This window comes from Rutilus rutilus, assembly GCF_951802725.1.
Source record: "Rutilus rutilus genome assembly, chromosome: 20".
Taxonomy (NCBI): domain Eukaryota; kingdom Metazoa; phylum Chordata; class Actinopteri; order Cypriniformes; family Leuciscidae; genus Rutilus; species Rutilus rutilus.
Genome location: NC_140225.1, coordinates 30388011 through 30632061, shown reverse-complemented (window position 1 = coordinate 30632061; position 244051 = coordinate 30388011). Strand labels below are relative to the sequence as shown.

The 244051-nt window shown below is 38.5% G+C and overlaps 7 protein-coding genes across 17 annotated transcripts in view; 5 read left to right on the top strand and 2 right to left on the bottom strand.

Annotated features, from left to right (window-relative positions):
• Positions 1-1394: 1394 nt before the first annotated feature.
• On the top strand, positions 1395-40113 carry LOC311279873 (uncharacterized protein). Of its 2 annotated transcripts, none has more exons than XM_084391652.1 (19): positions 1395-2381; positions 10846-10947; positions 11043-11179; positions 11290-11332; positions 11885-12010; positions 12118-12216; positions 18661-18882; positions 23812-23949; positions 24063-24152; positions 24259-24381; positions 27615-27845; positions 30344-30481; positions 30674-30778; positions 31389-31483; positions 32133-32859; positions 32940-33386; positions 34017-36119; positions 36385-36475; positions 38181-40113. In XM_084391652.1, exons 1-19 carry the CDS (start codon positions 1707-1709, stop codon positions 38798-38800), a joined length of 6312 nt encoding a protein of 2103 aa, XP_084247778.1. In that variant the 5' UTR covers positions 1395-1706; the 3' UTR covers positions 38801-40113. The 2 variants fall into 2 exon arrangements, with proteins under 2 accessions (XP_084247778.1, XP_084247779.1); XM_084391653.1 differs by having other exon boundaries at positions 1408-2381; positions 27618-27845.
• Positions 40114-46847: 6734 nt separating this feature from the next.
• Positions 46848-72816, top strand: znf318 (zinc finger protein 318). Of its 3 annotated transcripts, XR_014625656.1 has the most exons (13): positions 46848-47274; positions 47807-47922; positions 52417-53062; positions 54496-55771; positions 62218-62315; positions 62513-62612; positions 62702-62991; positions 68291-68482; positions 68593-68680; positions 68991-69109; positions 69226-72101; positions 72217-72422; positions 72526-72816. XR_014625656.1 is itself a non-coding variant. In XM_084392293.1 (11 exons), exons 1-11 carry the CDS (start codon positions 47056-47058, stop codon positions 72085-72087), a joined length of 6006 nt encoding a protein of 2001 aa, XP_084248419.1. In that variant the 5' UTR covers positions 46848-47055; the 3' UTR covers positions 72088-72816. The 3 variants fall into 3 exon arrangements, 1 of the variants encoding a protein (XP_084248419.1); XR_014625657.1 differs by having other exon boundaries at positions 69226-72422; XM_084392293.1 differs by having other exon boundaries at positions 69226-72816.
• Positions 72817-74644: 1828 nt separating this feature from the next.
• ppp2r5d (protein phosphatase 2, regulatory subunit B', delta) lies at positions 74645-123377 on the top strand. Of its 2 annotated transcripts, XM_084392288.1 has the most exons (18): positions 74730-74890; positions 75684-75767; positions 80004-80175; positions 99820-100019; positions 105081-105191; positions 106663-106755; positions 109629-109759; positions 109916-109975; positions 110090-110198; positions 111095-111148; positions 111308-111478; positions 115510-115637; positions 115783-115884; positions 116022-116081; positions 116259-116331; positions 118009-118050; positions 119647-119757; positions 120970-123377. In XM_084392288.1, the coding sequence occupies exons 1-18, from the start codon at positions 74864-74866 to the stop codon at positions 121105-121107; spliced, it is 1866 nt and encodes a 621-aa protein (XP_084248414.1). In that variant the 5' UTR covers positions 74730-74863; the 3' UTR covers positions 121108-123377. The 2 variants fall into 2 exon arrangements, with proteins under 2 accessions (XP_084248413.1, XP_084248414.1); XM_084392287.1 differs by lacking the exon at positions 116022-116081 and having other exon boundaries at positions 74645-74890.
• Positions 123258-125823, bottom strand: mea1 (male-enhanced antigen 1). 4 transcript variants are annotated; one of them, XM_084392291.1, is made up of 4 exons: positions 125628-125823; positions 125227-125512; positions 124983-125088; positions 123258-124011 (listed from the first exon to the last, which is right to left on the bottom strand). In XM_084392291.1, exons 2-4 carry the CDS (start codon positions 125503-125505, stop codon positions 123848-123850), a joined length of 549 nt encoding a protein of 182 aa, XP_084248417.1. In that variant the 5' UTR covers positions 125506-125512; positions 125628-125823; the 3' UTR covers positions 123258-123847. The 4 variants fall into 4 exon arrangements, with proteins under 4 accessions (XP_084248417.1, XP_084248418.1, XP_084248416.1 ...); XM_084392292.1 differs by having other exon boundaries at positions 125700-125823; XM_084392290.1 differs by having other exon boundaries at positions 125227-125515; positions 125700-125799.
• Positions 125824-126692: 869 nt separating this feature from the next.
• Positions 126693-130145, top strand: dnph1 (2'-deoxynucleoside 5'-phosphate N-hydrolase 1). Its single transcript, XM_084392286.1, has 4 exons — positions 126693-126973; positions 127096-127167; positions 129063-129173; positions 129805-130145. The coding sequence occupies exons 1-4, from the start codon at positions 126838-126840 to the stop codon at positions 129921-129923; spliced, it is 438 nt and encodes a 145-aa protein (XP_084248412.1). The 5' UTR covers positions 126693-126837; the 3' UTR covers positions 129924-130145.
• Positions 130146-132153: 2008 nt separating this feature from the next.
• dlk2 (delta-like 2 homolog) lies at positions 132154-166516 on the bottom strand. 2 transcript variants are annotated; one of them, XM_084391410.1, is made up of 6 exons: positions 165748-166516; positions 157518-157600; positions 138056-138152; positions 137620-137750; positions 137400-137544; positions 132154-133262 (listed from the first exon to the last, which is right to left on the bottom strand). In XM_084391410.1, the coding sequence occupies exons 2-6, from the start codon at positions 157585-157587 to the stop codon at positions 132530-132532; spliced, it is 1176 nt and encodes a 391-aa protein (XP_084247536.1). In that variant the 5' UTR covers positions 157588-157600; positions 165748-166516; the 3' UTR covers positions 132154-132529. The 2 variants fall into 2 exon arrangements, with proteins under 2 accessions (XP_084247536.1, XP_084247537.1); XM_084391411.1 differs by lacking the exon at positions 165748-166516 and having other exon boundaries at positions 157518-158374.
• Positions 166517-203749: 37233 nt separating this feature from the next.
• Positions 203750-244051, top strand: part of LOC311279721 (tight junction-associated protein 1-like) — a 111998-nt gene continuing 71696 nt past the window's right edge. The window contains exons 1-2 of one of the 3 annotated variants that reach the window (XM_084391404.1): positions 203750-204164; positions 243044-243191. The gene's annotated coding sequence lies outside the window, so the exon portion shown is untranslated. The remainder of the gene's footprint in view (positions 204165-243043; positions 243192-244051) is intronic. The other 2 variants (XM_084391405.1, XM_084391406.1) reach the window with 2 other exon arrangements.

Below are 244051 nucleotides of genomic sequence, written 5' to 3'. Positions count from 1 at the left end.
TCAACACCTGCAAGTGTACACTTTGAAGAGTAAAAATGACAGAAGGTTACGTTAATTCAACTATATTAACGTTAATCAAATTGCGCTTCCAAAAGTCATACATTTGTGGGTGAAGAAAAAAACTAAATAAACGAATATACACATTTATTTTAAGTATAATAAATAAAACATGGAAGATCAGAACAGTTAATGAACAAAACCGGGTTCGCAGACAGTAGTCGAAAGCCGGCGATAAAGGTCGGTAACGTTAAACGGAATTAGTCCAGGAAACATTCACAAATCCAGAGGAGCAAAGAAACGAATGAGACTAATAGCAGACAAATCAAATGAAAAACTAAACAGTGCGAGCGAGGCTACATTAGTCACATTAGAAAATTAAGTTGTAGGTTGTGTTTGAATAATTACGTATCTTATTTAGCTGAGGTAAATTGAACGCAATACTCACGTAACCTTTGTTACTGTATGGGCATTTATGTATTTATCAGTCTAATTATCTGTCTTTTGCCTTTACATTTAGCCTAAAAGGCTTAAATGTAACAAACTTTTGTCAATCATGTAACTTAGTGTAATTATCTTTTAGCTATAGCTATAAGTAACTTGGCCAAAATAGGTCTTGTTTCAAAGGACAAGCCATATCACTTCCAAACCTTCCTTTAATTATTCCAAGTTTGTCCCACTCACTTGCAGACCAGAGTTGCGCGTCTGCTAGGGCTAGTAATACATTTACTGATTGGGACACTTTTTGCCATTGAGATGAATTGGAAAAAGTGTCCCAATCAACCTGAATACACATTGCATTCTTTTTAATTATTTGTCCTTATGACTAAATGTTTCCTTTCCCTTGTAGCCTATAATAATAGATAGATATAGTGCAGGAAAGTGTGTCACTTACAGTATGAGCTAGTGTATGTACAGTATGTATGAGCTCAATCTCCTGGTATATCTAAACCTATTAGCCTAAAAAAAACAACTGAAGAAGACACTGATTTCATAGTCATTTTGGTGGATTCTGCATGTCACCATATGGAGTTCTGAAGGAAAAAATGTTAAAGAAAAAATATTTAAACTATATTTAAAATGAATATTCGTAATTAATTTTTTTTATTAAACTAAATTAAAAATTGTTTAAAGCTTATTTAAACCATATAAATATATGATTGCAAATTTCCCACTGAGTTGAAAGTCGTTAAAATACGACAGATGTGTTCTTTAGTAGACGGTTTTATGTCTTAAGTCTGAACATAGATAAATAAGCATTTATAAATAACATTAATTTGATGAATCCATTGATTCTAAATCGACAGATCCGATGAGCTGCGTCAGAAGATCCTATGTGTGTGTGTGTACTTTTTTGTCTTACGCCATCTTTTGTGCACTCTTATTTTGAATCCGTTGCGTCACATCCGCCGGCCATTTGTATCGTTTCTATGCGTGTGTTGTGTTTTTTTTTTTGGAGAAGTGAGTCCGTGCAGTCAGTGAACCGTTAAGCTTTAGTTTACGTCAAGTGAGTAGCTCATAGCTGAAATTCAAATGTATTAAAACAGTTTTATTATTTTAATTTTGTTGCGTTGATGCGACGTGAACAGTATTACATCTGCATGGTTGTGTGCGCGGACTAACGTGTTAGTGACGGTTCGTCTGGCCCGCTAGCGGCTCACCGAGCAACTTGTGGCTGTTGTACGTCACTAGCCGCCAACCGTTGGAAAATGGGGAAAAACCGCAAGCGTTTGAAAGGAAAGGGGAATGTTCCGGCTATGGGACCTCGACCACAGCATGGCATGGCAGCACCAGCACCTCCTCCACCCAGACCTCCTCATCCTCCTCCTCCTCCTCACGGCGGGTTTCGCGGTCCTGCTCCTGTCCGCCCGATGGGCCCACCTGGACAGAGGTTCCCTGGGCCCCATCGCGACTTCGGGCCCCAAAACCCCAGAATGATGATGATGGATAACATGGAAGGGGACAGACGGTTTATGCATGAAACACAGGGATTCATGATGCACGATGAGCCTTTCCACCCGATGGACTTTCCCGACAGACATGAGTTCCACCACCAGGCTTTTGACGGTCCTGATCCGCGTTTCCAGCATCACTCAGAGTTTGGGAACCGACCACCAGGACCGCGGTTCTACCGTCCAGAGCTTGACTGTGCACCTCGGTTCCGTTCCCCGGAGTTTTGCGAACGACCTCCAGACTTCTGCCCGCCTGAGTTTGATGATCGACGTCCTGATTTTTGCCCGCCCGAGTTTCTGGGAAGACCCTCGAACTTCCACCCGTCTGAATATGAAGGCGGACCAGGTTTCCACGGGATGAACCCTGGATTCGACCAAATGGAGCAGTATGGTCCAAGAGACCCTCATTTTGTGCCACAGATGGATGTACATGTAAGTTTTTGGGGTCCTCATTTGTCATCTGATGGTTTGTGCTGTCACGCTGACCAATCACTTCGCAATAACGTTAGCCAAGTGTTTGGATTTAGGCATGGAATAGTAGTCCAGTCATTTTATGAAAAAAGGTTGAACAAATTGCAACAGAAGCAAACTCAACTGATTTTGTATCCTCAATATGTCCTGAGTAAGAAAAAGAAAAAAAGCCCCAAAGAATCCCATTAGGGGAAAGTTTCGAAAAAGTCCCAAATATAGCCTAGAAATATAGCCACATTTTTTTAACCTTTAGATATCACCATGGAAATGACTGAGTTGATTACTTGCATTAAGACAAACAAAAAATGTATTACGAGTTTTTTTAAAATTGTTTGTTAACATGGACAAACGGTGCATAATCTAATTACGTTTGTGCTAATTTGCATAAATACCACAACAGATGTAAACATTGGGTATAGCCAGGTGAAAATGTATTGTTGACATATAACAGTAAAAGACTTAGGCCTAATGTTTCTGAGGGAAGAACAGGAGACAAGGATAAGGAGAATGCAGAAGACAAAAGGTAGGCAAAATAAAAAGTGAATCCCCAGAAACAGTCCCACAGACCCAGCCCCAAACCCCATCTCTGCAATAATCATGAATAAAGGCAGGTTTCTAAAGTACTTATTCCTGCCTGTATGTACTCATGCGCATGGGTAGCCTAAATGGGTTCTCATTAAGTATTTTACTGTTATATGTCACCAAGATAAAACAAGACATTTTGACCTGGCTAAAAAAAAACAAAAAACTTGTTATACATTTTTTGTTTGTCTTGATGCAAGTAATCAACTGAGTAATTTTCATGGTGTTATCTAAAGGTTGAATCTTTGACCCTATTCACGTGAGCAAAAGAATGAATAGGCGTATGAATAGGCTATATTTGGGTCTTTTTCGAAACTTTCCCCTAATGGGATTCTTCAGGGCTTCTCCACCCCCCACCCCCCTTACTCAGGACATACTGAGGATACAAAATCAGTTGAGTTTGCTTCTGTTGCAATTTGTTCAAGGTTGACTGCCATTTTGGCTTAAAATGACTGGACTATAGGATTCGGATTGTGATCGAATCTTAAAGGGATAGTTCACCCAAAAATGTAAATGTTGTCATCATTTACTAACCCTCAATTCTGCTGAACACAAAAGAAGATATTTTGAAGAATATGGGGAACCAAACAGTTGGCGGGCCCCATTGACTTTCATAGTTTGGAAAAACAATACTTTGAAAGTTAAGGGGATCCGTGACATTCTTCAAAACATCATCTTTTGTGTTCAGAAGAAATAAATTCATACGGGTTTGGGACAACTTAAGGGTGAGTAAATGATGACAGAATTTTCATTTTTGCGTGAACTGTCCCTTAAACGATTATGTTTTCCATCGATTCCCACAAAGCTACTGAATGACTTTAGAAAGAGTTTTGCAAAATAGTTATATAGACTAGGGGCCTCATTTAAAAACTGTGCGTAGGAACTGTCGTGGATATTTTCCCTAACCCTAACTACCTGGGGCGTCTGCACTCGACACCCAACTGATCTTAATATCTCTGGCGTCTGCACTCGACACCAATACCTTAATATCTCTGACGTCTACAAATCGACACCAATACGCTGATTTCACGCAGCCGCCATTTTGAACTTGAAAGTGAGGCTCCGGTGGGAAGAACCCCGGAAGTACAGATAAACAACAATGCCTTGGACTACCAACCTGAAGCTGCTGTCTCGATTTACACTATTGGAAGATAATATCTAATATAGGATATGTATATAGTTCATTCCTGCTTCATTTTTTACTCTCTGAATTATATATAAAAAAAATATTTTATTTATAAATAAATTTCACTGGATATAGTCTAAAGTATGAAAGAAATGTATGTACAGTTTTAGAATTGACACAACATCATTAAACACAACAATACGCCATCGCATTCACGACTCTCCTATGATTAAAGGCGACACTTCCGGTTTTCTTCCCACCGGAGCCTCGCTTTCGATTTCAAAATAACGGCTGCGTGAAATCAGCGTATACCTTAACTCTCTGGCTCTTGCGTCTTCAGTCGACAACTGGCCGAGTTTCTGACTAACTTGCTTCCCTAAACTAGCTTCCTGCGCAGGAATAAATCGACAAACAGACCTGCAATTGTCCTTTAAATGCTTTAATCACGGCCGGGAGATCTTCCCTAACAGTTCTCAGGGAATCTCTCCCAAGAAGCAAGGCCGGAGGATCTCAGACAAATTCCATTGAGAATCCCACCGAAAAACACGAATACAACAGTTTTTATAGAATCAAGAAAACAAATAAGACTAACATGTCACCTTCAATATGATTGGTTCAATTGGTTCAAAAGCCCCAACCTTTTCCCTCTGTCACTGGCATAAGCAAACTCTGATTACTTATCACAAGGTTTTTGCGAACCAGTCATGTCTAGTTTCAGTTCCCCTTTCTGTTATTAATACACATAGACATACACTCAAAGTCACAAGTTTTTCCCAAAGAGTTTTGACACATTAAAAGCATATGAATGTTATTCCTGCAAGAAAAACAAATGTTAGTTGATTAATTAAAGTTGATTAATTAAAATTCATTCACAGAACCTTACTAAAAGTGTACGTGCGCCCGAAAGCCAAAAATGGCGTACGCAAAAAAATATTCAGACTTATAAAACCGTGCATACGCCAGAACCTGCGCAGAATTCACTTTATAAATCCCAGTCAGCGGAAGATTGTGCGTACATGCGTCTCCACCCGAAATAACCATATATGGAGCTTACAACGCCTAGTTTTACTATGCAGATCCTCATCTACATATCATTTGCATATGATTATTCATCCACGTGATAACTTAAACGTTAACACGTGGATGAATAATCATATGCAAATGATATAAACGGTACAAGAAACATTACATTAATACAAATCAAGTAGTTGTCTATCCTTGCCTTGTTTTTGAATAGCCTACATAAATCAAATAGTGTAAAATACATTTCAGAGAAAGTTTTTCTCAATCTTTTCCACTTGCCGAATTGTATTTTTAATTGATTTATATTTCTAATGGAAACAGATAGGCCTTGGGCATTATTTGCACGAAACTATTTTCTCAGGCAATCTGGTATTATCATGATAAGCAATTATCTCTGTGGTTAAAACATTAAAGCACGCCACAGGAAAAGTGTTCAAAAACAATCGCATCCACAACAAATATTTCTAATGATTGAATTAAAAAAAATGTTGTAACTTCAGTAATGATTTCATCATGTTTAAGTGTTTAACTCCATTAATTTGAATGGCATATTTAATATAAATGTTTATATCAGAAGTATTTTATTTGTTTAAACTGTTATTTGCGTCAGTTTCACTAAACGGCTCAACACGCTCGCTGCCGCGGACATTTAAGAAGGAATGGATATTTGCTTCAAGTGACAGGCTTGGTGATTTAAATTGTATTTGTATAATCTTTCTGTATATGTTTAATTTTCTTTAGATTTTCTGTATAAAAGTGACCAAAAATACATTTAACTCCAGCTCACCATCGGTGTCGCCAAAGTGCTCCATCTCCAAAACTTTCGTACGCATGGGTCAGAGTTTGCGTGCAGGTGCGCAAATTTTCCCGTCAAGTTTTTCTTTATAAATCCCACCTTTTGCGCAGGAACTGGCGTACGCATGTTTTCAGCCCCGTTTTGTGCGTACGCAAGCTTTATAAATGAGGCCCCAGGGCAGGGGTTTTCAACCTTTTTTTTTTATGCCACGACCCCCAAATATGATCATCCTCATGCAATGGACTCTCAATCTAAAATTAAAAATGCAGCAGCTAGCCTATATTTAAGTATAGAAAAGTCAATACTATAAATATGTTGATTACATTGTATTTGTATGTTACAATGTATTATTAACTTTAATAATACAATTTATTTTAACCAAATGTATTTATTTAGTCAATTAGCCTAGTTCATTTTTGTATTATTGTTGACCCTCCCGTGTGGCCCCTAATGAAACCCCTTGATATAGACTATTGATGGAGAAAAATTATAGTCAAGTTGGATCAGAGAGTGTAAAAGTATGAAGAAGTAGGATTTTTTTTAATTAAACAGTTTGTAGATGAAGAATGGAACTTTCTGCTAATAATGTCATGTGCTTTTGGGTCCATTATGATTGGTAGAGCTGGATAAGATGAGCTGCTTTGAAGCATCACAGCACTGATATTTGAGAAAAAGAGCTTAAATTTGGGATGAAGTTGAGGTCCTGTTTACACCTGGTATTCAGATGCGTTTCGGTCGATCGGATCACAAGTGGACTGGACGACACTAAATACAGGTGTAAACACGGTATTTACACGCGGTCTGAAACATTTTGAGCTTGTCCACTTTAAACCACTTCCAGAGGTAGTCGAAAACGCATTCGACCGAATTGCTTTTGTAGTGTAAACGCTCATATGATCAAATGTGTTCGAACAGCCACAAAGACACACAGGCGCCTATAAACCTAATGTCTAAACGTTATGGGAAGCGCGCTAGCCAGACGGGATTTAAACTTTTGCCCTGGCCAAATACCCAAGTTTGCGGTCTTTGCACTTGACCACTTGTCTTCTTAGGCTGGCCAGACACTTGAAGATTTTAAGGCTGATTTTCATCCCCCAACGATCTGGGGGGTGTGGCCCGATTTGAGGCTTGTCGCAACTGAAGTTTTGTCCAAAATATCCTCAATTGTGTGGTCTTATTACGATTATTTTATTGCTCCCGATCGTGTCAGATCCTCCACGACTCTTGATCTGGCTGCCTCTGACGTGATACCCGCGACAGCCAATGAGAGCGAGCTAGCGTCACCTACCAGATGATGCGTGCTTCTATAAATTAAACTTGGCAGCCGCAAACATGTGGCATTGGAAAATGGTGAATTGAGAAAGATGAACCATCTTTTTTATTCTACTTTGTATTTTACTGTAAGACAGAACGCGCTCCAGGAGAGCCAGCTGACGACGTCGTCGATTTGTTCTATCAACAAGTGTGTGGGGTCACGCGGTCCGGCTGAATCTAGTGTGTGTGTGTGTGCAAAAATCGTTTGACATGACGTATTTCCTGTATTTGGCCCAAATGTTAAAAAATATAGGCGTGATGACTGCAAGTGTGTATAGGCTAGATCTTTTGATTACCCGATGGGACACACTTATAGTCTTGCAAAAAAGCAAGACTTTTTTCCCCCAATACTTTGCATTTTAAAATAAACTTCTAAATGTCTGTTCAGTAGTCGCTATGTAACATTTAAAATTGTGGTGCTTCTTATTAACACTAGAACTACCGGAATTCCCATAACTACTAGAACGACCATACCGGTCATTCTGACCGCTCATACTTTGACGTTCATATGGCCGTACTGAACATCATTTTCGTCATGTCATATCTATTGTACATGTTAACCTTCTCTTTTCCAATGAAGCTTTTAATTCCTGTCGTCATAGCCCTTAAAACAAGCACAAAAGAAAGATTGCCCCGACAGGTGCTGCCTCTATGTGTGGAACGTTTTGCGTCAAAATAATATATTTTTTCACCGCACTCACCACGTGAATAGACATGCACAAAAGTTAGGAAACGTCAAAGCTTCATACCGTTTAGTACAGCCAAAAATAAATGGATCTACAATGTTATGATAGGTAGATAATAAAGAGGACACAGAATTTTAATTCAAATGAATGTGAAAATGTACACACACAAACAGGCTAAGAAAAAACATGAACCTTAGCTAAACAAGAAAACGAACTGCTTTAGAACGATTAGTTTCAGTGAACAAAAAATATTAACGAACAAAATCAGGTTAACTGCCCATTTGAACTGGGCAAACACCCCGCATCACTGACGCTTACACACATTCCACACAGGTAAACACCGCCTTTCGTGTGCAGCTCCCACACACTTTGTGACATTTGGCACATGTCTCCTTGGTTTTATTTTGTTTGCAGTTCCTCAAGTTTTATGGCTTTTGATTCCATGTGGTCGGACATTTGGACTGGGCATTTGGCTGGAGACCCAAGTTTGGTGTGAAGACGAAAAAACGTACCAAGCTCATTATGGGTCTCATTCACTAATAACTGCATGTATTATTTTGTATTTGTATGCACAGAAGAACTTCGTACATGAATTTGTTTTTAACATCGTTCTGATGTTAGTGAATTTGGAGTAGTCTAAATGAGCGGTTAGTCATTTGCATAAAACACACCCAAACCATCTCCACATAAGGGCTTTCCGCACATGCTTTCCTAATACAGCCTTTCGTCACTCTCGTCAAACTTGCTGCTGTTTTCAGACCAGTTCTCACAATAAACTCCTTTTATACAGACCTCTCCTTATCCAGCTGTTCACATGCGTATATCTGCGTTAGTCAGAGAAACCTCGCAGCTGTAGCTGTAACGCAGCTTGAACTGTATATGATGGAAATGGAATGTATTTAAAAATGTAATTGTATTATTTAATAATATTATTATATAATTTTATATATGGATTATATAATACAATTAATGCAACATACTTCAATATAATTATAGTCGTGTTAGGATGAAATATATCAGCGTGATTAGAAGGCCGTGGTGTACAGAGTAAGTGCTTTTTGTGTACGTGTGGTTTCAGTTGTTCCTGTATTTCTTCCTAAATTTAGAATAAATTTGATCATGAAATTTTTGGTGAATCGTGATTTGTTCTTAAAATCGACTGTACGCACATTTCATGCTCAAATGTGTGCGTACGCATGCTTAGGCCTGTCACGATAACACATTTTTCTGGACCAAATTGTCCAAGAAATTATTGCGATAAACGATAATATTGTCGTTCTGAGACCATTTTCATCTAATATAATGATAATGGCATAATAATGCAGGTACACCTTTTCAAAGATCTATAAACTTTTATTTCTAAAGAATATTAAACACTGAAAACGGAAAACATTTAAAATATACACGAAAAATGAACAAAACCAAAAACAATAAAAGCAATGGACTCTCAGTGTCTGTTAACAAAGAAAATTCACTTGAATAAATACCAAAAACAATAAATGGATGTAAACAAAATTGCACTTCAAAAAATATTAAACATTAGGCTCAGACATAAATAGTGATACATTCCATAACAGGCAAAACTGCCAGTTAGGACCTTTGTAAACAACTAAAAAAAGCCTCAACAGGCCATATCACACCATTTTTGCACTGTCTTCCTGTTACTTTGTCGACTAAACGCCCGAGTGATGATGTACTATAGGGAAGATGGAGACGCACTTTATTGCGTGTATATGCTACGCACTTAAAATACTTGGTTAGGATTAGGGGTGAGGAGTGCGTGCGTATTACACGCCATAAAGTGCGTATCATATGCACGCAAAAACTCACGAACTAACATTCGTTGTATAGATACGCATTTTCATGAGATCGGGCTCGCTGTCGCGTTTAGCTTTGAAACCAATTCCATCTTTTTCTCTTTTTTTTTCTCCAACTCACAACTAGCGTCTTCTCTCTCTCCCGGCAGTCGCCGCAAGCAGTCCCGCCAGCGCTTTCCCATACAAAGACCATGTGACTGACAAGCGCCGTGCGCCGCCTCCCCACACAAAGAGTTTACTCCTCATATACGCGAAGGAACCGAGAGTGGTCATCCAGTCTCTTAGGTAGAGAGAGAGAGAGAGACGAGGAAAACAAACAAGCATGCAAATGGAATTATCGCGGCCGGAAAAATTATCGAGCTCTTTTTTTTTTTATCGTGCGATTAAATGATTTATTGACTATCGCGACAGGCTTATGCATGCTTAGTGATGAATGAGACCGAATGTTCTCTCACTATTCCTGATTTCTAACACACACACACAGCGTTCGGCTGCTGGTCTTACGTATTGTTCATATGTAAATTGCGTAATCTTATTTCATACAGTAGATTAAAGATCTGAAAAGGCCCATAGACCCTCCCCTCGAAGAAATCAGGACAGAAGTGGTTGAAAGTGGACAAAAAAGTCAGATTAAAACACCAGTAAATGGGAATGTCTCCCTCGTCTGCTTGTGATCCGATCGACCAAAACGCATCTTAAACACCAGGTGTAAAGTTCCAATAGTCTTTTCTTCCCTGTTGTGTGACGTATATCAGAATGAAACAAACAGAAAAAACATATGGCGGGACTTTATTTTGTCCATCTGGAATTGATTGGATTATGGGTGGTTGTTTGCTATTGCTGTGATGTCAAATGATTGACAGGTTGTCCCGCCCTCGTACCAGTAAACACATCATAAATGCAAGAGGGAAGGGAAGTTATTTTGATTAAAGCTTATGCAGGACACATTCATTTTTAAGATATAATGGTGGCCATGGATTAATAATTTATAATAAATACTGCAATATTTCATTAAAAACAGTTGTCAATTTTATTTTAATGTAGAATGAAGCAAATATTATTTTTTTTTCATGTAATTAAGGGCAATCATGCATTTGGAGAGAGAGGAGGGTTTGCTGGACCTCCACTAGATTTCCGAGGCCCAGGTCCAGTTCAGCCACAACCTGAGGCGTTCAGTGTCACTGTAAGTTCACACTTGTATTTAATTCAGTACTAAATGTTTGCTCTTCTATAAGCTTGTAGATCTGCAACGTAATGTCTGATGTGCTTTTAATTTAGAGCATGCCTCTCCCTGGAAATGCCTGTCCACCCCAACCTCCGAAGAAAAATGATCAGCCGGCACCAAAAGACACAAAGACAGAACCTTCCAAATCGATGGCATCAAAGATATCAGCATTCAAGAAAATCTCTGCAAAGTAATTTATAGCCATGCTTTTTTCTTTTTTTTTTTTTGCTGGAAAATCGATAGTGCTTCTGAGAAAGGAGAGGTTGTTGACGTAAACTGGCATGTGTGTTTTCATTTCAGCACTCCTCGTGGACGCTCATTGGGAATCATTTCATTTATTGGTGTAAGTATTAAAAATATTGTAAATTATATTAGTAGATTATTAATAATGAATAATGTGTTGAACATGTCAGTGTGCGCTAAACAAATGTGATGCTAAACCGTGATGTAATTAAAGATTTCTATGTTAATCATCAGTTTTTGACCTGGCCAACTGTGACAGACATATGCAACATAAAACACTTTTTGTATTATAGTAGAATGGTTTAATTTTAGTTAGAATATCATTGTGCATGATGTTAATAGCCATAATGAAAGCAAAATGCATAATTTACCTATAAGTTAAGGGAAACAAGAACATTCAAACTATTAACTCTGTAACTAAAATAGTGTATTCCATGACAAAGATTGTATTTCTGCTGACCAATCAGAAGCCAGGACTGGAATTATCTATTTTAGATTTTTTTTTTTCCTGGTTAACATTTAAAAACCATATAACCATTTGTGCTACATTTTTATTTAAATGCTAAATTTTTTTATACATTTTTTGCTTGAAAATCATAATGCTTTTTGAGTATCAAACATTTAGATAACACTGTTTTTGATTTCTCCTCAGAATAATTGTGGTTTCATTGAACGGGAGGATTTGAAGAAATTCTCTTTTGTATTTGATGCCTTTTTTGGAAACCGATCTAACTTGGTGCCTGGGGTTAAAGTGCATTTCACAGTAGTGAAAAATCTGGTATGTGTTTATATATGTGCTAAAATCCCAGAATTAATTTAAAGCATTTTTACGTATTGAAGATGGTTTTGTACTAATTTTTGTGCTTTAACTTCTATTGATGTCAGGGAAAAGAATGTGCTGTTGACGTGAAAGTGGCACCAGGAGGAACAGATGACATTGACAGTACGGTGTATGAAGGCGTAGTTCTCACAGTCCTTCCTGATGTGAGTAAAAGTCAAATTAGTATGTTTTTGAGTGGAAGGAAAAACATGCTGTTTTCATGCATGTATCTTTAAATGCAAATGAGCTGCTGCTTCCCACACTCCCATATCCAGAAGAGGGCGGAGCCTTTACAGCTCGTGCCTCAGATACTCTGCCAAAAACATCTGTATGGTTTTGATTATCATCTCTATCGCGATCACGCTCACGTGACATTGCAGTTCTTCATCATCATGGAAGTTTATTATCTGCATGTGTTTTAAAGTCACATCAGTCTAATCTTCTGATTTATGGTTTTCTGAGCGCACACATCTGAAGCACGCGCACAGAAAGCTGGATGTCAGACGGAGCGTCCCTTGAATATTAAACCAAGTTCTCTTTCACATGTTATTGTGCTTAAACTAGGGGTGTGCCGGTTTCAGAATTGGTGATGACGGTTATGACGTGAGTCAAATGTGACGGTTCGTAACATAAACGTCGTCGGGGGGGGGGGGGTTAGTCTATTATAGGACAACTTAGTTTGAATAAACGAACAGACACTGATTAGGTACTTGATCACCTAAAAATGTATATTTGTGTAGTGTTCAATGTTGTTGTCTATAGAGATACGCGGATGGGGTATTACATCCACATCCGCACCAACGGTTTTTGACCAGATTTCAAAGCCGCACCCGCCCGCCATCCACTGATTGTTTTGCGGTCTATGGACGATGCAATCCTCTGCTGATGCGAGCCGCAAGAAAGCCCTTGTCTGTTCTAGAAAGGATGCAGTAAAGATATTTAATGCTAATGAGTTAAATTCATTTACGATGAGATGCGCTCTAGTTCACAATGCAAGTGAACGCGGCGCGCCCGCGCCTCCATGTCACGGTTATTATTGTCTGCTATATTTGCTTTTTATTTATTAAATACATTCAATTGGTTGATGAAACATTTATTAAAATTAAGATACAATTTGTACAAAACGAAATTCGCTTTAAAGAAAGAAAAAAAACCGTAAAAACTTAATGAAGTGGTAAAAATCATGTCTGACGATTTACAAAACAAAACTTCATTAAAGCTGCAGTCGGCAAGTCTGGCAGATTGAGTGGATTTAGCCAAAATTTTGAATGTTTACAACTCTCATGCCCCTCCCCCACTACCAACGAGCACCCGCCCATCGTCAGTGCGTGTGTACCTGATTTTCTGTGAACGCGCGCGTCTCTTCAGCATCGATCAACACCATGGACTCGGAGGTAGGCTGCCCTGGCTAATCTATCCATAGATAGCAATAACCGAGGAATTGGAAGCTTGTTAGTAGATTTTCTCTCCGCCATCACGCTTCGTACAATCTTCAGGCGAACTTTAGGCATGTCGTGTGCATGTGATATTGTAATGTGCGCGCCTGCGCGAGGGAGGGGGGATCTGTGGCGTGTGCACGAACAGTGATTGACAGTCAGATCTCACACCTCCCTGCGCTGATTGGACCCGATGAGACGGGAGCGGTGGATTTTTGCAAAACAAATAACACGCTCCAGGTGGAGTTAGAAGCTCCGTTTTTTTTCTAAAACCTCCTTATTTATGTTGTTCTGTCGGATTATAGTGTCGATTTCACTGAATATGACCAAAAAAATGTTGCCGACGGCAGCTTTAAGTGGTAAAAACCATGTCTCCCGATTGCTAATGTTTATTGCTAATGTTTATTATTGCAAATGTTTTTCATTTGTTTCATAAATCTCATAATGATGGCACATCACTATATCATAGCTGTTATTTCTATCTCAAATGATTGGCGGTCGGTCAGGGGGTACTTGGCAAAGAATCAAATACAGTTGGAAACGACGTAGACCATTAATAACACAGACTGTTAACAATTGTTTTTAATTAGTATTTAAACATTCTCTATGATAAAAAATGTTTGTAAAAAATATTTTAATAACACGGTTTTGGCGGTTATAGAGTTCTAATGACGGTGTTCAACTATAACCGTCGGTCTCACGGTTATATACTGACCGTCACACCCCTAGCTTAAACTGTCAAATACACACAAGGTTGTGTCAAAAACACACAAAGTTCACATGAACAGTTGGTCATATCTGTGAACTTAAACAACAAGTGAAGAAATCACATGTGTACATTAGATCTGTGAATTAAAGTGACAGCGTACTGCAACCTACTGCTATATATGCTGTTAATAAGAATCAAACATCAAAAGAAAAACAGAAAATCACTCACTGCTCTTCATTGAATAACTTTAGTTGCTGGTAACACTTTACAATAAGGTTCATTAGTTAACTACCTTAGTTAACATGAACTAAGTATGAACAATTCTTCACCATTTATTAACCTATGTTAAAGGTGCATTAAGCAACTTTTAATGTTAAAAATACCAGTTTTTCTAACCCATACATGCTTAAACAATTGCCTGATGGGCTGAATGAGCCCTTCTATGATCACTGCGATTGCCTCTATAATCCTGTACAGTAAAATAAATAAGAGGGATTCGGGACGGAATCGACTGGGCGTGACGTCATGCGCGTTCACACTCACTTGGTTATGTCTAGCAGGTTTGTGTATTCGCCGCCATTATCCGCATCAGCGAAGACAACTCGAGCGACTTTTGCAAAAGTAGAAGATGGATTCAAAGAGACCGGCTTCTAGTTCATCCCAAACCCCAATGCAAACTCCATGTAACCGCGTGCACAACTCTGGTTGCAGTTCCGCGTGTCACCAGAAGGGGGCATAGTTCTGCAAAAACTCAGAGACTTGCGCAATGCACCTTTAATATTAATTTCAACATTTACTTATACGTTATTAAAATCAAAGTTTGGATTTATTAACATTAATCCACTCTGAACTAACATGAACAAACAATGAACAGCTGTATTTTTATTAACTAATATTAACAAAGATTAATAAATACTGTAACAAATGTATTTCTCATTGTTAGTGTAAGACCTACACTGCACGTTCCCGCTGAGCTATTTATTGGTGAAACTACAAGATCATATCGTACAAAGTTTAAAACATTTAAATACACACATCAAGTGGTACAAAAAGGTGTATGATTCAGACAGACGTACAATTTAGTAGCACCCCTCCCCCCGCTTAAGATTTAACAAGTTAATGATCAATTGATTGTTCATTTTAACAACCATCGATTATGGGAATTTGTAAATTGACATCGCTAGTACAGGTAGATCTGTCAAATTAAAGTTTTTTTTTTCTTTTCTGATGCTCTCTAGAGCAGTGGTTCTCAACTCCAGTCCTCGGGACCCACTGCTCTGCACATTTTGTATGTCTCCCTTATTTAAACACACCTGAATCAGATCATCAGGTCATTAGGAGAGACTCCATGAACTGAACTGAGTGTGTCAGATAAGAGAGACATACAAAATGTGCAGAGCAGCGGGTCCTGAGGACTGGAGTTGAGAACCACTGCTCTAGAGTGAGCATGTGAGCAACGTTCAGTTAAGGCGAGACACTACAGGTGAATAGGGTAAAAAATTTTACTAGCAGAAATCACCATGAAACTTTCCCAGTTGATTACCTACATTAAGATGAGAGAAACATTTATTACAAGTTTTCTGTAATTTAATGTTTAAATATGCAAATTAGGCAATATCTAATTAAATATGCACTAATTTGCATATATTTTAAAAAATGAAATCTTTGTATTGGATAAAGCCAGGTTAAAAAAAAAAATTCATTGTGTTCACATATTAGATGGGGAAAAAATTGCAGAGGGATTTATGGATATCTACTTTTGTTATCCTGTAAATCAGAAAATAATGTCAATAGCCTTAAAATGATTTTCGCCATGTTTTTTGTAATAAAATGTTATATAAATCAGGCTAGGAATAATATATTTACAAATCCCTCTGTCAATGTTTTCATAATATAACTAGGTACAAGACTGGAAAGTTTGGTGTATAGAGGTGCTACTGAAGTGGAGATTTCGGACTTGGAGAATGAGAGAAAAGTCATTTTGAGAAAACGGGCTTTAAAGATTTATCATCAGCCAATGAGATTGAGCATTCAGCCCTTTTACTTTCACGATTGGTTGCTGATAAAAAGGAAATAACCATATTTGGATCCGACAGCATTGTACAGGAGAGAGAGAGAGCTTTCCAGCGGTGCGTGTGATGACAGGGAGCAGATCGCGGAGCAGCATGTTGATTAAGAACGCCAACTTTTGTTGAATTTATGAGAAATCTACAGACGCAAACAGACAAAGTGTAATAAAATAAAGACCTAAATGTGTATTTTGGACTTTTTTTCACCACAAGTCTGAAAGAAGACATGTTATTGAAGACAAATACCCCAAAATCTCAAAACTGACCAGTAAAAAACCCCCGATGTTTTTGCCTGCCGTGTCTCGCCTTAAGGTAGGAAAGATTGTCAAGCTATTTGATAAGGGGTTTTAATCTCACTATTCAATATTAATCCACTTGTGTACAGAGAATAGAAATATGAGAGCTTTTCAGGGGAGGAAGAGATAGAGTGCTGAGCGTTTAGGCAGTTCTGCAGGTGTGTGTGTGTGTGTGTCGACCTTGAGTGATAAGCAGAAACAGTGAGTGGGAACACTGAGCTGCCTCGACCCACTATCAACAACTTCAGGGACAAAATGACTTTAGCAAATACATTCATCAGTGCACATATTCAAGCATTACTCATCAACTATCATCACCTCATATACAATCTTTTTTAATCATGTATTAACATAATTATGCATTAAACATAAATGAACAAGCTTTTTTCCCGCTTGTGCGTGGGTGACTGCTGCTGGCCTTGGTGAGTTGGATAAGAAAAGGATTGAGAATGTCTGAAGGTCTCAGGTCTTGAACATACACTGGAGGTCCATCAAGGCCAGATAGTTGCGTGCACACTAGGGTTGTTATAGTTTTAGAAATGTCACTAGTTTAAATGTAATTTAATTTATCATTAATCATATTGTTACATCTGTCCATGACGACATTCACCATACTTAAAGGTCCCATATTGTACACCTTTCTGGAGTTTTATTTTAGGTTTTGATGTCCTTAAAAATACATATTTGCAGGATAAGTATCAAAAACCATCTCAATATGTTTTTACAGCTGCTTTCTCAGGAGCTCTGCCAAGAACAGGTCAATTTTGGCCTGTCTAATTAATATTCACGAGCCTCAAGTCGGTCCAAACCCATTAAGACTTTTGTTCATCTTCGAAACACAAATGGAGGATAGTTTCATCTTCATATATAGTTTGTCCCTCCATTGAAAGTCTATTCACTCAAAACGCCAAACGAGATTGGAAGATAAATCCATATCAATTGAGCAGTTTAATCCAATTTGTTTGAAGAGACCGATTTAATTGAGGCTTTTATTCACTTTCAGTGGAGTGATTTTAATTTCATTAAAAATGTCTTCTTTTGTGTTTCGTAGATCAACACAAGTCTCAATAGGTTTTAAATGACATGGCTGAGTAATTGATGACACAAATTACATTTTTGAGTGAACAAACCCTTTAAATAGCATAACAATTAAATTACAGAAACACATTTGTGATTCCGAGGCATGCTCTGTAAGCTTCAGATAGTCCGCTCTGGAAAACTAGTCACTAACCATTATTATTTTGATATCATCAATTTCATGTTTACCTGCACCTAAACATCACAAACTGTGCTGGGTGGCTTCACTTGTGAATCTCATCACCCCTACCTTTCTAATTGGGCAGATGTACAGTAGGTCAGAAGTCAGGCTTGGGAGATCTTTCTCTCTACTTAATTTTTGTATGTAATGTAGCACATTGATGAGTCTGTGGTGGAGATTATGCTTTAATGCAGTGGTTCTCAAACGTTTTTGGACACGTCCCCCTTTAAACCGTTCAAAAAATCTGGTGCCCCCCCACCCCACCTCTGACTACCAAATAATTTCACACAAAATTGTAAAAACTGAAAGATTATTTTTATTGAAAAACCTGCAATGAAAAACACCTGCAATAGTTTAACTTTGTAAAGCCATTGAAACATTGAAAAATATTACATTTAAGAGGAAATGATAGGTCAGACCATAACTTTTAATTTAAATAAACAAAAAAATTTAATATTTCAGTGATGCTTTGGATGAACAGGATCCTCAGTGGCTGCAGTGAGTTTTTTTGACAGCGTCTCATGAGCTCAGCTTCTTCATGTTTGTCTTCTCACTGGAACAGCAGGAATAGCGACGCGATAGAGAACCTCTTTGTTGGTGCAAACTTGACGGTCTGAAGAAGAAAGTTTAGGTTCCACCTTATAAAGGCGAAACACCAACCAACCACTATTCACGCACTTAAACGCTGTTTTAATGTGTTTTCTGTTCTTCTTCTGCATTACCTGTGCACCCGCCTCACACTTTGAGAACCACTACTTTAATTTGTCTTGGTAACAATATCCTGTTGTATAGAGTTGTACTAAGTGAAGCATTAATCTCTTTGTTTATGTATTTAATCAGGGCAATGTCAAGGAGGCTAATCCTGGCCGCATCAGGACCATTATCTCTACGGATCCCATTAAACTGCCCTTCGGCAAAGCGGACACCGATATAACTCTGCTACTGTATGATCGTGTGGAGTTCCAGTTGCTGACAAATGTTATAACCAAGGAACAAAGAGCCACAAACATCAAACCAAAAACACCAGACACTTTTCAGCTCACCAAAGAAATCAGGGAGACTGTAAGTATCCCATCATCCACTGACCTTTTTTCTTGGATTGTCTTTGAAAGTTTAGAACTGTTGAAGTACAGTGAGGAAAATAAGTATTTGAACACCCTGCTATTTTGCAAGTTCTCCCACTTGGAAATCATGGAGGGGTCTGAAATTGTCATCGTAGGTGCATGTCCACTGTGAGAGACATAATCTAAAAAAAAAAATCCAGAAATCACAATATATGATTTTTTTAACTATTTGTATGATACAGCTGCAAATAAGTATTTGAACACCTGTCTATCAGCTAGAATTCTGACCCTCAAAGACCTGTTAGTCTGCCTTTAAAATGTCCACCTCCACTCCATTTATTATCCTAAATTAGATGCATCTGTTTGAGGTCGTTAACTGCATAAAGACACCTGTCCACCCCATACAATCAGTAAGAATCCAACTACTAACATGGCCAAGACCAAAGAGCTGTCCAAAGACACTAGAGACAAAATTGTACACCTCCACAAGGCTGGAAAGGGCTACGGGGAAATTGCCAAGCAGCTTGGTGAAAAAAGGTCCACTGTTGGAGCAATCATTAGAAAATGGAAGAAGCTAAACATGACTGTCAATCTCCCTCGGACTGGGGCTCCATGCAAGATCTCACCCCGTGGGGTCTCAATGATCCTAAGAAAGGTGAGAAATCAGCCCAGAACTACACGGGAGGAGCTGGTCAATGACCTGAAAAGAGCTGGGACCACCGTTTCCAAGGTTACTGTTGGTAATACACTAAGACGTCATGGTTTGAAATCATGCATGGCACGGAAGGTTCCCCTGCTTAAACCAGCACATGTCAAGGCCCGTCTTAAGTTTGCCAATGACCATTTGGATGATCCAGAGGAGTCATGGGAGAAAGTCATGTGGTCAGATGAGACCAAAATAGAACTTTTTGGTCATAATTCCACTAAACGTGTTTGGAGGAAGAAGAATGATGAGTACCATCCCAAGAACACCATCCCTACTGTGAAGCATGGAGGTGGTAGCATCATGCTTTGGGGGTGTTTTTCTGCACATGGGACAGGGCGACTGCACTGTATTAAGGAGAGGATGACCGGGGCCATGTATTGCGAGATTTTGGGGAACAACCTCCTTCCCTCAGTTAGAGCATTGAAGATGGGTCGAGGCTGGGTCTTCCAACATGACAATGACCTGAACCACACAGCCAGGATAACCAAGGAGTGGCTCTGTAAGAAGCATATCAAGGTTCTGGCGTGGCCTAGCCAGTCTCCAGACCTAAACCCAATAGAGAATCTTTGGAGGGAGCTCAAACTCTGTGTTTCTCAGCGACAGCCCAGAAACCTGACTGATCTAGAGAAGATCTGTGTGGAGGAGTGGGCCAAAATCCCTCCTGCAGTGTGTGCAAACCTGGTGAAAAACTACAGGAAACGTTTGACCTCTGTAATTGCAAACAAAGGCTACTGTACCAAATATTAACATTGATTTTTCTCAGGTGTTCAAATACTTATTTGCAGCTGTATCATACAAATAAATAGTTAAAAAATCATATATTGTGATTTCTGGAATTTATATTTTTTTAGATTATGTCTCTCACAGTGGACATGCACCTACGATGACAATTTCAGACCCCTCCATGATTTCTAAGTGGGAGAACTTGCAAAATAGCAGGGTGTTCAAATACTTATTTTCCTCACTGTATGTGCTCGTCGTAAAACACAAAAAGGCAAAAACATAGATTTTTCATGCAGTGGTCAGTTTTGAGATTTTGGGCTAGTTTACTCCTTCAATATGTGTTCTTTCAAGCTGCTATAAAGAAAACGTTGAAAATATACATTAAGATGTTTATTTTATTACATTTTGTTTACTTGCTGCAGTAAGTTTCTCCCGAATTTACCAAGAAGTTAGCATTCCAACGCGACACGCCGAGATCCGTCTGTTCACTGAAGTCTGTCATGACCGGTATCGTTGTAAAGCTCTGAGTCTCCTGCACAACGCTATTTAACCCAAATATGGGCATTTACTTTCTATCAGTAACCAATCGTGAATGGCCAAAGGGGGATTTAAAGCTAACAACGAAATCTCATTTAGAGCTATTTAAATCTTTAACTGCCCCGTTTCTCAAAATGAGTTTTTTGTCATTCTCCAGTACAAACATCTCAGCCTATGTAGCACCTGTGTACACCAAACTTTCTAGTTATACACTTAGCAGTATTCTGAAGATATTTTCAGAGGGATTTGTTAATAAATCATTCCTGGCCTGATTTATGTGACATTTTAATAAAAAAATATGGCAAAAATCAATTTTTTTTAAGGCTATGGACCGTATATTTTGCTTTCCTAGGTAATGAAAGAATATATCCTGAAATCCCTCTGAATTATTTTTTATCATCTTGTGTGTAAACAAAATGAAAAAAGAATTTTGCACCTGGCTTTATCATATGTTCAGATCTATCTACCGAAAATATATGCAAAATTGTGCATATTTAATGAGATAATGCCTAATTTGCATAATTAAACATACAAATTTCTAAAACTTGTAATACATTTTTTATATATACTTGTGTAAGTAATCAACTGAGGAAGTGTCATGGTGATATCTATTATTATTTTACCCTATTCACCTGTAGTGTCTCCTGAACCTGCAGCGCATCGCCGGCGGCCCCAGATTATTGTTTACATTCACTGCACGTTCAATCATCACACACTTACTTTATCTGGACAAACTGTGTATCAGAAAGATATAAGACTCCAGCTTCCATATTTGACCACTGTTTATCTGGTTGCAGTGACATTAATTTCTTAATTAATGTCAGGAGTGCAAAATAATCAATCGGTAACTGATGATATTTTGAATAGAATAAAAACATGCACTCATATTCAGTCACGTCTGCTGCGGTTTCTATGTTTATCTGTTCACGCAGCTGCACTGAACAGCGGCTGTTAGGGCTCTTAGTCCAAAAGTGCGCATATTTGGAGAAATATTGATTTATTGAAAAATATTTTGTCACACAGAATATAATTCTATTAATTTCCCACTGAGTTTTGCAACCTGAAGAGCTGAAAGAGCATTCAAAGCACGCTCTGTCTCTCCTGTTCCGGGTTTTGTGCGAGTTATAACTCAGTGAGCGCTCGTTCGGTCTAGAGTTGTCAATCATATTATGTGACCATAATTCCTGTCCTTCTGAATGACGATGTCCTGTAAATTTTACATTATAAGTAGATGTAGTGCTTAGCTTCTTCATGTTCGTCTTCTCACCGGAACATAGCAAAATAAATGCTGTTCTTTTGAACTTTCTATTCACAAAGAATCCTGGAAAAATTTATAACAGTTTCCACAAAATTATTAAGCAGTAAAAATTGTTTTAACATTTGTTAATGATAAAAAACATTTAAAAAACCCATCTTCCATTTATTCATTCTCCTCCGCTTTTCCGGAACTGGTTCGTGTGACAGCGGTCTGAGAACGGCCACCCACAAGCTTGACTTACTACCAAAAATAAAATAATAATTCATGCTAAATTAACACCAAATCAGCATATTAGAATGATTTCTGAAGGATCACGTGACACTGAAGACTGGAGTAATGATGCGGAAAATTCAACTTTGCGCCATTTCACCGTATGTATGAATAAATAAATGCATTGGACTTTTGTTTCTTCAAAAAACATTAAAAAAGCTTATACTATAAAGGAATTTTAAGGCCTATATGCTGTATATTCCAAACCTTTTGTCCAACAGGACAAGTATCATCCTGCACCTTTGTGCTAGACATGAATGATCCTAAATCATGCGGCTTGAGGACGTGTGTGTGATTTACTTTTCTAAATGGGTCAGGCTTACCATTTTAGCCTAGCAGAGAATGGGAAAAATGTGATGTAATGTATTTTTACTTTGAAGGAGAGACCCAAGACATATCTAGAAGCCACAGTATTAAAGAGACTTTGGTGTCAGCCTGGTTAACACCTAGAACACCCTACCCTGAATTTTGTAGGGCTGTAATCAACCAAAGAAAATCTTGGTCGACTGAAGTCCTGAAATTTTCGACTAAAAATCGACTAAAAATGACGTAAGGAATGAAAAACGTTAAATGAATTAGCTGCGCACTGTGCGCAGTACTTGGTAGCCTTGTTGTCTGCCTAAATGAATTATAAATAAACATAAAAAACTAGTAGGCTATTTGCATTATATTAAATCGTTTTTGACCTAATTATTTTGCACTGAAATGAGTCTGACACACGAGTCTGTCGGCTCTGACAGCATTGCATCACGTGCACCTGCGCAATATCATAGCCTATGATTTCCGAAAATAGTACTGTTGTCAACTAGTGATATCATCACAAGAACTTTTGAGGAATATGCAACATAATTTAGACAATTGTTTTTGTCATATGTATTCTAATAACTGACAGACACTATCATTTCAGCCGCTCTGTGCAGCCGCTCTGTGGAGCTCAGCTTCAGCTTCGTCAGCTCACCTAACTTTAAAAAAAAAATGCTGCCACACTGCCGATGTCTTTGTTGACATGGTAGAAGAGGACTGACTATGAATTAAACGCTCTCACAATTAAATAAATAATATTCAGCAAACCTTCTAGTAGCCTACTTTCTTCAATCTGTCGCTCTTCTCCAGTGGGTTGGGCTAATCCAAAAGAAGTGAAAACAAGGGGGGTGTTCTGAAGACAGACTGTTACCTGTGAAACAGGGGTGCTCTAAAGAAACACCCCCATTAGCAATTAGTGCTTTCCACCTGATGAAATGAACGCGGCAAAACTGATGAAATGAACGCGGCAAAAAATCGACCAATCAGAATTTTGGTCGAGCCAGAACGTATCGACCAAATAATCGACTAATCGACTCGGAGATTACAGCTCTAGAAGTTTGCACAGACAAGCACTACTTTTCTTCTGAAAACATAATATATTTATTATTATTATTATTATTTTATCACAGGGTGTGGTCATGAGCAAGAGCGAAGGAACCCTGACCATCATGACAGAGAAACATGATAACCTGACGGCTTCTGCGGCTGACCATTTATCAGATGATGAGTTGAATGTCATGGATGAAGTGGAGCTCACTGTTTTGACTGTGAGTAAAATTATTAAGCTCTCTTTTTTCACCAGTACAACTCTGTATCTTTGGCTTTGTTGTTGATTGATTGTATTCGAAGCTTCATAACATACAAATGCTGTGTGTTGAAGGTGAATGACACCAAGAAGGCCACCCGACTCAAAAAGCTGCCTGAGGGCTCTGTGACCTTTAATCAACAAGCAAAAGGCAATGAAGACAAGGTAGTTTAGACTTGTTCATTCATAGTTGTCCTGTTGTGGATAACTTTATAAATTTTTGTGCTCATTAAAACTTTCACTTTCTTCTAAATCACATCTCTATCTGCAGTGGAAGCCTGTGACCATGGAGGCTGGTTCTAAAGAGTCAGGCTCCTTCGATGTAAGCAGTGAGAAATACGAGGGGATGATTGCCAAAATCGCCCCAAAGAAAAACCCAACCCAAGAAAAGGAGGTAGGCTTTTCACAATCCCACAACCTGAACACAAGAAACTGAACAAGTATCTTGATATGTTTAAACTCGTTCTGGAGTATGAATTAGATAAGGAACAACGTAAGACTGTAATGTTATTTAATCACATTTTAAACGTTAAATCGCTAAAGCTCCATGAATAGGTGATAGATTTGTGTTTTTATTTGTAATGCAAGGTAGAAATTTGTACTGTAGCCCCACATTCACAAATAGATCTAGTTGTTGTTTGAGAATGTCTGATTGGAGTTAAATGCACACTAGGGCTGCACGATTTGGGGAAAATGTCATATTGCGAAAATAGAGGTCAATATTGCGATATGCGATATAATAAACAAATGGTTTCATGAGTCAACTTGCTTGGTTCTCAAGGAAAATAAATGCACACACACATTAGTGATAATCTGCCTGAAGAAAAAAGTTTTTTAGTCAAGAGCAGTGAGTTTTTCTCTGTTCCCTTTGTTCTTTGATTAACTTTAGCGACAGATATAATTAGTGGCTACTGTGTACTGTCCCTTTAAGACCAGCCGCTGCTGTCAGAGACGCGGATCTCACATGTGCCTCATTCTCTCACGAGTCATCACAACTCTTCACGTTCAAGACTATTATGTTATGAAGATACTCGACAAAAAGACATTTTGGCATAATTGTGTAATTAAGAACAACATAATTGTTCGTTCAAGCTCGAAAGAGAACTGTATTCTGGCATGCTGTTTTGCGCGCGCGCACGATATTAGCGCGAGTCTTTCTGTGTGTCACAGTCAGGACATTCACAGGCAGCGCGTTCATTTAGGCCGCGCTGTCTGTGCGATACTGGCGCGCGTCTATCTGTGGGTCGTGTGTGTGTGTAAGGAGGACATTCACTGACAGCGCGTTCTTATTTGTCTTATCGCGCATGAATGGTTTAAAAGCATTTGCATGAATAAGAACGGGATCATGTAACACTAGCCAAAGGATGCCAAAAATTAACAGATGCTGCGTTAATTGCGTTAACAGCGCTAATTTGTTTATTTAATATAAAATCGCAGCATTTTTGCGTCATATAATCGCGTAGGCTTGACATTGCGATACGATTAATCATGCAGCACTAATGCACACGATCATTGTCTTAAAAGTGCTTGGACAGGAGAGTTAGATATTAGAAATAAATACAATACATACAATAAATACTCATTGATGTGTTTATTCTTGATGTGAGTTTTTAATGAATTATAGTTAAATAGTTATTAAAACCATGTATATTTATATAATGTATATTTATTGTATCAATATGACATCAGTTAAACTACAAAGCTGTCACAGAGGTATGTATTACAAAATAAATGTACTATGGCTGCTGTCTATTTCTAAAGTAAGCTTCATGTGGGATAAATGTACAGTATGTGACAAAGTTGTTTCTGTGTTTAGAGTCGACTCCCCATCATTAGCTTACGGATTTATTCAAACATGCATATTGAAGAACAGGTTAGGTAAAAATACAATTTAGCAAAATGCTCCACTCTAGAGTTCATTTTTCTAGCTGACTAACGAGTTTATGGACATTTAATGGCTTTTCTGAGGTAAATGAAACATTACGTGCCATTGTTTACAAGCTATTTTATTGACTTCTTTCCGCTGTTGAAACAATGATTGAGCGATTACATCAGGGATGGAAATTAGCACCCGCCACCAGCCAAATGCGGGTGATTTTGTGTTGTGGCGGGTAAACTCGCTTCACCTACCGGCCACCGTGGCGGGTAAATAAAAATATACTGTTTCACACAGATGGCGGACACTTTTAGAGGACATAAGTGTACGCTGAAATAAAGTATTTCACCTCAGAAAAACGGACTTTCTTGTCCTGTCACGTCAGCCGTTATCCTGTTCTCGTAGCGAACACTCTTCAATTGCACGCGCAAATGCGGCCGCGCGCGCTGTGTATCGCCTCACTGTATATAAAAGTGCAAAATAAACTACGAGCATGCAACGCCGTTACGTTGTAAATTACACAAAATAAAAGTAATGCAGGGATGATTTTCATACTATTCACCAGGAGCAGTTTCTATGGTTCATTAACAGTTATTGTTAATATTGTGTATTCACCATGGCAACTGTCGTTTCCATATTAACCCCAAAATGCCACTTTATTTTTCTTTGTGTTATTTTTTATATTTTTAAATGACTCTAGTGGCTCATACCAACATTGTATTAACAAAAACTAGTTTGGGACTGCTATTTAATAGCTTTAGCATAGGCCTAATGTTTATTTATTAGTACTAGTCTTTACTATTAGTCATATTCTTACAATTTATGTTAAGTAAACGGGGACAGTACTTGTGTGTGTGGAAATAGCCGGTTTCAATAAAACTACTTGTGACGTCATATTTGGCTTTGACTTTGACTGAACATTTGCTCTCACTTTGCGGAAAAAATATTGGGATATATATCGTATATCGATATTCAGCCTAAATAATCGGGATATGACTTTTGGTCCATATCGCCCAGCCCTAGTTTCATTGTTGGGACTAAAAACCTAAAACTGGAAGCCATAAAAAACCACGAATCATTCAAATGCCACATCCAGGTAAAAAAGAGAAATATATATAAGAGAGAAAGAGAAAATGTCAGTATTTCATTGAGACTTGAGATTAAATAAACTGCTTAAGTATTGTAGATCTTGTAGTATTAATTTTCACATGCAGTTACACATTGTCGGTTAAAAACAAGAAAGTGGCTGGTAAAAACATTGAGTGGCTGGTAGATTTTGAAATCCACCAGCCACAGTGGCCGGTGGACAAAAAAGTTAATTTCCATCCCTGGATTACATGAGACATACGGATTTTTTACATGAGACATACGGATCTTTCAACAATACCTTCTGTTGTTCATTCATATTTATTTCCTGCTATAACGAGTAGTAAAGCGCTGGTGCTTCGCTTGGCAGCGATCTGTTGAGCCACATTAAAGAGTGCCAGAATGGTGTTTATTGTTTGAAATTGACAGAATTTGGAAGCTGAGAAATGCATGTAAAAAAAAACATGCTGTTTGTCACCCTAGTGAGAACATAAGAGGGTTTTTTGGAAAGTCCCCTTGTGCTCTGCAGGTTGCATTGAAAAGATGCATGGATCATAATTATTTATAGAACAAGTGTTGAAGGGTTTTAATGTCATCTTTTATTATTATTATTATTTTTTTTTTATAGCCGTTGTGTTCCAATTATTTCTTTTCTTTCTTTTTAGCAGATGGACAAGCAAGAGCCCACTTTGGGTCTTCTGGTCACCAGAGTGGAGGGCACTGAGAAACGGTTATCTTTTAGATCCGGTGACGTGATCACAAAGGCCACCATGATGATCGGTGACAAGGTCCAGTTCAACATTTCCACCAACAGCTTAACCAAGGAGGAGTGGGCTACCAATGTAGAGATCCTGCCAGAAACTTTCCAGACAGACTCTGAAGAGCAGCGAAAGATAGTGAGTGTTTTTCTGTTGTTTTCATGGTGATTTGGCCCGCTCACGTAAGATGTTGAGTCTATACAATATTGAAGTAGACACAAGAGTTGATTCGCAGCTGCACCATATCTTGGTCTTAGGTTAGCATGGTGCATCTAGCTGTCAAAGATGAAAGTTGCACCATTGGTCATAATAATAGGACATTATAGTTATAGGCAAAGAAATGTCAGTGATTGATAGCAAACAAGAATGTAGGGAATGCACCAAAATTAAGATCATAAAAGCTTTAACTACAAAAGATATAATTATTTTTTAAGTGGTTCTCAAACTTTTTGACTTGAAAGCCCCACATTGTCCAACATGATATTCAAAGGCTTCCCAATATTAGGTCATATATTTCTGCTGACCTCCTGTAAGTTTGCTGATGCCCCCTGGTTAAGAACCACTGCATTATAGTAAAGCCCAAAGTACACTTCGGTTTTTATGCGTGCGCTAGGGTGTGCATACACTGTTCCTTCTGTGCACAGCCTGAATTATTTTTTTTTTTTGTGCTAATTAGTATGTCCACAAGGTGGCAACACTGGTCCGGGCTGTTGTTTCATGAACGAAAAAAAAAAAAACGTCTAAGATGGAATAACAACAAAGTACAGAGCCTCGTACATGACATACGGACAAATTAATTGAGAATTCATTCCCATGATTCATTAATTCGTTCACTTGTTTTGTTTTAGTTAAATCGTGTTCTTGTTGAACTAATTTGTTCCCTCAGTTTTAATTTAATTAAAACAAGGGAATAAATTATTACAACATAACCATAGTTTAGTAAAGCGATGGCACAAATTATATTATAAGCATGATTTACCTAACGAGGGAAAGAATTAGTAAAATATGCTGACATATTAGTAAGTCGTAGGAGCGAATTCTTAATCCATGTCCACGATATAATTTTTTTCCCCCACATGTCATTTGCGTAGCCTGACTACGTCAGACTTCGTACTTCCGCTCAATTTCATTTCGCTTCTGTACTCAGTCTGAGACTGCGTCATAGCTTTCCGTTTTCCTCCGGCCTGAAAACAGCCGGCCAATCAACGAACAGAGGGCGGGCTGAGAGCCGTGACGTAGGCGCTGATTGTACCGTGGATGCGTAGATTTACTTCACATAATCTGCAAAAGTCGTTCACAGCCATGTTCACTCCGGTATTTCGCTCGATGGTTTTGTTTTCGCATCATACATGTGTTTACAGTGGAAGTTAGATGCGGCTGAGCATGCGCATAACACATGCCATAACCAAACGTTATGTGATTGGCTTACGGGTAACCAATGATTTTAAGCTTCAGACTAGCGCCCCCAGGCGGTAAAGAAAACGTTTTTCTATTACGGAGCTCCAGACTCTCTCTACGAAGCAAAGCGAAGTAGCAGAGTCTGGTATTACCAGGCTATCATTTGCGGGGCTCCGTAAAAAAAGTACTCAAGACTGCAACAATAGACGCCCGCCTTAACGAGTGCTTGGTATGGCTTGGCTATTACGAAGATACCAGTCTCAATGTGAACATGGTTAATAATAATTAGTTATATGTATATAGCGCTGTTCTCACACACAAAGCACTTTTCAGAGAGAGGGAATCTGAGTTATAATACACAGACTGATGAAGCTAATGGTTATTAGGACATCGTTGATTATAGAGGTCCATAGGAGAATTTGACCTGGGATACACGTCCTCTACCCACCTCAAAAAACACCCTGGGATTTTTTTTTAATGATTGCAGTCTTTGTTTGCTTTAACATCTCAGATATATTAGAGTACGTTTACACGACAACGATATGCTTAAAACGGAGACGTTTTCCGTGGACATCAGTGTGTTTTTACAATGTTTTAATATGAGCAGTGTCATGTCACCTTTATTTCTATAGCGTTTTATCCAATACAGATTGTTTCAAAGCAGCTTTACAGTGATAACAGGAAAGTCATTCAGTGATGCAAAGAGTTCATTTTGTCTGTTCAGCAGCTCTAAAAGAAATCAGTGATGTCATCGTCCAGCTCATTTCAGTTCTCATCCAATAGAGTGTCGGTACAGGCAGATCAATAATATTAGTTTATTAAATGTCCCCAACTAAGCTAGCCAGAGGCGACAGTGGGAAAGAACCCAAACTCCATCAGGTCACAGAATGTAAACATGAGCTCTTTTTCAGGAAAAATGCCATCATCAGCTGGCATTTACACTACGTCCAATGAAACCTGGATCATTTATTGTGCACGTTACTCATCTCTCCATGTCATCTGTGAAAGTAATGATTATTGTTCATATTTTTGACGAAAATTTAGGCCCATTTTCTTTTTCACCAGAAAACCAAAAATGGCAGGTTTATGGCATTTTTGTTTTTTGATTTTGGTGCATCCCTACATTTTAGCATTTGCAGAAGATCCAGAACCAGTGAGGAACAGGTGCTGTGTTTTGCCAGTGCTAATCTTTAAAATATGATCTTTATTTTTGCTTATGCCGTGCTTCCATCTAATAGGGGCTTGTTGTCAAGCTGGATGATAAATTTGGGTTCATCAAGACACAACAGGACCCGCAGCTATTTTTTGACATAAATGAGGTTATGGAGGACACCAAACTCACTTTGGCTGAGAAGGTTGAATTTACGTTAGTACCGGTAAGTTCTCAGCCGATGAAACATCACGATCTCTGTTGCATTACATTATTACCGTGTTACTACAGAATCACATTTTGTTCAATAACCCTTTGTAACTGCTAAGTTCTGGCTTTTGCTGGAAAAGTAAAGGATATATTTTGGATACTGATCTGTCAATCCAGCTTTTTGATGTAATTACTATACTATTTGAAGAATGAAGCAGCTGAAGGGGGAAGTCACGCTGTTAGAATCAGAAGGCTGAATGAAAGTGTCTTCACATCGGCACCAAAATTAGAGGCCTTTGGGGTAAAAGAGAAGGTGCAGTACATCATTTTTTTTGTTGCAAGATTTATATATTAGGGCTTGCACGACTACTCGATTTACTAGTCATCCAAAAAATTTGATAGTGGGTCAATACCTAATGAATCCCAATACACTGTGCAGCATCAGTGGACAAATACATATCCCTCTTGCTTAGTTTCTGTTAGCCTCTGTGTAACATTTGATTAACTTCAGTGTAGTTTGCAAGAATTTGGGCTTTTAAATGAACAAAGACCATCTCATATGTTTGGTTCTGTGGTGCTTTATGAATAATCAGGGTTCAGTGTTTTCATATTTTGCTTGATTCTGAATATATCTGTCCGTGACAGGTTACTATACCACATGAATGATGTGCAACAACACTGGGACAAAGTTTGAGGAAAGGGGAATGTTCCTCTTGCTGTCACCATGTGTGAAATAAGCTAAACTCAAGTGATTAGATCCACTATTAGTTGGCAAAGATCCCTATGCATGCTACTTGTATCATAACTAATCGACTAGTCAGTGCAACCCCTAGTCTATACAATAGTTTATCAGTTAAGTAATTTTACGTGGTTTAGTTGATCCCTAAATGTGAGTTCTACCGCATTTGCTTGGCTGCCTGCAGAAGAAAATGACCATCAAATTGCTGAAGGATCCAAAAGAATATATCAAGGAAGAGGTCAAAACAGAGGACAAAAGCAGTGAATCAATGGATGTAGAGTAAGTAAATCATGAGTAAGTAGGTCAGTTTAGCCCATTAGTGTGTAGATGTTCTGAAGTAGTACTTCATTGGAACGTAATGACATTAACCGTAAGTCTGACAGTAAAACAATAAATCTCCTTTTTGTCATAGATGGGTGGAAGTGAAATGTTTGGTCACAATGCAAAAAATGTGCTCCAAAAAAGAGGTCTTTTATCTTCATTCGTTTGCTTTCTTGAATACAAAATACGGCATGTCTAACAGAAAATAATTAATTTGTTGTAAAAAAAAATAGCTAAAATTGAATGTGTTGTCAAGCGCATGGAACGGACATCAAATGTGATCATATAGATATTTCACATAATGATAATAATAGTTACTTGTGTATATGTAGTTTACATCATAGTGAGTCTTTCCAATGAAAAATGTTGTTTTAAACATTTGATTCAAAGGCTTGTCGTTGCAAAAAATCATACTTGTGTATTGTAATTTATTATTGTGTATAGTAATAATTAAAATTAATTTTGCTACTTATTCATATAGTATGTATATTTAAGGTTTTCCATTGTAGATCTTCCACTTTTCACAGTTGTTTTATTTATTTTTTTAAACGTTGTAACATTTAATACATTTTAATGCGATGTGTGTTGACAATTTCTTGATCTTTAGCAAGCCAAACAAGGGAAAAGACAAGGCTCCACCATCTCTGTCATCTGTAAAAGATCTGAAGAAGGAAAATGAAATTAAACAAGAGAGAACCACAGCTAAAGTTGATAGAGCGCGGAGCAGAAGCAGGGAAAATAGTCGACGTAGGTATAGTCGAAGCAGGAGCAGAAGCAGAGAAGGTGGCAGACGCAGATATAGTCGCAGCAGAAGCCGGAGCCGAGACCGAAGCAGGAACTACTACAACAGATACCGAAGTTCCAGCCATGAAAGGAGGGACAGTCGATACAGACACAAACGCAGTCGTAGCAAAGAGCGCCGACGGAGTTGCAGTCGCAGCAGAAGCAGAGAAAGAGAAAGAGGCACCCAAAGTTCCAGGAAGAGAAGCCGCAGCCCAGCCGACAGATACGATCGCTATGCAAAACAAAGCAGTAGTAAAGATTCAAGCAACAAAAACAGAGCTAAAAGCCCTAATAATGTAGATGATGAATTATTGCAAAAAAAGAGAGAGCTAATGGAACTCAACGAAATGATTGCACGTAAGAAAGCTATTGTTGCTATGGAGCAAAATGCAAAAAAAATTGAACCTGAGCTTGAGATAGATGGAAAAACTGGAGTTACAACATTTGATTATCAACATGTGCATCGTGAAAACGTGTGGATGCCTGACCTAAAACCAGTGAAGTCCATCTTGAAGAAACAGTCTGAACCTCAGCCTGATCATCAATCTCAGGTTTGTTTTTACTTGGGCTCCTGGCTTTCGTTTTGTATCTTATTTTCTATTGCATATCTCACTGTCTCTTATTCTTTAAGGCTTCTGCAAGCAAGGAAACTACTGCTCCATTTTTAAAGAGTGAGAGTCAAGAGATGCAAATGGGATACCATCAACAGACTAGTGCTTTTAGCTCAAATACACCTGGCTGCTCTACATTTGAAAGTAATTCTGAGAGGACTTTGACCAGTGCGTGGCCTGAGAAGATATCTTTACCTCAGGTTGAGGATCCAGAACTGGTGAGAAAAAAGAAGCAATTGGATGAACTCAGTGAGTCAATAGCACGCAAAAGAGCGATATATGCCTTGGAACAGAAGGTCAAGGTTGGTCGGGAAGTGCCTGAAATGGAAGCAGAATATGAGTTTGAATCACACACAGATGACACATTTGTAATGTCTAAAGGGAACTTGTGGAGCTCTGAAATGAAACCTGATGTTCAACCGAAAAAGTCAATTTTGAAGAAACGCTCGGAGATTCTCAGCTCTCAGGTTTGTTCATTGTAAAGGATATAAAGATTAGCACTCCTTGGTGGAAAAACCAGCTTACGATGGTGAAGGTTTTTTAAAACATGTTAGCTGAGTATTTACTGGTTGTTTGCCAGGTTATGCGCCCCACCAGCTATGGTGGTCTATCGGGTCTGATTTTGGCCAAGATGGTATTCTACGTTGTGACCATTTTACAGTCCCATCTAATTGATCATAAAATGACTGGTTTTGACCATCTAGAAACCATATCAAACCAACTACCATCTGAAGCTGGTTTTATTAAAAAAAAAATGTATGAAGCTGCTATGAAAAATAGTTATGAAGCGCTTTTCCACCATCTGGCTGAACAGTTCTGAGCATGATGAGTTGGGTACCAGCAGCATTTCCACACGTTGAACCAACTGCACTCTTTACAGGAAAACAATGTTGGTGGAAAAGCGTTAGTGATGTGCAAAACCACGACACCACAATGGAAACTGGTGTGATTCATCAACAGTAACCCTTTGGCTCAATGGTGGAAAAGCGCTATTGGAAGCCAAAATGAGCACAATGTTTTAAGGAAAAGCTACCTGTCATTACAGTGTAATTTGTGAAACAATTATTATTATCATTTTTTTATTTGTATCTTTGCAGAGTGATGCAACCTCAGTTGATGAATATGGCCAGCCATGTCAGGATGATTCTACTTTTAGAAAGATACGCTCTCAGACGACAGCAGCTTCGCCATTCAACAGGCCCTCAAATCCACAGCCCATTCGTCCTGGTACTTTTGGCTTTTTCAAGCAGATCATAAACGAGTCTTCAGCAGCCACACAAGTCAGTGAATCGCCTCCTTTTAACAAGCTAGCAATCCCACAGCCACTCACGCAAGCCTCCAGTTCAAGGTCTTTGCATGACCAGAAATCTTCCAACGTGTCCAAAGGTAACAATTCTCATGATGACCAACAGAGGGCAACATCTCACCAGCCTCCTGACCATCCTCATAGCAGTAACCCTTCAACAAGTCAGACTTCACCATCAGGTCAAAAGCGCAATCTTACAACTCAAATGGAACGCTTCCTTAGTGCTCTCAACAAGGCTGACACCAGTGTTGTTAACTCATTGTTTCAAGAGGCAAGAAAGGATCTGGCTTCAATGAATACACAGAAACCCCCTCAACCACATTTAGATAGAAACATACCCTTCATGGATGAGATATATGATCCTTTTAAGGAAGATGAAGACAGCGATCAGCCTTCCGTTATGGGTAAACATTCTGGCCAAGAACGAGGTAAAAACCCTATGAAGATTGAAACCCGTTTGAATGACCCTAGGAAAGATGACCTTTTGCCTCATGAAAGAGCTGTTCAGGATGGTAGTGGCTTTTCTCAACTTGTTGGAATGAAGTATGGTGTAGATCCTACTGCAAAAGCAGAAAAGAAAAGTCCATATGAGCATCCGATGGTTTCAGAAAATTGGAGCATGCATAAAGATCCAAATCAGTTTTCTGAGCAATGGAATCAGTATGAAGAGGGTCCTGATCCGTATGCAACACAGCACGAACATTACACTGATGATCACAGTCGGTATAGGGAGCGTAGTCAGTCTGTTGAATACCAGAAAGTCAATCAAAATGTCCTGCTTTCTTGCGTAGAGGACAGAGAGGCGCCTGATAGTAATTTTGACAAAAGCTTAGCTCGTCAGCAGTCCGAAGAAAGCAATGAAGATAAAGACAGAAAGTCAGAGAACTTTGAAAAAATTCAGAGTCTTCTGCAGACAATAGGACTTCATCTAGACACAGCAGAGGTTAGCAAATTAGCAGACAGGACACAAGAGCGGTTGTATGGCAAAATGAGAAAACCTTACAGTGCTGGATCTCACTCCTTTGATCAAAAAAGGGAGCGTTCAGTGAGCCAATCTGAGCAAAGGGGTAGTAGTAGTAGGGCAGATTCCTCAGACTCTGAAGGTGTCCGATCTGTTTCCCCAGCTCAGTCCTCGAACCGTAAGGTTTACATGAGCTATAAGGACACTGTAAAATACAAAGACAAGCACAAAGGGGAAGATGTAGACCTAACTAGCATTAAGAGAACCGTAGTTAATTTGAAACCAACAACAGACGAGCAAGAACCTTGCGAAGCTTCATCTGAGCAGTCCGCGGTTTCTCAAGTTTCGTTCCAACCAGTGACCGGTTTAACCACCGTTCAACCTGATAGTTCCCAGTATGCCCAAAATCCCAATGTTCCCACCTATTCCGCTTCCCAGTATTCCCAATACCAAAGCAGTGACCAACAGTTTTGGGGTGTGGCTCCTGGTATGTACCCTTATGCCACTGTGCCTCCATCCCCTAATTTAGGTTATGCTAGTGGTCTCCAATCAATGTCTCCACATATGATGGCTTCTTATAGTCCGTATACTGCACAAATGGCCAATCCATATTGTGTGCCGCCTACACACTCCATGCCGTATCCTTATGGTCCTCCACCTACTCACAACCCTCTCCACCTCTCCTCAATGGACACTTCATACAATAACCAAGCGGCTATTCAAATCCCAACAAAGCCTGTTAGGTGCCTCAAAACAATAAAAACAGTCCCAACAATCCAAACCGTTCCAACCGTTAAAGCAGGGCCTGCCAGCGCACTTGTTAACATACAGCCTACAGAAGACAATCAAGCAAAGAGTACATCGGAGGAAGCCAAGAATAAACAAGTTGCTACCATAACAGAAGACGACATCAAGGCTAAGCAGAAGAAACGGGTATGACATCTTTCCTCAAACTTCTCACATGTGGAATCCTCTGTTGGGTGATCCATAATATACATGTTATACTTAATTTTATACTCATGTCATACTTTGTAATTCTGTGATATGGCAAATATTGGAAGCTATTTAAGGACAATGTTGCATTGAGCTAATTGTCTTCAGCTTGTAACATTCGGAACCTGTGATAAATCTACTGATTGTTTTAGCACAATTTTGTCAGTGAGAGTGTTTTGTTCTTATATAATTGTACTCTGGGCAGCTTGAACAGTTTAACCAGAGAATGAAGCTGAAGAAAGAGCAGCAAATGGAAGCCCAGCGAGCACGTGGACAAAATCGGAATTCGGCTACAGGTATTAGTATTTCCAGAGTCTTTAGGTTCAGGCATTTATTGACTACTTTATTTATTGAGCTTCAGATGTAATTACCTGCATAGTCTTTTTTATATTATTATTATTATTATTCTTTTGTCTTGCAAGAACCTTAGTCATCCAGACCAGTACTTTCTTTCCCAAGAAAGATCTATTCAGGTAGTTCTTAGGTCATAACGGGGACAATATGAGATCATGGTGTAGCTTACTTAGTCCTGACCTAGTCCTTTGTCATGAGATCAGGAAACATTATTTTGCAGTGTGGAGATCATGGATCATGGAATGTATCAAAAGGGGGGGGGGATGCAAATAGATGAACTGTATCATCAAAAGTCAGGGGTTAGCGGAGTTGTTAGTGTCTCTGCTTAGTCTTAATCATAAAGTGGATGATGTCTCTTTATTATCATTCACACTATATAATGGCTTGAAGCATTTTGGACAAAACATAGGCACTGATTGGTGGTTCTTAAATCAGCACGGGCTAAATGAACCAATGACGTTTTACTTAATATTGATATTTGTTGACATACCTTTTAATATTACAAATACTGCTAATTTGAGTATGTTTAATGTCAGATATATTAGATGCTTTATTTGTGATATAAACATTTATTTAAAAGCCAAATTTGTACCAAACTTCAAAATTAACCCGGGCTGCTTCCACGATCCATGGTGGAGATTAATGGGTTATTTATTTAATAGCCGACCTTGAAATTAGAATATTGATTAAATTGTGAAAACAATGGTAATAGTTTTTTAAATGGTGATTTTATGTTTTAAAGTATTCGATTTTTTCAGACAGCAAGCTGGAAACACTGTCTACACTGGATGTGCGCATTAGAAGTAGATTGTTTGCAATATATTCAGTGGCGCTGTCTACACCGGAAGTCTCCGTTACAGCATGTTGGGATGCACTTTCTGTTGACAGTTTATCGGAAGTTTCTCTTCTTTTTTTCACTTTTTAGATCCGTTTCTTACACTATTTTTCATGATATTTAAAATCATAAAATAATGTCTAAAATCCTTTGCAGCGCATTTACCATTGCCCTGAGAATTTTTGCCAGCGAAATCCAGTAATTTCTATAGGAATACACATGATCAGGTCAGGGTGAAATATTTCACAAAGTGTTCAGTTGGTCACGTAAATTCGCCACATTGACCAACAGAAAGCTTCTTGGGTTTTGAAGTGATTTCTGCGTGAGCTGTGAATTTGCAACCGCACCTTTACTTCAAAGTTGTGGTTTGGTGATTTATTTCCATATGGAAATGCAATTGTATCAAAAGTAGCATAAATGCTAAATAGCTCATGCTAAGTCACTTTTTACATCACTGGATTTTTGTTCAAAATAAATTAAGATTTACCCATGATTTAGGGCGTAGTTGGGACATTAGCTTCAATGCTTCTAGTACCGACTCAACGCCAGTCGCGTCCAGTGTAGACGCGTGTTCTTGCAGTAGATGCAGATCAGATGGTAGATGAGATAAATTGTTCCTTAAAACTCATTTTCCCAAACTAGATGGAGATTAGATAGGATCAGGAACAGGTCTTCTGTTATAAATATCACTTGGGAGGTCTTGATATGATGTTAGATTATGGACCACCATTTTTTTTTTAAAACAAAAGAAATGTTCACTTGGTCAAGCCTGTTGAGGTTAATGTACACCCTATATTGTAACATATTTACAGGTAAAAGTACCCCCAGTGAGATAAAGAATGTGTGGATATGTGGCCACTCTCTTGTGTTTTGGGCTGAGAAGAGGGCCACTTCCCCAGAGTTTGGAGTGCAGTTGGGCATGCACCCGAACTGTGTGCGCGTTTACTGGAAGGGCATGCAGGGCATGACGTGGCAACAGCTTGTACCTTTGCTGCTCCAGCTCAAAGACAACTGGCCCAAACCCGATGTGCTTATAATCCACTTGGGTGGAAATGACATTACCACAACTGCTCCAGAAGCCTTTATTTCGACTGTGAAGAAAGATATGACCTCACTGAAGAGCATATTCCCCCAATGCCTCCTGGTGTGGTCCAGCATCCTTTCACGACAGTCCTGGAGGGGTACAGAAGATAGCAAAGAAATGGACATCATTCGCATGGCCATCAATGACAGCGTACAAGAAATGATGCCGGGACTGAGTGGCACTGCTTTGAGCCATAGCAACATACAGCCCTATTTGGGACACTACAGACCAGATGGGGTTCACCTCTCTGGGAAGGGCATTGATATCTTCAATCTCAACCTTCAGGCTTTTCTGGAGAAATGGGAGCGTGAGACGAATAAGACAGAGACATCTGACCCGTCAGTTTGAGATGATGAAATTCCTGAAACGGTCATTTGTTTTGTTCAACTTGTACAGTGCCATGTCTGTTGTTGTTGTTGTTTTGTTTTTTGTCACTTCAAAATTTATTGTTATACAGCTTATGTAGAATGAAAGCATTTCTTTTCTATACATGCATATTACAAAAATATTTTGAAAGAATGTTAGACTTGAGTTTTTACTTGTTCTGTTTTATACATTTAGTTTAATGACGAATAAAGACAAGACAATTTAATCACCTAACCTTACTGTTGTCTTTTGATTAGAAATAAACTTTGCTTTGTATCATACACATGGGTTTTAAAATATACAGAAATGTATCTATAACTCCCCTTGAATTATTTATTTTATTTTAGTAAATTTAGCCGTCAGGAAGCAGAAATGCGTTCCACAAATCAGCTCGAGGAAATGATATTAAAAGAAAGTATTCGAATGCAATCTGGGTCTGTTAGAAAAGTAGCCTCTTAATTATGCCAATGATTTCTAATGCTTTCGATCAGTGAAATCAAAACGGTATTGTGTACCACCGGGGGTAGTTTTTAATTTTGTGCTAAAAACTGTACCAGTGATTGGTTTCGCTCATTGTTGAGCTTCTATTATTTGCGTTCCACCATAAAGATTGTAAATACCTTAATGCTTGGTTCAGATTACACGATTTTAGCCCGATTTTGGCACGATCCGTTTGACGTAGGGTGTCGTGGGGATTCGCAAACGACAACGGGCGTCGGGACGTAAGATTCGATCGTTTCATCTCGTATAGTGTGTCATAGTGGGCGACAACCTACGCGACGTCTGCGATGCTTCGACATCACAACAAAAAGACTAGCATGTTTAATTTTTTTAACGGTCCTCCACGACGACGACGGCGCGTGAGTGAGTGAGAGTGTGTGTTCGCGAGTGAGTGTGTGAGTGAGAGAGAGAGCGTGTGTGTGAGAGAGAGAGAGAGAGTGCGTGTATGTGAGTGAGCGTGTGTGTGTGTGTGTGTGTGTGTGAGAGAGTGAGTGCATGTGTGAGTGTGTGTAGGCTATGTGAGTGAGCGTGTGTAGCCTATATGTGCGAGTGAATGAGTGTGTGAGACGGCTCGCGATGACTGGTCGGAAAACAACGTGTAGTCTGACATGTTTGTTGTCCACGACATGACAAGATTTTTAGGAGTCAAAATCGTGTAATCTGACACAGTGACTATCATAAGAGACAAAAAAATCGTGTAATCTGAACCAGGCATAAACGATAAATCATACTTTATTGGAGAAACTATCCAGAGTCTGCTGAGTCATGGAAACAAAGCGACTTGAGCAGAAAAATGCGAGAAAAAAAAAAATCTTAAATTTGATTGGTTAAACTCATCTCGGAAGATCATTTCCTATCATTAATCATTAAATGTCTATAGACAGCTTAATCATAAGAGCGGTAGTTATAGCATTGTTCCATTTATTTCTATGGCTGTTGTTACTTTATTTCAACATTTAAGAGTTCAGTACAAGCATGTAACTATTAAGAGCACGAAATAGGAATTGAGCAAAATAACAAAATGATCATAAGATTTCCCATCTCCCATAAACCCAAAAACACGTTCACCAAGAGAAAATTTGACATTTTTGTCCATCACAAACTGTAGATGATCCACACACATCAAGACCTTTACTCCACTAGACTAGAGAGAGAAGTTCACACAGGACAGTGCCTGCTTATTTTCTCTTGATGTTATAGGTCAAATCTTAGTTTGTAGTTAGGGCCTGGTTTCACAGGGCTTAGATTAAGTCAGGATTAGGTCAGTTCGGTTAGGACATTTCAGTATAGCCTTTATAAGTGTGCCTTAGAAAATAACATGGTGGTCTGCATCTTGAGACAAAACAATGGCACTGACTTATATTTATAAGATGTATCGGTGCAAGTTGCTTTCCGTTAAAACGGCTCAAAAATGCATTTTAGTCTGGGACTAGCTTAAGCATTGTCTGTGAAACCAGGGGTATATGTCCCTTTTAACATTTTAATGTGATCACATTCATGTTAACCTTTCTTGGTATGTCCCTCTGTTGTCTCTGTTTCTTCCTCCATCCATTTGCACATGTAATCATCTTGGTGTCTGTGTCTCCTGGAATCAGAAACTCTCACTGGGAACTCTCCAGGTAAGTGGTGGTTCTCGCTTGATGAACGTCATATGATTTGGTAGATGTTTCACATAAGTGTAGTATAATAACAATAATGGAAATATGTACTGTTAAAGCACCCATAAATTGGATAATGTTTTGAACTAAGGTTAAATGTCTATGGCTGTGCCATTGTTGTAAATCAATATAAGTGAGTTAAAATGAGTGAATCAATGAGTTAAAACATGAAGCGAGGAAATGAACAAAATCTCTGTAGTGTATACACATATAAAAATATATATATTTCTGTACTGTGTGTGTATATATACACACATATATATATGCACACACACTTAATTGGAAAAGTAATGTAAATGTGTTAGTCAATATGTGTAGGAACCCTGGATATTTTCCTCTGAATCCTGCTTATTTAAATAATGTCTTAAGAAGAATAAACCAGGAACACCTGAAGTTGAAACATAAGCAGAGAACAACATACGAGATGGTGAGATGACTACATTAGATCATTACATGAAGGCAAGTATTTGCTGAGATATACACACACACCAGAAATCACGTACATGCCCTAAAACACAGTCTGGTTAAGAGAGCAGGAACAGTCTGGACTGCATGGGTGATGACCTGTGAAAAAACACACCTCACAGACTTTGCACATGTGTGTCAGTCTGTTTGGTTCCCATTCATTCAAGTTCTACATTTCCATGGGTTTTATTATCCTACAAGTGGAGTTTCCTGATCAGATGAAGCAAGTAATGACGAGATGCTCCTCTCACTGATGTGAAGTACTTCTTCTCCAGACCGGGGTTCATTTGTGACCAAGAGCTGTTCTTTTATTTGGTGGCTAGATTTACTTTGATGTAATGTGATGGTATCAAAATATGCATTTCTTCTCTTCTTTTGCTGGTTTCCTAATCTAGTTGTCTAATAAAACTGGCATTGTGTACTACAACGATTGTTGGCTCTTTGATGAATGCTTTGTTCTTTTGTTAGTCGCTTTGGATAAAAGCTAAATGCATACAATGTAAATGTTTTCCTCCCTATTTAGAGACAAAATGCTTTGGTTTTGTTGGTAAAATGTAAAATTATAAATAATAAAAGAAGTGGATCTCTAAATAAGCTATGCACCTTGTTTCAGACTCATTCAAGGTGTTTTTAAATCTCACTTTTATCAACCACCCAGACATGAGGACAAGAACATTGAAGTCATTATGTGTCTTGTTTTCTATATTACAAGTTGTAATAATGTATGTAATAAGTTGAGTTAGTATCCCAGGAAATGGCACCAAACTCTCAAAAAGAAATTTATGCTTCTGTCTCATTGCAAACTTTTCTAAACTTTTCCATTTTAAAAGCATGTTGAAAGTCAAAATCCCATTGGCGATAGCCGATAGGTAGGGGGAACCACTGACTTCCAGTTCATGAGAACGAGTCTAAGGGTTTGGGTCCATTGGTAAAGAGAAGTTAAAACACCTAAACACTCCCCAAGAAGTCAGACAATTTTGGGCACGGCCAAAAAAAAGTGCAGTGAAGTTGCTGGTTCAGTTGCACGATGAAGGCAAAATCTGGAAATATTTTGTTAAGTTTAGTTATGGACCAGTGAGTTCTGTGCACTACCTTGAACTGAATGAGAGAGTGCCCAGCATTAGTAGATGATGAATGTGTTCAGGGAAGGACTGAGTCCCACACATTTTCCTCAAGTATTATAGTTTAGCTCCTCCTCTCAAAGCATCCTCAACTGAGCCATTGAGGGGGATTGATTTGTATTAATTATAGTATAGATTTTAGTTAGGATTCGTAATGTTCTAATATATACTCAAGAATATTTTAAGGGGAAATTAGGAAACTGCTTATGAATTAATTTCCGTATCTGAAAATGTCTAACTAAGTGAGAGCTGGGTAAATAAAAATTCTCTTTAAGTTGAATAAAGGATGCAAAAGTATTATCGATATTGGCCAACTGTAACTATAAGCCATGATCCCTCCAAATCTTGAAGTCCCAAGCAGCAAAAAGGAAATCTGATGCAAAAAAACAGGTGCTGTAAAACAAAGGCTGCGAGATGAAACTGAGACCAGGGGCCGGTTTCACAAAGCTATTTTAGACCGGTCGATCGTGTTAGACAAGTCTATAATGTGCTCATAGACTAGTCTAATGCAAGTTAGACTGTTTCACAAAAATAAAGACTGATTTTATTTAGACCAAAAAAATTAGACCCCTTACCCCCAGGCTAACCTAGGTCTAAGACTCTGTTACCTTGGCAACCAGCAGTAACAATCAGTTACATTACAAACAGCCAAAAGAAAAGGGAAAATGGCTCATCATTTAAACATTTCTTCTTGTTACTACATTCTCTGCTAAATTTCCCAAGTAAAATGTCCTTGTAACTGTTACACTCCTCCAACAAACACATATTTCCCGCTGGGGTAAACTGCACTGAGCGGTTGAATGCGCTTACTCGATCCGCCATGTTTTTTGTTTTGAAAAGTGTCTTATTTTACCCAGAATGCATTGCAGTGTAGTCCTACTTAAGAGAGTCTTAAGTGCTTTGTGCAACGGTCTGATTTAGATGTCTATCTGAAGTCTGACTATCTACTATATATCTAAGCCATAGTCAAAGTCTATCTTTGTGAAACCGGCCCCAGATGTTTAACAGCAAGGTTTTCAACTGAAGTGGTGTGCTTGAAGGGAGTGGGCGCACATGCAAGGATGTTAAGTTGCAGGTGAGCAAGAGCTTCCATCAGAACCCACTGGAATTTCTGAAGTTGCAAGTCATGCTGTACCCACAATAGCATATTTCTTGTGTTTGCTGCCCTGTAATAAGTTTAAAAATATGGTAGATTCAGGCCACCCGGGCATTTTGGTTTCATGAGATGATTTGACTAGTTCATTTCAACTTATTCTATATAAAAGATTAAAGGAGCTGTATGTAAGAAATGTATTTCAATTAATCATAAAATGGCCCTGATATGTCACTAGACATTAAGAAATCGTGTTCATTTCAAATACTTATATCACTGACAACAGTAGTCCGGCCAGGATATTGTCATTTAAAAAGTGAAGTTGCAGTCCTCAACTGATGTCGATGTTGTCACGTTGTGTTTTGGCCCGATGCCCCACCCTCCACCTATCTACCAATCACGAAGTCAGTAGTGTTTCGGCATCCGGGTTGCCAGCTCTGCTGCAGCTACAAACGTGTCGGATAAAAAATGTCTAACGTTGCGAAACCTAAATGAATAGCTGTATCTTTGATATCTGTTACACATAGTGACTTAGGCTTGTGCTTGTTACTTAACCAAATAATTGAATTCAGGTGAACCACTTCCATTGCCACAGTTGTATAAAAATCAAGCACCTGGGCCTTCATTTTACTATTGCATGCGTTAAATACATAATATATGCAATAAATGTAATTAAAAAAGAACAATAACATTAATTTGTAAGGCCGTGTCACACAGGAATGTGACAGGGCCTGACGGTTGCCATTTTAAACTGCCATTACTCAGCCTGCTAGCATAAAAACTGTTAACATGCAAGCAAAGAATTTCAGTAACCTTTTTAGACATGTTTTGGATTTAAAACATTTTCATTATTTTCTGGAATGTTTTACCGTGACAGGGCCTGACCCTTTAGCTCGTCTTCCTAAAAAAAAACAAGCTTAAAATCATAGAATTCAATGACAGAATTCAGCCTTGATCAATGTCAGCTTCACCTGGGTCAAATGATGTCACTTCCTCTGAGTGATACCCTTAAAGGCGTATTTCACACATTTTATGTAGAGTTTTATGTAAACGTGACAGGACTGACCAAAACATGGGGACAGATGTAAAATAGAATTTATTTGTAGAATTTATATATAATTTCATGTTTTTGATCAGTTGATGTGAATGATAACAGCTTAAACTTGTTATTGATGGAGTTTTTTTTTTCCTAAATAACAGTTTTTAGCATAACAAAACTATGAAAACTGTAGCTCCAATTTGGCTGAGGACAAGGACATGGACAGGATTTGTAATTTTCAAAAGTGTTTTTAATAAAGAAAAAAACATCTGAGAACCTAATGAATGACATATTCCTTTACAGAACAACTCACAGAAATCAACTATGAGCCAGTTTTAGACATTTTTGGATGAAATACTTTTTTATTCACTGTAACAATTCAAGGACGTAATGTACGTTTCTGGTAGAATGACCCTTGAAACGCTAGACTTTTGATTGAATGCATCCATGATGATTATGAAATATTACTGACCTCAGACTTTTTTATTCTCCACACTAGAGGTGTTCAATTTAAAAACAGATAGGCTACTTACGAAAACTATGTAAGTGTTTGTGTTGTCAGTGAGAAGACAAATCTGACACGTGATTTTTTGTTTTTGTTTTTCTGCTTGCCACCACAACACATTGCGCCCCCAGTGGCCTAAAGCTGACACTACACGAGGTGTCCACATGTTGCCCACAATAACCTCCAGGGCATCTTAGCATGTTGCATCTTGCATGTGATGTTGGGTAAAGGGGCTTGTCTGTCAGTTGGTGTGTTTTAAATGATCCTGAATGTGTTCAGGTCTGGCTTTTGTGCAGGCCAGTCAAGATCTTCCACAGATTATCAAAATCATGTCTGTATGGACTATATCTTATTATTACACTGAAGGAGTGGATTCTGGAATGCACTTCTGCTTCAATGTATATGTAATGAGTGATTATAATCAAGGTATTAATCAATATGTTTCCTTCTAAATATCAAATGAGTTGAATGACTTCTCTGGAGATTTTACTTTGTTATAGAAGTTACCGGTGTGATTACTGAAATGTTCTTTTCATGTATTCTCTAATGTCTGTATTTGATATCTAATTGCAGTAACAGCGCTTGCTTATTTACCCCGGATTCCAGAAATGAAATATGGATTTGAGAATATGTTTGAGAAAGGTCTTCAACGTGTTAAAACATATAGGGGTCATTGAAGCCAATAGTTTAAGGGACCATTTCTTTGTTAAAGCCTTACTTTCCAATTAGACTTCAGTGTCCTCTTCTTGAGAGAAAGAACGCATTGTCTTGATGTTTTGAGATGACTCTCCTGTTTATAGTTAGAGCCTGGCCAAATCCAACCTTGGAAAAGCTCTGTGTGTGTGTGTGTGTTAGTCTTCTTGGTTACAGGTTAAGGAACCACTGGTATTATTGGAGATTGACTGAGTTGTTGTTCTGGACATGCTGGCGCCCAGCAATGCAGATCTGAGAACTGGAAGGTCACGACGTGCCTGACTTCAGGGTCCGAGTGTCAGCTGCATAATCGATGGAGATATGCTTCAGTCTATCTGTATATGTGTGGACAATTACTATGTTTATCCATTTTTTTAGCCAATCAGAAACTGCAACCTGAAGCAATGACGTAGCTTAGACCTTGATGAAGGCTATAACTGCTGTGTGTGTGTAGGGTAGCCTACGAACTCCTGTGTGAGTCTTGAAGCTGAACTTCTGATGAAACTGCAAACTATCTTCAGTAAAACTGTTCTTCAGTTTATTGTAATTCTGACTCCGGGTCTTCTTTCAAACATCTGGTCCTGGGGTCCTAAACTGTTACCCCCTAACAACACACACACACACACACACACATATATATTCAGGATTCATTGATGAATAAAAAGTTGAAAAGAACAGCATTTATTCAAAATAGAAATCTTTTCTGACAATTTAAATCCTTAATTTCACTTTTTATTAATTTAACACATCCTTGCTGAATAAAAGTATTAATTTCTTTCAAAAAAATAATAATTAATCACTGGTAGTGTATATTGTTACAAAAGATTTATCTTTTAAATATATATTTTGTAATAAATATTAGTGCTTTTGATTCTTACAATTTTATTTAGGAGACTCAATAAACAAAACGATGCTGTATCGCCGCGTTTGATTGGTTGATCTTAGCTTGACGTCAGATCCTGTGAATGCGGGCCAATGGCGGCACAGGAAGCGACCACAGAGAGCGTTGTTCGACTGTAATGCATACGCTCTCATTCATATTTTCTCTGAACAGGGAGTTTTTTGTTGAATGCACATTTACTTTTTGCAGGGATAACCGCTATCCCGCAACCGGGATAATAAGGAATCGACTCCGACGCGGAAACAGCGGTTAAGCGTCGTTATGTATCGCGGTTCTAGGCCGCAAAGAGGCGGCTATCATCCTCCGCCGTCTCGCGGATTCGGGCCTCGTCCCGGACCCGGACCAGGCCACCCTTCAGACCGGGGACACCACGCTCCTCCGGACCCGTACCGGCGCTCTTCCCCGCGGAGGAGATACTCCCCAGGAGCAAGAGATCCGCCCGATGAATACAGAGGAGCGCGGCCACAAAGAGGCTATGGGGTATGAAGAGAAACTAAACACTGCAGTAATGCAACTTACTCTCTGGTAGTGCCTTGTTTTACACCGACAACACACTATAAAGTGGCCGTTTTTCTACCATGTTTTTCGGATGTACATTACGGTAACATCATGTGGTTCTGTGGAGTACCACGTATACGTAAATAGCATGTGAAGATGGAAATAAAGTACTATCGCAGTGCCGTCGCATTCCGTTATATAACGTTTAGGTTACTTGTCGTGTACCAATAACAAAGTACGTTGGTGCCATGCGTTTATAGACCGAATGCAATGATGCAAAGTGTCATATAAAACACTATGGTATTATTATACCACAATGATATTGACATCTGATATCAGTAGTGTACCATGGTAAAACTGTGCATGTGTGCCTTGCTTCTCGAGAGCAGTCAGAGCCTACCATTTATTTAATAATTATGTCCAGTAAAAGTGAAAAGTCCAGTAAAAATGTTTTTGTTTGTTTATTTGATTCATTCCATGTGTGAGTTAGGTATGTTATCTTTTTCCTAAACAGAGGTACAGTCCATCGCCTCCTCGTGGTCTCCCCGCTGATCACAGTCTGGTCATAACTGTGGGCAATGAGCTGAACCATCCATCAGGCTATAAAGGGGCAGAGGCTCCTTATGTGCGGTAAGAGATGCAACCTAGTGATTGAACTATATGTTGACTGCTAAGGCTGGAATACACTGCATGTACACTGCATGCACTAAAATCCTAAATTGATTTTAAAACACTAGGGTCATTCCATGTCAAATCATTATTAGTATTTTTTTTCCCAAAGAAAGATTCAAACGTGTCATGAAATAATCCCATGCAAATTGTGTCATATATTCCAAGTGTTCTGAAGGTGCACGTAGGGTTTGGCGAGAAACAAACGGAAAAGATAATTTACTAAGCGAAAATCTTGACCTCGCCGTTGCAGGCCTGTACACACTCGCGAGTGCGCAGCAGTTCACGGCGCCCAGGAAAATATATATATTTTTTTACATAGATAGGATTTCAGCTATAATAAACTTTAATAACACAAGCCCTACAGTATAAACTTCATCTCTGTTGTGCTCCGGTCGTCAGACAGTCAGAATGAACGCTAAGAGCAAATAATGTAGGCCTATATACCAAAGTCAATGTATAATTCTTTTCTTTTTGTATTGGCATTTAAAGAGATTTAATTTACAGCTAATTTAAATATTGATGCATTTTATTTATAATTAATTTTTTAGCACTTGGGTATGGTAAGGTATGGCTGCCCGTGCCGCACAAACGCCCTTGGCTTACATTTATTTATATATTTATTTTGTGGAGGGCGAGCGCTGTGTCTATAACGAGCTGGGGTTTGTGTCACCCTGTGCTCACCTGGAGTGTGAAGTCCCGCTCTGGATGCAGTTTGTAGCATGTCATCCACCTCTGCATCATCCCGATGACCTCCATGCACCTTCCCAGCAGTTCGGCACACTCAAACGCTGGCTTTGGTGTGCTGCAAACTCCAGGTCACAACTCGCACGGCTCGAAGCTGTAGCTTCACTACAGAGGAGGCCATTTGTATTAGCTTTCGTTGCTTGCTTGAGCGGCCTCCAACCTTAGATCTTGTCTCTCCTCTCACACTTTTGTCATCTTTAAGCTGCTCCAGTGTTTTAGCGATTTCTCTGTAGGCTCTACACACACGTTTGATAGCTATTGTTCGTATGAACCATCTTGTTGGACATATGGCCAGTAAGGTAACTATGTCATCGCAGCCAAACATGGACTCCTAGAGATCCTTGCGCTTTGCTGATTCATGGATTACCACAGCTTCACCCTGAACAAAGTCAATTGAATCTGTGATGAGACCCACCTCAGCGCAGTCTCCTGCAGAACTAGGTCAAGAGAATGGTTGGCACAGTGGATGAAGAGGGACGCTAGGCATGTTTTTCTAAGCCATGAACAACCGAAAACTGTTAGAAGCTCCATCGAAACGATGTCCATGGAGATGTTCAGTCTGAGAAAAACATCTTTGATGGACTTGAACAGGGGTCGGGAGCACTGTAAAATCCAAGTAATGCGGAGTGAATATCCAAGTTCTCGTCCACATACTGCAGCGTCAGTGCGAACTGCTCGATTGTACTGGAGTCTGTGGTTCCATCAGCTGTGAGTCCATAGTACGGACTATTTGTGGCATACACGTTGAATAGCGCAGGCATGCGGTTGAATGACTTCATTCTGGATTGTGTCTGAGAGCCAGTTATCTCTCCTCTGAATCCACTCTCTCTCTCTATGTTCAAGCATCATGTCATACAAAATGCCATCACGGGTGCTGTCACCCCGAAAAGACACCCGCTTCTTTCCGAGGAAGGACGCTTACCTGAACATTAGCTTCAAAACATGCCTTGCTGTGTCTTGAGTTTTGGCAGGCGTCAGATAAAATGCCAGTAACTGGGGTGTTTTGTAGAGCAGCGTTGTTGTATTTTATTTATTTTTTTGAATGGCATCACAATGAAGTTTAGACTTTTCATGCTCGTTGAATATTTCTGTGGCTTTCCGTCAGTTTGTAAAACCTCCCTTGACAAAACTGCTGTCAAACCTTACACTGTGTTCACTGATGAGACGTTTCTCCACTGCTTTCACAGACTGAAACACACAGCGCGATCATCTTCCTCAATTATAATGCAGCCACTTCCATAAAAAAAAAAAAAAAAAACGAATGAACGAGAAAGCATCTCTAAAGCATCTCAACCATTATTTTTTAGCCCCTCCACACATGGCAGCATCATTATTTTAATTTCATAAGGATATTGGTAGGTCAGTGACTGTTCAAAAATGGGGAAAAGCACTTCTTGTATTTTTTGCCCTAAGTTTGCTTGCCTGTAACTCAAGAAGTATTAAAGATATCTTAATATTCTTTTATAATTTGTTTTTAACAAAGAGTTCTTTTGGGATCTTCATTTTAAAGTGAATTCAGTGTGGCTCAATCCCAGAGATATGGAGATCTTAATGTGGCTCCATGAGTAAATTGGTAAATTGTACACATGTTCAGTGGCCAAAAACCAAATGTGGTTCACTTTGCATACAGCTGATATATTTTTTTTAACAACAAATATCAACACAATTGCATAGATAGAACATACTTGTCTGAGTGCCATAAATATTGTTTTTCTGCATGACTGTCACTTAAAAAGTATTAGATATCGCAGTATGATTTTTAGATTCTGGCTTAAACTTTCCTTTTGAAATCTTAATTTTAAACAAAAAAAGTACAAAGTAATAGCTGTTTGAAGGGTTACCTACATTTGGGTTTTTTGACCATTAAAATTGGTCAAATTTAACAATTTGAACATGGAGTCGCATTGGGATCCCCATTTCTATGTTCTTAAACCATATAGGACCTTAAAAATGAAGATTCAAAAGAACAGTTTATTAATGAGAATCTACTAGAAGGATATTAAGATATCTTTAATACTTTAAGTTACAGTCATGCAAACTTTAGGAAAAGAATATTAAAGGGGTCATATAATGTCATTTTTGTACAAGCTAATATGATTCTTTAGGGTCTAAATTAAAAGTTTGTAATATACTTTCATTAAAAATTCTCATTAGTATTGTAAGAAAACACTCATTTTACCTGGTCAAAAACAGCTCTGTTTTCAGCACGCCGTTTCAGTGCATGTGTCTTTAAATGATAATGAGCTTTGCTCACCCCGCCCCTCTGTTCTGTGCGTACACCGTTTAAAATAATAATACAAAAACCATAACGCGTTGTTCATTATAAACGTGGGATTATGAATTATATTGAGAACGTCGTACATAGAAAATGTACTGTTTTGTCTGTGTTTGAAACGCTGCTGTCAATCAGCCATCGTGGGAGGGGCGTCGATATTGTGACGTCACAATATCGAACAGCTTGATTTGAGACAGGAGGAAACATATACGAAGATTAAAAAAAAACACTGGATGGATTTTTATCATTTTATGATGGTTGTGTACAGGCACTGCCAACACACATTTCAGTACAATCAACTTGTAAAAGTGCATGTACCATTATATGACCCCTTTAATCTATTATTTAAAGAATATTAAATATGGGCATTGTAAACTAAATGACGGTACGCTAAAAGGATCACATACTAAAATACTTTCACGTCATTCCGAACACACGCAACTCGCACAGAAACGTGCATTGACAAATGTAAACAATATGTATTCTAACATCAGCTCAGAATACCAAAAAATACTCTATGCAATCAAGTCAGGCTGGCCCTCATCTGCACAGCAAATAGGTAAAAAAATAAAATAAAAAAACACCTGGGCAAAGGTCATGTAGTGTATTCCAACTTTTCTTTGCCTGTTTTGAGAATGAAAGCTGTCAATTAATAGAAGTGTTTGAAAATCTTCCAACAGTCTTTTCAATGGATATTGCACATTTTGTGTTGTCATATTTGTACATAATATTTTAAGAAAATGTAATTAACTTCTCTCTTAGCAATTAAATTGTATCATGTTGTATTTAGAGTCCTACTCTCCAAGTATCGCCATCATCGGGCTTACACATTTTTTTTATGCAAGACTTTTTGTTCACATCATGCTAGAATGTGATGGAGGTGTAAATCCATTTATCCTTTAAAAAATACAACAATAATGCAACAAATTGAATTTCAGAAACAACTGGCCTTCCTGCCTATTTAAAAAATAGAAAATGTTCTCAAATTTTGCTTACATGGAGCAGCACTTGCTCAAACTCTTTTATTTTTCCTCTACATCCTATTCAAAGTTAGTATAGGCAGCGTTCTCTGATGCAGCATAAACTCTAGTGCAGGGGTTCTCAACTCTGGCCCTCGAGATCCATTTTCCTGTAGAGTTTAGCTCCAAAACCCTAATAAAACACACCTGAACAAGCTAATCAAGGTCTTCAGGTCCTGCTAGAAAGCTACAGGCCGGTGAGTTTAATCAGGGTTGGAGCTAAACTGCAGGAAAGTGGATCTCGAGAGCCAGAGGTGCCCACCCCTGCCCTGCAATATTCAATACCACAGCGCTTGAAGCAATCATGTGTAATTATGGAAATATGTTTACTTGAGCCCAGAGACTCAGTAGATTTGAAATTGTTTGCTTTGTACTTCAGTGGCATTTTTATGATGTGGTGATTTCTGTTGACAGGGATTATGGTGCAGGAGAATCACACTATAATAAGCCCTATTACTCTCCACGGAGGTCAAGCCATGATGGACACAGCGATAGGGGTTCGAGGAGGCGCAGTGTTAGTCGCGGCCGGAGCAGGGGCAGGAGTCGCAGTCCTGGCTACGCGCGCAGCAAAAGTCGACCGCGCAGCCGGAGTCGGAGCTACAGTCGCGGCAGGAGTCCCGAACGAGCGAAGAGCCGTGCGCGAAGCAAGAGCAGAACCCGTGCGAGGAGCTACAGTAGAAGTAGAAGCAGAAGCAGAAGCGGAAGTCGTGGACGCAATAAGAGTAGAGCCAGGAGCAGGGCAAGGAGCAAGAGCCGGCCACGAAGCCGCAGCCGAGAAAGGAGTCGAAGCAGGGCGAGAAGCAGAGCAAGGAGTCATGCTAGGAGCCGCAGTGTCAGTCGTAGTGGTAGCAGTAGCAGCAGCGGCTCCAGCAGGAGTCGTCACAGCAGCGTCAACAAGAGAGTCAAATCAGGTAAATTTAGGGCGCAAGAGGAGGACTTTACTGAGCTTGAGAAGGCTCGGAGACGCAAGGAAATTCAGGATATGCTTGTGAAGCCGGCAAAGTCAATTTTGAAGAAAAGAATGGATTCCTCCGAGACGGATTCTCCCATGCTAGTGCAGGTAACTACCTCTCATTATGTCTTGGGAAATTATTATTTGACAGTGAAAATGTACAGGTCACATTTAAATCAAAAGCTATTATTGTTTAATATTAATTCTTCACATCAGGCATTGCAGTCTCAATTTAAGAGACTCAAGCCAGAAACATACTTCACACAAGACGTGCATGATTTCATATCAGGGATGAACTGATATGTAAATTCTGGACGCTGATGATAATTGTTTTCTTGTTATGGCTGATAATAAAATTAATCTAAATAAAGTAAAAATTAAATAAAAAATAAAAGAAGCAGGGTTCGTACAAGGTGCTTAAAGAAGTACTTGAATTTTACTTTTTGACATTTAAGTCGTGGAAAACCCTTGAAAACAGCCATATTTATGAAGAGGTACTTAAAAAGTGCTTTACTTAAAATACAATATATTTTTTCGAAAATAAAAACAAAAAATACAATATTTTCACGCAAAATTAACACTGCAGCCTGTCTGATAATACGAAGTACAGCAACATTATAATATCAAATATTATTTATTGAACAATAATAGCCATTATAAACTTTGTATTTAATATATATTATTAAATATGTTGTAAGTTTTATTTTGGATACCTTATATCTGTAATTTGAGTTTTAAAAATCCTTAAATACAAAAGATGATATGATATCTTGGATTGTAGTCCTTGAAAACCAAAAAAGTAGTGCTTAAAAAAGTCATTATAAATGCTTCAAGTGAATCATGGGGTCACAACATTAACAATGCAGTATGAAAAATGGACATTCATTGGAGAATTGTTTTTAATTATTTAAGTGAGTATTAAATGATGGAGTGGATAATCTAAATGTTGAAACAAGAATGAGAATGAACGATTAAAAGTCGTCTGAAAACCGATATGGTTCGGATATATTGTGGAGCATCTCTAATGGAGAATCATAGTGGCGATAGTTACCTTCAAATATCTGTGGTTGACCTGAAAGAGGAAACAATTTATGCTAATGGAGGCAATTGCAATCGTGCACTGCTTTTTAATTTGTAGTTTGACACGGTTTGTTGTTGTGGTCTTTAGTTGGTCATCCTACACCTTCATTGTGTTCCCTTCCAATTATATGTATGTGAATGTGGGAGGCAGGAACCCAAGTTTGGTGAAATCTGCCCTGCAAATTTGAATTGCATGAAGACACGTGACCAATAGAAGATTGATGTGTCATAGCTTGACTTTACAGCAAACTGTAAGTCTGCAGGATTGCAGTAAAGCGGAGTGCATTGCTTATAATACATCCCAAACATAAAAATAAAATGTTTTTTAAAAAGCCACAGACTGTGGAATGTGTCTCTTTCAAAGTCTAGTGTGACCATGGCTTTAGTTGGTCATTAAGTTGGCTTTACTCTTTGAATGTAAAGAAAGATTTAATGATGATGCTTTAATCAATGTATTTCAGAATAGTGATTCTCCTCGAAGAAATCCAGACGGTGGTCTTTCACATGAGGCAGAACAGCTTCTCTGTGCGCTTTCCAAAACCATGGATCCAGACTTGTTTGCATCCATGCTGGGGAAAACTTCTGATGGTAATGTTCTTGAAGAGCTGATTGGCAAGCTCCAGCCAGGCGGAGAGGGTGGAAGTGACTTGCTCTTCCCTTACGAGAAAGGAAGACAGAAGGCAGAACTCACAGAGTTGCTTGGAATGATAGCAGGGGCAGCCCATTCTCAGAAAAAGAGTCTAACAGATATTGAAGATGAAGAGAAATTTCTCTATGGAGATGAAGAGGGTGATGAGGTGAAACCTGCTAAGGAGGTTCCAGCAGATTCCAGCTTTCCAGACACAAGTTTCCCACAGTCTTGTGATCTTCAGAGAAGAGAACATGGCTCTGCACCTTACACTTTTGGCCATACTGCAGAAAATGTGACGAGCCATTCGCAGAGAGACAACAGGCATCATTCCTCGGCCACACCTGAGATACACGCCAAGGAAGAACCTGAGGACTTCCCACCTGGAGTTGGGCCACAGGACGTCAAGGTGAGGAAGGAGGTAGAGGAATATGAAAAGATACAAGATTTGCTGAAAACAATTGGCTTAGACCTGGGTGTGGCCGAAATAAGCAAGATGGCCGCCAGGACGCAAGAGCGCCTCCACGGTGCCGCCCCTGTAAAGAAGACACCAGCTGGCCGGCAGTCGGATAGAAAGCACCGGAGCCGTAGTAGGAGTTACAGCAGCAGCAGTGGAAGCAGCAGGAGCTCCAGTCGCAGTCGGAGTAGCAGCCGAAGCAGAAGCAGGGGAAGCCGAAGTAGCAGTTTCAATCGCACTTCAAAACAGAGCCGGAAAAAGCAAGTTTCCCCAGAACAGAGATCTCCACGCTCACATAGTCAGAACAAGAAAGAGCCTCAACCTGCCGTCACAGAAAGCAGATGGCCTACGACACCCACTGTGGGTCCTGCGACACAGGCATATCCTTCCCAACCCAGCCTCCCGGCACATCAAGTGCCCCCATACCCTCCCCCACGGGGAGTAATGCCGCCTGACTTCCCTCCACACGGTTACGATGCATATGGCAATTATGTTCCATATATGCCCCCGGGATGGCCGATGTACCCACCTCCAGGTATGCCAGTACCTCCTCCCAGTCCAATGGATCCCTACAACCTACCTACCTTTGAGCGACCCTTTCTTAAAGTGATTAAAGCTGGGACAAGTGAGAGTAAAAACGACAATAAAAAAGGTAAGTGACCTTCTAAAGTAGTCACCTTCATTTATATATAGCGCTTTTAACAATACAGATTGTACTCGGCCTCTTCACAAGAAGTTGCTTGAATGAGTAGTTCATAGCCATTATGTACTCACCTTCATGCCATTCCAAACCGTATGCTGTTCGGGGCTCAAGACTGTGACCAAATGGTCGCATTTTGTGGGCTTTTTTCTTGCCGGTGCGAGTCAATTTTGTTAGAGGTTGCACTGGTGCAACCACCACATTGCCCAACTAATAAGAACTGCCTTTTATGTTGCATATGAAATAGATCAAATGGCAAACAAAACAAAACAAAAGCGGAACGAAACCTCAGTACTTGTTTGAGTTGCGTAGTGCGGGCAGTTTATCAGCTCAGACCAATAATAGACAGTGCAGTGCAGTACCTGCGACTGCGAGCTCAGGACAGGTACTCTCGGGACGATCTCGATCTTGTGACACTGTTTCTACACAGCGCTGGGAGATCCAGTGAGGAAGCGTTTGAATTTGACCAAGAATTGTCTGTTATAAACCATATCAGATCAAACAGTGCTGACCAGGAGAAACATTGTGCCATGAACAAACAAGTTATAGAAGGCTTTTCAGTCCACAAATCACCAACATTCATCATGGATTTAATGAAGCAATGCTAACTGCAACCATGATATTGTGGCAGAAATAGTCTAATGTATACATTATTCATTTCAGGGTTCGTACCACCTTTTGAGAATGAAATTCAAGCACTTTTCAAGGACTTTCAAGTGCTTCACATTTTTTCCAGCACTTAAAAGCTCCAAATATTACCTAACTTAAATGTTATTTTTAATGAGATGACCAACAATAAAAATAAAATGTTCTCTATAAAAATTAGGTTTTTACATGTTACTGTTATTAATAAGTAAGTTTTATCTGCATCCCAACTCAAGCTCAGTGCTTTACTTTCAAATGTGCATTTCCAAGAAATAAACATGTAATATTAGTTACTGCACTTATTAATGCAAAACAATTGTCATTTTATGATTGACATAAATCATATGTCAATCATAAAATTGATTTATTTAAATTTATCCCCCCCCCCCCCCCCCCCCCCCCCCCCCCACCGCCAAATCAGGTGCTGGCACCAGCACCACCATCTGTAGAACTTAGTGGCGCCGGTGCTACTGCTCTCAAATGTTAGGGCCCGTCCACACGGAGACGCGTTTCGCTGTATACGTATAAATTTTTTATCGTATTGGCGTTTCGTCCACACGGATCCGGCGTTTTGGGAGACTGAAACCGCTATTTTTTGAAACCGGGTCCCAAAGTGGATAAATCTGAAAACGACACCCTTGCGGTTTCGTGTGTACAGCCAATCCGTATATTTTGTGAAACGATGATGTCATCACATCACGTGTCGTCTGTGTCACGAGTAACAGCAACAACAATAAAGGCGGACGTATATGATCGTATTCGTGCTGCAGAAGCTACTAAGCCTACTAGCTTTATTACAGCAAAATCTATTGCTTCTCTGCAACTGTGGTGAGCAAAAAGCGATAATCTTTGTCTTCTTCTTCTTGGTTCGTATCATAGGTTCGTATACAGCGCGCAAGGTTATGCGCATGCTCAAAGTCTTCTTCTCCGTGTATAGTGTATCTCTGTGGCAGAATTACAGCGCCCTATACTGGTCTGGCATATATACTACACCGTTTTCAGTCGGTTTCAGTGGTTTCGTGTGTACGCAGATATTTCTTGAGACGATGCCGTGTTTACGTAATTTTTTTTTTGAACGAGAAAAAAAAAAATATCGGATCGGGAACGCACCGGCTTCGTGTGGACGTGGCCTTAGTCTGGAGCCCTTTTGTTGGTTCAGTGGATCAGTTTTTGAAGAATTGTCTCACAGGTGTATTCTGTACAATGACTGTGCATAGTCTGTCAAGCTAATAAATGATCACAAATGCACCATAAAGCAGGTCTTATCTAGATGTTGTAGGCCATCTGATAACTTTGTGTTAGAAACAACATAATTTAAATTCATTGTTCTCTGAAAATCCAGTCTACTGCAGCTCTCAATTCTGATTTTCTGTCCAGCATATTTGACTTGGCATATTGCGTTTGCTTAGAACAAATGCAAGAAGCAAAGTTCCGTTATGATTCCGTTTCTGCTTATCGGTTCCAATTCTTATTGATTCCTAATTTTGATTCCTATAAGGTATGAAAAAAAAAATATATATTTAAAAAATACATACATACATACATACATACATACATACTTACTTATTTATTTATTTATTTATTTATTTATTTATTTAAACATTTTCAGGTATTCAGGTACAGAAACTGTACTCAAATGTAAAATAACACCTCACTTTATGAACAAATTATATATTACAAATATAGTTACAACAATTCAGTTAAAAAACAGAGAGTGAATTTTCTCTTTTGTTGTTTGATTAAGGTTATTATAGAGACGGCAGAAGGATTATTATTAGGCTGTTATACATGCGTTTGTCAACTGTTCACTGACAACTGACAAAGGTTCGATAGGTGATCTGGGAAATGCTAACTTTAGCCTGCTAGCATTGAAAGCATACCCTCCCTGCAAATCACCGTCCAAAGCCATGCCTCCTCCAAAACACATAAATGCGCACAGACCAGAAGCAAGACGACCAGAGTAAAAATTAAATTAGATGCAAGTCTTGGTTGTGTAGTTATCAAAACGGTGGCACAGTGTTTGGGGGGTGTAAATTAGGGTGACCACCATCAAACAAACCAAATGTGGGGCGATTATAAGTTTGTGTGGGACATGTTACGAACACTAAAACATAACCTGAAACTGTTATAATGTCTATCTAACTTAATAAAAACATTTGTATTCTGCCTTTCAGCTGATAAAAGTTCTTTGTTCTTTAGACCCTTCCAGAAAACACATTACATCACTATGTAACATAACATGTCTTTTATTTTACATGTCATTTAAATTCAACATCACTGAGCCCAAAGGCAGCAGGCATCAAGCAGATAACTATTTTTGAAACAGTTATGACCAAGTCCAACTAAAATCCAACAAAAATAAGCAATAAATAAAATATAAAACAACATGAAATTAGATCATTGACAGTCTTATAGCCCAGTGGTTCTCAACTCCAGTCCTCGGGACCCACTGCTCTGCACATTTTGTATGTCTCCCTTATTTAACACACCTGAACCAGATCATCAGCTCATTAGGAGAGACTCCATGAACTGAACTGAGTGTGTCAGATAAGAGAGACATACAAAATGTGCAGAGCGGTGGGTCCTGAGGACTGGAGTTGAGAACCATATAGCCTATATTAAGAATATATTAAATCAAAAACTCATATTTTTAGAAAGGATGTGATTTAAAACAACCACAGCAGGCAACAAGTTGATCAATTCTGTTAAATTAAAATTTTAATTGACCGAATTATCCATTTGTTCTCTGACAGGGAACACATGGAACGAATCACCGCTCCACATTTTGATTGACAGCTGTCACAACCTAGTGACGGTGTTTACTCCTTTCTTTTCAAACATTGGATAGGATTTTAAAAAACGGCTGTTGTATTTGTACTTCTGATGAAGCGCTGTTAAATATAGGTGAAAAACTACACCGCAAAAAGAATAATTAAAATGCTTTCTTAAAAAGGGAAAAGAACGCATGCACGTTCTCTTTATGATAAACAAATAGACTGATGAAAGTAAGGGATATTTTCTCAATATGCGACGTGCGGCACAAGGGGTGAAAATGCTGTGCGGTAACAACGCAAAGCGGGACGGGTGGTCACCCTAGTGTAAATACATTTTTAAATAAAATAATAATAAACGAGGCTCAAACATCCATTTCGTAACAGACAAGCGTGTTAATTTGAGCACTTCTGTCAATGAAACATCACACTAAAGCCTTGAAATAAATATCAGTAAATAATATCAACTTAAATAATATAATAAAGTTAAATATTTAAAAAACATTTGTTTTATATTTCCACACAAAGACGCGCGATAAGCCTACCGCTCTGCGCTTGGAGAGGGATCAGGGATGTGGGACACGAGCAGGAAAGAGCTCTTTTCTATGACCTTCATGTTTTCTACTTGTTGTTAAAGGGGTCATATAATGCCATTTTTGTACAAGCTAATATGATTCTTTAGGGTCTAAATTAAAAGTTTGTAATATACTTTAATTAAAAATTCTCATTAGTATTGTAAGAAAACACTAATTTTACCTGGTCAAAAACAGCTCTGTTTTCAGCACGCCGTTTCAGTGCATGTGTCTTTAAATGATAATGAGCTTTGCTCACCCCGCCCCTCTGTTCTGTGGGTACACCGTATTAGACATTCTCTGACCGTATCTAACACAATAACCACGTGTTATTCGTTATAAACGTGGGATTATGAATTATATTGAGAACGTCGTACATAGAAAACATGCCGTAATGTACCCTGAGTGTAAACCTTAGACGCATTCATCATGAAGCCTGCAGCAAGGTTTGCAAATTTCGCAAAGATTAATATAAATACTAATATAAAGGTTAATAAAACATTACACTCACATCTTCTGGAGGTTCAGCAGGAACACGTTGGTACCGATCCGTTTTTTCTCGTTTGTGAAGCTGTCTGGTGTGAAATGATTCGTGCAAACATGAAAGCACAGATGATCGTGGGGAATCCCCGTGAGGGAATCCCCGCGTCAATCCTTTGGGCATATCGCTTCAAAAACAAAACTCAGCCACTGCTTCTATAACGGCTCAGATTTAGGAACATCCAAATGACTGCTGTGTTCCTTATTACATCTAAGAACAGAACACCACAATCGCGTAGACGCCATTCTACTCCAGCATATCAACAATGGCGGACTACTATGACGACGGCTGTCACAGCTTGCTCAGGGCGGGTCTTGTGTTGAAACACGGCTGTCAATCACAATAGCGGGAGGGGCGTACGATCTTATGACGTCACAATATCGAACGGCTTGATTTCAGAGATGGTCAAACATATAAGGAGATTAAAACAAAACCACTGGATGGATTTTTATCATGATAGGATGGTTGTGTACAGGCACTGCCAACAGACATTTCAGTGCAATCAACTTGTAAAAGTGCATGTACCATTATATGACCCCTTTAAAAGGTCTGAAGAGTGAATTTTATCTTCCACAAGGACAAGGCCATGTCGGCTATGTTTGATTTTGTGCTGCCAGAGAAAGCGAAACTAAAATCAGCCGCACGTGTAAAACGCGCTTTACAAATAAACTTGACGCGCCTTGCCAAGTATAATAACAAGCACAAATGGTGTTAAAAAGAATTTGACGTGCAAGTAAAAAGGTACCGTGAGTGAAGATTTGGGAAAAGAAACGAGATTCCATGTCCAGTGGAATAACTAATGGCATATTGTTAAATTCGCTGATAATCGGGTGACCAGATCGCAAAACAGAATACAAAGCCGACAGAGCTTAAATTTATGGCCTCACGCACAACTCTCTCATTCGTCACGAATCCAAACGTTTCCATGGCTTTAACATTTAATTGCTAACCTATTATTTCTTTTGTAAACAAAGCTTTGTGCTTCACTCCTGTCATAATATTAATGTAAAACAAACTTTAAACTTAATGGTTTAAAGTCATGTTCAAATACACACAAAGGAATGGATACGAGGAATCAATTTTAATTTTATATCCGATTCTGAATTTGAATTCCCAACCCTTAAATGGTGTCAGTGATATCAAACCTGGGTCACGGCATTGAAGCAGCTTTTTGTTTGTTTGTTTGTTTTCTAACAAGAATCTGAGCAAGAGCTTTTTTGGAGCTTTTACAGACGTGGTCACGGTGAATTATCAGGGCTCAACAATAGGGACTGCCCTGCCCGATGGCCTGGGCCCAGTGTTGAAGATGTTAAGGACAGTTGACTGAATTGTTTATCATTTGCATGTGTATTTACGTCTTGCCAATTAAAACATTCAAGCCGCTTAAAACAATTAAAACAAAAGAACACTCGAAAAAAAAAAACTAAATTCTGTATTCGCGTGACGTTTTCTGTTCGCACACGGAAAGCATGCACACAGAAATCACTCGCTGCTCTTGACTGAGTCATTTCTGTAGCTTTAATAAGGATTCATCCATATTTATTTTATACAGCGCAGACTATGCAGTGTTACTTTACATTGAAGTATTATGGGTTAAAAAAACAATGAAAACAATATTTATGGGGCAAGTAAAAATGTGAACCACTGATCCGACCGGGCCAGAAGAAAAAATCCTTAGCATTTTAGCCCTGGTTATGGGAAAAAGCGAAGTGAAAATTCTTCAAAAGTGTCTCCTTTTTTTTGTGTTGCATAGAAGACACAAGTCATGGTTTCAGAATGACATGTTGGTGAGCAAATGATGAGAGATTTTTAGGTGATTTAGACTTAGGACATTACAGTTAAACTAACATGATTTGATGATCCTTTCAGCACCTTCTAAATTGGATCCTGTGGCCTCTAAAGCGATCACCACTGACATTAAGATGAAAGAAATGGAAGATAAGAATACAGCCAGCGAAAAACAAAAGGTAATTCCCATGAAATTTGAAGGAACTATTGCATTTGTAGGGTTGGGAATCAAGAACTGTTTCTTTTTTTTCTTTTCTTTGGCTTTCTTTGATCAGAAGCAAAATTGTTAAATACCTCATGATTCACATCTCTGGGTTTTTTTTATGGCTTTTTTGCTGATGAGTAAAATTAAGGTTTTAATAAAATTCTGTCTTAGGTCATGGAAGAGCTTGAAAAACTAAAAAAGGAAAAAATATTCCGACATAAGAGAAAAGAAAATCTTTTAAAGGATGTGGAGACATTGAGAAAGCAGCAAGGTATGTCCCTCTAAGTGCAAATTGAAAGTGTTTTCTTTATAATATTTAAGGGCTCATTGTATTATACAGTGTTTGTTTTGAACCTTTAGGGGAGCTTCTTCGTAAGAAGCGAAGGGAGAAGGATGGACACAAGGACCCTCTTCTTAAAGAGCTCGGTCAGCTCCAAGAGGATGCGATGGCCCAAATCTCTAAGTTGCGTGCTGAACAGAGAGAGGCAGATCAAAAACATGAAGAGCTGGTCAAAGTTGCACTTATTCTCGGTATAGACTACAAAGACTCGAAGATCTCTGGGGACTATGTGCAGCAGCCCCCTCAGAGTAAGAAGGATTCGGCCAGAAGCCCAGAGAAATCAGGGGCCAAAACCAGCACATACACTAAGGTAGAGTTGCTAATTCTGTTATAGGAAAGGTACTTGCACTTGATTGGCTTTTTCATAGTCAAATCTTATGGTGTGTTCAAATCATGTCGGAAAGATCCTATTTGATCGCACATGAACGCAACCACAAAGTCGTAAATACAAGTGGGAAGCTTTGGATTTTCTTTGAGTCCCGGGGTCTGTTCTTCGTACCTTGCTTAATACATCTGAGATGATTTGACAGATGCCAGATCTTCTAATCGTGCTAACTGATCTCTGGCTAAGTCTGAGATTACTGCGTGTTCTTGTGTTCATTAGTAAGGGCAGCTATATCGATACTCGAAACCATGATCAGTAATGCAGTGATTGGCTGGCGGCAGCAACGTAATGACATCATACTAAAACAGAACATCACACACCTGACGAAAAACTTGCCAAATTTCTAGACCTTTTTAAGGAAACAGCCAAGCCACTAAATGACATAAAAGTTATAATAGATAAATGAGTGTGTTCTGTTTGTTACACGATTTCCAATTATTTCCATTATTTCATGATTTCTAGTATTTGTACAGGCTTTACATTTTTGTTGTACATGCATTAGCAATTCATTTAATTTTACCTGTGAAGCAGATTTGTTGTGTGACTACAGTAATGAGTCTAAGGGTCAAGAACATTTTTATCAGCATCAAGCCACTCCCATAATACCCGTCACCGTTCAAATTAATGCACGGCATAGACTTCACTGTACATTATGAGTATGAGATTATGAGTAAAACTGCCTGTCTCTATATTATGATACACAACATTATAATATCAAATTTGCTAATTAATTTTTATATTATTAGGCTATTTTAAATTATTATAGTCCTTGGTTCGTAAGGGTACTCTTGTAAGAAAGTAGCCGTGGCTGGGGCAGACTTTAAGTATCCCCTCCGCTTAAAGATGCGATCTAATCCTGTTTACATTAAATAAGCCTGTTCCCGAGCAGGTTTGAGCTTATGGACCTGATGCTAGGATAGCAACTCCAGGATGAGCTTCGAAGAATCTAATAATCCTGGATCATGTCAAATCGTCAACAGTGAAATCCAGCTAATTGAGTAATCCACGTATGAAGAACAGGCCCCTGGTCTTAACGAGCGCAGGGGGTGTGTCAGTGAGAAACCAGGTGGATTACCACAATACAGACTCAATGGAGTTTACAGTAGCTTCTTAGATAAATTTAAAACAAAAAAGCAAAACACACCTGATGCGCTTTCTTTGTTCTTTACTTTCTAGAAGTAGAGTTTAAAAACCTTGCTGTGTCTTTGTGTAGTTAATTAAGAGAAAGTACACCGCCACATTGCTCCAATGAAAGTGACTCTAACGCACCTGATGTCATAAACATCAACATACAAGTAGTTATACATACATCTTCCAAACTTCCCAGGAGCAGTTGAATGCACATTCGGAAATGATCTCAAGTGGCATTTAATTCTACTCCAGGACCAGGATTGGGAAACACTGCCCAAAAGAAATCATTTAAAAGAAAAAAGAAAATATTCACAATAATTAAATTAAAGAAAGTATTTAAAATAATGTTCACATGAGATGAAGGCTCCTGTATGGAAGCTTGTTTCCGCCACTGAATAATAAATAAATAATAATAATTGCGGCTTTTTATCTCACAATTCTGACTTTTTTTCTCACAATTGCGATATATCAAGTCAGAATTGTGACTTTTTTTCTCAGAATTGCGAGATATGAAGTCAGAATTGTGAGAAATAAAGTCGCAATTCTGAGAAATAAAGTTGCAATTGCATGATATAAAGTCGCAATTCGGAGAAATAAAGTCGCAATTGCATGATATAAAGTCGCAATTCTGAGAAATAAAGTCGCAATTGGGAGATATAAAGTCAGAATTGCATGATATAAAGTCGCAATTGCGTGTTATAAAGTCAGAATTGTGAGACATAAACTTTTCTGAGGTAAAAAAAATAAATAAAAATCTGTCTTTTTTCCCCCCTTAGAATTGGACTTTAAATCTCACAATTGTGAGTTTATATCTCACAATTATGAGAAAAGATGTCAGCATTGCGAGATATAAACTCGCAATTATGTGTTATAAAGTCAGAATTGCGTGATATAAAGTCTCAATTGCGAGAAAAAAAGGTCAGAATTCTGACTTTATATCTCGCAATTCTGACTTTATAACACGCAATTGCGACTTTATTTCACGCAATTCTGACTTTATATCTCGCAATTCTGAGAAATAAAGTCAGAATTGCGAGATGTTAACTCGCAATTATGAGATAAAAAGTCACAATTATTATTCATTTATTAATTATTCAGTGGTGGAAACAAGCTTCCGTACTCCTGTCATATCAGTAGCCTGTTCAAAGCCGTTTTACTTTACATAGAGCAGAGGTCTTCAACCCTGCTCCTGGAGGGTCACTGTCCTGCAGAGTTTAGGGCCAACCCTAATCAAACACACCTGAATCAGCTCATCAAGCTCTTCAGGATCACTTGAAAATACAAACGCATGTGTGCTGAAGCAGGTTGGAACTAAACTCTGCAGGACAGTGGCCTGATTGAAGTCCTCTGACATAAGAGGGTCGGCTCATGAGGCCGAAATGTATTTGGTAATTGTTTTCACAGATGCTTTTTAGTCCAGTGGTTCTCAAACTTTTCCAGACAAGTACCACCTTTGATCAAATCAAACCATCCAAATAGCACAGTCACTGGGCAAATCTTTTTGAGTGCTAGGTTAAGGACTAGATAATGCCATATTTTGATTAAGGTAGGCCTGTTCCTGATTAATCATGCTGGATGCCTTTACAGATCTGTGGAAGGAGCCTGAAAAGTAACATTTAAAAACATGCATACGCCACAATAGCAACTTTTAGAAAGGTTTTCAATATGCATACACTCACTGACATGTAACATTGGTATCAAAGCTTGCCTTTCCTTTTAGCACCTAAATGCTTGCTTTGAGAGTAAACAGAACAACATGCTGCTACCTTTTTATTGCTCTTTATAGCACATAGAATAAAATGTGCAGCCTGAGAGTGGTCAACACCACACCAATTTGCATCCCGCCTGTGCATTGGAGTCCTAGATGCACAAAGCTATGTTTAAATTATATATGACTAAATGACTAACAGGATGATGTCGAGGATTTTGTGCAGAAATAATCCTGAGCATCATTGGCAAAAATCGTATCTTCTAAAATGTGTGGTCAGTACCACCGTTCCCTATACACAAGAGTATGCGCGAGCGTGCACTTAAAAAGCTATTTCAATACCCAGCATATTGATAGCGGCTCCCTGATCCCTGCAAAGTATATAATTGCAAGAGAACACAAAAGCATTGAATTTTTTTTCCTTTTTCTCCCATCTCGTATTTTTTTTCCATTACCATGTCCCTTTAGAGCAAGCATGGGCAAACTCTGTTCTGGAGGGCTGCTTTCCTGCAGAGTTTCCTCCAAACCTAAACAAACACCTGAAACAGCTAATTCATGTTTTCAGGATTACTAAAGGCTACAGTCAGGTGAGTTTTATCAGGGTTGGAGCTAAGCTCTGCAGGACAGTGGCCCTCCAGGACCGAGTTTGCCCATCCCTGCTTTAGAGGCTCAGTAGAAAGCATAATCTCCTTTCCGGACATAATATTCGGCTTCGGGCACATCCCTGGTTTAAGTATAGTAACTTTCCAGATTTGTGTACCACCTGAGGTACTTTGTGTACCGCTGGTGGTATCATAGCATACCACAATTTGAAAACCACTGTTTTACTCCTTACAGTACAGTACAGTAATTTACCTGGAGTCATATCTGTGAGACTTTCTTGTATTTATTTTGCAAACATTTTAGTGTGGGGGGAAAATCATCTATTTGTCTGATATTGACTAACTTCTATTTCTATTTTGAGGGGTTACTCCAAGGTAGAGACAATGTTTTTAACTCCTGCTAAATAATTACACTGGTCTAAAACACAACTGTTTGGAGATAAGCGCTGCTGGAATATTGTAATTCTGACACAGGACATCAACATCTTCTGTAATATTGGAATGCATCAATTTTAGGGATGTTATTTCTATAGCATAGGCTTGTCTACTCATAGCTGGTAGATAATTATTTCTTTAATTTTGCATGCAACCAGTTATAACTACTCCCAATACCTATTAGGGCTGTCACTTTTGTGAAAAAATCCTGTTCGATTTTTGAGACATAAGTGTTCATTGAATCAATTGTAAAATCGATCTTCCATGTCTAAAAACGTTTCCACTTTAAACGCCAAATATGGGCAAATCCACGGACAACTAACAGGCATTAGAACGAACATAAAGAGGGCGCTTGAGACGCACACAAGTCAGCAAATTTTCCTGATGATTTATTGGCGTGAAGTTTCGTGCACAATGACAAACAGGAGTGCAACATTCTCGAAAAAACAATAAGCCATAACATAAATGAAAAACATTACTGCATTCATCAACATGTTTACAATTAGAAATGTCAAACAAATTTCGCCTACGTAGGCGATTGTAGACCGTAGCCCGAATCTGTATCTGTATGCATGAGACTGTCTGAATACCGGCAGAATTCACTGTTTTGTTGTAAAAAGAGACGCATTATGCAGAAGTATAATTCGCTGTTATGTGTGTTTGTCAAAACATGCAGTTGCTGTGTGACGCGCGTTCGCTGCGGGTGTATCGTGACGAGCTGGACGCGCTCCGAGAGAAGGCCGTTAAAATCGATTCCCTATTTTCGTTTTCGAAACTTGCGTTGGTTGGTCCGATCGATTGTGCAATCGATTTTCGAATGTAAAGTGACAGCCCTAATACCTATACTATATAATGGTGATCAGAAATATTGATTTTAAGATAAATGTTTTCCTTATCTTTGTTTTTCTGCTACAGCTACTATATTAATTTATTTCTCAAAAATCGAAAGATGTTCACTGCAAAAGTGTATTGAAATCTTGAAATTTCTTGTCCTTTTTTTGCATTGGTGATTTTTGACTAATTTAATTTGTTATATAATATAAAATCCATTTCGTTGGCTTTTTAAAACCATTTATTTTACAATAGTCAATTAAATTCAAGTAGTAAACCCATTGGGTGACTTCTCCCCGACTGGAAACAGATGGCCTATTTTGCAAAGGTAAGTGTCTTATGACAAACTTTAATGATTGACAATTAGGATTTGAAGTGTTATATTCATTTCTTTGAAAAGCTTCTGCTCATTCTTTTAAACTTCGGTTCCTCGAGTATTTGATTCATTTTTTTCTTCTTTATTTTATTGCTTGCTTAGTGACTTATGCATTTTTTTGTACTGCCTAAATTAATTTAGGTAGCCTCGTCAAAAGCAAGAGCCTCTCCTGAAAAACCCAAGTCATCTCCTCAGTTGAGCAGCCATTCCCTGGACGCTGCTGAGCAGTTTGAGTACTACGATGCGGGAAACCACTGGTGTAAAAACTGCAATGTTACCAGTGGTTCAATGTTTGATTATTTCATGCATTTGCACAGCAAAACCCATAGGAAGGTATGTGTGCTCATATATATGTAATGATATCTGTTGTTTGTTTGATTTGTGAATGTTTATTTCTGCCAGTTGCATCTGCTTCAGTCATCCATTGTTTTGCTCTCCTATAGACTCTAGATCCTTATGACAGACCTTGGGCAAAATCAGAGAGTGAAAAGAAACACCCAGCTGGAAAGAGGACTTCAAAGCCAGCCAAAGGTAACGCCTTTATAAGATGGCATTGTTTGTCATAAAACACATTTATTACGTTAAAGATAAAGTGATGCATTTGGTTCAGCACATACAACTATAAGGAACTGGAATCATTAAGTGGAATCTGAGGATCAGTGAACCAGAACCGTTAAATTCTTCGTGATTCCTTTCCCTAATGTTGATTGCAGTTATAGAAACTGTAGTTTTCTTGCAGTGTGCCTCATCATTGGAACAGAGAAAGGGTAAATTACCAGCCATCAAAAATCATTACACACTATTGGTAGATATTTAATGCTTGTTGCATTCCCTCTTCTAGGCTCTGAGTTCTTGATCCCTGTGAGGGGATTCTTCTGCCAGCTATGTGAAGAGTTTGTTGGTGATCCCATTTGTGCTGAGGCCCATGTCACCTGCCATACTCACAATGAGAGATACAAGGTAACCATCACATATGATATTCATAATAGCTTTGATTAGGATTGGGATATGACTGCAATTTATTCATTTGTTTGACCAGATGTGATTGCCTCATATGTGTTTGATTTTGTCAACAGACAAAAATGTATGAAAATCCCCTCTATGAACAAAGGAGGAACCTGGACCGTCAGGCTGGCTTAGAGAGCCAAAAGAGTTCAGAGCACAAACGAAAACGTGAAGACGACGATCAGGAAATGAAGAAATCCAAACACACCAAAGGAGGAAAAATGTCAAGTAATGAAGTGGAGACAAAACCACAGAACAGCAAGGAAGAGGAGTACAAGAACCTCAAAGAGAATGAGAATAAACTTAAGGAGAAGTACAAGAAAGAGGATACAGATAAACTGAAATACAAGGAGGATGATGAGAGATTCAAGATGAAAGAGGAAGAGAGAGCGAAGTATAAAAAAGATGACGATGAACGAAACCGGCTCAAGAAAGAAGAGGAATACACATATAGGTACAGGAAGGAAGAAGGGGATAGATCCAGGTATGAAGGGGACAGATTTAGAAACAGAGATGATGATGAACATGGTCGTTATAGAGAAGAGGACGACAGATATAGATTTAGAAAGGATGACGAGAGGGGCCGATATGGTAAAGAAGAGGAGAAGGCCAAGTATGGCAGAGAAGAGGATAAGAGATACAAATACACTCGGGAGGCCGAGGATAAGAAGTCAAAATTTAAAGATGAGGACCTGGGGAAGTGGCCGAAATCAAAGTGGGACGGGGATGAAGAAAGTAACGGCAAGTATGATAAAAAGGATGATAAAACACTGCACCAGAAGGGCAAGGGTGGTTATTTCAAAGATGACCAGGAGAGCACAGGGAAGTTCAATGCTAAAGATGTCAAAGCAGAGCCAGAGAAAACCAGCGAGCCTCCTAAAGTCTTATGTGGTCCGAGCCCTGCCTTGCTTGCTAAACTTCGCAAGAAAAATGAGGATGCTGCTGGAAAAGCTGGCTTTGGGAAGTTCGGTCGGAAAAAGCCACAGAAGACAGCACTGGAGAAGGAGGCAGAGAGGATGGCGGCACAATTTTTAAAGGAAGATGAAGAGGCGCCAAATGAAAACGCAGATGTTGAGCTAGATCCTTTTACCAAGTCTATAGCTGCTGCAAAATCCATTGCTATGAAATTGTCAGGAAAGGTTGTGCTTCCCCCCTCTTGTGAATGGCTAGCATACAACGAAAATACAAGTAATCCTAATCTACCACCTCCCATATCTCCTATGGTTATTAGGAAGTCTTTTACAGGTGTGCAAAATAAACCAACACCACCTGCTGCTTGTGACAAATCTGCTGGTCCTGTAACAGGAACTCAGACGGGCCCAGCGTTGTCAGCAGACCTCATCTCCAAGGCATTTAGTGGAGAAGAGGTGCAATTAAAGCACACAAAGCCCTCTGTCAGCCCTGTAGATATCTTCAACGTATCCGCACCACTTCCATCTCCCACTGCAGCACCACTTCCATCTCCCACTGCAGCGCCAAAAGTGGTAAATGTTGCCCAGATGAAACCTGTTACTCCCAGTGAATGTGTTGTTACTCTTGAGTCCGATGTGGCTGCTCCCGGAGTGCCTGAGGATGAGCAGAAGCTCACCATAATCCTTCGTCCTCCTCCTCAGCTTCCTTCTAATGCCAGAGACCCGTCCCCCAAAATGGTAAAGCCAAAGACCACTCTTGCTGCAGGAAAAGCAAAAGATTTGTATGACATTTTTTACAGTAGTAGCTCTGCTGTTAAAACTTGTGTCAGTGCCAATGTTGGTGACAAACAAGACTCTGGATTTACACTTCCAGACAGTGGCTCCAGCTTTAAAGAGTCCAACAATAAAGACAAAAGCGCTAGTGATGTTGCTCAGAGCGAAGAACCCCCCAAGAACAAGGACTCAGAAGTTGCCCAGAAAGTGGAATACCCCATGTACGTGGATTCAAGAATTGCAGAGAGAGAAGAACACCCCAAGAATGAGGACTCAAGAGTTGGCCAAAAAGATAAACCCCCCAAGAACGAGGACTCAGAAGTTGCCCAGAGCGAAGAACCCACCAACAGGTCCTCAAGAGTTGCCCAGAGCGAAGAACCCACCAAGAACGAGGACTCAGAAGTTGCCCAGAGCGAAGAACCCACCAACAGGTCCTCAAGAGTTGCCCAGAGCGAAGAACCCACCAAGAACGAGGACTCAGAAGTTGCCCAGAGCGAAGAACCCCCCTACAGGTCCTCAAGAGTTGCCCAGAGCAAAGAGCCCACCAAGAACAGGGACTCAGAAGTTGCCCAGAAAGTGGAATCCCCCAAGTTCGTTGATTCAAGAATTGCAGAAGAAGAAGAACACCCCAAGAATGAAGACTCAAGAATTGCTCAAAAAGATGAGTCAGACAGTGACTCAAGCTGTAAAGAGTCTAACAATAAAGACAAAAGCGCTAGTGATGTTGCCCAAAGTGAAGAACCCCCAAAAAATGAGGACTCAGAAGTTGCCCAGAGCAAAGAACCCCCCAACAGGCCCTCAAGAGTTGCCCAGAGAGAAGAACCATCTAAGAACGAGGACTCAGAAGTTGCCCAGAGCGAAGAACCCCCCAACAGGTCCTCAAGAGTTGCCCAGAGCGAATTATCTCCCAAGAGCGAAGACTCGAAGGTTGGACAGAGCGAAGAATCTCCCAACACCGTGGACTCAAAATTTGAACAAGCATTTGAGGATTCATTCTTAAAACCTGAGATTCAAAAAGAAGACAACTCAAAAGAGGAAGATCTTGATCAACAAGTGCTTAAATCTGTTGAACTCTCTTTGGGGGACGTAACTGTGATGGACGTTAATAGTGTGGACACAATACAGATAAATAATGAAGAGGAAACCCCTCTGGAATCTGAGGAACCCATGTCATTCTCCCCCCTTCCTGGTTCTTTTACTGAGCAACTGAACTTGGACACATTTGAATTCAGTTTTGAGCCTTTGTAAAGGACCTTCCAAGAGTAGGTTTAGGGATGTATATGTTACCTCTGAATGTAAATAAGTGATTTTCAAGTATTCTTTGTAATTGCTTGATCCAGTTAGAATGTTTCATGTCTATTCTTAACCTTTTGGCAGGTAATGCCAGTGAAAGCGTGGACTGAAAAGCATTCATTCTGAAGTGGGTGCTGGGGAAGGAATCCCTCTAAGAGAATGAAAACTTACATCAAGTAATGAACCCTAAATATGTGTAAAAGTTTCGCTATCTTGTCAAAAGCACCTGGTGTTGAGCTACATGTTTCCGTATTTTGTTTCCAGCAGAAATCATTCCTTTTTCCCCAAAGGTAATGTAAACCATAACGAATATGATGTGTATTAAAAATTTCAGACTCTAAATCCATTTCTTCTGTTCGTTCCATTTAAATCAATGAAGATATTTTAATACAGGAGCCACAAAGATCCAGGCTCAGAGAAGAGAAATGGTGTGGAGTTCATGCTTCAAGGACATGCATTCACAACTTTGGCCAGAAAATGTCAAGGCTTGGCCTCCGTAGTTTTATTACCCTGTGCTGTGTATTGATGGCTTTTCCTTCCGGTTTCAGTCTTGTTTTTTGTTTTTTACGAGCAAATGTGTTGTTATAATGTTCACATTGCTACCATGATACTTTAGCATCTACAAATAGTTGGTGTAATTGCACAAGTTCTGTGCTAGCTCAAATAAATCACAGCAACCCTTTCTGTCTTTGCTTCTTATTAATATGCTTATTGCTGCTGTTAGACTTGTGCATTTTTTTTATTAAATTTTTTTACCTTGTGGGCCTCATTCATGAAACTGGAGAGAATGCATGTGTAAATGGTTCATAAAACTATTCTAAGGTGATTTTCCGCATTGAATTAAACCGTTTGCATAAAGCACTGTTTTATGAACTTTATACACAGAAAGCCATTCTGCTACTGTTTTATGAATGGAGCACATTGTGCTCTGTATTTAGTTATTTGCATGTGCACCAAATTTAAGTGTAGATGTAAATGCTAGTTTTTATTACAAATTTCACACTAATATGCTTTTGTTATAACTGCTTTCGTTGAACATGAAATTACTGAACTTGTAAACTGCTTGTTTATATAATTGTGCAGTGTTTGCATACAAATCGTTTTCCACATATGAGTAAATACTGAAAGGAATAATTAAACCTGAATATTAATAATAAGGTATTAGGAATATCACTGTTGAGAGAGGACTTTTCTAGAGATATAGATTGACTTGTTTACATTGTGTTTTAATGACCGTAATATTACAGCTGCCATCTGCATCCAGGGAGGAACTATAACATCAGCAAAAATGAAGCTGCTGCTGCTTATTACGGAGGTAAGTGTTTTGCCTCGACTGGTTTTGGTCATTTAACGTGCATCAATCAATATAATTCATGTACATTGGGGGAACTTATTATACGAGCTTGAATAGCCTATTTAAAAGGATAGTTCACCCCAAAATGAAAATTAATCACCATACTACAGGCATCTCAACTTTTTTCTGTGTAAGAATTTTATTTTTTAAATAGACCTTCTCCATACAATGATTGTACATGGAGTCCAATGTGGACCCTAGCTTTCAACATATATTTTGTGTTCTGTAGAGTAAAATCATACAGGTTTGGAATCTTTTAAAACAACTAGCTATTCACTTACGAATGGATTACGAATAGTAATAGCCTATTTGAAAAATGAGTTAACAGTTACAACACTTGAGTTTGGGACCCCGAAAATTATGTTTTCTGTTTCAAATAAATGCTTGTGAATGAAATCGTGTTTCTGTTTTTTTTCCCCTCTAAATTGAATGTGTAGTCGTTTCGAAATCGATAGAGAAATAGGCTATATCACCAATAGATGGCACTAGATGCTTCTGTATGGATATTTTTGATGGAATCTTTAGAAAAATATGAAGTATTATTTTAAATGTATAATATGCGTTATATATATATATATATATATATATATATATATATATATATATATATATATATATATATATATATATAATGTTTTATAGGCTATATGAACAACATTTTTGTAGGCATAGTTTAAATATAAAGACTGAAACCGTGTATATAAGCCATTATATAATGGATGAAGATGTGTAACACTTGTTCTATGCCAAAGAGAGTGCGTTATATTTTTTTAGAGAAGAAGACCCAAATGATTTAGTGAAGTGAACTATGAGTCTAACCCTGTGTGAATAAGAAAATTCCAGTGGAATCCTCTATGCAGTTAACGGATTTTAAATGAATAAAACAATAAATAATACCCTTAATATAGTACAGCCTATCTGATGACAGTTATTTCAAGCTGAACCAGATGACTTCAACTGCATCAAAATTCACAATTAAAATATTTAAGCGGTTCAGCACTTCTGCCCTATTCAACCTAAACACCCCCTGGAAGACCCTATTCTGACATGTTCACGGTCAATGTCACCAGCTAAAGCATCCCTCCCACGATCAATTCCTCTTGTGACAAATGACAATCTGCACCTTTAGATAAGTCGTCAACAACAGCTGTAGTCGCAGCCAGGACCCCGTTCGGGAACCTCAAGACCGTCTGGTTCGAGGAGCGGCCAATAGAAAAATTCCGCTATGCTGTTGCTAGCTAGTTTCGTGCTTTGTTGACCAATCAGGTTGTTGCTGGTGTAGGGAGGGCGCGTGAGCTGGAGGTAACAGTGTGCGCGAGAGCCCGAGTGCAAGGGAAGCCTTATCACGGAGGCACGGCTAAAGACAACATTTCCAAAATGCCGAATAAAACTAAAAAAGAGAAGGTAAAGTACAGATTATAATCATAACACATGTCTAATTAATGCGTACGAGAATTTGATTTAGAACAATTATTCTGCAGCATTTGCTGGCGTTGTTTTTTTGTGAGTGCAGGCCGCGCTAGCCCGCTAAAAGGGCGCATTTGTGCCTGCATATCTTAAGTCAAAACACTGACAGTTACATGTCCAAAATAATTTTTAAATAACAAGAAAGCGTTTTCTTTAGCTCATCGTGACGTGTATTTAAAATATAAATCATACATGTTTAAGGGAATGCTCTTCGGTTGCTGTTTTACCCGGTGTTTGTTTTACAGATCAGTTTTCCATAGTGAGATTATGATCGGCCGTTAATATGTGAATACAGACGTATTAGTTGACAGATTGCAGCATAAGCTGGACACGCAAACATGTCTCCTGTATGAGTCAATGTTTCAGTGGACAGGCTGTGATGGGCTGTGGGCATCGTTATATAAACGCTCGATATATGAGTGGACAAGTTTGTCACTGTGTATATATATGATGCTGGAGGGACCTGTGTGAACTAAAATCATTTATCATTACCAGAATGACAGTCAATGTTTTGTTTATGTCATTGCCTGATTCAAAATGTAGTTCAAATTGGGCTTTTGGTTGTCACCACCTGTCATATCAACCCTGCAGCAAGACCTGCCCATGATTTGACTTGCATATTGCAGACCATCCCCTTTTAGATGTAATAAAATGGGCTTTAAGATTGAACAAAAATCAAGAGGAGCTGCATTTATGACTCATTTATTGGTTATTTTTGTGGTCGTTACAGGAACCAAGCAAATCTGCAAAAAGCAGCACGAAAAACAGTAATGCCGGTGGTGGAAAGGATGCTGGAACCGACAATTCAGAAGAGGTAAAGATGACAGTATTAAAAACAAATCAAGACTAAAAAAACAAACAAAACTATTGCTCATAATGTGTTTGACCGTAGGGCTGCCTAGTGGATGTCTTGGCACAAATACTTGCTTTGCTAAGTGTTGTAGCTGGGCTTTTTCACTTTCTCTTGGGCTTTCTCTTTCACTTTTTCACTAAAATTCAATTTCATTGACATTTTGTGTAGTAATATGTGAAGTAATCTCTGCACTTCCTGTTGATTCTGCTTGTTTTTTGCAGCTGTTTGTTCTGTACGTTACATACAGAGGTTTTTTTTTTCTTTTTTTCAAAAGCACGTTTGACTTGTCACTGGCATAGGTTTGCAGTGCATACTGTTATGCTGAGGATAGGTAAAGCCCTTGTTATCTACCTTGCTTCCAGACATCCCCCATTTCTATTTCTGCTTTATTAACCAGTAAGATTGAAGTGGCTTTTAAGTGGTGTGTTTTATTCTTCTATAAAAAACAACACCAATGCGAGTCCTTCCATCCAATGCAAGTCCCCTCTTAAAATGAGCAAATGAGCCTAGACTGTAGGCCTGTCTGTATGTTATTAAATCTAATAGCAGTAGCTTAAAATATAATTTTCAGATCAACTTAAGTAAATGGCAAGATACTGTATTGCTTCAACTGAACATTGCACAAAAAATAAAAAAATATTCAATTATATAAATACTGTCTACATTAATGTATCTTCATGATCATAAAAAGAAGTTTATTTCTTCAGGCGACTGATTAGTGTCCTCCACAGTTAACATTTAGATATATAAGGCAAATAGACTTGCAAACTCTGTTTACTGTAGAGTTGTCTTTTGAATTTGATTGAATCATTGTTTCTGTGGACCCACTTGTTTTTTAGACCCTAGTAAAGAAGCATTCAGTGTGATGAAGGAAAGTTTGTTTCATCTTTTCTATTTTTTACATCTTTAGTGATTTGCTAGATAATTACATTTGTATGCATTTAGGTATTGGGTTGTATCCCTCCCAGTGTGTGGTTGTATTGACATAATAGCTTGTCTCTGTAAACCCTGTTAGAACTGAAATATATCACTGTTGTTCAAAGTGATACAGACAGACTCAACTGGCCGAGAGTGACGTAGCAGCGGGTGAAATTTATTGATTTGGTCTATTTTAAGTCAGGCTCAGTCATGCAACCCCTGTGACTGAGGGCAGCTCTGCAATGCTGTGGGCAGGCCTCAACATGTGTTTCACAGCGGCAGTCGTTTCACACACACACACACACACACACACATACCGCTTGTTGCTTGGACAGCGAGTGTCGCTTTTTTCTTCATTAAAATCGTTCAATGCATAAAGGATTTTTCCATGAGGGCACACACATAGTCGTTTCGGAAACGTCACATGCATCTCATTTAGCAATTTTCTACAGCGATCTGAACTGCTTCAGCCATGGTAATACATTGCGGTTTAGCATTGATTCTGTGTTCCTATAAATAAGAGATTAGCTTTGATATTTAATCATTGTCATTCTGATCAAAAGCCGTGTGCACACTGTGTGATTTATTTATTTTTTTTGCCTCGGTTTTGCTGCCTGAGACTAATTTTGAGGATTGTGAAATATTTATTTTGTCGTAGGGCAAAATTGGCAGTCTTGGACAGCTTAGTGAGACATTCTCACTGGCGGCCGATTAATTGCCTTTGCAATTAAACTTAGCCTCACATGAAGTTCAGGCAGTGTCAAAAATATTGTTTTAGGCTACGTCTACATTAATCCGGATACATTTGAAAAATGCTTCGAAATGCTCTCCATCCATACTAGGGTTTTCCAAAAGTTTCTCATCCAAACTGAAACGTCGAAAAATGCTAAATTCACTTCACAGCGCATGCGTAAAACCTCCCAAAAGCTCACTGAGATGATACAGATGTGACAGACATTATAAAGTTCTCATGCTATTCTTCTGATCATTTTATTTAGCAAAATGTCTCACCATTCACTGATGCGTCCAGATCGCACTAAGTCATATGTTTGGTCTAAAAGGCTCTCATGTTTTTCCACAGGACAGCAATTGCAAGTAAATTTTCTGTCATCTTTGCAGGACTGCGATATTAAGAGAGTATAAAGTAACATGTTTTAGCAACTGTGTGGAAGTGAATAGCACATAACAGGCACAATAGCGGTAAAACGTGCATATCTATAGCTCCAATATGCATCACGTGACTAAACATGCGTCATCGTTTTCAAATGCTTCACTTTCACTTCACAAAAACAGCGTTTTTGATTTTATCAGCTTGGGAAAGCGTTTTCAAAAAGCTCATTTTTTTGACCAAACAAATTTCAGGACAAAAACACCATCTCAGTGTGGACGAAAGGCCAGAGCGGAGAGAGAAAGTTTCAAAGGACAACATATTGGTGTGGACAAGGCCTTAGCTAATATTTATATCACATAGTCATTAAAGACGGTTGTTGTCGCACAGTCTGCCTTGGCTTTTGCTCAAAATCTCACTGGGTTCACATCGTACAGCTTGACAAGCAACGTTCGTAAAGGACGGTAATACTGTAATTAAACACCTATGGTTTAAATGGTTTCTGTGATGCTCATCTTGCATTGAAGACATATTTATTTGATGGGTAGCTCAGGCTACTCATGAATGTTTAATGCAGGCTGAATCTAGAAATGGTAATAAGGAGGTATGTAGGTTAGGTTAGTTGTGGACTTCAACTCCCATGGGTTAGGGAGGCCGTTTGCTTGCAGATTGTGGACCGATGTGGTGCGTTGCTTTGTGTTACAACAGTGGTTGCATAGGTGTTATACAATGTTTTGCCATTGGAAAATACTTATTTATAGTTGTATGTATGTGTGCATATTGTAAATGTGTGTAAAAACCACCTTCAGTTACTTTAAACATCTATACTAGACATCATCAGTCAACAGAGGCTCACTGTAGATGTTAAAATAAATGTTCCTTTATTGTTTTACAGGGTCGTATATGTTATTGCCTAATTAATGTGTCCAATATGAGAAAAGGGAACAATGCCAAGGCTGAATTGTTAATGACTGTGTTTCTCGTTTTTGTTTTTTGCCAATTGAAAAATATTTTTTTTTTACAAAAACAAATTAGTTGCTGTTCCTTATTACAATTAGGCCCTGAAATTCATTTCTCATAATGGGGAGTGATTTTTTTTTTCACCCTGCTTTTCTCAATTATTCCAGTAAATATAATCAGATGGAGCTCAGTATTAAATCCGAGTTAGTTGCTTCCCAGTGAGGTGTGTGACGCAGTTAGCTGACTTAAATTCGTATTGTTTGGCAGATACTTTATTACAATATGGTAAATCAGTTATGACGTATAATGCGGATATGGATAAGTAAGTTTTAATATTATGTATATAAAAGTGTAAACAAAACTGTAATTCAAGGCATAGAGGAATACTTGTTGATCTAGTGAAGTAGAAAGAGAGATGTAACTTAACAGGTGCACTTTCTTGATGATGAAGTCAGCTTTTTTTAAAGACACAAAGGTTAAAGGTTACACTTTATTTGAAGGTGTCACTGTTACAGTGTAATTATATATTTAAGTACTTAGTAATATTAAGCAACTACATGTACTTACTATAGGGTTAGGGTAGGATTAGGATTTACATTTACATTTACGCATTTGGCAGACGCTTTTATCCAAAGCGACTTGCATTGCATTTCAAGGTACATTCTTATCAGTTCTTGCTTTCCCTGGGAATCGAACCCATGACCTTGGTGTTGCAAGCGCCAACGCTCTACTGTTTGAGCTACAGGAAAGCTTAGTTGCATGTAATTATGCATAATTTACTTTTATTACAAGGACACTGTCAAATAAAGTGTTATCCAATCAAAATAGAGTTGCAAGTGTGTTATCTTTGAGGCCATTTATATGCTAGTGAACTCATAAAGTCGACGTTCGCTTTTAGAAGATGCGCACATTTAAAATTCGAAGTCTTTCTCTTCCGAGGAAGCAGACCAAAAATATTGATGACTCTTCTCGCCCTGATGGGTGTATCCAAATGTTTCTCCAATAAAATGCTCTCCAGAATGAGTGTCTCCCCTGCCTCTGACTAGCAGGATTGCCTTTTTCTTATCTGTTGCATTATTTTGTTTCTTCGATTTGTGTTTTCCATGAGAAGGCACTGGAGGCTGACCTTCTGCGACCAAAAGTGGTGAAATTGCATAGAATGGGATAATGTGCCCATTTTGATTCTGAACATTGTGTTTTTTTCCCCCCAGGCCCAGCAGACAGCCAGCAAGCGTCCGAGCAACAGCACTCCACCTCCCACTCAGCTCAACAAAATTAAGTACTCAGGTGGGCCACAGATTGTAAAGAAGGAGCGCCGACAGAGTTCATCACGATTCAACCTCAGCAAGAACCGGGAACTGCAGAAGCTTCCCACCATCAAAGGTAGAAACGACTCCTAACAGAACACAGCCCAACACAGTTCTTCTTCCTTTGTTGAAGATTTCTCGGAAATTATCAAATGATCTGTTGTTGCGTACGTATCACAGTGAATGGTGCTAATTGTGGTAACTGTTAGAGGGCAGCCTTGCATGACCCCGGAATTATTTTTAAGTCTATTATTGTGCCAGATGGAGCTGTTTTTAAAGTGCGACTTGGATTGTTTATTGCAGACTCCAGTCATATCAAAAGTATTTTATTCCTGCAAATTCGGTAATAGATTTTGGAATTTATATAGAGATGACAATTATTGTTTCTCATCTTTAGATCTGAATCTTTCTCTCATTTATTCGCCTGTTCACGTTGTTCTGTCATAGTCTCAGTCAGGAAGAGTCCTTTCTGTCTGGCCACGCAGGGAGTTTAAGCACATGACAACTCGTAGACTGTAATTGGATCAGCAGTGCAAGTGTCTCTCTAAGTAGGACAGTGAAACCTTGCCACAGCTCACAATTTAGAGAGTTGCGCTCTAATCTTCAATCTAATTAAGCCTGTTACTTGCAGTTCGTTTCTTAGAATCTGGTGTGGATTATGCCTATAAAGCTTATGGTTTAATTTATTCAGCACTACGTCGTCAGCTAATGTGATGTTTTCATTATATTAGGTACTGTTTACACCTGAACATATCTAGCTCAGATGGTCATCTGATCACAAGTGGTCAGCTGAGAGAGAGTCATTTAAAATCCATTTCAAATGCCTCTTGTGACCGCATACATAATTTACTGCGTCATTGTGTTACTGCACTTTGGTAGTCCCAAAAAGTTGACCGGTTAACGCTTAGAAATGTAGCTTCAAAACTTCTGTTGTGAATGAATGACAGGCAGGGCTTCATGCTTCCTTTTTTACCCAATGAGCACATGTGCTCGCAAGTCGAAAAATGTAACTTAAAAACTTTAGGGGCGCAATGAAAATGTCAAATAATGTAATTTTCCTTAATGAAGGGTTGCAAGGAGAGGAGACCAAACTATTTCATTTATTAGAATACAAAAAGTATGTGTATATACAGTACACACACACACACTCACCGGCCACTTTATTAGGTATACCTTAATGGAAATATCTAATCAGCCAATCACATGGGAACTCAATGCATTTAGGCATGTACACAATCAAGACGATCTGCTGAAGTTCAAACTGAGCATCAGAATGTGGAAGAAAGGTGATTTAAGTGACTTTGAGCGTGGTTTGGTTGTTGGTACCAGATGGGCAGGTGTGAGTATTTTGGAAAAGTATTTTGTGAGTATCTTCTGGGAGTTTCACACACAACCATCTCTAGAGTTTACAGAAAATGGTCCGTAAAAGAGAAAATTTCCAGTTCTGTGGGTGAAAATGCCTTGTTGATGTCAGAGCTCAGAGGAGAATGACCAGACTGGTTCAGCTGATAGGAAGGCAACATTAACTCAAATAACCACTTGTTAAAACCACTGAACACACAACATGTCGAACCTTGAATAGATGAGCTACAGCAGCAGAAAACACACTGACTGGTGTCACTCCTGTCAGATGACAACAGGAAACTTCAGCTACAATTTCCACAGACTCACCAAAATTGGACTATAGAAGATTGGAGAAATGTTGCCTGGTCTGATGAGTCTCGATTTCTGCTACAACATTCAGATGGTCGTAATTTGGCGTAAACAGCATGGATCCATCCTGCGGTTCAGGCTGCTGGTGGTGTAATGGTATTTTCTTGGCACACTTTTGGCCTCTTAGTACCAATTGAGCTTTGTTCAAACACCACAGCACACCTGAGTATTGTTGCTGACCATGTCCATTTCTTTATAACCACAGTGTACAGTCTTCTAATGGCTACTTCCAGCAGGAAAACGCACGTCACAAAGCTCGAATCATCTCAAACTGGTTTCTTGAACATGTTCACTAAACTCAAATGGCCTCCACAGTCATCAGATCTCAGTCCGCTAGAACAGCTTTGGGATGTTAAGGAACAGGAGATTCACATCATGGATGTGCAGCGATAAATCTGCAGCAACTGTGTGATGCGATCATGACGATATGGAGCAAAATCTCTTGAGGAATGTTTCCTGCACCTTGTTGAATCTGTGGCATGAAGAATTCCGGCAGTTATGAAGGCAAAAGGGGTCCAACACGGTACTAGCAAGGTGTGCCTAATAAAGTGGCCGGTGTGTATGTATGTGTGTATATACACTAGTCAACATTTGAAGTGGATCACGAAAGTTCAAAGTTGTTCTAAGACATGAACGGGTATTGTTCAAAATTCAAGGTTTTGATCCACTTTAAATGTTGACTACTAGGCTATATATAACTGCTGGAGATAAAATATGCACTCCTACAACCATCTACAACATATAACAATATAAACACCAAAGCACTTAGTCATAATTCATCTGTGATGCACATCAGTGGTTTTGAGCTGTGGTGGCAGAAGTCTGAGGCCTAGAGCTGAGCCCCATTGTGTGACCTCTCGACCTGCACCTAAACTTTCAGGAATTCCCTGAGGAAGGCAGTTCCTCCAGACTGTTGTTAGTGCCTGTGTTTTCATAAATTAGGCTCTGTTTTGAGAAGAGTTGCTCTTTACAGTCATTACTATAATGTGAAATAGCAGTTTGGTTCGAAATGTTTTCTCTTGTGGTAAAAGCAATTACCTCAGTGATTATTGCAGTGTGTTTGAGTTTTAGAGTTGTGCATCTGCACGCTACAACAATGGTCTCGATTAACCACGCTGTATCTAAAAATACTCTGGGTTGAATAATGCGTCATGAGCATTCTTGTGGGGCCTTGACCAATACACGCATTCACCTTTCTATACGGGGTGCCAAACATAAGTACGCATCAGAACAATGTCTGTGTGTTTGTTTCTGGCCCAGGCAACACTGATTCTGGTGGTCTGGCACTGTCTCTGGATGTCCACATGGCAAACAAACAGAGGAAGCATGGAGATCTCCCTTTTCCTGTCTTTGTGTGAGAACTAAGCCAAACTAGCGCAGTGTTTGTCTAGGAATTCCATTAAAGAGAGTGATTTTTACTTCAGTATCTGCCATGATGCCAGTTTAAATGGCAAAAATCTGTGCATACCAGTGAAATTTAACGTTTTTCTTCATTTAATTTCATGATGGCAGCAGAAATACTAATTTAACACTATGCTACATTTAAAAAGAAGCATTTGATCAAATTAGGCTGGTCTTTTTATCCCTTTTGTTTTTAATTATAGTGAATGTATACTCAAAAGTACCGGCACTGTTAAGGTTACTAGTGTTTTGAATAGGCATGTAGGCAGAAGTAATATTCATTATGAATTAGAATGAAAGACTTAATGATTGGAATGGACTAAAAGTTAATACAGGAAGAGACAGAATGCAGACGACACCATGCATACATGTATAATTGATTTGTGCATGCATTGTGGCAGTGTGCGCAAGTAGATCATTTCTTGGCTATCTCTGTTCTATTTTTTCACCATAAGTGGATTACGTAAGTTTCGAGATGACATATTTGAACAGGCTTTCCGAATGAGTGCTTGCATACATTTTCACAGTTTTGTGAAGAACATTGTGCATCACGCGGTGGTTGCCTGCAGCAGCATGATCTCAGTGTACCATACAGATGTGCAGGCAGGAGAAACACTGCTCATTGTGTGAGGCATACAACACCGTCACTGAACCATCATTCTGGCGGCTGAAGATTTTAAACGTACAATTACTTGTCCTAAGATATTGCTTGGGGAAATATGAAACGCACAGTATTTATCAAATGCTTAGTGCAGTTTTGCTGTGCAGAGGTCAAACTGCATTTCAACTCCTTTCTTTCAGCTGCATACCTTTTTAAATATAATAGTTTATTTAATTATTAATGCTTTAGGTTAATATTCAATATGTAGTTGATGCATTTTTGAGACAGAACGTATTCAAATGTGGTTTAAGTAATGGATAATCCAGGGCTAGCTGTGCATTAAATGATTTTAATCAGAGAGAGATTGATTCCTGCATCTGTTTTTCTCTCTATTAACAATGAAGCTGTGAGTTTGATTTCTTCAAAATAGCAATGTAACCCCCTCGTTGCTGAGAAATATAATGTGGCGATTCAGTAGCAAAGCTATTTTATTACTAAAAGTGATGGGGCAGCGTTGATAAGTTTCTGTGTGTGTCCAGCGTGATCTCCGCTCTGTGTGGGAGTGACATATGCGTATGTGTGCTTCAATGAAAACAGCGCATTAATATAGAACGATGATTCAGGAACTACCTGTGCATTAAACGGTTTTATTGCACACCTTCCAGCCAATCAGAATCGAATATTCAGACAGACCATGGTATAAAAGTATTTGTTAAAGCAATATAAGCCACTTGGTAAATTTACTGTAACATACAGCCTCGCTTAGCTTGTTGCTTTTATGAAATGGTAGCAGGTTGGCAGTAGAGGTCTACAGGGGTCCAAAATGTGACCCGTAATGTGCTACACGGAACAGACCCGGACCGTCTCTTATTTCAAAAGCTGGACCCGTGCAGATCCGAGAAATGCCATAAATGTACTACCCGGAACCGACCTGGACCCGTCTATTATTTGAAAGCTGGACCTGGGAAGACACAGACCCTATTGTCACATATTCCAAGTACAAATACACCCTTTTTTTTTTGTAACTAATTTTAGTAGCCGTCGTCTCCCTCCCTTGTACCTGACTGACTGTGGTGCATTACAATCCTCCGACAAGAAAGTTCTATCCATGTTATTCCTCTCGTTATTCCAAGCTTAATCCACTCATTATTTCAGCTTCAAAAGTCCACTAGTTAACTCGCATAATAACTTTGACTGTTTGCCCTTTTGAATAACGATCGCTCGTTCTGTGCCATGGCCGCTGACGTTAGCATTATTTATTTGCTGTTATGTCAGTGCTCTCTGCGACGAATCTGACCACCAAAACTTTAAGATTAAACAAGACGGTTCACTCATCACAAAAATGGGAGAAAGTGTAAAGCGGAATAAGTCCCGCCTTTTAAGTAAAAGAGCCAATCGTCAATTAGTTAAGTCATTGTGTCACTGCAGAAGCTCTGGTTGCCATAGAAACATGACGCGCTTGAGACCGCACGTTCGCGTAAGGGTCCCGGGTCCGGGGGTCTCGGGTGGTCCGTGTAGACCTCGAGTTTGGCAGCACTATGATAATACACCAGCGTTCAATAAATGTATACATTTATCAAAACCGTATTAGTTTATTCATTTTACAATGGCTTCAAATGTAGTGCATCCAATCAGAGTCAACTTGTTGTGCTCTGAAATGGTGTGCTATTCAAATAGAATGTATAACAAAAAGAATTTGTAATAAAAATCCATGTTGGCCTGACTGTGGTCTAGTGTGACTGAAAGAACATGGAGATAAAGATGTCCTGCTCTAGGGTCAGTGATTTGCCTGTGGAGGTTAATTCCCAGTCTTATGACTGTCTGGTTGTGCTAAAAACAGGGCCATTTTTATAAATTCAGCTATTTTTTTTGTCTTGTGGACTATATGTAAACATCTTTTATGTAAAATATCTTATTCAGGACAATAATAAATAACAAATTAAAAAATTTAAAATTAAAAAAAAGCATTTTGTATGATCCCTCTTATTTTGTTAAATTAATGAACATTTTGCAGATTCTACAAGGTGTATGTAAACCTCCATGACTAAAGCGAGACAATAGCCCTATTCGCACTGGATTAGTATTATCTGGGGACCTCATGTGATTTAGAAATTACCCCCTGATTTTAAGCGAAGCCTGTGATTTTTACTCAAATTTACTGACTTATCTCCCGGATATGATGTCAATAGGCTATTGCTTGGAAATGTCTTGTCGTTATTATAGGTCTAGCTGTATGATATATCATATCATAAACAGAAGAATGTTCCTTACCGCATGCTGCTATACATGTCATTCATCTCCATCTAATCATTCCCTCTTCTGATGGTTTTCAGCTTTCTCTTTCTGCAAATTGTATAGTTGTATGGTGTATATTGATATGACCCAGCACCCAAAATACTATCAAAACACTCCAACGCAGCCTCCATTGTTCGCGAAAGATGGATAAAAAGGCACACAGGAAACTAAAACCTTGAAAAAATTATAGACAACCTCACCAAATCACAGAGATGCCGATTCGCACGGGACTAATATTATCACAGGACCTCGGTGTTCGGCGAAATATGGTTCGTCATTTGCGTGGATATTTTTACTTTACAAATCCCAGACATGGCCGATTAGCACGGGATTAAGATCACAGACAACCTCCGCAATTAACAAACAATGACTAGAGGTCACCAGGTTATACTAATCCAGTGCGAATAGGGCTAATGACTACTAGACGATACCAACGTCATTAAACGGTAACTGCGACTATATCAACATGATGTCATTGATGAAAAAGACGAGACTAAAATAGTTTAAAAAAATTAAAACTTGACCAAAACCATTACAGACTGTATTTAACAAGCCGCTAAGAGCTTTCATGCTTGGAGTTGCCAGATATCAAGAATTTAAATCCCCAAACCAGAGCTTTTCTGTTAAAGAACACGTTTTCTACCCTGAGTTTTAATTAATATTAGCAGTTTGGCGACCATGAGTGTGTGCTCTCTCTACTCTGTGACAGAAGCTTGCACTGTTTGCTCTAGCTAAATCTGCGATCAAACCTTCTCAGTGATGACCTGTAATAAATCCGCTAAAATGGATCTGTCAACTATATTTGCGATTATGGTTGCTGAACAAATGCACTCTGTGTGACAATACAGTCTTTTTTGCTGTTTTTAGAATTATTGGATTACTAGGAATGTTTAATTTTTGAGAGAAGTTGCTTGTTTTACTAGTGGGCTTATATGATAAATAGCCTATAATAAATCAGGAAACTAGAACAACAACAACATGCGTATGTGTTGACATTCTCTTGATTTGTGCTTATACAGTGCTATGCATAAGTTTAGACACCCATGCTAAAGTTGACTAAAAAGAGGAATAAAAAATCATCTTTTGGAAATTGAACTTAATGCCTTAATTTAAAAAATTAGGAAAAATCCAACCTTTAAGGACACCAATTTTCTTTGTGAATGAATAATGTATCGTAAATAAATAAATGTTCTTCCTTAAAATACAGGGTGCATAAGTTTGGACACCCCTATGTTAAATTCCCATAGAGGCAGGCAGATTTTTATTTTTAAGTATTTTTTTTTATTTTTTGTTTAGGATACTATGCATCCTGATAAAGTTCCCTTGGCCTTTGGAATTAAAATAGCCCCACATCATCACATAGCCTTCACCATACCTAGAGATTGGCATGGGGTACTTTCCATAAGATCATCTCTCAGTGCAAATCAAACTAGCTATTAGGCTAACTGAAATAAAACCATGCCAATCTCTAGGTATGGTGAAGGCTATGTGATGATGTGGGGCTATTTAGATTCCAAAGGCCAAGGGAACTTTATCAGGATGCATAGTATCCTGGATCCATGAAGTAACTGGCCTTTAAAAATAAAAATCTGCCTGCCTCTATGGGAATTTAACATAGGGGTGTCCAAACTTATGCACCCTGTATTTTAAGGAAGAACATTTATTTATTTACAATACATTATTCATTCACAAAGAAAATTGGTGTCCTTAAAGGTTGGATTTTTCCTAATTTTTTCAATTAAGGCATTAAGTTCAGTTTCCAAAAGATGATTTTTTATTCCTCTTTTTAGTCAACTTTAGTATGGGTGTCTAAACTTATGCATAGCACTGTAGGTGAAAGTGCAATAGTTCTGATGTAATGTACAAATACATTTCTATTTATTTGAATTGATTATAATTTTGAGCAAAATAATCGGGATTATCAGTTTAACCGTTATGCAGCATGACAAAAATGTGAAAACTTTAATTGGCTAAAACTAGACTAAAATGCTCAGACATTTAGTCGACAAACAAAAACAGGACAAGGTTGACTAAATATGATGAAAACTAAAAGGTACATTTGACAGGACGAAGACTCAATTGAAAAATAGCTGACAAAATTAACACTAATGCACACGCGCACATACACGCGCACATACACATTGTATAAAGACATTGGTAGATGTAAATGTTACAATGGTAGACATTTAAAAACAGACCGTGTAGTCACAACTTTGAATATGGGACTACTGATATAAACTTCTTGTACTTTATATGTACAGTAAGCAGAATAATTGCAACAACAAAAAAAGTTGATTTAAGGTTAGAAAGCATGAAGCTCACATTGTCAGTCAAGTCTGAAGCAAGACAACCCATAGCAACGCGTTATGGCAAACAGAAGTGTATTAGGCTGCTGTCACTTTAAGATCTAATGTACGGATCCAAGATACTCATTCGCATGCGTTTTATTTCTCAACTATTTACGTTAGAACATAATCGACTATGTTTGCTGGGATACTCACCAAAATTGGCATTTTGACGTAATTCTGTGTGAATTTGTCCATTCAAGCGCAAGAAGATGTGAAAGAGCACAATTCAGTATTCGCACAGTGTCTGAGACTCGGCTTTCTGGGCGCGCACTTCTAATGCACACGAGTACCGAAGTGAGCTATAGCATATTCTCTTTCGCATCTTCTTGCACCAGAATATTTCAATTGGCAAGGCTTAAAAACGTGTAATTGATCAACTTTCGTGGCGATTCAGGACAGTGACCGTTCCGTCATCTGTCCCGAGCGTCTTTCATGCTTTCCCCCAGGCCATCGGGCAGTCCTTATTGTCGAGCCCTGCAGTATCATATGTGAAATAGGAGCTTTACCTCCTGACCTTATGCCCTGACTAAAGACCGTTCAGTCAGTCCTGTTTGGTTTACCGGCACATGCAGGTCATTGGGCCGTAATTTGAATGATTATATATGAAAACAATCTCGTATGACCCCAAACACTGAACGCAGCTCAGAATCTTGTTTCAGTGTTTCGGGCCTTGATGGGTCTGTCCTGTGTAGTGGTTACTGTAGGTGCAGCTAATAGAGCATCATGTGTCAGGACATAGATTGCCTTGGTTGTGAGAGTGTATGATCATCACAGCACACAACTATGTGACCACTTATCATTTTAATAGACTATTTTAATCCGCTTGCCCTAAGAACCATGCACAATGCTTTAAAACCCTCTTTCTTGTCATCTGTTTAGGAGCCTCGAGGTTATTGCATGTGCTCTTCAAAAGCGCTGGGTGTTTTCTGTGGATTGCCCACAATAGTCACATTATGATCTTGCTATGGAGATGCCTCAGGAGACGTTTGTTGCTATTTTTGAATATTGTTTGTACTTATTGACCTAGTTCATCTGTTTCATGTTGGCTAAAGACTTGTAGATTTCTTGTGCCATTACAGTAATGTGTTTGTTAAAATGAATGTTTTGGCCATGTGATGAGGTTTTTATAATACAAAAAAAGAAAAGAAAAAAAAGACACAATATGAAGTCTGTTAATTGCTGTCATTTATAAGTGTTGCGCAACTATCATTACACATTTTAGAAGAAAAATGAAAAACTCTCAGATTACCTGCATGTTTGTTTCCTCTTTTAGATAAAAAAAAAAGAACTGAAACCGGATGCATTTCTGATATGTTTCTGTCGGCTGCATTAATATATCAGTTTGCTTTTCTCACGTCACTAGCTTTAAATATGCAACTTTACTTACAAACGAATGCATAAAAATACCCAGCTGGATACAAACGAATGCAAACAGATGGTATCAATCGTGACGTTAAACATTCGGGACGCTGTTTTAATTGTTTGAGGTTCTACTAAATGTTAGCGTCCTCTCAGCCTTGATGGCAAACATGCTGTTCTTTCTCTAATGCAGCATCTAGTCAACAAATGAATTGCTTTATAGTGATATGAAAACATGTACTTGTTTACACACTGTTTCTTTGTCTGTTTTGAACAGTTCTGCACATCTGAAGTGTCCCGCTCTCACTTGTCAAAACAAACACCACAAGGCCTCTACGGGCCGCTCTCATGTTGCATAATGACAGCAGGCGCTCCTCAGTAGGGCTGCACGATATTGAAGAAAAGTGCGATATGCGATAACTCGTTAAATAATGCGATATTCGATATGCGATACGATAATGCTTAAAGTGTGTAAAATTTAAAATATCTTTAAAATGATACGTGTTTCACATTCTTTTTGTGACGAAAACATCCCTACAGCTTCTGAAAGTGAACAGCAGTGTTTTACCGTAGCATAACAAGTGTTATTTTAACATCAGTGTAAACCACGGGGTTCAGGGGTTCAGGTTATCCTACATTAGGTTTATTTAACAACTGAATAATCAAATGTAAAAATAAAACACTGCTTAGTTTTCACTGGTTGAATTAGATATACACTGATTCTTATTAAAGCTACAAAGGTTATTCAGCCAAGAGCAGTAAGGCCCCTTCAACACTACTGCGTTTTCGTTTAAAAACGGAGACCTTTTGCTACGTTTGCACCTCCCGTCCACACTAAAACGGCAAAAACGGAGACCCAAAACGGAGAAGTTTAGAAACGCTGCCGACCCGTTTTTCGTTTTGAATCTCCGGAGGGCGTTTTAGTGTGGACGGGTCAAAACGGAGGACTTTAGAAACGATGACGTAGTAGAGGCTCACGCTCGGATCTATGATTGGGTGTCATCAGTCATCATGGCGTAGGCTATATCTTTTCTAGCAGCTGTTGTGCAAGTAAATTCTGCATTTTACAATGCTAACTGCCTACATGCGCCGGAGGCAAGCTATTATTCGAGCGATCTGTGACAATTCCCGGTAAAATAGTGACAATGCGACAATTCCCGTGTGCAACTGACAATTCCCGATAAAATAGTTTACGTTTGACAATTCCCGCTATCGACCGTGTACATGGAGCGTCGGTTTTGGGTTAACCCGGGAAGAACCAGCGCATGGTGGGATAATTTTATCAATGAAGTTGTGTTTACACCGGCTCGCGCATGCCCAGTGTTGGTGAATGGTCACGTGATCCGCGTTTTCAGTCGTTTTAATGTGGACGGAGATCAATTCTAATACGCAGCTAAAACGCTGGTGTGGACGGAGATCGTATTCGTTTTAATTCTCCGTTTCTAAACGAAAACGCAGTAGTGTGGACGGGGCCTGAGTGATTTTCTCTGTCTTTTGTTCATGACCCCAATTATTGCAAGCTGTTGCGATATGCATATCGCGATATAAACATTTGCGATATTTCGATAATTTCGATATATTGTGCAGCCATACTTCTCAGCATCTTCAACAATGGGCTCGACCTGGAAAAACTATTGGTATGGATTATTGCCGATTAATCAGCAAAACCGATCAATCGGTCAACCTCTAGTAATTTTATTATTTCACTTTTTCTAAGTGCTGGATCGATGATATTTTCCACATTTCCAGGCTAAAAATAAGTAATTACAGCCATTCAGCTTAATAATTGAAAGCAAGTCATTAACAGCAAATATTATATAGTTTTTATTCATCGTTTATTAACGCTTACAGAATAGTAAAAAAAATTATAACTTTTAATTTAAATGAACTCAAGTTTAAGTGAAAACTATGTACTATGTTCACCTAAACCCATTATACTAAATTTATTTTATAATATAGTTTTTCTGAAATGTCTTACACAGCAGATCTTTTTTACATAAATCAATGTGTTATTTTTCCCCCCAGCCTGAAAAGAAGTTCAAGAGAATTGTGATTCTTGCAATAGGCAACTCATGTTCCTGCCAGAGGTCTAGTAATCCCACATTCATAAGGGCTTTTCTTCCAGCGCTCAGCTCTGTTTTCCATCTGCAGGACTCGAGGAAAGGCACGGCTCATTATGCAATAATTACTGCGGACTAAATGGCAAGTGTTCTGTGTCATTTGTATTGTACGTATGTGCATAAGAGACCGAGAGAGAGAGAGAGAGAGAAATGCTTCCCCGTGGGTTCTGCAGCTCCAGTGTCTGTCACATACCGGTTTGATTTGCAGGAGTTGTGACAACTTTGAGATTGAGATAATCGAATAGGTCCTCCGTGAGACATTTGACAGTGTGCTGCTAAAGTTTGTGTGGGCAGTGGCAGTGTGGTAGGGCTGGGCGGTATAGCGACTTTGTACAGTAAATATGTTTTTATAAACGGTAAAGGACGAGGCAATGCCGTTTATATCGATATACTGATATTTGTGGAAAGTGCATAATTCAATTCTTCCTAAACATGAGACATGCTTTATATTAAGGGCTTCAAAATAACTAGTACGATATAGTTAGCGTGTATAGCTTAGCGCGGCTTGCCCCGTCAGATGCTCTGACAGATACGGTTTAATGCATTTGAGATGTGGTGTTTTCCTCACTGCATAACTTGCGTTTCACGGGTAGATTCTCCATCCGTAAATGTTAGAAAGTCATGCTGATATCTCCATTTTTGCTGTCAGGAGTGGACGAGCCTTATGTAAGCGAGTTTCCGCTAAACTTCACACGCCACTGCGCACATGCGTGCCAAACAGACAAAGAGCAATAGAATTGGAGCGTCATAATTCTGACTAAAATATAGCTAGATTATGCCAAAATATTTGCTGTTGGAGATTAAATGTGCCATTTTGTAGAATTTTAAACCCACAAGTATGTTTCTGGGATAGCAGCATCTGTAAAGGGACTATTGTAATGGGGTAATCAAATGTAGGCTAATATAATTACGAAGCTCAAATGAGTAAATGTGTTCCTCTTACCAGTTTACATGTAATCTGTGCTTTTGTTTTTATTTTCATTTTTAATTTAGTGATTCTAAATTTTTCTTTAAAACACATTATTTTTGTTTGTTAGATTGTAATGTTGTTACAATATAATGTAATGTTATGTTTTGCACAAATAGCACAGCCTAGATATATATATATATACATTCACTATATTTGTTTTCATAGCCTTCAATATGAACATTGTTTGTCGAACAACTTTGGGCAGGATATTTTTATTTTATTTTATAAAATACAGAGTACAAGAATACAAGGTACAGAGACATTTTTTTAATCCAAATAGAAAAAGTATAAAATATAGAGATATGCACTATCGCCATTTAGTCAAAAATACTGAGCCGTATCACCCAGCCCTATCACGTTTCAATCCTTTTTATGCCGTTCTCATGTTTTCTTGCTCTCTGTTTTTTACCATCCATTCAACCTTTATAATTTTTGTCCACCCGTCATTATCAACAAATAACAATGTTTGTCTTAAACCTGTGATCGCAGACTGGCCCATCATGCTTTAGGCTTAATTCAGGGCAGATATTTTGGTCACACTTTAGTTTAGGGTCCAATTCTCACTATTAACTAACTATTAACTGACTTGTTCCTCAATAAACTCCTAATTACTGCTTATTAATAGTTAGGAAGGTAGTTGTTAAGTTTAGGTACTGGGATGTAGAATATGTTCATGCAGAATAAGGCATTAATATGTGCTTCATAAGTACTAATAATATCCTAGTAATATGCATGCTAATAAGCAACAAGTTAATAGTGTGAATTTTTCAGCAAGAGCGTAGGGGTGCAAATCTTTGGCTTGTTGCTAGATTTAGTGTAAGGTTCTGCATACGAGCCTGACTTTAGTAAGTGTGTTCTGACTGGCCAATAGAAATAAAATACTGGGGTATAATGACCTCTCATCTGAGGCAATGTAAATGAAATGTTACAATTCAGAGGGAACATACTGTGATACATGTTGATGCTGGGTGATTTAAAAAAAAAAAAAAAAAAAAAGTATGGTTTTTCAAGCATTATTACAGTAATTTTGCAATTTGACAAACGAAATAGCGCCTAGACAAATCTGAGAATGCTTGACATAACGAGTGCCGGCAGTGTTGCACCATTACTCAGTCTCTCAGGTGTCACTCATCACAGCGCTAGTCTGTGACAAATCCAATTCAAACGCTCACCAGAGATACAGTGTGTTCCCTGTGATAATAGTAATAACAGTTTAGCTTGCAATTATCTCAATGGCTCAGAGATGCTTAATTATTAGTGATTTGCATCACTTAAGCTAAACACAGTCCTAAAGAGAGTCACAATAGTGCGCTCCTAATAGTACTGGAGCAGTTTTGGTGCTGCTAGTGCACATTTCTCTACTGTTCAGAAATGTGGGGTCAGTAAGATTTTTGTAATGCTTCTTTAATGAGTCTCTTCTGCTCATTTCATCAAAAATACAGTACAAAAGTAGTACTTTTTTTCGGGAAAGAACAGCATGTATTTGGAATAGAAATCTAGAAATGGAAATCTTTTTGTAACAAGAAATTGATAGAACTCTTTTTGTAACAAATGTACAAGTCTTTACTGTCACTTTTTATTAATTGAATGCATTGTTGCTGAATAAAAGTATAAAATGTCTTAAAAAAAAAAATCTGTGGAGTAATATGTCAAAACACAATATTCTTATTTTTGGTCCATAACCATATATGTAACAATGTACACATTTTTAAGCATTAACAAAATGCATTAATATCTAATGCATTACACATTTGAATTCATTTGGAACAGTTGACAAATTTATACCACTATATAATTGAAATCAGTTGTATTGCCCACCTCTGTAGTTTCAGCTGCCAACCCCTAATACATAAGAGTGGTCAAATAAAGTTTCATAATGGGTGCACCCCCACCATTTATCATTGTCTTCTGACTTATTTCGTGTCATGCTTTTAAATGCATGTACTAGACTAGTGCAAATTTGATTTGATTATATGAATGTGAAAGGCATCCTGTGCATTCATCAGCAGAAAACCTGCTGGCAACAGGCCATCCTCCTCTTCTCCATCCCTCCTCTCATCACTCTCAGAGCTTCTCCTCTGGCATTGCATAAGATCTCCGGATCACACACTCCTACTTCATCTTAGAGCCAAAAATAAGATTGTAATGTTTGTATACAAGTCTCTATATAATCAGGCCCCCGGGTACCTTGCAAAACTTTTGATTCCTTATAATCCCCCTTAGAGCATTGTGTTCAGAAAATCAAATACTTATACTCGTACCAAGGACTAAACGCCTTCATAAAGGTGATCGCGCTTTCGCTGGCATGGGACCGATTTCAGATTTCAGGAACTTGCTCAAGGCTCTTTTATCATTGACCGCTTATAACAGGTAATCTCAATGTGATATATATATATATATATATATATATATATATATATACTGTATATATTTATTATTTTAATGCAAAGCACTTTGGGCAACCTCGGTTGCATTTAGCAGTGCTATATAAACAAAGAAAGAAAGAAAGAGGTTCATGGCCTGCAGCAATTCTGGAAATCCTGCTATCCTCCGCCAGCATAAAGCATTGTTGAAAGAATTCACTTGTGTCAGCAGGGTTAAAGATATGGCACACAAATTTGGTACATGCACACAATCGAGATGCAGGACACCATCAAACAGATAATCAAAAAATCATGCAAATCACACTATAATAGCTGTTTGTTTGAGATCTCTTCTGCAATTACATGTCAGGCATTGTGCCATTTGTGTTTGGTGTCATGTGAAACGGGATGTGATAACGTTCTGATGGAGCTGCTGCAGTGCAGCTCTCTGTGGATCCCGTTTAATATAGATTCATTGAAGCTGTCATCTGTGCCCCAGATTTTAGTCCTGCGTTTTTATTCCGTCCCCTACGCTGTCCAAAAATGGATCAATCCCCCATCCTCTCCCCGTTACCGTGCCGTCCACCTCGATGGACAGGGTCTGTTTGACAAAAAACACTGTCAGATTTAATACTAAAAAATAAAATTACAAATTAGCCTGATGCATGTTCAACTTGCATAACATTTGATGACTGAATATTTGTTTTGTTTTTCCTTGCGCTAATAGTGAAACATACTTGTAGTACTTAGTATAATAATTCATTTTACATTCTCTTATATCATCTCTTTATACATTTCCCTTTTTATATATTTACAGAGCCGGACAGTAACATTTTTGAGTACAGTACTTAACCCTCTGGGGTCTGAGCTGTTTTCTGGGCCCTGGAGGTGTTCTGACATGCTCTGACATTTGTGCTTATTTCTGTTACTTGTGACATTTTCATGGCTAAAGTCTAATTACACTGTATTCAGCACAAACTCTGCTACAATAATATATCAACAGCATGTGTGTAAAAGTTTGTAGTTTTGAGATAATGACATTTATGCGTGGTTTGTGAAAATACAAAAAAAAATTCTCACTGAAATAAGGTCATGAAACCCATACTGATTATTTCTTAACAAGACTTTTGAAAATTGTATGACGTAGCCTAGAATATTTGCTCTAAAACTATGTGAAAATCACCCTGACTGCTCATTCAGAGAAGACAATATATTGATTTAAAATTTTTACGACGTGTTTTGTGTGAAAAAGCAATATGCGAAGGGGCGGATCATCTCATTAGTATGTAAGGCTTTTTACACCTGAGAAAGACAAAGACACACCCTAATGGCCCTATTAGGAGCTTATCAGGGCCCATCATTCTGACCAACCTTGCACAAAGAATGAGGAGATTAAAAAAAGAATGGCTTTTAAAATTGTTTGGATTTATTTACAACATAATCCAAAGATACACAACAAAAAAAAAAAACACTTATTGATAACAATGATCCAAAGAAAGAGACCTTTGTGCCATTCCTAAAAACATTGTACATACCTTTCATTTCCAAGGTGTTTGATTTTCACTTTACCATGTTCATGTACAGAGACATGTACTGTGAATGTTGAAGTCAGCAGGACTCAGTGGCATCTGGGCCCTGAAAAAAAAGAAAAAAAGAAAAAAGTGAACATACTGATATCAAGAGAAAGGCCTGCACGATTTTGGGAATACATTTGAGATTTTTCTGGTTAAAATTGCTTTTTAAAATTCACAGAATACACACACACACTCACACAAATGTTTCCAACAATATATTATATAATGAACACAGGTTTGTTGTGCCTTGTAGGTATAGGCTATGCGCAGTGCTGCATAAAATAATAACAATATAGCAGCCTATATACATTTTCAAAAAGATTTCAGTAACAACTAAGCTAGAGAAAAATATATTGATTATCATGTTACTTCAAATGTTTCCATTCGTTATGATGATATGAAATGAGATAATAGTAAAACATGAAGCCGTTTGGAGCGTTTTGCTTTTCCAAAATATGATGCATTCAAACGCGATCGCGTTTAAAAATATGATACATTCAAACGCGATCGCGCTCAAATATAATTATGGTTAGGCCTACCATATACATATCTACGTTTGAGCAGATATCCACAAACACAGTAACAGTAAACACGGGTCTAAATATTATAATATTCACCATATATCTAGCAACAGTTCAACTGCAATGTGAAATTTATGCAACAATAACAAACTAATATGTAAGAATTTCTTACCTTATCTTTCTTGTCTTGAAATCGCATTCTTCTTCTGGGGTAAAGCCAATGTAAACTCACGTCTTTCAAACTCGACGAAAAGCAGAGACTGATGAAGTGTTTTGTTTTTGAGGTAACGAGCGCGTTCGCGTTCCATGTGGAGATTTGCATGTGAATATCTTTTGCGCGAGTAGGCGTGGCCAAATTAAAAATAATTAGGAAGCGTTTGAGAAGCTGGACATCTTGTTGGTTTTATACAAATTACTTAAACAGAAAATATTTGTTTTCAGTTTGAATCCGATCATTTAAAAGTACACACTTAAATGTTTATAAAGGTATATGGCTCATAAATGTGTGACAAGTATTCGCTGAGTTTTGTTTCAGTTTATAGACGTGCTCAAGAAAAAAAAGTTCACCGCGACGGAGAGGCAGAACGCACACCCTGTTTATTTTCTTTATGTTTCAAAAGCACAATGTTTTGATTTGATTGTAAGTGGACACATACAAAAGTAGAAATATCACAGATTCTTTTTTTATATTTATTTTTTCTGTATGACCATAAATGACGGAGTAATTTAAGTTTAAAGTGCTACAATGTAAAAAAAGTCCAGCAAAACGCGGGGGCGCGTTTGCCGACCTCAGAGGGTTAAGTACAATTTTGAGGGATCTGTACTTTACTCGAGTATCATTTTTGGGGAGTACTCATGACTTTACTCAAGTACATTTGAGAGGCAAATATTGTACTCTTTACTCCGCTACATTTCTATCCATAACTGTGAGTACCCGTTACTTCTTCTAAAAAAATAAAATAAAAAAAAGGAAAAAAGAAAAATCTCGGAAACCCTCAAACCCTTTGTTGTTTCCCTCTCAAACGTGATTGGATTGTGCAGGCACCACTGATTGGGACAGCCTATCAGCAATCACCTTCAGCTTTCCGCCAAAGTCAACTCCAGATTTAGATAAGAGACGAAACCATGGACGAAACAATGGATGAAGACGCAGCAGGTCCATCCCGGGAATGTGCCAACCCGTGGCCCCACCTCGCCAGACTATTTCAATTTTCTGAACAAGTTAATGATAGTTTTCGCTTCAAGTGTTTGCTGTGTTTACCAATGTAAGCACTGTGGCAGTAGTAATGCAATATTTAGAAAATGTACTCTTGTACTCTTGATACTCAAGTACTTTTAAAAACAAGTACTTTAGTACTTTTACTTAAGTAGACATCTGACTGTAGTACTTTTACTTGTACTTGAGTAAAATTTAGCAAGAGGTATCTGTACTTTTACTCAAGTAATGAAGCTGTGTACTCTGTCCGCCTCTGTATATTTAGTCTGAAATTGCTTGTTAAAAAAAAAAAAAAAAAAAAAGCACAATAGCCATTTGTTGCGAATATTTAAAACTAAATGTAAAATACATTGTGAATTGTGAATCAAGGCATGTTTTTCACGGTATTTTCCATTAAAATGAACACAAGAAAATGGAACTATTTATATGTGCCAAAATAACAATACATAGTAATAAAATGTATTTAGATATTTTCATATATACTTGCATATATTTTTTCTAAAACATTTTAATATGTGAAAAAAGCCACATGGGCACTTTATGATGCAATTTAATCACTGAATCAAAGTTTTATATGCAAGGACAGATATTTATCAAAAGTGGCATTAAAGACTTTTCCATTGTTACAAAGAATTCTGTTTCAAATAAATGCTGTTCTTTTGAATTATTCTATTAATGTACTTTCTATTCATCAAGAAATCCTGAAAAAATCTACAATAATATTAAGCAGCACAATCGTTTTCAACAATAATAAGAATAAATGTTTCTTAAGGAACCAAATCATCATATTATAGTGATTTCTGAAGGATCATGTGACACTGAAGATGGTGCTGAAAATTCAGCTTTGATCACAGGAATAAATTACATTTTAAAATATATTATATTACCCATCCCTAGTACTTGTTCATCTGATTCCAGTTCAGCCATTACGGTCTTATAATTGCAGACTGCCTTGGCAGAACAGTGTTATTTTCTACAAGCTCATGCAGGGACACACAGTTCACAACACTTGGACAGACATGAGGTTCATGGGCAAGGTGAGAGGAGGGTGTAAATGAGACTCCGGTGGACCCGAGAGCCTCCTAAATAGGAACTCTGCTTAAATGGTGTGTTGGTGTGAAACCGCACAGTAAGAGGTATTAGAAAGCTTCCCTGCGAGGTTTGCAGGTTGGTTTGATTGACAGTTCTGTCGGACAGGTGTCACTCAGCCTGTTTTGTTTATTGTGTCTTCTATTCCAGATGCCCCACCCTTGGATCGAGAAGAACTGTTTGTCCAGAAACTGCGGCAGTGCTGTGTGCTTTTTGACTTTGTGACTGATCCACTAAGTGATCTCAAGTACAAGGAGGTGAAGAGAGCCGGCCTTAATGAAATGGTGGAGTACATCACACACAACCGTGACGTGGTCACAGAATCCATCTACCCCGAAGCTGTCATCATGGTGAGAGAGCACACATATCACCTAAGCAGACATACATCAACGAATCCCATTTAGGGGATGCAATTATGCTTGACTGTGGCAAAAATCATATCATAAAATCAATTCTATCACCGTTACTTTGGTCCGTATTATAATCACGATAAATTAAGACGATAGGCATGGGCAATATTACCAAAGTCTAATGAGTTTTTTTATTTATTTTTTGATTCTTATTAAAGCTCCTCTTTGTCTTTTGTTGTTTGATTAAAGTGGCCCGTAATGGTTTTCCGAATATTCCCTCTCATGCAGTGTGTAATATAGCTGTTTGTGAATGTAAACGCTCTGCAAAGTTGTAGAGTCGAAAGTGCACGATAAATAAAGTTATTGTCTCCCAAAAGAAAGAATCGACTCTGAACCGCCTAAACGAGTCGTTTGTATTTCACGTCCCACTGCGTGACGGTTCTACGTCACGAAAAGACATTTGCATAACGCCCACCTTAGTTGTACGTTGTCCACCCTCAACTTGATCAGTCCTCAAACACGTCATTTTACTGATGTTCAACGCGGGATTCGCAAAACGCTCGCTCTTGAAAGATGGGTCAGTACCAGAGCATGTGAGCGGAGTGGAGCGAGCGGGCAGATCTTGGACAGAGCGCAGAGCGGCAATTTTAAAAGGACGGAGCGTCGCCCTATTTCCCGCTCCAATTTCGCTCCGCTCACACCACGATTCTGAAGCATGCTCAGTCAAGCTAACAATGATAATGTGGTACAAGAAAACGAATGTGGAGACATCGTTTCAGTCAGTAAAGATTCATTTTGGAATCTAAAAAGAAAACATCTCTCGAAAACATGAAAGTGTGCTACGTGAACACGCTGGGAAGAAAGCAAAAGGTTAGCAAATTGAATACGGTAACTTGTAACAAAGTGTAAATTAAATATAGCCTAATATTCAAACAATTGATACAAGCCAATTTAAATTTTAATCCTGCGCGCTGTGCAAAAGTTCAATTATAAGAATTTATATTCTCAACTTATACACTTATGCTTGAAATGGAGTGGGGAGTAAGTAAAACTTATTGAACCCCACCCCAGTCTGTCAAAGAATTTAGAACAAAATAGCTGCTTCCTTCTTCAATTATCTCAAAGGAAAAAAAAAGAAAAAAAATATATAAAATAAATAATAGTAATAATAATACCTCATTAAGAAACAGTATTATAGTTGCATATGTGCAAAACCACACCTACATACTATACATATTCATAATATACAGATATTACCTCAGGTAACAATGATTATCAAATACCTTTTAAAACTTTTATGTATATTTTTGTTTATATAATTTTTATTTATATTATTAGGCCCATTTATTTGTTAAATTTTACAGGACTTTTTGTGTAGGCTATATTCCTTCTTACATAGGCCTAATTTGTCATTTGAAATAAAACATTTGTTGTTGTTGCTCATTAGTTCTTTAGGAGGTAAGGCTGTGGTCTAAGCTAAAAGTCATATACATGTAAAAAAAAAAGTCATATACATGTAAAAAAAAAAACTGCGTTGAGCGCTGAGTGATAATGAGCGGAGCGGCCTGATGTAGCTTTGAGCGGGGGAGCGGAGGGGTGAACAGTTCCGTGAGCGATGAGCTGAGATTCTCACCGCTCCACTCCGCTCATATGCTCTGGGCAGTAACCAGTTTATTTGGACCAGCTTGCTCCTCAGAGTCACAACCTGTAAGCATGAATATTATTGATGAGTATTTTCTACCTGGTTTTCAAAATACGTCATTTTGTGTATTATTTTGTGTAGGCCTCCGGCTAACCAGCTAACTCACATTGTTACTGTCTTACTGAAATACTTCTGCTAAGCAGCGGTGGGACACTGTTACCTAAAACTGTCTATTAATGCTAGAGCTGGGTATCGTAAAAAAAAGAAATCAATACCGATACAGATACCTTGACTTCGATACCGGTTTCTGAACGATACTTGTTTCGATACCAATTACATATTATTATGTATTTTATTACGATTATATTACATATTACCTAAAAAAAAAAATCTCTGGTTTTATTTTTTCAGTTTCTTGACTCTTTTTTTTTTTTACAGACTCAATGACTCATAGTTATTTATAAATGTAATTTTGATGATCAAAGTTCAGTTTTAAAGGATCAAATTATTGACTACAGGGGGACTTTAATATCAAGCATGTCGCACAGCTAAATCCAGGGTTAAAGTACTTGAATTTGACTTGTTGACGTTTAAGTCGTGGAAAACCCTTGAAAACAGCCATATTTATGAAGAGATACTTAAAATAACAATATATTTTTTCAAAAAAAACAAACAAACAATATTTTCACGCAAAATTAACACTGCAGCCTGTCTGATAATACGAAGAACGGCAACATTATAATATCAAATATTATTTATTGAAAAATAATAGCCATTGTTATACAAATACATTGTAAGTTCTGTTTTGGGTACCTTATATCTGTAATTTGAGTTTTAAAAATCCTTAAAAAATCCTAAAGATATTGCTTGATAAGTGAGATCTCAGATTGTAGTCCTTGTCCTTGTAAAGTCCTTGAAAGTCCTGGAATTTCTTTTTACAGTATCTGTACGAACCCTCTATATTACCATTACCTATATACATGGTCCCCGTGCATATAAGCAATGTGTGGCCTAGTTCACACACCACCCTACCTCTCTTGAATGCTCGCAACTGAAGCTAAATAAAGTACTGCATTTCAAAAATCAAATGTTGTAATCTTTTTTTTTTAAATGGAAAATTGCCCCTCTAATTCAGTTTCCATGGCAACATTAATCCTCTCCTACCGTTCTGAGATCCCTCAACACACTAAGGTGGAAACACACTGAGGCTGATGCCTCAGCTGCACTGTATCGTGACTCACCCTTCACGTGAGTCACAAGAACTCATTACAAGTGACTAGTGGCATGGAGGATTTAGAGATATTGTATGTTAAACCTATAATCTAAAAAACATTTCATAAATCTTCATTTGAGACCTAAAGGTGTCAAGTCATTTCGCCTCACCGATTGCTTGACATTTTGTTCTTGTACCGCATACACATTTATTTTGTATAGTTGTTGGTCTGTATACACACGCATGTTAAACATTAGCTTCCACTTCTTTTTTTCTTAGTATTTCTTTCCTTCTCTTACTCGCATATATGTTTGTTAGCTGATTCTCATCGGGCCAGAAGATAATAGGACAAAACATGTTTAAAAGTGCACACCTCTGCCTATCATGTGACCAATTGACAGAAATGGCTTTTGTCTGACCAGTGCAAGGGTGATTACTAGCCAGGCCAAGGGTAAATCTGCTCAAGTGTAAATGTACACCAGGGAATTGTGGGTAATTACCCGTCATAAATCAAGGCCCAGACACCTGCGTCTCCTTTCAGCCATTCATAATTTGGAAAAGAGATCTGCTGTGTCCTAAATAGGGCTCTGCAAAACAAAACTATATTTTTCATCAATTTAATATACAAATATTCATGTATTTGCTCTGAAATAAAAGAAAATGGTTTAAAAGGTTATTTTTAAAAAAAATTGTTTTCCACAGAGTTTTAACTAAATGCAACAATGCAAAGAGTTACATATTAATACACAGCAGTATCTACATACATGAACATGCACGGAAAACTACTACCACAGCCATTAGGAAACGTAATGCCAAATAAAAGTGCATTAAAGTCATTGTGATATAAAAAAATTATCTGGTGTATTTTGTGAACGTTTATATCAGCAAGCCCCATTTCTAATCATAAATCTTGTGGCTCTATTGTAAGACAATCGCAACCATATAACTAAAACCTCTTAGCTTTCAGATGCACATTGTCCTCTCACGTCCCTCATTAGTCTCTCACGTCCCGCTCGCCCGTCTCAGTTCGAGGTGTCAGTGAGAATGTCTCGCCTCTCCCTCTCCTGTCTGGAGGTCTGAGCCGACTCTAGTTTGAGGCTGTGGTCGAAACATTGCGTCATCTTGACAGAGAAAGCTGTGCCGCCCCTCTGCAGTAGTAACACTCCTTTCCTTCCTCTCAGCCATTTTGGGACACACTGATAAGCAGTATCTCACCACTTGTCACTTCAGAGGGAGTTGATATTTGAGGTCATCCATATTTAATGCCTTTGATTCATAATTAGAGCTAAAGAAGGATGATATTTCAGTGTTGTAGTTTGTTCACAGCTGTGTGAGGTGATGGTTATAGAGCTGAATTTTTTAGTGCAAAGTTTACAGACGGTTTCAAGACAATATTAGAAAATACCAAATGCATTCTCATTAAATGGATAGTTCTGACTCTAAACTCTGATTGGACAGGTATTGTTCAAAACCACTGTAAAATGCTTGTACCTGTCACCATATATTCTATACTAATGCACCAAATTGCTTTCCAATTGTTTGGCTAAAGTTATACAAACTATATATTACTTCGTGAACAAATGTATTATTCTGATTATTAATTAGCATAAGTAAATGTAACTTTTTTTTTTTTTTTTAGCTTGTGGCTCAGATTCAGCATTTGCATGTTTTATTTCTGGTGACGTTCACGCAGAATGCAAGACAGAACACATTAAAATTAAACGAACACAGGAATTCAAAGGAGAACCTTTCAATTAACAGTGTCCTATCAAGCGAAAACTGACATTTGACGGCCAGAATTGTCCATCTGACACATCTCTACATAAGATTAACAATTATTAACAATTAATAATGGTGCATGTGGAATGTAACATTGAAAGCAACAGCACGAGTGCCTTCCATGATGAGTTTGGTGGACTTTAGAGAGGTTTGGGAACATTTATAATGCTTATTGAAAACACAATTATAAATTAAACTTCAAAATGTAAGTTTTGGCTTTACAAGTCAGAAGAAATTTAAAACCAATTCAAAAATAGCAATCCAGTGTAGCAATAATAATAATATTTTGTGAACTGTAAATCGGTAATAATTGCTTGGTACTAATACTACTTTCACGCGACAAAAAGGTATTGTGGTTTATTATAGTACTTTTAGTATATTCTTAGAATGGACATGTAATGACAGATAATGTGTTTCTTTTTTTCAGTTTTCTGTAAACTTGTTCAGGACTCTTCCGCCCTCTTCCAATCCTACGGGAGCAGAGTTTGACCCTGAAGAGGATGAACCCACTCTGGAGGCCGCTTGGCCTCACCTGCAGGTGTGTGTGTGGAGCTTCATATCATCATAACACTAGTCGTCTACCCGGTCCGTCATTAAGTTTGCAATATCAGCGTTCTAAATTTGGCTCTAAAAGCCCTGTCATATTTATAAAAATCTTTAGTGTATTAGTGCTGCACGATAATGGGCAAACTGATAATGATGATTATTTTGCTCAAAAACTGTAATCATGATTAATATCCAGATATTACAGAGAAAGAGGAAGATGAGTTAACACACACACATATTAATATATATATATATATATATATAAAATAATTATCAAAAGGGGTAAAGTAATAAAGGCCATTTCACTTCACCTAATAGGCCTGTAGATGGCACCTTCATTTAACCAACTATGACAGGAAATCAATGCAAAAAACGATGGCTCCTAATCTTAATTCCAATAATTACAAATGTTCAATTTTTACTTTCTATTGGATCACAGAGGTTGCATTTTTGGAATGAAATTCTAAATTCATGTTTGGATTTATTACAGTTTGACACAGAGAAGGTTCACTCGCAGATTTAGCAGCTGTAAATCACACACCCGGCCTCGTGAACACAGATTGGCTGTATGACACTTTCATTCTAGCAGAATTTCACAATGGACATCGCTAAACTTACACGTATATGTTTGTCGGTGTTGTCAGATCATCAGCGCTCTTTTGCAGCCCAGAGAAAGCGTGTGCTTATGGTTGCCAGGTAGAGAAGATTAAGGTGAACATTGGACAGAAAACGTATCCTTTTAAGATAAAAGCTCAGTTTGGGTGATTTATGCTCTTGACATCTGGCAACCTCAAGCAGGAAAGATAGTGGAGGCTCCTTACCAATGCAAGATATAGAGAGAAGCAGATATCATTATCACGATTAAAACACGATTAATCTTGCAGCCCTATAGTGCATGTTAAAGTTTGGTAGTGGTTCTTGGTGGTTGCCCCTTCATGTGCATGTTTTACATTATGTAAATTCAAAGACAGCATCACATGTGTCCTTTGAGATTAATCTCATATTTTCCCCTGAGCTCAGTGCAATGCATATCCAAGATAGACGAAGCAAGAGGATGTGGAATATAAAAATATCGTTCAGTACAAAATAGTGTGGATAAAAATAGTTTAGTCAGATTAAAATTGACTTTATATTAGTGTTATATTTTTTAAGTATGAAGTTGTTAAATGTATCACTATGCTAAAGTCAAAATCAAGTGCAGAGCACTATTTGTGTGGGTCACAGAGTTGCTGCCTATGTAGTGCATTGCATTCCAGTCACTTCTGTGGTTCCCCGCCGGCTTGAGTGCAGCGAGGCAGCTCACTGGGTTTTGGTGTCTGTCTCAAATGATTAAAAAAATCTATTTTTGCGAGAACTGACAGCATTTATTGTTTTGGTGGCAAAGAGAACCTGACAGATGCAATCATCATGTATTAATCTTTATTATATCTCTTATTCTCTCCCCCTCTTTCTCCCTTCTTCAGCTGGTTTATGAATTCTTCTTAAGATTCCTAGAGTCACCTGACTTCCAGCCCAATGTTGCCAAAAAATACATCGACCAAAAGTTTGTAATGTCGGTGAGTGTCCTTTCTTCTGTTCTTCATCTGGATCATGGTTTGTCTTCATCAGCACACAATCAGAGGAATATAAACACTCCTTCTGTTATGAGGGTCTGTAAGGAAACTGAGGCCAGCTGCAGCTAAAGGTAGTGTTCAGCACTTGCCGCTGTAGAATACTAAGTCAAGTTTAGAGCAAGGGTAGATCATCATGTTAATATCTATTTGTGCTAGTGATATCTATATCTATAATATCTATTTGTGCTAGCCGATCAAGTTTTTTGGGGCCCCCGATCCGATCCGATCCGAGTCATTGAATACCGAGTATCTACCGAGTCCCGATCCAATACTTGTGTTTTCCTAGTGCTTGGTGCACACTTCAAGTACATTCAAGTTATTAAAGTCAATTCAGTTTACAGAACCATGCAAGGAGTTTCTCAAGGGGCAGGGGCTCAACTGTAAAAATGGGGCATCCATCACTACGTACATATATATACATACAGTATCTCACAAAAGTGAGTACACTCTTCACATTTTTGTAAATATTTTATTACTTCTTTTCATGGGACAACACTGAAGAAATGACACTTTGCGACAATGTAGAGTAGTGAGTGTACAGCTTGTGTAACAGTGTAAATTTTCTGTCCCCTCAAAATAACTCAACACACAGCCATTAATGTCTAAACCTCTGGCAACAAAAGTGAGTACACTCCTAAGTGAAAATGTCCAAATTGGGCCCAAAGTGTCAACATTTTGTGTGACCACCATTATTTTCCAGCACTGCCTTAAGCCTCTTGAGCATGGAGTTCACCAGAGCTGCACAGGTTACCACTGGAGTCCTCTTCCATGACGACATCACGTAGCTGGTGGATGTTAGAGACCTTGCGCTCCTACACCTTCCGCTTGAGGACGCCCCACAGATGCTCAATAGGGTTTAGGTCTGGAGACATGCTTGGCCAGTCCATCACCTTCACCCTCAGCTTCTTTAGCAAGGCGGTGGTCGTCTTGGAGGTGCGTTTGGGGTCGTTATGTTGGAATACTGCCCTGCGGCCCAGTTTGCGAAGGGAGGGGGTCATGCTCTGCTTCAGAATGTCACAGTATATGTTGGCATTCATGGTTCCCTCAATGAACTGTAGCTCCCCAGTGCCAGCAGCACTCATGCAGCCCCAGACCATGACACTCCCACCACCATGCTCGACTGCAGGCAAGACACACTTCTCTTTGTACTCCTCACCCGGTTGCCGCCTCACACGCTTGACACCATCTGAACCAAATAAGTTTATCTTGCTCTCATCAGACCACAGGACATGGTTCCAGTAATCCATGTCTTTAGTCTGCTTGTCTTCGGCAAATTGTTTGCGGGCTTTCTTGTGCATCATCTTTAGAAGAGGCTTCATTCTGGGACGACAGCCATGCAGACCAATTTGATGCAGTGTGCGGTGTATGGCTTCGACCTCTGCAGCAATGCTGGCAGCACTCAGACGTCTATTTTGCAAAGCCAACCTCTGAGTTCTTTGCCATGAGGTGCCATGTTGAACTTCCAGTGACCAGTGTGAGAGAGTGTGAGAGCGATAACACCAAACTTAACACACCTGCTCCCCATTCACACCTGAGACCTTGTAACACTAACGAGTCACATGACACCCGGGAGGGAAAATGGCTCATTGGACCCAATTTGGACATTTTCACTTAGGGGTGTACTCACTTTTGTTGCCAGCGGTTTAGACATTAATGGCTGTGTGTTGAGTTATTTTGAGCAAGCTGTTACACAAGCTGTACACTCACTACTTTACATTGTAGCAAAGTGTCATTTCTTCAGTGTTGTCCCATGAAAAGATATAATAAAATATTTACAAAATGTGAGGGGTGTACTCACTTTTGTGAGATACTGTGTGTATATATACATGTATGTATGTATGTATATAATGAAGCTTGACTCACCATTGGGTAGTACATTTTCTATTTAACTCACCAGACTTTGCAAGAACAAAGCAAATGAATAAATTCTATAGAAACATAATATAATTGTAAATTATTAATATAAGTAAACGATCTGTTATAAAATAAGACCAGATGATGAAACTTTAGGAAATAGCACAAATAAAAACAACAGAACAAAGATAATGCTTAATGGCAACAACTTCTCATATAGTCTTACGCCAGATACAATTAAACAGTAAACAAATGACTTTTGAGGGATTTGTTTAAAAAGTGTGCATCAAATATGCTTAACAGAAGCTTGAACATGTGACACGCTAGAACAGACCTCAGTGGTTCTTGCACGCCACGCAAGTTGATGGTAAATGAAGGATCAGGCTTAGGATAGCCGAGACCGATCAGTTAAAAACAAATCTTAATCGGCCCGATACGAGTCCTTGAGATCCGCTCAGGACGTCCCTACTTTGTGCACTTTGGTGGACAGATTTTTTTTAAATTATTATTATTGAAGATGATACTGGTATCTGGAGAGATATCTGGCTTGATGACGTATCTAAAATGAAAGCTGAGATTTAGGTCACAAGAGCTTTTTTAGCAAATATTTAGTAAATATTTAGTCTCATCCAATGACCAGCTTGAGACGTAATGTGAGACTAAATGTGAGACGTAAATAAACATATGCAAGTTTGTATGACATAAAACATTCCGCATTGCAACAGCAAGATATTTTTGAATCCTACTGAGAAAATATATCGATTCAGGCGTTTACAAGCTTTATTTTTTCCTTTTGATCAGATTATATAAGGTTTACAGGAAGGCTCTTCAGTCCGATTGAGCTATCAGACTGATTATAAACGGATTTATTTGGATGCATGTAAACGTAGCTACTGGGATTGGTTCTCAGAACCCATCTAATGATTGAGCTAATGGATTCAGTTCACCTTATTGCTTTTCAGCTTCTGGAGCTTTTTGACAGTGAAGACCCCAGAGAGCGGGACTTCCTGAAAACCATCCTGCACAGGATCTATGGAAAGTTCCTGGGACTGAGAGCCTACGTCCGTCGGCAGATCAACAATATATTCTACAGGCAAGCTGTCCTTTGCATATGGTTCTTTCGGCCATCAAAATGTTCTCATTCATAAACTTTGTAAGAGTAGATCCAGAAAGTGTGAGCTCTTGGATGCAAGTCTGTCTTTGTCCAGAATTCATCCATTGAGTCGATGTCCTTGATCTCGCACTATAGATTTATATACGAGACGGAGCATCACAATGGGATTGCAGAGCTCTTAGAAATCTTAGGAAGGTGAGTGTGACCACTATCAGTGTTGCCATGACAAATCTGAAGGGAGGTCTTTCTCTCTTTGCTGAACTGAAAGAACCTGTCCGTCACATGACCGATCTCATGTTCTTCCCACAGCATAATTAATGGCTTTGCCCTGCCACTGAAAGAGGAGCACAAAATGTTTCTCATCAGAGTGCTTCTGCCTTTACACAAAGTCAAGTCTCTCAGCGTCTATCACCCACAGGTACGCTTAAGGAAAGGTAAAGGGAGGGGAGGGGGGGGGGGGATTATATGAAAAAATTATAATGTAAAAATTCTCAAAAATGTCAGTAATTGCATTAACTACTGTTAGTTCAAGTCCTAAAATGTGATTGGCTCACTGGCGTTAATCATTTAGTATAACACTGGGATGTTTCTCTGTTTTTCTCAGTCCACTTATCATTTTAAGCTTCTATTGGGGAGGAAGAAAAATATGCAAACTCAAAATTATACTGTAGTACTGAATACTGAATGCAAGATTACCTGTGGCTGAACAGCACTCTTGCTTGCATGATTGAAAAATAAAGAAATAATATTTAAAAATGTTATTTGCTTGCATTTGAGAGAAATTCTGAACCCAAAAAATGAAGCTTCTATATTTTTAAGGTCACCTTGAGTGCTGTTACTTTACAGCATATTGGAGACCTTTTTGGCAGCTAATGGTTATTTCAGATGTTATTTAACAATTTGAGGTAATGCGTTCAGTTCAATCATTTCTCTTCATGTTTGACATTAGAACAAGGGCAAGTAGGAAAGCTTTACAGCAACTAATGGGTTTGGTTTAGTTCCACACCATGAGGATGCACCTTTTTCTAACAAGTTCTTGCATTTCCTCCTCCACAGTGATATTTGAAAGTGAAACACCCATGAATTTTGCATAACCACATGTGAAAGAATTCATATTTACCAGTTTAGTGCCTCATCCAGCGTATCGCCCTCCCCCGCCTCACGGTATCCATAGTTTATAAGTATTAGAGGTTAAGATGGTTTGCATGGTAGGTGTTGCACAATGTATTAATAGAATTAGGAATAGCAGTGGCTCAATGTTAGTCATCCTATTATGTTCTTTTTAAGAAAAAAAGTAATTTCCTGTGCTTTCAGCTGGCCTACTGTGTGGTGCAGTTTTTGGAAAAGGACAGCAGCCTCACTGAACCTGTAAGATTTACAGCATTGGCAACTGCCCCGTTTTCTGTCACTATTATTAACATTTCTCTAGTATTATATTTCTATATAAATTCTTTATTCATGGTGAACTTGAACTTAACTGGTGCAAAGATGACTTTCTCAGCCATTTGTCTTCCTCTTCTGCATCAGGTGATTATGGGCCTGCTGAAGTTCTGGCCTAAGACCCACAGTCCTAAGGAGGTGATGTTTCTGAATGAACTGGAGGAAATCTTGGATGTCATTGAGCCCTCAGAGTTTGTTAAAGTCATGGAGCCTCTGTTTAGACAGCTGGCCAAGTGTGTATCAAGTCCACACTTCCAGGTATGAAAGCACTGATCTCGTTCTATCACTGAACATTGGGCATCATTTACATAATCTTTTACACATCGTCGATGTTGGGCAGAAACCTTGTATCTCCTTATTTCATTTTTTTTTTTTTTTTTTTTTTTTCATAAATCATTACTGTTGGTAACCCTTTACGTCTGTCTGTGGGTTTTGCAAGTATTTAACCCTTGTGCATCCTTATGGAAATTTTTGTCTTTTTCAGTTTAGTGTTTTTGATCACTTTGCCTGTGTTAAGGCTAACTGCATAAAATTTGGCACAGGTGTGTATTTTTATTGGAATTGTACTATTTCACCCCCATTTCCTTTAAAAAATCTATTTTGTACTAGGTACACAAAAATAGTTCCTCTCAGCGCCTTTTGGACAAAAATGTCTGTATTGAAACCCATTAAAAATGCATTTTTTTTTATTCCAGGGCCATTTAACTATAAAATGATGCAATCTTTAAGAGGCTTTCATTCTGTTGGTTAAGGCCAACTTTTATTACCAGATGGTGCCCTTTTTTTCAGGTTTGGCCTATAAAGCAAATACTCACTTTATTCCTGTTTTCTGCTTCGGCATATTATAGAGCCAATTGGATAAATTATGCAGCGATAATTGTGTGTGTGTGTTGATATGGATGTCTGAGTGTGGTCGATATGTGTGCAATAAAAAAAATGTGTGCGTGTGTGCTTGTAATATTTGAGAGAGAAAAACTCAACTGCAAATCTAAAATCCAACCACTGTGTGCACCAGTGGAGTTTTGCTGGCATCTAATGGCAGGGTTCGTACGGGTGCTTGAAATCCTTGAAAATGCTTGAATTTTGATGTTGTGTTTTCAAAGTTTGAAAAGTGCTTAAATTTTGGATAAAATGCTTGAAAAAGCTTGAAATTGTAACTGTATTTCTTCTACAACAAATACCTATCTGACTGAATAGTTTGTTTATTAAATGGAGAAATAAAATGTAGCCCTTCAGATACAGAGCGATTTGCGCTACGCTGGCCAGAGCAAAAGTAGGCGGAGTTTTCATTTTGATTTCCGCGCTTGTATGGATGCCGCGTGTTTTATTGGCCGCGTGTAATCGTCACAGAGCGCAGCGGCAAAAGTTGAACTATTTTTAACTTTGACCGCGGCGTGCGCGCGAGCTCGCCAGTGCTGCGCTCCGCTTTGGTCGACGCAGCAACAAAACGTCCTCGCGCAGCGCAAGCCATTGAAATAAATGGGTGTCATACACGCATTCCGCGTCCTGTCTGAAAGGGCCATTAGTGACTGAGAGTACTTGGTGTGATAATGTCATGTTAGTATTGCATGTCCGTTATTGCATGTCCGTTATGGCACGTTCATTTGTGGAATATGCAGTGAACATAGCCAAAGTTACAGTACAGTAACTGTAACGTTAACTACCCGCAAATTAAAACCTGCAAACGTCAGCCCAGAGCATAACAACAATCGCTGATCGCTGAACAGAAATCGTGTCAGATGGAGTGTCATACAAGTAGCCGACTGTAAGCTTGAGGATGGCCTTATGCAATATTTAAACTGCTCTATTCCAGTAGATAAATGTATACAGTGGGTACGGAAAGTATTCAGACCCCCTTCAATTTTTCACTCTTTGTTATATTGCAGCCATTTGCTAAAATCATTTAAGTTCATTTTTTTTCCTCATTATTGTACACACAGCACCCCATATTGACAGAAAAACACAGAATTGTTGACATTTTTGCACATTTATTAAAAAAGAAAAACTGAAATCACATGGTCCTAAGTATTCAGACCCTTTGCTCAGTATTTAGTAGAAGCACGCTTTTGATCTAATACAGCCATGAGTCTTTTTGGGAAAGATGCAACAAGTTTTTCACACCTGGATTTGGGTATCCTCTGCCATTCCTCCTTGCAGGTCCTCTCCAGTTCTGTCAGGTTGGATGGTAAACGTTGGTGGACAGCCATTTTCAGGTCTCTCCAGAGATGCTCAATTGGGTTTAAGTCAGGGCTCTGGCTGGGCCATTCAAGAACAGTCACGGAGTTGTTGTGAAGCCACTCCTTCGTTATTTTAGCTGTGTGCTTAGGGTCATTGTCTTGTTGGAAGGTGAACCTTCGGCCCAGTCTGAGGTCCAGAGCACTCTGGAGAAGGTTTTCGTCCAGGATATCCCTGTACTTGGCCGCATTCATCTTTCCCTCGATTGCAACCAGTCGTCCTGTCCCTGCAGCTGAAAAACACCCCCACAGCATGATGCTGCCACCACCATGCTTCACTGTTGAGACTGTATTGGACAGGTGATGAGCAGTGCCTGGTTTTCTCCACACATACCGCTTAGAATTAAGAATGTGTCCCAAAACCAAGGCCTGTAAAATATTTCTGTTCAAATCCTGTGTCTTCATATTTTCAGCCCTTGAAATTACTTCAGTTTTGAAGCCTGAAAATCACATTATCTTCATCGAAGCAAGACCAGGAGATGTTGGGATATCGTTCAAGCAGAAGTTATTCTTTATTGAGGACTTCGCTGAGCGTTGCTGCAGTCATCCAACAATCTAATCTGAAGTAACTTTACATGGTATCTAATAGGCATTTCAGGAGGAGGGACTTATGGAGGTGGAGACAAATCAAAACAAAGCATACAAAGGTAGTGATGATTTGATTCTATCAGGTGTAAGACCAGTTTGGCAGGTTATCTGGCTTGCTCAAGAGAAACAGACCCAATCAGCATAACACTCTATTGCATTGCTAATCCAATCATCCTAACGATTCAACGTCTGGGCCAGGGGCTCCGAAAGCCATTTGGGCTCCGAAAGCCATTTGCAGAACAAAAGGTGACAATGGAGAAAACAGGAATTGCAACTTTGCTGAGCAGAATCATTCGTGTGATATCATCATCTTAACCTTAAAAGCTAAATATTATTCACCATGATGTTATGTAAGGAAGCATATCTGAAATAGATTCTTAAATTTGTAATCCTTCAGAAGCAATATTTGGACATTAAAATAATGAAAAGTATTATTCATAGGCATTATCTACTTAGTGATACATTTCGAAAAATAAAACTTGTGATTTGCTTAAATATCTGATCTTTCTCCTATTACGAAACACAATTTTGGCTGTTTATAGCATTATCTCTTTTAATCTGATAAATCTGATTTAATTTGATAAAAACACTAAATAATCATTTTGATTATGTATTGGTATGTAATTTACGGTGGTGTAAGGTGCTGGAAAAAGCTTTAAAATGGACCTTGAAAAGTGCTTGAATTTGACCTTGGAAAAGGTGTACGAACCCTGTAATGGGGAAAATCTGTTACTGCGCCCAAACAATATCTTACCGAAAGCTACTTTTTTTTTTTAGATATCATCCTCAAATTTGGAACACAACTTGCTTAGATTTATGGCTTTGAATTTCTATCAGTTTTAGAGTTCAACATGTTTCATAAAATATAAATTGTATATAAAATAATGTTCATTAATAATTTTCATAAACTTAAACCTTTAAAACTTAAAGGAGAACTCCGGTCAATTTTAACATTGAGCTCATTTTTTTGTACATTTGGAGTGCTGTCAATACAGAGAACAACGACAAAAATCGGTGTTGCCTACACCGAGTTATTCTATTTTTAAAATTTGCACCCTATTGACTTCAATGGGGCAAGTAGTAAGCCTGCTTTTTAGCCTCTTAACATCCTTTAAGTGTCATTACAAGTGCACAGAAAATGTGAGTGATTCCTTCCGAGTGAACACGAGTGGATCTGACTGCAGTAGATGTTAGAGATATTAATAAAAATGAAGTTAATTCAGCCAGCGCTCATACCTTTGTTTACATCCTGTTTTCGGTGGGAGGCCATAGTAATCGATTGTCGAGTTCACGCGCATAGGTTTAGTACCTATGATCAACGAATGTTTTTTTCCAGTTCTTAAAAAGTAGCGTTTTTGGAGATACAAGGTTTCCACCCGACAGCGACGATATGCAGTAACATAAAAAGAGCATTGTAGCATGTTAGAGTGTGATAGCTATTGATCTGTAATGTCATGTGTGTTCCAGGTTGCTGAAAGAGCATTGTATTACTGGAACAATGAGTACATCATGAGCCTGATCAGTGACAATGCTGCCAAGATCCTCCCCATCATGTTTCCCGCTCTCTACAAGAACTCCAAGAGCCACTGGAACAAGTATAGCCACACTTTGACAGATTGTGTTCAGTCACAATCTGTTTTTTTCCAATAAGACACATCTTTCTAATGATGAATGAACACCTGAAGGAAAGAACGTTCTGTTCAAATGTCTGGAATAATAATGTGGTGTTTTCTCCTGCAGGACAATCCACGGGCTTATCTACAATGCCCTTAAGCTCTTTATGGAGATGAACCAGAAGCTGTTTGATGATTGCACTCAGCAGTACAAGGCTGAGAAGCAGAAGTAAGTGAATGAGGCAAGAAAGAGAGAATATGAGGCAAAAAAAAAAAAAAGGTGTACAGATTGTAAAAGGCTTGTTCTGACACAAATTGTTTGAGAAGGTCTTGTCAGCAGTTGTCATTTACTGTCTCAAATCCTAGTGAACTACAAAGAGAGAGACAGCATTTTGGGCATCGAACATGCCCAGAGATGATGTCTAGGTAGGCAGTTCTCTAGATTTTGAGACTCAGTGACTGTCTTTGTTCTCTAAGCAGAATTACTAAGCAAGCTGGTTTTGTTGAGCTAAGCTTGTGGCAGCCACATGTACCCACATATACATACGAGTTATTTTCTCTGACGTATCCTAAACTCTGTGTTGTTTTCCTGTTCTTCCCTAGAGAGAAGTACAAACTTAAGGAACGGGAAGAAATGTGGCATAAAATTGAAGAACTGGCGAAACAGAACCCTCAGGTAAACACCCTCCGCTGCACTTAATAGAATTTTATAATGACTTCTCAAGTAACACTGAAGACTTGAGTATTGACTGCTGAAAATTCAGCTTTGCCAACACAGGAACACATTACATAAATATTTAAGTTTTTTTTTTTTACTGCATTTTTGATCAAACCACTGCAAAAAATGCTTTTCTTACTTAGTATTTTTGTCTTGTTTTCAGTCCAAATATCTAACAATTCTTAAATCAAGATGCATTTACTAGATAAGTAAAATTAGATAAGATATTATGTCTTGTTTTCCGGGGGAATTAATCAAAATTAAGTGTGTTTTTGCTTAAAACAAGCAAAATGATCTGTCCATGGGGTAAGAAAAATAATCTTGTTTTCTGTTTGAATTAAGATTATTTGTCTTACCCCATGGACAGATAATTTTGCTTGTTTTAAGCAAAAACACACTTAATTTTGATTAATTCCCCCGGAAAACAAGACATAATATCTTATCTAATTTTACTTATCTAGTAAATGCATCTTGATTTTAAGAATTTTTAGATATTTGGACTGGAAACCAGACAAAAATACTAAGTAAGAAAAGCATTTTTTTGCAGTGCCTTGGTGAGCACAAGAGAAAATACTGACTGACCCAAAACTTTTGAATGGTCGTGTACACCGATACAGTCAAATAGGACACAATCAAACTGTTAGTAGCTATGTTTCCATCCAAAGTTGCGAATTGAACTTATGTGCAAAATTTGAACATCGCATAAAACATTTGCGAATAAAGCACCGTTTCCTTCCAGCGAGCCGAAGAGAACAGAATCGTCACTTCCTGATAAACTGGCGCTAAGTCAATTAGACCATCTCTGGCTAAATATCATTATATTAATATCATTAAGAAAAATGGAAGTTATTATATACAGAGGCTTCTCCTACTGCAGCAACTTTCAAATTGTCTTATAATATTTAGCCAGAGATGGTCTTATTGACTTAAGTGACGATTTTGTTCTCTTCGGCTCGCTGGAAGGAAACACAATAAACGCAGTCATGTTATCATGCTTTCTGAGGCGGAAGCTGCTGTTTGGGAGCGCAGTCGTGTAAGACACTTCTGGGAGGGAATTATACTGAACCACTTAGACGACAGACTTTGCTAAGCATTTCAGAATGATCACAACAGCATTCATGCTGTGCAACAAGATTAGTCCAGTTATGCCGTCCCATCGCGCAAATTCACATGACTTTTTTGATGCACATTATGGAATATATTCGGTAAATGTGTTTCCATCAGTTTATGCATTGGTTATGTCTTGTTATTGGATAAAAAATGTATCCGACTCAATTGAGTGCATGGGTTTTTTAGAATTGATGCGCTTCCAACATTAGGTTTTTTTTTATGCGATATCTCAAAATGCACATAAAAATAGGTGGATGGAAACATAGCTAGTGAAGTCATATGTTATAGGTTAAAATTGAGAAATTCATTTATGATCAGATGCACAAGCTTTGTGCGCAGCTAATTTTGTACGTATCCTAATTAAAATTAATCAACTCCAAACTACTCCTGACGAGTTTAATTATCACCACTCATCTCTCTCTGTGCTCTGAGGGCAAACACAAAAAGAACCCACCATTTAATCAGGATGTGATGAGGAATCCTGTGAATGTGTGTTTATCAACCACAAGTTTTGGATTTTCACAGAGTACAAAGGTTCAGCTGCGGCCCGGTCTGGCTCAGGAGGAGGTGAGTCATTTATTTCTGTAACGGAATCGTTATTTTGCATTCATCTTACTCTTTGGGTTACTTTCATCTTCCCTACCAAGTTCTGTTTAGATGTAGGGTGGGTGGTATGAAAACAAATCCTATATGACTAATTCAGTATCACGGTCTTTGCTGGAAACTTTTAATAACCATGCAGTTATGTCTATTTTTGCATAATCCAGTAAATGAAACAAGTGATGCTTACTGCAGAACCAAATGATGTCAAGTGACAGCTCCTCCTCTCTGCACTTAATGGGTGGAGCTTAACCTAATTAGGTTTAGGAATAGGGTGTGGCTCGACTTTCAAGCTCCACCCATTCACTCTGCTGTGAGCAGCCTCTCAAATTAAATGCTTTAAAAGGTGCTTTGTCTCATCTAATCACGTTTTTTTTTTTTTTTCTCGTTAAAACTAAGATAGTTCACACTCTGAATTCTGAGCCATATGGATGAGCCATATCCAAAGTAAACTAGCTGACAATCACACCTTTCTAATCGCCAGCATTTGAATTCTGTTAATGCTGCAAGTTGCAGGAAACAAAACACTGTGACAACACCCCTTAATAATATATATTCGGTAACACTTTATTTTACAGTGTCCTTGCTATATTTGCTACATGTACTTACCATAGTAATAACAGTAAATTATGCATAATTACATGCAACTAACCAAAACCTAATCCTACCCTAACCCTATAGTAAGTACATGTAGTTGCTTAATATTACTCAGTACTTAACCCTTTAGAACCTGAAGCTAAAATAGGTGTTTTTCACATTTGATTTCTAAAACAGTGTGCCATCTTCATGTGCAAGGTGTTTCAGAAAAAGATTAGCTTTCAACAAATTACAGTTATTGACCATTATTGTGTGTGGTGAGTTTGTAAATAGAATTTAAATAGACAAAAATAACAAAATAAATGTCACAAAAAAGACTTTTTTTTTTTGTGTGTGTGTGTGTGTGTGTGTGTGTGTGTGTGTGTGTGTGTGTGTATGTATGTATATATATATATATATATATATATATATATATATATATATATATATATATATATATATATATATATATATATACACACAAGTCTTTTTTGTGACATTGGGTTGCACAGTTTTCATTTAGGACACTTTTTTTTCATACACGCACACATACAAATGCATGCATTCATGCTAGGCACACACACATACACATACACACACCACATGCTAAGATATGTGAAAGAGTAACGGCCATCCGCCTCCCAAGTTTCATTAAAAATCATCCCAATCCCCTCTTCAGCTGTCTACCACTTCTTTCTCAATGTATTTGTTCGTTTCTTTTATTATTGTATGCAATCCAAAACACTCTAACCTGCCGCGCTTCCTATCTCTCTGTTCAAATCCTTCCTTCCCGCTCTGCCAGAAAGCTGCTGTCATTTGCTGACGGATATTGTCGAAAAATAACTTCATAAAATAAAGTGTAACCTATATTTCTTGTTCTCCCATGTAAATAACATAAAGCAGTCCTGCCCAGCCGAGCACATGTATGTTTAGGTGTGAACTAGCTTCATTAATGTGTAAATGGCATGTGTTTGTGTGTATGTGCAGTATATGATGTATAATGAAGGAGGGATGCCATTGTACTCGATGGAGACCGAGACCCCCACAGCCGAGGACATCCAGCTGCTGAAGAAGACTGTGGAAACAGAAGCCTCACAGGTACAGTCAAACACTTGTAGATCTTCACAGCAACAAACAATGCCTGTACAGTGGATTGGTGGGTATCCCATGCGAGTTTGTTCTAGAGCATGAGTGCCAAACTCATTGCTAGCTAGAGCGCTATACATGCTCTTTTGGAGCTAATATGGTACACAATTTTGACAACGTGATGCTGCTTTATATTTATGCATTTATATTTATATTTATGCATTTGGCGCAGACGCTTTTATCCAAAGCGACTTGCATAGCATTTCAAGGAACACATTCTTATCAGTTCTTGCTTTAATAAATAATATTGGGGGAAAACAAAAATATGCTTTTGGCTGGATACATTTTAGCTTTAATATAAGCCAACTGAAACTAAACATTAACACAAATGTTTGGCCTAAATGAAAGAAACTACAGCTAATTTAGATTACAGGTTTGCTTTTCAGTCCAACAGCTTCAAATAAGTGTAAATGTATTATATTTAAAGGGTTAGTTCACCCAAAAATGAAAAAATTGTCATCATTTACTCACCCTCGTGTCGATCCAAACCCGTAAGACTTTCGCTCATCTTCAGAACACAAATGAAGGTCTATTTGATGAAATCTGAGAGATTTCTGTCCGCCCATTGACAGCTACACAATTGACACTTTGATGCTTCAAAAAGAAATCATAAAAAATAATCCATATGAATTAAGCGTTTTAGTCTACATTTTCTGAAGAGACACGATCGCTTTATATGATGAACAGATTGAATTTAGGCTTTTATTCACATATTAACATTCATCGGCGAACATAAACAAATCACGAGAATAAACATCATTGGCTCAAACGTGCTGTGTAAAACGAGAATGAACCTCATTGGTTCTCATACATGCTTGAGCTTCCGCTTACCATAACTGATGTGTGAATTGATAAATGTTTATATGTGAATAAAAGCCTAAATTCAATCTGTTAATCATATAAGAAAAGCGATTGTGTCTCTTCAGAAAATTTGGACTAAACCGCTCGATTCATATGGATTATTTTTTACGATTTCTTTTTGAAGCATCAAAGTGTCAATTGTGTAGCTGTCAATGGGGGGATAGAAATCTCTCAGATTTCATCAAAAATATCTTCATTTGTGTTCCCAAGATGAATGAAAGTCTAACGGGTTTGCAACTAACTTATGTCTACTTTGGGCATTAGTCTGGCACTGTCTCAGGAATGTAACGGTTTTCTTTTCAGGGGATGAAAGAAATCAAGAAAGACAAGGTTTTGATGAGGCGAAAGTCTGAGCTGCCGCAGGACGTCTACACTATAAAAGCCCTGGAATCTCACAAGCGAGCGGAGGAGTACCTGACGGCCAACCAAGAAGCCCTCTGACGCGGGAGCCCCGGCACCCTCCACCACGCCTAAACTGTCCCTCTCGTCTTGGTCCAAAATTGTCGCCTGCTGTAACCCACCTCTCTACTCCTCTGCCTATATCCACACTCCCTCCTCCCTCACTGTTGGAAAGCCCCGTCTGCAAAAGTCCAGTCCACAGAGCAGTGGAGAGCTCCCATGCACTCTTCCTCATCTCCCCAACTCTTTCCCCCCCATCCATAGATGCTGATCCGCACACCGAACAGAAGCGACCGCTGGGTTGGTAGAAAGCAAGTGTGGGTTACAAATAATCAAAGTATGCTCTTGTTGTGGTTGCGTTGTTTTTCTCTCCACACTTTATGTTGCCCACTTTATGCTGTCTCCATTTGTCCGCATGTTCCCTATCCCGTTTTTACCGCTGCTTGAGAGCTTCTCCTGTTTTCCCATCACTTGCCTCTGCGAATCTGTCGTGTCTGCAATGAAGGGGGCCACACTTAACTAAATGAATCATGTTACTGGAGACGTGGAGATGGAAACCCTGTCCTGGGTTTTAGATGGTATGGATGGTCGCCAAACAGGAGTGAATCAGGGTTATTCTTGATGTCATACAAAGAACTAACTAGTGAAACGTGTTTCTTACAAAACAAGCTTTATGAATTAAACATGCAAGTTTGAGATTTCAACTCGCATGGGATTGTGAATCTGTTTCAGATGCTTTCCTAGACAGGTCTGCTCGAACATCTGAGATGGGACTTTGTTTCTCCATCGAGACCTGGTGCTGTAAATGTTTCAGGTAGTCATCTGAAGTCATTTTTTAGATCTAAGACCATGACCACACATTTTGAAGAGATTGACCTAGTGATTGTGTTAATGATCATGATCAACAAAAGTAAGGGAGCTTTGTGGAAGCAATCACCTCTATATCCAGCACCAGCAGAGCGCTTGACGAAAATGCTGTAAAAGTAGTATACAGTCCGTTTACAGTCGCATAAAAGAATGTGATCTAAACGCATGCACCTATTGGTCCACACTCCACTTATCTTCGTATGCATCTATTTTAGTTTCATTTTAAGACTTGTACCTCTTCAACAGATTCCCGTGAAATCGCAATGTGCTTTTTTCACCTCCTAGCTTTTGTAAGTTGACTTGTTTTGCTTCATAGGTTTCTGTGATTTATTAAAAAAAACTAGACGAGAACGAAAAACAAACTCCCGTTAAACCTTTAAAACGGAAACCGTTCAAGATCGGGAACTGCCGCCCTGTCCAAGATAGTTTCATTTCGTTGCTGTTTTCATTTTAAAGCGCAAAAGCAATATTTTTTTCCAGGTTTTAGAACGGTAAAGAAAAACATCCACTGATCTAGTGTTCGATCAAGCGCTATACAATCCTCCTTATAGGACTATATACTTAAAGAGAAAAGATACTCGCTTACCTGTCCAGGCTTAATATATGGAAAAGCGACAGCTTGCGATTGCGACTACTTGTGTACTGTATATTGTCATGTATATTGCTTACGATTGTACCCTTGCCCGCCCTTCAGTATTCCCTCTTTCTGCCCCAACTCCATCTTTTCTTTACTTCTGTTTGCTTGAATGACTTCATTCTGATGCATGATGTCCCCTCTCTGTTGTAAAGGTCTGTCCCGTGAAGTGTCACTTTGATCATTCCAATAGTGAGGGAACATTTACTCCTCCTACAAGCTGCTGGACAACGCAACACTCTATTGCTATCCGCCGTAATTCGCTCAAGCTGCTACACTTTTTCCATCGTTCCAAGCGTGTGCGTATGTTTCGACTCATGCTATTACAGCCTATAGTATGCAGTGCAGAGGTGAAGTCTTTAAATCATTAGCTGTTTGAAGTGTCGTTACATCACCTCAGCCTATCAGTGTACGGGAATGACTTGTCCATGCAATCAAGAGCATGAATTGCCAACCGAGCTGCCTCTAAATAGACCAAAACATTCCAGAAACAATCAGAGGCAACTTCACTCTTGAACGCAGCATGATTCCTGCCTCAATGCAGTTTGACCGGCGAACGGGGCCCGTGTTCAGCTTGTCCGGCAGCAACGACAAAACCGAGGGAAATTAAGAAAGTATGGGTCTCTCCACACTCAACCTTTCCCTCCTCTCCCAGCCCTCCTTCCCAAGTCTGACACTAATCTTAAGCTGCTTTCCAGGTCATATGTACATATGTTGTACTTTAATTAGGTTGAGCATTACATAGTATGAAAGTCATATTTTGTACAGATGTTCATGTATGTACAGAACAACAATAAAGAAACACAAAAGACGTGACGGCCAGTTGTGTTGCTCAAGCCATGTGAAATACATAAAGGATTAGTCACTCATTGCACATCGTCAATCAGATTAATGGATTTTTTTTTTGTGACTTAAACGGCACATAACTGAGATGCACCATTACATGTTTATACAGTCATACAAAAGCAACCACTAAATCTCGCCAAACTTCACTTTACAAAAAAAAAAATGATCAAGCAAAAGAACATACTGCATAATTAACACAACTGCCTTTGGGAAAAGGCTGAAACAGGTCTGGGTGTTTTCAGGACCATTTTTTGCCAACTCTGTAACGTTCAAAGCAATTAAAAGGTAAACTATTAAATTTCCTCTTTAAGAATTCCACAGTTGGTATAAACCACAGCTAGGGTGATAAATGTGCATTTTGGTTTGATTGAGCAAATGTCAGAAGGTCCTCTAGCGTTTATGCAGTATGAGAAGTGCCGAGGCCGAGGCGAGGCTTCACTTGCGCTCCAGCCTCAGGCCTGCAGAGCTCTGTCTGGTCTGGAGCGTCTGCTGGACCATGTCCTTCCACTGGTCGTCTGAGATCTCCTGGGCCCAGGCAGGGATTCCCAGGGTCGGCAGATTGATGGCCGCCATGGTCCTTTTCACCAGCTCCACGTGATCTGTGAACGAACAAGAACATTTCAAATATGTCATTACCACGTTGGTTAATTGGCTGATATTAGCACTTTTCATATGCATCTATATTAATATAAGATAACGGATATTTTAAAGTACTCATTTATTTAGATTACCTTTGCCGTCATTCAATTATGTCTTCTAAAACACTAACAATTAAATAATTCATGTAATATAATTTATGGGCAAACAAATTGTAAATATTTTTTCATGCTGTACATTATAATGGTGTGATGGCTAAATTCACTTGAAGTATTACATTTTAGTGTTTTATTTTTAAATGTATTTAAGAAAAATAGTGTTCAATTTAAATACTGGATATTTATAGGGCATAACATGAAAGCAATCTGTATGTTACACTAATAACATGCATACTTTAGCCAAGGTTTAACCCTCATTCCACCTGTTAATTCCAAAATTGCACTTGTGAATATTTTCTTTCTTAAATATTACTAATATTTTAGTAATCAGTTAAATCAACCGATTTGTGTACTGCTAGTATTAATCTGGATTATTTATAACGTCCATTTAAAGATGTCAAATTTATTTGAATAGTGATTTTCACAATACACATTGTTTCAAAGCAGCTTTACAGAAAATCGTGATGTTAATGTTTATATTTGTAATGTCTTATAATCTCATTTGGCAGATTAGAGCTGTGCAATAATGTAGTTTACATTTTGTGATTTATAAAAGCAATCAAGCAGTTGAGATTTACCATACGATATATTCTGCGTTATGTGAGTGTACTGTATGTATGCGGATACAGTTGGATATATTTAACTTTATAACCATAACCATTATGGATCATTTCATTCCTTAACTTTATTTTTTAAGGCCAGCTGCATTGATTGGGGTGATGAGATTTTAGTCCAACACACTGACAGAGTAATGAAACAATACGTGACATGATGACAGTATATCAGTGTTGAGTAAAGTCAGTTCTCATGCTTACCTTCATCCATGGGAATGGACACTTGACTTATACAGGCAGCGGCTCCTTCAGGATCCTCCTCTTCGTCGCTGTCAGGAGGAGGCTGGGGAAGGAACAGACCCATGGCCTGCAAAATGTGGATGAAGATCAGATTTCAGTAAGACAATTCAAATCAGATGAAACCAAGCAACTAGACTGGGTAAAACCACACTTGCTGACCAGAAAGATGAGGATACAACAGGCACCCTAAAGACGTCTCCTGTACCTCTATTCTGTCCTGGACCTCCTGGAGCTGCTCTGCAGCGCTCGCCTCATCGGCTGGCTCTGTGTGTGAGCTGTTCATCCCGTCTGGGTCTTGGTTCAGAGGCTGGTAATAATACCCAGCACTGTCCTCGTCTCCAGCATTGTCCTCGTCCTCCTCCATGTCCTCCCCGCTCCACTCCTCCGGCACTGCGGTGTCTAAAGGCCGGTCCTGCACCACATCCTCCTCGGAGTTCGGTAAGATTCTCTCGGGACCCATCTCTCGGGCCCTCGCCACTTCCATTCACTGGCTGCTAACACACACAGGCGCGTGTGAGAGAAAATAGTGTGTGTTGTAAGGAGTAAAACATCCAACTGTCAATGTAAGCTTAGGCTATGAAATCATGCTAGGTCATATACACTTACAATTCCCGGGTATTAACTAATGAATCCGACTGTTCACCATGCAGAAAATGATCTCAGGTCATTTTCTGTTACCTGTTTTCTTCTGTCGAGCTCTTTTATCCAAATGTTTTGAGCAGATGTGTGTGTTTCTGGAGAGCTGTTATTTGCTTCCGGTCCTGCGCAGAAGCAGAACTGCGCATTGATTGCGTCATGATACATCGACGAGCTAGCTAAGCGATTAAATGTGTACATAAAAATAAATAAATAAAGGTGTGCATGAAAATACCAGATTTTTAAGTTTTTTTGTTTTGATGCTTCATAATTTATTTACATTATTAATCCATGTGTTTATTCTATACTTTGTTCTAATGTCGAGATATGAATGTTGTCTCTGTTACTGTATCTATTCTGAAATAAAAATGTATATGTAAATGTATAAAGTAATAGAAATTAAATCTTTTGAGTAAAAAAGATTGAGTAAAACCCTGTCAGAGTTTTTTTTTTTTTTTTTTTTTTATTATTCCCATTCAGTGCTGTTTGTTTAATATGTAGTAAATAAATAAAAAGTAAATAAAAAAATAAAAAAAAATTAAATGCAACTAATTAAAAAAAATATGCAATCATTCAATTTGACTCATTAGAATAATTTTTTTTGATTTTGACTCGGTCAAAATGTTAATCTTATTTTATTAGGTTTTATATATATATATATTACATCAGATATGGAAAATTACAAACTAACGAGTTATAAATCCTAAAGATTAACCATTTATTTGTGTATTGTTTATTTTCGTTTAGGAAATTTTCTTTATAAATTGTTATAGTTGTATATTGGTGTACATGTTTATTATTGTTTAATAAATAAACAAGTAAATATAATTATACATCTATGAGGAGGACGAATAATTGTAAAATAAATGAAAACATTTAGGTAATAATGGTAAATAATTGCATCATGAAGTATTGCGTTGATATGGAAGCCCTGCTGGCTGCTGCACATAGACATAATAAATACATGTATATTTATACATCATAAATATACATGTAAGCTGCTGCATGTGTGGAAATGACCACCGGGTGGCGCGCGCCTCTCCGTGACGTGTGAATTAGAGCGGGAAATGAATGACCTGCAGTTTGTCTGAACTTCCCGTCGAAGTTGCAAAGCGCTTTTAGCTGTTATCGAGACAATCACACTTGAGTTATTGTCGAGGAACGAGGACGTTTGCTCAGTATGAACATATACTTTTGTGGAAGTATCCGAGGAGGAAGACAGGACTTGCATATTTACCAGAGAATAGTGAAGAAATTACAGCAGTATGGCAAGGTTTTAACAGAGCATATCAGCTATGACAGTCTGTCTGAAAAGGGTGATTCACTTTTACTCTCTTTCTCTCATTGTTGCGCTATTTATCCATTTCATATTGTTTGGTGTTAGTATGTTAAATCCTAAATCTTAAAAAGATGCAGTAAACATGTGTCCGTGATCCAGGGGAAGATGCAGTGCTGGGTGGAGATAAAGCCATTCATGATCGAGATATGCAGTGGCTGAGGATGTCTGATGGTGAGATCATAGTGACATGTATTTATTAAAAGTGTTGTTCATACATACATAATGTAGTAAACAGTGGCCCGAAAAACTATCCAAGTGGCATTTATTTTCACAATACGAAAATTCAGGTGATAAAATGAAATGAATGTGATTCTCTACACATGTTGTTACTCTGCTAAGTTAGGTGATCTTAGAAAATAAAACTTTATCATACACTAAAAATCACTAAAACACCAACTGAAAGTTTTTAATTGTGATTGATGTGTCCATTATTCGGTGACATATGAAATAATATTCAGAAAAATTCAGGACGGGGGCAGTTTATTATGGAAGCTTGTTTCCGCCAATGAATAATAAATAAATCATAATAATTGCGACTTTTTATCTCACAATTCTGACTTTTTTTCTCACAATTGCGATATATCAAGTCAGAATTGTGATTTTTTTCCCTCACAATTGCGAGATATGAAGTCAGAATTGTGAGAAATAAAGTCGCAATTCTGAGAAATAAAGTCGTAATTGCGAGATATAAAGTCAGAATTGCGTGTTATAAAGTCGCAATTCTGGGAAATAAAGTCGCAATTGCAAGATATAAAGTCGCAATTCTGAGAAATAAAGTCGCAATTGCGAGATATAAAGTCGCAATTCTGAGAAATGAAGTCGCAATTGGGAGATATAAAGTCAGAATTGCACGATATAAAGTCGCAATTCTGAGAAATAAAGTCGCAATTCTGAGAAATAAAGTCACAATTGGGAGATATAAAGTCAGAATTGCACAATATAAAGTCGCAATTGCGTGTTATAAAGTCAGAATTGCACGATATAAAGTCGCAATTCTGGGAAATAAAGTTGCAATTGCGAGATATAAAGTCGCAATTCTGAGAAATAAAGTCACAATTGGGAGATATAAAGTCAGAATTGCACGATATAAAGTCGCAATTGCGTGTTATAAAGTCAGAATTGCGAGATATAAAGTCAGAATTGCGTGTTATAAAGTCAGAATTGTGAGATATAAACTCGCAATTGCGAGAAAAAAGTCAGAATTCTGACTTTATAACACGCAATTCTGACTTTATCTCGCAATTCTGACTTTATAACACGCAATTCTGACTTTATCTCGCAATTCTGACTTTATAACACGCAATTCTGACTTTATCTCGCAATTCTGACTTTATTCCCCGCAATTCTGACTTTATATCTCGCAATTCTGAGAAATAAAGTCAGAATTGCGAGATGTAAACTCGCATTTGTGAGATAAAAAGTCGCAATTATCTTTTAAAATGTTTTATTTTGTGGCGGAAACAAGCTTCCATAGTTTATTGAATGTTTAGACAAAATATTAACATTTTTCAAAAGCTTGCATATGTGGCTCATATAGTGTAATAATGAAGGAGAATATGGGGGTCGTACTCGAGGAAATAACACCTTAGTTTTATTCAGAGGGCCAAACTGAGCAGAAATACGCAGTTTGGTGCAGTTGCAGACATTTATATGGCCAAATCTTATCAGTCCAGCAGAAACTTACACAAGAGGTTAATAAATATCAGTCATCACTCTATATCTCCCTTTAGTATGTCTTAGTAAGATTATATTTAAATGCTTAGTTTTATGATTAAAGCTCTGTAGGTTTAAAACATATAATACAATGATGATTGACAGATGAACAACTAAACCTTCCTCAAAAGCCTGATGGATTATATTCGATACTCACATTTTAACAGTTAAAAAAAATTATGTATGGACAATAAAGTAAAACCTATAATTATTCTCAACAGCAGCAGCATAGCAGATCTATTCCACCAAGACCAAATACATTAACATTATAATATCCGCTAAACTCTTCTGAGATATTCATAATATCCACAGTTATTCAGGACTCTGATGCCAGTGTGCTCTCTCTGTGCCAGTGATCGTGGCTGAGGTGACGCAGCCGTCATTAGGAGTCGGTTATGAACTTGGCCGAGCTGTGGAAATGAACAAGAGGGTTCTCTGTCTCTTCAGACCTTCATCTGGAAAAGGTATTAAGACATTCTCCCAGCTTTCCTCAGGAAATAGATTACACGATTATTACATATATTATACACTGCCTGGCCAAAAAAAAAAAAAAAAAGTCGCTGTTTGGATTTAAATGCACAAAATGCTGAAGAGTCTATGATTGGATCATTATTGCAGTGATTATTATGTTTCTAGCATGTTTGGCAACAGTTCTTCTGACAATAATTGATGGAGTGTGTAGCTTTTCATTTCTTAAACAACCATGAAGAAACATCATGGCCATATTCCAGGATGACAATGTCAAGATTCATCAGGCTCAAGTTGTGAAAGAACGCATGAAGAATCATTTTCTCCTCTGAGTCCAGAGCTTAAATTGACTGAAAGTGTTTGGGATGTGCTGGAGGAGACTTTACAGAGTGCTGGACTCTTGCATTGACAATACAAGATCTTGAGCAAACACTGATGCACCTCTTGAATTACATCACAACCTTTATTTCCATCAAGATCTTGCATCAATTTTTGAATCCAATATGTGCCTATGTAAATTCAAACAGTGACACGGTGTGTGTATTATTTCTTATTTATTTGAAAGTGTGAAGTGTGACCCTGGTTTTGACAGATTGTACGTGCCTCTTTTCATCTCTCACCCTCCAGTGCTGTCTGCCATGATCAGAGGAGCGTCGACAGACTCGCTCTTCCAGGTACAGGACTACACGGAGGATGAAGTCGAGAGATTTTTGGAGAAATATTTTGATAGTATCAACAAGAACTGATGATGAGCATATTTCTACGAATCATAACAGATAAGCACAACTCTTATATGATGCTCCTCTCCTTTTAGAAAACAAAGTTTCCCTTTGGTGGCCGTAAGCATTTACATCACATTGTAAAACGGAAATTACACTTTGTTGTTACGTACATGTGAATAAATCTTAATCTGTCCCATCTAAACACTGGTGTTACGTAGGATCATAGAAATAAATGTTTTGTAGTAATTTCTAGTATTGTCATTTCTGATGACGTCATATTGTGTAGTGCATTTATCAGTTTTTGAAATGTCCACCAGGGGTCACATGTTGTCTCTTTTTTAGGACATTAGCAAAGATTAATAAATGAAGATTAATAAGTTAATAACCAGGCTTGTGATATAGCTCATTAATGACCTAAAAAAAAAAATTAAAAAAAAAAAATATATATATATATATATATATATATATATTTTTTTTTATAAATATAAAAACATATATTTAATTTTATATTTTTTTATTTTATATATATAATTATTAACTATAGTGAATATTATTAAAATAATAGTAATTTTTGGATATGGATAAGAAAATTGCATAGATAATTTATTCATGACACCTGGTATTTAAAGACAGTTTTTATAGAGTGATTTAGACATGGAGTTCAACTATTACACAATTAAAAACTTTAATACACACAGTTCTGTATAAAAATGCACATTACAATAAAAAACAAAACAAATATACATTTCACCAATAAATTACATAAATAAATAATATTTGCACTTAAGAATACTGTTGTTTATGTATAATTTTATATCACAAAAATCATTCCCATAAAACTGATATTACTATCTAAACCGCTTAAAATAGCATCACAATAATGTTAAAGGGAACTTACACTTTCATTAAAAAAAAAAACAATAAAACTGTTCAACTGTTCAAAATTGTTCATAAAACAAACATATTCTCAAAAAAATAAAATGTAGCATATACTCACTCTTACGATTTGAACACTTGGCAAAAATGTGTACACGTACATCTGAAATTAAAAGAGCTTCTCGAGTATTGCGGCTAGATATTACACACACAGCACTAATTTAACACATGATGGATGTTTTGATGTATTTGAGTGGTTTAGTGCTTCCCTTGATTTGACATGCAGCTCGTTAGTGCTACCGTATACTCTTTGAGTACAGACCTCATATCAACTAATAGTTCCCAGGATGTGTGTACCTTAAAGTCAACATGAAACAGCATCTGCATCCACCTGACCTTCATAATGTGACACACAGTATATTCAATGAGAAAAGTATATGGTGAGATTCAATTTGATCAGTTTTTCACTGACTGGATTTTGAAAATGGTCTGAAAGTTACGAAAGCCCCAAAACAAGATGAACATTTTTTGTTTCCTCTAAAATAATTATCTGTTTTTTTTTTTTACCTTTTGCTAACACTTTACAATAAGGTCCCATTACTTAACATTAGTTAATGCAGTAACTAACATAAACAATGAGCAATACATTTGTTACAATATTTATTCATCTTTTCTAACGTTAGTTGATAAAAATACAACTGTTCATTGGTAGTTCATGTTCCATTAAATAATATTAATAGATACAACTTTTGATTTTAATAATGTATTAGTAATTGTTGTAATGAATATTAAGATGAATGGTTTATATATATATATATATATATAATAAATGCTTTTTTTTTTTAAAGAAAAATCATTTTCATTTTAACTAACCTTATTGTAAAATGTAAAAAAAAAAATGTTCCTGTGTAAAATAAATCTGCTTCTGGTTGCCAAGGTTTGTACCGCATGCTGTTAGCTAGCAAGCAATTTTGTTGCTTTTTATTAAGGGAAAAAATTAAGACCAAAAAAATAGAGAGAAATTTTCAGAGAAAAAATATTGGGAGAGGAAATATAGACTCAGAATGGCACTAAGACTCTCGAGAGGTCCATCAAAAATCCTGCCTGGATCAGCCAAAGCGTTTTCAGAGGCAGAGGAAGTTATTACATTTATGGATTATTACATTACGTTACAGTACATTTGTTATTACATGTGTATAACATTTCTACGGATGAAGAATGGTGAAGAAAATCTATGAGATTGGAGGAAAGATGATTTGCGTCCTCATGCAAATGTTTTGCGTTCCCCCGAGAAACTTTGCATTCGCTCTCATAAACACAAACGTGGTTTTTTTTTGCGAGGGAATGCAAAGGTTTTGCGAGCGAACGCAAAGTTTCTCGGGGGAACGCGAACATTTTTGCAAGAGAATGCAAAAGCATTTCATTATTTTTCGTCCCATCTCATATTTTTTTTGCCACCACCACGTCCCATCCGTACATTATCTTATCTTCGGAATAACGTTCCAAGACCAGGTAAGAGCAATGTTGATTTCATGTTGACTCTAACTGACCTAATGTTCCCTCATCAGTACATGCCCTCACTTGTGGCATTGGTAATTAAAATACAACTACTAATTGGTTCTTTATATCCGTGTAATGGCTCTGTATAATAACCACCTGCATTCAGCCAACTCTCAGATTCATCAGTACCAGTGTCTTTATCCTGTGAGTGGTCAGAAGTGGTCGTTTACTTCAGCGAGAGCAGCTAAATGCGTCTAAATGACGTCGGTGTTCAGCCTCTTCTTCTCGAGCTCGGCTGGAGGCTGGAGGAAACTGATCTTGCACTCCTGTTGCACAGGAGAGTGAGTTCGACACCGGTGGAACGGGCGATGCTGAGTGGGAGCTGGTCTACACTGGCAGCGAGCCGATCGGTCCTGGCACTGTCCGCGCAGCACCAGACCAGCTGTTACTGCCACCACGGCTAAAGTCATGCCGCCCAACACCAGCAGGAGGACGAGCTGCGACTCCGACAGCCCGTCCGCCCCACGCTGGGTCACCACTGAGATTTTAAACGAGCGTTTCTCATTCCCGTTGGGAGTCGTCCAATGTGAGTGGTTTCCCAGAACAGATTTGCTCTTGAACGGAGACACCGCTTGAGATCCCGACTCCCAGACGGGAATCTCGCATGTTCTTCCGGCGTGACCTGGAGGGCAGAGGCACTGGAAGGCCGAGACCCGATCTATGCAGCGTCCTCCGTTGAGGCAGGGCCGGCCCGCGCAGTCGTCCAGGTTGATGGTGCAGAAACGCCCGGTGAAACCCACAGGGCACAGGCAGGAAAAACGGTTCACGCCGTCCACACAGGTGGCACCATTGGCACAGGGGCGCATCAGGCAGTCGTCCATGTTGGTCTCGCAGCGCGGCCCGGTGAAGCCGGCCAGGCACCGGCACGACAGCTCTGGAGCGAAACCACCCAGATCCTCACAGAGACCGCCATTCTTGCAGGGGGACCTGAAGTGAGAAACATCGGTGAAAATATGTCACTTATGCTTCTGATTTGTGTGTGTGTGTGTGTATGTGTGCTACTGTCACAGTGTTTTAAAGGTGAAGTCCGGGATTTCTGAACTCATATTGTCACCAATTGTTTTCTGAGAACTGAGAACCGATTTATATTCAAAACATTTTCATTTAAAAAATATAAAAAAAATACCAAAACCGTAAGAGCGGCGTGGATGTCATCCGCTTCCAGTTATTATCAGCTGTACAAAACAGCCCTATATGCGGCTTGATTTTACAAACCAGTACTTCTCACCATATTATTATAATGAATTATCGTAATTAATAAACACAATGGTTTGTAGCACAAATAGTTTTACTGTGATATTCTTCTAGTTATTTTCCTATATTATTCGGAAATCTCGCAAAATCACAGAAAATAGCTTACGTTGCAAATTACGGTGGCTATAACAGCGCTGCTATAACATAACATAATGAATATAACAGCAACCAGTGAAGTTCCTGAGAGAATGGCATTTATGAGCCGGTTCTTTTTTGTGAATTCAGGGTGTGTTCACACTTGGTTTGTTTGGTCTGGACAAAAGAAAACATTTAGTCCTGGTCCGCTTGGCGTTCACATTGGCATTTTAACACTGAACCTAAAGGCATAGGGATATGTTCACAGCCAGATTGGTCGGCTTTTATTACGTGTATATTGCGGGATAAATGCGCTCGTTGTATGTGCGTAGCTCCATTAGATGGTATTTTGAGCAGCTGAGAACTCGTGAAGAGCTTATAACAATGTGTAAAACAGCGTCAGGAATCCCTCCGTCACACACACAAACGAAGATCTGTAGCGAGGAGACGCGGTTCTGATGCCTGTACTGAACTGTGATGAGCAACATCACGACTATGATTCAAAAGAGCATTCTGTCCTTTTTAGAGTCGCATCTTGTGACATAATGCCCCATTTTTGGTCCGTGTTGCGTTCATATTTAATTCAAAACGCACCAGAGTTCGCTTGGAAGCGGCCCGAGACCCATCTCTCCGCACACCAGGTGGACCAAGACCCATTATTGTTTGTTTGGTGTCACCAGGGTTCTGACGGCAGCATTCACACTTATTCAAATGAACCAAACTAACAGAGCAATCGCACCAAGGTTCGTTTTAATCGAACAAAACAGGTCAAGTGTGAACACACCCTAAAAAACATTCAGCATAACCAGTGTAGTCCGATTCCTGAGCGTATAATCCTTCCTGTCGCTCACACTGTGCAAGTTCTGCCAAATAATGGAAATATAAATGAGGTGTCGGTTCTTTTTTAGTGAATCAAAAAAATAATAATACACTTGACCAGTGTTGTTCGATTCCCGAAAGAATGAACCTTCTAGTTTATCCCATAGCATAGCAGCACTAGTGTCAATTTCCAAGCAATACAATCAAATGACACCTTTAATGCAATGTAAGTTACTTCTGTCAAAAAACATAAATGTAAATAAAAAGTGTGATCCAGTTCTTTTTAGTGAATCAAAAGCACTTATGAATCAGCAGCAGTGGTCAAAAAGACTCGCTTACTGAGCTGCAAATGTGTCGATACTGCTTAAGAGTCACAGGATTTATACTTTCAGGGGAATCGGTCAATGCATGTATTACTTATAGTTATCTCTGCATATTACACTTTAACAAGGTGACATCAAAAACACTGCACATGTGTTGCCCACAACATCATTCATGTGCACAATCGAAACACAATTAAACATTTATTAAACTGCATATGCACAGAGTTTATGTAAATGTGCGCACGATAAAATCAATGCCAACGTTCATATTTATAAAAACGATCTTTGACGTGGAGAAGTGCTCAGCACCAAGTCAGGGTCTGGGCAGACGTACACACTTTCCTTGTGGCATAGAGTCTGAGAACTGCAGGTATTTGGAAATCTAAGCAATTCTTGCCGCTCGCAATTCTCAAGAAAAACCTTTAGAAATGACCGTAAGATCAAATGTAGGACGGTTTCTATGCAACATTGTATAAATGAGGCCCTTTGGTGTCTCTAGAACAGCAACTGGTCCAGTCCTGCTGCATCATTTCCCAGGAACACACTCAGTCGGTTTGTGTTGCTCGTCCTGGGAGGAACAGTCGGGCCGATCTGCAGTGTGTCGGTGTTACAGACTCTCACTGGGCCATTAATAATGAGCCTATTGAATTACATGATTGCACTCTGGAAGCTGCAGATTGACCAGGCTGTTCTGCCTGTGCCAGTGCGTCTGGGCTTGTGTGCTAATAGATTAAGGATCACAGCTTAACGAAACGTTTATTCAGAGGGGTCATATCATGAGCAATCCACTATTCACTGATCTCACGTAAAAGAGTTCATTGTAATTGAAAGTCCTACTAAAATCGACTTGTTCTGTTCTTCTGCAACTTTGTGATGTCAAACAGGTGAGTATCTGAAAACACGAACATTTTATATATATATATATCCACACAGTCAAACCAAATATTATTCAGACACCAGATTTAATTATTGGTTATTTTTTACTAGTGGGTGCAGGACACTATAGTTAATTTATGTAAGTGAGTATAGCAAAATAAAGTAAACCGTGACATTTTATAGCCAAAGATTCTTCACACAGTGACCAGTAAAATGTGTACAAAATTTGGGACCAAAAATTATTCAGACACTTGTGCATGTTTTGCTTAAGTGTTTTTTTCTTTAATTGCTAATGCAACCTTTTTACACTAGCCTGACAAGCCAGACCCACATCAGGATGTAGGGTCCGGGAACCCACCATTGGCACGGCTCAATCCGAGGGGCGGGATAAACGGTTGTCTTTCAAATTCCCTCTGCACGCAATAGGCTAGCACTACAGCCAACCAGAGCGTTTCCCACCAGCGGAGGTAGTTGATGGATTAAACTTTTGCCGTATCCGGTCGGCAAAACACATCTTCCTTTTTTAAGAATGACTTAAGTGCCGTTCTCTTTAAAAACAGCTTAACTCCAAGTCTTCCTGAGTCGTGGCCAAAGTCAATTCGAAAGACCGCTGTTTGCCCAGGGGGACAATGTTTCATAAAAAACTGAAGCTTCCCCGGGCGCCGCCACTGTTAGCAGACCATCACCTGCTGTTAGCATTCCATTGACTCGCATTCATTTTGGCGTCACTTTGACAGCGAATAACTTTACATCTGAGGCGTTTAAAGACTCCATTTGTCCATTATTTATTTCTAAAGAAACACGAAAATGTATAAAAGGCTCCATTACATTGAATCTTACGTCATGGCCCCGTAGAAGCAGTTTTTGTAAAAATAGGCTAACGATTGCATCATAACCACGCGACTCTGTCGCACAGTAGAGAAATTACCATATGGACAGGAGGAGAAGCTCGCGGGCAATCGGGGGGACGTGGAGGCAAAATGACAAAATAATGAATTTCTCCTGCTCCTAGCTCATGGACAGCTCCTACTCACACTCTCCATCTCTGCAAGTTTCGGAAGGGAATGATTCAGATTTCTCTTGGCACAGCTACTAGAAGACAGACGGGTTGCTCATGTCACATCTACGTCGTCAAGCTCAGTTTGAGTCTGTGCAGTACGCTCAGCCATCAGGAAGTGAGTGCTTCTAATTGACTTCACTTTTCTCCGTTGAAGTTTGTGTCCATTTTTTTTACTGTCTATGTGTTCGCCAGCAGCAGCAGCTCTTCTTTGTTTTCAAGTAGCAGGGAATTCACACAGAACCGTCACAGCTCTGTCGTCATTATGTTAACCCGCCCACCGACTCTATACACGATGTGATTGGCCTGACTAGAGTTTGGTTTTTCCACCTTTGCTAGACTAGAGAGTTGCTAGACCACCCTGGCTGCAAATTACATTTGCTGCTAGTGTGCGTCTATATTTCTAGGCTACTTTTACACCACAGACTGAACAAAATTAAGCATTGCTTGGTAATTGGTTGATGTGAACTGGTATTATCTAATTGTGTACTTAAATTGAACAGCTGACAGCTATTCAACATAATTCATTTGTGAGACGGTCACACATTTTATTACCATTTTCCTAAACTATAGCGAATAAACTGATAATGTGAGTAATGTTGAAGGCGTCTGAATACATTTTGGTTTGACTGTATATATTTAAATATGAAAAACACTCACTTTGTCTTTTGGCAAGGCCCAGTTTTCAGTTCGCAGTCCCGCCCATGAAAGCCTTCAGGACATAAGCAGTTATAATCCCCCGACTCACTCAAGACGCATGTCGCCCCGTTCTGACACGGCTGCTCTCTAGAGCACACGTAAATATCTGCGGAGACAAGAAGGTGTTGTCATGTCAGTCTGTTAATGCGTTTAACTCTTACGCTCATGAATAATGAATCACCTTTGTCACAGAATCTCCCCCCCCACCCGTCCATGCAGGTGCACTGCCAGGGCTGATGACAGGAGCCGTGAACACAGCCGGGCATTCGCACGCAGTCGTCACAGCGCGGGCCACCCCACCCCGGGTCACACCTGACACACCGAGACAACAGGTAAATACTGTTCATCTGTTTACAGCAGGGGTGCCCAATAGACTGTCCCGCACAGGTCTTCTCCAACCCTAATCAAACACACCTAAAGCGACCAATTAAGGTCTTCAGGATCACTTGAAAACTAAAGGCAGGTGTGTTTGACTAGGGTTGGACAGGATTGGGCACCCCTGGTTTACAGTCTTCTAAAGCTAGCTGTGAGCGGGAACAAGCTTGCACAGGTCAAATATACTTTACCAACATGACACCTGAAAGTCACACAAACTTCCCCCTCATGAGTCGACTCACCTGCAGTCTCCGTTTTCAGCACACTTTCCGTGGCCCAGTTCACACGTGCAGTTACTGGCTGAGGGCGTTGGAGATGTTTCCACTGAGGGAAATGAAACTGGAGAGAAGCATACATGTTTATTGATCTTACTATGCGGCAGTGTTTGTTGGCTAAAACTATTAAAAACGTTTTTTGCGTACATTTAATCATTTAGCAGACGCTTTTATCCAAAGCGACTTACAAACGAGGAGAGCAATAGAAGCAATTAAACTAACAACAGGACAACAATATGCAAGTGCTGTGACCCTTCCCAGTCTAGTCTAACGCAGTATATGTAATATTTTTTAAAGATAGATACAGAGTAGGAGAGAAAACAAAGTGTTAGTGTTAATGGATCAAGTGTTGCCATAAATACTAACTTTATTTTCTCACTCTATGGGCCCTATCTTGCACCCAGCGCAATTGACTTTGTGCACCGACGCATGTATCATTCCTATTTTGCACCCGACGCACAGCGGACTTTTCCCTCCACAGACGCACGTCGGTAAATTAGGAAATGAACTTGCGCTCCCGGGGGCGTTTCAGCACAAAGAGGAGGCGTGTTCCGGCGCAAACGTTCCCTGGTGCTATTTTGCAGGTTTAGAAAACAATTCCGCCACTGACCAGGAAAAACCTAGTGTAAAGTCAGTGACGCGTTGCGCATGTTATTCAATGTAGCGTGTGCACAATGCGCATACACTTTAATTCTCTCATCTACACAGACGCAGCAGTTCTCATCTTTAGAAAACCATACATTATTACAAGGAAAAATATTAACACACAAGGGAAATCATTGTGGTGTCCATGAAGATGTGAAAAAATAGGTATAACTCTAGCTTTAACATTTACCCAAATTATTATACGCCTGTTTTAACGAAGCTAATTTGGCTGGGTTTCTCCATCCCCAATGTCACTTCTCTGTGTTTTACGGCCCTGACGAGAACGTCGGCCTTCTCGGCTGTGAACCGCTCCTGGCGTGCGTCTGGCAAATCCGCCGTTATAATAGCAATCCGCCATGGAACAAGCACGCCTGCTCTTAAAGGGAATGTGAGATGATGCTTTGATTGGTTTATTTCACTTTACGCCCAAACCACACCTATGAATAATGAAGCTACTTCAGACCAACCCATTTTAGATTTGCGCCAGGCGCAAGAGTAATTTAACCCGCCGGTATAATAGCAACAGCGCCAAAGACCCGCCCACACAGTTACTTGCGTTTCGTGCTTGATACTTTTTGATACGTTTCAGATCGTTAAAATAGGGCCCTATATCTTTTTTTATTTTTATTATTACGTATACCGTGTTAGACTAAACTGGAAATGGAATGGAATGGGAATGGAAACTGGGTTAACTGGAATTAAGCTAAAATAAAATATTAGATTAAAAAACAAACAACAATTACAAATGTTGCCTTGGCAGCTAAAATACTGTATGCGTATAAATTGAAGTGCTAAACTAAACCTGAAATGAAAATATATTAAAGCTAAACAAATTATTTAAAAAATTACAAGTATAAAAACAGTTTCAAAAACATGCATTTTGGTGCAGTTGCTTATATTCATATTGTCAAAAAGTGAGATGAAATTCTGAGAGCTTGTAATGTAAATCAGTGAGATCTTTAAAGCAGTCCAGCGGACACTTACATAAACTGCATATAAATGTCAAGTTGTCACTCTATATCTCCCAATAATCTGTCTTAGTAAGATTAAGTGCTAAATGCTTATTTTTATTATCAAAGCTCTGTAATTTTTATCATGGGGGGGAAACATAATGCAATCCAATACAATGATGATTGCGAGATGAACAAATAAACGTTCCTCAAAAGCCTGATAGATCATATTTGAGACTCAGATTTTAGCTTAAAAAAAAAAAGTTAAGTGTTCAACGTGAAATATTACTAACAATATGAAAGTTACTTTTTTTGTTTTCTGATATAAAAAAGTAATTCAAGATTTCACAGCAAAAAGACGTGATCCACAAATTGAAGGGGGTGTTTTCACAATTATACTAAAAGACCTTTTACTTGCTCAAAATAAGTATAAAATATCGACCGTAGGGCAGAAGGCAAGTAGTAGATGGCAACATGTTTTTTCAGAAAGTTTTGATCATGTTGATAATTTAGAGGCCAAAGAAGTTTGTGTATCAAATATGATACAGTAGAATTTATAGGGTTAATAATCTGCATGCACTTTTATATGAAAAGTGTTTTGATCTGGTACAGGAAGTGATCCACCCCTGATCTCCATCATCACCATCTCGACTGAGTGATTTAGCATTCTTGGCTGTGCTAATCCAGGATTGGGCTTTGCACTACGGTGGATGTTAGTGTAGGGTGTGTGTGTGTGTGTGTGTGTGTGTTTTGGGGGACGGCCAGCAAGCGCGTGTGTCTGTGGTGATGGGCACGAGGGGAGCGTGTGCGGTGGGAGGACAGGAATGTGCTCATGTCTCCGCCCGTATGAGCTTTGCCCGAACATCACAAGAATTCACCATCGCCCAGAGCCCAACCCCTACATGCCTTCAAACCACCTCTGACATCACATGTCCTGAGAGAGGGATAGTCCTTTCACTAAACATGCTGAATTATTCCCTACAGCCTGGAAGTTTTTAACAATAATTAATATGCAAATCACATGCACACTTATGAGAACTTCATTTCCCCCTGTCATCTGACATGCTCACTTAATCGTGTGACTATTTCGGATAAGAGCTGGTATGTCAGACACAATACATGTGTAAGCTCATATTCATTGACTGCTGCTGGAATGGGAAGCATTTTCCATGTAATCTGGCCAAGACCTATATTCCTGGAAACACAGAGCTTTGAACAATGCGTGCCTGGCTTTCCTGTGCTATCAGTGCAACAGCTGAAAAGTACAAACCGATAACAGAGCAGCCCAAACAACAATATGAAGCGTAATCTCTTAAACATAGACAGCTGAAGGATTAGTTTAACATTTAAAATTCTCAAAATAATTCTTGTTCTACAGCTTTATGTGAAGTGAATGGTAATTTTGTCCACAGTGCACATTAAAAATGATGATTTATTATTATTTAAAGTCCCCCTGTGGTGAAAATCCAGCTTTTAATGTTGTTTATATGTCTATGTGGTGTTTTTAATATGCTTTAAGACAAACCGTGTGCAAATTCATAAGTCGACACCATTGCTGAGTATTTTCTCCTTAAAACTGCAGTGAACCAAAGACAGTCTCAAGAACGCGGTTTGAAATCGCTGGTGTTTCTGACGTCACAAACTACCTTGTAAGCAATCAGATCAACGTGTGATCGAGTGGATCTCTGAGCTGGTACTAGTGAGTGGAGGCAGGGCTCATTTGCATATTCATGGTCCGCGTAAACTAAATGAGGTGTTGGTGTGGAAAGGAAGCAGATTTGCATGATTTTGCCAACCCGATCGCACGGAAAAAAACGTAACTATTTTACAAGGGAATTTTACATTTATTTGAATCATACAAAAACAAAAGATTTTTAGAAAAAGGTCACCATGAAGGACCACCCTTTAACATAACCTCTAATATGAACCTCATACTCTGATATCTCTTCATTATGGTTGTAACAGAAATGTAAAGGCCTAACGTTAAGGCTAATGTTACAAGTAGTGTTAATTAAAATATATATATATATATATCTTGTGGGCAACACTCATGATATTAAAAACCAAACATATTGAAAGAACAACTGGCCACAAATTTTGATATGGAGTGGGTTCCCTTTCAAGTTGCTGACGCTATGGGGACACGTCCTCGCAGAACCCGGTGTCTGAGAACCGTGTAACTACACACTGATATCATTGGCCAACGCAGTATAAATAGTATAAACACAGAGTGCCCGAGAGTATACATGAGGCGCCTGCAAACTTTTTTTTTTTGTGCCCATAAAGTCTTGTGTTTTTTGGTCTCCATGATTTTGACAACTTTATTCCAGAAGAATAGAAGTTTATTCAAGAAGTTTATTCAAGTGTTCTATTAGTATACGTCTTTTAATCTAAAAATAAGAAAGTATAGGATATTTTCACTCTACTTTTGATGTACTTCTCAGAAATATACTTTATATACTTTTTAGAATTATACTTAAAATTGCACTTTAATATACTTGTCTTATACTGACAGATATGTATAAGTATTTAGCCTATACTTGTACATCGAGATAAACTTAAAAGTATAATTAAGTATTCCAAGTATACTTGGCTTGTAGTTGTTTTTATTTTTTTGATTGAGTAGCCTATTAAATACTTTTTTCACATAGTTTTACATATTGTCTTATAAACTTCCATTGTTTGAAAATATAAATGTATAAAGAAAACATATGTTCCTAATTCTGAGTGTCTGAATTTTTGTGTAGGCTAGACCACTGGTAGTGTACACAGGAACTGACTTCTGAATTGGCTGAAATTTCAGGCTATCCGTAGGCGTTTCTCAATGTCAAGGAAGGATCCTCGGAAGCCAGAATTTCGAGGATGCTACGTCATCGACATCCGTCGAAGGACTGTTCCAATGTCGAGGATCCTCGGAATTTCCACCAAGGACTGAGTCCTTCGTTCGAAAAATATCCCATATACAGGAAAGGATGCATATGTGTAGCCTTCGCGCTCTTCACGCTCTCAAATCACCCACAATCCTATGCGCGCAGCTTTGCTATCTTGTTCAAAAAATTCAAAATGTTGGACGTTAACGGAGTCGGAGCGTTAACGGGTCAATATGCTTTCAAATGTAAATATATTTACGTTACCAAACATTTGTTTTAAAAAAATAATTACATCCATTATGTTATGGATCAAATTGACCTGCACTGTTTAAACACACTTGACAGTCAAATAATCAATATGATTAAAAAGGAGTTTATTGATTTAAAAACGATTATATTGCCAGAACTGCGTCCATAGCAACGCTCTGTTTTTCATTTTCACTGACGTAATGACGCACTGACGTGCACTTGCTAGCCTGTTCCAAAGCCGTTGAAAAACGTGTTCTCCGAATGCTAAAGAGGAGCCTCGCCTAGCCTCTGAAGGAAGTGACTTGGAAGGATCAGTCCTGCCAAGGAAGTATCCTTGACATTGAGAAACACCTCGTGTTTTCACTGTTATACGGTAGGGGGAGCTATTCCGTGTCTTCTGAAATAGAACAGAATCTTCGGATCAAAACATTGGTGAAGAAGAAGCAGGAACAAGTGATAGAAGATTTCTTATGCAAATGTATAATAACGCGATCATCAAACATTAATCAGCATATAAAACTGCCTAATGTTACCGAATGTAAGATATTTGATACAGGAACAACATTTCTGTTCGAATATTTAGTTCTAGCCCTATCCCTACCCACAACTTGTTCCAAAAATCAGAGAGAAATGATGAATAACAATGATGTAGCAGCACCAAACCTTGGTTATAAGACTAAACTTGACATAAACTGTAAACTTGTCCCTCAAATCTGATTGTTTGATTGGAATGTTGTTTCAGAATCAACAAAGATGTTGATCCAGAAACATGTTGCACTTGGTGAAATCAGGTTCACAGTATTGCTTATCAGGAGCTCATTCAGGCAGGAGAAAATTTGTCTTTGTGTTAAATGAGTGAAGAAAAAATGGCGAGCAAACAATTTAAGAGATGTGTTTCCCCCGTGTCCATGTTTTATTACTCTTGGCAATGGACAAAAGCTCTATGTTATTTGCTTAGGAGCGAGTTCAGACCTCAAGGGGGATGGATGGGCTCACTGTGATCCTCTCTCTTTGAGAAAGTTCTGCTCCCACTTGGCCCTCTAATAATGATGTTTTATTAACAAAGTTTGGGAGGAGCATGTTCAAACTGCCCATCCAATCAGTATGAGAGAAGCCTATATACGTAGCCGACTCACATGTTTCTCAACAGTTTTCTGCATCCCTCCACAACCCCGTCTCCTCACACTCTGCTGATTACTATCCCAACCAGAGATATGGGGGAGTACTCTGGATTCGGGCCATATTCCAAGCTCGGAGCCCTCTTTTCGGACAACACGCCAAATACACATACTTTTTACTCTTGATTATTTGTAAGTGTAAACTTGTGAAACGATTGATGGGAGTCAAGTCTCTGAGCCCCACGGTTCTGGCCCTGCATTTGCATGGGGATCTCAGATGGAGCTAGCGCTAGCTAAGGAGCTTAAAGTCCCTCACTTCTCCGGCTAGCTCTGCAGCTCTTGCCGGCCTGGAAGCCCGTGTAGCAGCTTCTTCTGGGTTGAAAGAGAGCAGTTTGCTTGCTTTGGTTCAGAGGAGCTAGAAATGGAGTCAGTGTCAGAATAACAACCAAGTCTGACACACCCCCCTCATATGAAAGCCCTGCATATGATGAGCTATTAGATCTTATGATATCTTCGCCGTTTTGCCATCCAAGCCGTGCCAGACAACATCTAGGCTGGTTGGCAAGTCATATGTGGTGGCAGGTCAGGCTGGTGAACCTGGACCAGAATGAGGGCCTATTTCCTGAGGCAGTTGCTGAACTGCACATAGTCACAGATCTGGCCCTCAGCGCCACTAAACAGGCAGCCCGTTCAATCAGCCGATCCATGGTGGTGATGGAGAGGCATTTGTGGCTCAATCTGTCGGGCATCAGGGAGAGTGATAACCTTCTGGTCCATTTCCGGGAATGAGTTCCTGGAGAGGGGGAGTAGGGGGAAGAGACTCCGCGCTAGAAGGAAACAGGCAATTGTGCCAGATAAAAATTTAACTCTCAAACCTCTATCTTTCCCTTCCCAGGAGGGTGTTGGAGCACAAGAGGTTGTTTAAAAAAAAAAAGAGGGAAGGAAGGTGTTAGGAGGTTGAGATTTATCGTGTTACTGTCCAATAAAAAAAAAGATAGAAAGAAACTGACTGGACAAGAGTAATGCACCCTCCCTGTGAGACTGGGTGAGTGGATGGAGAGTTATAATGCTGAAAAAAACGTGTCTAGTGCTCTTTGTGCTCCTCTCTGGGTTTTAGAGTGGGATTTATCATTTTTAGTATCCCAGTTATTTTTGACCCGCAACAAGCTAAGCTGCAGCTGATGTGCGGAAGATTCAAGTTTGATTCTTCGAAAGAAACAAAAAAAGGACTTCTCCTTTTTCTTCTACTTCTCTGACTCTCCCCTGTGGGGGCTTATAAGGTAGAGCCAGTTATTACCCACTCTCTCAGTTATGTTGGTGGCCTAAATAGGGCTATGCTCTCTCATGCACATCAGGAGCTTACTATACGGTGAGTATTAAGTGGACTATTTTGGAAAAATGCGTCCAGCTCTCTCATCAGCTGCTGGGTTTGTAAGAAGAGCTATGCACCTCATGAATATTTGTTAAGTTGAGCTTGACACTCAAGGCCTTTCCTCTCCAGTCTTTATCAGGACTTGAGATGGACCAGGCATGTTGATGTGGTCCAGACTGTGGTTTGGCCCATTTTTCCACCCTGTTAACCCTTCAGTGGGTATCAAAGCAGAGTAAAAAGAAGTAGACCTCTTTATTAGACCTGAGGAATCTGTCACCCTCTCCATTGTATTGTAAAAAGATGTACGCAGGGCTGTTCTCTCTGACAGATATCCAGTGAGTGGAGCTGACAGGTGAACAGATATTGTCACGTGTCTCCCTCCTCCGATTCCGGGGAATAGGGGTTATGTTAGGGCTTATGCTCCCTTTCTAATGGGTAGAACAATATATTTGTCAGGTGCATGTTCAGTTCTGTTTGTGTTTTAGTTTGTTTTCCCTGTGGGCTTGCCTGTCTGTGTTCCTAGTTAGTCTCCATTGTTTGGTAATTTTAGTACCATTTACATTTACATTAAATCATTCAGCAGACGCTTTTATCCAAACCGACTTACAAATGAGGAGAGCAATAGAAGCAATCAAAGCAACAACAGGGCAGCAATATGCAAGTGCTGTGACATGTCCCAGTTAGTCAAGCACAGTACATGTAGCAAGGTGTTTTAAAAAAAAAAAAAATATATATATATATATATATATATATATATATATGTATATGTATATGTGCTAGTATTAATGGGTCAAGTGTTTGCCTGGAGAAATAAATAAAATAGGATGGTAGATGTGGTGCTTTGGACCTAGCTGAGGCTACCCCTATAGTCTCCCCTTATATCTCTGCTTTTAGGGGCTTCGGGCTGTCCAGTAGCTGGGCTCGGACTTGTCTAGTGGATGAGTCCCCGTTTCAGAAACGGTTGAGCATGGAGTTTGGGGTTTTATTTAACACCTGTAGCACTGAGCTAGTTGCGAACAACAATGTGAGGTCACGGGATATACCCGCTTGGTCTCCGTTGAACCCTTCAATGCCCAGGAAAATGACAGGATCGTGCTTGTGTAAGAGCTTTTTCATTGGTCAGCATGGCGTAGTGGGTATTAACGTCTCAATAGTGTCAGCAACTGACATGGTGTAGACTTCTTTTGAAAGGGAATGTCTTAGGGTTACGTATATAACCCGGTTCCCTGAAAAGGGAACAAGACGCCACGTCACGTCGCCATGTTTCAGGCATGCCTGCGTGTCTTCCTTCAGACAATCGAATCTGATCATCTGAATTGAAGTGTTGTCGTAAAAGATGCATCTTCAGCAGTTTCTTGAAAATGGCTAGAGACTCATCAACTCGGCAGGTCATTCCACCTGCAGGGAACAGTCCAGGCAAAGGTCCGTGAAAGAGATTTTGTGCCTCTTTGAGATGGCACCACATGGCACCGTTCACTTGCAGAATGCATGCTTCTGGAGTAGTGAGTTTAGGTATCGGGGTGCAGAACCAGTGGTTGTTCTGTAGGCAAGCATCAGTGCCTTTAATTTGATGCGAGTGGCGATTGGCAACCAGTGCAAGTTTTTGAGTACCACATCTGTTGTTTTCCCTTGATTGCTCCCTTATGTATATAAGCATTTAGTTCATTCAGGTCCTTGTTCGGTATCATTTATGTTGTAGTGGTTGTTCTGTTTAATGAGTTTGATTCCTGTATGTTTCCAAGTAAAGACTTTGTTATTGAATTTTCCGTTGCCGTGTGATCATTGCAGCCACTCAACTGTGACAATATTAATTTTTTTTTAAAGTAGAGCTGCACAGTTGAAGGTTGAGGTGGTTGAGTCGTGAAGCGACCCACTCCCTAATCTGTCACCTTCTCCAGAATGGATGTTAAAGTAAGGCTATGTTCCTTTTTAGATTTGTAAGGTAGAGCCTACCCAGACAGCAACATAGTGTCGGCCCAGATCCGGCCCACATCTGGTACACATAGATTTCACACGGCCTGGATGTGGGTCGGATCCGGGGCGACAGTATGTTGCTGTCTGGGTAGCAGACATAGTCTGTCGCACCCCCAGCCCCCGAAAGGAATCCATTGGGGGATGTTGCCCCCTAGCAGGCACCTTAGCATGATTATGCTCTTTGGTTAAATAGGAAATGCTAGTGCTGACAGATGGAACTATGATAAAACATCACCCTCATCTGTCACCCTCTCTAGTTCATCACTGGATGTTGAAGTAGGATGGAGCTCCCTGGTGGCCCAGCTTCTTATCTCACCTTCCCCATCCTCTTTGGCGGGGTAATTAACCAAGGATAGAGACATCCATCTTAGGTTGTGCCTGACAGATAATCTGTCGCCCTCCCCAGTTCATCGACTGGGAGTTAAAGTAGGTTGGAGCTCCCTGGCAGGGACTGGCATGAGTTGAATCTTGGTGGTGGGACAAAAAAAAAAAAAAAACATTCTCTCGCTTGTCATTCTCCCCAGTTGTCTATCTGGGTAGTGAAGCAGGATAATGCTCCTTGTGTGCAGATTTGCCCCATCATAACAGACTACGCAAAGGTTAGAGGAGAGCTTGAGAGTTGGATGGGTGCTCCAGGGTATCCGTTGAGCCCTCCATTGCCCAGGAAAATGACAGGATTGTGATTGTGTAAGAGCTTTTTCAGCACATAACCAGGCATTGGTCAGCATGGCGTAGTGGGTATTAACGTCCCCATAGTGTCAGCAACTGACGTGGTGTAGAGTTTCCTTAAAAGGGAACGTCTTAGGGTTACGTATGTAACCCGGTTCCCTGAGAAGGAAACAAGACGCCGCGTCACATTGCCATGCTTTAGGGCATGGCTGCATGCCTTCCTTCAGACAAACTGAATCTGATGACGTGTTTGTGTATTTATACGCAGCAGAAACGTACGCGCCGTCACGTTCCCTTCTCAGGGAACCTGGTTACACACGTAACCCTAAGACGATTTCTCTCACTAGTGAGCTAGGGAGAAAGTGAGGAGCGGTAAGCTTAGAGATGGAAGATATGCAACATCAAAAGCAGAATGTTTGCTGAGAACAATTCAATAATCACACTTAAAGCAATTTTCTTATTATCTTTCCTTCCTGTATGTTGTGCGTTTGCTCTCTTCATTTACTACCCAGCTAACAGGGAATGTTCCCACAACTTTCACTAATGTTATGTAAAGTTGTAATGTAAATGTTAAGATAAAACATTCTTTAAATAACATGTATAGAACATTCTTATAACATTATTAATGATTGATATGTGTTCACATGATGTTGAGAGAAATTAAATGTTCTTAGAAAAACGTTTTAGAACATCTTTTTTTATGTTATTTGTACTTGACGAATGTTAACCTCTTGGAAAATGTTAAAAAAGATTATCTTGAGAGTAAAAGTAAGGTTAGGAAAATGCTGTACAAACAACATTCTAATCATGACAAGAAAACTGGACATTTTAATGTTTTAGAAACATTGTAAATTACTGGTCCCATGTACCCATGCTACCCTAGCTGGGTAGTGTGTTCAAAACATGCAATGAATAACAAGGACTGGGAGTTGAATTCAGGATGGACACCGTGAATACTGGGTACATCATACACAATAACAGTTTTAAAGAGAGAATGAGTATGGGTGTGACAGCAAACAGAAGTCAGGTGATGTCAGAGTGCTGACAGACAGATGTGGTGCAAACAGCCTTCTCTTACATGCTGTACAAATTCCAGGAGCCTATTCTAGAAAAGCATCCGGGTCTGCAGCGTGTGTAAATATTTGTGATCACAATGGTTTTAAAATGATGTGAAACATCAATAAATCTGAAATTTGCTCACGATTCAGTTCAATTAGATTTTTCTATGAGTAAGTGGAGCAAAGTCCTCACAGCTGGAGGCTATTTTTCCAAAAAACTGTGACAACTAATATTTACAACTAAAAGAAGCGATACTACTAACTAAGTAAGTAGTTATTAAGTTATTAAGTAAGACATTAAGTCGTGGTGCAGTGTAACAAAATGCTGCATCACTGTCACACATGCATTCAAGAGAATTGAGGCAATAAACAAACACCATCTCCTAGAATATCCTCTCTTATTAGAAAAACTGATTAATTTTAGTTGATTTGGTGAATTTTAACAACTGTACAAAAAAGAAAGAAAGAAAGAAAGGCCACGGACACATATATCAGATAGATACGAGCGCGGACCCAAAAATAGTAGGAAAAAAGGTATCAATGAAGTCCTACTAAAGTCCTACAAGAACTTTTTAGATGTGTGGATCTTTTGGGTTTTCACCATTGACATTAGGTCAAGATGTGTATTTCGCATAAGAAATTAATGCATAATACTTTATATACTATTAGAGAAATGAAGACCAGCTGAATTATACAGTTCTTCTGTTTTGCTTGCTCTGTAATGGTTAAAATCTAGGTAACATTCACCCCAAAATCAATGGAAAAAAAGTATACAGTTAGAAAGTTTTTTTATTTAATTCTTTTAGTTCAAAGAAAATGAAGCCTACTTTAGGGCCCTTGAGATATGTTTGGCATTGTGACATTTTATTTTATTATTCTACCCACAAAATTCGTTTGGAGTTCGTTTTGGGATTTTGAAAAAGTTTGCTTCTGCTGGTAAACACCTTTGTGTTGCCATTGGTCCGTGGCGATTACGTAATAAGTAGGTGTGCGCGGAGGCTCCGCCTTCTTTTACGTGGAAATCTTTTAGAGCTCATTTCTTCTCGCGAGTCTGTTGCGATCAGACGTCCATGAGTGAAAACATGAACACACTGGAGGAGCTGCTTTATAGTAGAAAATGAAGCTGTACTTGATGAAACGAGACACTGACACTTTTCATTTACAGTAAAGCTGCTTGATTTTAAGCAATCTATTGTATAACGTGCTATATGAATAAACGTGACATGACTTTACTAGGGTGTCTGAATTGCAGAGCTCATGCAAACATATCCAATTGTGCATAGTCCAATAGTGCCAGTAGTCTGCATGTTTTCAACCCGCCCATAGGGGGATCTCACGATAAAACTTTTCAGTCTTTTCAGTTTCGAGTCACTAGTAGCCTAGTTGTATAATTTCTTCCGATACTGTCCTCTGTAACCGGTGGGCGTGGCTTGGGAGTGTCCTCGTAGGGCAGCGAAGCAAGTGCATTCTGGGAGTTGTTGTCTTTCATCCACATGAGCCAAAAATACATGTTCTGGCTTTTCTCAGTCTAGAAGGCACCAACTTCTAAAATAATTTCACATTTCTACTACATAAATGACCCAATTTAAATACACATTCATCTTTCCAGCGGTGAAATATCCCTTTAACTGTCATGAAAATAAAATCACAATGCAAGAACAATTGTAATCTATTGATTTGGGGGTGAAATATGACCTGGACGAGTTCTTGACAGGTTTCATGAGATCCACTCAGACACCTGCTGATTTGATCTGTGTTGTTCTGATTCAGCGGGGATTGATTTGGGCTGAAGAAGGAGGTATGACCTGCCAATGGGCCGTAGTGATCATTTCAGTTGTTAACAATGGGGTCGAGTGCTTTATAATAGTAGTGCGACAGGTGTTGTGACTGTCTCCATCCTCCGGTCTCTGTGGCTCACCTCATGGGTCCTCAAACAGAAGCCACACTGAATGCCAAAACCACAGCGATCTAAATTTATTCCTACCATGAAACCCTATATTCCCTCTCCAGAACCCCTGTGGCTGTGCGCAGCGCCCTGGTGCCAGTGAAACATGCAGGTATGGGTTTCCCTTTGGTTTTAAACCCCATACGGGCCACATATACACTCCTCAAGCGTACGCATGTGTGACTAAGATCTCATTGGGAAGCAGGTGGAGTGAAATAGAAAGCTGGTCGGACGGTGTCTGAACGAGCTGAGGAATAGGTAACTAGATCCATGTGAACCCAACGATCATTCAGACTCAGTATCCACTCAGCCGTTTGCACTGCTAGAAAAACATTTTGCCAGGACAGACAAGCGAGGACGGATTATTAGAGAGCCTCTGGAGCACCAGTGTTATTCAACACAGGCTCATTGGAAAAGCATGTGTAGTAGAATTAATTAGATAAGATTAATTATGTTACTAACCATGAAAATCTGAACTTAGATTTTCATCTTATGATAAGCTTTTTATTACACTTCCCATTTCTATGTCTGATGGTGACTAACTTTCCATTCCAGATCTAACAATAAAACAGGATAACTTTTACTTCCTTTTATTTAGGATGTAGCCACCAGACGAACTTTCGATATGATCTAACCTTCTAACAAACTTTTGACTCAATGTAACCTGGGTCGAATGGAACTTTTAGAAAGGACTCAATGTTCTGTAATACATTGTTCACAACAATGTATTAACCCCTTACAATGTTTTTGATATTTTGCTGATGTAGCTAACAAAGGGTAATGACAAGGGGGGGCTTGCTTTAAACAATTCAACCAATCATATTGATAGCGCATGACATGTTAGTCATGATGATTCTATTTTGATATGTCTGGCTTTACCCTATAAAGCCTATTGTATTTTTATGTTGGGCCGAGAATCTCTGAGTATTGCTCGAGAACTCCCGGCCGTTTTGAATAAACCATCTGAGGGGCATTTACTGAAGTCTGTCTCATTTGTTTTTATGCTGCGCAGCAAAGAAGTTAGGTTAGTGAACTCAGCCAGATGTCGATTGAAGACGCAAGAGCTAGAGTATAAAGGGTATTAAGTGTCGATTGTAGACGCTCTGTGTCGATGAGTAGACGCAACAGTTTTATTTATTAAGTGTCGATTAGTAGACGCAACAGTTTTATTTTAGGTAGTCAGATTTAAGAATTTTCCATCACACATGCCTCTGCCTACCCCAAAAACGTACCTATACAGGGACACTGTCACTAACACTACAGGCAGTAAAACACGAAACAACTTGATAAACATCTTGAACTGATTGCGGGGCATATCGATTAATAAAGACTTGTTTTCTTGCAAAATACTATAATATGACTTCAAAACACTTGTACCATAGTGCATCATTTGTAAACTAGTAACTTTTGAAGTTTTGCATCACATATTCAGCTCCATATGTTTGTCTTTTCTGATGTATTTAACTTGCTCAGTATTTCACCTGGTACACTTGCGATGCGGTGCGGTGCGGTGCGGCGCGCCTGAATATGAGTTCTGTGAAACGCGAGTCACGAAAGAGCTCAAGTACTGGAAGAAGCAGCTACAATCTCACGGCTGCTTCAGAAAATGCGTTTTTATCTCACAGTTCGGTTTATGGACGGTTTAGTGCATGTGGTATGTTATTTAGAGCATTAATCTAAGCACCATGAAATATGCAAGAAGCAACGTAATATAATTTTGCAGAAATGTTGCCACAGGCACGCTTTTGTTGTGTGATGTCATGTCCAGTAATCATGTTTAATCCAGTAATCGTGTCTGGTTTTAATGGATCTGATTTTAAGGAAATAATAATTGCTGGGCTCAAGTCATTCTCAGTGAATTTTCCGCTATGCATTTAAAAGGAATAGTTTAGAATAGAAAATAGTGAGGAAATGCTGTCATCTTGTTTTCTCACCCTCATGTCATTCCAGATCTGTATGACTTTTTCTCTTTTGTGAAGCAAAAATAATATAAAAAATTAACGTTTTTCTTCCTCGAAGTCTAGAGTTGATGTTTTTGAAAGTTAGTGTTGTCACAAAAGAAAGTCGTACAGGTTTGGAAATGACATGAGGATACACTGTAAAAAAATTCTAACCTCTCCAAGTCAAAATTTTCTAGTGACTGGTCACATCTACATTTTTTAATTGGCCCAAGTGCAATTCTTGTTGCAATAGTCTGTTAACATTGGCTCAATGAGAAATAATACGTCAGACTAATTGAAGAATTTAGATGTGACCAGTCACTAGAAAATTTTGACTTGGGGATGTTGGACATAAATCTGCGTTGTTTATCCTTTTGATCTGTCATTCAAAGAATCTACAAAAATCTAACCTTTCATTGAAGTAAAAGAATTAAAAGTGCATCAAGTAAATCACATTATGAAATAAATGCTTTTCTCCAAAACACGTAGAATTTTGTACGAGTAAAATATCTCTGACGTATATACCCATTAATATTTACTTTATTTAGCACACCAGGGTGACTAGGAACATGGCATTGTCTAGTTATGACTTCTTGTTTCACAGGAGTTTAAATATGAGGAAACACAAAGGCCAAATTCCCTTAATCATCCGTCACAATGAGTGAAACCAAAGAATATAGTTCTGATGTGCAGCAAAAGATTGTTGAGCTTCACAAAATAGAAAGTGGCTGTAAGAAAATAGCTAAAGAATTGAAAATCCCCATTTTGACCATCAGGGCAATAATTAACCCTTGTGTTATGTTGGAATTCTGTGCACTCCCCTTATGGTTCGGGTCAAATTGACCCTAATTGGATTCAACAATTCCTCAAAAATCACACTATGAAAAACAACAAAGATTCAGGTACAAACTGTAAACTTTTAATATCAACATTTGTCAAATATTCCCAAAAATATATATCTGAAGATATGATTTAATGAAAATGTGTTTTCACAAAATTTGAATATACATTATATTTATATATATTTGAATATACATTTTTTTTCCTTTTTTTTTCTTTTTTTTTTCTTAGAACATCATAACTGAACAATTAATCAGAGCTCATTTTCCCTGCTGTCTATGTCGAAGTCTCAAGATATTTCAGATATCTTGAATATATAAATGAGAGCTTAATTTACTATCTGTGTCTGTCAAAGATTTTCATTTGTAATTTGCAATTAATTCTGAACACCATGATTTAGCTTTTTCAAGTGTGTTTGGTTTGGGTTAGAGCACTTTTAGATACACTTACACTTCAGAACTGGAGTTGATGCCCTGACATACATAAAATAAATGTTTTTATTTTGTGTCTGTACAGTTGCTTTTGAATAGCTGCCTATGATGGTCAAACTGACCTGCGAACATCACAAACGTAATAGTAATTCTGTTTGTATATGTAAAAACAAAAAAACACCAGCATGTTGAAACTTTACATGCATGTTCATGATGATAAATGAGAAAAAGTCACAAAATATCAAGAAAAAAAACATAGGTTAACCAGTATTTCCAGCAACTATAAAATCTAAACGGGTCAAATTGACCCGCAACTCAACACAAGGGTTAAGAAGTTCCAATCAACTAAAGATGTCATAAATCTGCCAGGTAGAGGACGTGTGTCTATATTGTCTTAATGCACGGTGAGGAGGAAAGATTGAGTGGCCAAAGACTCTCCAAGGATCACAGATGGAGAATTGCAGAGATAACTTGAGTCTTGGGGTCAGAAAGCCTAAAAAAAATGATCAAACAACCCCTACATCACCACATGTTGTTTGGGAGGGTTTCAAGAAAAATCCTCCTCGCTCCTCCAAGAACACACTCCAGCATATTCAGTGGTCAGACACGACTGGATCTTCAAACGGCACAGGGATCTGTGGTCAGATGAAATAAAAAAAGAGCTCTTGGCAGCAAACACGCTAGATGGGTTTGGTGAACACAAGGATAAAAAGTAATCCATGTGTACAATTTAATAAACTGTTAGATCTTTAATGTTGTGGGCATATTTTTCTGCCAGAGGTCCTGTACATCTTCTTCAGATACATGATATCGTGGATTCTATCAAATATCAACTGATAAAAAATCTAAACCAGGCACTTCTGCTAGAAATCTTATAATGGGCCGGGGTTGGATCTTCCATCAGGACAACGATCCAAAACAAACTCAAAATCAACACAAAAATGTTGATCTCTGATCTCTCGTCAGGTGTTCTCCAAACTCATCCGGCATTATAGGAGAAAACTCACATCCTGGCAAAAGGAGACTGCAAAAAGTATTTAATAAAAGAGTGCCAATAATTGTGGCCGACGTGTTTTGGAGAAAAACATTTATTTCATAATGTGATTTCCCCCCCACTTTCAATTCTGTTACTTCAATGAAAGGTTCGATTTTTGCTAATTTTTTTGAATGAAAGATCAAAAGGATAAACAATGCAGATTTATTTTTTACAGCCATTTTTGATCATATTTACCAGGGGTGCCATTAATCCTGACCACAACTGTATATATCCAGTGACCAGCCTTGTGCCTTGGACCTTTTGAATAAGCTTTTATTTTTAATATTTTCATGTTAAGTCATTTTGTTGTGTGCTCTAGTCATTATTTGTTATTAGTTTTTGTTCGTTGTTAGTTATCAAGGCAACATTTTTTTTTTTTTTTTTCATGTAATATTTATATGTTATGTTATTTCAGCTGTATTTCAATTAACAATTTGTTTTTAAATTAATTCGATTTTTAATTAATGGTAATAATAACCCTGTAATAATAATAATAATAACTATTCCTTTAATAATACCAATGTACCATAATGTAAAACATCAAAGCTGCTATAAAATGTTGAGCAGGCACGACTGATATTGTTGAGCATGAGCCAGGAACTGATATGATTTCCCATTTCTTATTTCACGTCGTGGCAATAGTCACTGGCACACATTCAAGCGACGTCGGTCGGCCTGTATCAGTTTTGCATTGCAGTGGCTCGTTTCCAGGTTTGAGCCTCTCAGCTGAAAGCCCCTGACAGTCACAGGCCTCGGGGTCCCATTGGCCCCACTGGCCCGCTCTATAATTCATCTTCACAGACATGCACAGATCAGATTTCCCCCCCCCCATCTTCAACTGCAGGCCAATGGGCACAAGTGACATTTCCTCTGGAAGGACTGTGGGCATTGCCCTTTGCCCCCAACACGTGCGTAAGACACAAACTCTAGCGCCCAACAACTGAGACGCAGATTTGTCACATTCTCTAACCAGACAGGAATTTCACAGCTGAATACTCATGAGACGGGTCGGGCCACAAAGGAACCATCAAAGGCCTCAGACACTGAGGTTTATGTAATCTACTCGCCAGGATCCTGTTGCATGTTTCACCGTTTGCAGAAACTGACTGAGGAAATGAACAGCCTATATGGACAATTCTCTATGTGCATTTGGCAAATTAACTTGCTCCGACATTATCTTTTGTAATTGCTCATGTTGGATGTGTGCTTTGGTTGCAACTTATCATTGGTCATATATTTTGCCAGTGTCATATAACTAGTTTCATTGTTGTACATACTAAATGGATATTTTAAAGTATTATATATTATATATAGTTTATGTATATAATTACACTATAAAATATTGTAAATACAACAAATCTCAACTGCTTAATTGATTTTATCATTGCATATAACTCATCATCCAGCTACTGTATATACTGTACATAAGGTTGGATATATAAGTACAACATCCACCTTTATCCGCATATACATACAGTACACTGACGTAAAGCAATATATATTACAGACCAAATCTCAACTGTTCGATTGTGTGTATCATTGCAAAATGTAAAGTATATTATCATACAGCTCTAAATGCAATGCAAATAAGGCAAGAACATAAAGGCTATTAAGATATTTTAAACATTAACATCCGGATTCTCTGTAAAGCTGATTTGAAACATTGTGTATTGCGAAACACACTTTATTTAAAAAACTGACTTGATCTAACTGGGCAAACAAGCAGATTGTGCTACATTGTCGACATCAATATCTAGTGAGCATACATGCTGAAATCAAAAGGAAACTTTTAATACACATTCACTCAAATTGAATCAAACATTTTTAACAAATTGTTTACTATGCATTGACAAAAATCTAAAAATGGCTGAAATGTCAGTGAACAATTTATGCTTGTGCAGTGCATGTGTAGTATTAATATAGTATTGTTGATGTTGTTTTAATTGGGAACTTTGATGTTATTTAATGACATTAATTCTCACAGGCAATTTAACAGTTATAAAATAATACACTCTCAGAAAAAAAGGTACAAAAGCTGTCACTGTGGCGGTACCTTTGCAAAAGGTACACCTTTGTACCTAAAGAGTGCATATTAGTACCTAAATGGTACATATTAGAACCCTTTTGAAGGGTACTGTCCCAGTGACAGCTTTTGTACCTTTTTTTCTGAGAGTGATACTTATTTTGTTAGTGAGGAAATATATATAAACAGTTGTCATTATTTGTATTACTGTAAAAATAACTGTCAATGTGCAGCAATCAAGAATAGACAGTAACATGACATTTTTACAGTGTATGTAATGTATTTTGGTGGTGGAATAAACAGATTTACCTTGAGCTTCACAGTTGTGTTTAAACAGCACACAGCAAGCGGAGAGGAGGAGAACTACAGTGAGTTTCATGGTGCAGGGCGATCTGAAACGGTGAGAATCAACACGTTAACATGAATGAAATAAGCATGCATTAATTCAATGACAAACGTTCATGTATTATGAATATATACCTACTAAATATAAGTAGAAAGAGATAAAGCATTGAAACTAGGGATGCTTGGCCAACTATAACACCCATAATGACCTCAGACATGAGGCCCAACAGAAGAGCTAGAGCGCTTTCACTCTCCGAACACCAGACTGAGCAACACCTGACCATGGACCAGCCAACAGACACGCTTAATTATTCATCATAATGCTTAATTATTAAAACCACGTTGTGAATCTTTTATGGTGGACATTTACAACAATACTGCACCACTGCTTTGTCTATTTGTGTAGAGTTATGTACAGTTCACAACTAAGCTGCTGTTGTGTCTGTTTGTTGCTCTTGTGTCTATGTGGGCTTGCACTATGTTTCACACCTCCTTAAGCAGCGCTGTTTAACATTAACAAGCATGTAGCATGGATAAGGTTTAGGTGGTTTCATTGCATTACTGAATATTAAAGGGTTATCTAAACACCCATAATGCACTGGGCATGTTGTCATCCAAGGCCACTCCCACCAGGTTGCTATGGATACGCTTGACCAGAGTCAAATACTTTAGTAGGAAATACTTCTGAGCAAACTTTTAGTCATAATGGTGTCGACTTGTATTGTTCCCGGGACCAAGAATTCAAAGATTAAACGTTGTTTTTTGGGTGGACTGATTACCATTTGTATAACCACAGTTTTACTACAAATACCATGGTTGAACTTTAGCAAAACCACACTGAAAAAGTACAATTTACATATTTTTTATTTTGCGTGCCTTTGCACTAAATTTCACATGCATGGAATTAAGTACAATCTACTTAACTAAGTTGTTTAAAATGAACAAACCAAGAGAATAAGTAAATTTAGCTTGACCGGTTAGAGTTTGTTGAGTAATTTCTAGTTACTCGTTTGAAGTTTACTTTAAAAATGCAATAGTCAGTTTCAAGTACATTTTACTCACTCTTTGTTCTTTGTATACCTCAATATTTCACTTATATCACTTCCATGATTTGAAGTAAAATCATGGTTCATTTTCATAAGGGAAAGAATCATAAATATGGAGAGAATGCCGTGACAGAAAACCACGAATGCTTTGGTCAGTTCCTCCCAACAAAACGCCGTCACATACAGGCACAGGGAAGAAAGCTGTTTTTACCATAATGCTGTTTAAAGGTAGACATAGTGCAATACAATTTTCAGTGATAAACCTCCTCTGGTCACACTTTAGATTAGGGTCCAGTTCTCACTATTAACTACGACGTTTGCCTCAATAAACTCCTAATTACTGCTTATTAATAGTTAGTACGGTAGTTGTTAAGTTTAGGAATTGGGTAGGATTAGGGATGAAGAATAGGTTACAATACTCTTACAATAACTGTTCTGCTAATAACCCTATGTCGATCTGACTGTTCATGGGCGGAGATAGAAAAAATGCGGAAGTATAACACGTAGCTTTGACGAAAGCCCTGGAGCTGTCAAAAGTCTGCCAAGTGACGCGTTTTGAATTTCTCGGTCCAGATAACACGGAGAACGAGCAAACATTGTTCATTTTCAAATCCTACCAACATCGTAACCGTAGAAAGTGGGTTGTAAATCAGCGAAGTTACGCTTGAAGTGTAAGTGCTCCGAAAGCCAAGAGTTTTCTCCATCTGTAGATGTGCAACTGCATAGCTGTCAACATTGAACATTGAAAATAAGGGAGATTTCCTGGAATCCATCCCCAAAATAAGGGATTTTTTTTTTACACGATTCTTACCCAAAAACTTTTTTTTAAAAGCACTAATCATTTTACAGTCTAAAGAGTTTATAACTACACAATATATATTACAGACCAATGGATATGTTTAAAGAGCTTTATTTATTAACAAAGTAAACATTCAGGGTTTCTGCAGGTTTCAGTAAGTCAAATTTAAGACCTTTTTAAGACATTTTAAGACCATAAAGATTCAAATTTAAGACCCTACACGTGACGACGCATTATCCAAGTTAGATAGATAGCTACCTCGGGATCATTATGTATCTATCTATCTTTCTATCTATCTAGGATTATCTGATGTGTGTGTGTGAGACAGAGGGAGAGGTAGATATTTTTTTAATAGAAAATTGTACTTTTGCATATTATACTGTAAAAACACAGTTATTGTTGATTGTTGTTTTAGTTGATCATAACTAGAGGAAATGATAAGATGATTAAAATGACCAAAATGATCACGGTTATCACAGAATCCTGTTCAAAAAGTACTAATACTACAGAATGAAGTCAATTCAACAAGTTTTATGTCGAAAAACAGCAAAAAACAAATTGATTAGCATCAATATGCACTTTTTGTTTACGTAAACATTAAAATACCATTAAAAATGATGGCCAGATTTTAGAAGAGTGTCTTGCAACATGTTATCTACTAACATGTACAAATTCAAATAAAGTTTTGACAAAAAAGGTTTTATTCAAAGATAAACCTCATATTTCAGCCTTTAAATATTTTTTTATAAAAAGTCAAAAAAGATAAATTACTGACATTTACACATTATAGCTTATATTTATTAGTAGTGTTTGGGTGCACCCCCATCCTTCATGTTGACTGTGCTTTCAGTGTTGTTATGGAAAGGGGTGATTGGTTGGTTCCTGTCACATGACCTGCGGTGCGTTTGCGGCATTCTGAAAAGTGTAGATTTTTTTCATCTTGTTGCGCCTGGTAAAAAAATGTGCGCGTCGCTTCAATTATGAGCGTGCTTGCCGCGCGCCTACATTTGAACAAACTTGAGCGCGCAAAAGACGCGATATGTGAACGGCCTCTGGCGAGCTAGCTCATATCAAGCCACGAGCGACTGGTAGCACGCGAGCGACGAGTTGGAGACCCCTGATCTAGCGCTCCGCTTTGTAGGCTACAACTCCATACTTTTTGCTACTTTGTAACAACTTTCTGCGGCCAGCGTTTCTGGAAATGAACGAGGGTAAACACTTTTTTAGATCTGTCACCTGACTAAATGAAATTTAAGACCTAAGATGAAAATCTGGCCGTTTTTAAGACTTTTAAAAATACGGGATATTTTACGGGAAAATACTAAAACGGGAAGACAGCGGGAAAAGAGTTAAAATACGTGAGAAACCCGGAAAAAACGGGAGGGTTGACAGCTATGGCAACTGGCGGCTTCTGCCGTCTCTCTGCACCGGTTTTGTTGTTTCCCGTTGTAGATTAATGCAGCGCTCTCACAACCACTAATGGGAACAGTGCTTTAAGTGGCCCAAAAGAGGTGCCGGTACTCTATAAAAAATTGTTTGTTTTTTTTGTTTTTTTTTGCTGACTCCCCTCCTCCCCTGGCCTGAGGTAACAACAACTGAAGGGGTTTTATATACAGCAGTCAACAGACGACCTTATAAAAAATAATAAATCCTTTTATTAGTTTGTGGATTTGTTTGAGCTAGAAAGAGCTACTGAACATAAATAAAATGTGCAAAATGGTATTGAAAAAATACCCTTAGAAAGAGCTACTGTAGAAAGAGCTACTGAACATAAATAACGAGCTCGAACTTCTCACCACACCGGCACCCAGTTTGCAAGTCTAAATTCGTTGCTTACATTTAAAAAATTAGCATACAACAGCATAAAAAGTATTTTTAATGAACATAAAGGTCCATGTTTAGTAAAAATCTTCACGAAACTTAATGAAATATTTAGTGAAATTAGAAAATATAAGATATTGTTAATTTATTTTGTATACACATTCTCATATCCATATAGGCTATTTTGTTTTATTGTCACGAGTAATAATCTCAGGGTTTACTGGGTTTTACACGATTCTGTTTGTAGTGTGTTATTGGTGGTGGTGTACTAAAATAAACATTGTCACGTGTGTATAGCTTTCATCTTCTCACCGCTGATTCCTGATGGTTTAGAGGACAATTACTCGAGTCGCCCCTATCGTTTCAAAGAATAGTACAACGGCGAGCGCGTCAAGTTTAAACACCTCGTCCGTTTGGGGAGGTGCGCGGATTGCGCGCGCAGTCTGCGGAGACTCGCGCTGCGGAGCCAGGCGAAAGTATAAACAAGGAGGAAGCGTGCATTGTGAAGTAAAGCGGCAGCGCAGACAAAGGATTAAAACAGATGTACAAACGAGCGTACCGGTACGCTAAAAGCACGTTCTGGGCGCACGGACAGGTGGCGGTACGCTCAAGAGCTATATTTGGAAGTGGCGGTACTGAGTACCGGCGCGTACCGGCCCACTTAAAGCACTGAATGGGAATGAATTTGGGAAATGCTTTGATTGTGAAAGCTGAGAATAGGTCCGTGTCCATGATCAGAGGCGCTCCAGCATGGCACAATAGGAAGCCTCCATCTATAGTCCTCGATGCTGGGGATTCCACGTCAATTATCGCTCTCGCTTTCTGCCGGTCTCATGTGCAGACACCTGGCTGTGAAAGCAAGCTATATTTGAACATGACTTTATTTCCTGAGCACCTCACTCTGTGAAGGTGGAAGCTGCTATTTCCAGCCGTGTTTAATTAATATGTGTCACATCAGATGTGTAAAATACAGTCAGAAGCCTTTTGTGCCATTTGACACATTGCCCATTATCCTGGAGGGATATTGTCATCAATTTTAAGGTCCATCTTTCATAAATGATCAAAATGGAATGAATCATCCAGAGCAATTAATTATAAATGATATAGATTTGTGAAGAGACGACTCGACGCCTGTGAAGAGACTCGACGCCAGCGATGGTATGCCCTAAATTAATACATGATTAACTTAACTTTATTTTTCTATGTACATTCTGAAATGCACTTTCTGTAAAGCTGCTTTGAAACAATATGTATTGTGAATAGCGCTACACAAATACATTTGAATTGAATTTAGGCCTTCTACAACTGAAGGCCCTTTCACACTGAACGTGATGTGAAGAAGCAAGATGAATTATTATCTCCTCTCCATCTTTGGAGAAACATGTTCAACATTTGAATTTCAGTGATCAAAATTATACAAGGATGTGATTTTATATTTGAAGTTTGAAGGGTATTTGAAGTTAACAGCAATGACACTGGTAAATAAAGTGAGGTTAAATGCATAAAGTGCATTTGTATTATTTAGCATATTTAATTATTGCATGTTTGCATAATATTCAATTTTGAGGAATATTGGATATGCTTTGTATGGCAAAGCTCTTATTAACATTTTGGCAGCATTTGTTATTAACAGAAACATCTATTAAAATGACATCTACTAAATAATAAGTATGAGCAATCACAATACAACACCCACTAATAAACAAAGGCTGTCTGACAACAGCCGAGGTGTGACCAGTGTGTTCCTCTGATAAGAAGGTGTTTTCTCTTTCTGATTGATGTTAATTATAGCAATAAGCCTATTACTTAATTAAATTAAGTAAGTAAGTGATGTTCTTGAACATGGTGCACAATGCAAAACTGCCATTATTTACTCAACCTCATGACTTTCTTACAAGAATCTTTTAGTGGCACTTTTTCACAATCCAAACATTCCATAAACAGTAATAATAACAACAATAATAGACAATACAAGTATCAAAAAAGTACTCCATATAACTTGTATGTAATATTCCAAGTCTTCTGAGGTCAAATGGCAGATTTGTTTGAGGAACAGACCGACATTTAACTCATTATTCACTTGCACCCCAACAAAGCTTTTAAAATTTAGACCACAAAACTGGCCAGATTTGACATCATTGCTCCTAATATTTCTCATGTGTGTTGTAACCTTACACAACATAAAATTTAAAGTAAATGGCATGCTATTGGGAATATATGGAGAATGAGACTTGAGACCTGCAGGGAGGGTCTGATCCGGTCTACATTTTGGTCTGTTGTCAGACATGGTCACAATAAATGTTTGTTGAATAGAAAGAAACTCAGATTTCTATGGAAGCTTGTTTCCGCCACAGAATAAAACATTTTAAGAGATAATTGCGACTTTTTATCTCACAATTGCGAGTTTACATCTCGCAATTCTGAGTTTATTTCTCAGAATTAGGAGATATAAAGTCAGAATTGCGTGTTATAAAGTCAGAATTGCGAGATATAAAGTCAGAATTGCGTGAAATAAAGTCGCAACTGCGTGTTATAAAGTCAGAACTGCGAGATATAAAGTCAGAATTGCGTGAAATAAAGTCGCAATTGCGTCTTATAAAGTCAGAATTCTGACTTTTTTTCTGCCAATTGCGACTTTATATCACGCAATTCTGACTTTATAATACGCAATTGGGAGATATAAAGTCAGAATTGCATGATATAAAGTCGCAATTGCGTGTTATAAAATCAGAATTGTGAGATAAACTATTCTGAGGTAAAAAAAAAAAGTTTATATCTCACAATTCTGAGAAAAGATGTCAGAATTGCGAGATATAAACTCGCAATTGCGTGTTATAAAGTCAGAATTGCGTGATATAAAGTCGCAATTGCCAGAAAAAAAGTCAGAATTCTGACTTTATAACACGCAATTGTGACTTTATTTCACGCAATTCTGACTTTATATCTCGCAATTCTGACTTTATAACACGCAATTGCGCCTTTATTTCACGCAATTCTGACTTTGAATCTCGCAATTGTGAGAAATAAAGTCAGAATTGCGAGATGTAAACTCGCAATTGTGAGATAAAAAGTCGCAATTATCATTTAAAAATTTTTTATTTTGTGGCGGAAACAAGCTTCCATGAGTGTTTGATGGAAATAATAACGGCATACACGTTCGGCATGACATGGGCTGAGTAAATAACTGCAGAAATGTATTTTGAGTCAACTATTCCTTTAAATTTATTATCGATAATAATCAGAATGAACAATTCTTCTCCAAGTATACTTCAACCGTAGGCTGTTTACTGTTACCAAGCAAGCAACATAATCAATTAGTCTAATATAGGATGTGCGCTCACAGGTGTGACTTTAACAGCATTTTATACTGTGGCTCATCAAGTCATAATTTAGTCAAGTATATCGTCAACATATTTTGTTGATCCTGGAGCAACATTCTGGTCTGAAAATGTAGTCCTAACCCTAACCCTACCCATAACTTGAGAAATGACAGGTGAATAACACTGATACAGAAGCACCTAACCCTGATGATAAGACTAAACTTGACATAAACTGTAAACTGATTGGCTGATTGGAATGTTGTTCCAGGATCAACAAAGATGTTGATCCAGGAACATGTCGCACTTGGAGAAATCAGGTTGTGTGTATCCAACAGGTCTTTTCCTCCGAGGAACGCACACACATTTACCTGGAGTGAAACTATGGCAACGCTATTAAAAAATAAAGGTTCTTTCTATGTGCCATCTGTGGTTCAATGAAGAAACTTTAACATCCATGCGAGCTGCATTACACAATTCTTGTTTCTTGGCTTCTTTGGCTTATTAAAATGTTCATTACTCTATAAGAACTGCTATGGCATCGCTGCGAAAACAACCCTTTGGGACCGTTATTTTAAAGAGTGAAAGCTACTTAGAAATGTGAGGGTCTCAGATACTGTACATTACTAAAGCACATTTTAGAGAGGTGCATATGTGCCCTTAGACTTTGTGCCTATAAACCACACTTCTTTGAGAAAAAAGTTGTAAGCAATAAAGAATTAGTGGCAGACTTGTTTTTTCCAGGTTACTTGGATATACCCTAGAGCACAAAATACACTCACATACAAAATACACACAAAAATCTCTCTCTTTTTTATGAATCTCAAAGTAATCTGAGCAAATGTAATTTAAAACTCATTATTTACTATAGAAGCTGCTATGGAAACTTAACAGACACGTGGTTCCTTCCTTTAACCAGCATCAACCTCAGGGTAACAGCCTATTCCTACACCGTTTCCATCTCGAATGATGTGTGAACACAAACACTCTCTTGCCCCTGTGTAAACAGTCTGCTTATAATTCACAACTTTAAGTGCCTGAGCTCCTGAAGTCAGGTATAGCCTTTTAGAGAAACACCTCCTTAAATTACAACACAAGGATATTCATTTTTAAAAAGTTCAACAGGTACTGCACAACCCAGATCTTTCATTTTAAATGCTGCATGACAATTTAATGATAAATAAATACTGTAAAAAGAGAAACACACTTACTGGCAAATAGCCGTCACACACCTGAGCTGTTGGTGGCCCTCCAGCCGAGTGTCGCAAACCTCAGGTGCTGATGAAACGGGACTCGCATGCACACATACACCTTGAGGAAGTCATGTAAAAGAAAATCAGGCACGACTCGTGTACATGTGATCAGCCCGCCAGTGAGACACGTTTTGTTGATAGAAATGCTTGTTTGGAAGCAGACAAGGTTCCACCTCCCCACTCAACAAGCCTAAGGACTGGCTCTTAAAGAGACAGGCTCCCCTTAATCTCACACAGCTCAAAGAACAACACAGCACGCTTGAGTGATTCAAAGATGTACACTGTAGACATCACATGTTATTCGTTTTTGTTTTTCAAACCCTCAGCCTCTTTTCGGTATTGTAAGTTTCCCGGACGCATGACAAGTCTTGTTGTTTCATGCCGTCCATGCATGCAAACATTCTTCTGCACGCTGACAGAGAGGAGATTGTGAGCATTTTCCCGGCTTGTTTACAGTTTATCAGAAAGGCATTCTGGCAGAAACTCTTGCGAATGCCGTGGCGGTAATGCAAGGCTTTTTAGCCGTTGCTGTAGCGACAGACGAGACTCCTGATGTTGGGGGCTGATGTGCCCACACGTTCCTCTGCAGGCGATAGTGTGGAGGGGATCGGTTTTCAGCAGATTATCTCAACAATATCAGGCCTGTGGAGCATTTGAAAACAGGCATCTACATGTCCTCACTACTGTGATGGGAGACACACGCACGCACCCACTGTATATGCACACACTCACTCGCCGCCGCACTAATATATTACTATAAATGAGGGCGTACGTAAAGGCAGACATGTGGCGACTGTCTCACTACTATTGAAAGCAAAATGGTAGACGGGTTTATCGGGCTCCTGAGGGCTTATCCTGATAGTCTGTGAGGAACAGATGAATAGGAAAGCACTCATAGCTCATTTGTTTTGGTTGCTCGCCTTGTGTTTATACTGAGATAATGGCATGATTGCAGCCATTCATCTTCTGGGTTTAAGCACACATTTGTACGTCTGTCCTGCTGTGGCCTCATTATGATGTTTGTGCTGAAAATGGTAGTACAATTATTAGGATGATTTCACATGCTGTCTCTGTTTTAGCGCGTGATCTTGCACTTTTAGAAATAAAGGATTTTTTTTGCAGCGATGCCATAGAATGATTTTCTTGGTGTGAAGAACTTTTTTTTAAACCACATTGAAGAACTTTCTGTGCAATGGAAAGATTCTACACTCTTAAAAATAAAGGTTATTTATTGGCATCTATGGTTCCATGAAGAAACCTTTAACATTCATTGAACCTTTTCATTGCACAAAAGATTCTTTGCAGTGGAAAAGTTTCTTCTGATTATTAAATGCAAGACACCTCAGGTGAATAGGGTAAAATATATATATATATAGACATCACCATTATTCCCCAGTTGATTGATTACATTAAGAATTGCGAAACAAAAATTATATTACAAGATTTCTGAAGTGTTATGTGCAAATGAGGCATAATCTAATTAAATATGCACACATTTGCATACATTTCTAGAAGAAAAAAGTTTTTTTTTTACATAAGAGTCAGGTTTTTACAGAGGGGATTTTGGTGTATTGTATCACTCCATAAATCTGAAAATACTTTCAACAGCCAGACATTTTTTTTTTTTTGGAATAAAATGTTGTATAAAATCAGGCAAATTATATATGAACAAACCCCTCTGTAAAAACCTTGAGAATATAGATAGGAATAAAACGGTAAAGTGAATGTTAGTGCTGCCGAAGTGGAGATTTCTGACTCAAAAACTCATTTTGAGAAAACAGCTTTTAAAGATTCTGCAATTGAAGTCTACAGACACAAATAGATATAAAAGATACACTTAAGAGTGTATTTTGGATGTTTCCTTTCCATTAGTCTGAAAAAAACACTTTCTGAAAAGCTTTCACCATGTTATTTTCCAAATAAGAAAATATGAATATATATCCACATATCCAGTAATACCATTTATAATTTAATCATAGTTTAAGGTTTCAGGCCTTTATATTTCTCAGAACTGCTTCTCCTGATTCGTGCTCTTGTTGTTGTTCTCAATTTTCCATGTCATGTTCTCATCTTACTGTAAAACTTCCATTTACAATGAAGAAACACACCTCCACTCCAAATAAAGTACTCCAGAAATACAAGCTGTACTTTTTCCTAGTTTTTCCAGAGTAATCCTATCACTGCTAGATGGGAACTTTGATAGTCACAGTATTTGTTTCACATAAGAGCAAAGAATGTAAATATCTACAGTTGCTCAACAATTCATATCTGCTTTTTCTAGTCAATTGGTTTCTCATAATAACAGTAATATGTCATTACAATTCAATCCATTTACGAATGGCATCATTACACAAAACACCAGTTTGTGAAACTATAACAATGTGCCTTAGAAATCAATGTGTTTGTGCCAATACCGAATCCCATCCTCTGACTCACACACGAGGAAGGCATGAATAGAGAAGTGGGTGTTTAACAGTCAGAGCTTAAAGCAGAGCAGCTTGGATGATAGATGCATTTGTCTTTCCGAGAAAATGGACTTGCACGCTGAGCCAATGTAAATGCTACACCTTTGATATCTGTGCTTTTCGTATGAAGATTGGATCCACTTTAAAATACTAGCATGAAGTGGAGGATAAAAGCATCTTCAAAGGACCATGTTAGATGGGCTTTAAATAACTCATCCCTTTTACACAGCATCTACCATAGACCACTCACATTTCAAGCAAAGTGGATGAATATCACAGTATAACCCTGGTTCGTGTGTCCGTGGTGGTCACTGTTACTATAGCAACAGAGAGAAGATGCCTTCTGTATGTAGACAGCAGAGTGAGATTAACTAGTGCAATAGATTGCTTGCTTGCTTCCTGTTATTTACAACATATGGGTTTAGCGCTTGCATATGGCGTGTATCTATCTATGTAGAATTGCTCTTACTACACTTGAACCATCACTGAACTTTTCTTCTAGATCTGCTGTACAGCAGAAACAAACTTTGATGCATAATTTTCCTGTTATCACTGTAAAGCTGCTTTGAAACAATCTGTATTGTAAAAAGCGCTGTATAAATAAAGGTGACTTGACTTGTGTTTGATCAGGCTTTGCTTTTGCTCTTATATGCTAGACAGCTCTGCAAGTGCCAGAGAAAGTAGATTATGGAGTCAGAGTTTTATTAGGAAGTGATGGTATTTATGAACTCTATTTACAACCCAATGATCTTTCCCACGCCATATGGCCCAGTAATATATACGCCTGCAAATTAGATCCTTACAGTGAGTTGCTAGTGAGCAATTCAAAGCCACATGTGAAAAACTAATTAAAACCAACAAACTAAAAACTTTCACTGTGACTGGCATTGGACTTTAATTCTTCATTTAGAAATGAACCCAGGGCAAGTAACATCACAAACAAAATAAGAATTGACTCAAGAATGACAAAAACGTACACGTTTAAGATTGAACAAGCCTCAGTAATTCCTATATAATATCTTCAGGGATTTAGAGTCGTAATAATAATCGCATTCCCAAATAAATGTTTTTCACCTACCCTTTCTTATAGCCTGAGCCTGGTGCCTCTTCTTATGCTAAGATCCAGTGAAGGGCTCTCTGTGTTGATCTTTTCTGCCTGTGAGACTTGTCCCCCTGTCCTCATCTAGTGTATGCTGGGCGTCTGTCTTTGAAGTTATTTCGGCATGTGTCTAAGTTGCAGACAGCATGAAGAAGGGGCTGCTTGACCTTCCCTTCACCCTAAACCTCCCTCTCAGATGGAGAACAAGGCGGCGCACGCGTCCACGCTCTTCACAGCCTCTCACCCCGACTCACGGGGCTGCTCACACCCCAGAGGACTTCACTTAAAGCCGAGCCACAGGCACACGTTCGTTCTCTGTCACCAAGCACGTTGTCGGATTGAAGCAGTGTTAAATGAACCCCTTGATAAGATAGCCTCTTCTCCACTCGGGCAAACTAGAAGGCTATTTTTTGCTCTGAGACATGAGAATTTGAAAGATAAGGTCCCTAATCCTTGTTGTAGGTCTAGAGAACCTCGTGCACATCCTTGTCATCCTGCACAGGTCAAATTCAATCTATCTTGGTTGTTTCCTGACCAATTTAATGTTATTCCTGAAGTCCGTATGTTGAAAAATCGATTTTCCGCTGTACGGGTGCTGTAGTTGTTTTATAGCAGCCAGAGTCCAACTCAATCTTCTACAGACCCTTGACGCTGCAAGGTATTTCCAGCACCGGCTTCGTGGCAAAGTGTTCAAAGATTCAATTTATGAAATGGAGGTGAGCTTGGCAATTCATTTCAATCTCTAAGGCTCCTTTGTGAGGCGAGAGCAGTCCACTGTGAGAGCTAAACTGGTTCCCTGGTCTTGACATACGGGATCATTTTTTATGATGAAGACCCAAGGTCTCAGAGCCCTCCTAATCCGCTTGACATCTGACTGTGTGTTGAGACCCAATCCCTTTGTAAGCTCTCCTTGATAGGTGGAAGCACTAAAGCTACACTGGTCGAAACCTGACACAGAATGTTATAGCAGCTGGACCTGGACAACTGGACACCCAGTTGACTCAAAAATCCCAGTTACAGAAGTAGTCAGAAAAAGTAGCCATTCATTTTACAGTCCTGTTTGCATAAAGTGCAATCAAATAGACTTAAAGGAAAGCACAGTGATATAAAACGTCCTGGATCGCTAAAGTTTTGCTCTAGCAGAGTATCAGGTGTGCTCGCGCCATGTCGCGATTACCGTAATTACGAGATTTCAGCTTGAAAAAAGCGTTCGCATCCTCGTATAGAGCTTGTGATGACAACTTGTAAGATGGGAATGTTCTGAGAGCTCCTACTTGTACCACCTGACCGCTGCGATGTATTTAGGCGTTGATAATGTTGCGTTAGAAGCGCATAATTCCCGGCCCAAGGACGTAAACAGCTCCGTGTGGAACGTCACGAAATAACGATGATTATGGCAAGGTGCTCTATCGCTAATTAAACACACCTGAACCAGCTAATCAAGGTCTTCAGGATCTCTAGCCACTTCCAGGCAGCTGTGTTGGAAACAGGACTGTGCTAAAGTAATGAACGGTTTAAAGTTTTTCTTCAGACTTTAAAGATATTTGTTTTGTAAGAAGATCCCACTCGGGTCATTATCACCCTTCCTCCACTGTGCAACACTCTTGCGGTGAGAATTAACGTTCCATAGTTGGGATGCCCTACTCTTCTCACGCATTTCTGGATAGTGATTGGTGCACATATTGCATCATGGTTAAAGCCCTCAGACTTCTTCTTCACATGTCTGCATTGCGATTGGACCATGGCCCAAGGGATGTGGCCCCATTGTTGTAACCTAATCTTAGAGCTCATTGTTACATTAACTGGTGACAGATAGGCAAGTTGGGAGATTGTGTGGTCTGGAAAGAGGGTGGCTTGGGCTAATTTTGACCAGGATGGGTGGTGACTCTGAAATAGTTGGCGGTTGAGGGGTTGAGAGGTTACACATTTAGATGTATAGTGCAGCTGTGGGATGCCTTCTTCTCTAACTGCTAGTAATCTGTACACAATGCACGGTTGAGAGTGATCCATCAGGAGGCTAAGACCTTGATGGCTTTAGTATTGAATGACTCTCAGAAATGTGGTACGGAGGTGCTTCTCCAGCCACCTGGCACAAAATGCATGCCTGTTTATGCTAGGATGAGAATGGAGATGCACGGAGAACAACACTCATTCCTCACTAGCGGCAGCCTTGACCCCCGAGCAGCTGAGGCTAGAGAAGAATACAAAGGCCAGTGGGCATTTGAAACCTTGAAGTCCATGGATGACAAGAATACACACACCCTTTTTTTTTTGCAGCCTGTTATGTTTCAGCCCGGCCTTCGTGTGATGCTTGCCCTGAGTTCAGATGGCCTCCAAATATTCAAAGCATTGTAGTTCGGCATGTGATGCTCTTCTAAAAGGTGTTTTTCTTATTTAACCATTGGTAAATGAAGAGCAAGACAAACACCTGGTTTCAAGATCACAAGTGGTCAGCCTAGAAGCATTACTGTTTCTACCCCGGTATTGACATGCGTTTTAAATGCGTCTCCTGTGACAACTTGCCTTCGGGACTTACGTCGAGACACTTCCCTATTGTTTCATCACACTCGCAGGAACTTGCGTGACTTGCAGGAACACCAATGTGTGCTCAATTCAATACTATTGAATGAACAAGGCAAGAACGATAAGCCAAGCAGGAAAGAAAGCTCATGAGAAGAGTAGACGGGGAAATCTGCGATAATCCAAAATCTCTAGAATACCGAAGTATACTTTGGACTTTATGTCGTCACACTCTACATCATTCACTTTTGCTGGAAAATGCCAAATGCTGCACACATATATGACTGAATAAACGAACCCATCTTCAATTAATGATTCGTTGAAATTAATAAATTTTTTATCATAAGTGGTTGCATTCAATTGATTTTATCTACATTTAAACAAATGCATTAAGTTGAACTCAAATTTATTAAGATTAAAATCAATTGAATGCAACCACTTACGATTTCAACAAATCATTTTTTTTCAGTGTGATTATTTTATCTATCTGGTAACTTTGTATTTATTTGTGTGAATTTATGAATTTATGGTTACTGAATCATTTAAAATATATCAATATATTGAATCATATCAAAATGTAATTTATATGTCTTTGTAATAACATCACTTGCTCCATATTGACAACTAAATAACATTGGTTGTGTGATAAAAGTGTGCACTTGGATACAGTTGAGTGACAAGCAAATCAGCCTTCTCTGTAACTTGAGCTATCTTTCCTTGGAAACATCAGTGTTTTTGATTTATGATTACTATGTACTTGACCTTTCCACCCCAACCAGTGTCTCCGAGGACAAACAGTTGCATGATGCAGTGCATGAACTTCGACAGTTGAACTAACAAACCTTAAGCGAGGGTATAATAATGTTGACGTTAACAATTCAATGGAATTGGAATTGACAATTCAAGCCCCACAGTGTCTCAGTCATAACAGATTAATGTAAAAACTGCTGAGGTTCAATAGAGGACTGAACAAGACTGTATAGAGAAAAATACACTGTTTTATAGATTTTTTTGGTTTTTCGATTTTGTTTGAGTACTCTTGAAGCTCATTTTCCCAGGATAGTGCTGTGTGCCTAAAGCTTACATATCAGTTTTAATATAATCATCAAGAGTGCTCTTTAAAAGATCAATTGAACCCTTTCAGAAGCGATCCAGTGAGGAGACATTGACCAATCCTTACTAACCATGTGAACATTTAAGTGTATTGACTGATGTCCTCTTCCCTTCTTAGGCTAAACGATGCTGAAGAGTGAATAACACAGGCTTTCAAGGCTGTCTTGAGTCACTATCAAATATGAATGAATGCTGTGTGTCTGAAAGCCAAGTAGCATGTCGACTAAGTACCGCATTTAAGACGGCCTACATCTATGGAGCCTTTGACATCTGATCTTTACCGTCCAAAGTGATAGACTACATTTTTCATTCTTGTACAGTCGGAACATATGGAGTTTCTATGTTTATAATCAGGATAATCTTGTACAATTCTGCAAACTCAAAACTCAAAAACCTGTATTACTTAAAAAAATAAATAATTAAAAAGTCATTTTGCATAAAATATCTCAGCTTAAAACACCTCTTCCGACAACAGGGAGCTGTTATTCCTGTCGGCTTTAACTGAATATTGTGACACCGCTGAAAATGCAAGACAATGGGTTCTTGAATAAAATGCAAATTTGCTGTATTTAGCTAAGAAATGTCTGTGAATGTGAAAGGTAAAAAATGAAGTGTAAAGTCTATTCCTTCTGTGTGACATAAAACCTTTCACACTGTCAAAAAGCTTGATTTGAGATAAATCCAGCTAACCTGGGGTGCGTTTCCCAAAGCCAACTATGGTCGCAAGTTTCGTCGTTACCAACACAACTCAATGGTACTTGCTACCTAGTTGGCTTTGGGAAACGCACCCCAGGGGCCACCAAGTTAAGGCCAGTAAGTCTGATTAACTAGCAATTAGTTAGGGCTAATCAGTCTTACTTTTTGGATTTAAATTAGACCAATCAACCTTTTTATGCAACAAAAGTTAGATGAAAGACTAGTCAGTTTATGCAACTGGCCACTGGTTTGTTAAAGAGTCAGCTTAGCCTCAAATCACATGACCACAGCAATTTGTTAGCATTCCCATTCATCTCAATGGTAGTTGCTCGGCTGACGCATACAGCCCCAGAAGTACACCAACAAAAACTATGCTTTTTCATAACGGTGTAGTTACAGTATAGCAGCAGAGGCTAACTAGAACATGATAAAAAGCCAAACTTTGACCCTATCAGGTATTCCAGAAAGACTCCTTAAACAGCACATCAAAAAACAAAATGATTTGGCTATGTGAAACTAGTTAAAGGGAGCTCTGTAAAGCTTAGCACACGTTTATATCATTTGCCTGCATCTCAGAGTTTGGTATCATGTCTTTTAGCTTATGTTAAACACTGTCTTTTTTGTTTTTGTTTCAATGGATCAAACAGTTCATCGCATTTAATCGCTTATAAGAAAACATCTGATGAATCCATTCCTAAAATTGTGTGATTTACTTTCTTCTCATCATATGCCAAACAGTTTTGCTTTCCCTCGGCACACGTGTCTGCTCTTGCTTTAAAGTGCTCAATTATGTTTAAATGCCACAAGCTCAAAAAGCGAAAAACATTTACCTGCGCTCGAGTGTAAAATGAGGGAACCCTTAAACTGACAGTCCCAAATAATCCTCTTTTTCTTCTTTTTCCTCCAGATCACCATCACACTCCTCTATGACAGCAACACAAACTCTCTGAGGCTGTTTATTGCCCACTGTAATATATCAGCTTATTCACTCAGACCTCGAGTGCAACTGTATGCTCAGAACCACCTGTCTGTTGGGCGATCCTCTTCCAAACGTCACACTGATATTAAATGATAATGCAGATGTGACATTGCCAATGTGTGAGTGCAAATGTGTGTGTAAAGGCCAACTAAACATTTATAGATCTCAGAGTGCATGATAAATGTGTTTTGAGCTGAACAATATTATTCGTACACACAGTCACACACTGAACGCAGTCGCGATTTAGGCAGTTCATCATCACATAAGGGAACGTGTAAGGAGATATACAGGCTATCAGATCTCTGATTTCACACACTATTAAGTGACAGCCACTGTAAATGAAGGGGGAGATACGGATCTGAAATGCATCTGTGAATGAAATCAGTGATAAAACCAGGCTAGAGTTAATAATCCCACCAGTCAAATGTGGTTGTTCTACCGTATTTTACATGGATAATGTAAATGATCACATGACCACAGCTGTTTAAATCCAAATTTAATTTAAAGGCCACACTGTTCTCAGTCATCTCATGTAATCTATTTTGCTAATATTGCTAGGTTTAATTAATTCGCCATTTCAATGTAAACCCTAAACTTAATCTATTTATATTTCTAGTAATTTATTTATGAATTTAACTAACTATTCCCTAACAATAACTATTGCCTCTGATGATCTTAGGATCTGTTCAATTCAAGCCATTTCTCGCCATACAAAAGTGAGGTTTTATGGGCTCTTGTTTTGAGCATAATCAATTTGCCTTATGGTGTGCTGCTCACATTAGCGAAATTTCACATGCAAAAAAGATCCATTATCAGTGTTTAAAAGTTACTTTAAAAACATAATGTGTTACATGATTGCATGCAAGTAACTAATTGCATTACTTAGTTACATTTTATGGAAAGTAATGTATTAAGTTACTTTTGCATTGCTTTTTCTCATCTGGGCTGGGCCTACTTGTTTGTTTTTAATAACAAAACGAGTTATAGCTGTATTTGGCAAATGTAAAGCCCCTGTCACATCAAAAGTGAACTGAATAAGCCTCACGCTGAAGGAAATGCAAATTCACGATTGTACAGTAGAGGGCGCAGCTCAAACTAATCGTTCAGCTGCACTGCCGTGGGAAGAATTGGACATGAAAAAAATATTTGAAAAAGTGATCCAGATACTTTGCTGTAAATTTAAAAGTAATGCGTTACTTGAAAAAAGTAATCTGATTACATACCTCACGTGACTTGTAATACGTTACCCCAAACTCTCTCCATTATCGATGTAGCATAGCGATCTATGAAGCGCCGCACGTACAGAAGTCACTTTCAAACCAAGCTGTTTTCTGCTGGTCCTGTGCGGCAAATTCGCAACACGCAACAATCCTGATCATGTGGAGCCCTATTGAAATGGATGACAGAGAAATCGTAAATGTGACTGCATTTTTAGTCTTTAATATAACTATTTCAAATGATTTTGTTCTAATTCAATTTAAATAATGTAGTAAAAACAATAACACTATAATCACAAAAGTAAGTACTTGAAAAAGATAACTTAAGGTAACTCTTTGAGAAAACCACATTATGTGAACAGCATGAAATTTAATAATAGTTCATATTAACTTTTTACATTTTACTGAGCAAGTTTACATAAAAGTCAATTTTATTTAAGTTTGCATGCATGATTTTGTATTGTTACATTAGATCAAACAAAGCAAAAAAAATCAAAAATATTCTTGTTATTTGTGTATCATTCGCTTTCCCCCCACAATTGCCTGTTAGCACAACATAAAAAAAGTTGTTTGCAACTTTCTATTGGGTCTGTTTTGATTCCCCACTTGCTGTTTCCCACGGTTATTTTCCATATTTGGCAGTGAACAGAGGGAGCTTAGATAGATTTAGTGTTATAGTGTTAAATGAAACTGTTGATATAGGTACAGATAATGTATGCACACACCATCTGTCTGCCTTAAATCATTTGAAGTCTGATTCCGAGAAAGAGTCTTCAGCGTGTAGAGGACTAGATACTGAGCACCACCATCATGTACAAGCCCTGACTATTACCTCATACCTCTGTCTCAGACCATTTCTCAAAGAGATGCAGTTGTCAGCGAGTTCACACGTCCAGGCCTCTGATGTACACCGGTATAAATATATACGCCCCTCAAGCTATTTTGGAAAAGAGCGAGATTTGGACTCAAAGGAGAGAGGAAAGTCTCACATGTGTGTTTCCCCCAGTGACGCCCAAAGCAGTCTGCGTCACCATTAGACGCTTATAATAACTGGACACCTGATCCCTGACTACTGAAGATGGGGGTGAAGATGCCTCGTAAGACATTGTGAATCAATCATACAGACAGAAAAGGTGACAACTAAGGGCAGGACGAAAGGAGGGAGCTTGTCATGTGAAGACAGATGCTGCTGAGACAGTGTGAACAAAAGGACACAAAACCATCTGTAGATTTCATGTTACAGCTTAATATATTTCCCTACCAAGATGACCAATATTGGGATATTGAAAAAAAGCTGTAGTAAACAATATACACATTTCTGTAATGCAACAATTCTCATTACCATAATGTAGTACAGTTTGCTGTAACGGAAATGTGCGCAATTTCCATGAAAATTATGTCTCAGTGCATTAAATATCTGTATCTAAACATGCATATTTCCAAACTATAAAGTCAGGGCTACTAGTCGGTTCCTGATTCCAAATTGCATGACAACAATTGTAGTTAGTAACGTAATCCATTACATTACACATTTAAGGTAATAAAATCAGACTACTTATTGATTCATTTTAGATTACATTTGACCTAACTCATTTATCACTTTGATCGGAATAGGATAATCTTGTACCACATTGATATAAAATACAAAAATAAAGAAACATTTTTACATTCTTTCAACAAAATTAACTGCATTAAATATTACATTATGTCATGGTTTCAGAGTTGAATGAAAAGCTATCAAGTAATCAAATTTAGAAAATGTTAACAAAATAAAATATTTGTTTACCTGCATGTCATGTGACCATTAACCGAAAGAGAACCTTGAACTTAATTTGATTATTACAATTATTATTTATTACTATTATGATTATTGACTTACATTTATTATTGACCTAACTTATTAACTTAAATCTCAGGGGGTACTTCAAGTAAATATGTTAGGTCAAAGAGGTTCAGCTGACAGAAAAGGTGCATTTGAATATGAAATTAAATGAATTTGAATGTGTTTGAAAGACAATAGACAGGAATACTCGGCTAAATGACTTACTGAGTGATAATTCAAATAATAATTGATGGGTTTGTCAGGAGCAGATTAGATATGCAATGTTAAGTAACTAGTCTGATTAAAATGTAATATAATCTAATTATTTATAATCGAATATAATCTAATCCAAGTGCTTTAACGTCTTATGTAAGTGTGCATCCAATGGACACTTTACTATCCCATGAGGCCTCGGGAGGGGGTTACACAACTGACACTGTAGTTCACATGACAATAACATGATGAATGTAGTATGTCCAGATTACATTCATACTACATATTCCCACCAGGATTTTTCTGGGTTTTTTTATTTTATTTATGCGGCCTAAAATAACTCAATTTGCTGCGGCTTTTCTTAATTTTTTTTGTGTGATACTTGCAGCATTTTTGTGTTATCTTGCCATGAAAGCCAACCAATAATCATGATGTACTTATGTCATTAGTGTTAATGGCAGTACAATGACCTGTACATTTTGTGCATAATTACTGAAATTACCTTCTCCTCCACACACAAGGCATTCAAAATAATTGACTCATAATTTTGTGGAAAATACAGAATTGTGTTGGACGCACAATGCCTTGCACTTTGTTGCTAAATCAGTATGTAATCTGTGACATAGATTTATATCGATTTTATACTATACATTTTAAATGCTATAAATTATTATTTCATGTTCTTATGCTTTTTTTATTTGTTCTTACAATATTGTTTATTGTTGTAATATTGCTTTTTTTAGTGATTGAATTCACTAGAAATATTTAAAAAGTGCATTTACATGGAATCATTTATTTATTTAAATCTATATTTGCCCCATTATGCATTAGATTCAGTATTATGTACATATAGGTTAAAAGGCAATGATTGGGAGAGATCAGTTGGAAATATTAAATATTACCCTGTCTGACGCTCAAATGGGATTCATGTTGGAACTTTTCTTTCCTTTAATACTCAAACAGTAGGCTATATATAACCGGGTTTCCCAGTGCTCAGGTTGGTCCATCCCAGCTCACTTTACATTGGAGCTGGGACACTTGACCATGTATCGATTAATTAGATTGGACTGTAAATTATGGATGTTTATTGGCTAACATTGTTTCCCGCCCCCTCAGGTTAACATTTTATTGTGGAAAAATTGTGGAAATAAGACAAAAGTGCCCCAAATTGAAATCCTGGAGGGACTGACTGACTGGAGGGACTGTATTCATACATAGAACACCTTTTTTTTTTTAACAGTCACAAAGTACTCAAAAAAGTAATTAGACTAATCAGAAACTGTGTGATTTCGGATGCAGCCCAAGTGACATGAGTCACTAAATCATTAATTCAACTGATTTGAACAAATTAACTGACAATATTGGTTCTCATATGTTACTTAATATTAAATATTTTATTGAACTGTTGTATAAGAGCAATATCTCACATTCATGCTGCCTTCTCAGAAATAGCCCAAGTTGTCGTTGCTAGTTAATGTGACATGTTTTGAACGAGCTATAGATCCTGTGGTGTAAGAAAGTATTATAATGCACAGATGAATAAGAAGCAGAAACAAGCGATAGAAGCATTGCTTACACACATGTAATCTAAAGCAGTCATCAAACATTAAACAGCATATAAATCAAAACTGCCTAACGTTATCAAATGAAACCCATGAAGAGGGATAGGACTGTGAAGCTTTGGGGAAGTTGACGGACTCGATCTACATCAATGTTTTAAACATCATTCTGAATCCGATCCACGTGATTTTCTCAGCTTTTTGTTCAAAATGTTTAAAAGCAGAGGCTCTGTTCTTTCTTTTAATATATTGTATGTTGATATTCATACTATAAAATATTCTGGGGTCCATGAAAGTTTCAAAAATGAACCTGGCGTTGGCAGGTGATTTTTTTCAAAAACGCTGGTGGGGAAAGAGTTCAACTTGCAAAAATGCGTTATGGCCATATTTCAGCAAGGCAGTGATTAACTGCCTAAATATTATTCAATTAATATTTAAAAGGATAGTTCTCCCAGAAATTTTAATTATGTCATTAATTACTCACCCTTATGTCGTTGCAAACCCATAAGACTTTCATTCGTCTTCAAAACACAAATGAAGATATTTTTAATGAGACCTGAAAGACATCGTAAAAGTAATCCAAATGCATTGAACAGTTTAATCCAAGTCTTGCAAAGGGACACAATATCTTTATACAGTATGATGAACAGATTTAATTAGGCTTTTAATCACATATAAACATGATCGACACACCTACAGTACATATAGAGCACATCAAATATGGTAAATGGAAGCTCAGCTGTACTTGACACACAAACCTCATTGGTTCTTACGGAGGTTCAAACGTGCTTGCTTGACACGCGAGAACAAACCTATTGGTTTTTGAACGTCAGGCAAAGATGATGTCATTTTGTAACTTTTTGAAGCAAATTTTTGGTGGAATTGACTTTTATATGAAGGGACAGAAATCTCTAAGGTTTCATTCAAAGGGCCTTATTTTAACGATCTGAAACGCAAGTATCAAACGCGAAACGCAAGTAACTTTGTGGTCGTGGTTTTGAGCGCTGTTGCTATTATACCGGCGGGATAAATTACTCTTGCGCTGATGCAAACCTAAAATGGGTTGGTCTGAAGTAGCTTCATTATTCATAGGTGTGGTTTGGGCGTAAAGTGAAATAAACCAATCAGAGCATCGTCTCACATTCCCTTTAAGAGCAGGCGTGCTTGTTCCATGGCGGATTGCTATTATAACGGCGGATTTGCCAGGCACACGCCAGGAGCGGTTCACAGCCGAGAAGGCCGACGTTCTCGTCAGGGCCGTAAAACACAGAGAAGTGACATTGTATGGGGATGGGAGAAACCCACACAAATAAGCTTCGGTTAAACAGGCGTATAATAATTTGGGTAAATGTGTAAGCTAGATTTATGCCTATTTTTTCACATCTTCATGGACACCACAATGATTTCCCTCCTGTGGAATATTTTTCCTTGTAATTATGTATGGTTTGCAAAAATGGGAACTGCTAAGTCTGTGTGTAGATGAGAGAAGCAAAGTGTATGCGCGTTGTGCACACGCTACATTATGGCCAAGCATGCACCTTTAAAATAGCATCTGAATAACGCGGAATTGTTTTCTGGAACTGTAAAACAGCACCAGGGAACGTTTGCGCCGGAACACGCCTCCTCTTTGCGCTGAACCGCCCCCGGGAGCGCAAGTTCATTCCCTAATTTACCAACGTGCGTCTGTGGAGGGAAAGTCCGCTGTGCGTCGGGTGCAAAATAGGAATGATACATGCGTCAGTGTCAATTGCGCTGGGTGCAAGATAGGGCCCCATATATCTTCATTTGTGTATCGAAGATCAGCTTAAGTCTTAATTTTTTTTATTTGTGAGCTAACCCTTAAGTTATCCTTTGTAATTTCTTTCTTTTGAACTACTTCTGGACTTCTTGGAAGGCCACTACCCGTTGAGTTCAGTTTAAACCTTAATTAAACACATAATCAAAAAGATTATGAAACATAATCATCTAAAAAGAGTTAAGTGATTCTAATAGCCAGGTGTGTTCGACTCAATTAAAACTAAACTCTGCTGGTCGTCACCCTCCAAGAACGGAAGTCAATAGCCCTGCTCCAACATATAAGGCGAGTTTATGCCATATTTCAAATGTAGAATTTTATGTAACCTACACAATCACAAAATTGCTCATCATTTAACTACATGCAATGAGGGAGCATGTGAAAGGTACACATTTGTGATGTTCTACGATAATATCTAGCCACCACAGGTGTCTGGATAACGCAGCATGTTCACTGAACATTATAAGCAAGTTTGTTTCTTCATTCAGCTGCACCTGAGCACCTGTTATGCTCCTTTAGGAGTTCCCATAATGCAGCTGGTCTTTGTGTGCTGCTCAGTGGCGGTGAAGGTGGTGAAATGAGGTCCTATTTCAAGTTTGACATGGGGCTCTTGGCCTTTGAAGTCTGAAGTACAAGAAGATTACTTTTATACCGATGCTGTCATCTGTCAACAACCATATATTGAAAGATGAGCAGCCTATCTCTCAGTCCTGCTGACCTGCACAATCTAACTGAGTTTTCCATTAGAGATGGGACCGTTGGACAGTCCAATATCTCAGGCTTTCTAAAATAACACCGATGGCTGAAACAGAGGGACTAGGGTCAGAGCGGGAATGGCAGCTGCATGGCTCCTGCAAGTGATGGGCATGTTTGCCATTTACGTTCTTCAATGCATTGTTCAAAACAAAACGGCTCTTGTGGGTATTGTCTTTCCCAATGACGAATTAAGCTGCACTTGTGCTACAACCCGCTGGAACGCGAGAACGCTGATGCTGAGGGGCCGTCTCCAAGGTCCCTATCGAGATCGACCTGTCTGTCATTGTTGCTTGTAAAAATAACCACATCATTCTTCAGAAAGCAGCTGCCTACACGACTGCAGGGTGGCAATCAAACAGCACAAGGAGGAACAAAATGGATCAGCTCCCTGATTACTGATGGCTCCGGTCTGATAACAGGCAGTTTTACGTAATGAGTGTTAATGAGTGTCTGCCATCTCGTAGCCTAATCAGCAATAGCCCCCGTAAGTACTACGAAGAGCCATTGCACTGATTATTTGTTTGGCAAAATGAGGAGTTATGAGAGGAAACGGGGATAAGGTGAGGTATTAGCCAAGAGCAATTAAGCTTCTGAAAACTGAAGACTTCTTTGCTTCTGTTTCCCTACTGCAACTTGAATGAATCTTCAGCCACTAACAAAAAGGTACCACAATAATACCACACGTTTAGAATAGAATAATACATGGCAATACAATGGTATTCTTTGAAGAACCTATATGATCCCGAACATGAATCCCAAGTAAATTCAGTACCAAGTCTTCATTTTAAACTTCATTTTAAACTTTTTCAGAAAGTTGTACAATGATGTAAATCAGAATGTTTCGCCTTTCGCCCCCATCAAAATACTCTTCCCATATTTTGATATTCTTTTTTTTATCCTGGTATGTGTATATGGATATAAATAGTCTTATCTGCAGTACGGAGTCATTCACAACCTGCATTTTTTTATTGCTGACAAAGTCAACTAAGACGTTTGCAAGTTGTGTTTCCAACAGTGTATTGTAGTGCTAGTAGTGACAGCAGCGGCAATCCACCTGTCACTCAAGTGGCCACGCCCTTAATTATGCAGAACTTTAAGGCTTAATATAATTTAAACGGATGAGGAAAAAATTCACCCCCCTCACAGTTGTCATGTAGGGCAAAATTAGCTATATAGACCAAAACCACTTTTTGTACCAGGCTGTAAACATATTTTTTTCTGCTGTAAAGTTGGGCATATTAACATGGGGTATCTCTGGGATTGACTCTCTTTTGGAGCCTGTCTCTAGCGGCCAGTCGCTGAATTGCAGTTTAAGTCACTTCCGTGTTTCAAGAGAGACCGGAAGGTTGCCGCTTGGTTCAACCATGTCTTTTGAAACTAAGGCTTACCCGAGGACATTGTATCCGACTGGGTTCCCAATTCATCTCAATGGTTCGGAAATCCTTCTTCCAGCTCTAGGTGTGTCAGTGAGTTTGCTACCACCCTCAGTCCAGTGGGCAGTTGAAGCGCAAGATACAGGAGATCGGCCGCTTCCCGAGGTCCGACTGCCACAACCACCAATACAGCTGGAGCCGTTACATCACCTGGGCTGAGTATGCACAAAACTCCCTCCGTCATGCCACTACTGGACTCATACCCTTTCAGTGCGTACTCCGCTTTCTGCCGCCGCTGTCTCCCTGGTCAGGAGAGCCTTTAGAGCAGGGGTCGGCAAGTAAGTCTGGCATCGGGCCAAAAAACTATTTCGCCACTAGATGGCAGGCCAGAACATATTCAAAGGATAATTTAAGAAATTAATTGATGAAAAATGCAACTAGAATTGCCTGTGACAGACTGTCACAGTGTCTTTTGTAACTGGTAGTGAGCTGTTACTCTGTGTTAAATCCTGTAGTAGGGCCACATTTGTGTGGTGGTGTCCAGGTTTTACACTGGATAAATTAATAAAGCAGTAGTGACACGTAACCTGGCAAGTATCTTCATTCACCAACTTGCAACACAGACCGCTTGCTAAAACACACATATGTGGGAGATGCGGAATGAATATAAATAAGCCCATTAATGTCATGTTTGAGTCATGCTCTTTTATTTCCTTATTCCATATTGTGAATAATAAATGTGTATCATTTTAATTTGCTTGTTGTTACACAATGGAGCCTAACTTATTGTAATAATTATTTGACATAGCCTACTTTTACACTCAGAATTATACCTTGGTATCCTCACGTACTAAACTGGAATTTTTTTTTTTTTTTTTTTTCGTGCTGGAGGTAAGTTACGCTATTACGTCGTGTGCAGAGTGATGTTAACATTTAAGCTAGCTGGTGAGAGAAAATGGCACTATCAAAGAGTCTAAAGAGGAAAGTTAACAGCGAAAATAGGGCATAGGCTACAAAGTAGAATGAAAAGACAACTATGCGTTCATCATACCCAATTTTGTGAATGCAAAGCCGGTGTGTCTTATCTGCAACGAAGCGATCCACAGACTCTTTTGAATGTCTTTCAGAACTTTTCAAATTAAAACCTCTCAATTCATTTAAAAAATAAAACATTGCTGCAAAAACGTTCTCGTACTCTTTTTAATTTTGAAAGAGTAATTGTTGCTGTCATGACAGATCTATTTCAGAACCAGCCGCTATCAAAATGATCTGGCTGTGGGCGCGGGCCAGATATTATTGCTGGCGGGCCAGTTTTTGCACTGCCTGTTGCCAACCACTTTAAAGGTTCCAGCTGTGGACCAGTGGTTCAAATACCCCTTTTCCACCAAGGCAGTGCTGGTGCCGGTTCGGAGCCGGTGCCTACTCGCGAACCAGTTCTTTGTGTTTCGACAGCCAAAGAACCGGTTCTCGGCCAGGAAAATTGGTTCCAAAGCGGCACCAACTCTTTGCTGGACTAGAACCGTTCTTTTACCACGTCATGCTTACGTCGGGGGCTGGGGGGGGGGGGTTATTGTCGAACTTCTTCTCAAAAGTAACCTCCGTCTATAGTAATCCAGACGAATGTGTTCGAAACGTCTTCTTCTGACCCCAATAGGATCGCAAAAGCCAGGAGAAACATTTGCATCGAAAGACGATGTAGTCCAACATTGTAATTGTTATGCTTGAAGTTGGCGCAAGCGTTTCTAGGAAAGCTAAGACTTAGCCTATGGCAACGTACACAGTGACGTAACGACGTCGTTCGCTGGGCTCTCTAGTCAGTGGAAAACCAAACAGGTTCTGAGAAGGTTCGCAAGTTGAACCAACTTTGAACCAACACCAGTTCCAAACCAGTTCTTTTTTGGTGGAAAAGGGGTAAAAGAGAGCGAGAGGGTCTGGGTCTATCCATCCATGGCCCATATCCATCTACAGAGGGCGGTTCTGAGGCACAAGAGCCAGGCCGACGCTCGGAGAGCTGCTCCTCCCATTTACCACCCTGGGCAGAAGGTCTGGCTCTCCACCAGGGATATCTGCCTTCGACTCCCTTGTCGCAAGCTGAATCCCAGATACATCAGTCCCTTCACCGTCCAGTGACAGATCAATGAATTGAGTTACCGGCTCAACCTCCCTCCACATTATCATATTGCACCTATTTTTCACATGTCATTACTCAAACCTTACTGTTCCTCTCTTTACTGTCACAAATCCATCAGTCTCCTCAGTGCCAGATTCCTCAGCTCCTTCCACTCATTCCCAATCCCCAGAATACCTTCCACCTGCACCTGCCATTACCAATTAAGGACTCATTTATATACAAGCTCTCACACTCACCTCATTGTCGTGTCTCGTCGCTCACACATGAGAAGGACTTACTTGACTACCTCCCTGTTGTCCATCCATCCATCCATCCGTTCACCAGTTCACCCAGCTCCCGCAGCAGTCCTCTGAATCCTCTCCAGCCCGATTATCTGTGAAAAAGATACAAAGAGTTTATATTCAGCTAAATTACCCGTTTGGATTCAAGCATTTCCTTGCGTTCCTGTTCTCTTCTGTTTGAGACGCATACAGGTTTGCATGGAAACTTATTTTTAAACATATCCACAGAATAAGATAATAATAAAAGGTAATTGTGACTTTTTTCTCACAATTTGTTCTCAGGAGATAAACGCTATACTATAAACTATAAAACAGGGCTCCAGACTGCGACCAAAATGGTCGATAAATGCGACCATTTTTTGAGAATGTGCGAGTTCAAATTTGACATGGTCGCATTTGTGTGAGTGTATGGTCACGCACTCAATTGGTGTTTGCCTACCTGCACTTGTATTAGGGACTTATCTAATCTGTCACGTATTATCGACTACGGCAAATCGTCTATTCTCCAGAGGTGGGACAAAGTCATTGTTATGCAAGTCACAAGTAAGTCTCAAGTCTTTGCTCTCGAGTCCCGAGTCAAGTCGAGTCAAAGATGAGGCAAGTCCCGAGTCGAGTCAAAAGTCAAAGCCAACAAGTCTCAAGTCGAGTCCAAAGTCCTACCATTTTAGTTTCGAGTCATTTCAAGTCCTCTTACCACAGAAATAAAATTTATACAAATCATGTACGTCTGTAAGATTTGTATTTATTTAAACCTCTTTTTACACTTTGATTTATAATCAAATACAGTAAAAAACAGAATTTAATTTTCATAAAAAATGCTTGTATTTCAACAGCATATTGCACTAGAACAATGCACAGCATGCAGCTTCAGTCCTGTATTGTATTAACCTCATATTGCAAAACAGTTTAACTTTCAAATAGACATGGGTCGTTTTAGCCTAAACCTTTTTAAACATGTCATCAATAAAATCCTCACTCCTCAAAATTATCACTTCTGAAAAACTGGACCAACCTGATAATATAATTGGAATGCGGTGCAAGACCAGCACGCGCAATAGTGCTTTCACATATGCTGCGTTTGCAGTGCGTGATCCGCGGCTGTACCACAAATACATACTCACTATTTGTATTTCAAATCCAGAAGTTATTAGCATCTTTTATTTAAAAAAAAAAATTTGTCAGCATTGCGATTCTCTTTGTACACACATATACACTCTTTAATAGACGTATTCACGTTTAAATACAATTTAAACAACGTATTATTTAATGCATTACTCTTATATAATTATATATTAAGTTGCTCAAACAAGTGGTAAAATATTTAACCATGTACTAATATTAAAATCGCATAGCCTACATTTTAAATTAAAACTTAAAATTGACAAAAACAGCAGACTCATACTCTTTCTTTTGCATAATTTAAATCTTTATACAATAAATCTCGTATGTCACAAAGAACTTGTTTTTCCACCTCCACGAATGAGACGAGTGTTATGTTGCCTTGTTGAAATAATTGTATTTTCCCTTGATTTAGGCTACCCCGGTCTTACATCTCAGCATTGCGATTCTCTTTGTACACATACACTCTTTAATAGACGTATGCACGTTTAAACACAATTTAAACAACGTAGGCCTATTATTCTTCAATGCATTACTTACTTATATTAAGTTCCTAAAGCAAGTGGTCAAATATTTAACCATGTAGGCTACTTATATATAAAAAAACAGCCGACTCTCATGCCTTTTATTTTATATTTAAATTAATACAATAAATCTTGCATGTCACAAGGAACATGTTTTTCCACCTCCACGAATGAGACGAGATTTGTTCATTATGTCGCCTTGTTGAGGTAAATTGTAGTTTTCCTTGCTTTACCCTGGTCTTAAAGTGAAAATAGTATTTAATTAAATACATTTATGGTGAGATTACTACATTTTATTTAATTAATCGCATTTATGGTGAAATTACTAAATTTTTAGGTCAATCTGTGTTCATTTTGACCACGAAACATGCGCTGTCACTTTAATTCAGCGCGTGCAGCACATGTGCAGCACAGCAGAAATAGACTCGGTGCGGAAACGATCGCTGCACTGCTGTATTCGCTCCGCACCTGGAACGGATCGACGAACTGCAACCGCGTGCAGTGTGAAAGCTCTAACCTGTTAACATGGGTACGGAAAAAAATTACGCACCCGCTGGCGCATACGCACTGCAAACGGAGTATGTGTGAATGTGAAACGGGCGTTAGATGCTGTCGAATCAAAACAACGTGGGACTACAGTGATTGGATGTCGTGCAGGCAGCGCGCGCGCTCGCTGCATGCATACAGGTGGTGCACATTTTTTTCACAGATGCAGATAAACTGAGAGCGGCGCGGCCATATGGACATTTTTCCCCCAGTTTTCATGGGAAGTAGCAAGTCTTCTCGAGTCAAAAGGCGCAAGTCCAAGTGAAGTCACGAGTCATTGATGTTAAAGTCCAAGTCGAGTTGCAAGTCTTTGTACATTTTGTCGAGTCGAGTCTGAAGTCATCAAATTCATGACTCGAGTCTGACTCGAGTCCAAGTCACATGACTCGAGTCCACACCTCTGCTATTCTCCCACAGAAGACTGTTACAATAGAACGTCAAGAATTTGCAGGTAAATTCGTGCATGCGCATATGAACACCAGAAAGACGTTGGCGTTGTGACAGGAGCTGTTACTAAAGGGTTAGTTCACCCAAAAATGAAAATTCTGTCATTAATTACTCGCCCTCATGTTGTTCCAACCCCGTAAGACTTTCGTTCATCTTCGGAAAACACAAATTAAGATATTTTTTATGAAATCTGAGGGCTGGCTCACTCCTTCATAGACTGCTAGGTAGGCTAAGCAATATCTGCCATCCCAGAAAAGTTAGGGTTATCGATTGACAGCACTATTAAAATATAATCAAACATTAAAAAAACATACGTGGTGTTTTTTTGTATTTAGTTTAGTATAAAGATTCAAACTTTTTGCCAACATGAGGTCTCAGTCTTTTTACATCAATGCAAAACTAGGATACGCAGATTAAGACAACTGTTCATCAGCATGCATTTATTAATTCCTTGTAATTGTTGTAAAAAAAAAAAGTGCGACCAAATCATGTGCTGGTTTCAGTTTCATCAACTAAAAAAGTCCCAATTACCTTTTTCATTCTGTGGTGGAAACAAAAAACAGAATTGCGAAATGTAAACGTAGAAATTCGAGAGGAGAAAAAAAATTGGGAGAGTCAGAATTATAGAAACTCTATAATTATGGAGAAAAATGGCTGATTTGTAAGATATAAATCACAATTGTGAGGGAAAAAAGTCTGAATTGTGAAATAAAAAGTTGCAAGACCTTTTTATTTTTATTTATGGTGGAAATAAGTGTCCACGGGTTTGGAATTACATGAGTGCAAGTAAATTATAATTAATTTTTTGGTGAACCGTTCCTTTAATAACAGCATATACTAAATATGGACAAACTGCCTCTACAAATAAAAAACAGTGGTTGTTAGTTGAAGCTCACTGACAGACAGGGATACCTCAGGGATACAATCAGCACATCTCTGCCCCATTTCACCAAAGACAGCAAGTTATGAGCTGCACAAAGCTGGAATTTATGACATGCACCACAGCCATTTGGAAACTGCCTGTTTTCAAGGCTAAAGCATGACAATACCGACAGTAACCTTTTGCAAGCTGTGCTTGCCCTGATGCGAGCAGCCCACGTAACCGGTGACAACAGTAGGAAATCCATAATTGTGTGGGCAGCTACTGTACTGTACAGTATATGGTGGGAGTCATTAGATTGGACCGGGTCATTTTCTAGGACCAGGTTCATCTTGTTCTATCCTCCAATAGTAGTAATACTGTTTATCACACTTAATCAGTGTTCAAGCTTGTGGTGCATTTAAACTATGTTTGAAACAAACACAATTTCCACATCAGTTTATTCTTACAGAAAATCAACTACTCTGAGAATCAGAAATAATGAGTGGATGAACATGAGTGTGGTTCTGTCCTTAATCACTGGCACACATCCTCCCCTTGTGGCTTCTCTTGGTACTGTCAAATAATAATGACAAATTGTTCATTTTTGAAGAGAATACCAAGCACATCTGTATAAATCAATGTTTACTGCCATACGATTTTATGCTAAGTAAACTATAAATAATACTATATAATACATGTATGTACTTATAAATACCATGCAATTTGGTATACTAAATTTATATACATAAAGTCTGATAAATTGGAACAACTAATTTTGTACTTAATGCACTTTAGTTATTTAGAAATAGTGCTGAGGTTCAACTAAAGATGTACTTAAGTATATTTGATTGTGCTAAAATGGAACTATTGCATTTGACAACTGATCTTATACAGTGATCATACTATAATAGTGATATTAAAACACAATTTAGGCTTAATAAGAAGAAATGTGCATTGTGCAATAAAGAAGTAGTCCAAATAAAGTTTAATTATAATATTTATATCAGTAAGTCTCAAGTGATATGTCAGTAAATATGTCAATAGATTGTAGTATACAAATGTATTTTGTTCAAATGTCATGTATTTTAAATACATTTTGGTATAGGTTTTTTTCACTTTTTCATTAGGGTATAGGCCAATGGGTCCAAATGGGACTCATGAGCATGAAACCATTGATAAATAATTGGAAATATCAACATGCAACAAACCATATAATCATGTATAGTTACCCAAGACGTCCCATTAAATGTATTAAAAATATACTTGAAATTCAAGTAGTATGTTTATAGTACATTTGAATTCCCAACATGCTTATTTGAAGTGCATTAAAAATACATTGAATTGCATTTTAATATATTTATAAAAGGTATACTAGAAGTACTTTGGTAATAAATGTATTCATAAGCTTTTAAGAAATATGCTTAACACAAGCATACTTTAAGTGAAGTTTTATTTCTATAAAAAAAAAAAAACATATTTATTTTACTCTTACTCAAAGTATATTTACTTTGTGTAAGAACATAGCAAAATTATACAGCTTTTAGTGGGTTTAAAGTATACAAAGTTTATAACCATGTGTAGGCTTTCTGTAATAGGCCTATAGTTGAAATATTTATGTAATGAACATGTTGTTCAGTTTTACTTGTTTGTAGCCTATTATAAAACGATACTTAAAAGGCTGTTGTCCGTAACATGTTAATTGTAATAGGCTACTATTGAAATTCTATCAACATTTCAACATCATACTATTTGAAGTGCATCATAAATCAATTTTCCAAAGATATGTTTGAAATCCCTATATTTACTTGTGTTTAAATTCAAACAACACGCGTAACACATTCGTTGAATGGCTCTGATTGGTTCTCATGATTATGAGCCAACACTTGAGATCTTCCATTAGGTGTGTTCGACTTCATGCACCTCTGCACAGACCGATCGGCGGCTGACTTGAAGCAGTGCATGCCGGTTAGAAATTTTGTCCAACCTGAGACAGCGCCGACGCCACGTGACTGTGACGTTTGCCATCAAAGTTCAGCGAGAGCGATTCGAGAGCAGCGGCTCGTTCATTCTGCGCAGCTTCTCACGAGCTCTGATGACGACAAAGTTCTTTCACGATTGGCCGGATTCATAGATGACAACGGTCACGTGTGTTTCGTGTTAATTCTCACACCTTCAGTTCCACTAATGCTCACAAATCTGTGTTTTTATAACAGTAAAAGCTCTTTTCATGTTGTCGCAATGTTATGTTGTGTCATGTTTATCCAAATAAAAAACGTAGATCCCACTTCATTGGTATTTAAATAGTATGGCTTATGAACTTTATTATTGTACAATCTGTATCATATGGAAGCTTGTTTCCGCCACAAAATAAAAAAAATAAAAGATAATTGTGACTTTTTATCTCACAATTGCGAGTTTACATCTCGCAATTCTGACTTTATTTCTCAGAATTGCGAGATATAAAGTCAGAATTGCGTAAAATAAAGTCGCAATTGCGTGTTTTAAAGTCAGAATTGTGAGATATAAAGTCGCAATTGCGTCTTATAAAGTCAGAATTCTGACTTTTTTTCTCGCAATTGCGACTTTATATCACGCAATTCTGACTTTATATCTCAGAATTCTGACTTTATATCATGCAATTGGGAGATATAAAGTCAGAATTGCATGATATAAAGTCGCAATTGCGTGTTATAAAGTCAGAATTGTGAGATATAAACTATTCTAAGGTAAAAAAAAAAAAGTCCGTCTTTTTTTTTCCTTAGAATTGGACTTTATATCTCACAATTCTGAGAAAAGATGTCAGAATTGCGAGATATAAACTCGCAATTATGTGTTATAAAGTCAGAATTGCGTGATATAAAGTCAGAATTCTGAGATATAAAGTCAGAATTGCGTGAAATAAAGTCAGAATTCTGAGATATAAAGTCGCAATTGCGAGAAAAAAAGTCAGAATTCTGACTTTATAAGACGCAATTGCGACTTTATATCTCGCAATTCTGACTTTATATCTCAGAATTCTGACTTTATATCTCAGAATTCTGACTTTATTTCACGCAATTCTGACTTTATATCTCGCAATTCTGAGAAATAAAGTCAGAATTGCGAGATGTAAACTCGCAATTGTGAGATAAAAAGTCGCAATTATCTTTTTAAATGTTTTATTCAGTGGCGGAAACAAGCTTCCATAGTATCAAGCAGTGTAAAGTATTAAATTAAAATGTCTCTGAAACATCTGTGCATAGAGTTGTGCAGGTATGACATCACTTTGTAGGCCAAAACACAGAAGCGAGTCGCATTTTAACACTTGTCCCGAAGTTAATGGGTTTTTTGGATGGTGTTTTGGTTAAATGGCTGATATAAGGTCTGTATATATGATGATATAAGGAACACAAGCTCATGACACTGTTTTCACATGTTTTATTCTACAACATAAATCATCAATATCCCCACTCGTGATTTTTTTTTTTTACGCTGTTACGTGTCTTGAAAAAGGCGGTTGCTAACAAGTGGCTAAATGGGACTACACAGTCTGTCGAGGAGATTAAACGTCCTCACGCCGAACAGGTAAACTCAGTCCGCTTTAGCCTCGTTATGTTTTTAATAGTGCTCTTATAAACCATTCTAACTTTAGATAAAAACTGAAAGAGTTGTCGGAAGCTTAGTGGTGGTGACATTGAAGTCGTGGGGCCGTGGTGTAGTTAGTTTAAAGCCTACCTTTAGCTTTTTACTTCTGGCGACTGCATTTAGGCTTCAAAATTCATAAAAGTTGTGTTCATCTGTGATAATTATCTTGATGGACAAAACGTGCAAGTATCATAAATTTTTGTTTATGATCCTATTGGGTTTTTGTCGAGGGAACCAGCGTGATGCGAACTTCCGGTTGCCCTACAAAGGGACGTCATACCTGCACCACTCTATTTGACCAGTGCATTTATTCCACTTCATCTGTAGCCTGGAAATCCAGACCTAAATCTGAAAGGCTAATGAAAATCGGCCAGCTCGAGGGGCGGCACCAAGCATGCATTTGAAAATCTCCAACGACCAATCACAACAAGCCCCATACGCTTAGCTACCAGCAGAGCTGACTGGTAGATTAGAGCTCGATGGTGTTTTTAGCCCCCAATGGCTCCTTCCAGGCAGCTAACCCTAACCTCAACCTTAAACCTACCCATCCCCTCGCTGCCTGGAAGGCGCCGTTGGGGGCTAAAAACACCAAACACCTAGATTAGACTCTTGCCGTATCCGGTCGGCAAAACAGCAAAAACACCCTTCTTGCAAAGGAACGATTCGAGCGGCGTCTTCTGTTCCTCTTTTAGATAAAAAGCCAAGTCTAACTCGTTCATTGTAGCGGCCAAAGCCGTTTCAAACAACTGGTGTTCATCCATAGCCATCTTGCAATGTTCACTAATGACTTCAATGTCACAGCGCTTCTGCAAGAGGTTTGTTCTCACGCATCAAGCAGGTTCGGTTGAGCTTCTGTTTGTGTTCACTGATTCAAAGCCTAAGGTCAATCTGTTCATCATATAAAGTGGCCGAGTCTCTTCAGAAAATTTGGACTAAACCGCTCAATTCATATGGATTAGTTTTATGATCTCTTTTTGAACTTTTTGAAGCGACAAAGTGCAGTGGTGTAGCTGTCAATGGAGGAACAGAAATCTCTCAGATTTCGTCAAAAATATCTTCATTTGTGTTCTGAAGATGAATGAAAGTCTTATGTGTTTGGAATGACATGAGGGTGAGTAATTAATGATATACTTTTCCTTTTTGGGTGAACTAACCCTTTAATAGTATTGTTACTATATTTCAATTTTTGTTTAAATACACTTTCAACTTTTGGGTCTAGTTGGGAATCACTGTTTCAGAAAGATCTCTTTTCTTGATGCTATTCACCCAGTTGAAATCATTATTTAAACCCCTGAAATCCCAGTCTTTAGCACTCTTAGTTTACTAACAGAAGAGATATACATTCAAAATATCTGCTCTGTGTCAGAGAGCTCACCAATGACAGATGATATTTTTATATGACAGTCAAGACAAACAGACTGACTGCATCATCCTTCCTGATTCACATTAGTGGCTGAGAGCTTGACTGTGCTTTTCCATGCATTTGTAGGAGTGGCAGGTTTTCCCGCTGTGCCACAAATGGGTTTTCCAACAGCCCAGAACCCAATCCAACTGTGGAAAACAAACAGCCAAAGGCGCCCAAAGAGGAAGAGACGGCGCTGCATGTTTGAGTCACTCGCCCTCTGTGAAACCTCATTGTTTCTACTGTTTCACAGTAAGTCAAACAGTCTAAATGTATAATTACAATCTGCAGTGTGATCTCTAGTGTGTTATTTCTGTATACTGTCAGAAAAGCAGCTGACATCATTTATAGTCGCCACCATTGTTTCGTGTTTTGCAAAACACAACTGGTTACACTATAAACACACAGAGTTAGATCAACCGCTATTTATGTGCGCTTTGACCCTAAACAAACCAGAGTCTCAAAGTATCATTTTGACGACTGCTGGTTAAACTGTTTGTTTATGCTGGCACTGGGTGAGTGAGAAAGTGTTCACGTTTAATAACAGTTTGTTATCCACAATTACTGTGTGATTCACACAGGTTTCATTCATTTTCAAGCCTTTGAAATAAGTCTCTTATGCTCCCCAATACTGCATTCATTTGATCAAAATACTGTAGAAATAGCAATATTTTGAAAAATTATTAGGCCTACAAGCTAAAATAGCTGTTTTCTGTTTTAATATATTTTTAAATGTAATTTATCCCTGTGATCAAAGCTGAATTTTCAGCATCATTACTCCAGTCTTCACTGTCACATGATCTTTCAGAAATCATTCTAATATGATGATTTGCTGCTCAAGAGACATTTATGAATATTATCAATGTTGAAAATCTTTTGTAACATTGTAACAATATATTGCATTGAGAATATTTTCATGACAATTAAGCAAATATTTCACACTTAACATAGCCTATATGTAATCTCAGCTATGATTCTCATTAAAGAATACTCTAATGTGATTGTTTTATTTAAATCAGCGTATATTAAAAGCACATACAGTGCACATACTATGATACATAAACTGTCCATAAATAATATATATGATTTTATTTGTATCACTGTAATAAGAATTTTATGTGTATTTTTAACTTACATTAATGAGAATTTGTGGCGGTGGGTGGACATGCATGTGTATTTCTTTCACTTAATCATCTTTCAGGTATTTTGACTGTTTCAGTATAGGCTCTAAAGCTAATCGCTCTGCTGAAGGTCGTGCCTAACATTTACCTTTAGCAGTGACAATATTCACAATACAGCACAGTAGGCTATACCTTACTGCTTACAGTAGATAGTAGTGCTTACCAAAACAGCTTGCGATAAAGAGCATTAAAGGTGATTTTTCCTCTTGATTTCACCCAAAGCGCTTTATGTTTGAACGACTTTCTGGTTGAAAGTCCAGTCGACGTCGACTAGTCGCCGATGACGTCATTGATGAACAAATACTGAACCTCGAACGCGGGTTGCCTTATATGGCACATGACACAGCACTGCTCCTACATAACAACTTTTTTTGTTTATTTTTTAACAGTTTTTCAGTTTATCTTTGGGATTACATGATTGCATTAGTGTGAGAGAGAGCGATCGCGCGTGAATTGCACGAAGCGTCTCTCTCCTGCAAACATTGGTCCAACGGCAACGTCGTGTCCCCAAAAAGTCGCGGAAGGACGACATAAATCGGTAAAAAAAACAAAAAAAAAACACCTGCAAGTTGCAACACAGACCAGATAATGTCAAACACGTCCGTTCAAATTTCATTTTGGAACTATTTTTCCACCATTTCAACTGTGTCGGAGAGATGTCTTTTCAACGTCCAAATGTTTGCTGGGTCGTCTATAGTGAAGCTGTGGATTTTAGTTACTAAGAAATATATGCTAGATCTGTTCTCTCACAGAACAGAGTTTGCAATATATTTCTGCTCTACTTATTAATGATTCTGTGTGTGCGCGATCTTCGTGTGATATGCGCGCGCGTGTGTGTGCATAATGAAGCAGAAGTTTCGAATGACGATTAACTTACCTGAACAATAAGCTGTGTAGGCCTATAACGTGCCTTCACGCGATCAATTTTGAGCATCCAGATGGTTTTATCAAACATATCTAGCAGAGCGCTCTGAGTATGCATTTATTTGTCATTTTAACTGATATAGAGTGTAAAAGTGGACTTCAAATAGTTATTATCCTGTTGCGCTGTCTATAGGCTATAGGCCACGATCAGTGACTAGTCTACGTCATTACAGACTATTACAGTCGACTAGTCTGTTTTACAGTCTATGGTTCAACACCACACTAATCTGCATGTAGCATAGGAGTTAAGTGTTCAAGTGCTCAATGGTGATAAGGGTCTCAGTAACTCTGCACTTCATGGGATCAAACCTGAGATGTTTGAGCCTTAATCACCAGGGAAATTTATTTCCTACTGGTAAGCCTGGCAATCTTCTTTCTACAACAAATTTCCTTTTCAGATTCTGTCTGATTTACATATAAAATCCTCCTGGAAACATCAATGAAATTAGATTCATATTTCAGGCACCTTTCTTTGTCTACACAGAGCCATGTTCCCTGTTCATGTGGATTTGTAGGGATTTGCTTGCATTTGTGTAGGCAGCTTCATGACCACACAAGTCTGCAGGTGTTCTGAAAATGAATCATGCAGGGTTGGTGGTTTGAAGTCTCTCCTCTTTGCTTGAAATGCAAATGTTTGCCTCCCCAGCTCTTCAATACAAGCCAGAGGGAGGTCTGAGGCAAGCCAGACTGATCTCTGTTGGGCAAGCAGACTAAAGCCCTATTCGGACGGGACTAGTTTAACATGGAGAGGTGGTGTAAAGTAATAATTACCAAAGCTTGTCTGTGATTTTAGTCCCGTCGAATGTGCCATCTCAGTAATCATAATGGACAATGTCAGTAAAGATTACGGAGACTTTTACCTTCAGTAAAAAGGTCCGGAAAAAATACCTCAGGTAATGCTAATCCCGTGCGAATAGACCCGCTGTAAATATGTACGTAAATATTTTGTCAAGTATGGAGACGCTTGAAAAAGCATTCAGTTGCGTTCTAGACGCTGGGACGAGTCTATGGCAAAACTCGAAAGAAGATCGAAAGCACTTGTTAGAGGCACGAAACATCTTTTAGCGTTAAGTAAGTGCCTATTACCAACACAATTCAATCTGAAGTTAATTAATACATTGTTCGACTGGACATCATTTTTAGGTTATATGTGTTTGCACACGTGATATCAGGAAGCAACGTAATACGCACATGACGACATGAGGGTGATGGCGGTAAATCGAGTTACCCCTCCCACTTCTGTTTAACTGAGATATCTTATCCCGTGCGAATTGGCCATTAATATTACAGACGTCCTGTGGTAAAATTACATTACTCCATCTACCCTTGTAAAGTTAATCCCGTCCGAATAGGGCTTATGACCCCTTTAATAGCACATGCTGTGTGTTGGCTGTTCTGAGGTCAGCTGTCTGCTTTAGTGACAGAGCAGTTCAACATTAGTATTCACCTGATACCTGTCAGATGAAGAGCCTCGCATCTGGGGGAAACGACTAAGACAACGGCACCTCACGGATGGATGTGTTTCCTCAGTGAATCGATTTTTCCATTAAATGCTGTGTTAGACCCAAACAGTGTGGGAAAAAGTTTTTTTTTTTGTCCGCTCAGTTCACCACTCCTCTCAGGTGAGAGAAAGAAGATCGTAGTGACATGGTCAGACTACTGATGTGACTAAACTGGGAGAAGAGGGAAAAAAAGAAGGAAGAGAAATTAGAACACTTACATTTCTGTTTATTAAAGGGTTAGTTCACCCAAAAATGAAAATTCTCTTAGAAATTACTCACCATCATGTTGTTCCAAGTCCAACCTCGTAAGACTTTCATTCATCTTCGGAACACAAACCCAGAAAAGTTAGTAAAAAAATTGTCAAAATAGTCCAAGTGACTACAGTGGCTCAACCTTAAGTTCATCAAGCGACGAGAATACTTTTTGTGAGCAAAAAAAACTTAAATAACTTTATTCAACTATTCATTTTCTTCTGTGTGTGCCTCTGAGTGAGTTCACGTAGTGTAACAGCGCAGCGCTTCTGGGTTGTACGTCAGAACGTAGGCTCACTATTGGCCAACGCTGGTCATGTGTGTGACGCTGGCCAATAGTGAGCCTACGTTCTGATGTACAACCCAGAAGCGCTGCGCTGTTACAACTTAAGGTTGAGCCACTGTAGTCACTTGGACTATTTTAACAATGTCTTTACTAACTTTTCTGGGATGGCCAATATCAATTACCTAGCAGCCTATGGAGGAGTGAGACGGCTCTCAGATATCATCAAAAATATGTTAATTTGTGTTCCGAAGATGAACGAAAGTCTTACGGGGTTGGAACAACATGAGGGTGAGTAATTACTGACAGAATTTTCATTTTTGGGTGAACTAATGCTTTAACTGTAATCTGGAGTTAGTGTTTCTCAATAACTGTTTGCCAGGTCTCTGTACACTCTCATTGATGCCACAATTAACCACACAAACATCCTGTATGCTGAAGCCCCCTTTAGCCATGAGGCGTACAGCACTCTTGACTGCCATCTGCTGCTGAGTTTATCTCCCTGACATAATGTGTTTATAGGCTCTGTTTGAATCTTATTCTGTTTGATTGCCATGCGTTAAGTTTTTCACTTTTGGATAAGGATATGGATAAGCAAATTAAAATATTGACTTTGATCATTTTTTAAACAACTGAGAAAATAGTGATCAAACTACCTTTTATTAAAATCACCTGTCAAGTTTATAATACATATTGCATCAGCATGAGAGTCAAATTGGACACCTACATGGACTCAGAATGAGTAGTTTGTGCATAAAAAATGCCCGTCAAAACCAACACATGTTGAACAATGTTTAGTAACCAGGAAAGTTCTTCAGTTGGATTGGTGTTTATTCTCTTTAGCACGCAGTGTGATGCATTTCACTCAGTCCCCTGATCATTATGATTCAATTGCAGCCGAATGTGTGACGTTCTGTGGAAGGAGGACCCAAAAGCAGAATAATGCTGAACTTCAATTTATTGAAACAGTTATACAGTTCAAGCTGCACGGCTCCTGAACAGATAGTCCAGGATAATCAAATCCAAATCGTGAGGCAAGAATCAGTGTCAGACAAACAGGGTAGTCAGGCGAGGAGCAAACAGAACCAACAGGGACATCCCAGCTCACAATCAGAAACAGGCAGTAGTTCACAGCAGAAATCGGTCCAGAAAGGCAAATGGTAACCCAGGGAAACCCAAACTCCAGTACCAGTAACAGTCCTAATGAAAAATATGTGAGATAAAAAGAAAACAAAAGCAAATAAAACTACTAAACAAGGGAGAAAAAAAAAAAACAGCAAAAGGCACAGAACATATTGGCAGAGAACAAAGGGAAAGGAAGCATAAATGTAGCTGAGAAATCAAGCAATAAGGGGAGACAGGTGAGCGCAAACGAGCAGATGCACTGATTGCGAAACACAAACAGCTGTGCACAAATGCACGTGCAAAAGATGGAAAAGACAGACACAATAGAGGAAAAAAACAGGACAATCAAACCCAAGTCCTGACAGAATGAAGAACAAATATACTCCCATTCATTATTGTTTTATGCACGTTATTGTCTCTGACAGACAGCATGTTGAAGCTGCTCAGGCCACCATTTCTCCCTCTTATTGGAAAGCAATGGTTGTAATTCGAAACATCCAGTAGTGGGTTTTCCAGGAAATGCATGTACTTGCTGGACCTCTGCTTCTCATAAATACTATATTGCATTGTGCACGTTATTTTTTGACAGACATCGATTTTGTGATAAGGTATAATTATTTATTTCTTAGCCAGCAATTATTCGGTGAAGTTATTGATGCCCATGAGTGTGTTATGTCAATGTTTTAATTCTAATATTCCGACAGCCATGCAACCAAATTTTTTTGACGGACGTAATAACGTGCATAAGGGGTTAACTATGTTTGATTTTTGGGTAATTATTCAATTCAAAATGCTTTTTGCGTAGTTCATTACTTATTATATGGGAAGAAGTTTCTTCTTTTGTGGCTTAAATAAACTCAAAAAAAGCAAAAAAAAGCAAAAAATGTTACATTCATCTGTCGCAAATCCACTGAGTTTTGAAATTCAAGCTAATATTTTACCAAAAAAGGAGTGGTTTTGATGCACAAAGTTGTTTTTATTGTCTCTTATAACAAAAAACTTTTTTATTTTTTATTTTTTTATTTAAAACCATGATAATGCAGATCCTTTTCCATTAAAGTCCCATTTTAACAACTTTTAGGATTTTTTAAAGGATTTTTTTTTTTTTTACTATAAAACAAATTCCATTGTGTTTACTAATTTTTAAGACTTTTCCATAGATTTTCATGACCATGGGAACCCTGTCAAAATGTAATCAAGAGTTTGTAAAGGGTTTAGTGGGTAATAGATGTAATAAACCAACAACATGTTTATTAGATCCAATACCCATACTGAAAGAGTTGTAACCTGTAGCAGAAGAGCCTCTTTTCAATATTATTAACTCGTCTTTATCTCTTGGTCGTGTACCAAGACCGTTCAATCTGCCAGTTATTAAGCCTCTCATTAAGAAACAACAATTAGATGCAAATGAATTAGCAAATTACAGACACATTTCAAATCTTCCATTTATGTCTAAAATACTAGAAAAAGTCCTGTCCGCCTAATTGTGCTCCTCCTTGCAAAAAATGGTTATATGAAAAATTTCAGTCTGGATTGAGGCCCCATCATTGGCACAGAAACTGTGCTCGTTAAAATGACAAATTACTTACTTCTAGCTTCTGACCAAGGCTGTATCTCAATACTAGTTTTACTTGATCTTAGTGCTGCGTTCGGCACTGTAGATCATAAAAATTCTTTGATCGACTACATAATTTCACTGGTATTCAGGGACAGGCATCGTTTTGTCTTTTTAAATGGGGGAAAAATCTAAGATAATGTCAGTAAATTATGCAGTGCCACAAGGATCTGTGTTAGGCCCTCTGCTATTTTTAATATGCTGCCACTTGGTAATATTATAAGAAAACATGGAATTATTTTCCGATTTTATTATGCCGATGATGATACTCAGTTATTTCATCACAACCAGATGAAATCTCTAAATTATCTACGTTGACAGAGTGTGTTAATGATATAAATTATTGGATCACCTGTAATTTTCTTCTATTTAATTCAGCTATGACTGAGGTATTACTTATTGAACCAAAAAACCTGTACACAGAATCTCTTAGAATACAATTTAAGTTGTTATTACAGACTACAGTTAAAGACCTGGGCGTTATATTAGACAGCAACTTGTCTTTCGAAAATCATATTTCATATGTTATAAAAACAGTCTTCTTCCACCTCAAACATGGCTAAGCTCCAGAATATGCTATCTGTTTCTGATGCAGAAAAGTTAGTTCATGCATTCATGACCTCGAGACTAGATTACTGTAATGCATTACTAGCTGGTTGTCGTGCATCCTCAATAAACTTGCAGCTGCTAGATTTCTTACCAGGTCAAGAAAATATGATTATATAACCCCAATTTTAAGTTCTGTATGTATTATGAAGTATTACTGATCTATAAGACCCTAAATGATTTAACTCCTGTGTATTTAACTGATCTTCTATCACCCTACAATACATCATGCTCTTTAAGGTCACAACACTCTGGCTTCTGGTAGTACCTAGAATATCTAAGTCCACTAAAGGAGGGGGAGAGCGTTTTCACATTTGGCTCCTAAACTCTGGAATAGCCTTCCAGATAATGTTCAGGGCTCAGACTCACTCTCCCAGTTTAAATCTAGATTAAAGACACATCTTTTTAGCCAAGCATTCACATAATGCATCATCAGCTCCAGTTTGGATCCAGCCTCTTATGAAGACTTAAGATGACCAACACCTGTGAAGATTTACTTCTGATGAAGCAAACTCTGCATCAACATGCACCATTGCTACATTTTCCTATATCCATTTTGTTAACAACATGTATTCATTATTTCAATGAGCTCATTGTTTCTGCCTTAAATGAATACATTGTTAGCTAACCTTGTGATTGCTATAGCTACATTTCTGAAATACATAACTTGGACACAGTCACCTGATAACAGATCACTCTAAATTGACTATGCGCTTTCTGTAAAGCTGCTTTGAAAACGATATGTATATTGTGAAAAGCGCTATACATATAAATGTAAGTTGAATTGAATTTTTATAATGTATTAGTAGAGATATAGCCTCAGTTTAACATAAAATGACATTGACACTCTCTACACTTCTCATGCTATGAATTTGTATGGCAGCCCATTTGACTGCTAGTTTGTTAAAGGGATAGTTCACTTTGAAATAAAATGTTGGTATGTTTTAGCTTACCTCAAGGGCATCCAAGATGTAGGTGTCTTTTTTTCCGCAGTAGTTTCAATTTTGATATTTTTAGGTCAAACCGTTCTTGTCTGTCAGTCATATAATGCAGGTCCACAGAGTCCAAATTAAAACAATTCCCCATCGTCCAAATTAAACAATTCCCCATCGTAAGTACACATTGATGGCCTAAGACACGAAACGAGCGGTTTGTGTGAGAAAACGAACAGTATTTATATCGTTGTTATCTCTTGAACACAGCACACGTCCAAATAATCTGACGGCGCGGGCGGGTATAGATGTATACACTAGATGTCGCCTTCGCTACTGCAGTTCATTGGAACGAAACCGTAGCCAAGGCGACATCTATGTATATATCTATACCCGCCCGCGCCATCAGATCATTTGGACGTGTGCTGTTTTCAAGAGATAACAACGATATAAATACTGTTCGTTTTCTCACACAAACCGCTCGTTTCGTGTCTTAGGCCATCAATGTGTACTTACGATGGGGAATTGTTTAATTTGGATGATGGGGAATTGTTTTAATTTGGACTCTGTGCTTGTGTTTTGAGACAGTGACCATCGACCTGCATTATATGACTGACAGACAAGAACGGTTTGACCTAAAAATATCAAAATTGAAACTACTGCGGAAAAAAAGACACCTACATCTTGGATGCCCTTGAGGTAAGCTAAAACATACCAAAATTTTATTTCAAAGTGAACTATCCCTTTAAGGTAGGCCTATCAGGCTATTTTCTGGACGTTTGATACACTGGAGTGTGTCTATATGTAAGCCTACTATGGTACCAACATTACAGATATTATGAAAGTAAAATTATTAGGCTAAGTAAAACAAAAACAAAACAAAAACATTTAGCCTATCATTATTGCTACTGCCAGTATCAACTTCTGAAAACTAGATCATAGACCCGAGATCTCTAAGTGTATGTTCCCTTAACTGAGTAACATCGCTCTCCTCCTCTTCTCTGATCCCAGCAGCATTCCAGCACTCCAGGAGGACGATCAGCGAACGCGTCGCGTCGCGTCGGGATTCCTGAGGATTACCCGGCGTGCCCCGCGGGAAAGATGGCGCTGAACGGGAGAAGATGGAGATAAACTTTATCTGAAATCTGGAAGAGCTGATATCCACACCTGCGATCCCCGGTAACACTGTAACTCCTCAACGAGAGATCGGACGCGGGATCGGCGATCGCTAGTGACGGCGCGAGTGGAGACATTTCAGCGGCCGTTAGCAAGTGTGTGTGTGTGTGTGTGTTAGCCAGCGAGCGAGGAGAAAGAAGAAGGAAAAGCGGGCAAAGTTTATTCAGTTTGAGCAAGAAGTCTATACTGATCTACACCAAACTCTGGGGTTAACTGCGGAAAATCACCAGTGGCAGGTAAGAAGTTCATGAATGTATACCTTCGTAACAGTAGTTCATTTTGGTCATGTAACGTTACTATCAAATCTTATTTTTATATGTTGTTGATATGCGGCCAGTCACCGTTGAGATGAACTGATAAACACACCCAGTAGTGCTGTGCTTAATCTCAACATCATATCAGACCTGTGAAACGCTTCTCGATCAACATATCCTCAGGGCACTGATCGATCAGCAGATTAGAGAAGGTTACTAATCTGAAAAGTGTCGATGTCAGGTGTTTTACGCGAATTATTTATTCGGTGGAGTGTGTCATGGCCATTGGCAGGCGAATAACCCTTCGGCAATGTTGTCTGTGTAATGTGTCTCCTCCATTCACATGGTTCGTGATTTAAATACACATATATTTAATTCTTAAATGCATTTTTGTGTTCTTATCACAGATATACTTATATTATTACTACCAGATCCGGTTGTGCAACCGATCCTGTTACGCGGTCTTCTTTAATACTCGACCGTTTAGCGGGTTGATCTATGCTGGTGATTATGTCCTAAACCGATGGGGATTAACATTTTATTCACGTGTCCTGACATGAAATAGTATAACTTCGTGGAATGCTACTGGGAAGTAAAAACGATGCCGTATTTCGACGAATACTCTGAGTTTGTGCTGAAATAACTCGTGGAGTCCATCATGGACACAGAACAGGTACGGACGCTTGAGAAACCAAACCTGCGGTTATTTACCAACCCTCCGGCTGTCACGATCCTGACATCTTGCTTCACCATTAATTGTCATACAAATAATTGCGTTTATCGATTTAATTGTCTATTTTGTTCATTTCGCTTTGTTAATGTCGCTTACACGCACACACACACCTTAGGAAGAAATAATTTATTCACATGGAACATGGACTCGCATGATAAATTCTATGATTTCATTAAAGGCTTTTCAGGTGAATGGGTGAATACCATAAATAATCATATTTTAAGTTATAATATTTATCTTTTTCGTCCACTAGGGTTCTACTTTTAACTCATTTGAATGTCTTTTGCAACACAGCCAACCTAAGTATGATGTTTTATTAGAAACGTATTTCTGGCTTAAATTGTTTACTTTGTTATTTTAAAGGGATAGTGCACCCAAAAATGAATTGTAGTTCCAAACCCATAAGACATCTTCTACATTTTTCGCAGTGTTTATAAATAAAGATCATAAAATAATCTTCTATCATAAGTCTTCTGAAGAGACACGATCGCTTTATCTGATGAGAAGATTTAATTTAGACTTTTGTTCACACAAACATTGATCAGCAAATATGGTAAACGGAAGCTTAAATGCACTTGCTTGACCCTTTAAGGTAGTTTGACCAATAACAGTCAAAAAACATTTTCCATTACAATAGCCTAGGCCTAAACATTAAAATGAATTGAAACTAGAGAGCTTTGCATTCACATGTGGACTTTAGCATAATGTTAACCGATGCAAACATTTTTTTCGTGCATACAATAATGTGTTAAAAAACAGAGAGCGAAAAGTAACGGAGCAAATCGGTGCATTATTTTATTTTATGGCGGATGTACGTCTGTAGCTTATTTACATGCAACACATTTGACAATATGTGAATAATATCAATATGTGAGTGCACAATAATTGTGAAAAATCACAAATCGTAATCTCAAATTCGATTTTGAATCTGTATTTTTGTGAGTAATCTTTAAATATCATAAAAAAAAGTTATAAAAATGTATATTTATCTGTGCCATTTAAGAAATACAATTGAAGTTCATATTTACTTATTTATTAAAAGTAGCCTAATAAATGGTTTATTTAGTTGAGTTGTACGAGCATCTTTTCTGACTTGAATTTGTATGCAAAAGTTAACTTACAACTGGATCTCCTGTAAAGGAAGTCTTTAGGGGTCGTCTGTATGCAATAATGTTCAGTTTTCCTTGCGCTTTCTAACGTAATGCACAGACCTATTTCAGCTGTAGTGTTGCTATAAGGCTCTGTGTAAAGTAGATCAGCATCCTAAAGTCATTGACTTCTCTGGCACGGTCTCAAACCTAGTGAGCTGCCTGAGACAGCATGTTTCGGGCAGTGTAGGGTTGTGTCTTGGTTATTCATCGCTGGGCATACTGTGCACAGAAGTGAATGGACAAGACTCTTCTTTTTGTAAAGTACCTCAGAGAGTACCACGGTACTTTTGGTCCTCTTTTTGTTAGTGTAGGCAGCTCACTAGTGTGAGACGAAGACTCTGTGTTGGATGCCTCTCAGGGGAGGTTGAATCAACTGCAGTGTTTCAGTGTGTAATGCTGGCTTGATATGACAGCCTAGCTGCTCCCATACCTCCTCCCTTTTTTATTGAGTGCACTTAAAGTGAGTTGATAAGTCATACATGCCTCAGCCATTACTTACAGATGGGTTATGTCGATAAACAATTAGTAAAGTGCCGTTTGTTAAGAGCTGAACATGTTGCTCATTAGGGCTAAATGTTTGGTATTTTATTGGAATTTTGTACAACTTACTAATTCAATGTATTTCGGTTTATTGCAAATTTCAGCTAGTCAATCCAGAGTAACTGATTATTGGCGTTATGGCTCCAAAATATAAATGTTGGTGTTGTTACTGTTGTGATGCACTGAAAATATTTTATTACTGAAACTAAAGTTTTCATTTAGCCGAAAACGAAAAAAAGTAATAAAATGAATAAAAATAATAGAAGATGTTGCGCCTAAAGATCATTACCGTTAACGACCCTGAGCGCTTGTGGTGTGAACCGCTTCGTTGTTTTGGTGCTCTGCTCACTTTAAACTGTAGAAACGGTAAATGGTGCAATTATGTCCCGCGGTCCGGATGGGACTAAGCTGAGGTCCAGAACCGGAGCCATTTGAATACCATCTGGTTTAGAGTGTCGTGTTCGCAGGTGATAAATTAAGCCAGTTGTAGTAAAGATCTTCTGCAATGAACCACCTATATATTTTAGCCGAACAAATTTGACATATTTGCTCTAGGGTTCTGCCAGGACCACTATCGTCGAATACGATTGACATTTAGCACACAGTTTGGATTGGCGATATGGTTCTGTTCTGGGCAAGAACTCCTTGCGCGTCCATGCAGCCTAGCATGGATAAGAGCAATAACCCCCCTTAGGGTAAACAGAACAGAACCAACATTAATGAATTGCAGATATCATTAATTCAAGATTTTTAAAGTGCAACATGTTTTGAGAATTTATTCTGATTCAAGGGGAATCAGAAGGTCAAACCCTGACTGACGAGAGGTGGAGCTGGGGAGGGAGGAGGGTAATTCGCTCCTGAGAAACGCGATATCTGCTGATAATACTGAAGGTTGATTATGATTATCGAGCTCATATATGAATACAGTGATAGGCGTCATATTCCTATAGGTTGACACGGATCAGCTGATGCGAGCTCGACTAACGTGACCTGCCCTTGATTTTTGTTCACTGTGATATGCGTCCACACCTATTTTTTTACAGTCTATGCATGGTCCACACATGCTGATGTGTTTTACTTTCTGTTGTGTGCATGAAGTAGACACTAGGGCTGCTCGATTATGGGAAAAAATCATAATCACGATTATTTTGGTCAGTATTGAAATCACGATTATGTAACACGATTATTTCACATGACTTTGGGAACTTGTTGCATTTATTTAAAAGACACCTTTTAACAATTCTTAAATTTTAAATTTGAAAATTTATTGTACTTTTTGAACTATTAAAATAAATAATATATAACAGATAATACTTCAAGTATTTTAATTTTCCTGCAGGTCTACCACTTATAATGCGGGAAATTCCCCCACAAACATTGATTCACTTTAGCAAGTAGATTGTATGAGTAGCCTAAATTAATCCACACAGATTATAAAATCAAATCTATAATTTCAAAACTTTCGCAAAGACGCAATTTCACAAACCAAAAAGTGTTCAGCGGCGCCGCGTCGTCTCTCTCTCCGTCTCTCAAAATGAGTTGGACAAGGCAAGCGTCGAAACCACACTCTCGCGTTCAGGAGTCGGGACATGACGGAATTGTCACTTGCACAATCGGGCCAGCATCGCATCGTAACTAAAGTTGATCATTTTCACTTCTTTAAGTCTTAACAGTTTAAACATTCAAGCTGAGAGAGTTTACGGCTTCGGGAGGGGCGGAAGTGCGCGTGTCATTCAGAACACAAGACAAAATAAGAGTGTTCTTGCAAAACAGAACATGGCAAAATAATAGTTTTTACTCGATTGTACTATTTTGGTGATCGTTGGGAGCCAAAATCGATATCGAAATTCAATTAATTGCACAGCCTTAGTAGACACTGACATGGTCAAAACTCATTATTATTGAAGCTCTAATGGTTTAGGTCAAAACTATATATATATATATATATATATATATATATATATATTCTTTTTTTTTGCAGTTTCGGCCAAATATATTTGGTTCGCCGGAATGCCTGTGCATTATTAGTGCATTGATGTTGGATTACAGGTGCTTATTGATGTCCGATTGAACTATCATGGGCTATTCAATAAACTCAACTGTGCTGATGCAGTAGATACAGGGGTGAAAGGTCAGTGACCTCCTCTCCCATGTGTGTTGTTGGTACACTTGAAAACATCATCTTGGCCATAGCAGCATTCTGCTTTCTCTCTCATCCGCCTCTGTTAGCACCTCACACACACACACCGCTGGTGTGTGCGGACTCTTTAAGGCAGCCATTGACTGGTGGATTTGTGCTAGGTGGTGTCATATGATAGCGCACCCCCCGTGGAGCTTTATCAATTAGGAAAAGGAAAATGTTTGGGGAGGGATTTGTTGAAAGATTACTCTGTCAAGTACCGCTGCGTGTAGCTGGGCTTAGCTGAAGAGATAGAGGTTTTGTGCAGTCTGGAGTGTTTAATTGGGGGAAAAAAGGTGGCTGAGAGTCAGATAATTGTTGGACGATGGATGCCGTAGAGTCGTCTTCCATTAAGTAAGCCGTAATGATCAGAGGCTTTCTTAGGACTGTTTTGGAAAAAAAGTGTACAGTGACCATCATAATGGGTTAAATAACTTTGATTAGGCCTACAGTTTTTTACTAAAATGCATTGTTTGGTCACATTCTTTTAATGTATGCTCTTAAATTAAATTTTGCCCTGATATAAGCAGCAGCAATATCAGTTCAAATCAATAATATTTGTCAAAATAATTACACATTTTTGGCCTGAATCTAGCATCCTTGTTCCAGATTGTTCCCGTCAACACGCGTACTCTAATCAGGGCAGGAATCATCCGTTTTTTTGTTTAGTTTTTTGCTTCTGCTTTAAACACAGCTGTTGAAGATGACCTTGGCTGTCAAAATTGGTTTAGAATTTCAGATACAGTCTATTCATCAGCGTTTGGCCACACACTGCACAGCCTTTCACTCGGGAAAGCTACCAGACAGTCATTTTTAAAGCAAACATTTGAACGGGTTTATTAAGATAAGCTGAAGAGTTGTTTTCACTGTGTTGGAAAGATGCACAGTGATTTTTCCTCAGAAATTGCCAAGGCATTTGCGTATCTACATTTTTAGACTGCACAAATTCTTAGCTGGCGTTCACTGTAATCTCATTCGAACATGCATGAACGACCTTTCATCAATGTTATTTCAACAACACAAAGGTTGTGTACGGTCATGGTAGTAAGTATGTTATTCTTTGTGATACTTTGGTAGCGTTCAGGACAATGAAATATTTGTAATACTTTAAAACCTACATGTTGCTATCAGTGAATAGACTGCAAAGACTTTTTGTGCCGAGAAACGACCTACATGTTGCAGTGCTTTGGAAGCTCCTCTGGAATTCGCTCAACTCTTTTTTCTTTTTTTTTTTGAACGGGAGGGAGTGAGAGTCGTGAGGATTGTGTGGAAACATTCCTTTGCTTGGCCGAGCTCCCATGCTGGAGGAACGCTCCTCAGTTCTTGTGCAAATTTACCCTGCGCTCGCTTGCTCCCATTGTCAGCCTGTCAAGTCTGTTTTTATGTTTGTTGCTTGAATCCAATTATCCATGACCTGCAACATAGCCTGCACCTTTTCTCAGTGCCACAGACACAGGTTACTGATGCTTTCCTCCATCTGCCTCTTTCACAGCACTCTCCGTTCTCTACCTTCATCAATTTTCAAACAGTGCTCGGAGAATCTCGCTTAAAGGTAATGAAATCACCCATTTGCTCATAATGACCAAACGAGCAGCTGAAATGTCTCGTAAAGGTCAGCACCGTGTACATGTTTTCAATTCCGAAATTCAATCCTGAAATTAAATTCCTCTGCCTTAAATTTGCTTTTTCTGTACCCGCTCAACCTTAAAGAATGATTTATTTGTGTAGAGCTTTTCTCAATGTATCGGTTCAAAGTAGCTTTACAGAAAATGTATCTGCAGTGCACCATTTTACGTTTATTGGTATGAAAAATGCTATAGTTAAAAAAAGTATAAATGCTATAGTTAAAAAAATAGCAAAAAAAGTTATAGAATTTTACGTTGTATATGAAATCTATATTTTCCAAAACACGTTTTACTCTAAAACTGTGAGGAAAAAAAATGTATCTAAAAAAAATTAGCTTTCAGTAAGATTTGGTTTGGGCGCAGTACCAAAAGTTTCCACTTGATGAAATTAGTTTCCTATTCTTGAGCAACACAAGTGTGACTATTTTTTTTCAGAACCACTTAGGCCTAACCTTTTTTGAATCATGTCCATGATTTTTTTTGTGTGTGTGTTCACACAGCAAGTGCCAAAACCTTTACCAACTTTCATACCATTAAAGGTGCATTGCGCAACTTTTCATGTTAAAAATACCCGTTTTCTAACCCATACATGCTTAAACAATTGCCTGATGGGCTGACTGAGCCCTTCTCTGATCACTGCGATTGCCTCTATAATCCTGTACAGTAAAATAAATAAGAGGGATTCGGGTCGGAATCTGAGACTGGGCGTGACGTCATGCGCGTTCACGGCACGCTCATATGTCTGGCAGGTTTGTGTATGCGCCGACGCCGCCATTCTCCGTAGAAAATGGATTCTAAGAGACCGGCTTGTAGTTCATTTCAAACACCAACGCAAACTCCACGTAAGATAAAAAAAAAAAAGAGAACTTTTGTCTAGTGCAACCAAAAGGTCCAAATTGGAGTCAGACAGGCGTCGGGGTAAGACGAGAGTAAACATAGGGAAGGCTTTCAACAAATGGAGAGATCTCCGGTCTGCTCTAGGGCTCAAACGGGATCCTCAGTTGGCTTTTTTCTTGATAAAAAGGTAAGATATATCCCATTCTCTAATGTCTGATACGGCCAATAATGACAATAAATGACGATCCATAAAATGTGTAATGCTTTAGCGTAAGCTAGATAAATGTACTATCGGAATAGGTTTTACTAACTTACCATTGTCAGTGATCAGGTTCAGAATGATTGTGATATAAAATGCTGATATATAAGTTAGATACTTAGACACAAATTTTGAGCAAATTACTGCTTAATTACGATGTATTGCTATTGGAATATGCTACTTAGCTGATCAATAAAACAGGCTAAACCCCCGCAAATCTTCGGCGGATTAGCCTGTTTGGCTTTTATGGTAACGTCATAGTGCCACTTGATTGTTTATTACCTTGAGACATTTGGGTGTACTTTGTTGACCGACTGTGTATGGTATGGTATCATGATTACAATTTTGAGCTTTTACAAAGTTATAACTTATATTGTTCATGAACGTGTTTCCATAATAATAGTCATAAGTGGATACAGTAAACACATAACACAGTTCAACATGGAGATAGATGGGAATAAAAAACGAAGTTTTCTACTACCCCCATTTTTTCCCTCACACATAAGTGTGTTATTTACTCAATTGCCTTTCCTTTCACATATTTTAAATTACTTGCAGATTTAAAACTTTATTACCTCTGAAGACATTATGATTGTAAACAAAAGATTTGTGCGGCTGATGCTCCTTGGGTTATGACCAGCTCGAGCTCGTGCAAGCGTGCGTGTGCGTGTGGTCCGTGAGCGTGCACACCTCTGGTTGCAGTTTCGCTTGCCGCCAGAGGGGGCGTAGTTCTGCGAAAACTCAGACTCTCGCGCAATGCACCTTTAAGTAAAAAAAACAAAACCTTTTTCGATCAAAAATGACCAAATAGCACCAGAGGGTTAAAAAATCTTAATCGAATCCTTAATAAACCAAGTATTTACACCCCGATTTCTCTGTATGATTAGGTGATTACGAGCATCATTGGAAATCTTTTTCATACACTAGGAAGAAAACATGTTTCTTATAACTTTGTTGTCAAAGTACTATATATAGATTTCTGCAACTATTATATTTCTGCAGCTTTCAGAAGTCACATGGAATCCCAATATACAGTGTCCATGAAGTCAGACTGTTCTTTATGCGGACAACTGGCTTTCCAGGGAGCTCAAGTCTTCGTCATGTTCCTGTTCTTCCTCTCTTGTTTCTTCTCTTACCTGCACTTGTTTTTGCCCGCGGTGTTAAGAGAAGCCAGGAGCAGTAATCCTCAGCGCACATTAGGCCTGACTACACTACACTACACACACACACACACACACACACCAGCTGCTAGAAAGAGCTTAGCGCTCCAGATCTCACAATGGCAGGTGGCTGTAGCTTCACCAATGCTTCACCACTGGGGTCATAAAGAGTCCCGTAGACCTCCAGACAACATCAGATCCAAGCTGATCTACTTAATATAATTGTCTTTTCCTGCACTTCCTCCAAACATCCTGATGTCATTTCATCAGAAGAGTGCCTCTGGTAATCAAGGACATTTCATAACGCTCCATATTTCAGCAGTTCTGTTTGCATGTCTACAGCATTACATGCCTTCCAGCTTGATTATTATGCATTGTTAAAGGGATAGTTCACCAAATTTTTTTTTTTGATTAATATGTTCTTGATTTGATTCTATGTTGATTTCTTTTGCATATATATCTGGTACAGTACATGTTCATTTTTCTTAAGTTCTTAAGTAAACTATACAGGGAACCCTCTCAGTTGGTACATTACTATAGTATTTAAAGTTGTTACTTTCAGCTGTCTAAATTTCAGCTATAGCATGTAAGGAATCCAAATCGTGATGTCGGTTGCTTTTGTGGCATTGCGAAAAGTCACATCGCAGAAACTGCCTTTCCTCTTCCTGTCCTTTCTTCAATATCTCACTTGTTTTTTCCTCCAGGCATCAGCACTTTTACTATTTTTGTCCCCAATGGACATTTTCATGGAGCTGTAATTAATATCTCTTGTTCCTGAGAACTACAAATTACCCTTTAGGAGTTGGCTTTTGTAAGCCTTGTCATTCACTGAAAGGTCGTAGTGGTTTGGATACCTTTATATGAGATCGTATTTAGTTCACATGCATGGACAGAATGGCCTATTTCTGTCAGCGTTGCCCTGGAGCTTATGTTACGTCTTGTGTCTTAACTTATCCAGCTGACACAGTTGAGTATTGGCATTTCCATTAGCATGACAGTTTTCTGTTTCCTCTTCTAATAAAGAAACATGAAGTTGACTTGTAATTGACACCTACACTAAATAAAGTGCCTGGAGTTCAGATTTGTGTCAGAACACTGTCAACGTAATGGTTCACTTGAATATTTCAGAAAAAAAACAAACAACTGCATCATATTTACTTCTTTAAATTGAAACATTGCAGATTACTTGAAGTATACTGTACATTGTATAGCGTTCATTGGTTCTTTTGAAGCATGACGGTAAAAAAAGAAAAAGAAAAGCTAGCTATATACTTTCACTGAATGGACAACATGAGCTTGAACATTAGGCAAGGCATTTCATACACAATAGTATTTCAAAGTGTTTTACATAAAAAGGATTTAAAAATAAGAAAAGAGAAGAATATATAAGATGATTAAGTGCATGTTTCTTCTGAATTTCTCCTATTATGTTTGATGAAAGAAAAAAATCACTAGATTCAGAGAACTAGGCTACATGAAGGTGAGCAAACAATGACGTTTAGCCTATTTTGCCCGTTGCCTGAAGATTATTATGAGCGTTTCCAAGGTTGACTCAGGCTCGAGTGGTTCCTGGTAGTCGTGCTGATTGGATAATACGCCTGTGTGGACACACCCCCACCCCACAGCAGTAGAAAATGAAATCACTCAGAGGAACTGAAAGAGCCGCCTCAGCTTTAATCTGTCCTCCGACCAACCCAGTGCTAGCAGCTGGAGGTCCCATTACAACAACGCATAGCAATTACTGGTGGTTTCTAATGCGAGCAGCAGGAATGTATGTATTATTGCCCTTCTAAGAAAAACCAAAATCCTCTAACCCAAATTTTTTTAACATGTCAGTTTCATACTGTACATTTACATGGCAGCTGCTCTGTCCGGATCAGCGGCAGGGCGAACGCAAATTTGAATGTTGCAGTGTGACGATCGTACTTTTAAAGGTCAGCCAAAGTCTCTGAAGTCTTTTGGTTTAAACAGTTTCGGTGTGAAACGCCCAACGCCAGACCATTAATCTTACAGATTTAGGTCTGGATTTCCAGGCTACTCCGCTGACGCTTGCGGTGTGCAAGCGTCAGCGGAGTAGCCTGGAAATCCAGACCTAAATCTGAAAGATTAATGGTCTGGCGTCGACTAATGAAAATCGACCAGCTCGAGGGGCGGCACCAAGCATGCATTTGAAAATCTCACTGCACGCAATTGGATAACACTACGACCAATCACAACAACAAGCCCCATACGCTTAGCTACCAGCGGAGCTTAACTGGTAGATTATACTCTTATACCGTATCTGGTCGGCAAAACGGCAAAAACGTCCTTCTTGCAAAGGAAGGATTCGAGCGGCGTCTTCTGTTCCTCTTTTAGATAAAAAGCCAAGTCTAACTCGTTCATTGTAGCGGCCAAAGCCGTTTCAAACAACTGTTGTTCATCCATAGCCATCTTGCAATGTTTACTAATGACTTCGACGTCACAGCGCTGTCGTCATCTGTTCAGCTCGCCTCTGGCCCGCCTATATCAGATAACCCGATGTGATTGGTGCAGCTCAGATAGAGGGGCATATTTAATGAGCATCATTACTAGACACCAGAGTAACTCGCTGAGCAAATTCAACTTGTGCTCTCGCGAGAACTCTGGATTACCAGGGTATCAGCAGAGCGTGAATAGCACATGTTTTGTCGCTGCCCGTATCAATGAATGAGAGCGTTCACATCGGAAGTGTGACAGCCGACCCTCTCATTCATTAACATAGGCAGTGACTTCACGCTCCGCTGACGCTTGCAGTGTGAAACCGGCGTAATAGACATAGCGGAATCGTTGTCATTAAGTGATAAGATTGCGTGGGTGTTTGAATCGAGATTACAATCTTTTAACGATTAATTGTGCAGCTCTAGCCGATACTTAATAATTTAAATTAAAATAATCTATTGGCCAACAGTTCTGTCAGTTGTCCCGAGCGTTGTTCACGCTGGCACTGGGCAGTCTGTATTGTCGAGCCTTGATGTGTTTTATAAAGATTTCATTTTGTTTTAGTAAGTATTTAATTATTTTACCAGAGAAAAACATTGGATTATGCAACCGCTGATGGAGTTCCTGCCGCTGTCCCCTTTGGGTTGCTCAGTTGGGGTATAAAACACTGACACTGTTGGATGAGAACAAACATTTAACTGAATTGAGCTGGATGATGATACTGTTGTCATTTGTAGAGCTGCTTTAAAAGTGCTTGATGAACTTTGAAACATTGACAGTTATTGAATCAACATTAAACTAATTTGAGCTGGACAATGACACTGTCTTCTGTGCGTTACAGCTGAATTGAATTTGTTTAGTAATTGATGAACTTTGCAAAATTGACTGTTATTGATCTAAATTGAGCTTAATGACAATTTTGTAGGTCTGCTTTACAGTGGAAATCAGTTTGCAACAATTTTCCTGTTTGTTTCTGTGTACCTGCTTTGAAACAGTGTATTATATGAAACTTTACACAAATAAATGTTGTATACAAGTGGTATACAAAATGGTATAATGTTTTTCTTTTATTGGTAATTGGCCAAGTAGTTTAAAATCAGTGCATCCCAAAAGTATTTGACAGGAAAACCGGCATAAAAGTCCCATACTTGCATTGAAGGAGGGATCCTAGCCATACCTAGAGACCTGAATGTTGATTTATTTGACTTGAACCAATAAGCAACCACCCAGAACCACCCTTGGCAAGCATCCTATATATCTTTGCATTGTGGTGGGGAGGTTTGCGAAGGCATGTACCCACTCACATTTATGTAATTTACATCTTACACTAGTTCAAGTGTTTGTGTTAAGATTTTTTTGTTGGTTTCTTTCTGGTGCAGAGGCATTGAATCTATTTTAAGCAAGTTTTCAGTTTACTCTTTTAATAAAACTTTGGCTTCAGAAACTTTGCAGGATCTTAACGTTTCTGTGCATAGAAGAGGATGAGACCTTTCTGCCTCCTTAAGGATGGATTTCTCACAATCCCTTGTTACGGAGTCAGCATCTGAATCAATAAAATATATGACTTAAGTGTGATTTCTTGCCGTTTTCTCTATGCTTTGAGCATTCGAAATCCCATTGAATTCGTGACGGAATATTGAGTTATGGTAATGCGCTGGCTTTGGCCCGCAGGTATGGAAATAAACAAATCCATCGAAAAGCAATAAATGAAAGAGCTCCATTCCGGATTAGAGGTGTCCATGTCCAATATTCTCTGGCGTCTCTCAGGTATTTTCAGAGGTGATTTCTATATGAAGCGATGGTAAATTAAATTTCTCCCATGACTCCTGGAGTTGGTTGGGGATATTGTAGCACTGGTGAAAGAGGGTCAGTGTAGTCAGAACTTCGGCTCCCGGAATGGGATTTGTATTTACATGCCGTAGCACAGAAGCCCACTGAGCTTCCCAGATTGTGAGAGAGTTGCTTTGAGACTAAATTGCCCTCCCACTTCGGAAGGATCTTGATTCAGACACCGGAAACCACTCACACTTGCCCCTGAGCTCTGTCTGCATTCATACATGAGCTCTTCTGGGACTAACAGGACATGGCTGAGACTGTCCAGATTTGACAGTGTCTTGCTTCCTCGGCTGTTTTCCATCATGTTTGCTGAAAGAAAAACGTCATGCGCAAGACTGTAGGAAGAAGCATGTTTGAATCGATTTCTGGGAAAGCTACATTTTCCTAATCAGCTTTTCACTCTACTTTTAAGCTGCAACTGTTATTATTGTTTGCTAATGTTAACTGCTAATGCTTTCATGTCTGGCACAGTTGGTTCGCTCAAACAAACAGATTGCATTTCCGCTTGGTTCTGCGAGTGGCACATAAATTAGGCTACACACTTCATCTGCTTCCTTCATGAGAAAATGTTTTGGATATTGTAGAATGGACACTCATGCATTACTGCTGAAACCAAGGCATCTGCAGGAGGTGTTTAGATCCGCAGGGAAACACTGGCGAATCGGGATGCCTCCCGCAGTCCTGCCCTCATGCCTGACTACTCCTAAAGTCAGGAGGTTCATAATAAAGGCCAACTGAGTTCAACCACTCAAATCTAGCAGAGAGATCGATGTCTGTCATGAAATGTTTTTCATCACAACACTTTTCATCATCCTTGAAGCATGTCTTCTCTCATGTCACACTCTGAAAGGCTTTGTATAAATAGATGCATATAAATCAATAAAACTTCTGGGAAATGCAGACTTGGTTTCCATTCACTAAGGAAGCTCACTTCTGAGGCAACCACATTCTCAGGATTGCATGTATCCTTGGCATAGAAAGCAATCCTTGAATGCAATGTGACATGCTCTATCCATCCTAGTTGGACTGTCATTAAAATATACTATTCTACCCAATGCTTGTGTGCTTTTTTTATGCTTATTTTGGGTTGCCAGCTTAGCAACATGCCAACACAAACTCTACTTAGTTTGAACAAAAGTCACATTAAGGCAAGCCTTCAAGATTGGCAAAAAAACGGATAAATACAAGGCCGTTTATTTGAATGGATGCCAGTGGAGGAGAAGCTTCACTATGTAAAATAAACTGCTTTTGTGGGGAAACGTCTGATTATTTAACGAATCGACTCCCTAACTGGTAACCTTCATCATGTTTGCTATTAAACATTTGATTTGTATTAATCTATTTTACATTGACAATATTGCTGTTTTATAAGAGAAGACAGACAATTTAGAGACGGGTATGATTCAGATTACGTTATGTGGTATCCGCCAACAGTGATTCATTGTTTCACGACTCTGACAGAAATTAGATGATGTCAAGGATATAATAATTGCTTATGAAGGCACACGTGATTTAAGTTGACCGTTACACCTTCTCCAATGATAGAACCGTGAAGATTGGCATTTCCTTATAAGATCATGTCTGTTTTAAATTTACTGAGTTACTGTCACACATTGTAACACCTTATTTTGCACGAATAATTTTGGACCATGAAGCCTTAAAGGGATAGTTCACTTTGAAATTAATTTTTGATATGTTTTAGCTTACCTCAAGGGCATCCAAGATGTAGGTGTCTTTGTTTCCGCAGTAGTTTAAATTTTGATATTTTTAGGTCAAACTGTTCTTGTCTGTCAGTCATATAATGCAGGTCGATGGTCACTGTCTCAAAACCCAAGCACAGAGTCCAAATTAAAACAATTCCCCATCGTCCAAATTAAACAATTCCCCATCGTCCAAATGAAACAATTCCCCATCATAAGTACACATTGATGGCCTAAGACACGAAACGAGCGGTTTGTGTGAGAAAACGAACAGTATTTATATCGTTGTTATCTCTTGAACACAGCACACGTCCAAATGATCTGACGGCGCGGGCGGGTATAGATATATAGAAGTCGCCTTGGCTACGGTTTCGTTCCAATGAACTGCAGTAGCGAAGGCGACATCTAGTGTATACATCTATACCCGCCCGCGGGCGGGTATAGATGTATACACTAGATGTCGCTTGGCTACGGTTTCGTTCCAATGAACTGCACTAGCCAAGGCGACATCTATTTATATATCTATACCCGCCCGCGCCGTCAGATCATTTGGACGTGTGCTGTGTTCAAGAGATAACAACGATATAAATACTGTTCGTTTTCTCACACAAACCGCTCGTTTCGTGTCTTAGGCCATCAATGTGTACTTATGATGGGGAATTGTTTAATTTGGACGATGGGGAATTGTTTTAATTTGGACTCTGTGCTTGGGTTTTGAGACAGTGACCATCGACCTGCATTATATGACTGACAGACAAGAACGGTTTGACCTAAAAATATCAAAATTGAAACTACTGCGGAAAAAAAGACACCTACATCTTGGATGCCCTTGAGGTAAGCTATACCAAAATTTTATTTCAAAGTGAACTATCCCTTTAAGGCCCTAATTTTTTCTTTCTTTGTTTAAAACGAATCAGGGATATAATTAGCGAACATCTGACGGCGCCCACTCTGCTGAGATTGACGATTATTGTGCTTTCCTCTCAATAACAAAATAAACACGCAAAAATATTGAGAAAACACACCTTTCATTGGATGTTCACACACCTCGGTGTATGCTGTAGTTTTTCCCGAAACTCTTATCAAACCCAGGGCTGGGGGAAGACAATACAGTGCTCTGGGCAAAATAGGAATGTGCTGTCCCCTACGTTTTTTAAGAATACATTTTTAAGAAAAAAACGCAATTTATCACATATCAACCTGTACTGTTGACTTAAGACAGGTGTAATATGCCTCACCATTTAAAAGAGGACCTTTCTTGCTTTGGCTGCTGCAAACTCTTCAATTATATCGGAGTAATCTAATTTGCGACCGATTTGGTGCTTAATTGAAATTTCGGCATGGAAATCGTGAAAAGTTTATGACACTGGCTATGTTTAAATGTGCACCTTTTGTTTAATTTGGACTGAATTCATTTCGATTGACGAATCCGAACGTAAGCGTTTACATGAACAATAAAGTGATCGGGTTGATGTGCACAAAACATACAGAGTTTCCCACTGTTTGCGCATAACATTGGTTCTTTGTTTTAAACAGCAGACTTAATATCCGTCTCTGGTCATAATTTGGAGACAATGAGCATATGAACCGTTGTGCCGTGCTGCTTATATTCATCACGCAGTGAAAATGCCCGTCCCTGCGCCCAAAACCAGTCGTCTGTGGATGAGAATCCGAAACCAGGACTGGTGGGACGTTGCTCCACTTCACAGACGCTGAGTGAAAGGAGAATTTTAGAATGGCTGGACTAGTGTTGTCAAAAATATCGATATTTCGATAAATATCGATACTGAAATATCTGACCGGTACCAATACTAATTTCCCAAAGTATCGATACACCGATACTAGCCGAGCTGTCACTTTCACCTCTCTCTAAAGGCGCGTTGACAAACACCACGCGCGCACTCGTCTCATTCGCTCTGGTTAAATAGCAAAAGTGAAGTGATAGCAGAGCTATCTATATAAATCATTTCGAGAGGTTGGCAACTCTTCTCTTCAAAAAATTATTTAATTCTGCAATTTGTCTTCATTAGCGATTATCATCAATTTGATTACACAGATACTGATTAAACTAAACTGAGCTAGACAATGACATCTCTGAATTCAATAATGAAATGCTTTTAACTGAAAATTGAATGTTTAATCTTATTATTATACATTACTGACACTCTATCCTCCAATTTGATACTGTTAAGTGCTTTGACACAATCTGTATTGTTAAAAGCACTATATAAATAAAGGTGACTTGACTTGACTTCATGTCGATCCAGTGAGCATTGTTTTCGCGTGTGATGCTCGCACGTTTGCGTTTAAATCTGTTCATCAAATAACGTTAATGTATTAACCAGCATTTATGCTTTTGAACAAGTGCACTACCTCAGGACATTTTTGTTCATGTAAAATATACCTCATTGTCATGTTCTAAAAAAAAAATACCCCCTTAATATTGTGGCAGTTTTTTTCTCCGTGATATCGAAAATGGTATCGAATATCGATATTTTTCAAGGTATCGTATCGAAGTTAGAAATTCTAGTATCGTGACAACACTAGACTGGACACTGATTTATATCAGGGGTTTTCAAACTTTTTGTGTGTGTGGACCACTATTTGTAATCAAGAATTTTCGCGGACCACCTCATAATACACATAATAAAATGTCTACACACACCTGAATTAATCCGCAACTCTAAATAGGCTTACTAGCACTAAAACTATATCTGGTCATCACATCAGTAAATACGGCTTGTTAAAAGAAAGTTTACTGCTCACAACAATTGCCACATATTTAATTTATTTATTTACTCAAGCGCCCGAGGGCATAATCAGGTTCATTTGAACAGGTTTATTTCCATAGCAATGGAGTATGAAATCTATACAGTAGTAATAAGAACACTTGGATATAGTCAACATTTCAAAACCTTTGGCGATTTTAGGGTTTTACAAGTCCTCAAAAAGTAACGTTAGGCTTGAGTTTGTTCACTTAACAAGCACATCTGCAAAACATTTCAGAAACGCGAGGTCAAGAAACTAACTGGAAATTAAAATAATAACAGGCCTTATTCATTCCATTTATAAACATTTCGTTTCATAAACTGCCTATAAACTAAAGGCTATGCGTGTGATGTGATAATGAGAACATATCTGCCTCAGCCACTTTTCTCTTCTTGCTACTCACCGATCCATGTTGTGGTTCTAACGGCACTGAACTTGAACGTCACGGCCGAGCGCCACTAGCCTATTTTAGTAATCACACAATAACTTGACAAGTTAATTTAAATTGTATATCAATATAGGCCTACATATTCTTTTTACTTTTTTAATGGGAATTTCCTGGTAAAATGAAGGTAAAAAAATATTATTTTATATTTTATTTTGCCTTTCCACGGACCACCTGCAGTACCCTCACGGACCACAGTTTGTGAATGGCTGATTTATATGACATGGCATATGTCATAACGCTATTTCTACGTCATTGCACATGTGCAGTGCTTTCAGTTTCGGTTTTCAATCCGATCAAGTGTTTACATGTTCTCTCGATCTTATTAGAAAAAGAATAAACCACCCCTTTCAATCCGATCGAAATTTCATTTGGATAGAGCTCATTTGGATCAATTAAGGTTCTTACATGATGGCTTATCAATCGCAAAGTTTGAGACGCTCGTGCTCGTCATGGTGCTGCGCCGGCGCCCTTTAGAGTCTGACACCCTGGACATTTGCCCAGTTTGCCCATCGCCTCCGCCGGCCCTGAACAAACCATACTGCAGCTGTCTTGTTCCTGGCCGCTGGTGCGTCAACCTGGAAAACGGTTTGTCACATTTTCTTTTCATCATGCTCTTTCTTTTCCACCTTTATCCTTTCAGGATAATAATTCTCCATGTCAGTGTCTTGCTTCGAGCTCACTGAGAACCCTTTCTAATTAAACTAGTAGGCTAATGCTGTGTGGCTTGTCCTGTGTTGCCTCTCAGTGCCTTTGAGATGCAGACTGTGGGAACATCTGTTGAATAGCTCCTGGAAACCGATTTTGCCTGCCTCATCCAGCGGTGCAGAGAGACAGATGAAGAGGGAAAGCGCCGAGGTTTGTAAGTTAGGCAGGCTAATATAAGAGAGACGTGTCTTCACACATGCATGGGAGTCTCCATCTGTTGTCGTTCTTGGCTTGTCTCTGCACTTCACGCTGATATATCAGCATCACTGTGCTACTCTTGAAGGCAGTGCAGTTCATCCTCTCTTGCGTTCTCCCTGGCGGGATCTCGGCGATCTGCGCTCCCTGGAATTTCCCTGTACAAAACCTATGTGTTAATGAGCACTCTATCTGGCTTGAACAGGCTATGAACAGTAGGGAAAAGACTCATGAGTTTTTTTTTAACACTTAAAATTGTTAATCCAATCCATTTGGTTTAACCCAATCCTGATTTATCTTGTTCCTTGTTTCACGCTTGTGCATACTTAGTTCCAGGGCTTGACATTAACTTTTTTTTGCTCACCAGCCCCTGTGGCTAGTCGTTTTCCAAAGTTACTAGGTCGACTAGTATGTTTTGATATTAACATATGTCATTTTGCTGGAAATTAAATGGGGGAAAAGTTGCGGTAATTAAACTGCAAACTTAACACCCTTTTTTGCATTTCTTCATGTCATTTCGATGTGAGAGATGCTTTGAAGGTTTCAAGTGTGAACCGTATAGGGTTAAAGTGTCCTTTAACCTAAAGTAAGGAAAACTCCCAGAGTGCTTTGCGATCTGTGTGTGGTTGCATTATCGACTCATGGAAGGTGAGTTGTGATCATCTGAACACACCGAATGTAAAACCTTCTTGATATTCGACCGAAAAACACTTCATTTAACAAGGAGTCATCGACAGACCTGCATTATGCTCAATCTCTCATTAGTATAATTTGGAAAGTCAGTGGTCCGGTATCAACACTGACATTTATAATGTATCAGCAGACCTCAATATAGTGCAGCGATTAAGTCGGATGACGTGCGCTCGCATGCAGACAGGTTAATCAGCCGGTGCTGGGGCGGAGAATGTCAACTGTTGTGTTATAGTCAAATGTCTCTGACATCCACATATTTTAATTCCATATTCATTTATTGGCTTTCTAAGCCATTTCATATCTGCAGAGCTTTAAAGTCACTCATGTAATTACAGGTGGGCTATGTTAATTAGACCAAGTTCTTACTTTGACATTTAGGAGCTCAATATTTTTCCTGTTGTAACTGCAGAGCGCTTTGACTTTATAATGGATTACTCGTATGGTTCTTTCAAACAGAACAGACACCACATTTCCACCTGCTGTTTTTTATTTATTTATTGTTATGGAATAGGTCAAGAAGAGCTAGTCAATGTGTTGGGTGTGTATATTAATTAGAAAAAAGCATGGTGTATTCAGTCATTTACATTGACTTGGTGTCAGGGTTATTATCGTTGACAAACTAATGATATTTCTGTTAATTGGAATAAAGCTGAAATAAACTACAATAAAAAAAAATATTAGTTGAAAATTAGGAATGTTACCATGGCAATATACTGAAATTAAGTTGAAGCACTTCAATTATTAACAAAAAAATAAAAATGAAAAATAAAAATAAATAGCAATGTTAAAAAAATGTATACAATGACATGACAAAAGCACATGATAAAATGACCAAAAATATAAAAAAGCTAATTTTAAATATTAATTATTTATTTTATTTTATTTTAGCCAACTACTAAAAATGACTTGTCATCTAAGCCCTAATATGAATGTGTGCAAAAAAGTAGCTATATATATATATATATATATATATATATATATATATATATATATATATATATATATATATATATATATATATATATAATTTTTTTTTTTTTTTTTTTTTTTTTTTAAGCATTTTCATTTAGATTGAAATGATTTTAATATAGTAATAATTTATTGATTTAGATTCTTGCGACCCCTTTGGAAGTTTGTAGGAGCCCTGATGGGCCCCGTCTGCATGATTGAGAATCACCAATCTGAAGTATCAATGCAACATTTTGGGAAGGAAAAAAAATCATAATATATGATTGTAAATCGTAATCTAATTAGTTATTTTATTTATATTAATCCTTGATTCAATTTCCTTGCGTAGTTACAATCTGAAAAACTGCTGCAACAAACTCCCAGAGTTGTGGTCCTCATGCAGGCATCTCAGCATTTCGTTTTCTCTCTCTCTCTCTCTCTCTCTCTCTCTCTCTCTCTCTCTCTCTCCCTCCCTCCATCTTTACCCATCATTTTCTCCGCTCCCCTTAGAATAAAATAAAATAAAAATAAAAAACGAAAAGCTTACTTTGAGATGTGGAATGTCAGTATAAGTTAAGGAGCTGGTGAGCAATGATTTACTTTCACCGTTTATGAAGTCTCAACACTTGACTTGAGATGTCACTTGAGGCTCTTGGAGCCAGGGTTAGTGCTGTGGATGTCAAATTGAAGACGTCACACACAAATGCGCACAGCTTTTCTTATGTCTTTCAGAAGCAAGGCTGTATCAGCTCACTGATTTCCAGGGCTGCCCCCTAATAGTCGACTAAATGTTAGTTTAGAGGCGTAGTTGACCAAGTTTTAGGAAATTTAAACGTTTGCCTTTCATTCATTTACATCAATTATAGCTTATCATTTGAAACATGCAAGTAGTAGCTTAACGTTAGCCAATTTACATGGCCGCTCGCGCTAACATCAATGTTATCCTAGATTAGTGGTTCTCAACGGGGCCGTTGGAAGCAAGATTTTACGAGTTTAAATATATAACGCAAATTTTTGTTCATTTACTTTTATTAATTTTAAGCATTTAGTCATTTATTTGTAATAAACACGTAAAGTAGGCTATTTAAAAAGTGTTAGGACTATGTATATGTTAAATTATGTTGTAAAACAAGGTTCAGGGGCGTTCGGGGACCTGAATATTGGATAGGGGCGCTGACCCAAAAAAGGTTGAGAACCACTGTCCTAGATGTACTATTAAGTGTTCGTGTGGAAGTTAAATTATACAGCTCTTACTGCATGACATGATTAACTAAATGTGCAATACAGACTCAGAAAACACTAGTTTATTAATAAATCTCCTTTCTGTTTTTTTTCCAACACGGTTATAATCATTACTTTTGCCGGTGCGCTTGAGCGCTTCATTTATTTTTTAAAGGCTTATTTTTATGGTTTAGTATTTCTCAGTAATGTAGAAAATTTGTACATATAGTATTATCTCTCTGAAACTCAAACTATTTTCCGATGCCTCAACCCCCCCGGTATATATTTAAGTAGTTAAATGAATATCATAAACGTGCGACTAGTAGACTAATGACTTAAAAGAACGACTAGAAAACCTTTAGTCGGGGGCTGCCCCACCTGTTTGGTTCATTTCACTTTTCTTTGCTGCTTTCTTCTCTTTCCGCACTAGTGCATTTTTTCCAGGCCCTGGATCTGAATCCATCTCTTTGTTGCCGATGGTTTTCCGGGCTCTGCTTTGTTTCTCGAGGCATGGATAAAGAGTAGCACATGCAACAGCAGTTTGGTCTGGAGCTGATGGAAATGAAAATAGGATTTTTTCTATTCTTATTGGCTCCATGTCTCTCAGCTATTTATGATGTCTTCCCCTGCTGTGTAATTGCACAGCCCACTCACGAGCCCTGCTGGGTCAAGCAGGAGAGAATGGGCAGAGGTGCAATGCAAACAGCCTTTGAAATGAGTCTGTGAAAGCAGAGGTATGGTTAAAGAGGGGGAAGGCCTGTTGCCTGTCGACTGACTGTGGTGGAGGTTGAGTGTGTGTATAAACTTTTGGGACCTGTTTACACCTGGTATTAAGATGTGTTTGGGTCGATCGGATCACAAGTAGACGAGGGAGACGCATTCCTGTTTACACCCGGTGTTTTAATCCGTCTCTTTTGTCCACTTTCAACAACTTCTGTCCTGATTTCTTCGAGGGGAGGGTCTATGTATGTGTTTTTTTCAGATTTTTCTATCTAATGGACGAAATAAGCTCACGCAATTTACATATGAATGCGACCGGAGAAAACAAACAGAAAAACATCAGCTTTAGTTTCGGCTCTGACAGCCACAAGACTAGCCGGACACTGTGAGTGTGTGTTAGAAATCAGGAATGGTGAGAGAACATTGTGCTTGGTATGTTTTTCATCTTCAAACCTAACTGGGTTCTTCAACCAATAAAGTTTAAATCCCGCCTGGCTAGTGCGCTTCCCATAATGTTCACGCATTATGTCAGTAGGCGCAGAGAAGGCGGTCTTTTGTGGCTGTTTCAACACATTTGATCACATGAGCGTTTACGCTACGAAAGCAATCCGGTCGAATGCGTTTTCGACTACCTCTGGAAGTGGCTCGAAACGTTTTAGAACCTGTTTAAACCTGTATGCACTTGTGATCCGATCAACCAAAACGCATCTTAATACCAGGTGTAAACAGGCCTTGGATCCCACTGTGTTGTATAATAAAATGTAGATTTTAAATGAATGGATTCTCTATTTGTTTTTTAGTTAGAGGGGAGCTTTTGGTTTTTCTAACATGTCGTCTGTGCTTTTGGGTTGGTGTGAGGACACACGTCATTGAATGTATTGTTTTAGTGAAGTGTGGCTTTTTTGCTCTAGTAAAGCACCGTTGTGAGAGCGCATGGAGAGGGGATGAGAGCTCTGTTAAAGTGCTTTGTATTGTTTAGGTGAGTGTGAAGAGCAAGATCAAAATTAATAGAGGGTGTTACACATTTAATTAGACCCCTTCAGTTTCATTAGCTGACGCAGACCCGAGAGTCGCCACACACACAGACACACTGTCATAGACACACAGCAAAAAGCTGGATCTCGGAGTTAAACTGCAGAGTACTGTGTGTTTTACTGACAGCTGGACATATGTGACTTACAAAAAAAGTACCAGAGTATAACCATGTGTTTAGTATTATTAGTAGTAGTAGTAGTAGTAGTTTGCTTTACAGTAATGAGAATCGAGGGTAAGGTTATTTTCATTCGCTTTTTTTCAAAATAATCTAGAAAATTCTTAATGTTACTTAAAATACACTTCCTTTTTTATAAGATAGATAGATAGATAGATTTTTTTTTACTTTTGACACTAAGGTGAAATATGACTTTTGCAAATCTTAGTGAGATTCACCCATACACACATTACTGTTTTTATAGAAATGTAGGATTAATCCATAATGAAACAGTGAAGGGAAATTCATGATAATAGACAATATACCGTTTGTAGGTGAAACAGTAAGAAACTCAAACAGGTCCCTGTGTTTTGTTCCCTCAATCTTCCAGCTACTCTCTTAAATTTGCATGCATATAGTCCAGCTCAATAAAGAGAGAGAGCAGAAAAACAATGAAATTAAGTTGGCGATGACAGCGGGTTTTGTTGTCAGACTTTCAATGACCTTTAAAAGGAAAATTATGAATTATGCAGACATTCCTTATTCAGGGTTTGATTTACTATTTGAATAAGTGATAATGCCAAGGTCAAGTGCCGATAATGCGTGACTGTTCTGTACTCTACAGGTTCTGGGTAACACACGATTTGAAAGGAGTCGGTTTCTGAACGGACTTTGGTTTGGCATTAATATAGTCAGCCATAATTCTCACTGCTCCTCACTGGTGGTTTAAATCTTTGGATGTAGTGAATAGTTTGAAGATGTTTTGTTCTCGCTAAAGAGTCACGTAGCAGTTCTCCTCTGGCCAATGATCGAACAGTGTATGATTATGATTCAGGCAGCATTATAGGTCAGAAGTCAGATTGGTTTGGAACAATCAGAATATTATCCAGTTCTATCTGGTTGGAGGTCGGAGTCACGCCGGTATGAAGACGAGTTTGTTGAGGATCAGTGCCGATGGCTGTCGTGTCGATGAGGCCTTCACAGGAGAGAGTCTAGTTGACACAATTTCTGCTGACACTTCAGGGATGCGTTGTGGTCGTGTCCAGGTGCAGGTCCACCATCTGATCTGGATACGGCCTGTATCTGGCTGACTGCAGTAAACCTCAGAATAAACAGAGAGACTAACATTAGCGTAGATGCCATTCTTCTCATGATGTAACAGGAAGTGTTCCCGTTTCCGGCTGACCTAATTTATGCAGCCTAATAATCATTTAACTGATTTGAATAATAGGAATGTATAATTTTCTATGTATATGCCAGATTAAAGAGATGTGTTTTTAGTCTAGATTTAAACTGACAGGGTGTGTCTGCTTCCCGGACAATGTTAGGAAGACCGTTCCAAAGTTTTGGTACTAAATAAGAAAAGGATCGACCGCCAGCAGTCGATTTTGATATTCTAGGTATTATCAACTGGCCAGAGTTTTGAGATCGCAATAGACGTGAAGGACTGTAATGCGTTAAGAGCTCGCTCAAGTACTGGGGAGCTAAACCATTTAGTGCTTTGTAAGTAATCAGCAATATTTTAAAACGTATACAATGTTTAGGAGCCAATGCAATGTTGACAGAACGGGGCTGATATGGTCATACTTCCTGGTTCTGGTAAGAACTCGAGCTGCTGCGTTTTGCACCAGCTGTAGTTTGTTTATTAAGCGTGCAGGGCAACCACCCATAAAAAGCATTACAATAATCTAGCCTTGAGGTCATGAATGCATGAACTAACTGTTCCGCATTTTTCATTGAAAGCATACGTCGTAATTTAGATATATTTTTAAGATGGAAGAGTGCGGTTTTACAGATGCTAGAAACGTGGCTTTCAAATGAAAGATTGGTATCAAAGAGCACACCGCACACCATACCGACGACGAAGACTTAACAGAGCAGCCATCAAGTGTTAGACAGTATTCTAGGTTAGTATGTGCGGAGGTTTTTGGGCCAATCATTAGAAACTCTGTTTTTTCAGAATTAAGTAATAGGAAATTACCAGTCATCCAAATTTTTTTATATGCTAAGCATTCTGTTAATTTCTTGAATTGGCAAGTTTTGTCGGGGCGCGAAGAAATATAGAGCTGCGTATCATCAGCACAACAGTGAAAACTAATGCCATGCTTCCTAATGATATCTCCCAAGGGTAGCATGTACAGAGCGAACAGCAACGGTCCTAGTACTGAGCCTTGTGGTACTCCATACTGAACATGTGATCGACATTTCTTCATTTACTGCTACAAACTGATAACGGTCAGATAAGTATGATTTAAACCATGCTAATGCAATTCCACTAATGCCAACAATATTTTTGAGTCTATTTTAAAGTATGTTGTGTTCAATGGTATCAAATGCAGCACTAAGATCGAGTAACACTAATAGAGAGATACAACCACGATCGGATGATAAGAGCAAATCATTTGTGACTCTAATGAGAGCAGTCTCAGTACTATGGTAAGGTCTAAATCCTGACTGGAAATCCTCGCAGATACCATTTCTTTCTAAGAAGGAACATAGTTGTGAGGATACTGCTTTTTCTAGTATCTTTGACAAAAAGGCTAGATTCGAGATCGGCCTGTAATTGACTAATTCTCTAGGATCATGTTGTGTTTTTTAATAGCCAGCTTAAAAGTTTTCAGTACATATCCTACTAGTGACAAATTAATGATATTAAGAAGAGGATCTTTGACCTCTGGAAGCATTTCTTTCTGTAGCTTAGTCGGTATAGGGTCTAACATGCATGTTGTTGATTTAAGATGATTTAACGAGTTTAGACAATTCAATAAAAGTAGATTTAATTTACACAGTGAAGACTGCAGAGTTTTTTGTACATTTGATTACTTTATATAATTTATTTATTTATTATTTCTAGTGTTTGAAGTTTTTCAGGTAGATCTATTTCATTTGTGTCTTTGTTCTATTGTAGTTTGTTGTCCTTTTGCTTGTAATTAATTTTTTTGATCTTATTTTTAATCACTCACTGTTTACTTGTCTTCTGTAAGCTTGAAAGGTAATTTTTGTGATATTGAAATTGGTGACAAGAAGTATGAAATTTTAATAGTATCAAATGTTGTTTATATCATAAAATAAGCTTATTTAAAGCAAAAAATAACCGTCGTTATCGTGAAATAAGATTTTAATCATATCGCCCACCCCTACATTGTACACTAAAGGGACCGGAAAACATAAAAAAGCATCATATGACCCCGTTAAAAGGGTGGTGCATTTTTTTTCTAGCCCATGCCACGTGAAACCCATGCCACAGCGACCTTCAAGAACTTTTAGGTGTATCCTGTAAACAACAGCCCTGCTGATGTCTGCTTCACAAGGTGTAATCTAATCCTACTTTCCAACTTCTAACAGCAGTATCCGTACATGTATAGTTACTTGGAGTTTTTTCTCAATTGCACATGTAATATGAGCAGAAAAACCTCGTCAGTGAGAGCAAAATTTGAGCACAATCTATGGATTTATTATTTGGTTGTCTTTAACAATGGTTGCCACATTTTTTTCCTGCTTTTTTATAGAGAAAAATATCTACATGCATCCACACAAAGACTCTCAGACATGACCTTACTGGGAAAATAATATAGGATTTATTTGAAACATTGTAATAAATACAATTCTACAACGTCTTAACTTTAATGTGCTTCTCTTTGTGATGTGAAGTCTCTAAGTGGCGTCTGAACTTGTTCGGCTTCATACTGTCAGAAGTTAATATTTTGAGGCACGCAACACACTGTGGTCTCTCTTCATCACCCACCATTGTACTGGTAAATCCGAGGGCAAGATATGCCTAGTCATGTTTTCTTGTCTTTGTTTTGATAGTAGTGACGTTCGACGTAGATTCATCATCTGCTTTACGTTTACCTGGCATTGGCAGTCCTTTCACAAACTGGTCCATGCTTAAGTGCAGAGCCATGCATCATTCATTTATATATTTACAGGGCTCCCTGCGATACTCAATACTTCAATCGCGTCATATAGTGGTCTGTTATTCCATGTCAACAACCGCTACAACTTATAACAGTCCGCTCAAGCGGGCACTGCGAGTCATTTTGAGGTAATAAAATGTCAAATTAATATTTTGTTCAATTATATCTAAATAGCCGTATAATAAGTGGGATAATTTCGCAGTGGGTCTTGTATCACCCTGAAGAGGTTTAATTTGCATAATGATCTGCTGACTGTACACTATCTCTATAGCCTTGCTGTACCCCTGTTTATAACTCAAGGCCCCCCAGTTTGAGAACCACTGTTTAAGATTTAGAATATTGATATAAGCATTATTTTAAGGCTGGTAGTTGATATAATGTATTGAAAAATGTTCATGGAAATATTAGTTGGATAATCTGGCTTTTTTATTTAGCTAAACAAAGCAATAATCCACCGTTAAAGGAATAGTTCACCCAAATATGAAAATTATCCCATAATCTACTCACCCTCAATCCGTCCTTGACTTGACGTGACTTTCTTCTTCTTTCGTCGTATGCATTACTTTTATGATGGATGGATGCGCTTTTTGGCGCTTTAAAACCTCGGGCGCTATTCAGTGCCATTACAAAGCCAGGTTTGTATTATTTGATATAATTCAGATTGTGTTCAGCTGTGAGTAAATTATGGGATAATTTTCATTTTTAGGTGAACTATTCCTTTAAACTCATGATCAAAATAGTTGCTTTGATAAAACTGCATGTTGCTTTTTGACTTATGTGATCACACTTTTTCCATATAAAAGTGTTTTATAGACGAATGCTGCCTCACTTTGCAAGTACGCTACATTTATTCTTAAGGCATTTAATGATACAATTGTGGTTTTGGTGTCTGAGAGAAAAAAATGACACTGATTACATCCGGCCACTGATGTGTGTAACCGTTTCAGACAGTTGTTACACTACCATTCAAATGTTTTGGGTCAGTACAGGAATGAATACATTTTCATGGATCATTAAATGATTGTGTACCAAAACCCATAACAAAAAAAAAAAGGGAAACCTTTGTCAGTGGCTCTTCACATGTGTGCCATATTCTAAAATGGGAAAATGCTGCTGATGGCAATGCTGAGGCAAAGCTACACCCGCCTTCTGCTGCTTGTCCAACTGAAAACTGTACAGATGTGAAGTATAAAGCTGCAACCTGTAATAGTTATAACACTTTGATCATCTACATGACATTCGTTTATATGTTAGTGTGACTTGTGCCGTAATTGCATTGCAGAGGCTTTATTTTGAACGTAACATTCACGTTCAGGTTACAAACCGTCCTTTATGGGGAATATATTGTGTTATATAATATTGAGAATTAAGTTGTTCTTTATTATACTATAATGTTTAATGAAAGCAATTTCTGTTATTTTACAGGAATCAAATAGGTTTTTTTCAATGCAAAGTGAGAATACAGCACTTGTACACTTGCTGGGGATTGACAGTTTTGTCTTAGAATGTGAAAACTTGCACATGCAATATCTAGAAATGCACTGCTCCAAATCATTCATTAAACAATTAAACTGTTGTCATCTCGTGCAATTATGAGACTGGAGCTCAATCAGATGAACAACGCAAAGAAAATAATTGCATTAGAAAGTAAATGCATGACACACTTATCAGAATGCGTTTGTGAACTGCAAACTGCTTTAAAGTTTCATTTATTTTTAATTTCCTCCACAAACAAAATGAATCAGACAGGAGTAATTAAATGCACCTGTCTCCGTGGTAATAGTTTCCATGGTAATCGGTTTTTGATTCATTGCACCAGTGTATATTTGTGCCTTTCATACTAGTTTTTCACTTCAACATGACAAACACTAGTTTTGAGTGAAAATATTAGTAACAGTTTCTTTTTAGTTGGATTTCGGTTTGTGACTTTTGCCATTGAGAGGAAAACAAACTATTAAAGCTACACTGTGTAGGATTTTCTCCCATCTAGCAGTGAAATTGTTTATTACTACCAACTGAATATTACTTCCTAGCCCCTCCCATTCCGAGGGCGTTTTAACTCCTACGGTGGGCGTATTATTTCAAATCTGCCGGCAGTCGCGAGTAATCTCCCCCTCGCATTCGTCACGGCGTCACTGAGTGTAAAACGCGAAAGGCGAAGCTTGAATTTCCAGGTATGTCCCTCTTTGGCTAATGTATTTTCAAGATGGCTGCCGCCATTCGAGCGACTCGCTCGTATGTATTCTAAATGGCAGATTCTACGCTTACGAGAATACTTGATTAGTTGGTAGAAGTAATTACACATTAATGAGCACATATGATTTTGAAAGAACAAAGTGTTTTTTGCTAAGAATCAACTTAAAAAATTACACAGTGTAGCTTTAAGTGACAAACTATTAATGTTAGAGGTTTTCCTCCACTGATGGCCGGTTACTGTTAAGGTACTTATACCATGGTACTGAATGATTTCCATGCTCATTGCACCATGCTATTTACATGGTACTCCACAGTTATACAGTAATAATGCAGTATCCCAAAAAACAGGGTAATACTATCATACTTTTTGACAATTTTCTGTTGCTGGTCGTAATGTTGAGATGTAGATCGTTAGTAAGATGATGTTTAAATGCTTGCTTTTATGGTCAAAGCTCTGTAGGTTTCATTGGAGGGCAAAGCCTATAATGCAATGCAATTCAACGACGATTGAGAGAGGAACAAGTACACGTTCCTCAAATTTCTGATGGATCATATTTGATACTCGCATTTTAACTCTTTTCCCGCCAGCTTTTTCAACAAAAAAAAAGTTGCCAGCCACCGCCAGCATTTTTGATAATTTTCACAAAACTTTCATGGTCCCTGGAATATTTTGTTGTATGAATATCTGAACATGCAATTTATCAAAATAAAGAGCACATCCGCTTCTTTTGTATCTTTTTATTTCTATATTATAAACACTTGAATGTGGGTTAGTTTCATTAAAAAAAAAAAAATCTTCAAAGACTACAACGTGGATACACAATGCTTTTATAGCTTGTTTCTGCTCCTTTTTTGCCTGTGTTTTGATCAGAAGTATGGATAAAGTAAACTTAAGTTCTTTCAGTCAAGTAAGCGTGTATCTTGAAATATTACTAACAAAAAAAATCTTATATAGAATTTATTCTTATGCTTTATAAAAATCAGTAAAGGTTTCACAACAAAACGACACGTGTCACGTGTGACATTGACATTTTTATAATTGCACTAAAAGCCCTTTAACTTAAAAATCTTGTAAACAATCTATATTGTTAAAAGCGCTATATAAATGAAGGTGACTTGACTTAAAGTATAAACTCTCAATCAGATGATAGATGGCATGTATTAGATTGTGTACAACAGGTTTTCAGCAAAGTTTTGATAATTTAGAGGCCTTGGAAATGTGCACATCAGATACGATACTGCTGACTTTAAAGGGTTAAGAAACCTTTGGAAGGCTACAGGAGAGTCCAGGTCAGAATAGAGGAGTTGAGGTCACACGAGCCGTGTTGGAAACGTCATGATGACTTAATTCATTCCGGTCCGGTTTGGCAGATTCTGTTGGGAGACAGATGCCCGTGTCCACATGCTCAGTCTGCAAGTCGACCTCAGGATCAACGTCTGCTACACATTGAGCTGACAGCTTCCAGACCCAACCACTGACCCAACTCAACCCGTCACACAGACGACTCCGCTGTGACTCAGCTCTGTTTGTTTGTGTGCACTTCATTCATCCCTGACCCGGAGCCCATGTGACCAGTGCCGTGTTTGCCAGCGTCCGAGGCGCAGAGGGGCTGATGGGATTACATGCTGATCAACAGAGATTCGGGATTTAGGCCTTTGTGGGGGAAGCTGTCTTTGTGTAGACAATGCTCACAGAAGACAGAGAGAAAACAACATAACTGTTGATTCTAGATTAGTTCATCAAGCTGACTTTTAAAATCTGCCTTTGTTCGTTCACTGACTGTCTGATGCGTATTGCACAGAAAACTGGGGAGTGCTTCAACAAAATTCACCGGATCCAACCTGATTGGGTATTGAAAACTGATATTTCTTACCGTATTATTTTAATGTATTATCATAATCATAAACTAAGTGTTTTTTAGCACAAATTATGTTACGGTTTACAGCACGTTGTATTCCTACTGTTATTTTCCTATAGTGGCTAATGAATCAGAAGTCTCACACTTTCAAAGAAAACAGCTTACTTCCGCGTTGCAAAAGAAGGCGGATACAATGAACGCTTTTGAGGAAGAGCTAAGCTCTGGATTTGTCAAACTTGTCCAAGTTAGTGGCATCAAATCTTCAGAGTTTTGTTTGAGGCACTTCTAGTAATCTAGAAACCCACTGATAGTACTGTGTATTAGTGTTGTCAAAAGAAATTATTATTATAAAAAATTTTTTTACGATACCAGCATTTCCCTCCAGGATTTTGAGCGCTGTTGAACGGATTCTTAAACGCCTCTGACTGGCCATTGTGTTAAAAGCGCTCAAAATGCTAGAGGGAAATGCTGGTATCGTCAAATTTAAAAAATGTCAGTACCGATGTCGGTAACGTACTTTTGACAACACTACTGTGTATTGTAATTGTTTTTATCTAGGGGTGCACCGAAATTCGGCGCCGAAAATTATCGTTTTTTTGGCCGAAAGAGAAAAAAAGTATGTCGTTATCACTGGCATTGTGCTCTATGCATGTGCGGAGCTTAATTGCTCATGGCCGTGTTAACGCTCCACACATGCACCACTCATGCTCATCGGAAAAGCAAAGTCCGCTCAAATAATGCGCCAACATGAAATTTCTATGTAGTAGTATTCTTGTTTCTGTGTAGTAGTAGTATACTTTGTTGCTGTAACATGGTGTGCTGGGCAACGCTGGTTAAATGACACTACCCTCTCGTTCACTGATCATTATATATTGATATTTAATATTAATATATTTTTTGTCCAATTTTAGTGTTTCTTTCAATAAAGTGTGGTTATTTTACTTATTTTATTGGCTTGTTTTTTTTTAAACATTAAATATTAGTCTAATTTTAATACAATTATACTAAAAGCTAATTAAATAAATTATTTGTAAAAATCATTTTCAGTTTCGGTTTTTGGCCAAGTGCATCCAGAAATTTCGGTTTCGGTTTTGGCCCAGAATTTTCATTGCAGTGCATTGTTTTTGTATCCAGACCTTTTTCCTGAGAAAACAATGAGTGCTGCCATGATGGACTCTAACTTCCGATCGGATGCTGTCCTGTTCTGGTCTCCATAGGAACCCATTTTTAAAATGGGGTAAAAAGAGCAAGAGCAGCTTAATTAATTAAACACTTTTTGAACATTTACTCATAATTTAAAATAGCGCCGGGTTGAGCTTCCACAGCAACAGCAATAAACTGTAGAAATTCCTAGAAAGTACATGTTTTGAGCACCAGAAAATCTGAAAATAATGTCCATATACAGCGCAATATGCCTTGCATTTTATGCAAAAGTCTGAAAAGAGAAAACAAGCATGGCTAAGTTGCAACACTTAAAGGTATAGCGGAGGATTTTCCAGAATTTTAGAAAAGAACCGCCCTCTCCACTTTTTGAAAAAATGCACATGCGCAACACTCTACCTGCTCCCGAGAGGGAACGCCTATTAAACGTGTGCACGAGAGAGCATGCACGAGCTAATCATAGCTTACATTAACTTTTACTAGCAGTGATTTTAAATGGATTTCTCCAAATAGCATGCCAAACTTTACCTGTCAAGTAGAAACGTCCCGACTGAGGCATCAGTGGGAAGCCCAACCTGTGTTTTGAGCGCACGCCATCGTGTGAATCGTGTGCACGAGCACGTACGATGGCCTTACGTAAACATATCACCAGAATGATTGACACTTTGGAGGACCAATAGTCTTGATGATCCACCGGGAAAAAGAAAATCCTCCGCTATACCTTTAAGTTAAAATACTCCCCATAAAAGTTATATGTGCACTTTTATAATTTTGAGGACAAAACACACCAAACTTCACCCGATCGGGGAGCTGTATGACCGCCCAACTGTTTTCAATGTAGCTAACTTCATTTAATGGAAACTTTTACACCACAGTTTGAGTTTTTAAATTTAATTAAACTTTTCTTAAAAATGGTATAAAAGTTTTTCAAAACAATAGAGAATGAGGAGTTACGTCACGATCTTTTCACGCAGCGTTGCATTCTGGGAAGGCGCCGCCATATTAGGTGGTCACGCTATCTGTTGCCATGGTTACTTCGACAGTGAGACCGAGAGAATTAGCGAAAGAGAGAGAGCGCAGCTTAGTATTTGTTTAAATTTTAGCGATACACCGCAGTTTCTTGGGAAGATATGGAAACGGGCTCTATCGGGAGAGACAAACGCTAGGCAGCGTTAATTAGAGAAACTGTGTGTCACTAAACTGACAGCAGCGACAGCGAGCACTCAGCATGATTTCAAAAGCAGCATATTTCAGCGCCAGATCGCTTTTTATTAAAGACAAATGAACGAAATGAATACTCTGTTAGTCAACTAGAGTTGTTTAATTTGTTATAGATATATCTGTACGGCGAACTTTTTCAAAAAGACACTTTTTTTTTTTCAATGACGTACGACTCGCATTGACAGGGAATGTCCGCTTACACGGCAGGTGCAAATGCACATCCGATTCATATCAGATTTCTACGTATAAATGACGCCTGAAACCTCAAGTATGACTGAGCTCTCGCAGTTTACAGGTTTGTGGGTTTGTAAGTTGCACCCAGCCGCATCAGAAATGTTCATAAGCTTCTAATGACGTAAACCTTCTGAACTCGTGCATTGTGTAGGCACTGATACCATAAACCAGGTAATTGACTATGTCAGGATGTGTGAAAGGTGGTAGTGCTTCTGGGGCTTTCATCCATTCTGCAGCTGCAGGTCGTACGGGTCCATGTTGTTGATGCCAAGCAGGTTCTCTAAATAACGCTGCCTGGCGAGCCCCTGTCCTTTCGCTTCCTATTTCTCCATTTATTCAACCGTATCGCAAAAATGCAAACGAATATCAAGCTGCTCTTTCTCTCTCTGTCGCTATTTCTCTCGGCCTCACTGTCGAAGTAACCATGGCGACGGATAGCGTAACCACCTAATATGGCGGCGCCTTCCCGCAACGCTGAGTGAAACGCATGACGTCACTGGAGCCAACAGGAAGACAAAGATGACATCCAAAGACCTTGACAGCGAGATTTTTTCTTTTTTTGTAATTGACCCACTTATTACATTTGGAAGGACTTCATCATACACATTATCATACACATTCCCGCTAATTTCTCCGCTGTCTGATCAAACGATCATGATGCACTGCCGTTCAATTATTTTGATTTTATTTTTTATTAATTCAGTTTTTATCTCTGTATCAACTTTTTCCGATAAACTCTCAACTAAAAGACCAAAATTACACCGTTAAAGTAAGTGTCACTCAACAAAATGTGGGTAGTTTTTGACCAGAATAAGCTATAATGTGGACAGGACTTTATTCTGAAAGTCAAAATTCTGGCTACATGAAAATATACTGTATGCATTAACTTATTCATGCCTCATTCCTGTATCTTTTCTTGTTCTTTTCTGTTATTCTACAGAGAGACTCCACCTTCGGCTTTTAGATTCCACCTTTTCTTTTGTCATGTTCGACACGTTGAAATGTGCCTCAAATGTGCAGTTGTGATCCAAGGTTGATGTTCAGCCCTTTTCCTTTTGTTCTTGCAAGTTAAAAAAAAAGTCTCCCACCTCATTACTTCCCACGAATATGTCACCCATCCGCCCGTTCGATCATATCATTACTGCAAATTTGATTTGTCAAAGGTACACTTACCACTCCACTTCATTATGGTGAGATTGCGGGTTTCGGCAAGTGAGATTGCTGGATTATTACTGAGGTGAAAACTCAGACTCTTCAGCGCATTAGCTCAGGGCAGTCGACAAAAAAGAAAAGTTGAAAGATGAAAGGGTTGAACCCTTGGCATCTTAATGCAGGATGATGATCGTATTCTGAATTTGCTCTGAGCCGGGCGTCATGCTTTTTTGCATATTGTGAAGGGTTAGAAACAACCTTGAATCACAACTGATCCATTCAATTTCCGTATGGGCTTTGTGATGTAAAATGACGTGGCGGCTGATGATTCAGAGGCGTGACACAATCACAATACGTCCACCTCTCAATGCAGTGTTATTAAATGTTCCCTTTATCTGCCGCCCGAATGTCTTGCTGTCAGTAGCTCTGCGTTCATTGTTCCTGTAATCAAACACATCTCTAGCAAAGCTTTCAAAGCTAGTCTCATCCACAGCTGTCTAGAGGACCACTTACACATGCTGTTCTCTGCTGTCTCTACGTTTTGAGCTCTTGATTAACAAAATACTCGGGCTGTTGGCGGATTAAAGTTAATTGAATTAACGATTCGGTTAACAATGACATGGCGATTGATTTATCGAATTAATTGCGAGTTCACACATTAATCTACATTTGGCTGATAAAAAACATTGAATACGTTACAAAAAGTTGCTTCATAAATCATATATTGTTTGTTTTAATTCCGTATCACTTAACAAATGCCTATCACAGACTTACAAAACCCATTTACTTCTAGCTTGAATCATATCGGGTGGCATGATTAATTGAATAAATTCATCACATTACTTTCTCTAAGTGTTCACACTAAATTAGCACATTAAATTGACAGCCCTAGAAAATACCTTTCCATTGGTTTGTCAGTATGATTCGCTTATAATGCTAGTGATGTTCCCGTCATGTTTCATCCTGCTGTGCAGTGGTCCTCTTAACATAATGGTAAGTTTTACGCCTTAATCTAATTCCAGTGCTTTCATGCTAGTCAAAAGCCAGACACCATTAGCCAAAGTGCAAGCCTGCCCAGCATGGGCGTCTTTAAGTGAAGAATGGGAAGAGTTTTGAAAGGCCTTTTGAGCTTGGAGCAGCTTTTACAGCTCTTGAGTTACTTAAGATTTCTTCAGCCAGTACTAAATAATGTGTGACTGGACTAAATCTAGGTCTTTTGTTTATTTCGTGCGTTCTTGGTTAAAGCGTTGAACCTCTACGAACATTGGGTGTCTTCATTGACATCAATCACGGTGATGGGCCTGGGAAACCGGCTGTTGTCTTTCGAGACGGTCTCTTGCGACGTCTGTTAAGTGTTTCTCCTTATCTTGTTTTCCAATGGAACTATACAGGAATACAGAACAGCGATCTTGCTTTGCTAAAACAGCCATGTAATTGATTTTCTTGGGGTTTTATTGCTCTTGCAGTTTTCTGTTCGATGTGGTCAGCCGGCTTCTCTCCTCTAAGCAGAGTAAGTGGATTAGATTACGTTCAGTTCGTTAATGTGATTTTATGCATATTTAAAAGTCTGAACCTTTTAAAACTTGTTAAGTCTGAGCCGTGGCCTAACAGTAAGGCATTGGCGCTCATGCAGGAGATAGGAGTTCGATTCTGCACGTGCTCGATCGTACTTTTGTTTCCGATCTCTACTTCACTGTGAGAAGATTTAAAGCGGGGGTCTCCAACTCTTCTCCCGGAGAGCTACCATTCTCCAACCCCAATCAAACACACATGAACCAGATAAAAAGTGTCCCTATTATGGTAATTTTATCTTGGTGGTCTCCTACAATAGGTTTACATGCATCCAAGGTTAAAAACACTTTATTTTTTATAATATGCATTGCAGCATCACCTCTTTTCTCAGCGTCTAAACGGTAAAGGACTCTAAAGTCTCTCTAATCCCCACTTTTCCAAGAGCCGACTCTACTCTGATTGGTCGAATGGCCCAGGCTGTTGTAATTGGTCACGCGTCGGAAAAGAAACGTCCATTACCTTGTTTGAATTTCAGCTCCGGATCTTCCTCAGCACTTGATAAACTGTGAAATAAACAGTAACGATGGCGTCTGTTTTGCCGTATCAATTCCAGCACGAATCCTCCTCCTTTTGAAGTGCAGCAAAGTGAACTTGCTGTCGCAGCACAGAATACGGTATCTTAACATGTCAACACGAACCAAACTCCTCCTCCAACTCAAGCTACAACTACAGTGTTTGAGAGGCAAAGTAGTAGTTGTTCGCAGGGCCGACTGGGTCAACTTGATGGGTGAAGTTCCTCCTTTATGTCTCTCGTGTCAAGTTCCCTTTACTGTTAAACGTATTCTGTTGGACTGTAATTTTTATGATACTGCTAGAAAACGCTTTTATTCAGAAACATGTTTACATGGGATATTTAAGAATACATCACCTGAATGCATTTTAGATTCTCTATCTTGTGTCAAGTTGAAATGTTTTATATAATAATTAAAATGTTATGGATTGTGATATTGACCTTGTGTTTGCCATGTAAATAGCCTTGATGCTAACATGGAGTAAACTATTTAATAAACAAACAAATTGTTTGTGGGCAGCCAATAAAGAGCCTAGACTGGCATTATGCAAATTTGTTACAGCAGGAAGTGAGTCTGGAATTACTGACGACTCGTTTCAGGCAATTCAGAATCGGTTCTGTCTTTCGGAAGACAATAACTTTGACAATAACAAAAACTTTGCAGACCTTTTACTTTCAGACAGCTATATTACACACTGCATGAAAAGTAATATCTGAAAAAGCATAACAGAAGCACTTTAAATGGCATAACAAACCTCTTAATGATCATTTTAAGAGGTCCTAAATTTGAGGATGGAAAAACAGGAATCACGATACAGCCTAATGTGATTATTAAACATCAAAAGGCGATGCTTTCATTAAAGGAAAATGTTGCACATTCAAAGTCAAAATACAGTGCTTTTGCACATTCTAATTATGACATTGTTTACTTTGTTGTTTATATTGTAATATGTGGTAGATGCATATTTATCGCCCTCCTGATCTTTGTGAAGTTTATAAATATTACGTTTTTTAAACGCACTCCTGAATTTTTCCGCTTAGGAACAAACCACGCAGATGCTTACTATGAGGAAAAGATTTAATTAAGGCTTATATTCACACATATAGGCTTTTTAATTATTATTGATTAATGTCAAACAGGAAAATTTAACCAGAAAATAATCTCTTGATGGGGAATTCACCTGTCTCAAACTCTGCAGGATAATCTTTAGGGCAGATCTGCTTCCACAAGAACTCGCTGCAAAGAAACACTTTCAGATTGGTCTGGAGTCGCCATCACATGCGTTTAAGCTCTCACTCTCTGCTTGTTCTTGCGGTTTTCCCCCCCAAGCTTCACTGAGTCCCGTCATGTGCCAGGCAGTTTGCTTGGTGTGCAGTGTCAGGGGAATATCCAGCTTTCCGCAGAGCTGTCCCTCACATCCATTAATCAAGACACTTTCTCCTGATGGAACACACCTCAATTAGCATCTAACTGCTTTATGCCTGCGCTTATAGTGAGCGAATCAGTGAGTGTGAATGCAAAGCAGTCAGGCAGACGTTCATTTGAGACACGCTCCAGCCGTCCCACAGGCCGTGTCTTCGCTGACACTTAATCCCGGGCCTGGATGATTGGCAGCCAACTGCTCTGCCGCCAATGACGCCCGTGTTTTTCCATCCACCTGCTTTTGTTTCAGGTCATTGATAGCCCTGAGGTTCACATGCTGAACGGGGGAGGAGGAGCGGGAGGAAGAGGAGCGAGACGAGAGCTAGATTGAGTTTCCTTGGCGACCGGTGGACCCACTTGGGGCGATGACTCTGGAGAATGCAACATGCACACTTGAGGTGAGGGGCGATGCCAAGCGGTATTTTGATGCTGTTCTGTAACTTTATGTGTCTGTGTCTCTTGTGATTCTCAATGTAACTACATTTTCTGTATCTGATCTTGCCGAACAGCTGTAATTTTAATACAAGGAGTTTCCTGGAAATAAATCATTTGTACTTTATCTCTATTATGCTGTGCATTAACTGCTGATAAGTGGTCAGGTTTTTGTTCTTGTCTGTTCTTATGAGCCGGGATTTATTTCTGTAATCTAGTTTGTAGTGTTCCTCATTGAGATGTTTTAACATTGGAGCTTTTGCATAATGAATTGGCCATTTGCTCTAAGAGTAATAAGTAATGGTGTTTCATACTAATTTGCCTTGAACATCACCTAGTCTAGTGGCGTATTTGCTCAATTTTGGGACCATTTTGGGACCTTTGCAAAAAATTATAATATATACATAGACTTTCCTGTGCGCACAAGAAAATGTTCATGTGCGAAAGGGCACATTTTTTGAATGTGCTCACAGGTTACAATTTCTAGTTTGTGTATACTATAACCTAGGGCTGCACGATTATGACAAAAATCATAATTGTCGATTATTCCATTGCGATTATTAATTACGATTGTCACAATTTACATTAATTGAGGTTTTGAATAGCTTTATTCCATTGTTTGAAGCAACTGCATGCCATATTTTTATAAAAAAAAACTAACTTTTATTACTTTTCTATAACATTAAAGGGTTAGTTCACCCAAAAATTAAAATTCTGTCAGTAATTACTCACCCTCATGTTGTTCCAACCGCGTAAGACCTTCGTTCATCTTCAGAACACAAATTAAGATATTTTTGATGAAATCTGAGCCATGTTTCACTCCTCC

Coding starts and splice junctions, on each gene's coding strand:
- mea1 (XM_084392291.1), bottom strand. CDS start 125,505: ATGGAAGTGGCGAGGGCCCGAGAGATGGGTCCCGAGAGAATCTTACCG. Junction 125,089..125,226: donor AGGTCCAGGACAGAATAGAG/GTACAGGAGACG, acceptor CACATTTTGCAG/GCCATGGGTCTGTTCCTTCC. Junction 124,012..124,982: donor GTCCATTCCCATGGATGAAG/GTAAGCATGAGA, acceptor GTTCGTTCACAG/ATCACGTGGAGCTGGTGAAA.
- LOC311279873 (XM_084391652.1), top strand. CDS start 1,707: ATGGGGAAAAACCGCAAGCGTTTGAAAGGAAAGGGGAATGTTCCGGCT. Junction 11,180..11,289: donor TTCAAGAAAATCTCTGCAAA/GTAATTTATAGC, acceptor TTTTCATTTCAG/CACTCCTCGTGGACGCTCAT. Junction 12,011..12,117: donor TCACAGTAGTGAAAAATCTG/GTATGTGTTTAT, acceptor TATTGATGTCAG/GGAAAAGAATGTGCTGTTGA.
- dnph1 (XM_084392286.1), top strand. CDS start 126,838: ATGAACATATACTTTTGTGGAAGTATCCGAGGAGGAAGACAGGACTTG. Junction 126,974..127,095: donor TGACAGTCTGTCTGAAAAGG/GTGATTCACTTT, acceptor TCCGTGATCCAG/GGGAAGATGCAGTGCTGGGT. Junction 129,174..129,804: donor CAGACCTTCATCTGGAAAAG/GTATTAAGACAT, acceptor CTCACCCTCCAG/TGCTGTCTGCCATGATCAGA.
- ppp2r5d (XM_084392288.1), top strand. CDS start 74,864: ATGCCGAATAAAACTAAAAAAGAGAAG. Junction 74,891..75,683: donor ATAAAACTAAAAAAGAGAAG/GTAAAGTACAGA, acceptor TGGTCGTTACAG/GAACCAAGCAAATCTGCAAA. Junction 111,479..115,509: donor TATCAAGTCCACACTTCCAG/GTATGAAAGCAC, acceptor TGTGTGTTCCAG/GTTGCTGAAAGAGCATTGTA.
- znf318 (XM_084392293.1), top strand. CDS start 47,056: ATGTATCGCGGTTCTAGGCCGCAAAGAGGCGGCTATCATCCTCCGCCG. Junction 47,275..47,806: donor GGCCACAAAGAGGCTATGGG/GTATGAAGAGAA, acceptor TTTCCTAAACAG/AGGTACAGTCCATCGCCTCC. Junction 47,923..52,416: donor GCAGAGGCTCCTTATGTGCG/GTAAGAGATGCA, acceptor TTCTGTTGACAG/GGATTATGGTGCAGGAGAAT.
- dlk2 (XM_084391410.1), bottom strand. CDS start 157,587: ATGAAACTCACTGTAGTTCTCCTCCTCTCCGCTTGCTGTGTGCTGTTT. Junction 138,153..157,517: donor ACACAACTGTGAAGCTCAAG/GTAAATCTGTTT, acceptor GCTTCTCTCCAG/TTTCATTTCCCTCAGTGGAA. Junction 133,263..137,399: donor GGGCCTTGCCAAAAGACAAA/GTGAGTGTTTTT, acceptor TTCTCACTTCAG/GTCCCCCTGCAAGAATGGCG.